Consider the following 288,358-nt stretch of genomic DNA (forward strand, 5'->3'; position numbering starts at 1 on the left):
CCCATTTCACTATATTATGACCTTATTAAAAATCTCATGAGCAATTATAGATTTCCTGGCCTTATTCTAGGCCCCTCTCCGATTGTTTCCACATAAACGCTATCGCATGACGGGTTGGCTTTTTTTGTGGAAATAAATCTTTGCACCACTTTCGCTTAACGTGATAGTCGTATTATCTTCTGATTCATCAGTCGTCATCAGCTATCCAGGAAAGGTCCAATGGGAAACTATTCTAATGATGAGGATTTTGCATGAAAATTTTTTTGTAGTAAAAATACTTGATAGCAATGTTTAAGCTCAGTTTTAAAAATTTTCAAAATTTTATTTAGGAATTCATGCTAATATTACGTCATGATGTAGAAAGTTTTAATTTCACGAATCCAGAACTGCTGCGCTTCTTTCAGAGGGTAGTTTCCTTCATCTAAGAATTCGAAAGGCATTGATTGCGATTCATTACCCACCATTGGTGTATTAATGATATACAAATTATTTGGTTTTAGAAATCCCAGATTGGACGAATGTCAATGTTCAATTTTAACCTCACTTGAAAAAGACCAGCGCCCATGCGATGCAACTCCACGTGACGTCACAGGGACCCTGATGCTATACGAGTAGTTAGGAGTTTTACATCGTCTGAGATTACCAATTCATGCATGAGGCACAGAGCTCAGGGAAACATCTCTTAATAATCACCTATTAAAATTGCCCATGGTGGGGAAGTTTCCTTCGTTTGTTAAGATATTAATAATCTTTATTTAAGCCAAGCGCTACCTGCTAGCAGGGTACTCTGCTACCTGCTAGCATCCTGCGTCGTATCAGCGCTCAAAGCCTTGCCCCAAGGTCACCTCACTTGGCGGCAGCGGGAACCAGAACGATGTCACTCGGGGTTTCCCAGCATTCATGCTTAGCCGTCGCGTTTTCGCGCGCTTGAAAATTTTCGTTTTTCCTTTAATCGCGAAAAATAGATATCGTTATTTAAAAATATAAAAGCGTGAAATACGTACTCCACGAGTTATCATCTTTAGAGGCAATTAAAATATAGGAAACCCCTCTATTTTTGCCGTATCGCAGACCTGAAATGTCTGGGGATTATTAAATTTATGCCAGGCTTTTCATAACTCGTAAAGGTGATTAGGCGGACCATGATGAGTTTTGACTAGATTTGCTCCGGCGCTATAAATTTACTAAACAAATTAGAGCCAGTTTACCGTTGGCCATGGAATACGGAATGGATCCCAAGCGTATGGAGTTTTGAGTAATATGATTTAAACTTCATATTTAACTGCATTAGGCTATCAGTATGAAAATTTCAGTATTATTAATAAAATTTCCCGGAAAAAAGTCCATTTAATTTCAGTTATCCGCTTGGACTTGAGTTAATCCGCATGGTTCTCCTACTGACTTAAGGCGAGGGAGTAAAGGGGGTTTCCGCGTAAAAAGTGCTTTTTAATATTTTTTGCTTGGATAATATCCGTAAAAGTTGGATATGTTTTGAGATTCGTGGGAAAGTGATCTTTTTTCATCCTATTCCGTAAATTAACTACATCATTAACTTGCGTGTTTGCATATCTTTCGACATTTAATACCTTATAAGCCTCCTTTAATCCAAATTTGTACCCATTAATGCTCTTTTTGCCATTCCTCTAATTTTTAAAATATTTAATTCTTTCGAACGCCATTTTAAATTTTAATTTATATATGTTACTACTGGATCAATGTTACATCTTTAATAAGTGGCTCTTTTTTGTTTTACCAGCCAAATAAGATCCTAGGTATGTTTTCGCTGAGAATTTCCTTTTTCACGCGTTTTTGAATAGAGGTTTAGTGAGTCACCTGTGGTGCAGCTTATTCATTGTAGGTTGTCATTCTGAAGCATTCTGAAGTGAGAAAAATAAGTTAGGTATTTAACGTCCCTCAAGTATACTTTTCTTAATATTATTCCGTTTTCCTAACTTCTTTGAATGTACACAGCTATTCAAATGGTATGACTCACATATTTACAATCATTAGTGTCCTAACTACGATGTTAGTGTAGCTTGCTACTTCAAACCCATATTCCTTTCTTCCAATCCCTTCCTTTAATTGTATGCGATAATACCTCTAGAACACTTTCCTAGTCTTTAAACGTATATTGTTATCCTAATTTTACATTCCATCTCTGTGTAAGAGTAGGAATAAATGCTTTTGCATCCAATCATTGCCATGCGAGAGGTGTTCATTACAACCTCATTGTCAAAATCTAGCCATTACTATGTGGTTGCTTCTGATATTTACTGTGGTTCGATGAAAGTACATTCTTCTAAATGCTTCTAATCAATGGATATAAGCAATTGTAGGAGGCACGAATGATTTCAAATCTTTGAAAGAGAAAAGGTTTTCTTTGTGTAGCCAGTTGGTTTTCAGAATGGAAAGTTACTTCACAGTCTGCTCCCTGCAGCGTTGAAGTTATCATAATCCCTTCCGAAGGAGGAATATATGTGAGCGTCACTTGGAGAGCCTTCTAAGTCATCTTCAAGGATATTAGTTCCCTTTCTTTTCCTTGTCATCTTATCTGCATCCGTATACGGCAGAAAATCGTGGAGAATTCATAGGTTTAATTTTTCCTGTGACGGTTATTCCCGGAACCCTCAAGCTGAGACCCAAATTCTTGATCTTTTTTATGTCTCTCAGGAATTTAAACCTGGTGCCAAAATTCTCATTTTTAATCTCCTCTTGCTAGTGAGGCAATATCCATTGCGTTAATGCTAGTACTTAAATATTATTGGGTATTATCTTTACTCAATATTCTCTCACTTATTTTTGTTCACGTAAATCCCAAAATTTGCGAATTTGTACTATATCCATTGGCGATGAAAAGGTTGGGTGTTTCATTCTGATCCTATGGAATTTGCATTAGAAAAATAAGAAACTTAGTGGAAAATTTTGGCAATGTTGATCTGATGATAGTAAATATTTTGATTTTTACTGGAAAACAAATCTCGTTGAGAAAAACAGTGATTCATATTATTAAAGTATTAAATGAAATTTCAATTGCACTTCCAACATAAAGATAAAAATTAGTGTTGGCAGCTTAGTCTATTTTGTTTCGTGTTGGATCTCCTACTTTTCCGGCGAGTAGTAGAAAGAGTCCTTAGGTTTCCCATAGGTTCTATGAGAAACTCTCACTTCCCCATGAAATATGATGATTGTCACCGACATTTCAAGGCCATAGTCTACCATCGCCTTCACAGTTATCACCTCAGAATTGTCTACTTCAACGTGTTAGTATTTGGCGAGTGAATGATGTAATTGAAATAAAATCGGGCAAGCTACAAGGAAATTGCCTGACGGATATCTCATAAAACTTGACAAAGAATTAGTTCAGATTAGGGATGACTCGATTCCAAATATCAATTCTCGATTCCACCGGTTGTCGGGCGCGGAATCGGAATCGAGAATCGATCGTCTAACGTCGATTCCGATTCCTTCGATTCTAGGAAGATAAATATTTTGAATATAAGCTTGGGCATAAAGGCCGCCACACACCTCAGTGACCACGCTGGCAGCCAAGCCCGCGCGGAAGATGCTTAAGCGGCCACGTTTGTCATTTATTCCATTCAAGTTTTAATGACGGCAATACTACAGATAAATCAAAACCAGTATGAATAAGAATCGATGGGATGGGAATCGAGAATCGGGAATCGATTTGAAAGAATCGGAATTTGAATCGGTATAGAGAAAAAGTGGAATTGACTCATCCCCAGTTTAGATATAATAGCGTTAACGTACCTGAACTTTGTGTACTCTCATTTTGCTTTTTTGTACTCATGGATGTCGTCTACACAAGCATGTATACTCTAAAATTTGCTAAAATATTTTTTTTGCGTTGTTCAGTCGTTAAGGAACCTTCTTAATGAACCACGATTAACGCTCCACCCGTGCCTTAAGAAATCCCCTTTCAAAACCTATACGGCGTTCTCCAGGTCGTCTGCCTACTGCACTCTAGTAGGCTAGGTTCGAGGTGAAGCTTGGCCGTCGTGAGCATGGGTGATAGTTGCGTGAATAAGCTAAATTGAACGCTTTGTTGTACCACAGTGGGCTGCGCGGTCTGGGAGTCGAGAGCGTGGATAATACGCCACACATCGATCGTGTGTGCGTCGACATATTGAAGTGGTGATGCGGTTCTAATTTTAATTTGCTCCTCGAGGTCAGTCCATGACGTGGGAGAAAGATCCGTTGTTTATGCTTCGCTTTGGAATCATACGTTTGCAAGTTGTCATGGAGTAAATTTCTTTATTTTCCAGAAAAGTAAGGTTAAATCTCCATGTCATTAATGTCTTTGATTTTTTGGTTTATTAAGTAGCCATATGATAGCATGATTGTCAATATAATGCTATATTATTGACTCACTTGAAAAATTATTGTTAATCTAAAGAATCTGTGACGGGTGTATCGACTTTTCCTTGTACTTGCAAAAATTATCAGTTAATTTGAGGTTATTGCTTTTTGTTTCCATATAAGCTTAAAAGTCATAATAGTTGTTAATTTAGCGCGTTGCCATTGTTAATTTAATGGCATCAGGTCGTATTATTTTTGTAAAAAAAGTCTGGTCTTTGTAAGTTAAGTAGACTTCTTTAAGGAACGTCGAAGGGAATATTGTGGTCAGTAATCCGGGAGTAAGTAGCAATAAGTACCAATTTAAATTCATTTCATGATATAAAGTAATGATACTTTACACATTTCCACACAAATATTTATTCAAAAGGAGTCAACATATCTCACTGCGCTAGTAGTCCTGATGAAGCTGCTGTGCATTGAAACATGTTGAATCCTTTTAAATATATATTTATGTGGAAATGTGTAAATTATCATTACTTCATATCTTAAAATGGATTTCCACAATGCATCAAACTCCACCATTCATTTTATTAATTACTTTTTCTAATAAAATGGTTTCATCCGGGATGAGCATGAAATGTGGTCATAAAATAGGTCTGTGCAGGAATTGCTCTGTTTAATACTATCTCAAAGAATCTTTCGTACGTCTAAGGAACGATCTACGAGATAAACTTCGGGTTCCTGTCGGGAAATAAAGTAGCTTGGGGGAGTGAGGAGCAAAATCCCCGTCGCATTTCTTGGATGTAAGCAATTTAAAAGTACCATCCGAGAGAGGCGCTGCAGACTTCCTCCTTTAAGGGAAAGAGGGAAAGTTTTCTGGGCTTTCAATTGTATCTTTTCGGGGCGTTTCCTCGTATCCATCGGCAGAGATGAGAAGGATTATTTAGAGAATGGATGAACGCTTTTGTCCTCTTTGTGCCGGAAATAACTTCAATGGTTTCACTCACAGAAAGGTTTGATTCATTATCATATTAATTTACTCTGTGGGTAATGATTTAGTGCAACGAAGTTAAAGGTAGTGTGTCTACATTTCCATTAAGCAATCTTCTGTTATTAATTGGCTCATGTGGAAGCTATTAATGACTATGGGTGCAGCCGAGCACGTATTTTGTAGTTCTTATAAATGCAGCTCTTATTGTCCTATTATGTTTATTTTTCGATGTCAACGTGTTGCCGAAATCTCCATTCCAACCTGTAACTATTTTCTCTTTTTCTTTCTTACCCTCCCACGATTTTTGGTATTTCTTACCCACTCTGTAGACTAAGAATCCACGTTCTCATTCTATTTGGTATCAAATAAAGCAATTTCTTCTCGTCTCTAATCAAGATTTTCACTTCTTTATTTTGTTTTACCTTTCATCCATCGCATTTTCTCCGCGCTCATGTATTTATATGTTTTCGGGGCTTGTCCCGTATCCCATTGGTAGAAATGGGAAGGATTGTTTATGGAATGGATGAACACTATTGTTCTCTTTGTTCGGGAAATTACGTCAATGGTTTTACTTACAGAATCTCAAAGACTGGAGACTTCCAATTCCGTTTCGTTAGCGTAATTTTTTTCTCGCTTCGCCACTACGCACAATCAGGCTCATCAATAGCCTTATCTTTAAATCTGTTTAGAAAATTCCTGCCTTCTTTTTTACCCATTAAATAAATGCTTATCTAACCACGATAAATTCTCTCTTAGTCATTCATTTGAAGTTGTATACGATTATTTATAAATATTTACTGCTCTCCCTTAGCCTTGTCACGTTCATGGAGCCTTCTTAATATGAATTTTTCTCTCGTGGTCATAACAGAAAAATGAAATTGAAAGTACATAATTTACTTAAAATTTATCCAATATTATTAATAATACTATGCAGAAACTTTCCTTTACGCCCTACAAGCTTTGCATTCATTATTTTTTAGGACACTTGTGATACACGAGGCTAACGCTACTCGACCCTCTGTAGGGTATATTGTAACATCAATAAGAATAACTTTCTTGTCACATCTTCAAATTCCAATTGCAGCATTAAAATCATATAGATGAAATCAGTGTATGGAGAACTTTAACGAATGTATGGTGGTGTAGTTGGAGATTTTTGTTTAGAGATTAATTTTAAGTGTACATATCCCCCCATTTAGAATGTAAGGGTATATTCAATCAAACAACGGAGTTCTTAATTGAATGAGAATAAAATGAAAAAAAATAGTTATTACCAATTGCACCTTCGGCAGCTAGTACTCTCACACAATGAACCTGGCTTTAGAACAAACGTTAATTGATTTCATCAAAATTGAAGAAAATATAACTGTAAAGTAGTGATGTTTTGAATTTTAATTTGTAGAGGTCATATCTTCCATATAGTGAGCTTCCATATAATTTACAGGCATCAGGCTTCATAGCTGTATTCATATAAATATAAGTATTATTACTGGGCCATGATATTTGAAGAAATATTGGAATGAACTAGAAATTCATATAGCTTAGAACAATTAATTTGTATGAGAAAGGTAAAGTATTGGTAAAATATTGGGCTATTATGCACATTAATTATTTATGGAGCGAGTGCTTATTTTTTGAAAACATGGAGTCGACGGAAACTATAATCCTTTCGTCAAATCTTTTATTACTTATTCACGCAGGTATTTATCCCATTATTATTGGGGATCGTTGGTGACGCTGATTTTTTTGTTTGTGTCGTACTATCATACGCTAAATTGAAAAATCTAAAGAAAACGACCTTGAAATATTAAAATCAATAGCTTCTTGCCGTCACCCGTGACAATTGAGCCCTGCGTGCAGCTGAGAGCGTCGGCATCTCCCGCAGCCTTTGATTCCTCTCTCACAGTTCGACGGCGGATCGCGTATACCGTCACAGGCGACGCTTTTCAAGCCGTAATTGCTCTGAGAAACCGTGCCATATATCAAAATACGCTCCTTTTTGCAGCCCTTGAAAAACGAGAATAACAGTGGGAAGGAAAATCAATACAGTGTGTCGAGTGAATGGGGCAGAGGGGGGGGGGGGGAGGGTACATGGTAGCAGAGAATGGTTGTGCTTGAATCTCTCGGGCGCATTAAACTCTAAGAGAGATCGATTTCTGACCCCGTGGGCTCTTGCTTGGAAAAGGTTCAGGAGAGGAAATAAACAGGATGCAAAAGAAAGGCGTGTGCTTCGTTAAAAACTACTCCGAGTGGGGAGAGGCTACAACGAAGCGAACAAAATAACTTGAAGCTGGCTGGGAGCGGCTTGGAATTCGCAAGAGACACGCTAGGGTGATATTACGCGATAATTTAAAGACAAGGGACTCCTGAGGCGTTATTTTGATTCCTCTGGACTTTTTAATATATGGATATTCTCTCTTTCATCGTGCTTCTGTAATCAGAACATGAGGCTTAGTCAAATTACAGCTTTTGAGCATTTTATATCACACTAATTTCCTAATCCTCTCCCTCGTCAAGTCCTTTTCCGCGAATTCTGGTCAATTCATGAGCACAGTATAGTATTATATCAATTATAAAGATACGAAATCGAAATACCACTTACTTACAGTTAGTATTGCTGAAATAAATTTTTTCTGCTCTTTCAATTTTTCAATTAGAATGTATGCTTTAATTAATTTTTAAATATTCGATTAGTTCCCATAGGCTATATGAAGCGTTGAAAAAGGAGAACTTTATGGAATTTACCCATTGTAATTTCTGACCTTGGTCTGATGACCAAACCATAATGACGAACTCTCTACTGGGAGTCTATTTATCTGAGTAAAGAAATCATACTCGTTGCCATTGTTCGAGATTCGAAACTTGTGAAGGGAGACTTAATACACCCTCCTCAAAAACACAGTATTTTTTTAGTCTTTTCTCTCTTTCAAATCCATTTTCCTATTTCCTCCCTCAATGTTTGCTATCTTTAAGCCCATCTACCCTTGCTGTGGATTTTGGTATGTAAATACGGATGGATTGAACATTTGAATGGAAATCAGTAGTAGGTGCTGCGTTGAGTAGATAGGACAGACAATGAGAGAGGGGCGTGGATATGTGAGGAGCACTCGGGCTCTTTGGGCCGCATTAATCGACGTGAGAGGCTCGTTTCCATAGATACTCGTACGCGTCCCAAAGGTCCCCTTTTGAGGGCTGGGCCCGGTACCTCGCTCGAGGCCAATTCTTTTGCTATCGGCATCCTCCTGCCTTTGAGACTTGCCTTGGAAATTCCACCAAGTTCGTCAATCAAAGGAGAAAGTGCAGGATTTGTTAACGACATGTCTGATCGAGAATGTTTCCTCTCACTTTCGAATTCCATCCGCAAATGGGGTGGGTAGAACCCCCTTGTTTTCTATCAAAGTAGTAATTGCTTTTGGTGAGAGATCACTGTTTTAGGTACGTGAGCACGATCCTTTTCATCTGCGGATTTCAGTTTATGTTATGACGTTTGAGCAAATTCAAGTATGCCTGGTTTTGTCAGGTTAGTTCTAGGAAAGTTCAGTATTTCCTTATTGCGTTACTGTGGCTGTCAGAGGACATTAATTTCAGTGTACAAAAGTGAGTAGACGTACTTATAAATGCTTTTTCTCAATACGTCTCTGTACTTATTCTTGTTCTTTAAGATGTCGTAGCACTAAAGGAGGTACTTGATTGGCTCAAAACGGACCCTATGGAAGCCCTTGTACACAACTTCTTTGCTCAAAGAATTTATAGTTATCAGTAATGAGCCAATGAATACAATAGTCTTGCGGAGTTTCGTACTAATAGTTTTGGAGACGTAGGACATCGACACGTAAAATAAGGGCGAATGATACCTTAAGATTCGAAATAAAGAAATGCTAGGATAGCAATTGAGTATATATACGCGTGTGTAAAGTACATGGCAGAAGAGATTAGCTATCATTGGATTGCTGGATTTTATTGCTACCCAATTGTAATTTAATGTAACTATGGCATGATCGTATTATTTTTCAACCGCTAAATGATTGTGGTGTTTTAATTTCATCGTTTTAATTTCGACATCGGTTGAACATAATTTTAATTATTCTGCAATTGAAAATATATTACCTTAAAGCATTAGATATCAGCGGAAGTATATTCATAATAATGAGATTATCGCTCATTTTCCACTTACCTAATAATGAATAATACGTCATTGTAATGATAATTTCCTTCTTAATCCTGATTTTTTTGCATCAGGAAAAATTCTAAAATGTAATATAAATTTCCAAAGTACAGTGACACATCATTTTGACGCCGACAGTAGTCTTATCGATCAAATCGGTTATTTGCAGTACTTCTTTCAATCCAGGAGGAAATACGTTAGAATTTCTTGTTAAACTCAAAACCTGGAGTACGATGGAAAGGGGAAATATGGCAAATGGAAGTCGCTTTGATGAATCTCTTCGTCTCATAATACCCAATTTTTTCTACAATTTTTACTCAAAGAATGCCAATTTCGTTCATTTATTTTGATGCTCTCGTGCAGCGTAAACAAGTGAAGGTCTGATATGCCGTAAGTTTTAATGTTGCTGCTACCCTCGTTAATCTATTCTTATCTGCTTTATGCGTTGGGGTGTTGGAGCTACATCTTCAAAAATGCTTTTATTTCCCGATAATGGAAGAGTTTCCTCCTCATGAGAATGAGCGGATTATTGGCTGGCACCGTGTGGCAAATAAAATGTTTGCCTGGTAAGATTTCGTTTTCTGATGTATACTGTATTAAGAACCCTCAGACCAAGTAAATATTTGCTTTCACTAAGCTGTGGAACGGCAAATAACTTATGCCTTGTAACCCTCTTTCATTATCTGTTCCCACGTAATCTTGTTATATTTACTTTTCCAATATATTGGGGATTGTTTACAGGATTTAGAATTCTTGGGATTACTTCTTATTTCTTTGCCCAACCTTTACGTGAGTGTTGCGTTTTCTGGGCTTAATATTTAAGCAAGAAAGTGGCGGTATAATTTGGATTGAAGTTGGTATTAGAAGTCAGGCCGGTAACTATGTATAGTATAGTACTGAAATAATCCTCATAGTATGTCTTTACCCAGTTATGAAAACAATATCAAATTTATATTTTAATGGCAAGATAAATTTACTGTTTATTGCCTCCCCTCTATTTTTTTCACTCTTTTACTCATTTCGTAATTACTCGTTGTGAATGCAACAACGCATGGTCATGTCGATTCCCCAGAAAGAATTTTGATTCATATAGCAATTAAATAAAATTATTTTCCAATATCCATCGTTTATAACGGTAAAAATGATGTTTTCAGTAAGGTTAAGCATCAGCTACACAGTCGTGTGCTTGATGCTTAACCTTAATGCTTTATAGCTCTGATGCAATTTCAAGCTCAACAAAAGCTATCCTTTTAAAACCAAGTTCTCAGAATTTTGCCATAAAACTAGCTGTAAAATAGGTTTTGGAGTGAGAACTGAAAATAAAAGTTTAGGTTTGCGTTTGGTACGGACCCTATCTTTGCTGTGGGACTTCAACTGTCTATATAAAGCCGCATTTTCATGCTTATGGTATTATCATTTCCTCCTCGAATTAAACTGTAGATATCCAAAGATGTTCTTATACTCCACAGTGATACTCAGGATAAGAAGTGTATCTTGCGGTACCATCTGGTGAAAACGGTTGTACGCTTTAAAAGCCCTTTGAAAGACAAAGCAATCCTTGATAACTGTAATCATGTGTATCTCCATCCTTTAGCACCTAAAAATCACTGCATTCATATTCTTGTATTTGACATTTCATATTCGAGTTAAGGGATCCAGGTGAAGCCTTTTGGCACTTCTGACTAACATTTTCTCGCGGTGTGAGGTGGCTGAAGGAAAGAAACTTTCATAGACACTTTAAATTCAGTCATTTATGTTTAATTATGAGGTGAGCTCCGCACTCATGTATCCTAATCAACTTTTGGGTTGAAGTGAAAGAAAAAAATGAGAGCCTATATACATATAGAATGAAATTAGGAAAAAACTGATAAAAGTGTGGTTTGAATCCTTATATCAATTATATTATTTAAATATCCAGTTTTTATAAGAAAAACTTATAGTTTATTTTTTTTCAACCGAAATTGTCGATTTCGACTTAGTACCATGTTGTTAAATATTATAAGGTATCTTCAAGTTCGTCTGAGGAATTATCGTAACTTCATGTGGTCTGTGAAAATTGACGCGGTGTTAATCTAGTTATGCGCGTCTATTTCAATAAATTTTAACGATGTGAACTTCGCAGTAGGCACCTTAAGAGTTCATTCAAGCGAAGATGGTATATTTCGTTCATTTATCACCACTTCGGTATTTTAGATGGAGCATGTGAAGCACAATAGGAACTGTTATTGGCGCTATGATGCTGTTATTGGTCTCGGTCAGAATAAGCCAATTTACGCCAGGGTTAGCTTTTTTCATCTTGGGATTTAGATAATGCCCTAAACGAGAGTCATTGCCAATATGGCAAACGAGGGTTTGTATTTTGGGTTTTAATTTGACGGGGGTATCCTTAACACCGTACCTCTCACACATTTCAATGGGGTTTCAACGCCCTGATGTTACCGCTCACTACAGCATACATTTCATATAAAATCCGTGAAAACTAATGATCCATCCAATAAGTTTTGCGAATACCATTTGGCGCAGAGACCCATCTCTTTTTGTTACATGGGAATTTCAGCTTAGACTTCCTCATATATTTAGTTCTCGCCGAGAGCAATATTACGAGGCGACTGCATACTCTCGGAAGCCCACTCTCGGTATGAGCTTACTATAGATCGGCCTTACTCGTAGATCTAGGGCCGTTTGTACTCCGCTCCTCGCGCTCTGCGTGTAATTTTCCAGGCCATTGTGCCTCCAAGTCCTTCAGAGTTAGGCTATAGTGTCCCATTCTCCTTGAAGGCAACTTCTCTTGAAAAAGAACTCGCCTAACACAAATGTTGAGTGGTCTTCTTCCAAAAAGATCCTTTCTGTTAGGGTTGGTAAGGCGTGGACCGTGAAGCCACTTTCTTGCTAGCTTTTTGTGGGGTGCTAAATTTGAATATTCTTGTTTTTTTTTGCGTCCTTTAGAAATGTTTTGACGTTTCTTACCGCCCTCGGCTTTATATGTCTTCCGTTTTTTGGTCGTGTCGCATTTTTTAAGCCTCAGCGGTGGAACCCGCATTAGATGCTGCAGTACAAGGATGTGATGCTCGAGGAGTTTTTATTTTCGGAAGAGAGTTATGTGTAAATGCCTCTGAGAGTATTTTAAATTTTAATCCGTGCCAGGATTAATGCATATACAGCATAGGAAAATAGATTCACGTGTCAAAAATGGATAATATCCCGTTTCAAAGTAACGTAAATGATAAAATCAATTCACAATTGAAACAATAGCATAATTTCTTCACAGCAATAAGTTGGTTTACAAACAGAATATTTTATTCTTTGCTACTCATAGGTAACCACTCATTCTCGTTAAAACTTTGGGGAAGTTATAATAGATCATTAGCGTGGTCCTTATTTTTGAAGTAATCGAATTTCTATGGGCACGACCCCAGTTTTGTTCCATTTAGTGAGAAAATTAATCGCGAAAACTATATTCCCAATCGGATACCGGGGCCTCATCGCACTTAAAGTAAAGTTCTTCCCTTCGGGTCTTCTGGAATGTAACGAGAGGTCTCATTTTATACCAGAAAATATGCATTGCTTTTAGTTTATCAAGAGTGTAAAAGTGAAGTAATTATAATTTATTGGTTGTTATAAATAACAATTGGAAATAAATCAATGAAATCATTTACTCAGAATGCGTTTTTACCATGTAAAGTTTTACTGAATAAGTAATGGTGAAGCAGGAATATGCAAATTTGCTATCAACCATGCTAGAATTCAGGCCTTATGCACTTAATATTTAATATGAAGAGCCATTATAATTTCTGCATAGTAAAATTTACCAGTCATTTTCTAATGAATGTGAAAGTATAGACAACATTTGCTCAAAGAAATGAGAGGCAATGTAAAAGAGAGATGTTAATTTACATTAGAAAAGGCGCATTGCTGTCAATTTATCATGTATGTAAAAGTCAAGCAGTAATTATGATTTATTGGTTTTTTTAAATTAACAACAGAAGCCAAATTAATGAAATACTTTACTCTGAATATGTTTTGACAGTTTGAATGTTTACTAAATAAGTGATAATAGGCCGAGAATATCCTACTTTTCTTCAGAAACTAGGAAGATATTTATGATTATATATGAAATAGATTTTCTTAAGGATGTGTCTCTTTTATCCATTCAGAACTTACTTCCAACTATTTTGACTTAATGATAATCCATATTACACCCTCATAACAGAGATTACTTTAAATCGAAACTTGAAGCTTTTACGTGGTGGAAGGGCTCCATATTAATAATGAAATACACTTTATTATCTATTATTGGCTATTACACCATTTTCAAATACATCATTTTTACCACATTCAAATACATGTATTTGAAAATTGTGTAATAGCCGAAACCGGTAATAAATAGAAACTGTGAATTTTGTGGAAGTAACAAAGTGTATTTCATAATTAATAGAGATTACTTTATCTAAAAACGTCTCCGTTGAAATGCTTCCACTTGACACCTAAGGCTGCTATCCAAGTTTTTATCCTACCCTGGATCTCGGTTACGGAAATCGTGCTTCTGTGGTTAAGAAGCGATTGCCAAACCCCAAAGATCAACTTGGAAAAGTGACCCACACCATCAATTCAGCCGGAGCAGGCCAGCAAAACCATTGAAGGGACAGCGGTTTCGGAGAGTAAATGGCCCTTCTCGAGGCATGGAATGGAGTCGGTCGCATTCGCAGGTTTTAACCGCATCCGAAATAACCTGAGGGCGGGCAAGCACCCTTGGGAGCGGATAAGGGTTTGATCGTCGCACGCACTTTCGCAACGAAACTTTACGTGTGTCGTGCGGGCAACCGCATTCAACCTTTCTTGTGCTCCCGTGCGAGTCCTCGCCCGACTCGGCTGCTTTTTTTTTTCTCGTGCTCAACCCCAAAGTTACCTTTGCTGCCGCGTCACCCGTTCTATTCCCCACATTTGCCGTTTCACGTACCGCCATTCGGTCCTTTTGTCCCCTTAAGTCAACGTTGGTACGCCGCTTTAGTCCCGAGTTGACCGAAAAGGTTGGCCGAAAGTGTGCCTTTCTACTGTGCAGTATGAGATATCTGCGACAGTATTTATCGAATTTTATTTTATAAATAATGGAAATGGGGAAGCAAGATTGATGTAGCATGAGAAATTTGTAGATCTTGTGTAAATTATGCCTTGCCTCCTCCAAGATTATGTCATGGATTGCTGATCAAACATTCCTGTTAACTTTTAATTATTATATAGATAATTATTTTCCAATCATGGTTGGTGCCTCAACATACCATTTGTATATACGGCGGCTCGCATGGTGACATATGGGGGTAGAAAATAAATTCTGAAAGTGAAAAAGGCTTCAGGCATTAAATAAAGAGACGGAGTGTATTTTAAATGCCAGCCTCGGTTGATGCGATTAAAATTCACGTGATAACGTCTGGTTTCATATTTTTTATTTTTATTTTGCCGTTTCGAATCCCACCCGGAGGATATTTGATAGTCCTGACTCTGTTTGTGTTTGATAGGGTCTGTTTATCAACATTAAGGAAATTTGCCGGTAGGGGCGAAGAGAATAGGGGCGCCCTCTGGGCAGCGCTCTCGTTTTGTTTGTCCAGTGTTTTGAGTGTACACTCTGTCGGTCGGTAACTGCCCCATGGATAGATGTGACAAGGCTTCAGAGCTCTGCAAGGAGTTTAATCATACAGTCGGCCCCCCGCAATTTTTTCATGTTAACAGTGGAGCTAAGAAAAGGAGGAGAGGTTGAATGGATTTGACATCGCGGGGTGAATCGCGGCGTCGTTCAAGGGTACCAAATTTGTTGATCCTATTGCTTTTACAGCCAATCCCTTTACTAAGAACCGGCTTTACAGAGCACGACGCGACGGATCGATAGATGTGACAGAAGTACCAGTTGCTGCTAAAGAACCCGTTTAAATTTTGAATTGTGAGCGATGATTGGCCTTTATGACTCGTAATTGAATTAGCTTGCAAGAATGGCAATTTGATGTTAGCTCGGCGTTAGAAATTACTTCGAATCTATTATCTAAAATACGTAGTACCAGAGTGCTAATTTCCCATGTGGAAGTTGATGTATTTAGAACGTCAGCTGATAGAAATAAAGAAGGCTAATGTAAGCTCGTATTTTCATGCTCAATTTATTTAATAAGATTTGATGCATAATTGAAAGTTGTCCATTAGATGACGTTTAGAATTAAGGAAATAATTTTATCGTGTCTATAAAAATAGTTGAGATAAGGCTTTATTAAAAGAACCCAATCCACTCAGTTGATAAAAATAAAAGGACCTACTATTTCAAAATATTTAATACTAATTAAATAATTTTAAAAATTCTCTCCAAACAACATATATCCAGCGTACACTATTTTAATACAAAGTATATCAATAAACATAGCATATGAAGTTGTGTCTTCTATCAAGTATGTGCACTATTTGCCTTTGAAAGTATTATTCGGTAACAAGCTGATGTTGGGCGAATCAGATTGTTCAGATAAAAACGGTTCAGAGCCACTAAGAGAAGAAAATGTTGTGCGCCGGACCGAGTGGCTGAAAAGGACATAAGTGGTAAGAGTGATGAATCACAAATGCAAGAGAACTATGAAATACACATTTGATATCCTGTGAGTATTTTGAGTTTTTTGAGCATGGATTTTGGGTAGGATTTGCGAGGGGTAACCTTAGGTTTGAAAGAGTTTTTTACGTGCAAAAATTGTGGACGCGAAATTTTTTCCTTATCGCTGCCTGCATTGGGAAAATTGGGCATGTTTTTTTTAAGCTCTCAGATTTTACGAGTGAGTTTCAATTCAATTAAAATATATATTTATTCACTATTTGAGCGCCATAATTGTCCGTTCCTCCTCGGCACCTTGTAGTGCCGTAATAGTTGAACGAACTGAAATTCAGTCGTTCATTGATAAATAGCCCGCCTCTAAATGGAGAACTCCAGTTCAGTTCGAGTTTATTGTAACATGTTCGGTTAAGGTCTTAGGGTAATATGCAATTGTGGAAGCCTTGCCATGAAGGATTCCAAAATAAACTAAACGCTGAAATGGTGACCAAGGAGATAGTTTTTTATATAATTTAGTTGTATTTTTATTCGTTGTTCAAAGCACCTCTATTTTTTCGGTGGAAATAAATTTAAATGCAGCAGCGGGAGATATCTCACAAATTCCGGCTTGTCGTCCATGAAGAAACAAACACCATTTTCCCAAGTGTCCACTCAATGGTCACTCATAAAATTTTATTTTATGTCCAAGAATGCGTGCCACGAAATATTTTCAAAGTTTTATTAATGGAAGAATGGTAAAAATCAGGTAAAAAAGTGTCCTCGATTATTTTTATTTACATATTATTGTCCCTTGTTTACTGTCATTTTAGATTGTTATGCCTCGTTCAGATTACGATCGGCCGAGCCGTCGTCGGAACTATCGTGCATTCACACAACGATGGTTAAAACCTGTGCTGCCCTCTGGTGCTGACATCTAAAGTGAACGGGAAATTGACGGTTAGCAAAGCTGTTGAGGTATGCATGGACAAGATATTACTGTGTTCAACGTGTATTTACCGAATAATTTTTCTTCCGCCCATATTCTTCCTTCCTAGGACAAATCCATGAAATGTCCATGAAAAAAATAGAGCTTCACGAGCATTTCGTCTTTCTCTTGTCGCTTCCGTTTCCGGTCTCCCAGCGCCTAACCATCGTAAAGTGGCAACGTTCGGAACTACGTCAACTATAGTCAGAACTTGCATTCACACGGCTAGTTCGGTCAACTATCGTTAGGACGACGGCTCGGACGATCGTAATGTGAATGAGGCATTACTGATTTTCCTGCGAGGCTATACCCTTCATACTTCGAATACTACAAGGGATATTATTTTTTGATGATTGGCTCATGTTAGGAAAAACTCGGGGAGTCGTCATTTGGGAATTTTTTTTTAACTAACCGGCTGAATATGGCTTGAGCTCTTGTATGCAATAGCCTTGAGTATCAAGTATGATTCGCTTTACGTTAATTTTTTTCAGAATGGACATTTTCCTGATACTACGCGCTATATATCAGTTGAAAGAGTAGAAGGAATTTGAATGTCTGCATTTAATCTCACTTTTTGTTATCGATAATTTCAGCTGTCTCTGTGGGAATCTCTTCCTCATCTTTGATTTTATTTCATCGCGTCTTTTTCTGAAGGCATTTGTTTTTATTTTATTTAAATGGCTTAGCTATCTACACCGGCTTTTGCCAATTTATTATTTATTATTCAATAAAACCGCGTAAAAATATCGATATTGCAATTTTTGACGCATTACACGCCCCTCATTGGGTGTACTTACTCCTATGAAGGGCGTATAATGCCATTAAATTCATATAGTGGGGGTATATATCGTGGTCTACTACAAACCAAAATTTTTGCATTTGATATGGATGATTAGTGCTTACCTCGTGCCAAGGGGAATCCAGGGTTTTTTTATGGGTGGTGGGGGGCACAAGGGTCTCACCGGAAACTGTCTTTTCGTATTTGAGATTTAAATGGAAACAACATACAGCAATAACTGTACGAAATATACAATTTATTTTAATAGGAAGTTATTAATATATATAAAGTTGTTGTAAGGAACGGTCAAATTCTAATCTGGGACCCTCTTGTTTGAACCTCAGCTGTTATTAATCTTAGCATGCCTACATAATTAATTTAAAATTCCTCGAAAATAGGTGTCTCCGGTGACTGTTAATGATGCACGGTCGTATGAGTATCAGGATAAATGAAGGGGAATTTAGTCAAATTCATGACGTGAAATGTAAAAAAGGTCTCTAATTAAACTCTTAATCACTTTAGAGAATAGTGATGTTATCACGGTTGGCCATTATCTGTTGCATATAATACACATTGAGTAGTAAATCCATGGGCACCGTCGAATTTTCGCTTCTAATTGGTGTATCCGCTCCACTGCTGTAGTCTTTTTTATTATTTTTGTTGTATTAGTTACTTTTTATGTTTGTTAGCAAAGTTTACCTCGCCAGCATTTTCTGAAAATGGAAACTATTCTCACCGCCGCAGAGGTGGATTTTCCCACGAGTCCCTTACTCCTTCCATCGACCCGTATAATCCCTAGCGTCCACTCACCTGGCCCAAGGGTCCGAACATCGGAGCCGCCCTCATTTTTATATTTCACGACCGCTCCAGTCTCCCGCATGATGCCATTAATTAGAAGATTTTCTGCTCGGCCACGTAAATTTTTCCAAAAAGCCCCATTTCGCCACTTCCAGACTTCCACGATGGGTGCATGGAACGTTTCTCCGTGAGGCCATTCAACTCCTTACTGTTTTAAGCTATAATTACTATAAATTTAGCTTCATATACTATTTATCGTATTTTTTTTGGAAATTCGCGTATGCAGTGTTAAACTTTATATCACCCGTATGATTTGTTTAGAGTCTATTTCCTTGCTATTTAATTAGAAACAAGGGGAACATAGGGCCGATTCGTTATTAATGTTAATGCCATCTATATAAAAAGCGAATCCAGGTATAGATAGACTCTTTTATAATTAGCTTGTTTGACAATCAGATATATCTATGCCATGGATGGTGGTAAATCTATTCAGACGGTATCCACTTCTAGGTTGGCGGTGGAACCATTGAGTGTTAGGTATCAGTAAACTATTGTATAATTAAGATAAAAATTACCACAGGTTGGGCAGAAGCACATAACACAAAAAAGATAAAAAAACACTCACGGTACTAAATTTTGGATGTGGATGTGTGCCACCGAAAATTTAGTATCGTGAGTTGTTTTTTATCGGGAGTTGTTTTTTATTCGGGAATAAATAGCTACATCCCTAGTAAAACAGTAAAAGAAGGCAGCGAACCGAGGTGGTACGACGCGGAAGTGAGAAGATCATTGAGGCGACAGAGAGCGTGTCATGCAAAAATGAAAAAGGTCAGCACGGATTTATCCGCTAATGAACGCGAGCTAATAATAAAAAAATATAGGATGACTAAAGCCGCCACGAAGGAAGCGTTCAGGAATGCGTTCACGAATTTTAAAAGAAAAACACTAGTAGAGCAGTTACAAGATAACCCCAAAACATTTTGGACATATGTTAGGGAAGTTCAAGGTAAACGATCTACCGTATGTTCGCTGAGAAACGACAATGGAGATGTGTTGACAAGCAGTTACGATAAAGCCAATTTATTAAATTCCTACTTCAAGAGCGTGTTCACGGAGCCTTCCGAAAACTCACCCGAGACCGATGACAATCCCTGTATACATAAGATGCCAGCTATTGACATTAGTACGCTCGGAATAGAAAATATATTGAAATCGCTTAGTCCAAATAAATCACCTGGTCCAGACGAAATCCCTTCTCGCGTATATAAAGAACTAGCCTCAGAAATTGCCCCTTACTTGCAGTTAATATTCAGTAAATCCATCAAGCAACACGAAGTACCTAATGACTGGAAAATCGCTAATGTAACGCCAATATTTAAAAGTGGAGACAAGGAACAGCCATCTAATTACAGGCCGATATCTTTAACGTCCATCTCTTGCAAAGTCCTTGAACACATCGTAGTCAGCTCGGTAATGAAACACCTAGACGCGCAAAACTTATTAATGGGAACTCAACATGGATTCAGGAAAAGCAGATCGTGCGAAACTCAGTTAGCGCTTTTCGCCCACGATATTTTAGTCTCCGGGGAAGACAACATTCCAGTAGACGCGATTTTTCTTGATTTCAAAAAGGCATTTGATAAAGTACCCCACGGAAAGTTAATAATAAAACTGAAATCTTATGGTCTAGACGAAGATGTTATTTCCTGGATTAGAGAATTTCTGAGCGACCGCGTCCAAAGAGTAGTATTAGACGGTGCAGTCTCCAATGAGGTTAGAGTCACTTCTGGCGTTCCTCAGGGTAGTGTCATTGGCCCACTCCTATTCCTTCTTTATATAAACGACATTGGCGAAGTAGTGCAGAGTAAGTTACGATTATTTGCAGACGACGCTGTAGTTTACAGAGAAATCCGTTCCAGCAAAGATATGGATGAACTAACGAATGACCTTGCTGCTATCCAAGCTTGGTGCGATGCTTGGCAGTTGGAATTAAATTTGGAAAAATGCGTCGTAATTAATTTCTGGAAGAAGAATAACTCCCTACAGCTTAACTATATCATTCGGGGCACCCAGTTAAAGGCTGTTGAATCCGTGAAATATCTAGGCGTTAGACTCAATAATGATCTATCGTGGAATAAACATATTCGAGAAATAACCGGTCAAGCTAATCGTAAAATGGGTTTTGTTAAAAGAATATTAGGAAAGTGCGACGACAAAGTGAGAGAAATTAGCTACTTTTCCCTCGTTAGACCACATTTGGAATACGCTGCCAGTGTTTGGGACCCTCATGAAAAAGGCTTAATGACAGAGTTAGAACGCGTGCAAAGAAGAGCTGCCAGGTATGTGAAAGGTCGTTACGATAGTCTTGTTAGTGTAACTGACCTCTTAGATAAACTCGGATGGGAATCTCTGTCGGACCGTAGATTGAAAAATAGACTAAACCTTTTAGATAAATTCAAGAGCAGTGTCTTTTCTGACGAAGTTAACCATATCTTGCGGACGCCAACGTACTACGGAAAATCAGATCATATAAATAAAATAAGAGAGATAGATTGTAGAACAGACAGATTCCGAATGTCATTTTTTCCACGATCAATAAGAGATTATAACGGCAGCAATAGAACTCGTAAATAGATTGCATGACTTGTAGTGTAGCCTACTAACCTATGTAAAACTTAATGCATGTTTCTGAACTTCTATTCTATATTCTATTTCTAACAGCATATAGTGGAATAGTTTGTTATTATACGGGACGTTTTTTGGACGGTGTGGTGTGCATGTGGGAGTCCAAATGCATGCTGCATGCTGGTGATTGATCACCCCCTGCCAAACACCCTAGAGGTGGCTCGCAGGGTATTATGTAGATGTAGATGTGTTATCTTTTTTTGTCTTGTGCTTCTTCCCAACCTGTGGTATTTTTATGTTATTTACCTCGTCGAGGAACATTTCGAAGTATCTATTGTATAATTAAGTATATTCGTGGCTGAATAGTCCAAATAAAATCAGTTCAAACTAGATTTTTGTATCTATCTATAGGAGGAATATTGTAATGATGTAGGAAGGAAATGAGCTACATTTGTCGATTTCTTTAGCTAGTCTTTATCATTGGAGTATAGTTAAAAAGTAGTTCCCAGTGGCTTTTGTAGTTTACCATCCACCCTTATAGTTTAACGTTTAAAGCTCCCAAATTATACAAGTTTTAATTCTTACAAATACATCTTAATTATAATAACAATAACGCCCTGTAAAACTCGAAATAGGTAATATCGTTTTTTGTGCATACTCTTATGTAGCTGCTTGTCATGGTATAAGAATATGAAAGCAATAATTTCTAATTTTGGTGAAAATATTTATTTAAATATGAAACTATCCTTTCATTTCTAATATTTGGGCTGATATTTATTTTCGCAACTCTTTCATGTGTTTTTTTCTGCCACATTAAATTGTTGCACTGCTTATCAGTAGGGCACCATTATACGACATGTTTCATTGCACAGGGCCCTTTTTAGAATTAAAGTAATATTTGTGACTATCGCAGCATTATTATGCGGAGAAAAAGAAACGCCGGGTTCGGTATTAAGGGTAGGGATACGGTCTGAACAAGGTGAAAGGCAAAGGGATTATAGGCTCGAATTCGGTCGAGGGCGTAAGATAGTGGTAAGGGAGTGGGATGGGTGTTTTGCTTAGGATAAAGGGCGCGATGAAGGAGATAAGGAAGGAGGTTGGGGTGAGAGGAGTCCCAAGGAGCTAAAAGAGGCCGCAAACTGGGAGGGAGGTGCGGGGGGAGGCAAGGGAAAGAAGAAAAGACAGATTTAGAGGAAGAGATAGTGTTAACTTAGATAGGGAGATTAAATGAGAAAAGGAGACGAAAAGCGGCGTGGAGACATTTGAGATGAGCTGTTTTCCCCAGAAATCCTTCTTTGAAATGGGTTTGTCGGTCGACTTGTTTTACCAAACGCCCTTACAGTTTATGTCTCAACGATAGAAAATGCAGCGAAGAGTCGTTCCTTTTTTGCCGGTCCTAGCAGCTGCGCCAATCTCCCAGAGGAAGTTTCAAATAAGGAAACTGGTAGGTGATCGATGGAGATTGTAACGTAGTCTATGTACGGATATTTGGAGCAATCAAGTTAGGAGGAGACTTATAGTGAATGATTAGAGGTCGGAGAAAGATGAGGAAATTATCGATTCAAAATAGATTTTAAGTGATAAAGTTTTATCGTGTTTATGCCAATAGATAAGAGAATCATGTTTAAAAAATAACGTCATTCGACGTGTAGAATGGAGATACGGAAAAATTCAAAAAAATGTATGCGTGGAGGGAAAGGTGAATTATTCAATTCTTAGTATTATTTAAATATAAGTTTTGTGAATGATGATTATCAGGGGCGCAGCTAGGAATTAATCCTGGGGGGGCTTAGGTGCGACTAATATGGGGGTGTGTGGGGGTATGGAATACCCACCAGGATAAGCGGTAGGTGAGAGATTAATAACTTGCGGAATTTTAAGATAGATGGTTCGAAATTGTGAGTTTTTACGGCTTTCTGAGGGATATTTCATTAATCCTTACACTATTCCATTAGCAATATCAATCCAATTAAGTATAATGGATTAAACTCAAAATTTCTCTGAGCTCTGGGGGGGTTTTAACCCCCAAACACCCCCCTCGCTGCGCCACTGATGATTATCAACTCCTAGGAATTTATTAAAAGCATTGCTAAATAAATGTGTTCTGTGTTTCTCATCGAAGGATAAAAATTTGGCAATAGGATTAGTTATGAGCCTTAAGTACCCTAGTGATAGGAGAAGTAAATTTTGCAGGTTGTTTAATAAATAAAATGTTTAGTTTGCTTAAAGCAGCAAAAAAACGAATTGAATTGCTTGGTTGATTATGTTGTTGAGGTACTGCCGACAAAAAATGAGCAAAGGATATTTCTGGAGATTTTTCCGATTTTGGTGGCAACGGTGGAGAAATATACCATTCAAGATAGAGATACGATGAAATTTAATAGAAATGATTTGATAGGTTAATTGAAACTGATAATTTAAGGATGGAAAAAGAAATTGTGTGGAAGATAGGCTAAAGCGATTTCAGAGTGAATAAAAGGTAGATAAAAGGGGTTAAGATAGTGTGTTAAGAGTGAGGTGTTGGAGAAGCAACGTGTACGCAAATGGTTCATGAAAGTGATGCTGAGTGAAGAAAGGGATAACACGTTGTGGAAGCAGAATGATGGAAGTTAAGAGTGGATCTAAAAGAGGGGTTGAGCATAGTTGGATTGAGATCTAAAATAGAGAAACGAAATTATTGCATAGTAATGGGTTGATTCTAGCGATTTCAGGGTGAAGAATGTTAGTGATGTAGACGTAGGAGTTTAGGAAGGGTAGATAAAATTATAAAAAGTGAGACTAAGAATACAGATAGAAGAAAAAAGAGGTTGATGGAGTGGGCTAAAAAAATTGATGACAAATCAAGAATAGAAAAAAATCTGCTCGAATTGTTTCAATAGAAAATAATAGCTTAAGAAGGGTTGGAAAATGGGTTTAAAAATGTGTAATCGAGAGAGGAGACCAAGAGAGGATAAGGTGGGTAAAATGGTTTCATGTTAGCGCTGTGGAGTGAAGGGTGGTAAGGAATAATGTGGAAGATGAAATGATGGGAGTTTGGTGTGTAGGAAGGGTGAAAAAATGGAGTTGAGCAAAGTGGGATTGAGGGGGGAGATAGAGAGGCAAGCGATACAGAGGAGAAGACCGATGGAAAAGGGAAGTTGAGAGGGTGGCTGGAGAGGAGGGTTGATTGTGTGCAGCCACCAGATGCGCTGCCCTGCCTTCCTTTCTTCAAGAGAGAACCTGGCTGCCATATTTTTTCACCAACCCTCTCCTCTCCACTTTTTTCTTCTTCTTCTATTCTTTGCCGTGGAATATCCTCCCTTTTCTCGCGATTCGTCGTTCAGATGAAAAATATATTTCTCCCTCCAGTTACCTTTAGGAACCGCCGTGTTAGGAGAAGAGCGTCCGACGGAGAGAATTTTCGGACTTTTTTTTACGTCCGTGTGCGGAAGCCCCTTGCGAAATCAATTGAGGATGTTTTTATTTCGTCAAGGCTCCTCCTCTACGTTTTTTTTTGGACCGCGGAAAAGCTCAGCACACAATGCTTTTTCTCGGGAGAAAAAGCAGGAATGGGAACAGTCGAGTTGAAATTTCCATCAAATTCCGTTGCGAAACGAGTCGATTCTTCTTTGATATGTACGATTGCGCGAGTGTTGGAGCGGCAAACGTTATTGCCCTTTTCATCCCATCTAAAATTGCCAAGCCTCGACGACCGTTCTTTAAAAATTCAATCGCATTATGCCCTGTCCTGGTAGCACGTGTTGGCCTTTTCAATGCCGCTCTGGCTGTGCAGCATGTGCCAGACGCGAGAAGAGCGGTCTGAGAGTGAAGAATGGGGTGCGAGGTAGGGAGAGTGATGAGGCAATGATGGGAAAAAATAGTGAAGGGAAATGAAAGGAGAGCGTGGAACATGAAATCATTGGGGGTTATTTCGTGAAAGGAGTGGGAGAGTGAGGAGAAAAAAGAAATGGAAGGAAACTTTTAGGTAATATATTGGAAACATGGCATTGCCCCTTAAGTGCTTAACAAAGCTACTTTCAATTGTTTATTCACCTAACCACCATGAGCCATAACCTACTACCATGAGCCTCGATGGAATTGTTATGTGAATATAGGAACACGGATAGCGTTGCGGTCCGTGCAGTGGCTCGTAGAGCCTAAAGTCCGTAGGTCTATTCCCGGCTCAGTGGAATTTTCCTCATACTTTTTTTTCACATAATTTTTCATGACTTATTCAACTATTTATGTAAAATAAAATTAATGGTCATAATATTCAGAGCATAGTAGAAATAATACAATTCGTAACTAAAATAATCAATCGAAGTAACAGAATTGACATATGGCCGTATTTATTTATAATTTTTAACTAAAGATGTATCTAGGTTCGAAGATTTTTGCGGCGTTGATTAGATGATCTCTCGATTCTCTTCGGGTTTTCACCGCGTCCGTTGTGTTTTGGCGACAACAGTTTCGCTGACATTGCAGTCAGTGTCTTCAGGTCGAAGGTGAGGTAACTGGGAAAAATTTCCGCCTTATATAAGCGGCGGCGGCCTCTTCATCCCGCTGCTGCTCTCTCATTGAAATCCACCATGCCATGCCCTGATGACAATGGCTATCGAAACGTTGGCAGGGATCAGGAATAGGTATGCCAGAAAATAATTTTTGACCAAAATTGACTTGACTGATAACATTTTATGCGTACAGTTTTACAATTTTACATTACTTGCGCAATTTCAGTGTGGATGTTCCATGGTATTGATCTGGTATGGATGAAAAGATGTTTTAGAGATAATTAGTTTACTCAATACTTATGCTGGAAAAGGGAATAATGGAATGCTGCTAATAGTGCGGTACGAAAGTTGAGAACCAAAGGTGGACGTAGTGCTTTTGGATATTATATACCAAGTTTTTATGGGTTACAGCGCTAATCCGATGGTTACTGATTGTAAGTTTTTTAATATTTTATTCCGCGGCCCTGAGATGTGGAAATCTATATAAATTCGTAATTATTCAAATAGTAGGTACACTCATGGCTTCCTCACAACTACGACTTATTGTGAATTTGGAGTTGAGAATATGATAAAGCATGCTAGTTCATAATAGCTTGAAACGGAGCAACACGAATTTACCAATTTTTGAGAGACGCTCAATTTTCTCTTACGCCATGGTTATAGTGAAGAATACAAAAATGGCCATCGATTATCCTTAAAATTATCGGAAGCTCGTTGAAATCGATTTCATGAGTGATGCGTGTTCTGACTTGTGGTTGGTGTAATATTTTTCTAATTGTTCAAGGTCCTAATAAGCTACGTTATGACAAGTTAAGTTTTAGAGACCGAGGCTAAACTCGGAAGCCTTTGGGGCATTTCATTTTTAAAATCACACTGTTTTTCAGGTTTCTCTTCACCAATGTTTCCTGCCCTATAGTCTGGCTCCCTTGTAAACCTGCGTAATTTCCTCGATATTGAGTATGAACGAGGATATTGGTTTTCCCGCGACTCGATTTTTTGCTGGAAAGGTACAAGCAGTTGATTGGATCCGGGGAAAACACGCCTACGAGGAAGCCACTACAATTATAACAGGTATGGAACAAGCTTGGGCTTGTTATAATCGTGAGTTATAGTGCTCCTTTAGATACGAACTGAAGTGAAATTTTACTACGTTTACTTTGTGCAGTCGATTCAAATGAAAAAGGAATAGATTTTTTACATCGCAAAATTTACTGCCGCGAAATTTTATTGCTCAACGCTTCGTTCCTCCTTCTGGGGACGTCAACAGGAGACTGAAGTTACGAGACTGAAATTTCCAGTCTCCTAACGACGTTACCAGAAGTAGGAACGAAAGGCTGAGGCATGACAGTTCATTCCACGCAGCAGTGAACCCGAAAGTGGATTACACTAGTGCATCGTGATACGTCCATGATTCCTGATTTTACTTTCGAAATGCAAACTTAGGAAGGCTGAATTTTTAAAAATTTTAATTTTATATTCTATTCTGAATTTGAAAATTCTTTAAACCGTAAATACTAGGGAGATTAAATGGCAATATTTATTATTTAATTGGCGTTTAGTTGAACTGGTTACGCAATAGTTTGTAACTTCTCAGCGAGTTTTATCTGGCTTTAGTTTACATAGTGGATGAATGAGTGATTTTCGAGCCGAAGGTTGATTTAGATGCGTGAGAGTAAAGCTCATTCTGTATTTCGCCCCAGGCGTTTGATTTTCCAAAAAAATGCGTGGAGAGGCCAGCCTTCCCTCCGGACCAGATATTTGAATCCACGATCCTTCGATCCAATCCAAGCCACTCCATCCACCCACTAGACTCCCACGCTCACCCGACGTGGGCATAATGTGAATATTTAATCGTTTGAAATACATGTATGATGGATTTAGGATAATTTACCATATTTACTCTGCAAGTTCAAAACTGGTTGAACGAACTATTCCTACTAAGGAATATCTAAATCTTCGGAAAGCCAATGTTACAATCCTTGATTTCATATTATTCTCAGTCCTATTCCCCCAATAGTTAGTCTATTATTTGATCAAAAAAGATGATCGATTTCTTTGAACTTGCTTGATCGAAACGAGAAAAATACGCGAAAGTTAAAAATACTTAAGAGAGAATGGAATACGTGCTACGTGAAATGGGTCAAATCCACATTCAAAAGGGGTCCTTTTTTCTCGATCTACTATTGATATTTTGATAGAATTGAAGCGATTGATATAACTTATGTTATTAATACTATTAACACAACACCTATAATTACTATGGAATTCAATATTTATTCTGATTTAATCAGTCCATCTGATTGACTTGATTACCTCTATGTTTCGGTTGATGGATTATAATACTGGAAAACTAAATTTTTCCGAGGGTTTTGGAGCGGCAGTTGAGGGAGGTTGCTGTAGTTAAACCGTTTCCTAAATTGGACCGAATCTGTATATCCCACTCTGCGAGTATATAAGAAATTTTAGTGGGCCGCACTAGGAAGTGGCACCAATAAGGGAACTTTATGTTATATATAATAGCCTACCGGGACACTACAGAAACCATCAGGAGCCTACCGGGATAGCTGCAGTCTGTTCTTGAGCACCAGATCGGTATATAGATTTGCTTGCCTTTTAACATGCACAGGAGTCTGAATCGCAAGTTTGTGCTCATTAGGATAGGATTACTTTTAGCGACGTATGATGGAATGACCAAAACAATTTCTCGACGTTCCATCTTTTTGCTTGAGTTTCCGTGCATTGATGGCTTTAAATTGCTTTCTTCTTTGTTCCATATTATCTGCTCACTTTATAATATTCGAAAAATAGTAATCCGATTCCATTTATCCTGTTTGATTTTCTGTTTCATAATTTATCGTCGTAGCCATATATCCGAAAAAGTCGGTAGAAAAGTCGAGATGCTTTTTATGGCACTTTTTTTTGCATCTTTCCGGGGTCAGAAGAAGGAACCCGTCGGTGGAAAGAGTTGAAGAAAAAAACCGTTAGATACTGAATTTTCCGTAGAATAGTTCCATCAATATTGATTAAATTGGGGTATCTGCCAATGTCTCACCTCCACTTCATAGACTGCCGCTACTCTTACAGAGCATTGAAAGGGTAAGGCTCTTAACATCAGGGATGGGACTTAATTTATGGAGGATATTAAAGCAAAATTTCTGAAGAGACTTAAAAAACAACTTGGAAAACGCACGAATCAACTCATGAACCATTCCCCATACTATTCATCGAACGGTTTGGAAAGTGAAATTTAATGAAAATCTAACATGCCTTCGTACCGTTTTCCAAGAGAGGGTAGCTGCTAGATCTGGAGAACGTTAAAGACCAATTATTTTAGCCGCGAAGGGGGAGGAAAAAAGAAGCATGAGAGAAAGAGAGAGCAACGGAGTTACTCGCAGTCATAAAAAGTGTAATCAGATTGCCAGCACTTAGGGTGGAAGCGGAGCTTTTCTACTCTCACGGAATCCGACATTTCTTTTTTTTTCCTCAGAGCATTCCGGACGAGCAACAAAATGCTTGGCAAAACTTGGGGAGTGGAAACAGCAGCAGCAGCGGGAGGAAAGAGAAAGAGTTTGGAGCCAACGAGAGGAGGATTTTTGGAGGCCGATGGTCTGTCGCTCTTAGTTGAGAGGGTAGGCGGGCATGAGCGAAGCAAGGGAAAAGATATACACGCGGAGGAAAAAAAGAGAAGGGAAGAGCGAATCTCGCCGAGATTACGCTCGAGTCGACGCAGCTTTTGTTTGGCGAGGCCTTTTGTTCGAATCATCCGGGGTAAGTCCGCGCTCGTATTTGACCCTTAGTTTCGGCGGAGGAAGGGGAATGAGAGAGGTAGAGGCAGTAGTGGTAGGGGAGGGAGGGAGAGATGTAATGGCTCCGTAGGATCATGGTTAAGTGTAGGAGAAGCATAAGCCGGAAGTTTTGTTGGGGATAAAGCGGGAGTTTTGGGAAATTAGGTGGATCGACAAAGGGCACGTATTCCCTAAGACGTCTATTTGCGGTGATGTTTATTGAGGCGACCGGATTTCAGACGACCAGCGCCCTTTATCCGCGGCGACGTTGGCTGAAAATGGACCTTTGGGATGTCGCTTAGAGAAGCAAATTGTGCATCCTGAGAATCCACATTGATAATATGGAATTTCTGAAAATAAAATTTTGCCTTATTTTGGCGCGCGATTCTCGCTCGTTAAACTCTGTGAGACGCGGTTAGGAGCATTGCAGCGCTTTAATGCACGTTAAAGTCGCCTTCAACTGTTCGTAAATAAGAAATACGCTTCCGGATACTTCAGTAGACGTTGGTATCGAAAACTTCATTCATCGGCAAATTTTCTATCCGGCCCGCGGGGCGATTCGGAACTTGGAATGTGGCCCTCGTGGCCTAGTAAATTAGAGACCCCTGGTCTACACTATTTCTCTACTCGCCATTTTCTTCATGATATTTTTCCTCTCTCACCCTACCAAAAGCGTGGACCGGAAACGTGGACACTGAGGAAAGAAGACGAGAGAAGATTGGAGGTATTCGAGATGTGGGCATGGAGAAGAATGGAGAGGGTGAAATGGACGGAGAGGAAAAGGAGCGACGAAGTGTTGGATATGGTTGGCGAGGAGAGGCAGCTTTTAGATGAGGTACGGAGGAGACAGAATGTATGGATGGGGAGAATCCTTAGCGGGGAGGGGATTTTGAAAATGGTGTTAGAGGGTAGAATGTTAAGAAACGAGGGAGGGGAAGGAAAATAATAGGATTTTTAGATAGATTGAAAGGGAGTAGGTCTTACAGTGAATTAAAGAAGGTAGCGCTGGAAGAAAAGGGAGGCTCCCAGATCACTTCTTTAGTACTCCATGGAAACCTACCTTAATCGGTAGAATACTGTAATAATAATTTAATTTTTTGTTATAACCAAAAACTCGTCTTCCGGCCAGTTTCGGTGTGCTTAATAAGGGTGTAAAAGTGGGCTGGGTCTGTTCAGTTAAGTGTTTGGGAAGTCATTGTATTTGTAAGGAAAGGGAGGCTCCCAGATCACTACTTAAGTACTCCATGAAAACCTACCTCAATCGCTAGAATACTGTAATTATAACCCTACCGAAAACGTTAGCCCTTTCGTTTTCCTCTCCGTCGATTTCATTATTTCAATCTCCTGCTTACTCTATTCCTGAGTGTCTGCAGCCTATTCTTTCACTCCTTCATTAGGATCCACATTTCGTGTTGCATTCAGTGTTACACCATGTATCAGGTTTAGCCTATGCTTCCCTATTGTTTTGTGTTAAGTTCCTGTCTCTGTCCTTTTCTGTTTGGAAGTTCGCCTTTTTTTCCTGCTGCATCTCTTTCTGTGGGAGTGGAGTATCCGAGTCCAGCATGGTAGGATCTCGGGTTCAATTCTTGGTGAAGCTATTGAGCACGCCATGCAAAATCCTAGTTGCATGTGAGGAGCCCAAGAGAAAGGACTTTACTCTTCCCCTACGTCTCTCTAAATAAAAGACTGAAATTTATTACTATCGAACAGCATTTTTTTACGAAATTTTGTGCCAGAAAATATTTCTGTAGATTAGAACTTATTATCGATTCAAGGAACTTGCAAATTCAAAATTTCATTGATTTTAATGGCCTTCACAATTTACTCGATGCCCACAAGTAGGAAATTCATAAATAATGACTGAAATAAAAAAAATGAGTTATGGAAGTCAACAGCAGTCAAAAAATGCCAAATTTTCAATTTTTTGTTGATTGTGGGTGCTTCTTTGCGTATCTTTGTTTTACTTTCTTTTAAGATGTTTGAAACTATTTGCAAGTGTTTATTTCGAAGATGAAAACTAAGGATTCTGGATATTCACTGTGTGGGATATATCTGTAAAGCAAACAATGCAATATTACGGATACGGAAGGCATTGATTACTTTCGCTCGCTAATAAAGCTTTACAAGACGACCTTCGCTTTCCTCGAGTATACGTTTTCGCCGGAGGTGATTCATGGGAGAGGGGACTTGTAGAAGAAATATCGAGTGGAGGGAATGAAAATTCTTGGGGAAAATTCACCGGGAAGAAATGGAGAGACTGAGGCACGAATGTGTGGTTATTTCATTTGCGACGGATGAGATAGACGCGAGGCGCTGACAAATATTGCCAGATCTTTACCGCAGCAACGTTAGGTGGGTTAAGTCAGCATGGACCAGTCCATGGGAAAGAAGCCAGTCACGCGGCTTTAGGTCTATTCATTGCCGTAGTTCGGATTGGGTGACGGAGATTTCGACCTTTGTCAGTGGTCGCCATCCAGTCTCACACGAGAGGAGACATTCTCAGAGTGGTGCGTTCGGATAGACACTAGCTCTAGGCCCTGCCAGGAACGTAGAGGGAAATATTTTGAATCAATGTGGCTGTTATCCATCCCTTGTGAACTAAGCGAACTATGGCTAAATTTAGGTTCGCTTTAGAATAACCGAATTCATTTCAGAAATGAAATTTCTATGAGACCCACAATGCAATGATAGTTTTTGCCCATTCTGTCTTTCATCGTGTAAAGGGAGAAGATTGTTGCGTAAAATTTTATGGAAATTATAATTGGAATTGACAAGGATCATGTATAAAAAATTAAATCTTAAAATTGATCTAATAATTTGCCATACTTATTGGGGAAATAAGTTGTATTAGTCAATTATGCGAGTAGGAATGTGTGAATTGATTATTATTTTTCTATCAAAATGAGGAAGGACTACTTTAAAGTTTTAAATAGGTGCAACTGAAATTTTGGGTAGTTTGTGAAGTTTTAATGACATCGATTTTTTAATTTTTTATTGCTGAAATATCGTCGGGAAAATAGCTGTGGAAATGTCATGGAATCAGAGACGAAGGGTATTTATGAGTTTTATTTCGAAGAGCACTATTTCTTTGCTTTTGCTAAAGAAAATTTTCTATTTCACTACGGGAAGTCTTCTATTCTATTTTAAATTCTTAATAAATCTTTGAAGATGTTTTGCTTTCACGCAATTATTTCTGGCAAGGAGTGATTCCGGGAGAAAAAATCCTTTGCAGATCTGTCTTATGAAATCAATCTTCTTTAACATGCTTTTCCGTCATTACCGTTTGGATAAGGCTAAGGACGAATTTTTATGGTTTTATTTATGATGGAATGATATTTACATTTTACAAATACAATACTTGGGTATACATATATATGGTGGTCGGTGAGGAAAAGACGTAATGCTGAGTGGAGTATGAACTTCAGGAGTTACGTTCGCGACTGCGTTATCCAAAACAAGTGGATAATTTTCCCTTTTATATTAATTAAAGCCGTAACTCATTATAGACGGCACTCCTCATGGTTAATAACTAAAATTAGAGCATATAATACTTTTTTACCATTATAATGAATATAATTTATTTTGGAAAACTTTTTTCAGCTATAAAAACCGACCGTAGCGCAATGCTCATGTAGCTAACGTGATTTTACTAGGTGACGTGCCTACATTTTATTTCATAACAGTCATAAAGTACAATTGGTATGGCATGTAAACGGTAATCAACATTTATCCTGTGCATTTTCAAGTACCAACTGCCATGGTATCGGATTTTCAAGGACGATTCCAGAAATTCTTGCACGGAAAGCCCATTTTGTGCCCGTAGGTCGATGAAGCGCTTTTAGTGGAGCATTCTTTTCATGGATATGACGCGTTATTCATTTTACTCATACTTTAATTCAGTACGCTCCTAATGCGAGAAACGTTATTTTAAAATTTATTTCCTCTTGTTCACGTGTGATTTCCAAGTAGACTGGTTGGTACTCAATTGACTTGAAATTCATTCGGATTTTTTGAAGAATATGAATTATGGCTGTTGATCAGTGAATTTTTATTTATTTTTAATCTGTTTCTTTGCTAAGGGTATTCTTTGAAATAACGAGAAAAATTCCATGCTATTCAGGAAACAAAATTTTGATGGCACACCTTCCCCCTTACTTTACCCTCTTATACTTTACTCTTTCTATTCCCCTTAGTCTTATAGTAATTTCCATCTATGTAAAAGTACTTAAAAGTTCTGAAAACAATTTAATCTAAACGGATTTCTTGGAAGGCACGCCATCTTTGCATGCTGTCTCAAAACTTTAATTGTTCTGCGTGCTTAACCTAGTAGCCACCTGGTGTTTTATCCCTCAACTTCTTTCTTGGTAAGTTCATCATATCATATTTATGTTTTACTGTGATTCATTAGCATTTGTCATTAATATCTAGAATACCTAATGCATCAGAAATCATCCTAGTTTTGCCAAATATTATCGAATAAAATGATAAGGAATATAATAGTAGTAATTACCAGTCAATTTCCAACGAATGTGTAAGTACTCCACCAACGTACGTTAACGTAAAGTAAGTCAACGTTTGCTCAAAGAAATGAGAGGTAATGTAATCAGAGATGTTATTGTAAATCTGAAAAGATGCGTTGCTTTCAATTTCTCATATGTGTCAAAGTCAAGCAGTAAATATAATTTATTGGTTTTCATAATTAACGATAGAAGTCAAATTAATGAAATAATTGACCCTGAATATGTTATTACAATGTAAATTTTTACTGAATTAGTAATGATAAGTCATTAATATCCTACTTTTCTTCAGAAACTTCAGGATCTATCTCTATTATGTGGATCGTAAAAGGTCTTTTACGGTTGCGTTATTTTTGCAAGCATTTAGGGCCGGTTTGATACTGTCTATTTAGCGTTCATTGGAACATGATACTGCCGAAACCTTAATTTTAGAGCATTTGAAAGTTAAAGGAAAGCAAAATAGCTTAGAATAACGTTTAATTAAACAATTGACCATGAGCGGTTGACATCGTAAACTCTGACTTTCATTCTCCGAAAAAGCTTGATCAGATATTATGAAACCGGTCCTGGAACATATTTCGACGAACTCATTTTATCGCCTAGTTTTTCATCGAATTAAGCCCACTTAAAAAAATTGTAAAGAATTGGGGCCATTTTAATTATCGTTGCTGATTGTGCCAAATTGATACTTTAATTAGGGATTTGGTGATTATGGTTTTCAGGTTAGGTCCCGGAGTGTTTAAAGTTCTTAGAAATTTAAATAAATTACTCCCAGCTATTTATGAGGATGAGAGGTAATTCACAGAAGGTCGATTTTAATACAAATTAGTGGGCTTAAACGTTGAGTTGCCAATGGTAACAGTTTTGCTTTAACTAGGTCATTTAGGGTCAAATGTAATGTTTGACCCGTGCGCCGTCAGAGTGCTTTTTTATGGTCTTCCTTGTTATAAAAAATTGCAGGTACGCGATGCCTTCTCAGAACAGCTTAGTAGCGGGTTGCAACGGGGAGATAACGATTTGCCGTTTATTTGATCTCTCTCTGCATGTGATGTTTACTTGAATCTTCAATATATGCCGAGTGCTTATTTTCTCAAGGTTGAATCCGTGTTTTCATGCTTTTTGATTTTACAAATTTTTACTTTATTATTATAACTATGCGGGGTGTATGACGTATGCATAGGGACTTCTATGCAAAATGCATGTTACCTGCATTATACACTACACTTTCGAAGTTAGTTACAAATATTGGACAATATTTTGAATTAATACGCTTTAAAATTTAAACAGTTATGCCTGTGTTTGACTCGGCTCTTACTTGTATTTTAAGTAACTTGGGATTAAATTCAGATTTAGGTATTGACTTGGTTATTATCGACGGAATTGAATATAAAATTGAAAAAAATTATGTTGAATGAATAAGAATACTAAGGCATGTACAAGTTTGACATGTTAACAGATCACACTAAAAATAGATATTTTACCCGGAATTGTTTTCCATTTATATTTGCAAATTTTGGCGAACTTGGTTATGGGTTACTCAACTTATTTTCGTTCGGTACATTTTTTGTTTTTGCGCATTACTTTTTTAAAAAATTGATAAATTGCCGAATAGCTCCAAACCTGTTCATGATGATTGTGTCATTGAATAATTTTAGTGATAAATCGTTCTCCGTCCGTGCCCTAAACGATGATAAACTTGTCATTTACACAGGTGCCAGAACCGGAGCTGCGGCGGAATGAAGTGATCTCTGGGTTTGGTGACTTGATTTTATGATTTATTGTTGTTTGATAAGGAAGTAAGCTGCGTTTTCATCCAAAAAAGTAAAAGTACCCTCTTTAAATTTTGCAAACTCATGAACAAACTAATTACAATACGGTTACAATTCTGGATGGTGCGTAAAATATTCGTATTTAAAAGCAAGTGTTTCTATAATACGTAATTAAGTGAATGCATTGACTTTGTACGGTTGTGTTTTACGGTTTGGATGCACAATATTGCTGCAGAACGCATGCTCTCAAAGTACTAAGCTTTTTACGGTAAGGTTCCATTTTACTCCTTTTGCTGCAGTCATAAAGAACAATGTAATTGGCGTTTTGAACATGTGCCGTAACACGAAGATTGGGCCTACCATAATTTTCTTTTGTGATAAACATTTTCTCTCGGGTAACAGAAGATACGGAGTCTGAGTTCATATTCATTAATAGTCCAATTAATGCAATGAAGGGGAATTTAACCCAAAGCGTGTAAGACTATAATGGATGGCACAGGTGACTGTTTTGATAAAGATAAAACCTCGTTGAAAGTATCATGCTTGCCTAGAACTTTACTTCGAGAGCCTCTTGGAAAGTCATTCTCTTGTTGGGGAGGGAACATGGTGACGGTGGGAATACACGCCGGTGCAGTGTTCGGCGAGGTTTGCTCTTATCTCCAATATGTATGCGGCGGTACATCATCGAAGTCCAATCGCGCACGTGCAGCCAAGAGCAAAGTTGGCGACGGGGCAACACGTGCGGCAAAGGACTGGGTGTAATACATAGAAAAATGTAAGTTGAGTACTATGATGAAATAGGGTAGTGGCCACTTGGAAAAGAAAGAACATTTGCTGGGTAGTGTATGGAAGACGGGGAAATTGGGGCAATGGGAGCGATCAATTGATACTCCCGGAAAAATGTACAAAATTATAAGACGGTAATAAATTTCTAACTCCCACACTTTTGCTCTGCGATTAAGAATAACGTAACGTTTAGAAAATTTTCAAAATGCTATTTCCCACCATGCCTTTCAACGCGTCTCATTCAGACAGCATTCCATGCAGAGAATAGAGAAGTAAATAAATGAACAGGAAGGAGCTTTTGAGAGGATTGTTGTGTAAGAGTTTAAAGAAAAGGTTAGTGAAGAGTTTGATCTAGAGTGTAGCTCTCTACGGTGCGGAAACGTGTACATCAAGGAAGGAGGACGAGGGAAGACTGGAGGCTTTCGCGATGTGGGTCGGAAGAAGAATGGGGAGGGTGAAGTGGACGGAGAGGAGGAGAACCGAGATGAAGTGCTGGACATGGTGGGTGAGGAAAGGAAGCTTTACAGAGGAGAGGGAAGGTATGGATTAGCGCGTGCTGAGCGGGGAGGGGATGTTGAAAACAATATTTGATGGCGAATTTGGGGTAAACGAGGGAGAGGAAGGAAAAGAATAGGCTTTTTAGGTAGAATGAAAGGGAGTAGACTTTTTATGAATTGAAGATAGAAGTCCATAAAGGGAGAGGAGACTGCAATATAACTTCTCAAATACTCCATGAAGATATGCCTTATTAAGGCATTGCTTTAATCGGTAGAATACTTTAATAATAATATGAAATAAAAACATCTAATCCTCTCTAATTCTCATGGGCTAAACATTATCGTTATTAATAAATAGGCTTGAAGTGTAGTAAAATTAGCCTATATTTTTTCTTGGGATATCATTTTAAGCAACGATATTTTACTCATTCACTTCAATCTCTATTTTTGAGTTTCCTAAGTTCATGATTAGCGCTGAGAATAGATTTTTTGTACAAATTAATCTCACATACAAACAAAAATGGATATTTTGTGAACAAGTCTTAAAAAAAACTCTGCGTATTGTGTTCTGATTTTAACAATGCCACATTATTATTATTTAGAGGAATAGAATGGATATTGTTGAAATGACACATTGCAATATTTCCACTTATAGATTTATTTTACACTACGCGTTTCGTCGTTACAACGACATTTTCAAGTGTGTCGTGTGTGTCGTTGTAACGACGAAACGCGTAGTGTAAAATAAATCTATAAGTGGAAATATTGCAATGTGTCATTTTTCAACAATATTACGAACTTCCACCACATCGTGCCTAAAATTATACAAGAATAGAATGGAATTTTTTCAGTGTAGAGTTTGTGGATGGATCGTGTATTTGGCTTCTATTCTATTGGGCTTTTGATTGTCGAATGCCAATTTTATTACTAAATTTAAATATTAAACGAAATGTGTTTCCTCAATCTTTCTTCCGGGATCCAAAAGTCGTAAGAACAGAAGACGGCTGAGCTATGCCTTCATAATGCGTCGCCTCAATCAGTTCGGTTTGGTCAAAATAACTTCGTATAGAAATTTCCTTTTATGAAGATTCAAATTGAAGGCAGAATAAATGGAGGTGGCTTTAGAGTAAATTGATTTATTTTGAAATATAGATTTTACTCTTCTGATTTTTTCCATTCTATGCATGTAGGTATTTTCAGGAAACGCGTATGATGTCATTGCTCGCATTTTATGATCCAGGTTACCTTGTGCTGTTAAATTAGTTTGTTCTCTATCGTATTTCTGATCAGGGATACGTTCCGGTTTATACCGCTCTGGTTTTGGAAGCAAAATGCATTTGCGGGAAAGATAAAAAGCGAGGAACTTCTCTTTAATCAAGCTGACAATTAATATGTTTGTGAGTGGGCAGAAAATTACGTCTGGTATTTGAACTGGAAAAATGAAATGTAGGTTAGTGTAAATTGAAATGGAACATCTTTTACTGCAGAAATATTTAATTAGCTGTACGTAATGACCTATTATTTCACCCAACTAATTTTCAGGGCTCTCCAAGTATGCAGATAGCTCATAGGAAAGGATACCTGTAATATTTTACCTATGTGCGTTATAAATGAAATGTTCGTTTTTAGTAATTTCCGGATAAGGGGGAGCGTGGGATATCATACGGAATGAATCACTTATTTGATGAAGGACTCAAAGCGTTATCGTCGAATACGTTTCAATAAAATCCATCGCATATCCCAAATTCCAAAACAAGATATTTTTGCGGAATCAAATTTATTCTGAGAAATTTGAATCCGTGGAAAATTCCTGTCGAAACCTATTTTTGCTTTAATTGCCCAACTTAAATGAGATATTTCCTCTTTTATTTTTTATATGGTAACCGTAAATGATGAGTGTCCGAAAAACTTGAAATGTTTCTCTGCTAGTTTTAAACTATTATTCCGTGGCAATGAGTAAGATGAATTCACAAAATATTTATTTTTCACATCAAGTCCGTTTTTATCATTCTCTTTTAGGAAATTCACTGGAATTCAATCGCCTGCGTTCGTTACCGAGAAACACATTCGGCTCCATCTCTGTGAGAATTGCGTTGCTGTGTATCTGCGTTTAATTTTGCATTGATATATAGTAGGTACCCGGTCTGCAGAAGATCTGAATGGGGCCGCGGAAAAAGAAAAAAAATCTTTAATCATAAGTCAGGAACAAAAATCTGCTCCAGTATTTTCGATAAATCCAAGTTTTTAAGGAATTCAGGGGAGAAATCATCACTTCACTGAACACCGAGAGTTTTCAAATAAGTTGTCTCTCTGCTCGATTGGTCGTAGTTTCCAGCTCTTAAAAATTTTCTGGCACTCCCGAGCAGTTTAATGAAAAATCAATCGAGTATGGCATTGATTGTGTGCAGACACTCTCGTTCCCACTGAAATTATATAGATGAATTATCAGTATAATAAGATGATCTCCCTTACAATCTGTTCGGAGCGCCTGAAGACAAGGGCTTAAGGGAGCGATAACTTTTTTCAATACCCATTACAGATAACCGCGACTAAAATATTCCAATGAGGAAAAGATCTCATGAGAGGCACTGATTACATCGGTGCACTGTCATTAGTATTCTGAGATTTAATACATGAAGGCACGAGCAAGAAAACCGATAGAACTGAAAATGGATCCACAGTAAAAGGTAAAATAACTACTGTATTAAGGCCGTTATTGGGAAATTTAGCCCATTAATCCCCAGCGTTGCGTTAACGCAACATTATTGAATCTTAGTTCTCAGAACAAGTTTCTACCTCAGAATCATTTTTATTCGATTTTCTGACTTTTTTAAATATCTCTAGTTCTAATTTTGTCATTACCACCAACATTTTCATTTATGTATTTGTATGTTTACGACTGATGGCGTTGGCATAAACATCGATGCGCACATACGAGACACCCTAGGAAAAATGACATGACCCAGCATGTCCGTTAAAAGGCAGAATGGGGAATTTCCTCCGAAGGAATACTGATAACTCCCGGCGAAGATGTCGAGTGTGCAAATCTAGATAAAAAATTAAAGATGCAACATGAGTTTTAGAAATTACTTTTTTGTATTTATTTACCAGAGTTTTCCCAGCGTTGCGTATATGCAGCATTATGAAAATCATATAATATGATGTAAATATTGTTATTCCAAAAATTCATCTTGTTTAGAACAAAATAAAGAGGAAAATGCGAAACAACCGAAGTTAAAAGCCCTACATGCAATCTGGGGAATAATGGGTTAACAACGCAAATCTATGCTGAAAGAGGAACTTAAAAGTGTACAAATTTCTTATCATTCGTTTATAAAATTTACACTCATAAAAATCTGTGCATAGAAAATACAGCTTTTTGGTTACTTTGTTCCAGAAAAATCACTGTTTTAAGCTCTCTGCACTGGTGTCATGGTGCCGGATCACGCCGTGACGCCCTTCCGGCACTTGTTAAGAAAAGACATAATCGTCAAATAACAATGTTATCAATTTTAGTGCCAAAAAATTTCTAATACGTACATTCGTAACCTAGACAATTTTTGAAATGTGTTTATTCTACATTTGCTGAAAAAATTGGTGGTTGGGTGAATTTCTTGGGTGAATCATTGTACTGCACTGTAAGTGCGTTCCGGCACTGCTTTGCCATGACACCACTTGCTCCTTGGTATCAACTGCCCCTCGATATCAGTCATGTCACGCTTTAAGCGTTGTGGTACACTGTGGAGTGACCTTCTCTGAGGTCAAATGTTTTCTCCTCTCTAGTGTCAATACTCAAGTGCATGGTTGCGCGTAATGGTGTTACTTACCTTATGAAACTTGCTGAAGCAAAATAACCGATCAATGTTCCTGATATCCCATCATCACTGGTCAACAATCCTAAGATTGATTTGACGCAGTTCTCCACTCAATTCCCCTGTCAGCTTATATTTTCATACCTTCGAATTTCTTCTCTTACACTTCCATTGCATGTTCCACAAAGTCTTCCTTTTTCATTCTTTCCATCTACATGCCCTTCGACGATTGTCTTAATATGACCATCATAATATTCAAGCTAATGTTTTAGAATGATCTATTTAGGTCTATTTTTGCTGAAAAAATAATAATGATCATTTTTTCACCCTGATGATGTCTGTTAATGCCTAAATGATAATCTCGTTTGAATTTTATTATATTTTGATTTTTTAAATTTATTGTAAATAGGTAAAATTGAAGCGTAGATGTATGAATGGAAATATGAGCTGCATTGTCAGGGATCCGAAATATGACTATTGATGATGGTTGTACACGAATGGAATGGAATATGTGTTCGTAGGGATAAACATATTTTAGCTCGAATTTTATTGCAGATGTTTTTTTTTATCAAGCTCTTAACCATTGAAAAGACACACAGTTTTGGATATAAGACATCTTTATTCAACAAATATGTTAAAAATTTGTAACCGTGTTGATTCTGCAGGAACATCACACTTTGCGACAATTTTTTTTATTCGTATGTTTTTTTTAATGTTTGACAAATAACACAAGCCATTGAACGTAATTGAGTATATGGCACTTTCCAATATTGGGAGGAATTTTTGAAGCACATATCTACCACATGCCGGCGAGTGAGAGGGCAGGAGTTTTGCCATTTTGGGGGAATGTACCGTCAGCATTAAGGGAGATGGGCACTCTTGAGTAAGAAGACGCTTCAGTCTCGCTAATCCTATTTTCAGTGACGCATAACTTACTTAAAACTTCAGCTACCATTTTGAAATTTCCAGGGTTTATAAAGTAGGTCTCGGTCAATACTTGATTGTAAACTATACTGTGTTCATTTTATCTCTGCGGGTGAGCTGGTGAGGCCAAAGCCATTGGAGATGAGGGGAGGGAAAGTTTCTCGACACGTGACTTCCCCTTTGCCAATCTAAATATGACTCGCACGTTTTCAGTGACAAAGTAGTGCGGCTATGTAGGCACATTTGGCAACGTTATGTTCGCTCCTCCTCTCTCTCTCTCTCTCGGTACGACGGTACGGTTCCTCTTTATACCCTGAAATTGTCGAATTCTTTAGCTCTAAACAAGTTATGCGCGTCGAAAAGAAGACAAAATATGACCGATTGAGGGGGGAGTGATACGTTACCTTAAATTTCTGCCTGTGGAGATCGCTTACATGAGCAAGCAACCACGCATCTATCCCCTTATTAGTTAATGATGCTGTAATCGGATTGAATGGTACGTGATTGATACATTCTTTACAGCATTAAGGCCGCTTTACACGGAGGATGCACTTGCAAAATCTAACGTATGTACGAAGGCGCATTCAAAATTGCGTTGGGTAAAGCGTTGAATTGCTAGAACACGTGCTAGAATGCATGGACTTGAGATGGCAAAATAGCCCCTGTTCTAAGTTAATTCGTGAATTCTCGCAATTCTACGTCAATTTTCCGCACCTTGAATATGGAGGGAGCGTATGAGATCCGGTACAGAAAGACTTAATCCGCGAACTGAATAAAATACAAAGGAAGGCTGCGCGTTTCGTCAAAAACTGCTACGGGCGTACAGACAGCGTTACGCAGATGTTAAGCGAATTAGGCTGGGAGCCGCTAGAGACTCGGAGGCTGCGCGCAAGGCTTTGATTGCTTGAACAACTGAGAATGGATATCTTTAAGAACGATGCGTAGAAAATAATATTAGAGCCACACTATATTTCCAGGTCCGATAGAAGCGATAAATTAAGAGAGATTTTTTTGCCGAACGGATAGATATGGGGGTTCGTTTTTCCCCCGAACTATGAAGGACTTTAATAAATGCTAGTCCCAACTTCGTAGACCTCTTCATTTGTTAAGCGTAGACGGCTGGTGTCCTAACACCCCCTGCCACACGCCTTTTAGGCGGCTTGCGGGGTATTATGTAGATGTAGATGTCATTAAGAGAAATTTATGCAGCTCTTACCTGCGCCATTTCTTGACACGTGTAAAACCATCACCAAACCACCTTAAGACCATCTCTCCTTCACTTACAAGGCGCAATGCTTCGTCTACCTCCGTTCTATGTACATGACACATATTGTAGACCATCCTGTTCGAGGCGTGTTCGTGGATGTATTGAAAAATAGGGCCAGCGGGAGACGCGTTGCGATTGAGAGAGATGAAACTGGGCGGAAGTGGAGGAGAGCCTGGGAGTGGTCAGCTGGACAAGAGCCCTCGCTGTCCACTCCACGAGATACACGCCCCGAACTATATCCCCTGGTGACCTATTAAACGGGACCCGGGACACGAGTCTCATTTGGTCGAGGAATAATGCGCACGCAAGCACTCAGCCGCCAACGCCACAGCTCGAGTACGGGAACATCATGGTCACGAATATTACAGAAGAGCTCAAGTCGGCCTCAAAATGTGTTCTCACCCACCGCGCATTTAAATGGGTCTACAAAGGTCGCCACTCGCGTCGCTGTCTGATGAAGTGTTCCGAGTTTCATGCGATAATAAGTTATAATTAGGGGTGAAAACTCAAATTTATGTATGTGATGTGATCTATGAAATTCATAACTTTTCAATTCTATTCCTCGCAATTACAGAAATTATAATGAAAAATATAACTGATAACTTCAGGCTTACTTTGTGAAACCTCTCCATATTGAAAATAAACAAATAAAACTTTGTAAGGTTCACTATTATTTTAATTTGGGCACGACCCGGGTTTCGTAACGTGGTTACATCATCAGGTGTGGCCTGGCGTGTCACCTGACGATGTAAACACGTTACGAAACCCAGGTCGTGCCCATATTAAAATAATAGTGAACCTTACAAAGTTTTATTTCTTCATTTCCAATAATGAAAAACATTGGAAAAAAGTGGATCGAATTGTACCTACTCATCACCAAGCCGCGGATATTTTTTGAAAAACGATTAAAATGCGACCGAAGTGGCAAGAGCCTTCCATGGGATGGAACTGGGCCTCCTCTATGCAGTCCCCGTGAATATATTGAATACGCACATGAAATTCGCCACTCATGCACCATGCACATTAAGATTTACACTCTTTATCTGAATCCGTACCGTAAGTCGAATTCTTTGGCAGAACAGCTTAAATGTTTAAAAATATGAACTTTTATCTTGCGAATCAGAAACTTTGAATAATTATCACGCAACTCTTTCAAAAAAATTATTGGATCCAATGAATACTAAGCCCAATTGTGCTAAAGTAAGGTTCTAGTATTAGGATTATATTTCACAGATCGCGCAGTACTTGTAGCACGAATGCCATACTAGAGAATTCTTCAGTCGGCCACCAAATATGTTGTCATCCACCGCGCATTAAATGAGTTTACCATAGTTTTACCACCATACCACCATTTACCATAGACCGAATTTATCGGATAAATAAGCTACAATTGGTTGTTAATCTAACTTTGCATTTTTGATGGTGTGATTTATAAAAGTAATAATTGTTTAACGCTTCTTCTCGCGATTGCAAGTACTATTTTATAAATATCGAAAATAAAGGGATCGCTCTGCATTCATTGTCGCGCTGCGGAAATTTTTGAAAAGTCCTTAAAAAGCGTAAGTCAATATGTCAGATACAGCTACTTCTACCTGATTCCTAATTGTCACGAAATAAAATTTCAAATTTTGAAACCACACTCGGCCAAATATGGCTATGGATCGAAACAGCCAATTATAGGTGCACCTTATTACAGGAGGGCTGGGGTGGGATTGGTCACAGAAGCAAAGTTGACTCGGAAGTTTACATACCATGCCATATGCGTAGAAACAAACCTCCCTTTCCCAAAGCCATGATCAGATGCGGGGACGAAGTGAACAAAAGCCCGTACGATGGCGGCACCTCTCGTATCGCGTTTGGTGCGGACGGCAGGTAGGAAGGTAACTGCTTTCCCGCTGTTGGTATTTATAGGTTTACCAAACTTTACTTTGGCGAGAAAAGTTTTTCGTCGATCATCTCTCTCTTAACGTAATGCTTTATGATGAAGTACTGCCTCTCTTGCCTTGAAGGGACATCTATTTTCTACCAGGATATTTGTTCCCCATTTGTAAAAATTATTTAGATTTTGAAATGAATTTGAATTTAGATTTTGTGATTTAGCCCGTATATAAATCGCCGATAAAATTATATCGCTGTGTAGCGATATTCTGGATGAAAGATGTTTTACGGTGGTTATTGTTCTTTGATTCTTCAAGCATCTTATATACAGCGTATAATCTTCATGGAAAATGAGAAAACCTAATATTCAAGTAAAAAATTCATTAATTCTATTAAAAAAATCGAATGGAATGTGATTTGGCGAATTGAGACTACAGCTCAAAAGCTTATGTTCATAACAGACTTGTTTTGTGTTAAATACGCGATGGATGCTAGAGCATTTTGATAACGACGAGCAATGTACACTCAACAGCAATGTGACACCATCATCACAGTAAGCATATTACTATCAGTACTCAGAACAGCTAGTTACAGAATCGTTGGTTTTGAGCATTTGTGTATATAAGAGTTCATTTATTCTTGCTTGAGTACCTAATATGTGTTGTAACTCTCTAATACTTGAACTACTAAGGGAAACATTCTCAGACTATGCAAATTTGTTGTGCGTTGTAGGGCAATTCATGCATCAAAGCTGCACGACTATAATAGTGGTGTTATCAAGCATTTGTATTAAAATATTCATACTTATGTACATTTGAACATGCGAATGGCTGTTTTAAACACTTGTTAAAAGTATTTACATGGCTTAATGTGCAATAGGAACGAAATCGTTGACTCATGTCCATCACTATGCATTATTTTCCGTGTCGGAAGAAAGTTTTTTGGCTTTCAAGTGTCAATTAACAAAAAATTTAAACATTCAGTTAAGTATCATGTTCATGTTTTTGTCTTTATCACTATAAAACATAAAATATATCTTAAAATACAAAACCTCCAAAATACATCAATAATGATTATATTATTCTCACATATCCTTGCTTCCTTATTTTTTTTATTAAATAATTTTCATTTACTATCACCATTCATCAAGTATTCCAAAACTACGATAAAATATGATTCATTTGGAAGACAACACGAAAATAGCTACCGGCGGAAACTACCAGTTGTGAATGTATTATCAGTGATAATTTATCACCACCATGTATTCTGTTTTATTACGATGATGGCACTGAAACTCTCTTCCATTTTCCATGGCCTTTGTTATGCAATCACACGGTACAACTTGTCTATATAGACAAGTTGTACCGTGTGATACTATATAGTCAAGTCTTGGGATGATGATTAATATTAATCACTATCATGCTATCATGTCATGTATCCCAAGCCCACGAAATTACTAGGATTAATTTATTTTCGCGAGTTTGTTCAACGGGCACCGTATATCCTTTGCTTTGCTATGCCTGATTTTGGAGGTCATTAGAAGATTTCAATTTAAGTTATATTAATTGACACATTATTATTGAAAAAATTTGACCTCCGGAAATATGGGGAAAATTTAAAATATTTAATTATTCTCATTTTCCAACAACCCTTGACAAACCTCTCCCAACGAGAAAGACACCTCGACTTTTAGAGCTCTATCTAGAGAGATTATCCCCTTTTTGATGTTGTGGTCAGATTTTCCTCGCAATAACAATAACTCAGTTGCCTCCTGAATTAAAGCTTTTTATGATGAGTCTACCCATTTAAATTGAATTATATAGTGGCAGTTTTCTAATTATAATTTCAGACTCGTAGCACTAATCAAATCTCTTTGTTCGAATAAAGTATTAAGGGGTTTGGGCATTCCGCTACGTGCTGGTAGGATAGTCGTCCAATCAATGTAGAAATCTCTTCAAATGATGCCCAGGGTCGTTTGTTCCAAATAACCATGAGTAGGTATTCGTTAACAAGGTTGGAGGACAATAATTGCGCGTCGGTAAATTTTATTTGCAGTTTGCTCTCTATCTCATCGCTTTCATGCCGATTCATTAGCAAAAATATTTCACTTGAAATGATCCAAGCCATTTTATCCTCTGCACGAATCAAATTGGATCAAATTAATCTGATCGAATTTTAGGGTTTCGATTTATACTCTTAAGTATTAGCGTGCATGAAAAACTATTAAGTAACAAGTGTGAATGCTCAAATTTAATTAAGACCGAATTTTGCGCCTTCGTCTTCTGAATTTTCAAGTGTAAAATGTTTTAAATATTTTTATTTATATCAGTGTGAAATAAAAACCTGTAGTATTATTAAAAAGCCTTGAATAAATTATTGTATGTCTCCGTATTTATAAACCGCCTTACCTCTCCATTATTTCTTTCTCCTGAAAATACGTTTTTTTAACTTAGATACTCTTGCTATTCGAGCCATGCTTTTATTGATAAAACGTAATGAAGAATTCATATTTTACTTGAAAGTGGCTGATATGACAAACTGTAATAACTTTTTGTAATACTGAGTATCTTATCATAAAAACTCTTTGCATTCTCTGCCAGCTATATGAATTTTGTATCAATTACGTTTATAGGTGCCTAACCATGTACCATACCCGGGTAGAGCGTTGTCCAAAATATGATTAAGTCGTTGCATGAACTATAAGCACAGACTGTGAGGGCACAGCAATTCTGATCGTCGCGCATACTTTTCTATAGCTTTCGTCTTGATTTTTCATTTTTATTCCCTAAGCTCGATCTTTTTCCTCTTTAACCCTAAATACCGATGGTCCGAGACAGTCGATACTGCACAAATCCTTCGAGGTTGAGAATTTATCGGAATTCGTCCGTGTGCGGCCGAAAATAGGACTGTTGCACTGGAGAAGGAAATGAAAGCTACAAATATTGGAATTCGAATGCCATAGAACGGAACGCGAGCATTATTTTTGGGAGACTAAAATTGTGAGGGGGTTGGAAGTACCTGTAGTATGGTATTCGAACGAAAAGGTTGACTGTTCATGTGGCGATGAGGGACACAGAGTGGGCGAGGGGGATGGAATTTATTGGGATTTCGTTGATCAACCAACTTCAATTAACGGCTGAAGTCCATGTCTCGGTGTTATGGATCCCACGGGTCCAATAATCAGGGGGAAGGAGGAATGTTTCAAGGCCATAGAATTTTGGGACTTGGGGGACCACTCGCTCGCTTCACGCAAATGAGGGAAAGGGGTTTGCATCGAACCAGTTTAGGTAGAAAATTTATCAGGGTATCAAGTGTCGGGAGTTCTGATGGTCGTTCCTACTCGCTCCGTGTTTCACTCCATTAAATCGCGTTTAGAATTTCGTGACACACATTTTAAACGCACGTTGTCCAAATTGTATCTGTACGCGGGCGAGCAAGCGATGCATTTTTACGTTCATGTGCGGAATTTAACTAGTACCCGAAAACTCCGCAAAGGAATAATAATTCGGTTTGACCAGAATTCGTTACGTGTCGAATGGTTTTATGCATTTTCATACGTCATTTCTGTGTAGTAATCCATACGGTATTTCTAACACGAATTAAATGGATATGCGCTATACATAAACTTGCCTGTGAAATGAGTCTAACGTTGATTCATGAGCGTGAGTATCGAATTGTATCTTAGGAGTTGCCTCCGCGACTTATGCCGCGAGACTTATGCACATAGGGAATTTGTATTTTAAATGTTTATTCATTAAATATTTTGTGATGAGAGCTTGTGTTTATAGTATACTTTTTTGATAATTTGTGAAAATTCTCAGAGCGTATTCCAGAACAATTGAGTGAACGCATTTGGTTTGGCAAGGTTGTTATCATTCCTCTTTGGACGGTATTGAGTTTTATTTAAGCATGAAATGGCTGAGGAATAATTTGAGTTATCTTTCTCCTGTCTGGGAGCTGTAGGACTGAGGTGCGTTCTCTGCGGGAAAGATACGCTAATTACAGAATCGGAACGGTTCCCATAAATAGCACTTTTTTGGGTTGTCTTCACGACAAATTGTGTTAGACCTTCCTGTTGGAGGATTTTGAAAGAATTTAGAAATCAAGTCGCAGGCTGATTAATGTCGTAATTAAATGATTGCTGAATCATATTTGTTGTTTTTTGTTCAGGGCTAATTAGTTGCTACTAGGAAAATAGAGTCTGGGCTTGCAAAGTCATATCGAGCAAAATTTTTTCTCAGTGACTGAATGGGAGTTCAGTTAACCCGTTATATTTAAGGTTTACGATCGTCAATGTAGTGTATTTAAGGTATGAATATCGTAGACATAAAGATGTATTTGCGTCACAAAACGTATAATGGGAAGAATTGAAAAGTACGAAAGACAAATATGGTCTCTTTTCCAACCTATTGCGGAATTATCAAAACCAAATTGTAGCTTAAAAATCAAGGTAGTGAGACTGTCTCTGATGACTTAACTCTTGTCAGTTACAAATGAAAATGGTTATCATCTATAAATGTTCTAAATCTGCTGATAAAGTAGTTATTTAAAACTTTCTCTGAAGGGAGAGTTCTTTAATAGGAGAGCTCCATTTAAGAGCCCAGCCTGTGGAGAGGCTGTGCTTTTTTTGATGTTGTGATGAGATTTTCTTCACCATATATGCATAATTCAGTTTCTGAATTCGAATCCTGAATTATAGTATTTTATATTGAATCGGTCGGTTTCATACTGCGAAAAGAGCACCAATTAGAATTATCGAATTGCCGGGGGCGATTAGTTTTAGAACGAGTCTTTGGTTCTAATGCGTTTATCCAGGTGGCGCTCTTGGCTCGAGATCTTAAACCACGTACACCCGGAGGAAATATAGGCTAATGGTCGGATACACGATCGGAGGTTTCATTTGGCCCCATCTGGACATCGCTTGGCACGTTCCCCGAACATGCCCGGGGCTATTTCCTCGCTTTTGGATTGCACATAAGTCTTTTTCACTACCCGTTCGATCCGATAATTTGCCTTAAAACGCAGGAGCACTCCACTGATACCTTTTTAAAAATTTGTATAGCTCATGACAAATTTGTTGAGAAAATTTCATTATTGTTTGAGATCGAAATATATAAAGCTCTCGCTAAATCCTGGATTCAGATATAAATCACATGGCTTTTAATGAGCAGTTTTATTCTTAATAATGGCCAGCCGTATTATGGATGAAAATTGAGTTTTTTGGCACGAGGGAATACGTTTATCGTCGTTAATGTATTTCCTCTCTTTTCTGCTGCATGCTTATGCTATCCATTTTGTCTGGCTTCGTTAAGGTATTGCACTATAGTCTATCTCAAGGGCGTAAGTTACTATAGGTATTTTCAACAAAAGGGTGCTTAGAAAAAAAAGAGATTTTTAATTCAAAATTGGAAGAATCCATTATACCGTAAGTGAAAACATTTTTTGTCTCGCAAATGGGGATTGTATTTATTGAAATGTAACCATGTAATGTGTTTGATATTGTGGAAATATTCCCTTCATAAGTGCTGGGGCGAAGCTGTGAAATAGTAGCGGATGTTGTCTGTTAATAGGATGTGAGCTCGTTTATTTGTCATGAGATAAAGCCCTTTCGTTGGAAACTATTTGTTTTTATTTGCAATTGTTTGACCTTGTGCAAAACGTTTCCATCAATTCAGCCGAAATTTTTGCTTGATTTATGGATGATAGGGAGGGTAAGGAGACCCCATCCTCAAAGAGGAGAGTAACATATGAAAAATGATACTTGATTTCAATATGCAACCTGTCGGTTGAGACGGAGTGAATCGTTTTAAAAAATTATTATTTTATGACACTCTCATAGATGGGCCTCTTTCAAAAAGTGCCACGGAGAGAACGCAGCATCTCAAAATGATTACTTTAGGGACAAATAAAGCGTCTTCACGCTCACTATTTAATTGTTCCCTTTTTGATTGATGCGCGTAAATACCTAAGGCGTGAGGACTTAAATCCTTGGGCTTAGTATACATACACCGATGCTTCGCAGCAGGAGGAAATTTCAACCGCCGACATAAACGCGGGGCACGTTAAACAACGGCGATTTCGTAGCGATAATCATCTGGCCGTCAAAAGAAATGACTGTAGCGCCGCGAGCTACTCCATTTTTTCTTCCGTTAAAGTGCCGATCCCACGGGGAGCGAGAGGAGCACTCTATGCTTCGGACCCGTATCAGACATCGAAGAGTCGGAACTTTTCCCTCGGCTCGGCATAATAGTATCAGGAGAACGTGCCCTTCCCGAATGGGCTGTCCATCATGTCCGCCGTCCCCAGGGTGTCCGCGATCATGCTGGGTGCGGCGTGCCTGGACCCATAGCCCACGTTGCTGAGGCCGGCGGGGGAGGCGTCCGGGTCGGCGGGGACGCCGTGGGGTTGTTGGCGCGTGAGGCGGCAGACGTCGCGGCGAGGGCTCTTGCGGAAGTGGCGGCCACAGCCGAAGAGCAGGTCCGCACACCCGCCCCTGCTGCTTCCTCCGTCCTCGTCCACCTCCTCGTACACTCCCTCTTCGTCGTCCTGGGAGCCGTGGTGCCGGAGGGAGCTCAAGTTGAAGTACTCGCGGAGCCGCTCCTCTGTCACGCTGTAAGAGTATTTATAAAGGACTTTAGTAATTGCTAGTCGTAATTTTGTTTGAACATTTGCTTTTTATGTGTAAACGGCTGGTGTCCCAACACCCCCTGCCACACGCCTATTTAGGCTGCTTGCGGGGGAATGGAGGATTTGAGTGCAATGAATGCTTACGTGGGCTCGAACCTTTTGGAAATGATGTAAGTTTAATTATGAAATTCGAATGAGTGAAGAACAGAAGAATACGGTTTTACTTTTTTAACCTTTGGGGAATCGGGAGTGAATGTTAACTGGAGGAAGGTATAGATACTGAGACCCCGTGAATGACAAATATTTGGGACAAAATGTCGACGGTGACGGGGTAAAACTTGGTAAGTCATTGAAACCAAATTTAGCAGGGTAACAATTTTAAGCTTCAACGGATTATAAAAAATCGTCATACCTTTACTATAGAATGAGTATATATTTACTAGATTGTATTATATACATTGCAGTAAATATATACTCACTCTATGTTAAAGGTATGACGATTTTTGATAAGACGTTGAAGCTTAAAATTACTCCCCTGTAAAATTTGGTTTCAATGACTTGCTAAGTTTACCCCGTGGCCGTCGTTATGAAGGAAGTAGCAAAATATCAAATACATCTTTGAGGGTGATGCATAGAATCTCCAATATCAAGCTCAACTTACTGAATTTTCCAATCTTATTAGGATAGCAGAGAGAAGTTATAAAGGATACTTTACTATAGGATGCGAAATCGAAAAAGAGCAAATGTTACACAATAATTGCACAGCCACATTGCAAAGGAAATTAAATACGTGAAAGGACGTTCTCAAACTACATTTCCTTTAAAATACTTCATATAACCTTCTATTTTTTCTTTTTCATAAATCTAATAAATAAAATTCGTGTAGTTTATTAGATTGTTCAACTTTATTTTTGGCTTGTGAATCTAAAGAAAATGTTTAAGCGGGAACGAAACTCTTACGAAAATCAATTTTATAAGCAAAGCAGGGCAAAACAGAGAAGGACAGTAAGTTATTACTGGAAACATTTATTCTTGTTACCTGTTGAGAGTCCAGATGTAGTAGAGGCATGGGGTTGATAGAGTCGGCAGGAAGGCAACCCAAACGAAGGTAATGAACGCAATGTCAAAATGTCCGCTGTTCTCGTACGTTTCCGTCAGGGCAAGCTTGGCCAACCTAAAAAAGTATCCATTTGAGCAATTTAATGAAGGGATTGAACAAGTAACATTTTACGCCGTCACGAGCAAATTTATGTACTCCAAGGATGAAATGGACATGATCGATGTAAGATTTGTAAGTTTCATTTATTATTTAATCCTGGAGTAGGAATGGATCCTGATATTTTGATCAGTTACTTAATGATAGCTGTAATACCCAAATATATTTAAAGATTTCAATTATGGAGATATACTGGGTTACTGCAATTTTAAAGCCGCTGGCCATAAGTAGCTCTCAATAGCCCTTTGTTACTGAACATATGTGTTCAAAATTATGGTATTCAGTACAATTTCTGCTATCCGGCCTTGCAACATGTCCAGTGATCCGGCGTGCAGGGCTGGCAACCTTCCTTGGGCTAATATAATTTCGTCAGTTTTAATTAAAGACTTTTTAATACACAGTATTTGTTTTTTATTATGTGTGTAGGTGTTCGTCAGTTCATAATGAAGTTTTAGTTAAATTACCCACTATATCGGAAAAGGAAATGTTCTTTAAAAAGTCACAGTGGTGTCCGAGGTTTAATCCGCCTTTAATAATCGTAATCAATGGGCGGTGTAGGGGACGGGGGAATGGGTGGGGGGGACGGGGGCTCAGACGTTTAAAAAATAGACGAGATTTTTAATACAACAATCAATAAATTTTATATTTTATTATAAAAGTTTTACATATGTACATTTTAATAAGAGTATATTTTGTGCAGTAGTTGTTGTACGATGTTTTTAATCTCGAATATGAGAAGAGCATTTGCATGTCAGACCCTGGTGCCCCCCCAGAAAAAAATCCTGGATCCTCCCTTGACGTAATCGTTATTAATAATTTATCTAACTTGACTCACACCCTGAGAAGTAGGGAGAGCTGGCGTCACTGCATGTATTTAATTGAAAAATGCTATCTTAAAAAGCTTTTCATGCGTTACGCTTGTTTCCTGCACGTTTCCGATGAATCGGCGTTTTCGATTATCCGGCTATGCCACGGCTGCACAAGGAAATGTTCATTGCGGAGTCACAGAGGTGTCCAGGGTTTATTCTGCCTTTATCAATCGTAATCCATAGGCAGATTTAGCGGGGGGATACGGAGGCCTAGACGCTTAAAAAATAGACGAGATTTAAATAAAAATATCAATAAATTTTATATTTTATTATAAAAGTTATATAATGCTGCTGAGTCGGATTACCGAAATTTCATTGAATTTTCAATTCTTCGAGGATTGTATAAATATTTCAAGTGCCGTTACTCAATTACGGCGTTCACGCGATCCTAGCGCTAATACATCAGCGGTGTTTGCTTCTGCCTCATTCACATTACGATTGTTCCAGCAATCGTCGGAACTACAGAACCTGTATCGTGCATTCACACGACGATTGTTAAAGCCTGTGCTGCCCTCTAGTGCTGACATCTAAAGGGAACGGGAAATTGACGGTTAGAAAAGCTGTTGAGGTATGCAGGGTCAAGACATTACTGTGTTCAATGTGTATTTACCGAATAATTTTTCTTCCACCCATATTCTTCCTTCCTAGGACAAATCCATGGAAAAAATAGAGCTTCACGAGCTTTTCGTCTTTCTCTTGTCGCTTCCGTTTCCGGTCTCCCAGCCCCTAACCATCGTAAAGTGGCAACGTTCGGAACTACGTCAACTATTGTCAGGACATGCATTCACACGGCTAGTTCGGCCAACGATCGTTAGGACGATAGCGCGGACAATCGCAATGTGAACGAGGCATTCGCTAGCTCAGCGCTAGCCTGGATGAACGCACCCAATGACAAAGAGTCGATAGTGGTCGTAGCGGACGGGAATCCGCACCAATACCCTCTGTTTTTATCTCACCTGAGCACCATGAGGGGGAAGAGGCAGATGGCGAACACGACAACCATGGCGATCAGGTATTTCTGGGTCCGCTGCTCCCGCTGGATGTCCACCTCCGTCTCTAGTGTGTCCGCCGCCGGCTCCTCCCAGAAGCCATTACTGCCGTGGTGAACACTGCCCCTCGTTCCGCCGCCACCCCTGATGCCGGCCGTCAACGCTGTGACATCGCGTCCGGACTCCAGGTCCCCTGATATCGCGCACGAGGAAGTAGAGCGCCTGTAGCGTGAGAAATGGAAGCCATTATTGCACGTGCTTAGTAGAGGCTGTCACTGAAACTGGCAAACCTGTAGCTGTCTGCTATTAAGGTTTTCTTGGTTTCAGGCTAGACTAACTTATATCTTTGCTTCACGTATTGCAAACAGGAACGAGGAAAGAAAAATGTTGTAATACGCCCAAAATGAACGTGTTTGCATGTCATCTCGGCCGTAGCCAGCGGAGAAAGGTGGTTAGGATGTTCTAATCTCCCTTTACTAAATTTTTGGGAGAAAGAGTCTTTAGTTGTACCCCACATTATGTCACCAAATGACTCCCCCCCACCCCGGAATTAACCACATTCGGCATCGTACGATCCCCAGCTCCTAGGAAAATTTTCAGACTGAGGTGCTGCCTTTATCATAAATTATTTATTAGCAAACGTGTATAAAATAAGAATAAATAACCAGTGGTAGATTTGGAAAACGGGGGTTGGGAAAAATCACAGGAAAATATTTCGGAGGGGGCGAGTGCCACTTCCATCAACCAACTAGCCCAATGCTCACTCGATCACTCTATCCTGTTCGCTGACACCGCGGCGTGAATGAGCAATCACAATATAAGGTCGTAGAGTTGCTATCTAATCATTTTTAGAAACACAATAGTATTATGTGGTTCAGAATATGGTATTGGTGTCATTGATCTAAATGTCCTACGAGGTTCATTTAATACGTCTTTAGAAAAAGGTATAAAAAAACATTATTGGGCAAATTTTTATTATTATTAAATATTGTCTCTTTTCAGCTCTATACATTTTTGTAAGCAATATCCGTCCAAAAAGTAGAATTTCGGGATATCCTTAAAATAGGCTTTAGTTTGGGTAATGAATTCCTCCTTGGACGTAAACCTTTGCTCGTAAATCAGTTACTTCAAGTTTACAAGTAAGAAAAACTCACAGGAAGACAAATCTAAGAGTCTGGTAAAATTTCTAATAATTGAAACTTTAATTCCGTAATTTTAGCTCTTGCAACTGCACAGGTGTGCAACCGTGCATTTTCTCGTTGAAGGAAGAATTTTTTATGTTTAAAATGAGGAGAAATTTCTTTATTTTTACCATCAACCGAAGTTTTGAATGAAGTTTTTGAAAGTTAGCTTTAATTTCCTTCGGCGTTAACCCTTTCAAAAACAAGTGTTTTATCACCGCGTGAAACTATCTTTTATCCATTAAATAAACATATGTAAGTTGTTCACGACAATCGGTAACCATAATGAAACTATGGATGAATACAGCTGAAACTTAAACTGCTGCCTGGTCACGAATGCTGTGTTCTAATTAACATTGATTTTTGATCCTATAGGAGCAATTTCTCAGAGATTCTAAGGAGCTATTGAACGACCCTCGTAAATTCTCATCCCTGTGGTTTGTTCTCGGTTGTCCTCTCCAAAATCCTCTGGCTAAAAAGCCATCATCGCGCGTGCTTATTTAAGGTCATTACTTCAACTGACGAGCGTGTAGATACTTGCAAGCCAAGTTATATTGATTTACGATTAGACTAATTTATATCTTTACCTGGATCTTTCTAGACGGAAAAAAGGGAAGAAACATGCTGTGATCAGTCCAAAATCCAGGTTTTATCTAGGCATGTAGCTCTACAAAGTAATATTTCTCTACGCTTGAATTGTATAATGAATTCCGTCACTTCTTGTGGGTGATGCTTTTCAAGTATGCCACAAAAACTGCGGTAAAGGCTATGAGACTATTTTCCCAAGTTTTGGTAGCCGATTGGAGAGCTGAGCATGCATCGAAGCTGAAGTTATCTCCGTAATTAAACTGATTTCTTCTTACTTATGTATTTTTAAGCCCTTGGCTGACTTCCAAGCGTATATAAATACTTCTTGAAACATATTTTGCGTGTAAACAGCCTTAATTTACGTTTATTTTTAGCATATGGAACTCATGATGAATTCAAGTTGGTCTAGTTGAATGGCTAGTTTGCCGTTCGCACTGTAAACTTAGGGCGCCAGCGAGAGAATGGAAAGCATTGTGACAACGTCTGGGTATGGAGTTGAATGTGCGCCTTAGTAATCTCGTGGAAATTTCGTCGGTCAAATTCTGTATCGTGGAAGCGATACAAAGGAACGAAGGCTTGGCCCACGGAGCCATATGGCCTTTACGGCCAATTAAGATCCCGTCCTGTTTTGTCTCTTTTGGTGTGGTCGCGGGAGACGGGCGATGGAGGAGGTTTTTAGCCACAACGAGTTCCTCTTGGTTCGTGAGATCTAATTTCGGCGTTTCCCGTTTCAGTGTCGATTTCTTTGAGGCATTTCAACTCAGTTCAATTTAATTTCACTCCTTCATTATCTGCCCTTTTTCCACGGATGACTCGAAACCTCAATTAGATCCTGCCATGAAATCTAATTCTGTTAGTATGATATGCAAACATCATCGCTATAATGAGGACATACCCGCAAGAGGCCCTTTGAACCCTTTAAGGACCGAACTAACTTACCAACTGATTTTTATTATTTTTTGCACATCCTATTCATTTTGCAATTAATTAAGACATATGATAACAGAAAACCCCAGGAAAGTTTTTGAAATCCGTTTACAAGCATGTCCCCAAATGGGAACACGCCACAAAATTTTGCTATTGCCTGAAGAATAAAATTACCCCTGACCAATAATTAACGAACAATGCGTACAAAGGTCGTGCGTTTCACTTTAAAAATGTTTCTTTACTTTATTAACGTAACAAAAGCCATATAAGTGATCACATATACGAAATATAATTTTCATGAATTTTTATAAATCCGTTCCCAATTGGGAACATTGGACTGTAAACAGTTAATAACAACCGTAGTATCTGGAAATAATCGGCAAATTCGACGGAGTAAATTTTGATTAAATTGTTAATCCGTGTTATTCGTGGTTATAAAAATTGCCGAGAAAATAGTTATCGAATTTTCCTACTATCCTCTTGGATTTTTTTCAAACTGGTATGTTGTATTTCACGATGCTTATTTCATTCTGGAACTGTACCATATTACGCCACTGCAGTTGTGAGGCTACTCACAATATTCGCAATAATGCCAGTTCACCTTGGGTTAATTCATTCAACGGGGATATTGGTGAAGTCAGAGAGTAATCGCTGCATTTTTATCATGATATTTCATTCAGTCGCTGAACTTTATTCCATTTTGTTCTCCCTAAGAAATGAGAGGCGGGAATTTCAGCGGTATGTTGAAGCGCTTCTATTTTTCGGAGCCTCTCCTGGGAAATCTTATCCCTTTCTTGGCAGCAGCCATAAATTGTTGTATCCCGCTAAGAAATTACGTAAGATTATTCACTTCCATTAGTTAATTAATAGCTCTGGTATATATAAATCAAAATTATGCTTTATTCATCTAAACTTTCATAGTGTATAAAGTTCGGGAACATTCAAAATGAAATAATCTGAATTATACATTTTATGTTTTATCCTGAATACTCTTTCACATCCAGTGATTTCGATTGGAAAAAAAATATTATAGGGCTATGAAGAGGTTTAAGAGCATTTGTAATGGCAGAATCATGTTTTCCAAAGTTTTGAGTATAAGATATATTCCATCTACGGTGTTATTTTTTTTATTTTTTATTTTATTTTATTCTCAAACCACCGGATACAGCTCTAATTGGCCATTTTACACCGGGGTATTCAACAAATTTAACAAGTAAACGTACACAAACGACCATGCCCTGGACCGGAGAAACCTACCCAGGCGGGATTCGAACCCGCGACCTCTTGTTTGGCAGGCGAGAACGTTACCCCGCCGCCACCGAGGCCGGCGTATAAAATTTCAATTTCATAATTCAGGGTTCCCACTCAACCGTGAAAACCTTAAAACCGTGAATAAGCCGTGAATTTAGCCTACCGTGAAAAAAACCTGGAAATAGCCGTGAATTTCATCATAAAACCTTAAAAATCGCTCCAAATTTGTTGTAGAACTACGATTGACAGATGAAAAGAAAAATCGATATTTCGATAATGTTTCATGGCCGAGTCACGTGCAGACGCTGTCCACGCATGTATCTGCACACGTGTATTCGGAGAGCAGTTATTGGCAGTGGCGCCGACTCCATGGGGCTTGAGGGGGCCCGAGCCCCCTCAAAGATTCGTTTGGGGGGGCGGAGCCCCATCAATAATTCAAGAAAATAATTAAGTTATATTATACTTTGTGAAATCACAAAAATATATTGTTAATTTTTATTTCCCATGTTTGACGATAGTTACCTTTTAAATAAATTCAACAATGTGTGTTGAAACAAATAATTATAAGGTTAAGCAGGTTAACTGAATCAATTAGTGTGAATCATGGTAGTGTTTCGGTGCTGCGACACAATTTGGATTTAACCTCTTCCCGGGGAAAGACCTCCGATATGGGCCCCTCCAATAATTTTTATAAGTCGGCGCCCCTGGTTATTGGTCCATGTGCCATGACGACACATTGACCTGTGAACGGAAGACTGGTAACCAGTAAAGTGATCATTAACCCTGGCGAAAAATGATACATTTCTTCACTTCCCTGCCACCCTAATACAGTAGATTCCGTTTAATGGGTCCACCGGTTACTTGGGGCAGCCGCTTCATTGGGGCAGATCTTGAAGAACAGAATCCAATGGAGGAATATCCAAGAGTATTCTCCGCTTAATTGGGACAGCATGCCGCTTTATTGGGCCATGAGTCGGCGGCATAGACTCTATACAGGCGACGAAATTAAATTGTTTCGTTTTCAGAATACTATTTTTTTAATTTTCCTCCTTTGATTTACTCTTATTTTTCACAAATTTTCCTATTATTGCCCTATTTTGAAAGCTCTTGTTGTTATACTATCCGCAAGAGGACAGGATTTAGTAAAAGACTTTCATTCAGCGTCACCCGAGGCTGTGAAAAATATTTTTAACTAAACTGTTATTATTTTTAAAAATTATCATAAATTAACTAAACTCGCTGATTTACTATTCAAATTAATAGTTTAATAAACTTATGTTGCATTATAAACATTCTTTAGTCTTCTTTCTACCATTTCAAAGTTTTTATGCCCATATACGAGAGAGTTCGCCTAATTGGGGCAGCCGCTTAATTGGGGCAAAGTGCACTAGTCCCGATATGTCCCAATTAACCGGAATCTATTGTACTTCCATTTTCTCACTCACAACCAGGCCCTGCATTTTCCTTAACGTCAGAAGAGATAGCACGTTCATTGCTGCGTTAGCACTCACGGCGTCTGTCGCGTTTATTAAATTTGTAGTCAATGAGCGGCCGATGATTGTTACGTGATCAATATTTCCACCTAAAATGGCGTATCAACAGACCATGAATTTGACGACATTCAGACCGTGAAAACCGAAAAAAACCCGTGAATTTTGTTATTTAGTTTGAGTGGGAACCTTGTAATTGAAATGGAACGCTTTTTTATACTGAAAATCCATCTATTTAGGTGTATTTTCTAATCAATATACCTACTCTTCGTTCATGATTCCTTCTCACAATCGACATGTAATCAATACCGTTAATTTATAATATAAGTATATTCATTGTCATGATAGCTTAGGAACGAATGCTAAATTGCTTGAGTCAGTGATAACGATAAATTTCTACTTCATTCCGCCTGTCCATTGGTAGAATGGGCCCGGAAGCGGGAGATATGTCGTTCGCCTGAAACCATTTAATTAGGTTTACCTTCTCTGCGCGCCATGTATCAGACACTAAATTGAGGAATCTAAGGTCGAGTTTGACTGTTTTCTTCTATTTTACTTTTGCTCTCATAAACTCAGGGAGATGCATGCTTTCAACAGGCAATGGGATCGTTCACTCAGATCCGAAAATAGCTATTCGTTAAAAGAATTCGGTTGATGGAGGGGGCAGATAAGGTACGGCGAAGAAAATATCTTCCTCCTTCAGACGTTCTCTCATAAGTATAAAGTAAGAAAACGCGAGAGTCGCCGCTCCCTTTTCAAGGGTTTGTGACATCATTGGAGTTCTGGTCTATTTGCTCCTTCAGGGAGAATTTTTCATTGAGCGTTAAAATGGCTTGCAAGATTTTAAAGAATAGTCGACTACGCCAGGCGCATGCACAAGGCCGAGGAGAAGCGGTTACCGCAGCTCCGGCACGAGATCGTGACGTCATCAAAGCACATGCAAAAGGCTTAAGATCGTCGATTCTCCGCCGCGAATAGCTCGAGAGGTCGGTGACAGATCGAAAAAGAAACGAGAAATACTTGTATATTTAAAACTCCATCACAATCGACCATAAATAGAATTGGTGAACGTGCCTATTGCTGTCGTTTTCATATCGTTCCAGCCGTATCAAGTACCGCTCCTCTTGACCTTGCGACTCCTCTTGCATGTATACACACCCAAGATGAAAACTATGCCTTTGACAGCTTCTTGCTCGCCCAATACCCACGCAATCAAATTCTATTTCCCTCATTACCCCGTTCCATTTTGCGGCCTGTCCTCTGCCTCCTTGTGTGCGAACAGGCAGAGAAATGAGTATAATAATCAATCTTCGTCTCATAACTTCCTCCCGGAAGGGGACGTATTTCTGGCCGAAACTGGCTAACTTTTTAAAGTTATTCTGATGGTATAATTACTACTTTCTCTATCTTAAGTATGCGATTATCTTCAGATTTTTCCAGCCCCATTAAAATTATCCCATGAAATAAAGTGCCTAGAATTTCTCTGGAGTCATCTCTTGAAAACTTGTTTGAGACACCGAAATCATCAATGCTGTAATCAATGATGGCTTTTGGAAATATAGGCCAGGTAGTAGAACGCTTTTCATTTCAAAATTAATTTTTTACATTAGGTTTTCAAGAGCCGAAATGTCGGTGGTTGTGTTTAAGATCAAATTTTTTTTCATTTCATTTCTGAATAGTGCATTTCTTGTTATTGCAGTCCTGTAACGTATTTGTGATATTTATATACTTTGTGTATTTTGTTCGAAAAAAGGCTGAAAATTTAACTCCGTGAGCGTTAGTGGTCATCATGTGTCCTAAAATTCGATTTAAGGGTCTTTTGGAATGAGAGGTAGCAACATATATCCCTCTCTGTACCGACGTCCAATGCTCATTTAGTCGTATGACATCATCGTGAAAGAAAACATTACGTAAAGTATATATATCTCGTAAATATATTAATAAGTTTTGAAACATTGAAGCTAAAATTTCAGTTGATTCTATTTAATTCAACTTTTTGATATATGTGAAGATGATTCACAGCAATATGTAAGAATCCTTTTTATTTTCTTAAGGACCGCTTTACAGCACAGTTACATTAATAGAATGTAGTAAAATGATCACACTTATTTTCGCCGTCGGTCGTAGTCAGTCAATGTAAGTTCAGTGAAAGAGTTTTTTAGAAGATAATACCTGCCCCAGTCATTAGCAATGATGTGTTGAGTTTTATGAGTGTTGCTTTTGATTTTTCTCAGAATTAGATTATCAATAAAAATCATTTACTCCTCGAATAATAAAGTATTTTTTTAATGCCAATCAGTAAAGAATACCAATAAAGTATGGTACGATATTTGTTGAATAGTAGTTAGTTAAATAAGTGAAGTTAATATTCCCCGAAATTGCAGCGCTGGAATTCTGATTATTGTTTCCGTCCAACGAATATCAGAGAGAATAATAATGGAGTGGAATAGCATCGTAGTCCTTTCAATTTTAATAACTCAATTCATCAGTTTAAATCAGTCAATCAAGTGATCCATGTAGAAATTGTTTCCAAATGACAATTTCAATCAATTAATCTTGTTCGATCGATGCCGTCAATGATGTATCACCAACGTTTATGGCTTTGCTGAGAGGCGGAAGGATTCCGAAAATTTGTATACGCGGTGTCTTTTGGTAATTTGCCACTTTTTTTAATGTGATAGCGAAAACTTTCGTCATGCTACGAGGAAAAGCTAAATTTATGCATGTGCGGTGCGGTATGGTGTAGGTAATTATCAAGGGGATTAAGTTTTAAAACCTCTCGGACTATGTGGTACGAGCATTTATTTAAAATATGGCTGGTTTTTCAATTTTTTTACATTATGGGTATAATTGATTAAAAATGAAACTTAGTTGTATTCCACACTGATTTATTAACAGAATCGACCGGTTTCAATCTTTCCAGGTACTTATTAAGAGGTGATAAAACCTTTTTAATTAAATTTAATTTTTTTTCACCCCTTGATTATGGCCTGGAAAAGTTGAAACCGGTCGAGTCTGTTAATAAATCAGTGAGGAATACGACAAAGTTTAATTTTTAATCTATCATGTCAAGATTCCGCCTAGTAAACTCGCAAAACCATTGATTTCATTAAGGGTATAATCTATTTTTTTTTTTACCGTTTGCACCTTTTGTCTCAATCCATTCGCTATAGTGCTTAAGCGATGTGGAAGATACATTAGTGACAGGCTGTATGAGTGGATGCTAATTATAATTTCAGGCTCGTAGTGTTCAGGGGCGTGGGGTCGACGTCCTTTGTTCGCGATAAGAGTGCAATCGGTGACCCAAGAGGTCGCTCAAGAGTGAAATAAGCGACGAACACCGAGAGTGCGTCTTTAAAATCGATTCGTCAAGGGCTTATGGACGCAGGGGGGGGGGGGGGGGATGAGGTTTCGACCGAGAGTTAGGAAAGGTGTGTTTGTTCGTGGAAAACAAGGAAATCGAGGGGGCTTGGGACTGTCACGGAAAGCAGTTAGTGTGTTAAGTGAATAAGGGAGAGAACAAATGATTCCGTAACTCATGATATCGACGTTGCTAAGCCTGTATTTCATAATATGAATGGCAGTGCTACAAGTGTTTTTTTTAGATTCATAATGCAAGGCTTACTTATTGTCGACTTATTTTTATCACTCACCGCGCTAACTTAAGTACGAAAGTACGAGGTGCATTCAAACAATGGCGCAGCGAGGGGGGGGGTTTGGGGGATAAAACCCCCCCTAGAGCTAAGAGAAATTTTAAGTTAAATCTATTTTACTTAATTGGATTAATATTGCTTATAGAATAGTGTGAGGATTAACAAAATATCCCTCAGAAGGCCGTAAAACTCAACATTTGGAACCATTTATCTTAACTTTTTTTCTTGCGGAGGGCCCCCGCACCTACCGCTTACCCTGGAGAGTATACCACACCCCAGGCACCCCAGTATTAGTTGCGCCTGAAACCCCACCTAGCCTCAATTTCTAGCTGCGCCCCTAGCCTCAATTTCGTACCAGTGGCGGATCCAGGATAGGAACAAGGGGGGGCTAGTTTGGGGTAATCTCTCAGCAGTTTTGGGGGTCCGAACAAAATTACCATTCTATCTTTGTAAATTGGATACCCAAGGGGGGGCTATAGCTCCTTCCATAGATCCCCCTGCCTCGTACTGTAGAACAGTGCCCCAGTGCTGACCATTTCAAATCTTCTGTGTTCTTTCTTAACAACAAACATTTGAGGTGAGGAATGGGTGCTCGGTATCATTTTAACGAATGGATTACGCCTTTATTTTTTTCATTTTATTATTTAGAGGTCAGACTAAGAGGTTTACCACTCTGTTAAAACATTATGGCAAACTACGAGTTTTCAAAAGACGGATGGCGTAATATTACTCCCATAGCACGCAAAGTGTCATTCTGCCGATACCCAAAAGGTGTGGATATATATTGCGTAAATGGACCGAAGGTATTTCTCTTGATATGATAAACATTGAGGTTAGGAAATGAATGAAAATGTAAACGTGGTGAACGGGCGACGGTTTTAACAGGCCTCATGAAATGATTTATGAGAAGAATCTTACCAGGTTTAAGATTTTTCAGAATTTTATTCAGTTTAAAAGTCTGTTGTTCTATTTAGAAAAATAATTTAGTTGTTTGTTGTTTTAAAGAAATTAACTCGAAGTTTCTTGTTTTATACGGAAAAGCTCCTTTTCAATACTTTCCCTGAAGCCTCAATAAAACCTTCGGTTGCAGTTTCTTTTTCATTCTAGTTCGATGAAGACGAGGAAGGAATTGTACTCTCTTTTCATTTCAAGGAAGGCGAAAAGATAACCAAGAACTTGGACTTGGGAACTATTTCGAGGGATAGTATGTGCGAGTTTTAAGCCCTTCCAAATCTAAGGAAAGAAATCTTCAAGTTTCTTCAATCTTTAAGAGTGTTGAGGAAACGGGACCAAACTGAGCTCTCAAGCTACAACCTGGTTTTCACCATAGCTGTTACGTATTGTGTGTATCTGACGCATATAAGTTTGTCTATTTATACAGTGCATTTTACGAGGAATTGATGATTTGGCATTTCATTGCTATCCGCGTTGACATAAGAAGTATATGCGATCAATCGGCTTGTCGAATATGGCCACATATGTTTGAAAAGCATGTGTTGCTATCCAGGGGATAAAATAAGCAAAATGCTGATGGAGACAAACTGATAGAATAAATTGCTACTAACAAAACAAACTGTTTCAATAAGAAATAAGCTTTCATCACATATGCACGGAATCAACTGTTGAGTTATTTAGGGTTATACCAATCATCATGTTGTTATAGTCCCATATCGATTGAAAATTATATGTTTTGTGAACAATTTTTCATATTTCGGCTAGATCATTATCAATGTCTTTGCAGCTTTTGGCATATTGAACGATGTTGATATATATGTATAGCTTTTCTCGCCCTTTCCTTTCCAACAAAAACCGCCGAGCTAAATTTCTTCATGACAGCAAATATATTTTAATTGGTATTTTTTTGTAGTTCGAAAGTGCACGTCCTGGGAAACAATTAAGACCTGCAATCAGCCAGTCTATCACCTGGTGGGATACATTATAAATATCATTTAATACGCAGGGAAACAATTTAATTTTTTTAACAAATGTGATTGGTGAATAGATAATCTTTCTTTATTATAGAAATTGAACTGTCTTCCCCAAATATTTGGGTTGTCAGTCTAAATTTATTACGGGAAATCCTTTCAGAATAACCCAACTGAATTTATGATCCCTTTCGATGGCTACTTATTCTGTGTTTTCCACTTTTTTACGGTTTAATTTCAAGACTATGGTACCGCTGTCTGGTGACAACCTTAAATATTTTTTGTTGATGTTTTCTTGCGTTTCTGGTTCGAAGAAACCTCGTTCTTTCTTGGTAATTACCTTGGTATTAATTTTTAGCATTGGGCCGTGACCAATGGTCAGTCATTCTTGTAAAAAACATTGCAGCAAATCGAGGCTAATGGTGTATCAGAGAATGTGTTTGAATGGGCACCGAGGAGGTTGTTAATATTTACAACCTCCTTGATGGGTACCAAAGTCAAGGAGTGTTACTGATGCGTCATGTATCACGATGCATTGTTAAACAAATTACTTCAACTTCTTTGTCGTCCCAGTCGTCAAAATTGTATCAAGATTTTCATTTATGCAACAATATTGCTATTCGTCAATTGCCACTCCTGGCAGCGTAAAGCTAGCTTCCTTTGTGCATAGATTAGATAAGAGTCAGGGGCTTACCCAATATCGGCTCGTGGTCCCCTCGTCGGTAGGCTGTCCCGCGGGCTGCGTGATCCGACTGGGGTGTGAATCCGGCTTCCGATACTGATGGTCGCACCCACCATAGGACTTCTTGCCGCGAGGGCAGCCGTCTCCTCGGCGCTCTGCCGAAGTATCTTAAGCTCCCTGGAGACGCGTACGTAGAGAAAGGCGATGACGGCCAGAGGCAGGACGTACCTGTTGACGAGGCGTGGAGGAAGCTATATATGTATGAATAATTTATTATCTTCCGGAGTTAGTGTATTTGATTTTTGAAGTTAGGAGGTCAAGGGAATTGTGTAAAGTTGAGTTCATTTCTTTACCTTGCAGAGTTAACACCATTTCGATACTTGTAATTTTCACTGATTTTGCACATTTTTATTCCAAACTTGATTGTTGAAATCGTATATGTATGTTATCGACCCATAATTCCAAATTTTCTGCCTGTTAACATTAAGAGCTTTTAATCGTAAAAGTGAACTCAATTTTAAATTAATTTGATCGACGGACGGGATGATAAGGTTGATTAGATTCAACATGCTGATTCAACCAAAATGCCAAAACTCAAGCCCTCTTATTTTTAAGTTGTGACTTACATTACAATGAAGAGCCCTCGCATATATTCTTGTAAGTCGTCTCCTATGTTTACCGCGCAGATGCCGACTCCATCAAACTGTTCTTTCTTGAAGTCCTTGAAGCAAAAAAAGGAAAGGATCATAGAGGTTATAAGCATTATGAAGCACCAAGTAGTGAAATAGCTTACAAAAACATTTCATATTTGAGCAAAATCGTAGATGCAGCTCGATAAATGAATTTCTTAATCATGCTTACAAATTTATTTGAAAAAATATTATTAATTTGCAAAAAGTATTATTAATTATAGTTAAAATCGGCAGAATAGAATGATTTATTGTGATTCGACTCCAACTTAAAAGAGAAAGGAATGTGTTTGAAGGGTATTGATATAAGTGTCTAATTGTAAGATAGTGTCTATTGGTTGTCTTAGTGGGAGTACTATCAAATTATGCTAGTAATTAATAACGCAACGTTTATTCAACGGAACCGGTTGCAGCACTTACATTTGCACTTACTTTAGAAGAGTTGTTTAAGTCCAATGAGAGTGATCACGAGAAATGAAGGGTTGCTTTATAGTGGCGAGGCCACGGGGGTTTTTCCGGTTACGGCCCCCCCTTTTAGCCTTTAATACTTCATTTTATATAAGCTAAATACAAAAGTGCTAATGTGAGGTTTTAGATCGACAATGATTCAAAAATATTAATGTTAAACATTCCAATGTAATCGAGGCATTTATTAGGTCTAACGCCGATTACACGCTTTTTTTTAATTCATAGAAACACACAATGCACGTTTTCCAATGCTTTTGTTGCAAGAAGTCGATACAAGAAGAAAATTGCTGTTTTTCATACCAAAAAATGACGTTTTCAGCATCTAAAATCCTAAATTTTTCCCGGACCTCCCTTTGCCTTGGGGTGGTTTCATCTTTTTTCATACACTTATTAGTTATTAAAGGAAGGCCCCCGAAATCTCAGGTAAACCCCCATTTCCAAATCCTCGCTACCCTCTTGTTGCCTTCGGAATTACTGTTAATTAATAAAGTCATTTTCTCCACGAGAACTAAGAAATCCACTTACTATAACGTTTTATCGAGTTATATTTTCCTTGTGAGATCTCCCTAAGCTTTTAGCAGATTATTTCCTTGGCAAGTAATCATTACCTATTTGATAATTGTGGTCCGGTCTTCGGCGAGGACATATGTAAAGGCTAATTTAACCTCAGCCTTACGTGGATGGATAGGCAAGGGGTAGGAGAATTTACTCAAATAAGTTTCGAACGTTTTCAGGCAAAGTTCTGCAATATGATTAATGGGTGAAATTCATTGGAAATAAGTTAAATGTACGCTTACGCATATTATTATCTGTTTTTGTGGTTCATTTTCGAAGCTACGTCACACTTCATTTCCGCCATTGTTATCAACGGTATTTTCTGTTAGTACATTAGAACTATTTATGATAGAATGAATAATCGCGCTTTTTGAGTTTTTTTTTCTCAGGATTTTATATGCCGAAAAAATTAATTAATTGGCAAAGTATTAGCTGTCACCTCATAAGAACGTACATCAGCTGAAATTCTCCTGCACTTGGTAGTAACAATATAATTATTTAACTGGTTTAGTATTATTTTTCTATACATATCACAATGGATTATCTACGCAATGTAAATTATGTGCGCAGTACTTATCAAAGGATAATTCCACGAAAGGGTTTATGTCATATTTAATAAGGTAGGATAACGAATAACTCCTACGTGAATGGAAAGTTTTTCAAAGAATGTGAAACGCTCTTTCATGCTCCTTTGAAGATTTCTGAAACCTTAGGAAAATATTTGCATTCCTTACGGATGCTTCATTCTTTAGATTCAAGGAAAACTTTCAAGGGACTTGGTAAGCATTCTTGAATCCCTGACTCTTTCATCAAGTTTCGCCATATATCATGGAACAGGCAATGCATTTTTTATTATTTTTCTCGCTACCATGCTCATTAAAGGAGTAGCCTAGAAGTGGAACTAAATGCATTTAATTTCATCATTGAACTATACAGGAACTGTCAATCGCTATTTAGTCTCATCGTTATAATATTTTTTAATTATATAATTTATAAATTGCGTGTTTAAAATATATATTTCAGGATCATATGTGGTAAGAGTTTTAATTTGAGCAAATTTGACATCTTAGCTCTAACATTCAGCAACCTTAAACATTGTAAGTCATAGCTATTTAGATGAAACTGATCAATCATTTGAGAATAAATCCAAGCATTTGTGAGATTTTATTTACATTGCCATTATTTTTGCTGGTAATTATTTATTTGATGAGTTGAAATGGAACCTTAAAAGAATCTCTGGTGTATACCATCGGTGCTCTATTATTTTAGTGTCATTTTGCATTACATTGTAATTCTACCTTTTGTGCAAAGGTTTCCGTACTCCCATTGCGTTTTCCAATATAGCATAAAATGAATGATTAAATAATGTGAACAATGCGTTTTATGATATTTTTTTAAGATATTGATCCAGAAAAGCCTTATCTCTTTGATGTTTATATGCAGTAAAAACTCAAGAAACTTTCATTCCCCATACTTGCTGCTATGATAATCTTTCCCGAGACTAATAAGTTGCTTTCAATTTCTGCAGGTTGCAAATCGCACGATCACGATGTCTCCTGAAGTCCGACCGATCATCCTTCGAATTTTCATTTTCTGTGTTTTATTATTTTCAACATGCTTTCGTACCCTGTGGGATTCCGAGGAGCTCTTTAAAATTTGCATTTCCATTTAGATCTGTACACTTTTTGGGGTATTTCTCTGGGATATCCTACCGTATTGCATCGTCTAGCATATTAACTTTTTAGGAGGCAAGTTTTTTGCAACGTTAACGTTATAGGTAGGGAAGACTGGATACGGTTGTGACAATTTTCATTTGATCGCCCTTAGTTATGTTATTAGGCTACTAAGCCAAACGAAGGGTGTTTATTAATGTAATTTTTACATCAGTATACGTATAAATATTTAATTTGTATCCCTGAACATAATAGTATGCTCATAGGAGCAAGTAAAGAAAAAACGACAAGACCGCATCCCGGGGGCGGTTGTGACGGTACTTCGGGTCGGTAGTAATAGGTTTCCAAATTACACTAAAATGAAATCATTTTAATTGCTATAAATATTTAATATAATGTAGCAAAATGCTCTTTTTGAAAATATCACAAGTATATAACAAAAAAATAAAATCTGGGAACACTTCAATCATTTACAGCTGATAAGGCAGTATAGTACTAAAATTATTTTGTCAGTCTATCGTTAATAAATCAGACTTCATTAACAAATAGTTGAGAAGATGAGTGAACATTTCTAGTTCGTCTTTTATGCTTTAAAGGAATTTTATCAAAATATGAAGTCCATATTGAGATAGTCCAAAATAAATCTCCGCGCAACGAGTGAAGCATTTTGACAGCTCCTGCTCTTATTCTGCCGAAAACACTTTGTTATTAGCAACATACCCGATGCTCACAATGTTTTCATTTTTGCCTGCGCCTAAACTATCGCGTTTACGAACATATCTTACTTAGGGATGAATCAATCCTTTGATTGATTGAAAAGGGGCTCCCAGATATTCTATTTATTGGTGGACTATTAATCGATTATTTTATAATCGATTGTGGGAGATATAATTCAGTTAGGGTAAAATCACACGATTTTTAATTGAAAAACAATTAAAAACTTTGATATTTTTACAAACAATTACAAAGTAAGTTACATGAAATTATATAAATTATTATTAGGTGAAAAATACAAAACATTTTTAATCTCGGCCATTTGAAATTTCCACATTATAAGCTCCTCCCCCTGTCTAAGAGTTCAGAAACAATATTTTTGACAGCATTTTTGTAGTCAGTCTGTTTATTTTTTGATTAGCCGTCGCTCCAGCCTTTGAGAATAATCGTTCAGCTGGTACGGAAGTACCAATAAGGTGGCAATATATTTGCTAAGTTCATCAAGCCTCGGATAAATTAACTTCATTTCTTCCCGTGCTTCAATCGTACTTTCCTTCAGTCCTACAACTGACAAATTAAGATAGAACGTAACCTCGTCTTTAGGATGAGTATTTGCATTACAGTCCAAATTCTTCTTTTTGTGAACGAGAGCCTTGTGTTTTTACCCATAAATCGAAGACCTCAGCACCAGATTCTGATGTATCACCTGAATTTTCTGCAGCCGTAGTTTCGGAATCTGCTATTTCCGTTCTGATCTTTTTTTAGGACGGAGGCTACAGCTTGAGGATTGGAGAAATGCGTCTTATTAAATCGGGGATCGAGAATCGTTGCCACGGCCGGTAGAAAAATATTCAGCTTGGTCAAATCGTCGGTCAAATTCTGAAAGCATCTTCTCTTTAAGAAATTTGGATACTGTTCCAGGCTCATTCGTAACAAATGAAGTACGTAATATGAAGCCGCAGTTTAAATAACAAATAAATAATCCTTAATTCATTCCGATTCTTGATTATTTCGAATAATTTTATCAAAGTCGATTAATCATTCAATTAATTGTTTACTTACTATCATATCATTAATCGATTAATCGAAAGAGAAAAATCGATTATTTCCATCAAACCATTAATCGTTGCCATCACTAATCTTACAAAGAAATGCGATTATCTCCGTGCATTTCCGCAGCTCTATGCAGAAGTCCCGCGTTCCACTTCTTTGTGACCGTATCCATATTGCGATGTTCCGCACTGTCCTCTTTTAGTGTTTCTCACGCATATTTTGGGCATATTTAACAAAAATAAACTTTTATTTGTGTGGCAACCGTACCCAGGAAAAATGTCACAACGGTACCCATAGCACTCTTTCTCAAAACAACTAACGCCATGTCGATACAAAATCACTTACTAACAAAGTAATTGCTGCTATTTAACCAAAAATGTCTATCTTATATCGATAAAAATAATCAACATTCTATATATTTGCATGTAAAAACAATTATCAAAAGAAATCGAACGAAAAAACTTACTTTCGACTGTAGAAAACCAGTATGGGCCCGTGATAGGATTTATGCCGCGCAGCGGCTGACACCATATTGTGACACAGGTTCAAACGTGCAAGCTGCTCCTCTATCCCATTGCACTCTCCGCTAATCCCTATAATTTTGCTTAATACGACGACTGTCATTACCGTACCCTGGCACTACCTTACCCAGTCTACCCTACTACCCTACTCATAATTGTAGTAGTCGCTCATAACGACGTGGATAGTTTAATTGTGGTCATTTAGTATCCTTTTGACAGCAGGCTGATTGTTATGCTGTATATACGGTCCGTGGGAACGCGCATGTCTCTCTCTACAATGATTCCACAGAACATATTCACTGAAGACAAGCGAAAGTTGAAGCTATTTCTGCCTTCCTTTTTGATAAACTCGAAGTTATAATGAAAATGAATGAATGAAAAATCATTCTCATACCAGTGGAAGCCATTTCGGAAAACTCTTCTCGGTCGATGATGCGAATCACAGCGTTTACTCAAGCAGGACTGATGGTAAAATTTTCCCTCTAGTAGTCTCTCATTCCGATTGCCATAGCATTCACGAGTGAGAACCACCACCCGGTAGGCGTTATCGCTCGTTCTCGTGCTTAGATAAAGTAGCATTTGTCAGTGTGCGGCGGCTTTCCACGGCAGCAGTAAACAGTATTGAGACACATGTTTAATGCGGGTTATCTCGTTGGCATGACGCAGTAATTCCACCTAATCCGTGGAAAATTTCTCCACGCTCACGCATGTTTGTTTGCTCCCATCGTAATTACTCCAGGGAAAGATTTGTGTAGTTGGATGCTCGCCGTATCTGATTTGAATGCGTCGGGAAATTGCCATTCCGTTACTGTTGTGTATTTCGCGTTCAAGCTGGAATTTAAATTTCGAATCGAGTTTCAACATTTGAATGTTTACGTGTATTAATTATTGCGAAATTGCGTTTAGTATCTTAAATAAGCGTGGAAAATAAACAAGTTTTTGTTTTATCATGTGTGTTGTGAAACATTTTCATTGGCTTTCTGAATTTAAGGCTGTATCCTATTAATCATTCGTCTTTTGACAGTCGTTGAGCAATGATATTTTGGGGAACCTTTTGAATATTTGTAAAGGTAACGTTACCGACCTACTTCGAAAATGAAATAACTCAGCCAGAAAACACTCCTGGGAGACATTTTTAATCAAATTTGTTGAAAATATTATTTTATTTATCAATATGTAAGGCTTCCTTCAGATTAAACGTAGTTCATGTGCTTACACAATAGAAACTAATATTAGTGGATCATTCCGCGCCTCTTCAGACTGGATTTGATCCTTGATAATTTCAGATTTTCATGAAAATTGTGGCAAAAAGCTACTTCTCCAAATTAAAAATACCTCTCGAAGTTAAATGTTAAAATGGAATAAACAAATGAATAGCAGGTAATTCCAAATTCCGAAATTTTCATCGTATCTTTTCGAAGAATTTTTTGAAAATTTGAAGATATTGGATGTTTTTTTTGCATCTACCTTTTCTACATGCTGATACATAAAAAGTCGAAATTTTTAACCTAGCTGTCACTTTCATCGTAAACATTTATTTTAAAAATAATAAGTTATTTGATGAATTATGATTGCAATTTTTTAAGTATTTATTCTTTATCTTCAATTTGATGATTTTTTGCTTAATAATACTCGTAAATAAACTGGGAGAGTGCTCTTTCCATTTCGAGAAAATCACTTTTTGAATCTCCTCGTGCAATTCTCGCTTGGATTCCATTAGGGTTGACTCCGCATTTGCGTTGTTTTTTAATTTAATTTTGAACTTATTTATCCACGAGACACGTGGAATACGATAAAACGTAGCTGAGAAGATGTTTTGCCAAAATTAGGCCCTCGGTCGAGATTTTGTTGGGATGCGGTAAATTATATGTCGTGAAATACGAGTATGTAAGTCAATACGTTTCTATAGGCGTCATATTATAATGCACAAGATTCGTGGAATAATGTTAGGCTGTATTTGATTTTTCAGTTAATTTTATTTGGCAGAAGCGCTGTTTGAAACGTTATCACGGATTATGGTTCATCGCTAATTCTAATCAGTAATGTGTGCATCTGAAATTGAGCATTACTGGATGTACGTGCGATATTTTCCAATGGGAAACATATACATAGTAATCACTCTACGAATAACTTATGAATACAAGCTTTACCGAGCGTTACCTTTCTACCTCGAATGGTGAAGAGTAATTTTATATGGCAAATGCCCGTAAATAAATAAATGGTAAATGCCCGACATTGTGTATAGTATGGGTAGGACTGCGGAATAAAGGTGAAGCAACTGATTAGGCAATGATCGATTTTGATGGATCTTTCTTGACGATGGTGTCCTTGCGTTGATGATATCTGTTCAGTGGTTGGCGGATAAAAATATGTATAATAACAGTAATCAAGGAGGAAGTGGCAACTTTTTGTTACTTAGCAAATGGCCTGGTGGTTAAAGTGTCTATTTCAGAAGGCGAGGAATGAAAGGGAACGCATTTAGATGTGTAACAAGTTAGTTCATTTTCTTCAATTGGTAGTATGAGGGCACAGCTCTTATGGATGAATACCAATAAATTGAAAGATATGGAATTTGGTAAGTTTTATATTTTTGCAATACCACAATAAAAGCTTATGTGAAAAGCAATTCTGCGTGATCCGATTCACTCTCCACCTTAGCAGTTCATCGAATATGCAGATTTGCATGTAAAATGTTTGATTCCAATTATTGCGTCTCTGCAATCATCTCCAGGGATATATTATTGGTGGTTTTCTCCTAACCGAAAGTGTCATGTTTGGCTATCCATCATTTTTAGCAGAAAGCTTGATACAATCCTTGACCCCATTTATCGTAGAATACAGGAAGAGATGGATAAGATTTTTCCTACACTGCCGCAAAAGAAACCATTCGTTGCTTATAATTTCAATAATAGTAAATTTCCAGAACTTATGGTGACTGGTTAACTATCCTTGTTTTTTATATACAGGGTTAAAAATCATGTCACGAAATGTTCACCCTGGATAGCTGATGCCAGTAGGAACAAAAATTATCGATGACATTTCGGTCGAAATCGCACTATTTCTAAACTACAGAAACGTAGAGCCAAGCGCTCCGATTGGCCGCGAGTTTACCTTGTTGCCGGACTAATAACTTCGAGCGCTTAGCCTGCTAGGGATCGCGATGCATCAAAGGCATCCGGCAACGGAGCTAACCAGCGGCCAATCTTGGCTCTTGGCTCAAAGTTTCTGTGGTCTAAAAATGTTGGTGTTAAAATAGTTCTTAGAGTGTAGGTCAATGTATGTTATGCAAAAAAGTTTTAGCCAACGTTTCTGTTTATTTTAAACTATCATCAGGGCTTATTCAATTAATATGTACAAAGTTAAGCCCTGATGATAGTTTAAAACAAACAGAAACGTCGGCTAAAACTTTTTTGCATAACATACATTGACCTACACTCCAAGAACTATTTTAACATGTATTAAACGAGGTCAAGATAAGGAAAAAAAATAATTAAAAATGTTGTGTTTTCGACCAAAAAGACATTAATAATTTTGGTTCCTAGTGACATCAGCTATTCAGCGTTAACATTTCTTGGGATAAATTTTTTCCACCCTGCATATCAGTAGAATGTATGCATTAAAATTTCGAGTGTTCATACTCACCCCGAGGTCGAGGTACGTGGTGTAGATAGGGTATGGGAGGACGATGCAGAGGGCGAGCAGCCAGGCGGAAACGGAGCAGAAGAGGGGCGGCAGGCGGGGCTTCATGGGGTCCATCAGCAGACGGTGGCGGTCGGCCGCGATCAGCACGAAGCTCAGCATCGTCACGTGGATCGGAATGTCCTGAAAATACAGAGAATATAATGGAGTTGAGTGAAATTGCCAAATATCCCATCGATTCAAAGCCGTCATCTGCCTGGTTACCGCGCATTAATGACCAGTCGGTGCATTCTTATAATAAGCTTGTTGACGCACATTTATGCCCATGTCAAAGTTGGTATTGGGGAGGGATAATAAAAATAATAATAATGTCATCTTTATTTCACAAGCGAATTTAGGACTATTTAGTCCTCTCTTACAATTAACTTGTTTGACAATCACATACATCCATGCCCTGGATGTTTGTCAAACCACTCAGGCGGGATCAGACGGGAAAATTATGACAAATGAGGCATTTGCATAATAAAGGCATTAAAAATCCTTCACAAATATAAAGGAATATACCTATATGTATATAGAATACGATAAAAGGCTTAAAAACACTCATGAAAAAAGGTCAGCTTTATCATATTTCTTGATAAGATGAAAAACACTTGTCAACAGGCGATGCAGTTAAAATAATATAATTATTCTAAAATGAAAACTTTAGGTATAAGTATTTTAATTTGTTCAAAATTGTTGTCCTAGGAATAAAATACAAAAACGATATATTTATCGATTATCAATTTCAGTACTAATTATTATGTTTTTGTTAAAATGACCAATTTTAAAATTCACTTTTAACCGCAATTTGTGTGCCTAAAATTGTCAATTTTTTTTAGTAAGTAGGTAAAGCTATTTCCATATTTATTTTCCCATGAGTGGTGTGGCATTTATTGTCATTGTTTTTTTATTTTCCCTATGAAGTTGTTCAACTCAAGCAATTTTTTTTTAAGTTTTGTGCTTCTTATTGGAACAATCATTTATTTTTATCACATAATTATCTAATCTATCCTCTAGTAGGATGACATTCAATTTGAATCATTCATCTTCGTTGAAAGTTTTTACAATTCCATGTCCCGCGGACTACATCCGGCCCGACACATAATTTCATCCGACCCGCCAAACCTGTGTGTTTACTTACCACAATTCTCAAAGTTGGCACATGTAATCTGGAACCTGATTTTAATGAAATTTTGAAGTCAAAACGACAGTATCATCCGTCTCACTAATTTGGTTGCATGAAACTAAATTCAGGAATCTATTTAGTTTTTTTCTGATTTTTCCAACAAAGTATTTTATCAATTTGTCCATGTTTATACTCTAATTTTTGAGGAAATTAAATTCCTGGCTCTGATTTCTTTATTCCCACGGCCCGCATAAATGTGGGCTTTATATAATGTGGCCCATACATTGAAAAGCTTGGAGAGCCCTGTTCTATGAAATGGGGCGATGTCATATCCACCTCCGTGAACCTTTCTTCAGGCTCACTCGGTCTTGCTTGTAGGAGTGGTGTTTCTGTGAGATTTCGGTGGCACTGTCAGTGAAAGGATGCCATTGCTTTGGGGGAGAGGGGGAATTGAAATCCTTTGCACCGATACTTTAAAGCAGGAAGGCATTTGATGGAAACATTTTAGCGACGGTCCGTGCATCGTGTGAGGGGACGCAGTGATAACATGTCCCCTTTCGTCTGTCTGGAACACCACCTGGGAGAGAGACCTCAATTTAGAGTGGCGAAGGAGCAATTCAGAAAGAGGTCATGATAGTTCGCAATCGATGGATAGGAGGAGGTCACGATGTAAAGTTTGCAGGATATTTCATACTCTCTTTAAGTTTTGCTAATTGACGAAAGTACGTCTGCATTTTCACCTTACCCCCAGTAGCCGTGGAGCTGTGACACGTTTTGTCACGACATCAGATATACAATCGAAAAAAGGAAGCCGAAAATGTATGGCATGTCGGGGGGCGTATCGAATAGGGTGGTTTCCTATTATTTTATATTGTCTAAATCGAAAGATTATTACTCCTGGAGTTCTCATTTCACGCTTTTAGATTTTTAAATCTCGATATCTATTTTTCGCGATTAAATGAAAAGTGAAAATTTTCAAGCGCGCGAAAACGCGACGGCTAAGCATGAATTCTGGGAAAACCCCGTGTGACGTCATTCTGGTTCCCGCTGTCGCCGTGTGAGTTGACCTTGGGGCGAGGCTTTGAGCGCTATTACGATGCAGGCGGCTACCAGGTAGCAGAGTACCCTGCTAGCAGGTAGCGCTTGGCTTAAATAAGAACTATTAATACCCTATCAAACGAAGGAAACTTTTCGACCTTAGCCAGTTTTATTAGGTGATTATTAAGACATGTTTCCCTGAAGTCTGTGCCTCATGCATGCATTGGTAATCTCAGACGATGTAAAACTCCTATCTACTCGTATAGAAACTAGGTCTCTGTGACGTCACGTGGAGTGGCATCGCATGGGCAACAATCTGGCTTTTTTGAAATGCAGTCAAAATTGACCATTGCCATTCGTCTAAACTGGGATTTCAAAAACCAAATAATTTGTATATTATGAATACACTAATGGTGGGTAACGAATCGAAATCAATGCCTTTCGTTTTCTTTGATGGGGTATTCAGGCACGCCGACTTACAAAAAATATTGGGGGGGCCCAAACCGGGGATCTTTTCCCTGGAAATTTTATAAGTAGTGAATTTTAAGTCTTTTATGCATTTTATAAGAGTAATATGATCAAATTTAGAACCCTGATAACTCTAATCACGATATCTGGACACTCCAGGGAAAATCGACAAGCCTGACACTTTTTTCCTCACACCCATAACGAATTATTGGGGGGGCTCGGGCCCCCTCAAGCCCCATGGAGTCGGCGCCACTGGCCAATACCGTATTGGGGAAAATTTTATTTTAGTTCGTATAATATCTTGGAACAATATGATGTAGGATCGATCTGACGTCTTTATAGTTCTTGTTCATTTACTTGTATAGGGAAGACCTTTTATTGATGAGATCATCCTCTCAAAAGAGTGTCAACAACAATAATAATAACAACAACAATATTCCATCCAATTATGATGCACATTGTACGACTCCAGGTTCAGGAGCGGTGACCCGCTCACCATGAGTTCATTACGTCATCAATTTTTCTGCGGAAAGTTCTCTGTAGGCCGTCGTTTTAATGCGTAACAGAATTTTAAACAATGAATTCAATTAAATTAAAATGCTGCTTTGCATTTGAGTACTCCGTGTTTGATATAATATTTACAATGATTGCATCAAGTTCGGAGCAAAGTTAAAATCAATTGCAATCGTAATTGTGTTATTGGTTACGTTTTCGAAGAGTAATTTGTAATTATAATCAATCACAATTTTGACCGTAAAATTTCATTTGAACCCAATCACATTTTTTCAATACTTCTTCCATCACTACTTTATACAAACGCTATTACGATAGAAAATAATGAAAAAATAGTAAACAAAATCAAAGCTCAAATTTCCTACTCCGAATTTAAGGGTGTTGAGTAGGATGGAGCCTTGCGGTTCTCTATTAAATCCATAACAATCTGTGTCAAACTTCAGAGTTTGCTCGTAGCAGTTTTTCAATTCTTTTTCTACTTGTATTTTACTTACTTCTCTTAGTAAAGATTTCCACTCAGAATGACAAAGGCTTGAATAAAAATAGGTTAAAAAGACCTCCTCACTGTGCGGTGTCCAGTGATATTTTGGGTGCGATATCAGGGGATATTGATTAAATATCACCTCAGAATTTCGAACATGCGTACATTTATTTAGCATTTATGGCGATGGTATGGTCTAATGAAGTGTTTTTACCAATGCGACGTTCGGCCGTGAATGGGGAAACAGAGGGCTTGATGCTCTGGAGTCTGAGGTTGTAATTAGACCTTGACGTGGGTGGCAGGAAGCAGGATAACGAATATCGTATTTCATTTGTTTGATAGGTATCAAGTGGTCATTAGCAGTCTCATGTTTTTCTACACATGGTGTTGATGCATAGCTACTGGCGCCTACTGCCTAATAAATGTTTTCAATAATTAATATCACTTTTTGGTTCTATTCCTCGAATACTATAATGTATATGTGGTGATTTAATTATTTGAGAGGCTTGTGTGCGATATAATGTGTGAGTTGTAATGCCTTGGGCAAAGTATATGGCACCTTTTTAAGGCCATCTAAGAATTGAAATATCAAATAGGAAAGGAGCGGTTTACTTTCAATCACCAAGAAATATTATTTCGTATACTAGGCTATGCGGTATCATATTGTACTTGTAGTTAATCCTTAATGAGACGATAAAAATTCCATCGAATTCCATCGAATTTTAATATACCCGTTCTTTATAATTCTTTGAACGAAGAATGTAATAAACAAATGTGTAGATTTGATGGTTAAATATTAAGTAATTAGGATAATGACAGATTCTGGGCTCTTCCAGTCTTGACCATGATTTTACTGCATGAAAACTCGCATATAACCCTCCAATTACACGCAAAGTGATTAAGAGAATGTGAAAATTCTATTTCACGAGTATCAGTGCCATGGACTTGGAGGCATCAATCAACGTCAATGAAACCTTTATTACGCATCAAGAAATTTGCGACCGAAATACGAGGTTGGAAATACATTTCTCCGTGCCACCCTCATCCTTCTTATCCCATCAATCACTTGACCTCGGCTGTGATAGATGTTTGGAAAGGGAAGTTAGTAAGTAAACGGCCTTTATAGAGAACCTCTGATAAGAAATGATGAATAACCTTAACCTATTTCCATTTAAAAATCAAGTGAGAACAGGTTTTTTAGCTTTAATCATTAATATCATCCTGTTATAGTGAATGCAATGGTTTTGTAAAAATTTGCTGTCAATTTAAAGAAATCTCAATCATAGCCTTTCATAAATTATCACGTTGTTAAAAGTCGATTTCAGAGTTGCGTGAAGAACTTTGGGGGCTCAAATCCCATCCAATTCCCAAAATATTTTATTTTGGGAATTGGATGTTATTTCGATAGTTAGATGCCATTATAGTTACTAGGGCGACGAAAGGACGGTCCGAAAACCACATTTTTCTTTTGTCTGTAATTATGATCCGCGTGTAATTTTGTGATATCGCGTCTTAGTATTATATTTTATCGAAATTATAGCTTATTAAACTAGCCGATCATTTTTTCATTACAAATTTTAGATTGCTTCCATGTCTTTATCTGATCCCAACGGAATTATCACTAATATTCATCCTCATCATTTGATGAACAGCCTCTTAAGCCACGAAATGCTACAGTAATTTAAAATCGATATATTTGCCGTGTATGTAGTTAGTGATAAGTAAATTTTTAAAAATACGATTGAAAACACGACAAATAACGTAATTTTTCGAAGAAATAGTAAATTCTCTTTTTATAAAAGCCCGAAGTTCCACTTTTACCTGGAAACCTTGCATAAAAATTTGCGTGAAAAACAAAACCAATTATTAAATTCACCAAAATCCTTTCTCCCCTCTTTCATTTCGGCTTCCTTCGAGATCCGTTTCTCCGTCTCTGAAGATCCGCATTTTTGTTCCACGCTTAAATCGATAGTCCTTTTGTCTGATCATATTCTCGCTCCTTTCATCTTCAAAATATTCCCTCTACCGCCGCTGAAACTGTTAAAACTTTAAAGTTCGAGTTCCTTGAAACACAAAAGTTCTGATATCTCTTTTCTTGTACAACTTGATTCGTTCCTTTTCTTGAAGTTTCAATCTGCAGTTGACAGAAAAAAAACAAAGAAACAGTTCTATGATGAACGGTATTGAGTTGAGTATATATTCTAAAAAAGAGCCATAAGGAAAATTATTTTGGTTTCATCTTTGCTGTTGATAAATATGAATATGTCCATGCATCACCCGCGTTACATCATTTGTTGAGTGACGAAAGGCAGACTAAACCTTTTTGGGTACTGCGATAATAGTGATTCAAACTTAGAGAGAAAGCAATCTTCCCGTAATACATGGAAAATATTTGGATACTTTTTTCTTATGCTATCCTAAATTGAGTTATAAAAATTCTCAATCATTTGAAAATTCTAGTATTTGAATGGTATCAATACAAACAAGTACCCGTTTTACGGATGAATTATAATCGAGAGTATATCTTGCCTATGCATACCTATTAAAAAATTATCTGTTCAATTAATTGAAAGTCTAATTATTAGTGAACGTTAAAATACGTTAGCATGTATCGAAGGGAAACATGTACCTACTTAAAAGTAAGTATGCGTTGCGCTATTAATTATTTTAAGTTGTTATTGTATTAATTAAGTGTTAATTAATACAATACAAGTATGCGTTGCGCCCAGCTAACCAAGAACTGTATTGATTTTTAGAGAAATTTATAAATAGTATCATGTAGTGAACTTGCCATTTTCATATAATTTCATTTTACAATGGTGTTAAATTTTGAAATAAAGTACTGTCGTAATTTACTCTGAATACGAATGTCGTTTTTTTAGCCAATACCCGCTATGCATGGGTGGACGGATGTTTGCTGCTGACAGAATTTAAAGTAAAAGAATTATTCATATGATAAAATTACTAGTCGTTGATAAAATTACTAGTGCTCAGATCTAATATCTTACAGGGAAAAATTAGGATACATATGGGCATATATATTCCAAACATCCTTTCCCGTAATTTACGTAGCATAGGTAAATAAAATATAGGAAAGGCATCCACGACAGATTCGCTTGACGTAATGAATGCTCTACAAACATGAGGATATTAGTGTGGTTTGTCGTTTATTAGGTTACGCAGGGTACGGAATAGAATCAATAGAGAGTATTCATTTCAACTTCGTGTGTATAATATCACTGTACAAATATAAGTAGAGAGCCACTGACTTTATAATCTATATTTGTTGACCCAGCAATCTTGATTTGTAACAATGAATAATTACTTACGTGAATGGCGTATCATGTTGTGAATTGAAAGAAATCTGGGATAGCATTTTACATTAGAATCTGTTCTCTTCGTAAATTTCACCATCATAACGCTCACTGTTTGGATAATGACATGCTTTATTGAATACATTTTCTTGAAGTGGCTTCCAGCATTCTTCGCGTATGTTTGCCTTCAATTGGATCTCTAGCAGGATAATTGTATGTATAGTCGCTACATTTAATAGCTCTCTGGAGGCGATCATATTTTTCATTAAAAATGTCGGCTTTCAAAGCGATCATTCAAAACTGGTGAAGTTGGGATAACATTGTCCTAACTAAAAATCATTACATCAATGGTAAAATAACTAAGTCTTTTTAGTTTTCAAAAGTCGAAACTCTTTTATCAAGTGAATTTCCTCGTATAGATTGCAATTGCAAAAAAATAATGCTTTACTATACATCGCAATATTTAATTACTCATTTCGAAGAGAAGCATGCAATTTGCAATAATTACGTAGATAGCTGAAGTTAATGAATAACATGTGTGCCCTCAGTTGCTATGAGATTTTTTTCTAGATTTCTAAAGATTCTTCTGCTTCAGTAAATACCTAGAAATGTTTACGTGACGATGTGATAATAATGTTAATTTATTCTAGGTTTAGGAACAAGCGGTACAGAGGATATTGCACGTATTAAAAGTGTTTACTGAAATTTGTATATCGTCCTGGTTACTCTCCAAAAATGTGAGTTGAGAAAATTAAACTTCTCTAGGGTGGTTGCACCTCAATTGAGGTGAGCGTGTGCCTCCAGGTGTTCCTCTTGAAGGATGATGGTTTAGGTAATTTCACCTTTAATCGCGGCGGGAGCGGAGAGTTTGTTGGAGAGTATCGTCGGGAGAAATTTAATTTTTTTCCTTCCCCTGCTGACGAATGCGTTAATTGCCTCGGGAAACCGTCCATTAAGGGTCGTCTAAAAGGTTTTTTTTCCTTGACGAGGGTTACAAGATAATATGTGTTGACGAGACTGTGAGTAAGGTGGTGAAACGAAACAGAAACTTATTACGACCCTTTCGATAGATTTGCCATGCCACTTTAGGTTTAAAATTTTAGGACTTATTCATTTCCGTCTCTCAGTGATAGAAGTTTTAAAAGCCTCCTCTTGCTTCCAGCTATCACTTAAGGTACAAATGTCTACTATTGCGGCTGCTTCTGTATTATTAACAATTTGGCGGAACAATACTAAGAATTACTCGTAATTCTGTAATTTTATGTCGTTTGCCAAAATTTGATAAAATTATAGGAACATAATTCTAATTTTAAACTCAGAAATGCGCTTGTATGTAATTAAATGAATTCGTTGTGGCTGTCATGTTTTTCTATCTCCCCTAGTTCCTTATCATATATCGTTCATAACCTGGTAAAAGGAATTACAATAATCCTTTCCAAAGTATTACCCGTTAATAGATAACGTCCGTTGCGTTGAATACTTTCTCATAAAGCAGACCAAAATAAAATTCTTTACTGGCTGAAAGAAGTATCACATCCTGAAAAGTTTTCATTTTGAGGTAAAGCTGTAAATTTATTTTCTATCTGTGATTTTAAATATGACATTTTTTACTGTAAATATTTAGTTAGCTCCGATTAAATAAAGGGAACTTATCTGGGTATACTTGAAAATTCACTACCAGTGGATGCTTTGTTGAACTGAATTAAGAATATTGCTCTTTATTCTTCTCTCGTTTGCTACCTTTTGACTCGTACAGGACTTATAATTTATCTTTAATTAATCTTAACCCTATTTGTAAAATCACATCACACATTTTACCTAACTCCTAGTCACATTTCATACTTGACATTTGGATTGGATTTCCAAAATACTTGACATTGCTATAAAGAATGTGACGAATGATTTTTTTTGTTATTGAATTGGTTAAAACATGCTCCAAGTAAGAATAATTTAAAACAATTAGCTGCTTCAAAACCTGATTCCACTGCAACAAAATACGTTCATTAAGCGACTAATATTTTTAAAAACACTTATAAAAAATTAAACTCTTGAATTTTCCTAATTCTTTGCACCTTTGATATGTTTAGTTTTGTATCGTAGGATATCGTGGGGAAAAGCAGAATGTGCTTAACATTTATAGCCAAAATGCTGAGAATTGGTTTTACACAGTATAGTTACGTATGAGTTTTCTTAAGATATTTCCTATCTTTTCCCCAGCCGTCTGTGTGAGTGCTTGATGCAGAAGCTGTAAGTTGTGGTGTGGTGAGCGTGCCGGAGATGAAATTCTCGGTTTGCTCGCTGTACAGCGTCTCGCACTTTTTCAGGGGAAGTTTGCATATTTACTCTCGTCTCTTTATCTCCGAGTGGGAATTTCCTCGTGGCCATTTCCCCCCAGGGAACACCACCGGTGGTGGTCGTATCTCCCTCGGGCAACGTTGCTTATGCGAGCTCCCCTTGCAGCAGAGTCCCCGCTGCTGGGTGCAATCCGGGCTCTTTAGCATAGAGGGCTGAAAGTCAGTTCTCAGAGTTTGAACGATTCATCTTGTCGTTTAAGCGGGCGCCTGAACAATTTAAAATACGTTCAATGTAAATGTATGTAATTTAACTTCAATTTGCTATATTTTGATCAGTTCCAATGTTGAAATCACAAAATCATAGTCAATTTTTATCGTCTCGTAATTCAATATCCCTTCCATATCGTACAAAACTGACTTATTTTCACTATTTTCTTTAAAAAAGATTCATTTAACGTTATGGGGTGAGTTTTAACAAAAGAAGCTTATGTGAGCCTTACAGCGTGATAAGTATAAAAATAGACATTGAATTAAATAGACATGGATTTCCGGGCTAATGCAAAGATCATTTAGCCATTCATTATTCCCTTTTCTCGCTGCAATTTTAAGGGAATCATGGCGCTAGGTTTTATGCCCTGGCATTCTGTGAGGATGACAAAGAGCCTAGGGATTTATGGTCAGGCTGCGCTGACTATAAATGCCTCGGCTCTTCGTTAAGACAGCGATAAAAGCAGTTATATATCCCGAGTCTAAAGCTGAGCTTGACTGAAATACATACTTAAAATGCTGCCTGGAATGGTGAATTAAATACTCTTGAATCACATAAAGAATTTTTTAATTTGACCGGAAGTGACACCATGTTGTCCTTTTGGGAAGAGAATACCACTTAAGTAACCATAATTCTCGAATGTTTTTTTTTAATCCGTCTTAAAGCATATTTAGGTATTGAATTTTCCAAAAACTGTCGTTGGCCTCCTTACTTATTCTCCTGTGAATTGAAAATTTTCTAAAAATTTTCAATGTTTTCAGCCCCCTCTGGGAATTTTTACCTTATCCTTTTGGGCAATATCCATTCCAGTTGTTGAGGTTGAACATTCGGGGTCCTTCATGTTGAAATTCAAGATTAAGGAAAGTGAATAGTTGTGCACAAAAATGGCGTTTTAGGGAATGTCTCGATTATACTAGCTTTAATTTCTGAAAATCAACTCGTCAATGCTCAAAAATTGGTTCGTACTCATGGAGAAATATTTATCTATGCAGTATTCCCATAATTTCGTATCAGTAAGCAATGGAAATGGGAGGTGAGATTTGAGCCTTTCATTCGATATTCCTCCAATCTCCAATTCCTTCCCTCAGGCTTCGCATCTCTCCTTTAATTCCTTGGCACATACGTCATGTGTTGGTGTCCCCAAGGGAACGAGAGATGGGAGATGTCGTACGGCTTCCTCCACTACCACGCCCACATCTTCACCCCAGTCCCGTTTGTTCACCACGCCTCCGTGCTCCACCCCTGGTCCCAAGGGTCACTTTACAAGGAGGTTGCTGAGGGAGAGAGGTTCAGCCAAACTGTATCATCAGTGGGGCTCCAGGGTTGAAAAATCGAAGCCACTTCCAAAAGGGTCAATTCCACGCCCTCCCATCACCAAAATATTGTTCGGAACTTTTCTGAGTTGAGCGAGATAGCTTTTTTTCTTTGCCAACGGAAGCCGTTTTCATTCTGTATTTATTGGCCACGTTATTTCTAGCCACTTACCCTGGGACGAAAATTTCCTCTTTGGTAAAAATGGTGACGACTGAGCGTGATCTGGGGCGCAAGAAGTAATTTCATTTGGAAGTAATGAAATTCTGTCCTTTTTGAAAACTTCGTTTTTGCCCTTGGGAATGGTGCACTAAGGCCAGTAGTAGAGAATGGCTCTCTGCACTCGTGGGAACCTTAGGCTTTTTTCTATCTCAGGGTTCTTAAAAGGCCTAAGTAGCCCAGCGCTGTCATTTTCGGTCAACTGTTGGGAGTAAATTCCTCATTCGATCTAAGTTTTGCGGAAAAATCTCTACGATAATTGATTCCATTACCAACGTTTTTCTTTGGCTAGATAATAAATGACAGATTCAGAATTTGGAATGTTTAAATATGAAATCAAGGATTTAAAAATGTATCGAAAGTATTACAGTTTCAAAACTTAATGACTTTTTTAGTAGTTGACTGTGAGTGATCGAGAACTGTTGCTGTGATGATGGCACCATTAACTGAAAGATTAGTACTAAAAGACGAAAATAACTTCAAGTGTTTAGTTCTCCAGGTAGATAACCTTAGATTTATTATATAGTTGAAGCAATTTTCGGCTTCTCTATACTCCCACCATTGGGTTAAATGGCCTCTTGAGCATGGAAAAAATTGGTTTTATTTAAGAGGGATGAACGAAAGTCATAGATTACAAACTCAGGTGAAATTTTTTGCAGTGAAATTAATCATTTAAAAATCATTCCCATTAATTTTTCACATTTTCCATGAAAACCTACCATAATTTTTTGCGGATAGGCTTTGATTTTTTCGCATTCATATTTCCGGAACATCTATGGCACCGTTTAAAGTACCCTATTCTTCTTCTTAGCAACCAACCGAGCGGTGAGTTTTCGGCTTTTTTATACTTTCTTAAAATCTTAAAATTTTGGATCTCAAAATCTTAAGTTCTTAAAATTGTAGAAATTGCTCCTGCTTCTTCATTATGTTCCGTTTCCACTCCATCTCGCCTGAAACCTCAGATTATATTTGTGTCTTAGAATGTTTGCTCCACTTGCTTTCCTCCATCTAGCTGCCTATATTCTTCTCTTATTTCTCGTCTACCACTCCCTCACTGGTGTTCAATAATAGTGATGAGTCTGGCGATCCAACAATCCTGACCTCGGAAATTTTGCATTATTAACAACACAATGCCGATCAAGTTTTCCTTTAACGTTATATCACCTCGGAGAAACATAAGAAACTATTTGTGTCCCCTGGTGACAATTCCCGGCATTCTATAAATATTTGCGAAGAAATAAATGATCCGAAAGTCAAGTAATAGGTTTGCAAGTAAAATCTCCAAAAAAAAGCTTAGGTTTTCATTTTCGAGAAATTATCCTCTGTAAAATTGGCTGCTTAAACAGTCACAATTCCAACCTCAGGGGTTGTAAGAGGGATTTGATTCCCTTCCGGTGAATTACTGATGATCACCAGCCCTGTGAAAGGGTATTCCAACTAAACGTCCGCAACAATGGAGAGCGTAACTGGGTCGGGAGTTCAAAAATAATCATCCAGAGATTTTATATCCTTCTTTGGTTGACTGTTGAATTACGCTTTCCTTCGGAGATATTTACTTGAATCGTTGCTGTAATTCATCTTATTCCGAGGGATAACTGATTAAGTTCAGATGAAGACGAATGCCTCTGGACTTTGCACTCCGCTGCATCTTCGCCGTAAAAATATTTCTTACGATGACTGATAGTACAGGTCGATGTACCGTCGAAGCCTCATTCAATTTCATCTTCGATTACTTTCACGTCACCAGCTCCTCCAATTCCCACATTTTTTCCTTCCGTTCCCAATTCCACCATCCCACTTCTAAAATCGCCTCATATTCATCGAGGCCCTACAAGGGTGTTTTTCCTTTGTCCTCCCAGGAGCCCTCCTCCCTTCCTTTCTCCTCATTCCAATATTTTCGAAGGAGCAGACGGTGGTGGCCTGCTTTCTTCCTGGAAAAACGCTAACGACGCTGCCACGTGCTATGGCACATCCGACTCTTTTCCTCGTCGTCAATTGGGCGATTTATCGAAATTACTCTGTTATGAGAGACGGGCTCGTTCTAGTACAGCCTCTGATGAGTTTACTACTTTACAGTGACTCATGGTGTAGAATATAAATGGCTCCCATAAAATACAAAATATTCCTAAACACACACAATAATGTGTTGACCAAAGATAAGTAGAGAGATAATGAATTGCGATACATCAACTTCCTAATTACCGAAGTTTAAAATTTTAGTCTGATATTTTGAGGAAATTCTAGTTATATTGTGAGCTACTGATTGTAAGATTTCGATTCTTCTACCTTATTTTTCAAAGTATTTATCGCAATTTAGCGTAAGCGATACATTTTGACAGAAGAAGCTTTGGCGTTTTGGCTGGAAAATTGCCATGTTTGAATCAGCTTTCGAGGTACCTAATGCGTTTCAGAGAAAAAGCCTAACTCTCGTATCATCACCTTCGCGTTCCATAGGCAATGGTATAAAACTTCTCTGTTTCATCGGACGGGGAATATGTCTTAGTTTTTCGGAAGTACAAATCAAAACTGTGGTAATTCCTATATCACTGGTTTCTCCCAAAAGATTTTGGTTTGACCGGATTGTCTGTGATTACTCGGATGTAATTCTTTTCTTTCTTAGCTATTCTTAGCACATTTCACCGTCTTTTCCAAAGTACTTGATTGGTATCTTCATATCAGGACGCTTACGATTATTTTCTCTTTTCAGTACCCCATAGAGCTGCCTGGCGTTCGGAACTTCCTATTTTATTGAAAATTAATCGCATCACAGCTTGAAAACCAGAGACAGCTGCTTATATAAAGGTATGTTTTTTTAAATTTCTGTCAGTTGCTCAATGTCATAATTGCTTTGTTTATGGCGTTTTTTTTTAATCTTAGACGACACCTTCGCAAGATATTGTGCTGCACAGGGAGAAGTGAATTTTTAGCACATTACACGTGTTCCCAATTTTCCGCCCTAAAAAGACCTCTTAACTGGAGGAAAAAAATCAGCCCGTAGTTTTTCTCCCGAAAATGAGTGGGTACCAAAGCTCACACCTTTGCTAGTTTGCCGATGAAAGGAGAAAAAAAGTATACAAAGATTCAAGCAGAGCAGGAACAGGGACACCTGAAAAAGGATTCTCTGCAGTGAGTCCGTGTATCGTTCCCGTTGGGACCCTCCTGAGAAATAAAAAAAAAACGTTTCTGAATAAGCGTTACCCTTTCCTCGCCTGGTCGGGACAAGGGGTGAGGCTGGGAGCACAATTGTTCCGGGCGGAAGACGACACTTAAGGAGACTGGCTCACGATTTTCCGCCTCATTATCCCGGAGAGCGCGTTAAAGGCGAGGATTTCCCGAGTGACGGCGGAAGAGCTGTGCAACGGGGGAAAGACTTTCTCAATGGTGTCGGGATGGCGAGAGATGAAGCGAGGGACGGGGATGGCGTGGAGTTATTAAGTTAATGGCGAGATCACTGCGGCTATTGAGCTGTGATATCGCACCCTTGGAAATTCATACCTCTGGACGGCCACGTGCCTAATTTATGAAGGCGTTTGTTAGCGATATGCAGAACCTTTAAGGGAATTTTTCCTCGGAAACAATTATGATACCAAGTTCAATAACTGTTCTTAGAAAATATTTTTAATTTAAACTAGCAGTTAGTAAAATGCCTTGATATTGCATTCTTTTTGATGGCTCGCAATTAGCGGTATTTTAAGGGGGGCATCAATTTTTTTCTCGGAGCGCTGGTATTTTGGGTTTTATGCGTACATTTAATATTGCAATTTAGGTATTAAATATGACCTCATCCCCTTTAAAAAATTATATAGCTCATTATGGAATTGTTTCCGTCTGATGAAGTAGGATCTGTTAAGGCTTTTTGGTATTTTCAGTTTTCATGCGGAGAGGGTTAAACCTGGTCTTGTTTTACTGGTCATAGTGGTTGTAGTACTACGAGGCCTGCGGTTGTATTCGGCTTTCTCTCCTAATACGTAAAAGATATCCTTGTATTTCTAATTTTATGGCTTATTCTTCACCTTAACTTCAGCAGGTAATATTACGGTAATTAGTGGTAATAGCGTTCCAGCGTGCTTGATTACCTGAGGAAGTTACAAAAACGCTGCCTTCGCGCGGCATGTAAAATCGTAAATAAAAAAACAAATACATCGATATCTCGCCGGTGGAATTATATCGGATTCGAGACATGCAAATTTCAAAGCCCTGCTAATGGAGATAATGTTTTATTAAATGTTTTTAGATTGATTCCTTGATTAGTATGAAATTTACGTGAGAGCGTAAGGGGAAATTTTCATTCGTCCCGTTGATAGAACTCTGATATTTGCTATTAAAACGACCCCTGGCAAATATATTGGCAGTTAATGGAGTAATATAAAATAAAAATATAATAATACGTTGAAAGTTTTTTAATTTATGACTCTAAGCATAGAATGTTTGACAAAATCTGGGTATAAATATCGCATGCTTCTTCACACGGTGGAGTTTTTTTTTAACGAGCCTCAAGTGCCATATAAATGTTTTCCACATACTAACCCTAAGGATTATTTTATTTTCTAGTTCCAATAATTTTTTTCCCATGAATGAGCCAGTGTGCATAATAAGTTGTGAATTTTCTCACCCAAAATATTGAGCGAATAATTAGTAAGCTGACTCGTATTTGTTGAGCTCATGAACATAGTTATCCTGATATCTGTCTCTATTTTGACTCTTTTGTAAGACATTTGCATATTATTGGGTATTATACTATCATCTTCATCATTATAATTTCACAGCGTTGTAGTCAGCGCAGTGGCCCGAGAATCCAAAGATCCTGTGGTTCCATTCCCGAGGAGATTCTTTCCTCTAGCAATTTTTTTGAAGGCCTGTGTCGTAAAAATAATGAGCTTAAACGAGGGCGTTGGTATTGGTTACGTTGCGTATGACCAGAGTGATTAGGGTTTAAGAGGGAAAATATTTATAATCAGAGTTTTGGTAAAGGAAAAAGGAGTTAACATCTTCTAACCCTTTATAACCGAATGTTTCTTTTTAAGCAAAATTGTGTTATAAAGGTTATAAATGTGTAAACTTTCAGCTCTATTCATGAAATATCTAAACCACCCATTATTTTTAGTGTAAATTTTAATTATGAAATAGTTAGCCGCCACGATGATTATGATAGAGTGTAAAATTTTCAAGTTTTCAAAATGAAAAATCTTGAAATTTGATTTCTCCCTAAATCAGCTCGGGATTATAAAGGGTTAAGATGAATAAGACATTGTGCAGACCTCGGAAGAAGAGAGCTCTTGAGCAACATAAGGGATTTATAAGGTTGAGCTTATTCCTGAGGATGAATTGAGGTATCTTTGTGCTTGATGAAGAATCAATTCTTGAAACACGCTATGGTTTAGGACATCGATAAAAGTATGCAGCGTTTACCTTGTCTTATACTTCATATCCACATACTACAATGCTATGGATCGGTGTGAGGCAGCTTACGGGTCAACTTCTCAATCAGCAAATCTATCTTCTTTTTCCCATCATTACCATTTGTTCTGTGCATGTCCTTCGACTTCATAAATACTTTCTTAGGCAACTATCATTTTTAGACTCCAGTTGTTAAATCAATCCGGATTATTTCTGCCTTTTTTCTGCATTTCGTTAGTTTTTTTGTCCTTCTGATTCTTTCAGTCATACTTTTATTACTTCATGGAGTCATTACAATTATCTCCTCTAGACCTCCACTCCAAAAGCTTCCAATATTTTTGCCTGTGATCCATTTAGAGCCATTTACTCACTTCCATGATAACAGAGTTATTACACGCTCGTGTGTAAAATTGTAGCCCGGATGAATCTTACTACTCCTCTCTTTGCAAGTTTTGAACTTAGTGGGCGAAAAATTTTCAAGATACGCCTCTGTATACCACTAAATCTATTCGTCAACTTTGGGCTTTGGGCTTCCAAGTCGTTATTTTTTTAAACTATGGATTGTCTCCGATATTTTAATTTTAAGTCCAGTGCATCGTTTGGCAACCAAAATAAAGATAACCCTTAATAATTTAAAGAAATGTCTAGCAGTAATTTTAAAATAGTTTCACTTTACATTATGGTAAATTTTGTCACATCGTGTGCTGTTATTGTAAATAAATACTGCAAAAAATCTGTGGGATACAGAAGCCAATACATGCAAACCGATTAGGCCGAAAAAGTACACTGTATGCCTGTAGCTAATTTCATAGCGATATTTGTAAAGTTGTACTTATCGCTAAAAGAAGGTCTAATGCTGATCTAATGCTGAAAAGGGTTAGGGAGTAACAAGAACTTTTGAATAGAGTCAGGAAAATGTGATTTTTGAGTATCTCGCCCGGGATTGTCCGTTTGAACCCGCACACCCCTGTGGATTAGACCTGGTTGAATCTTCCTTCCAGCGACCTTCCTTATCTTTTTTACAAACACCCTCCTCTTCCCGTTTCGTCTCACTAAACCCTCCACCCATGCGTTCCCTGGTTGTCTCTTCCCTCCATCTCATTTTCTCCCTCTGTTCCGGAGAGCAATTAGGGAAGCTTCGGTCGAGTGCCACCCCTGCCATCCTCCTCTATGGCATGGAGTGCTAACCGTGGCGCCACCGTCTATCCTCCGCCTCCGCTGTCCCCGTTTGAATAAAGGAAAAGGCGTTTTAAATTAAGTGCGGGTTAGGCGGGGGGAGTGGCCGCGAGACTACTCGCCCGGCAATCGGGAATCCGATTGGGGCATCATACATATAAATGTAAACGTGGGAGGAGTCACGGAAAGTGTGCCGTGAGATTGGACTCGATAACTCGGCTAGGCGCTGGAGTGGAAGTGTGGAAATGGGATCAACTCCCCTAATGCTGGCGACGCGGAGAGTGTGACCTCATCAGCGCTTCTGACTCGGATCTTCCTGAATCCAAGGGCGAAATTGTGGAACAGGGTGGAGCGACATGTCTGCAGTATGACTTTATTAGTTCGCCCTGAAGATGTCGGGAAAAAATGCGATCAAAAATAATCTATATGAATTAATGAATGAAGTAGTAGATACTTTAAAATACTCACTAATAAGCCTTCAAAGGAAACGAATAAGTACTGAGAAGGGGTTAGACTGTTCGAGGAACATTGTATATAGAGTAAAGAAATGTAGGGTAATCTGAGTTATGTCTTATGAATTAACATAGCGCAGAATATTTTGGACGGAATTCGCTTGGACGTGGTTGCAATGTACATATACTCTTGGTTTGCTAACTAAAAAATCTTTCTCATTTTTTTGCCTTTATTTCATTATTATCGGTTTCATGTATTACTCTGTAAACATTGTACAGGTATACGCACTTATAATGGATAAATAACCACTAAGATTGTTTCGGTGTCATTTATGTGAGTGACATTATTCTTAAAGTTTTTAATCTATTGTAGTTAACCATCAGTTTTGGACTTTGAAGTTTTATCAGTGGTAATGCAAGCCATAAATATATTTTTGTTTACTTTAAATGAATGATTTAGCGTTTGTTTCCTTGAGTTCATTCTTTACTCTGATTGGGTTAAAAGTAACCCCACCCAAATTCGGAACGATAGTCTCACCTATGGCCTATAACCTCCTTCGCGTCAGGTCAATGCGTAAGTTTTCGATCTTCTTCAATTTTATTTTAATTGGAATGCATTTTACGACGGAAAATTTGAATGAGTTATTTAATTGTAATGTTACCGAGACTGGTTTAAAAAATATGGATGTATTCATTTTTAAACTTGACAGCAATTGTTTCAGTTAATAGTAATGTGACGTAATTTAGAGTCTATAGAATGCATCTTATTACTTATTTTTATCCTTAAACTTAATGAGTACGTCGGGCACTTATATTTCCACTCATGAGAATACTAATATTCTCATGTTCAATTTTTCCGGGAGCGTATGAAATCGTTTTAGGCTTAACTCGGTGAAAATGCGATTCGTCTGTGATTAAATGCAAACAACAAATGGTGATTTTCACTGCCCAGAGGAGTTTTATATTGAAGTGTGAAGATTACCACTTGCAGTTTATATTTTCCGGAAAGGTTTAGAAGGAAGGAGACATTACGACCTCCAGTGAAGCTTTGAATGATTCAATGAAAGATGTGATAAAATTCTTCTTTCCTAAATTTATCTCCGCGTTCCACTTTCACGTCCTGAATGTTGGGTTAGTTTGCGAAAAACTCAATCTATACTATTTTATAATAAATCAGTGCTTCTATCATTAGTATATATATATATTATGATCATCATCGCAACTTATCAGTGTGTAATATTCATTTTTTAAGCCTCACTTTTTTGTCTCTCCACACTATTCCTCACTTCATCTCTCCCTAATTCTCTACTTTCACTCTTTAACAATAAAAACACTGTAATTTGACTATTAATTATAGTAACTACAGTGCATAATGATGTAAGGATATTATTAATATTTTTTTGTCAAATTGCATGGCATATTGGCGTCTTGAATACCTACACTTGTTCAATTTTCTTACACATTTGTATTTACCTCACACACTCCTTGAATCTATTTTTCAATTTAACACTCGTAGAATCCTCTGGAAGTGACTGGCGGAATACTTGTGATCTGGAAGTGCTTTTCAAATTCTTCCTCTTATTACCTATAGAGTCTTGAGTTATGAGTTCTAGCATTTTTGGAACGATGACGGAAATCTGTCATCAATGAATTCCATCAAAATGCACGCATCTATCTTGGAAGCATTTTTTCCAGTGTTGTAATCCACTCCTTGGAAATGACACCATACAAGTTCTTTCGTGTGCCTTAAACCTCTTAATCCTCGCCAATGAAGCGTATATAAAAGCTATATAATATTGTGTGATTAAAGCCTAAAGAGTCCAATGATCTGGTAATATACGAGCCAATATAATATCGTGATCTCGAGGATATCATTCGGTAGGAATATGAAGTTTATATCGCGGGGAAGAGTCAAGGGGATCATGAGTCTTTTTCCCTGTTGGCATATCACCTAAATCTCTCTTCAAAGGAAGGAGCTCGTGCGTAGCGCATCTTTAATAAAACGACTCGGAAATGGGAGTGGGCCCGACTCTTATCGGGTATTCGGTAGGCCTTTGATAGAGCATAGTTTTATGGGAAGGGAATAGGAGAGCTCGCTCTACCGTGCCGTCAAGAAGGGAAGAAAGGATCCGATAGATTGAGATCGGGAAAGGCGGAGGAATTCGGCAAAGAATACGCTTCTCACATTTCTAAAATACTGGAGATGTGGCTTCTTCAGGGTCGCTCGCTCCTTCGGAGGATACAGCTCCAGGATACTCTCATGACAAGAGCCGGGAAGAGGATGGCAGATGGAGCAATAACACCCTTTTCATCGCGCTGCCGAATGGAGACATTTGTGGGATGCTTATCCTGGAACGCGTTGAAGAGTTCATTGAAATGCCAATGGAACATTGATAAGGAACCTTCTCTCGTAAATCCTATCGAGAGCGGCTTTTTTACGTTTGTGTGAATGCTAAAGCGTGTCTAGAGCCTTGGCCTTAGGTGAATCTTCGTAAGCTCTTTAAAAGTTATTTTATGTGGTTACCAGTATTATAATGGTGCCAGAACGCCGTTCCGGCACTGGTTAAGAAGAGACATGATAGTCAAATAACACTTATCAATTTTTCTGCCTCTAAATTTCTAATATATACATTCGTAACCAAATCAAAAATTTATTTTAAAATATGCCACTGTAAGTTGTAGTATTAAAACTCACAGATTAATATTTCACTTGTAAAAAAGTTAAGGAAAGTTCATTATGGCACTGCTCATTTTTCCATGGCACCAATGGTGGTTATCGGATAAATTTGGCAATTTTAGATAGACGTGGAATAGGAATACACTCTTCCAGGAATATTTTAACTGCGTTGAGTCAAAACATTCTAAACACTCATTCTATACACATGTTATTCGAGATACCTAATATGGAAATGAGTGTTTATGCAATTCAAAAAGGACAATACTGAAAAAATGTCGAAATATAGAAAGTGAAGAGTATACTCACTTTCGTTTCGTTTCTATTTTAATAAGGGAAGTAAGCGGTGTGATGAATAGTATCTAATGAGCAGTATTTTTAACCTAATATACAATCTTGTGATTTTATTGAGTGGTGCAATATAAGTCTATAGGAGAGTTGATGCTTATGCCTGCTTTGGGAAAAATTCAATTCTGTTACCAGAAAATGTTTTTATTATAGGATTTAAGTGCAACGCACTTCACCTGGGAAATCTGAACGGCATCTGCTTTAAATTCTTAAGGGAAAACTTTATCAGTGAAAGCGAGCTAATCCTACTAAACCCCTTAATTTATTTTAAGCGGCTTCCATTGCTTGGAATTCTATTTATATACTATTTAATGGCGTAGTGGAGATTTGGCTGATTGGAGTTGAAATAAGATTTTAATCATGATAGATCGATGATTCCCCGGCAGCCCGTTAAAAATTACTCTTGAGAGCGCAGCAAATTAATCTTCGTTTCTGATTGAAGGCTAATTTGGGGCTTTGCAGCTCGACTCGTGAGGAAACCGATTGCTTATCGCCGAGGACCAATTAGCGTACGTCTGACTGGCAGATATGGCCTGCCCGCCAGTTTTGGTGATAGGTATTTCACGAGGAAGCAGCTAAACCGGCCGCATGTTAAAAAAAAACGTAGGGCAAAGGAAATTATTTTCTCGAAGTCTTAAGTTTGACATGAGGCTCCTGATCAAAAATTCTGCGTGCCATTACGGGATTATTGCACTCTGCCAATATAATTTATGATCATGTGTGAATACGATACGTATAGGTGACATAGAAGGTGGATGAACATCAATATTAAACACACTCTGCCGGAATAATATTCTTTTAATTTACTTAAACTCAGTTCTAATCATTTTTAATGATTACTGCCATAAATATTATTATTCGGCTTCCGATATTAAATATTCTATTTCAGCGGCGCAGCCGATAGTTGACGTCGTGGTCATGCATTTGAGGACTTGCTTCACGCGTTGCAAATACCGTCTTACCCAGAGATACTGGGATGTTTTCAAAAGATGATTCACTCGTAGAATCTCTGTAAGGGAAGCACTGAGGATATTGAGACAGAAATATATTCAGGCAGTCCAAGAATTGATTTCTTAATGCTCACTGTTTCTATAGGTTTCTACATTAAGATTTAATGCCCGTGTCCCAAACGACTTTAGAACTTAAGCTGTAGTATTAAGAGAAAACTATTCATAGTTACAATATACATTATTAATCATAGTAATATATATAATAGTTATAGGAATCAAAGATGTGGGAGGGAAAGAAACTGGTTCATCTACCTTGAATGTGAGACATTTACCCGTACATATTATTTGACATGGCCCTGTACACTTCTAATTCCTGTGCTATCCCTGTACATAACCGATTCAACCTTCAAGTGAGTGGTTCCTTGCATTTTCTTTTTTTTTTATTTTAGGCTGGCATGAATGCGTAGTTACTTGTGTGTAGCGTGATTATTCTGAGGGAATGTCCGAGTCCTCGTGATGTCTCCGGTTTCTTAGTCCTTTGTCGCAAAATTAGGATGGTTCGCTATCGAACTTCTCTCTTCATACGCAGTATCCATGTAGTACCTAATGCGTACGATGTGCGAAATTTCTCCCAGTTGCATTCAGTATTCTTCTTCATGCTTGAAGCTTATTTATTTTAATAATCTTAAATGTGTAAGTGCTTCATTATGATGGAAATAATATTCATGGCTCTGGAAATTCATTTTTACTCCTTTTATTGACACTCTAATATTTTACTCAGATGAATCCATGCTTACTAAGGTATTTTGTCAGAGAATTTCTCGCTTCATTTTTATCCAAATAACCCTCCGTATACTTTTATAATAATCTGTAGGAGATATGGGTGTAGGTAATCATGTTCTTCCCCCAATATACCTTGATTCATTATTCTCATTCGTTAGTTGGCGTCCATGTTTAGTACTAACAACGAATCTCGTTCTTAAAATAGCCGTATATCTACGCAATTCCGCCTCTCAGCTTGATTGAATAGATACTGGTTTAATCGTTTCCGGCTTTGACATAACGCCTATTACACTACTTACAGCTTTTAGAGGCGCCTGTTCCCTTTAAGTACTATGAGGTTTTATTCCTTCGCTTGATCAAGTATTCCCTTGCATGGAACGAGACGGCAAATGACCATCTCATCGTTTGATCTGAGGAGCGGTGTTGTTATTTACGTTGGGAAGGGACCTCGGGCCGTTTATTCTCGTCCTCGGGCAGCTTGGGACGAGATCTACCACCTGGGGTCGTTTGATGTAATTGCCCCGACTACGACTCCTGCATGCTCGAGTTGTGACACTTGGCTACCGAGCCTTTAATCTCAATCCTCCTTTCACTCTCGATGATTCTTTGTCGTCTACCGAGGGCGGATTGTATCATGCACCCCCGTCGAGAAACCTTCTCGTAATTACGTACCAAAGTGCCCCCTTCATCCCTGCTTTCCTTCTCACTTTAATGTCCTCTTTCCTCTGCTGTAAGTATTGCTACATGCTATTTCCTGACTCCCAGTGTGGGGCTGAGCGACACTGTCATTCATCGTTTACATCCCGAAGTGTGGCATGGATATCTCTCGTCAAGATTGAAGTTACTCCCTTTTTAATCTTCGAAGTTCTTGTATCTATCAGCATGCGATATTTTAATCGACTTGAAAAGCGCAGTCTATATTTTTTTTCGGAACAAAGAGTAGTTAGTATAAATGAAAATAATGCCAAAAAATTCAGGTGCTCGGAGAATTGCAAAATATTTCCCCCTGAGTTTTGATTGTAAAGGAAGATTCCATCTGCAAATTTGCTACTAAGGCATAGATAAGAAAGAAGTTGCTCCTTGTTAAAAATTGGACTCCATGATTGTAAAAGCATTCATGATCATTCGGAGGGAATGTAACTCTACATGAAACTTACTAAGAGTTACTACATATTTTTTTTATGTTGTCGCAGAAAAGCCTTGGGGTATCTATAATATCTCAGCTATCAGTATCAATTTTAATGGGTTAGCTACCTTGGGGAGATTGCTATCCTAGCTTCAACTATGTCAGGAATAAAATCACCATAATGTATTCACGATTTCGTTGATGTGAGTCGTCAAAATATTTATCAGGGGGATTTAAACAAAAACTGAGAGGGAGTAGTAAAGAGGTAAATAGGATTTAAGGATGAATTTCATGCATTGTGGAGATGATTAGGAAGAAGTAAAAGATAAATACGAGATTAAGAAAGACATTGTGTTATAAGAGCATTATTATTGAGATGGTAAAGAGTTTCCATGAAATCCTACGTCAATTAGTTGATAATGATAATAAATAATTCTTTTTAAAAAAGTTCTAGCTGGAGTATTCTGTATAGATTTTTGAAAACTTTGAGGGATACTTATTATCATATTTTAATTTTTATTGAACCAAACGATAAATATGTACCTTTTTCAAATGCTGCATCTTTATTTTTTATGCAACTGCGCCATTATGATCTAAAACTAATTATACAATTGCACATTTAATTAATTGATATTTGATTCAGGGCAATGGAGGAATTGGAAGGAGGGCATACTTCATGTTGCTAAATTGAAGGCAAGTTAACCATATATGCCAGTATTTTGAATAAGTACGAATATAGCTCTAAAGATCGTACTTGTGTAAGAACATTAATTAGTAGAAGCCGTAGATAATTTAAAAATTTAATCAACGATTCCAGGATTCACTTCGCGGTAGTAAGTATATCCCTTTTTAACAATAAATTTCCCTTATTCAATTTATTCTATCCCGCGCATTAAAGTATGGAGTTGGAAAAGATATATAAAATATTCAAAGTCGATAGTAATGGAATTTAGTCCCGGATAGAGCTCTGCCCCAACCAACTTACCAGTTGAATCAATGAGTGATTGAGAATGTTTGCTTTGTTTGCAGGTTTTTTACTTTTTGGGCATGCGGATATTATCAATGCGATATTGTATTAAATCTTCTATATTATTTCTACTGTATAGATACCTTTTTCTCAACTTATACGCAACCAAACTCTACAAATGAGGTACCAAAATGCACAGAATTTATCAGAGAACATGCGACGGCATATCTTACTTCCTAAATATTGCTATTGTTTCCTAATATTGGTTTTTAAATAATAAAAAAAACGGTAAATATTCCTGACGTTATCGGCGCACAAACTGATACAATTGTTCATTTTCAACAATATCTCGCATTCTTTAAATAACTTCTATCAAAATGCGGCTGATTCCACATTCAAGTCTCCTGTCGATACGTAAGAAGAGCCATCATGTGCGTTTAACAGAGAATGGTGTAATTACTCCCAATGTTGTGTTTAAAGAGGTCCTCTGACCTCAATTTGTACACGAACATTCCAATTAAATTTGTACATAAGACCCTGCCTTTTTTTCTACATTTTAAAATTAGAAACGCGCCTATCCCTCTGTGGACCTGCATTGAAAAGAGCGGGGGAAGCCCGCTGGGAGCGGGCGCATCACGCTCGTAGGTATTATAATTCCATTATCATGTTGTCGTATTCCTATTTCTATGTGAGTGTATGCGCTCCTCTTTGAACTCCATCTTTTCCCCAAACTTCCCTCTGTGCTCCCTACTCCTCAATATCTACTCTCTACCCCCCAATTCTCGAGATCAAGGAGGCAACTGCTTAATCCCCAATTCCATAGCATTATCGCCATCTCCATTCCTCCCTTTAAAACTGCGACTCCCGGCTTCGTCGCAATTCTTCCCCTTCAAGCATTTTCCGTTGGGATTCATTCGGAATATCATCCGCCTCTCTCGAAGGTCGGCGGTGGAACATCCGAGTGAGCAAGCGAGCGATATAATGAATGCATGGCGAAGGAGATATCCCCGCTGCCTCCTCCGCCGTTTCTCATCAGCATTCTTTCTCTCTCGTTGGCGCCACTCGGCGCCTGCAGGAGGGGCTTCTCCCTTTTTGCGTGCGGAGATGACCCATTCATGAGGCGTGAGTGGAAGCCCCCCTCTCTCTCACTACGTATCTCTTGCCCACTCCCGTGCATAGACACTCGCGAAAGCCCAGGGAGCGGGCACCGATGAAAATTTAAATTACTCGCAGTCGGCGTAAAAATTTCATCAGTATCCTTCTCGGAAGCGGATGGTTGTTATAGGGATCCTGCGTTATGAGGGTCGCAGTTACACATTAGGGAGAGCGTAGTTAAGGGGCACTCGTTTCCCTTGCTGGCCGAGTTAAAGTCTGGCCGTTCCGGGTCGTTTTTCTGGTGTTCTATTTTATTTAAGCTTTGGCCGGCGAAATTTTGGGGAGGCCTCGTTCCTTGACCATATAGATGTTTACTCATCCACCCAAATACAACGCTCGCGCATTAGCCCGTCAATAAATCTATTTTTATGGCGAAACCAGCGTAATTTTTAGCGTTAATCTTTAAAATGATTGACCCCACCGCCTGAATGAGTAATGGCTTGAAGGCTGGTAAAGATTGTTTACTTTGACGTTTATAAAAAAGGAGAGGGTAGCGGAATCAAAATACCTTCCCAAAAATATTGAATGGAGGGATATTTATCTTCTCATTAGATTTTTCCTGATTTCTGTTTCCTTAGGGTGTCGAGACTTCTGGACACTGCTCTCAAGGTGTATTCATGCAATCAAAAAGAAGAAAAGTTTTCAGCGATGGGGTTTATTCCTTCCTTTATAGCAGATCATCATTCATTTTTTTGTTTTATTTTCTCTTTCAAAATTATATTTTATTGCTCTTCGTGTTTAATTTTCAATTGCTATACGCTGTACATCATCTTACGTATAGTAATGTTAGAACTGGAAATTGAATGAACTTTCGGGTGTACATAATCTTTTGTGGTACACTTATTTCAACTCGGAAAGTAAGATCTAGTTGAGTCTTACAAGTAGCTGAGTGGTCTGAATTACTATATGAAGACAGGAATTCATACGGTACCCCGAGTGTCGTTGATTACCAAGAATACACCTGCGATGAGAAATTGGTAGCGATGCATATTTCATTGCATTTAAATAACTATTTTATTATTGTAAGGAAGTCATAATTCCTACTGGCGGTTTAATGTTCCCTTCCGGCTTTGTTCATCGAGTTTTGTGTAGAGTTACGTATGACTTGTAAAGAGTTACGCTAACAAAAAATAATTTAAGCCGCTGAATCAATTCGCAAGAGTAAAAGAGCACTCTGAAATTTAAAGTTCTTTGAATTCGTAAATTTTTCATTAATACGCGTATATTCATTCGCATTATTCCGAGTTCTTCCATTATTCTCTCTATGGCAGGACTCCCTAAATCCAATTGAATTTTATTTTACTCGCATTTTTAAATCTATATCGGTGCCACATCCAAAGTTTTTTTTCACGAACTTTGCCGCAGTGTTTTATTTACCGATAGAGATGCGAGGCTTTTCCGCGAACCTAAAAAAACAAGGCCAGATCCGGTGAATGCAAACTATGGCGAAAGTATCCATGCGTATGTACTCCCTCATGGGGTTACCATAAAAGAAAAAAATAGGGTACGGATTTGAAAAAAAAAAGACGGCTTTGCGGTAAAGCAACACTTTTCATGAAAAACATACGTGTGGGCTTTCATCAATTTTACTCTTCCATGTGGTTTAGGTCCGTACCGTTTTTTGTTTCAAAGTATAAAAAGGTGGAAACTGGAAAGAGGAATGTACATATACGGGAAAGGGATTGGATGTCCTGTCGGGGTATAAAAAAGTAGGAGTCGATGATAAAGGTTCGGACGGGTGTCCTAATCGTAATGGACAGCTGGAGGTGCTATAGATGAGACTGTAAAACTGAGAAACGTTGTGTAAGCAATCCATTGGCCGACAACCATGACAGTTTAGTAAAGGGTTTACATCCGATTTATTCTATGCTTGGATAGTCGTAATTATAAAGTTCTTAAGCGGCCGAAAAATATTTCCACCCATGCAAATAATAATGTAAATATCTACTGAAAATATACCAGTACATTTTATTAATTTATTATGATAATTAAGTTTGCATTCTGCGAAGATTTTAAAATTTCAGATAAGTCTTTAACATGTTTATCTATTTTGATTAAATAGTAAATATTATTCTGAATATATGATGTTTGGATATTTATTACATTATTTATTTATATAATATCTCAGCGTTCTATTTTTGAAAAATATAAAAAATCGCTTAAGATGCGTATGAGTTCGTATCGTTGAGCGACAAAGGGAACATGAAGTTTTTGCGTACTGGCACGGTTCCAAAAACTTTCTCCGTGTTTCATCTCGGTAGAGATGAAAAGTTATTTCTATCCATTGAATCAATGAAATGGGTTTACTTTTGTATTTATGCCTACTCATTGATGGCTTTTGGTAATAATAAAAGTTTCTCCTATTAATTAATAAATATAATTTACATATATCTCCTCTATTTTCCTTCTTTTTTCTGGATTATTATGAATGCGTATGGTAAACTGTTTTCAGTGTGTTAACTCAAAACGAGAACTATCTTGGTTTATTTACTTTTGTAGCCTATAGAATGCCCGTGATTTTTGAGGCTCTCAAGATATTTCTTCACGTGCGTTAGTAGTTGATCTTCTGTTGTTTGTGGAAACGCAAGATTTTTAAATACGAGGGTGTATTGGATAGGTCTCCCACGACCCCATTTCCGAACGCGAGCCGCCAGGCAAAATTTGACTACAGCATTGCATTCCCTACGCTAAAATTTAGAATCACTCACGTTACCTCAGGCCACTTAGTCGCCGTAGAGCAGTCGTCAAGGATGAATCTCGCACTTAGCTCCCCCGCCAGGTGCGAACTACGCTAAGTCATTCGAATTATGAAAGCGAAAAAGTTTTCCTCGATAGAAATTCGTCACCAGTTGGTGGAAGTATATGGCGAGATGTGTATGGCAGTTGTTGTAGTTGTGTTATCTATTTCGTGGTAATTGTTAAGTTATTTTTTTATTCTGAGATACACACTTTCTAATTTGTACTTGAATCCTGCTAAGGAGTTTTAGATATGGTTGGAAGGAAATTACTTTGCTTTTCTACAAAACACACACTTTATTGCCGACTAGTTTCGGTTACACTGTACCATTTTCAAGACTAGTCTTTCAAGACTAGTCTTGAAATTGGTACAGTGTAACCGAAACTAGTCGGCAATAAAGTGTGTGTTTTGTAGAAAAGCAAAGTAATTTCCTTCCAACCATATAATGGAATTCTACAAAGTAAAGGCCTCAACAATTCAGTGCATCGAGTTTTAGATATTATATTTTTTTAAATCTTGCTGTCCTACCGTGTTCCATAGGATGTGTTCGATTGTTGCTATGGCATAAAAATTTGCCTAAGATGCCGATGAAAGGTTCATTACGTATATTTACTTCGTTATTATTCAGAAATATCAATAACATATGCTCAGTTTGATGATATGATTTTTGAAGATGCAATAGTTTTCGAGAGGTTGACTGTTTTTTCAGGCCATAAGGTGGTTTTTTAAATTAGCATTCAAGTATCGTATTATGAATCATATCCAATGTTAAATCTAAAAATATTATTAATTTTAAATCATTTAGCGGTTTAATCAATTAAATTTTTAGGATGCTTGAGTTATTAATGAGAAATACATTGAAGATATTAGGAATGTTGAGATCTATGATTACAGGTTTGCTTGAAAGGGAAGAGATAGAAGATCGGAAAAGGGGCAGGATGGAGGCTGAGCTGAACTGAAATATAAGGAAAGAAATGCAATCGATACAATACTATGGAGACATACGAGGTTAAATCTGATCGACATTTCGTCTAATCCGGGAACGTAAATTAATATATTAACTACTCCTAATGAAATTGTTTATTGCCAGTGATATTAATTCTAATTATGGTTCTGATTTGCTCGTGTCATATATATGAAGTAACCAGCCATCATGGTCATTGTTAGATTTTTATATTTTTTAAGTTTTATACGGGGATTATTTTGGGATTTAAATTCATAGGCCGCGCGGTGGTGAAAGAGGCTTGGCCCAAGCCTAGCTAAGACTCACCCGGCACGTATCGCGTGCGTGGACACACGGGAGCCCATGGGGAGGCACGAACGCTAACTCATGTGAGCCCGAAAATAACTCGATAGCGGGGTGCACGCACGCATGGCACTCACGGCACGTCCATGGGCGAAAGGCTTCGCGGGCAAAGTGGGTCACACATGACCGCTGGCCGCGACGGTAACACATTCATTCGCGATTCCCACGTTTGTGAAGGCATCGTAGCGCGCATCACGAAGGATGTTATGCGGATGTCGAGCGCATATCCTCATCCATCTCTTCAGCCTTTCCAGGTGTCCTTCCAAGTGAATTTCATGCATTATGCTCTTCTCTTAGTTACTTTTTTCTGTTCCTCATAGCATTTTTTGAGTCATACCTTCTTTCAGAGCGGCTAGAGTGGCGTTTTTTTCCCTCTTATACGTTTTTTTTACCGAATGATAAAGTTTTAAATTTCTCTTATTTCAATTAGTTAGTTTTAAATTTTTAAATAAAGTGGGGAGGCTTTCATTTTGGTTGAATTGTAAATGTACATATAGCCAATTCATGTGCGATTAGGAGTCGGTGATATTTCTTACTTGAAAACTGCGCCTGCTGAAGAAGTCGTTTTTACCTCTTCTGCATTTGAAGTGATTACTTTTTCATTTTCTTATTGCCATACCACCGAACACAGCGATATATGACCTTTAAAATAATATTTAACAAAAACGTACAACATCATCTATGCCCCGGATATGGACAACCTAACCAGGCGGGGATCGAACTCGTGACCTTTGGTTTGGCATACGTGGACTTAACCCCGCGTCTACTGCGGCTGGAAATAAAGTCTAGTATGGAGAGCTTCAACTTACTTTGATCAGCCATATAGTTTACATATATTCCGTTATGAGTTGGTAATACAATTTATTTTAAAGCTACACTAGGAAAATTATTTGACTCGATCTCGAACTCTGTACTCGAACTCAATTTTCGCCGATTGCTTTAACAAGTGAAGGCAGAAAAACGAGACGCTGAAGATCGAGCACTTGCCACGAATTAGGATTCTTGTTTGAATCTAGAGCAAAGGTAATAACTTTTTCCTTTTTTTGGATTTCACGAAGCAATAATGACCTTTTCATGAGTATCTCGTGCCTCATTACACTAAATAAAAGGTACTCTGCATTATTTTGCGTCACTGTATATAAAAAAACATGCTTAAGTTTCATGCTGTGTTTGAAAAATATTTTTTCGGACAAATTTACGTACAGGCATATAATGGCTTCGACGCAGTGTGTCATCATCAGGATAAAGGTCAAGATCCAAGTATAAGAAAATGAAATAATAAAGAGGTTTTTTTAACCTTCCGTCGGGCGCAATTGATCTGACAGGCCGAGGCCGAGTGTTTTGTTGTTCTTTTTTCCGTGCTACTATGCGGCGTAGACCCTGGACGCTCATAGTAGTTGTTTTTTTTAATATGCCCTATGCAGCCTTTTGCTTTTCGCATCCATGCCGACAGATCAGTGGCGGATTGTTCAGCATAGTTAAACAAAACAATGATACAATACAGCAAAATATAAGCATTATTAGCCAAATAAGTTAGCAAAATAAAAATAATTGATCTTATAGAATTCACATACTAAAATACATTACACATCATGAAAACTTAAATGCCTAAAGAGCACGTCAGGTCGCAACTTGCTGGATCGGTCCGAGGCCGAATGATGGGGTGTAAAGGGGTATGTTGTACAATGTACTACATAGCAATTAAGGTGGCATTTAAATACCCGTTTACTCTAATAATGGTGCTTTAGACTTTATTGGTGTATCACTGAGCCATGCCAAGAGTTAATAATATTTTTTCACATCTGTGACTGGTAGGCACATTGCGCCTGAACTCAACAATTCAAATATTGCGCCTGACGGAAGGTGAATTTTTTTTTTTTATAAATGCTTAGATATTGTTTGATATCATGTGTTGCCTGCGAATTTATTATTCTCCAATCGGGGCGGTATGGGCATATGAATGGGCTTCATATTTGTTTCGGATGCGGTGATAGTGAGTACCGGGTAGTCATATTTGGAAAGGAGAGGGCAGTAGTTCGGCCTCTTCTCTCTTGGAATGGATTATGGGAGGCACAATCATGTCTCCAGGGAGTGATGATCTGATTACCTGACTCACGGGGCGTGGGAGAGGATGCGAGTCGGGTGACACTTGGGTGCACTGAATGGCACTTAATTACTGGCGCGAATAAAGCCAACCCGCCGAGTAAACAGTGTGGTGAGCAGCTGGCCCTGGTCCGTGCCACAACTCAAAAATTTATGCATTTCTAACGATCCGAAATAAATCGTTTGGCAACTTTTTAGGTGCTGCATGGTGTAGCCAATTTGGCAAGTAGTCTAGAGTCGCTTGGTGAGTGCTATGTGCGATGAAAGATAAGTGCATCCGCCAAATCTAAACACTTCAGACGCATCGTTAGAAATGGCTGCATTAAATCTTACTGTTTTCAATAGCTCTTGAAAAATCACGTTCGTGATTTGCTTCTTCGTCTCATTTTCCTTGAAATCTAATGTATTTGAGTCGCTAAATTAATTCAAAATCCGTTTCTGGAAATAAAAATAAACTTTCACTCATGCATTTTAATTATAACACGTCTCGGGTTTCAATAGCTTCAATCATATTCAGGTCACTTAATACGTAGGGTAAGTTATTTATTTCCATCATGGAAACATTCATGCTCGAAACAGTTCGATTTGTTGATTCGTTTTATGCAGAAGATTCTACATGATTGAACCCGCCTCCCGCGGCGAGTTGCCTTAGTTCAAAATATATGTTTTAATCTTGGCATTAATAGTAATCGATTAGTGCATGTCTAACTGCGCTTTTTTGTTGATTAGTTTTGAGTGTGTTTTGATGTTGCGATAGTGCGATTTATATAGCTGTTTTTATACCCCTACGTATTTTCCTCCCTGTTTGAAAATCAAAGCAACTTCTGTGTGTACATCCCGATACTTAATTTCTCAGCTTTTCCCTTGAAGAATAGAATAATCGATATTCATTGAAGTTGGCTATCGAATCACAACGTAGAAAGTTGCCTGAACAATAACTTTCTGTAATTAGGTATAGCTTTGGGGCACTCTTAAATGTTAGTTATATGTTTGATATTGCTTTTATTTGTTTTTCTATTGCAGAATAAGTTATTTCTTGTGACAATGAATATTTTACTTGCTTTATCTTTATTCCTACCCCTAACGCAAGTATTTACTGCTTTTAATCGAAGCCATGAAATATTTTCGTTAGTGCGGAAGAAAGTGTAACTTGATTACACCCAAGCTCATTGTTTTTGACCCCTGATTTCAAGTATGATTCAAAGAAGTTTCAAGTATGCTTCAATAATATTTGTCGTTATTCTGGTACTATGTGTCCATATTGTGGAAGGTGATTTAACGAGGCTATACTCCAAAAAATTCTTAACTCGTTTTCAAGAAAACGGGGTCAAAACTTTTCCGTAGTAAAATGAATGTTAATATAATTAATTAGCTTTGATTAGTTCCAGCGTTTTTAGTTTGTTTAGAAGGGGTCGTGCTTTGTCTATCGAAAGAAGAGAACATTCATTCAGTTACGTTCTTAATATACATGTAAATGAGAACTAGACTACAAAAATTGTTATTCTTTTCTGATTACAGAGTCACGGGAGGGGCCCGAGCCGGAAATAATCTTTCTGGTGCTAGATTCAGTACATTTCCACTTTTTACTTCGTCATTTCGACTGTCTAATTTCGATAGTATCTTAAGGACATTCACATCGAGATTTGAAATTACGCCAGTTTTTCGATTCCGGAAATATTCCGCATAGAATCGTGAATCACTCAAATGTAATCGTGAATCGTAATTACGTTTAAGTATTGCGGTGCCATTAAATCTAGTAGAGATCGGATAATCCATCGCGTCATAAATCGGTCTGAAGGAAGGGAAAATATTTTCATGGGAGAGTTTTCTGGGTTGGACTACCCATTAATTAATCCGTGTGCCTCTAGGGAATGTGGATGACGGGATTTCTTTTGCGCATCCACTATCGAAGAGGCAGGAAGATATTGGGAAGTGGACGCTCTCGTGTTTCCGGGAACGAGAGGAAATGGATGGACGGAGGAGGAGTAGTGTGCAGAACCCCTTCGATAAACAAGAAGACCCAATGACGGAAAGGACGATTCCTAGCGCCCAGAGGGCAGTATGGGGCGGATGATAGGGCAGCAGCATAAATAAATAAGGAGTGGATAGTGGAAGGAAGTGAGGAATAGATGCCTTAGGGCAGTGACGAGTCGTTGTATCCTGGGCACATATAATCCCAATCGGAATTCAATAATGTACTTTCTTTGAAGCATGAATTGATGAAAGTGCTATCGCAGTTAAGTAATTAACGTGAATATAATTTGAGTTTGAGTTTTGTTCACTTTTATTAAATAAAACCAGCCTCCACTAGCCGCAGAGGGATGCAGGGGTATTATAATTGTAATATTTTTTCTTTTATTTCTTTTTATAATTTCCATACATTCATTGTTTTAAATATGTTAATAAATAAACAAACAATGCATGTATGAAAATTATAAAAGGAACCGCGTACCTCTGATTCAGGATTTATTCTCATTCTTACCTATACCTATGCCGTATCTCTGCACAGGTGATGGAAAGAGTTAAACTTTCCTTTATTAAAACTAACTTCTGTCATAGCTAGCTACTCGTGGAAAACATGTTAACTAGTGCTTGAAACAATTATCGCCGTGCTAAGCATTACCATGTGCGGGAAAATATCCCGTTTAATTACTAGGAAGTGAAAAAATAGGCAGTTATTTTGCATGGTGGTGGATGGTTTCTGGCGTGCTGCTTTGGAAAATAAATCAAAATTCCCTCTAGGTGTTCCAATAGTAAGTTGTATTACTCTTATTACAGTTGGGTGTGCATTGTGTTCGCCTCCCGCGACTGCATTTCAGGAATCCGCCTCGAAAATACCGTTGTGAGTAATTAACGAGAGCGTTCACGAGTATTCGTTTTCGATTAGGGCAGATCTCTTTTGCGTTTGGGGGAGGGGGAGAAGGTTGGAGCGAGGGATGCTGGAAAATGAGGGAGGAACTCCGTAATCGCTCAGAGGTAGGCGTCGTTGTATTTGGTCGAGGAAGTGTAGCGAATCGTGGAGATTTCCGAAGGGATAGAAATGGAAGGAGAAAGGTGCGGTTTACATGAGAGCGGAAAATGGCCGGAAGATATTGCGGATCATCATCGTGTTCTCGACGTGAGGTGGTAGAAGACGTTTTATCTATATATATTTATAAAAGAGGATGTCTGTTTGTCTGTCCGCTATACATTTCCATACGGCTGTAGGTATTGCATCCAAAGTTAATACGTAGGTGCATCGCTGGCTCCCAAAGCCCGTAAGGCTATTTCTGGTTGTGTCCAACTCGTCCTGAGCATCGTTTTCTTAACACCGTTAGTTACGTCACGTCATACAACTTCTGTGGTTGACATCCTGTCGGTTAGGCGCACCTCTTTACAAACTGAAAGGGAAAACATTACTCAAAGGATTCTACACCTGACTATTAATCCTATTGGTGCAAGCATTTCTGTTGGAGTATGCGTTCACATGACCTTTTTGGTCTGTGCACGTACGGACACACATAAGTATCGATGTTGGATCTGCGATGTTGCCACTGCCCCGCTCCACCGATATCGATATCGATATCGGTGGAGAGGGGCAGTGGCGTAACGAGGAATATGCTTAGGCGGGGCAGAGGGGGCTTTGGGGGTGATTGAGGAGGGGTTATTGGGGGCAACCCCCATTGGAAACGGGGATTTAAGGAAAATTTTTGAAAAAATAACATGCCTGAAAATGCATTTTACGTCATTTTGGTACTTAAAATTTAACTTTAAGCAGACGGAGTTAGTATGTATAAAATTCAGACAAGAAATTTTAATTATTTTTTGATTTCTCTGAGGCTTTGGGGGGTGGGGGGGAATACATCCCCTCATCCCCCCCAATAGTTACGCCTCTGGAGCGGGGTATAAGCTGATCCCGTGCGAGGTATATGGAAATCGTTTTATCCATAGATTGCTGTTGCATGTATGGGTCATGAAGACGCATGTAAAGACGCATCTTATGCACAATTTTCTAGCTAAACCCTTTATTATCATTGTAATTTTAGAGTAAACATAAAGCGTACTTCAGTCTCTTATATTTTATCAAGAAAATGTTGGCTTTTTAAATTGAATAAAATGTAATTTTCTGGCTGTAAAATGATTAATTAATTTTAGCTGATATATATTTAGTGAACTCTCAATTTAAATACAAAAATCTTCCGTAGCTAAATTTGCGTCTAATTCCTAATAATTTCTGAAATTTCCCGGTTTTTTATCAAGGTTTACCGTTGTTATGCGTTCCCTAAGAAAATATGTTTTCAGGTTTTTTTCCTATAATGTAAGAAATAAAGTATAAATATAAGATTTTTATTCTTCGACGTGAACGGAAAGCAACTTAATTATGCGAGCGAACATCGTATCCCGTATGAAGAATGAAAATTGAGTGAAAAATCGATGCATGACAGAATTTTCTCCAACGGGCGAGTAAACATCTTGACGTTATTGGAAAAAATAACGATTGAGGGATGCCTGGACGGAAAACCTCCAAACTCCATTAGCTAACGGAAAAAAATTGTCAACATGGCCCGTCATTCAAAGCTTCGGAGGCTAGCTCAATATTTATTGGTAAACTTGTGGGTCGATGGAGATAGAAACTTGACTCAAGCAGGGAGTCTTCTGTGGGAAGAGGAAGACGTAATTGCGTGGCGGAAGTGAGAAGAACGGATAGAAAGGAGAGAATGAACCGGTGTGAAATTGAGATGGAGTTTTGAGGGGTAGAGAAACTTCGGTGCATGGTATGCGGTGCGACTTGATATCTGTTTGCAAAAATGTGAACACCATCTCGGTTGCCCGAGTCATATGGGTATACCGAAACCACAAGTTTTCTTTCCCCTGGAAAACATCGCCTAGTACCTTATTCCTCAATTTTACTGCCAGCAAAGATCATAACAAGACAATACCCTATTTAAAGTCAATTTTTTTCAGAGAGATGCCGTGGAACAACATATCTAATGATCAACGAAGGTATCGTATTGCCCACAAATTTTATTTTAACTGCGTACTAGCTAACAACAAACTACAACGCATTAATTAACTTTACTAATAGCGCATAGGTAGGCTGTTACAATAAAATTTGTGGGCAATACGATATCTTCGTTGATCATTTCTACTTTCTTTGCCATCATCTGACTAATATATAAAGGAGGTATGATATACATGGTATGATATATAAAGGAGGCGACTAACATGCGCCGTATGGTTTGAAGGGTAGAGATAGACGGCGCGGCGTCGGTATCAGCCTGTTCCTAACGAGAGGCGATGAGGAGACTACGGCTTAACGTTCCCATTGACTGACGGAGTACTATACTTGAGGTACCCTCCGCAAAGCTCTCAGGCAGATTTTGGGTATTCTGTGAAAAAACTCCGCCACCGCCGACATCACCCGGGCATACGGGGTGGGAAACCAAAACACTGGCTACCGCACCAACCCGAACCCCCATCCCTACCAAATTATATGTCACTCACTCAGTGACACAAATTGAAGGTTGATTTGCAAATATATGAGGTCAAAGATCATCATAATGTTTTTGTTTGCAGGTTCCCGAAGGCTTCGTTTTGCCCAATTGATAATGAATTCCTTTAAAACGTGTTCAACGAGACATGTCCACCTGTAGGATAAAGTTTGAGAATTTTTTGAGAACCGAAATGTTTAATTGCTAGCAAGAATGGGATAATTTACCCGGCTAAAAACCTCAGTAAAACTAAATGTTCATTCATTTTGCATTATTTTTATTTGATTGTTATTTAAATGTATGTAAATGATTTACCGGTTAATGGAGTCCCTAGTGAATGTCTTATTTATCAATAACAGAAACTGAGGTTTAAAATATGTAGTAAATATTAATAGTAGTGATTTATACAAGGAGAAAAGAAGTAGTAATGGGTACTTTTAGTTATACTGATAAAGGAAAGTCTTACTATATGTAATTTTTAATGCACACCGTATGACTTAAAAAAATTGCCATTTAAATAATTAATTTTAGGTCAGTTTACGTTATAAATAACTTAATAATTGAACTGTGTTAATACTCCATTTGATTTACGATATTCCCCTTATGGATGAATTTAATATTCTCTCGCACCTCTCTCCTAGCCGCTAACTTTTTATCTCCCTCTCCTCAAACATTTCGGCCACTTCCTTGTTCGTTCCTATCTCCATCCACCGCCTCTTTCCATTGTCATCCACACCCACGTCAAAATCCCTGTGGCCTATCCTAATTATCATCCCTAAGGGTATATGTCTTCTAAGGGTAAGTTATACGGGCAAGGGTGTATGTCTTCGCACCGTGTAACGTGTCAATCCATTCCACTGAACTGATACAGAGTCTTTACTTTGTGCTATTAACACCAGTTCGTCTCTGGTCAAATTTATATTCAAGTCTGGATGATAACGCACAAGCATTTTTCTTTCTAGAAACATGTTCCGCCTACTGTGCCCATTTAAAATACTAAGCCATTGCTAGGCATAGCCGTAAGAATGTTTTATTGACACGTGTGGGTTTATACATGCGGTAGCGTAAAATGAAATGAGGAAGCTAATGGTATTACGACCAAAGTACTATCACGTTGTTGAGGGGAGAGGCGGTAGGTAGATGTTTTTTCTGCCAAAAATTATCAAAAAGTTAGGCTCTTCTTCTGCTGGGTAATATCTTGGTTTTCTTTTCTTTATTTTTCAGCCGGAAGATATAATGTCATTGACCTTTGCGAACTCATTACAATTTTCGTTAAATATTCACCCAAGTTAGCTAGGACTACCATGTCATCGGCTAATCGCAGCATAAAATTATTTTCACCATGGATATTGACTTCTAGCGCTTCGTCTTCGCGCTACCAAAAAGGTATCGGTACGGCCACCGACTAGTGGGTTTCATGAATTCCACGGTGCGCATTGTACGTTTTATTCTGTTTTCACCTCATCTCCGAGTAAACAATGAGGTTTGCCGCAATGTTATCTCTTTCTCCCACTTCGAATAGGCCACTGTAATTCACTGTGTCATCATCTATTGACTACCTTAACGTATATATAAGATATTAGTTAATAAACATGAGGTTTACCACCACATTATGACTTTCTCTCATTTATGTTATCCATTTCACTCGCTTGGAATAGGATTGATTTCACTCTATCATAATTTATTTACTCTCTTCACATAAAAAAGATATTTTTGATTAAATATGAGTTTTGCTGCAATGTTATCACTTTATCTCACACTGAATAGGTAACTATTATTTCCCTCAATAATCAATGAGCATTTCTCTTGACATAGAAATAAGACATTTTTATTTAAATATGAAGTTTGTCGCAATGTTATCACTATCTTTCATTTATAATAGGCGAATATATTACATTTTATCGTCAGCCATTGATTCCCGTGACGATAAAAGACGATATTTGTTAATAAGTGTGAGGTTTGCCGCAATAATATAATTTTCTCTCACTTGGAATGCGCAACTTACATGCATTTCACCTAATCACAATTTCTTTACTTCCTCGTCATTACACTTTTTTTTAATTACACCCAGCTCCATATTTTTATAACAATTTCCTTACTGGTTCATCTAATATAACTTTTACATTTGCTTTTGAATCCTTCGTCCACATTCCATGATATGTGATTTTCGTCTTCTACGGTGCCAATGGCATAACCTTCCGTTGATAACATTTACGCGGAACTTACTTAATGACGACTATATTACCAAATCATGAATAAAAAGCAATATACGGAACCAATATATGAAAAAAGAAAATACGATCTCAAGGATGATTTCTATAATTCATTCCAGCAACAAAAATCTACATCACGTACAAACTATATTTGGATGTTGTAATACTTTTTCCTTCCATTCTGTAGGCACATCATTACTACCACACATTATATAAGCATTGTTATCAAGTTATCTAATATCTTAATATAGCAATAAATATTATCGATTATCTTAATATAACAATAATTCGTAATTTCCGAAAATGAAAAGATTTAAAACGACGACAATAAACTGCGAACCAATGAGTCTTCACTTTTTTACCCTTCTTTCATTGGTGGTGAAACGTCACATGACTTCTAACTTCGGATATATTCGGCATTTCCCTGTTTGGGAAGGAGGGGGAACCGTACCGAATGGTTTTAAACCGACGACCTTACAGAATCGCCGAAAGTGCCGTCGTCAGTACGGAAACCGTTGTCGGTACAAAATGATTTCCATTCGGTGGGCTTGAAAGGAAACCGATCGGTGCGGTACCGACGAAATACAGAATACGGCCCCAAAGTAAATCCTTGTGTACCTTCTTTACCTATTCTTGGTTATTCGTTGGTAGGTGTGGATTTAATCACATCTGAATGGTTTTCATATAAATGGTCCATGATCCTCCGATAATATTAGAACACTCTAATTTCTCTTATAATTACCGGCATTGAGTTACAATCTATGTTATCAAAAAGCCCGATCCACTAACTCGATGAGTGTCGGTTGGTTCATTTGTTGTTTACAGACTTTTTTTGTAATTTTTGCCCCTCGTATTACATAGGAGAATGTACCACACCCATATCCATGAGAATGAATAACCACAGACACTCTTGCAAAACTCCCCCCTTTCGTGAACCCATCCCCATTCACACTGCCTCACACAACAGTCGTTTCGACAAATGATTTTCTCTAACCTTCATCGAAGTTCTGCCAGAGAGGGCAACTACCATCGAGGTGTGAACTAGGGAGATGGCCCACATCTGGGTCGAAAAGGCGTTTGAAACGCCCGGGCTAAATATTGCCCATTAACCGCCAGAGCAAACCCTTTCCCCCCAATCCCTTCCCCCCTCTTCCCCTTCTTTTACCCCCTCTACTTCACCAAGGAGGACTACTGGAGGAATTTCCCCTGTCTGCAACAGTTCACCTTCGGCACCGAAGATAGCGGGTCAACCCGCTGAAACGTCTGCTAGTTTTTATGAGTGTTCCTCTTTTATGTGTTTCTGTGTTTTTTAAGTGTCAATTTTTGTCCGTTCTCTTCGTTCGGCCATATGCATACATTATCGCTTAGTGCGCTTTCCTCAAGATTATATAAATATATACTCTAAATAGTATACATATAGGGAATAAGCATCGGGGCAGATATTTCAGATGAGGGGTGAAGGAATTTTTTATCCATGCGATGTTATTTAGTAACATACGATTTCTTTCAATTTTTATTTTTATAATTTTTTTGGGTACTCGTGGCTTAGAAGTTAAATTTGAAGGTAGAGAAGAACATATAAAGATCGCCTGTGAAATATCATATTCTGTGTTCACGTATTGAGGGATAACAAGAGACGGAACGCTTGATGTGTGGATGGCTGCAGGTCTAGAGGACTTTGCGTAATTTTTGCGGCCGCGATATGATCATAGATATTGTACATTTTATGGCTTCATATATAAATGTCTACGCATATAATGGTGAAGTTGGTGATGAAATGGAAGAGAAGAATTAAAAGATAAGAGGCAAACGAGTTAGATGAAGAGAGAAGGCTATTTAGGGAGACGTCGTGAGACTAAGCGAAGGAATTTATCGTCAATGTATCTTAGGTAAAGTAGGGTTTTTGAAAATGAAATTAATTTTTAAGATTTTTAATCGGGTATCATTAGACAATGATACAATGTGGGCCTTTATGGACCATTATGAATTCAGTTGCTAACATTGATTAGGGTTCCCCTTCCTTTACGCTTCTGTTTATTATTGGCACCAGCGTCCCGTGCACCAACACCTATTTCATCATCATTTATTTATTTATAAATTTAACTAACGGTCTACACAATCTTATCTATCAGACCTGAACTCTGATTTCAAGAGCGAATTGAACGCCCTGCGGAAAACATAAGGTCCCTTTTAGGGTCTAAGCCAGTCGAGCATAACCTTCTTTCACCGTCTCACATATCTTTGCAATTTACCAATATCATTCTTAATACTCATAAAGAAAAAAACCTAATCTCTCTAAACGTATCCTGACGAAACACTCCAATATTCGTAGATGCCTATCTCCATTTTTGTTTAAGTCTCTTCCATCACACGTCATAGCCTCCCATTACTTTCTTTCTAAGCACTTTCTTGACAATCGACCTACACCTCAGATACCCAGCACTGACTTTTTAGTCAATGTCTCTCGCCTTATCCTCACTGAAAACGCCTTCTCCTTCAACGATAAACGTTATCTGCAGATCAAAGGTTGCCCCATGGGAAGCAGATTTAGCCCTTCATACGCAAATTTATTTCTTGGTCTCCTTGAAGAATCCTTCCTATCATCCTACCCACTTCAACCCTCACTTTGGCTTCGCTATATAGATGATATTTTCCTTCTCTGGCCTCAAGGAGAAGACTCACTGAGCTCTTTCATTTCAGCACTCAATGAATTCTCCGAACTATCCTTTACTTCTAACCAGTGTACCTCCCGAATAACATTTCTCAACGTTACCATTACCCTAGAAAATAAAAATTTCATCACTTCAGTCCACATTAAACCTACTAACAAACAACAATATCTTCACTTCAACAGTTGTCACCCCTCACATACTAAACAATGCCTTCCTTACTTTCTCTCAGTAAGAGGCTACAGAATTTGAAATAATCCCGGATCCTTGGACATTTTTCTTAATAATCTTCACCACTCCCTTCTTCATAGAGGATATCCTGAAAATCTTCTACGTAAGAAAATCGTGCACAATACGTACAAACCCAAAATTCATACCAAGAAACAATCCACATATGTCTCCCTTTCCACCACATACTTCCCGGGCGTGCAGGCTTTGAACAGAATCATCAAAAGCCTTTTTCCGATTCTTTCTAACAACGTCACTACTGGAAAAATCTTCTCTAGCTGTCCATCCTTATCCTTCCGTCGTCCGCCAAATCTGTCTTCCATTCTCAAAACGACTAAACCACTCTCAAGGTTCACCACCCGAACTAGCTCTTTACCTATCCCTTGCCAACGACCCCGGTGCAAAACGTGTGCTATCCTCATTACCCAGTCACTTCCTAACAAATTTCTTACTTTTCCGCTTCCTTCCACTCCGTGCCCCACCTGTACAACTAGTAATGTAATTTATATGCTTTTATGCAATTCCTGCCCCACCTTCTACATTGGTTTAACCACCAACTCACTCAACCTCCGGATTAACAACCATCGAGCTTCTTGTAAACCTACTTCCCAATCTGCTTCGCTTCCTGTCCCTACCCATGCCTTTTCCCACAATTTAGAATTTGATGATTGCTTTCACATAGGAATACTTGCCTCTCTCCCACCCTCCGCCTCGCCGCTAGAATTGAAAACTCTTGAGCAGTCTTGAATATGGCTATACCAAGCTTTCAACCCGCCTGGTCTTAACAGGGCCCACTGATCTTTATAGCCCTCTCCTCTTTCCCATCCCCCATTCCCCACCCTCTCCCTACCACTTTCCTATCCTAATCTCCTCAGCCTTTGGTCATCCAAAATATTTAGGAAAGCGCACTAAGCGATGATATATGTATATGGCCGATCGAAGAGAACGGACAAAAGTTGGCACTTCAAAAACACAGAAACACATAAAAAAAGGACATTCACAAAAACTCGCAGACGTTTCAGCGGGTTGACCCGCTATCTTCGGCGTCGAAGGTGAACTGCTGTGTGTGCTCCTTTTTTATGTGTTTCTGTGTTTTTGAAGTGTCAACTTTTGTCCGTTGTCTTCGGTCGGCCATATAGGCGATAAGAGCTTAGTTAAAGACGAATATAGGCAGTTAGTGGGAAAATATTTCGTCCAATTGCGTGGGACATTTCCGTCCCAGCGTATAATATGTTGCGCCAAGAATATTGTCTGAATGCTCCCCATGTGGAATGACGCCAGGAAAATCTTTCTTATACCATGCGAAAGTGAATGCACTTGATGCTGTCGAGAACGCGCGAATGTTATGCGGAGGTGGAATGGAGATATATTTACCTCTTGGTGTAACGTCAGATTGAGATTAAGCTAAGTGTCAAACTAAATGCGTTCCCTTCTCCGCTCTAAATTTGGCCGCGCGCGTTGGGATAGAGATCTGAGTGTGCATCTGTTTGAGAGGAATACGAGTTGATTCACGTTGTCACAGCTTCACGGTTGAGCGGTTCATGATGAAAGACGTTTTATTCATATCCTCGGGATACTCCGTGACCTTTACCTCTCCCCTTTTGCTGACCATGTCCTAGTGTATTAAGGTCTCTTGCCAGTAAGTCTTTCGAGCGCGTGTTTCGTTGACCCTTACGGGGGCAGATTTATCAACAGCTTGGAAATCTTTTGCTGTATTATCCATGAACGGAAATCACACATAATCTTGGAATGGATGAAATTCCAAATGGGGAACTAGGGGTGGTTTAGTTGACTCTGGAACCTTAAATTTCTTTACGTGAGAGTATACTTTAGTATATATCTTGAAGTAAGTTGTCTGAATTAAATTTCTATTATTTACTCATAATGCATATTATGTTCATGACTTTTTCTTTAATAGCTTGGCTTTCCACATTATTGATCATCTTAGGTACAATGTCTATTCGGGCTCTTTTGAAGCCGAAATTACTCTGTTATACCGCAGGCCTACCAAAGCGCGTAGTTTCTACGGCAAAACGTAAATATTAAAACGGTCCATAAAAGTTTTACTTGGTCCACGAGAATGCTCATATAGTATCGCATCAAATAGTTCTTTTCATGACTGAGCGGTTGAAATTAACAATTAAAATCCCCCTTCAGCCTACAGTTTGTTTCACATTTGTTCGAGGGCTAGTTAGAAGTGTGCTTCTAACTGTTTTGTATGTTTGAGTTTCCACAGCAATAGAATTACAAAACTTTTATTTGCTTCCACTGGTGTTTCATGTAAAACTCATGTTTACACCTGCGCATAGCCTGTGCTTACTTATATCATATATAAGTTATATGTCGAAAGCTCATTTCCCTCAGCTCCCCAATATCCCTCTTGCACAAACTTTAACCATAACTCACTTCGTCCCATAAATTTTATGATAATATCGATCGAAATTCTCTCTCTTCAGTACAATTTAAAAAATCTCTTTATTTCATCGATGAAGACTATGATTAACTTTATTAATGCGGGGCCACTACAGCAAAGTTTTCCAAGGCAATAAATTCTTCGTTGGCGAAGGAAACTGATATTCCTAATTGATCATTCATCATCCCTATCGTTGCTTCAAAAACTAACAACGGATTTGTTACCCTTTTGAAAGATCTTTCTTGCTTATTAACTCATAGCTGTGTCATTTGTGCATATATTTAGATACCAAACTATCATATTGTGTTTTCAGCTCTATGCTTCCCTAATGCCTGTTGTTAAATTATGCGTTATACTTTTTAAAATGCTTTCTGACTCATATTAATACTGTGGTTAGAGTAGCGAGTTATATTTCATTTCCATTTAAAAAAATCTGCTTCCATAATTAAATTGCAAGCAAGATCACACAAGCCTACTCAAAACAGCGTTCACATTAGGCACTTCGCAGAGCTGTAAATAGTTTCCTTTTGCCGTAACCGAGTGTTTACAAAAGTTTGGGTTGGCTACAAAATCGCTGACCTTTAATTAGTTGGCAGTAGGTATAAACGCGTTTTGATAGTGTAAAGAGGGTTTTCCCCCCCTTGGCTTCCTTAATGGCTCGCTCGCTCTGGCATGCATTTCCTTGTGCCCTGTTTATTTTCTCTCTCTTCATTCCTCTAAATCTGACCCCCTATGTAGTTTGTCGTTTCTGCCTTGAGGCTTTTGCTGAAAAGTCTCTCTGCGTCCAATTTTTTCTCTGCACATCTCATGTTCAGGTGGACGATACTTCTCATCAAGTGCCTTCCGCCACTGTTGCTACTCTTTGAGGAGATTAATATTTTTCATGGATTAGAAGTAACCTTTGGTGGAAGCGTATGAGGAAAACTTCAAAAGGGAAAAAAGTAAAAAACCATCCCTTCCTCGTACAATTTTTTATTTTATGCCCGTCAACTCCGACGCATTTTCCTTGTGTCTTCACACCAGGAAGCTTCCGAGAATCTAAGTTACTCGAGGTGAGCATTATGAGCAAAACATTTCCGTGTTCCATGCGAAGATAAATCTGTCAACTCCGGAGTGAAGTGGCGATAGCTGTTCATCGGAGGGGAAATCAATTTATCGCAAAAGCGTTAAGTAGTTGGTTTTTTTCAACATTCGATTCAAATTAGAGTGAGGTAACACTATCAGGACGATAACGTGACTCCAATTGAGCGAAGTTGAACGTCTGTGACGTACTATATGACACTGATGATACATACAATGTTACTCTTTAATTCACTTGGAGTATTATTCTATAATGGTTAAATGTGTTGTTCACTGATAATTTCGGACTTTGAAAACGGAGTTGACATTTTATGAGTCTCTGATGGATATACAGCTCTCATTTACCCGCTTTAATTCATGATTGTAGCCATTTTTGTACTTAATTCAAGTAACTTTTTTTCGTCAATATCGACTTGTTCTCTAATTCTGATCTACCTTCTTAAATTTTCGTTCAGAACAATTTTATTGCTATTATATCGGGCACTTTAGGCGTTTATATCATTTCCAATGTACTCAGTCTTGTTAATTAGAATGTTTTCTCTATCCTTTGTTAAATTTAGTCCTTTTTCTGGATACTGCGTGATGAACTGATCAGTTGATTGCTGCGCTAGTATTTTCATTTTTCTAATGTTTTGCCACCTTAATCCTATCCTAACCATAGCTTATTCTATTTGTTCAATATTTTCACCTTGTTTGGGTAAGATTGGTCAGAAAATATGGCAATGAATATGAAAATCTAATTTTGTGTTCATAGAAAATGAGTTCATTTTATAATATCCACATTAAGTGCGTTAAAAAGGAGAATTGGTCTTTACCATAGCGAGAATGTTGCAAAATATCCTTGTAGACCATGTATTAAAGCCATCTTACTTTCAGTTTATGTGATGAGAAAAAAATGGGGAAATTAGTGCCCTTCGGGTTTGACGCCAAAAAAATTTTTAGAAGTCATTATAAAAATGTCGTTACCAAAGGATATATAATTCTTCTCCCTACCTCAGTGTTTTATTTTGGAAACTAAAAACCTAAGGGGGTGTAAGGGAGGTCATCCGTCTGCCCCTTTCACTCAAATGAACATGCCTCGCCCACTCTCTCCTACAGCTTCGCTTCCCTCCCGCTGCAAGATGAGGTGGACGCCATGGCAATCGGTGGATGTTCCATTAAGCAATGCATTAAACATTTTCCTAGTAAATAAGTCCCATCAGCCACGTGTCACACGTGGGCGAAGACTAAAGATGGATGTGCAACGGATGAAACTAGTACAGAACAGGCTGGCAAGTTTGGAGAAATCCCAAAGGGTGGAGTGAAAAATATAATTTAAAGCTTCAGTTTTGAAAATATTCAGTTGGAAACGTAAAAGATTTTTATTTCTGTTTGCGTCGGTGTAAAACTCGCTTTAATTTTGATGGCGCATGGACCTTGCAGTCTACCGCCCGCGGGCCAATCATGCAAATTTCATAGACGCCATAATCGTCAATTGTCAGTTGGGGGCCGTATAGCTCCTATGGTCAATCGCCAATTTATTTGACGGCCGCGTCGTTAAAACAATTGCTTTGATGCCTTTTTAATTTACGTCATTGACCCGCAGTACCAATTTATCTCTTTCACAGCTTGAAAAGTGAATTTAGGTCCGAATAAGGAAATGCAGAGTATAAAATGAGAGGATGAACTACGTTACAAATGTAAATAGTAAAAAATAGGTGTATTAATGACATTTTTTCGTATTAGTTTTGGTCTATGGTTTCACAGCGATTTGAGATTATAGGTCTATACTGAACCGAAGAAAATGATTATCTGCTCCGAAAAAAATGTTTCCTGTACCATTTTGTAGCTGGTAGTGGAAGTGGAGGCTTTGTTATTAAGTGGTGAATTACCATTCCAAATTTTGTTATCTTGCGTAATTTCTCAAATAAGTGAAATAAATGTTGGATTTGATTAAATTAAACTTCGGGATAAGATGAAATGTGGCCTTATTATAACATTTAATTAACCCAAATCTTTGGTACATGCCATAGAATTCCTCTACCTCGGGTGGAAGTAAACTTATCCATGTTTGCAGACATATTCAAACGTTCATTCTTATAAGAAAGTGGAGATAATTGTGTGGTATTTCATTTTTTTACATTTTAGTCTCCAAGCCTAGAATAGTAATTTTTAAGATACATCTCTATCTATTAGAAAGAACCTGCGTAGTGCCCGCTCAGCTTTTTCCATTCTGAGTGGCTGAGAAAATGCTCCGTAGCGGTCCGATCCCATGGTGAATTATTGGGCGCATCCAGGGGGCTGAGTGTTAAATCGAGCATAGTAAGCGCTAATTAAGGAGGAAGAACTAAGATCAGGCATCGCAGTTGTATTTTTCAGCTACAAAAGGTATTGGAAACGAAAATTAGAAGCAGGAAACGATAGCTATCATCACAATGATAAATATTCATTAATGACCCTTGGAAACCACCTTTGATATTATAATTCGTCGAAATATGGCGTAATAATTCGTCGAAATATGTTGCTGATCATTCGGTGAAGTTTGAATTTTAACATCCAATTGCTCACTCTATAGTTTTTGGTTGGAAATGAATAAACTCTTCTCCATTATGCCAACAGAAAAATTCTCAAAAGACGTAAAGGGAAAAAGGTTAGCGCATATTACGATGTTCCTTTTGGTAATACGATTGAAAAAAATGCAGATATATTTTTTGTTCTTTCAGTGTGCCAGTATCATAGTGTGATCTGGAAACAGGGTTCGTGTGCGGGTTAAAAAAAGATTTAAGCTTACATAGTCATCATTCTCCGGCAAAGTCATTCACTACACAATTTTAGATCTTATTGAGAATTATAAACTAGGTACTGAAAAACTGCAATTAATTTAATTTTAGGCATTGAAGTAAATTTTGTATGGACCATAATTATATTAAAAATTACTCTACCCTTTTGATTCTCTCTTTTATTCAGCATTTTTATCAATTTATCCCATGTTTTTTTCTATTCTAACCTGAGGTCTCTTTGGTGCTGCGAGTCATCCTCATCGCATTTGTAAATTAGCTTTCCCCTTTAACTACATTAGCAAGCCCCTTGGAGCGAATTCTAACACACCTGTGACAACTCTTGATAGAATGTTTCCGTTTCCTTTAGGGAAGGTAATTGATTCTTTATCGCTGTCTTGTTTTCTCTGATGGAATCTCGCTACAAATCACAAATGTCGACTTTGTATATTACCGTTTGTTAAGCACAGTGGAATACCACTTCTGCCGTAATGCGTAGGCTTTAAACGTCCTATTAAAAAGCCGATTTCAGATGCCACACGTTCGGAATTTCCACTGTTTTAAATTTTGTACTTATTTTTGAATCACTACGTATATTAAAGACAGCTTTTTATTGTATTTCATTCATAATTCTCCTCTATTATCGTATTTCATGTTCTATTCTACATGCCATATCAGCCACTCAGATTTTATACAGCTTGTTATATACACTGTGGCACGATATCTCTGTCATAAAATTTTCAAATTGGATTAAGACTTGATTAATGCTAATGCCGTTTCCGTATTGATATATTCATATGATATATAATAATGGGATAATCTTTGTGGAGTTAAAATGGGAGAAAGAATGAGATGAATTTGATAGAGTGATACAACATTGTGTGGAAGGTAATTTAACGCCGTATCAATTGATTTATTCATCTGGTCATTCTGTAAAATTATTTTCTATTTTGTTTTTGCCTTGGTAGTCCTAAATTTCTAGTTTCACAACAGGATAATGAAATTTGTTTAGTGAAAAATATTTGCGCGAAATATAGAAAATTATACCAAAGACCTATTTCCGTCGTGATTTATAGGAACAGCTTGAAACTAATACAGATGAAACATTAGTGATAAAAAATAATCCTTTTTCTTGAACAGCTTGAAACTCATGTAGATGAAAAAAAGAGAATAAAAAAATAAATCCTACTCCTGGAACAGTTTGAAACTCATGTAGATGAAAAATTAGCGATAAATTAAAAAAAATCCTAGGCTCCGGATTGTTGAAGTATAGCAATCTCCACGCCCTCCCTAATCCCTTTTTCATCCCTAGGGCACGGAAAGTCACGGAGGGAGAAAGAGAGAGAATAGGTGTGGGTATGGGCCGACGCCCCAAGGTGCTTAAACCCATTGCTTTCCCCCCCTTGAAGCGGTTTCCAGCTCACTAGATGCAGAGAGGGGCCTTAATGAACTTCCGCCAAACCTCGCCCACGCTTCGCGTCAGGCCTTTCGTCTCGTCAAATCAAATTTCCCCTTCCTCTCTTTCACCCCTTTCTCCATAGTTCAAGTAATTATGCACGATCCAGTAAACGTTTAGCAGTAGGGTTTTTCGTGTAAATTGAACCATCGAAATAAAATGACCATCTTTGCTCCTCAAGGTCATTCACACGGCAACGGAGACTGCATTACCGCTGCAGTTTATTTCTATGCTCGGTAGACTTTCGAGGATCAATGGTGTGTTGATTTGAACCATTGAACTCTTGACGATCGAATGCTAATACCTCCCTCCCCATCTGGCCATCTTAATAATGACCACTAGAATTATAATCCATTTAAATGCATGGGAAAGCGAGCAATTTTTAAGTTTTTTTCTCAGCTTTTGTTATTTCGATGGGAATGCGACATCACCATCATTATCATTTGTCATCAATCCTAAGATTGGTTTGATGCGGCGCTCCATTCCTCTCTTCTATCCACTAGGCTTTTCATAGCGACGTATTTATTCACCTTTACATCTATATTACCTTTCCTATGTAACTCATATGGGGATATCCCTTGCCCTTCTTCCCTTCCACTTGTCCTTCAACGATAATTTTCATTAGGCCATCATGTCTCATAATGTGGCCAACCAGTGGCGGATACAGAAAAAACTCAAGGGGGGCGCAACATATCTTGAATTGTCTTTAATTTTATCGTAATAAAAGATGATCAAGTCACAGGCAAAGTATATGAAAATTTTATTTAAAGCGATTATAAACATGTAAAAGACAATGCCATCTTATGATATAAAAAAGTCACAGTTGTGGTTTTGCAATGTTCGTCAATACATGCGGACCCGCAAGGGAGGGGCGTGCGCCCCCTGCGCCCCCATTTGTGTCCGCCACTGTGGCCAACTAAGTTATCCCGTCTCCTCCCTAACGTTTTTAGAAGACTTCTCTTTTCTCACACTCCTCATAGAGCTTCCTCATTACTTACACAGTCGATGCATTTTATTTTCATAATTTTTCAGTAGCACCACATTTAAAATGGAATGCGACATCGAATATAAATTACTTGGATCCCATATTAAAGTATTCTCACCACAAACTGCACTATCCCTTGTCCGAATTTTAAATTCCAATGTTTTACGTTCGAATATCCTTTCATTCGTAATGAGCATTTTCCATTAACCATACGTGGGATTTTGCCATGTTGGGAGAGTTGTGTCTGCTTCAGCTCTTCCCGTGTGCAGTGCATAGCGACATCCATTCCATTGTTTTGAGTTCAGCGATTTAAGCAGCCAAACGATTACCGATATCATGCCTGGTAGCTTTCAGGATAACTGCTCGAAATAAGCACTACCCGCTAAAGTAAAAGGACGAAGAAGAAGAGTGGTTGGAACATAAGCGCTGCTTTGTTCATTCTAAACTTCTTATTCAGGCCAATCCTAGTTTTGACTATAATTTTACGGTTCAAGGTCTTGTAAAACAATCACAATTATCGGATACGAGATCGGTTAGCATAAGGACTTGCGATATGCATTAACAAAGGGAAGCCTTTTCCAATCCTATAGTTCCAAAAAATGTGTTACTTAGCGCTGCAATCGAAACAGGGTTTTTGACCCTCGTTCCTGACCCAAAGTTTATTTGACGTGAGAAAAGACAACCTTCCAAAGCACATCAAAACTTTTATACCCACATTCCACAGTGACATGGTGGGTTATAGCCGTCAGTTTCATCGATGCTAACACCAAATCCGTCATCGGCATCGACACCGCGAATAAAATGCCCTCCAACGGGTTGTGAAAATCGGTGTTTTCGTTTATTTCTAGTGTTGCAAGGAAATATAATAGAAAAGCTTTGGTCTTTGAGAGATCCCGCAAGTTCCTCTGGAAACTTGCATCGATTCTTGAATACAAAAACTTGGGGGTTTATGTGTAGTAGTTCCGGGAAACTGAGCTTCCACCAATCTCATTTTACGAACTTGGAAGACACAACAACCGAGGTTGGTAATGTTTTCTGGAAATTCTGCCTCTCAGCAAATTTTACTCTCGTGTGTGATTTGGCGACATTTAATATGCTAATGTGAGTTTGGGTAACCATGTTTAATACCCTTTCGCTTGTTTGAATTTACGTCAGCTGTGCCAATGTAACTAATATTTGTTTTGCGTTCTACTATATCAATGAAGTTTCACTCCCTAGCAAACGAGTTTAAAAATTCTTGTTCAGAAACTAATGTGTGCTTTATCGTATTTGAAGCTTAGGTATATTATTTGAAAACTTCCACGATGCAATTGCTAATTGAGATATACCGGTCCTCAGAATATACGTCCTAAATTTACATTACTCCAAGTCAAGAGAAATTAGATTGCCAAAAATTGCTGTGTGAGTGAGGTATTACGGCTTATATTACTTTCAAGCGTCGACTCTTGTAAACATATTCTGTTGCTTCGAATTTATGGTTTTAAAGATTTCTTTAATTATACGTTAAATTCTAATTAGATATAATTAAATACGTTTGTTCGAGATGATCTAACTACTTCTCGGGTACTCATGAACATTCAATTATCACTCATGCGTCATTACTTACTGGTCGATAACGGTATTTTTCATAAGAATTTATTTGTGATCATTATCACATAGCACGGAGTGATTCGTGTATAGTGTGAGAGAATTTGATGATCTGTCATTTATTTCCCTTATAATTTCCTTCTAAAAGAGTGGAATTATAGTTCTATCTGGTATTTGAAGAAATATTTATTTTATGCGGGTTCACCTGGCTCTATCGTGTATTCCATAAAAAAATCTAAATTTGATTTACGAATGTATTCACTATCATGAATAGGCATTAAAATAATTATGTATGAACTCTTCTTTTGCGACAGCAATGTATGTTATCATAATTAAAAGCAGGGGTTAGTCGATTGCAATTTTTATCGATTCAGATTTCAATTTCGGTTATTTCAAACCGATTCCCGATTTCGATTCCATCGATTCTTATTCATACTAATTGGTGGGATATTGATTTGTCGGTAGCATTGCTGTCGTTGGAATTTTTTTTGATGGAATACAATAACAAAGATAATTAAGTGGCCAAGAAAGTATATTAATTAAAAATTGAAAATTATGAGTGCAGTAATACATCCTCAGCCTTAATAAAATAATAAACACTTAAGCTTTTTCAAACATAAATTTTTAACTTAATAATTTACGGAAAACAATTGCTCAGGTGTGTGTGCTTTATGCCCCAAGCTTATTGTCTATTTTCAAAAAAAAATATTTCTCTGAAATCGACTTTAGGCAATCGATTCTCGATTCCATTCCTGAAAATCAATGGAATCTAGAATTGGCATTTATAATTTACTCATCCCTAGTTATAAGTGATGCCAGAATTAGCTCTCTAGTATCTACATCACTCTGCAAGCATCATATTTCTCTACCATTGAATTCTAGCATTTTTATATTTCGATAATTCTTGGAAGGCGTGCGGGAAAACTATTTCAATCTCACGACAAAGGTGGCAAATATCCCTGTTCCAAACTAAGCGAGCGTTATATATTACATAATCATCAATAGGAGTCCTGTTTTGAATTCCAATATTTATCTTAGCATCAGTTAACCGTTAGGTTAGCCGCATAATGATAGACATGTGGCGTTTTGTTAAGTTTTGACCGTAGCTTAGAATAAGATTCCTACTCGGGAGGTATTTATTAGCAGAGTCACAATGAGTAGAGAGCTAACGTCAACTGGGAAAAATCTTAGGTTTAAGAAATACTGCGACGGTGTAAGTTATGCCTTTTGGCTATCCAAATTTCCGAAGCTTTATAAGTGAATTTAAAAAAATATTAGACTAAACGGTATTGGCGAAAAATCTCTAAGTGACCTTTTTAAACCATGAGCTACCGGGGGATGTCCTGACTCTTGATATTGGCGTTTCTTGAAAAAAAAATTACATGCCGTAAATTTAATAAATTTTTAAACGTTTGTTTCTATTCCCGTGGAATAATATATATCGCCTCAACGTAATATCCCACGCTTAACAAATAATGCCTTCAACCATCAGCAAATTCCCTCGGCTAGAAGTTTCCGCTATGAAAGGCACTAGAGGGGCATCGGAAGCCTGTTCCTTGGAATTCCTTCACGAGATGAAATCGTGGAGCGAATGGATGGTATTTGAATAGTCAATGAATGGTTTCCTGCTTATGAAAGGATCTATTTCTTTCTCGGCAAATCTAATAATTCGTAGATTCCATCGGATTATTTTGAGCTGAAGAATATGGACCGCATTGGTCAGTATTGAGATTTCGTGCAATAATCGTATTCAATTAAAGTAACCTTTTAAGCTTCAATTGTGCATTTTCACTCATTTCATAAAAGTTTTGTCGATATTTGTTAACTCTCGAATAAATCGAAAAGATGATGATTTTGAAATTATAGCTATAATTCTCATCCATTACTGTGGATAAGGACGTGATGCGCTTCATAGAATTAACGGAGTACTGCAACCAAGCTTCGTATTTCTATGTTGTTATTTTTCATACATCACATTCTGCTGACTCTTTCGGGATAGTGCTTTCTTTATTCTTATGTTTTTATTCTCATAGAATGTGAATTGGGGGATCGGGTTGGTGTAGTGGCTAGAGTGTTGGCTTCCCACCCGGCGGGCTCGGGTTCAAATCCCGGTAGTGGCAGAGAATTTTCAGAGACTACCCGATCCCTGCTTGAATGTTGTGTGGAGGACATTTCAAACGCAACACTCCGTCCGTCGGATGGGACGTTAAGCCGTGGTCCCCTTGGCGCCTTTCGTTAAGAGCAGGCTAATGCCGACGCCGGGTTTCTCTCCACCCTTCCTTCCATACCCTTCCCTCATGGCGCAAATGACCTCAGCTGTCGGTCGCCTCCTCCAAATACCATACCATACCGAATGTGAATTGGTATTTCCCTGAGCTCACCCTGTAGACATTTCTCTCATTTCATTTGCATCTCCTGTGAAGCACTAAGAGTCATAGCCTAAGGAGCACTTGGCTTGGCCAAGAGGTCCCGGGTTGAAATAGCGGGTGAAACCCTCTGACAAACCCAGCCTAAATCTCCCAAGAAGAGCAAGTACCAAAGGAAATGAAGAGACCTGAACGTGATATAATTTACAGGGATGTCTGGGGTGAGCTCTACCCTCACCAATCTCAACCAAACAATAGGTATGCTATGGGTATGCACTCATGTGTGAGCATGATTTTTTCCACGGCAAATAACCCAACATGTGGCTACTGTCCGGGGTAGTTCGCTGTGATTCTCTCAACTATTCTGCATTCCCTATTTATATCGCGAGATAGCGGGCATATTTTTTTCTCATAAATATTGCTAAGATATTAAATTCCCAGGCAAATCAATTTATGAATTACACATTTCCATCATTTGAAAGGTGTTTTGAACAAGGCCTCCTACTGCGATGGCGCTGACATCTAATTTGGAGCGATCATTTCCCGCAGATTGATTGCGGTGCATTTCGGGTAATCTGCAGCATTTTGAGCGAATGTGATAAGATTAATGGGTGTCTCACTGGTTGAGTTCGGTGTTTAATTCCTTTAAGACCTCTTTCTCAGTGTACTCATCGGTAAGCAGCCGTCGGATGGAATCGTACGATGAGATTATCGGAAAGTGGCGTTTCATTTTTCTTTATAGTCTCCTAATTCTTTTTAGACCTTTCTCGGTACATTTATAAAAATCAGCCGACTAGTGAATTAGTGCGTTGGGACATACGAAGAGTGGTGCTTTATTTTTTTGGGATAGAAGATAGCGAGAACTAGAGTAATCCACCATATCATGGCATATTTATAGCGAAACGTTCCTCAGAATAAAGTCTATATGTACAGCGATACCTAGCCGAATTCGTGAATGAATCACATATTTTTAAAAGTGACTAGAAATCAGAAATTAGATATTCTCATGCGAAGATGGAACTTTTTTAGTTTGCGATTGTATTCTGCAGGTTGATTTCGACTAATAAAAAATTATCAGCGCCTTGAAAGCAGTGAATTTGGCAGGAGATTGAGTTCGGCTGCTAATTAGACTGTTCTTAATGCATTTCTCAGAAAGCAGTAGAGCTGTGATGGAAAATAACGTCGTGTATCATCTGACTGGAGCATAAGTAGCGAACACTTGAATCATTCGTCATATTTCCTTAGACTTTGAAAATTACGTCTATCTCGGCAGATCACCGATCCAATCAGTATTCCAGCGAATTGCATGCTTTTACCGTTTTCCAGAGGTCAAAATCTACGTATTTTACGGAATCTTCTATGAAGCGATCGTTTGCTACAGACTGATTTAGAGAAAATATAAGTAATTAATGAGTGAATTTCGCAAGAATGATTAAGTTATTAGTTGACTTAGTTCGTGCTCTTAATTATTTAAGACTTTCCTATGCGTATTTAATAGGGAATGTAGCAGTGGGATGTAGTTGCGATGAAATTAATATACTGGTAACAAGCAGCTGGCACTGATTCATCCTCCTCACCATGCTGATTTGTGTTTAATTTCTTGTACATCAGCAGATAATCTTGTTAAGCATCAACTTCAGGTTAATTTCATGAAATTTAAAATCGGAAATCTCTTGATCGTGGCCATAGTGATTTTGGCTGTTAATTCGTTATATGGCTTTTTCGATGTATTTCTCAGGAAGAAGCGGGGCGATGGAATGGTACAATGAAATCAATGTCGCGTGTCATTTTACGGGGTCATAAGTAACAGTCACATGGAGATATCGGATTTCCCTATTTTTGCGAATTACTGAAACACAGCAGGTCTCTGAGTCAATTATTTCAAGTAAAATTTGTCAGGGAATTGCATGTAATTCTTTTTACCAGAAATCAGGAGGAATGTAATTCATTTCGAAGGTGGAATTCTATTTGAGGTGATCGTTTGCCACCGGCTGATTTCGAAAAATCAATAGTAAGTAGTCATTAAGTCAAAATGGTTCGACTAATTGGTTAATAGTTGATTGAGTTCTTCCCAGCAATTATTTTGAAACCTATGTTGATTCATTTTACCCGACAAATAGCCGTGGCATGGAATTAAACAATGACTTTAATGTGTGGTGCCAATCTACTAAGCTACCCAGACATTAAACGTCCACCGCACCCTTGTTTTATTTTATTTGAAGAATTAATTATACTTTAGCCGATAACAGCAGTAGACACCATCTTTTTGTACAAGTCCATTGAGAGAAATGAACTATCATTTTCCACTTGGTTGAATGTGACAGGAGTGATTTCGACTGCTAATTCCTTTAATACCTTTCGAGATGCATTTCTCTGAAAGCAGGAGTGCGATGAAATTGCACGATGAGATCACGGTAGCGTGTCATTTTACTAGGTCAGAAGTAGCGAACTCTTAAATCATCCACCATCCCCATGTTCTTTCTCGGAAAGCGCTCTTTCCTCCCATAGGCTATCCTTCACACATTTTACTAATGCGGCGCGCCAAGTGACCTTATAATTCAATACCTCTTGCTCTAAATGAGAGAGATTGGAAATTTAATCACAGTGAGTGCACCGAAGCTCGGGTCGGTCGATCCACGAGAAACGCAAGGCATGGAAGGGAAAAAAATTGGATAAGAGAGGGAGAGGAGGGGCTCGAAGTCAAGCGGAAGTGTATGCGCTCCATCTCTCTTTTTCTCTCCGCCCTTGGGCACACTGGAAGGGAAACAGGGTTGGGCGCGATTCTGCACCCTTGGCCGACGTTCTGAGTGAGAGGCTGCTTTGGAAATTGAAGACGAGACCCAAAACCTATGATAAGGAATGTTAAATTTTATGGAACTCACCGAGAAACAAATATTTTGAAAGACAAGGGAGGTAGTCAAACGAATCAACTACAACTTAAACATTAGAGCCGTTCGGATGATCAAAAGCTAAATTAATTCGAATCAGATATATTTTTTTCATTATCCAGCGAATGAAATATTTTACTACCCTAAGATTAAAAGAATTCGAATATTTAGGACTTGCTTCCTATTACTTACAGAATCAGGCATTTAGTATTTTATGTGTGAGTGTATTTATATATAAGTTAATTGTAACTTTATCCCATTCCACAGAACGTTTTTCCTTTAATAGTATCTAGCTGAATTATTTCTTTCTTTGCAAATTCGGACTCTTTTTTAGTGTAGCCACTTATATTAAATTAAAGTATTATTCAAAACCTTATATTTTTATTTGATAGGATTCGATTGAAACCTAATAAGGAATAGATTCGTATTTGTCAAATATTTTTTATAATAGAAGGGATTACACTACCAAATATTGTTTGATTTGTAATGCAATTGGTGTAAGAAAGGCTCTCACCCAATTTTAACATCGAGCGCTTAATAATTTCGCAGCAGAGCAAGAGCGGTTTGAAGTTTCAACTTGAATTTCGCGCCAAAAACCTATTTCTCAGGCGACGCCATGCTGATGACGTAAGAACCTCATGATATCTGCGTTGCTTGCATGAGGAGTTCATTGTCTTATGCGTTATTTTGAGTATAAATATATAGTAGATAAAACGGAGGGTTATAAATGAGGGGAAGGAAACCTTACGTATTCTGTTGTGTGCCGAGATGTGAATTTACCTCTCGTTAAACACCAGAAAAGTATTTTTTGTTGTGCCAAACGACCCAGACCGATGAACTCGGTGGTAAGACGCGCACGGAGACTGCATATTCCTTCAGAAATAGGCTTTTATAGAATGTGTGGGAGCCATTTCAATGCACATCACTTCTGCTTCTCAAAGGGATTTAATGTCCATTTACTCCTTTTGTTGCCTTTAGCCACACACCGCAAAAATTTCGTGTGTGCGTAAATACATACGCACTCAACGGGAAATTTTCCTTTATAATTGAAAATATATCAGTTTGCTTCAATTTATGTTGAATTTAATGATTATTTCGAGTGCATTTACTGCATATATGCCCCGGTTTTCACTCTTTGTTTTTAACTTGTGCATTGAAAGGCAACCACTGCAACGGAAAGGGTCTTCGACGCTAACCTAATGAAATGCCAAATAGTACAAAGTAACGCATGATAATCACACATTTTTACTCCAGGAAATACAGCAGAGTCGCATTACTCGCAAAATGTAGAATTAGGTACAATTGACACCAGGAGACACCGCCATGTTGACAAATAGAAGCACAAATAGTAAATAATAAATGCGGATAACTTTTCAAGTCTTACAACAAAATAGAGAAACTGGAGGCAAGTGCGCACTGAATGAATACTAGCAAATAGTTTGAACTATCATTTATCGAAACAGAATAAGTGTCAAATAATAAAATGTAATGTGCGACTCCTTTCGCCAGACTTCAAACTCTACGTCAACGACAACGCCAGGATTTTATCCACTATTTTTTTCCTAATTTTAAAAAGCCGGATTACCAATAATAAATGTACAATAGCAATGACAATGAAATTACGATTATTAAAAAAAACCTGTAAATAAGTAATAAAATGAGCTGATAAAAAGTTATGAGAAACAGCCCCGAAACCTCAACCTTCACTACCTCAGCTCAAAGCGTTGGCCGCTGCATGCCACCGCGTTCACATAAAAGTCCGATACTTTTTGAACAGCCCTCGTTTTGATTTATTTCTTATCTTCTTCGAATTAATACAACCAACACCAGTTTCTGAGATCTTTTTTATCTCGTTTTCAAACGAGTTATCTCTGTTTCATTTTCAAGAACCTTCGAATATCTTATATTTTGACTTTTTTCCGTGTAAGTTCAAATTTTTTTACTATACCGATGGAAATAAAATAGCTTAACTTATATATTTTCACATTTTACTCTAGGCGCGTTCTATTAATTTTGAAGGCAGTACCATCATCAGGCTCTGCTTTGGAATATAGTTCCTGCCACATACTCCTGGGAATAAGTGGGGTAGATAAGAAAGAAGGATACTTGGGAATGGAGGGGTAAGGTTATGTTTTTAGATTATTGTAGCGTTTGTGGGAGAGTGGGCTCAGAATTTAAAATGAATCCGTTGGTTTTCTCCTCTTTCCATTCATTTTATGATCTCCAATTGTCGGGGGCATCCTGGCGTATCCCTATCCAGCTTTAGATCGTAGATGTGGAACTGCAGTGATAGTCTTTTCGAGGTATTATTAGGGTTGATATCCCGATTGTAAAAGCATATTTTGTGTTCCCAGGTTTGGGTTAATTTTGCCTCTGGTTTATTCAATGGTGTTACTGTTATTGGAGTAGAAGCGTGAATGAATATGATGAAGGACTCATAAGGGAAATGATTGGTGTTTTAATTTTATTCATTCTATACCAAGAGAAATTTCACCCATTGTATTATATGTAATTCCATTCTGAGCGTCCTGATGGATGCAAAAGTAAAATTTCTTTCTTTTGCGCTGACGTATCTATCAAGATCACCATGCATCCATAGCATTGAGGGTATTTTTTGTTTGAAAATCGGTATGTCTTCTAATTCTGTTTTTTACTTTGGAGCACTACGAGCATCTATGGGTGGCTTTACTTCTCCACACCTTTGCCTCACCCACTCGTTGTCTCAAAATTACCTGAATCCTGTAGCATTATACTGCTGCAAGTGCGCAATTGGAACCCTCATTCCTCACTGGGTTTTCAATGAGACCATTATTACCGCCGTTAACGAGGAGAGGTCGCCATGGGTACTTGTGCTTCCTATTTTATTCTAGTTTCTGTTACTGTTTGAATTGCAGCATGCAATCAATTATATAGCAGTATGATCGCCCTGAATAATTTGGCCGCTGCCAATTTTAATTAGGCCTTATTCTGATGCATAAGGTGTTTAAAGGAACAAAAAAATCTTCAGTATCGATTTTATTTCGATGGAAATGTTTTAAAAGAATACGAACCTAGGTCTTATTAAAGTAGTGGCAGAAGTGACCTTTATGTTCAGTGACGTCAATTACTCCGGCTACATTCTCATGAAACGGGTGTCGTTGACAAATATTGATTGCAGCTTGTAGAATTAAGAACGACTGTACTCTAACCTTCAATGCTGGAGGAGGTAGCGTACCTCAAATACTTCATAGTTTGTAATAATTATTTTTTCATGGTTGTGATAATAGTTTTTTTTAATGTAACAATACACCAGTAAAATGTTGACTCCTAATTTGACTCTTAACTTCTAAGGATGTGAAAGTAGATTCCGGTATTTTCTGGAAGGAAACTCAATAATATTGCATTTAAAAATGTATTGCTGAGGCAATGGCTCTTGAATCTCAATCTCGAAATATTGAAATGAATACATCTGGGCAAATGAAGTACTTACCTATTTCTCTTATCTAAATCTTGAGTGTCATTACAAGAAGAGGAGGTGCATTAAACTTTAATATAGATAGCATTTTTTGAATTTTATGGAGATCTTAGTCTACGAGTCTACTCTTAGCCTAGTCTACGACTAGTCTCGTATATGCGTGGGATACGTGTAGTATCATCCCCCTGGATTTTTGTATCGGGCTTGTATTAAAGAATTTATCTTAAATGTTTTTCAGCATTGTTGCTCGCTACTATTAACAAGCAATTCATGATGCTCTCACAATTGTACATAGCACTTCGTTTCGAATCCCAAGTTAGATCCATACGGAGCCGCCTTAGATTTATCTTACCTGATGGCGGCCTTCTTGGCAGGTTCACGGGCAACTTCTCTCTGTTCTTACATCTCGTAGCCTTTTTTCACCTTCGCATAGCGAACCTCAAGGGAATGCGTGGTATCCTCCCCAGTCCCGGGACACACCTACACATTTCTGGTTAATTTACATAATTAACAACATTAGTGATTTCTGTGAATCATGCTTTTGTATGATGCCGTCATCTGTGGGGACGCACTAAACTAGTTGCAATAACGAAATTTCACTTAGCCAAGCGGTGAAAAAATTCAAACGTCAATGTATTGTACACAATGCGCCAGGACCGAGAAGGGTACCATGTGAAATCATACCGATGCATCGGAAACCGATGGTTTTTTTCTTTTAATCGATTAATATGATTATAAGTATTCAATTGGTTGGGGTAGGTTTACGTGGAACAATTTTTGCGAATCACTCCGACCTGCCCCACATTGAACCCTTTTCAATCCACTATAAGTCCAATTCCCTTTCATTCCATTTATAAACCCCATAATCTCCCTCCTCCTTCTCAGCTTACCTATCATTCTTTCCTTTACCTCGGTTTTAAGCATCCCTTTCTCTCTTACTACTCGCTCCACCCAAACCCTTTGTCTCCTCCATAACTTATCTAGTAGTTTCTACTCCGCGCTGACATGGTATAGGTCTCCTTGTTCCCTTAGTCACTTTCCCATCATCCTCCCCTCTATCGCGTGAATTTTTATTTTTTTTTTTAATTCTCATTTTTAAACCTGCATATTGAATAGTAAAATTCGATATCGGTTGTTATCTTGGATACTTTTAGAATCCAAGCTTTATCCATCAAAACGGGTGTCATGACATAGGTATTTTCAACATTTTAGCTAAGAGAAAACTCTATTACTTGCTTAGCAACTGCGGTGGCAGTCAACCTGCGCTATTCAAGCTAAGATACTGTCGTCGACGCGGACTTTTCCGAAGCTCCATCGTAAATTGAGTGTAGGGGGCGTACGCTAGATCAATTCCGCCAACATGCTGCGTCTATATCGTTTGTATGCATCAGGTTGTGAGGCAATGGGTAATTTTTTGGTGAAAAGTCTTTCTGGGAACTGCGGCTTCCTCTTAAGTACTTCCTCGTAATTTGGTCTCCTCCATTTCATCAATTCCTAGTACCAGCGTCCGAGCTCGACTTGGGCTTCTTCCTGCTGCGACTTTCCATTTTTTCTCTTCGCTCGTAAATTACACGCCTATAAATCTTTCCTCATGGCGGTTGCCCAAACAACCCTAAAATGCACCGTCTTTTGCCTTGAATTAATTCACTTAGTGTATGCGGGTCACTCTTTTAAATATACCTCTTGCTGGAAAAATGTATAAAGCTATAAAGAGATATTCTTTATTTTTCCTCTATACGAATACTTATCCTCATTAATTTTCTTTCAAGCTAGCGGGTCTTCCTACACGACGTAAATAATGCTCTTTTGGATAAGAAGGTATGAGAGTGTAGTGGTATGTCATGTATTTAAAAATTGAGAGAAGATGATCATACTGTGATACAAACGTATATCAGCTGCATCACAGCATTTCCTGATGGCTGACTGTGATTGGGAACACTGTTTTCCGACTAAAATTCTGGTTGAAGTAAGTACGGCAGTTTCTTTTCTTAGCAATCCATTTTGCCCGGAAAAAGTCGTAGTAAAATGCAAAACTACGTCAAAAATTTCTTGATTGACAATTGCGGATTCGTAAACGTGCTTCTAAAAATATTTTTGCGACTTTTTTCCTAGATCGCAGAAACAAGTTTTCAACCCTGGACAAATTAGTTAATTTTTAATCGAAATAATTGGTATAATTTCCTGATTCCTGAAAGTAAAAGCTATGATAAAAATGAAGAATATTTTATTATCGTTTCACTTTTCAAATTCTTTTGCAACATAAATTCCTCTCTCGTTAAACTCTCCATTTCGTAAAATTTTCTCGTTTTATATTTTTTGTGAGTTGATCCAATAGTTTTTTTATTGCTTTAAATATTTATTTACTTCCACTTGTAATGATCGCGCCTTGTTTTTTTAATTATCACAAAACAAAAACTTCGGGTTAAATAGGGTACTTAAAATTGTAATCATTCGCATTTTAATATTTTCTGGCATGAATTAATATGAATTTGAACGTCATCTTTCTCGGTATAACTTTCGTAAGGCGGGAAACTCATTAAAATTCAAGGGAACTTCATTTTATACGTTTTATTTCTCAGGCATTACTGTGAATTTAAGAAACTACCTCTGCGAAGACAATGGCGCATGTGGATTTCAGAGTGATCTTCTGTACAAAATTTCAAGTGAAGAAATCGCTTAGCTGCCAATTTTTTGTGTAGCAATGCTTTTGTAATAATATAATCGATAATATATCACCGAAAGTTTATCTTTAATGTGAGACCAGCCATCGAATTTTCTTTGAACGGTGATGTATCTACTAGAAAATGTATGTGACTTGTTTAGAAAGTATTCAGTGCTCGCCCATTTTCAGTAGCTTCTTCAATCTACGCTGCTGTAATCTTTCGCCTTCATCCTCTTTATCATTCAATTATCTCCTCAAATATTTCTCTACTCTTTCTATCTATTTTCCTTCCTCTAGGACATTATCTTTTCTATTCCTTCTTTCATCTACTGTTACAATGAGAATCCTTTCACCTTTTCTACTTTATATTCCAGTTTATAAAGCATTCATCTCTATTTTTTGGTTACGCCATCCGAGATTCATTCGTTAGAAACTCTCGTAACTATCTTCTATCTTTTTTGCGAGGGTCAATTGGTATTCCTCCCCAATAGGACCTGGATGAGGTCCATTGGGACGAAGGGAAAGATTTTCCGTCGTTGGATTCTGCGAGCGCATTGATGACCGCAGGAATGAAATCAGGGTCTTCATTCGATTCATTTTGGAACAGATCGTCATCATGCTTGGTGAAAGTGCTTGGACTGGCAAGATAGGATGAATGGTTGTCGTGGCGATGTAATTATATTTAGTGTTTATATCTTCTTTTCGTAACGGATATGTATAATTAATGCGAGAAAGTAAATAGTGAGAAAAAAGAGAAGAGTGGAAACAGTTCGGAGAGAAAGTGGAATTTACTTGTATTTATATTTTTTGCGAACGTAAATGCTCGTAGGCGGTCTTCATACGCTAATGTTAAGGTATTGAACTCCATGTATCAAGAATCAATAATCATGTGATAGAAATAAAAAATAAAAGATATTGGTTTTGCAATATTTTGTTTAACCTTAACCGACCTTGAAATGACGATTTGGGTTTTATTAAACTTCTAGTCTAGGGTTGATAACTTGCATTCCTTTTTGTCCTAAAAATTTGATATTCCAAAGCCAGCAATTATTGAATTTGAAGTAGCTCATCCGTCCGTAATAACATTGGTGATAAAACCTGAATCCAATATTTCATATAACACTTGCTGCTGTGGACCCGGTACCACACGATTGCTTCAAATTTGAAATGCTTTATTGCCGGCTAAATTCGTAGTCCGTGTACAAACTCTGATATGATATCTTTAAATCTAAACGAGTAATTTCAAATGTGCTATGAACAGTAGTGAATTACCATGCTGCATAATGGAAAATTATTTTTGTTGCAGTATAAGGAACTTTTATTTTTATTAAATTCAACTATTTAAATACTCATTTAAGCCAAGACTCTACTTCATATGCCAGGCTAGATTTTTCAGATGAAAACTCGCTGGGTAGAGGGGCGAGCTTTATTTCTTTTTTTTAACTTCTAGTGGAATTTGATCTATTGTAAAAATTTAATGGTGCGAAATGAATTACTCTGCTCGATAATGTGAATCAGTGGATAAATCATACGTATATGGGATCGTGTAGCATATGTGGCATGGTTTATCGAAACCGCTGTGAATCTTTTTTACAACCCAAGACGTTATCAACGTTATACATTGAGGTTAAGAGAGAGAAAAAAACTCAATTTTTTGCGATAACTTTTAGGTAGAATTCCAGTCGTTCTTTCATCGTTCTTTTTTAATGAATTTCAAGAAAAGAAAGCCACTGAGGCTCGAAATTTACATCAATATTGATAGGCAACATTGTAAGGTTCAAGGAAACATTTTTCTCGATCTAAATCGTGTACTATTTAGATATTATAATTCGTGAAGACTGGGCACAAAACAAGTCGGTCGTAACAAAAATTGAAATAGGGTATTCCGCACGTAGAGGTAGAGTATTCAACTTGCGCCTGGCGGTTAAGTAAAAAGGAATGCTCAGAGAGGCGGTATTTTTGCTTGGGATTCTGAGCACGAAACGGCTGAGGAGTGAGCAAGAAAGAATTTATTCCGAAGGCGGAAGTGAAGCTGGAGGATTTCGCCGGTGCGTTCGGAGTCTTGGGCGCGAGGACATTTCGTGGATGCACCACGTTGGAAGTGATGCAGCCACGGAAATGGCGGCCCACCGTCGGCGGAACGTCCTGAACGATTTGGAAGGATTCGCGACGGAAGCTGCCTCGAGAATCTCCGGAGATTTACGAAAGAAAAATGTCCGGAATTCGAAAAAAATGCATTCTGATATCTCTCTCCTCACGTAGTCTTGTCCCGGAAGGAGGAGCACCAAGTCTTAAAGATTCTGCGTGGCATTTTCCTGATTTGAAGTTCACTTAACTGTCTCTCACGCGTCAAGGCTAGAAAAATAGGTGGTACGGATGACTCCTTTGTCATTCCCGAACCTATCCAGCCACGGCCCCTTTTCCCTTGAGTGAAAGATGCTGCCGATGAATGGAAACTCCATCATCTTGGGGTGGCGAAAAATCGTGGGAGAAACTCGATTTCTCGGTGAAAGGGATTCCGTTGATTCGGAGAAGGTGATTGGAGTCAAACTCATTTCCCACGTAATTGAAAGAAGAAAATTTCTTGATTGCTCCAGTGAAAGCATGTCCAGAGTACATTTGCATCGGTTGCCTGGAATCATGATCGGAATGGTATTCTTCCTTAATTTGGTGATAACATTTTTTTACCGCCCGTAATAATGTATCTCGTTATGGTAAATTGTGCTATTGTCTGTATTCCATTGGTAATTTTGAAGGTAATTATTAATTTAATAATTACTCAACAGTTTAGACCCTGGATTGATGAAAAATAAGACTCTTTCGTCGTGTCTTGTACTATCCATCCTCATCCATTTGTCTATTTTTCCTTAATTTTCAAGTATTTACTCGCCTTTCACGTTTTTTGATGAAATAATATTGACACTGAATACTTCTTCAGTTTTATACAGCATTGTAGTCAAATATTGAATTGTATATTAGGAACCCTCACGTGTTACAGGCATGTAAAATTGCCTAGCAAAACCTAATGGCACATCTGTCACCAAAAATACTTGTCATATATTAAATAAAAAGTCAGATTAAACGATAAAATATCATGAAGCTTAAATTCATGTATGCAAAAAATAGGAAATTTAACGACATACTTCGCTTTTTTTTCTGCTGATAACACTTTCTTTGGCAATTTCAATTTTTTCTCTCTTTTTGCCGTTACTATGCTTAATTTGATGAATAAATATAATTAAATGGGTTCCACGTCAATACGTAAACGGCTATTTCGTAACTGACATCTCTTAAACGGACAGTTCGTAAACACGACGTCTCGTTACTTTAGTAAAAATAGTATAAAATTCGATTTTAGCGGCTCGTATCAATTCAAAAAGACCTGTTTTTATGTATTTTATTTTTTAAGAATAAAATTTCAATAATATATGTAACAGTAATAAAGAATTTGAAAATTTCTTTATCATGAATCCGGAAGATAACTTTATCAGTAAAGCTTGCCCTTGCCATGGACAAAAATCATCCGTGAATTTAATGGAAATTATGCAATTATGATTGTTTTCTGAGCATCCCATAGGCTTTACCTTAATTTGAATATGATGTTTTCGAGTCTGTATTACAGCGTCAAACCTGTTTGTTAACATAGCCATATAATTAAACTGTTTATATTATTTGAGGGGTGCAGTTTGTTATTTTGGGCTTATAATTCTCGATCATGTTAGTTCTCTCGTTAATTAATGAATTGCCTTATTAATCAGCAAACTCATTACACCTAAATAATGAATTCTTCGGCTAATTACTTTATCAAAAAATGAAGGATTGGCACTGGTCGGTCAAAAGGCCATAGAAAATACACTCCGAACTGTAGGTATCGCGATCCGAAATGTATGTATCCGAATGTATCGCAACTAAATTAGAAATGGTGTTAACGCTGAATTACAGCCGAAATTGGTGAAGCTTGCCGAGGGAATTGCATGGAATCAGCGTTTATTTTCCAAGCGGAAGCGTTTCCGATCGTTACAAGTAATGGGCATTGGCCGCTTTTACGGATAGTTTTCACCACACACGTCGATACCAGTTCTCGTCAGCGCTTATCAATGATCCGTTTAGCCCCGAATCTCTTTTTTTTATTCGTTTGCCTGGAGCAGATGTTTTTGTTCAGTCCTTTACCCGTTACCGTATAAATAATATTTCCTCAAACCTATCACGACATCTCTCTTGTTTCCTCCCTATCTTTCTCTTTTCTACATCTAAATCTGCATGCTACACCGCAAGCTGCCTAAAATGGCGTGTGGCAGAGGGTGTTAGGACACCAGCCGTTTACACATAAAAATGAGGTGCTCTAACGAAGTTGGGACTAGCATTTATATAAGTCCTATATGGTCCGGGGGAAAAACTAATTCCCATATCTATCCGTTCGGCAAAAAATCTCTCTTAATTTATCATTTCTATCGGACCTTGAAATATAGTGTGTCTCTAATATTATGTTCTCCGTGTCGCTCTTAAATATATCCATTCTCAATTGTTCAAGTAATCTAAGCCTAGCGCGCAGCTTCCGAGTCTCTAGGGGCTTCCAGCCTCATTCGCTTAACATCTTGGTAACACTGTCTTTGTATCATGCAACACCGCTTTTCCAACTGTGGTCATTACCCTTTGTTCGCCGAGTCATTTCTGTTCCACTCCGTTCCTTGAATCACCTCCACGTCGAGAGATTAACGGCACCTTCCAGCCTCATCTGCGTTTGATCTCATTAAAGTGAGGCATTTTTACGTGGGAGAAACTGCGAAGTACGGAGAGGAGGAGAAAACCATGGGAGACGCTGGAAATAGACTACCGCAAATATTATGCGGTGCTCAAAAGAGTAATATCTTCCTTGCTATGCCTCCAAAAATATCACATACGATTGCCTAGCTATTCTCTCATGCGGATGCCAGCTTACTTCGCTATGATTTGCTGCGTGTAGCTCATTTGGCAAGGTTTACGTAATGTACTTTGTCAACAATGTATTATTTCTACATGTCATTTATGCTGATTACTATTTCTTCGTGGTGAAGGTATTTTGATTTAAAATTATATCGATACGATCCAATTGCTCTTATAGTATTATGAGTAAGGGTCCTCATTTTTCATTATATTATATGGTTTTTAATGTATCAATAATCGTTGTCCACGTTTCTCCGTTTCCACCCTTGTAGTCAAGGGAAAGTAAACTGAAAGAAATTCATCTAGATTATAATTTAATTTTTAAGCATCAGCGTTTTATCCTTTGGCATAAATTCGCTACCAACCACTTATTTACGTAGTTTCACATCTGAACAAGAGGAGAATCACGCCCTATGCCCTTTGTTTTTTCACTGTGGAGTTGCGTAAACCAAATACATTTTGGGTAGCAAGGGAACGGTCCACATTTTTTTATAGCTATCCTTATTGATTACCAGTTTTCAATTAATTTTTGCGTACTGAATGCTCTTACGTGTCATGCCCGATTTTAAAATAATATATTTATTTTCAACTTCCAGCTAGGAGCATTCCTTAATGCTTCGTGTAACCTGATATGCAAAGATTGCTTGTGTTGAGAGGGGTTATGTGTTACAAAAGCAGAGAGATGCTATAAATACCCCTTGAATGCGGATTTTCGGGAAGTAGTAACAGGACCAGGATGGGTGATATCCAGTATTTTGGATTGAAGGGGGATAGAGGAGCGGAATCGTTAAATTCTTGTGAACATTAAGGGAATACGTCATTCCAACTCGTCTGGTTGATTTTTTTCTTATTTTGCGACGTAGTATTTGGTTAATGATGTATGCTGTCATCGTTATTATTGTATGATATCATCAATTTTGACATGCATCTGGGGTATCAAAATAACTGATGAAGAAAAACGTCAAAATTGAGGTTCAGTGAAATGCTTGTGAAAAAAAGTTGTACTCTAAGCATTATACTCTATAGAAAAATGCTCTAAGGGTGTACTCTAAGCATTTAAAGATGAAAATATGAATTAAAAATATGTAAACGACTCAAAAGAAGACAGGACGAATAGAATTGGTTCGTCTTCTGAATTGACGGCCGGTGGACATTATTGAAGAATTCGTGAGTTGGTAGAATCCAATCAGTAGGATAAAATCGGCTCAGGTTTTTCCTAAGACTTTGTTTCATAAGTGTTTCCTACCCTCAGTTTTATATACTGGAGCCAATTCATGTTATTTTCTCTTCTGAATGCCATAAATAGATGAAATATTACTTCTGAAGGGTATAAAAATAAATTGTATTATAATATGTTTTATATGTATTTTAGTATTTTTCTTTTTTAATACGTATTTTAATATTTATTTATAAATACCTTAGGTCATTAATTCACGCAAACAATTAACGACGTAAAGTAAGTTTTTATATAATTTAATTTGTATTATTTTTAACCTGTGATTGGTTATGGAGTTTATTTTGTCATAAACATTTTACCGGCTACAGTGCTTACAGCCGTCATTATAAGATAATGTTTCTACAAAGTACTTAACCCATGGCGCACTGTGGCGTTTAGATATGTTCGTCATTATATTTTTAAGTGGAAATTTTAGAAATTCCTCTATTATTATTATTATTAGTATTCTAGCGATTAAGGTAGGTTTTTCAAGCTTGTACAAATTAAAAATTATTTCTTATTTACTTTTATGCAAATCATTTGGGCAAGCTATTGTATTTTGATTCTGTTCTTTCCTTGGCAATAATCCTGGAATTAAAGATTGAGTTTCTAGTAAACAAATTATGCAAATTAGCGTCATAAGTTAAAATGCCTTGCTCAATTACTTACAATTGCGGAATTAAAATCAGGAATGCTAGAATGAGGAATCGGAGGTTACATTTGGAGATAAATGGAGATTGATAGTGAGTCTCTATCGAATTTGGACCGCATTTCACGTGAGGATGATGGAATAAATAGTTTAAAAACGCGGATGACCCGTCTTACTTCTTTGTCGGCGAAATCTTTCGATGTGGCTTAGAACTGAGCCGCAGGGAAGGTAAAGATAACTCAACCTCGGGCACAGTCCTTTTGACTCCAAGTTGCAAATCACTAAGATCAGGTCAGGGATTTCTGTAGACCCCCCCTCTGTGATGCCTGCACTGTCCTACTAACCTACTTAGGCTCTCAATAGAGTCTATGATTAGTTTGCGCCCTCAGTGCGGTGAAAATACTAGCTTTTGCCTGTTTCACAATGGTTATTGCCTCAATAGCATCATATTTTTCCCATCCTCCCAAATCGATCGGTCGTAAGTCCCGATTTATTTTTCGAAAGATTCTACAAAAACATTTTGAATCGTTTGAATCACTGTCAGATTTCAATATCGAGTGTATTTTAATTAATTCGAAAGCAGTAAATAGCTTTGTCTCATAACTAGTGCGGCTACAGAAAACTATCATCTATCACGACATCAGTGACTAAAAATTCCAATTCGAGTGTTGAAATAAGAGTATTTTTTTTTACATCATTACCTTGATAGATGATGTGTAATGTAGAGTATAAACATGAAACTTCAGGGAAATCTTGGTGGGCTACAATTTGGTGCAACAATGTGGGTTTTTTGCGCTCCATTTGTGTAGTTGTTAATAATGTTGATTGCCCTTTGAAATTATTTGGGGTAAAAATAAATTGATCACATATACCCAGTAGGTATCCGTTCATTCGTTCTGGTATCGGTAACTCTAGGAACAAATAAGATATAGTCGGGCTTATTGCCCCTAATTTCAGAGGAGTTATATGTTCATCGCGGAATAAAACTTTTGGAAAAATTGAAGGCTCCGTTTTGGACAAAAGAAGGGGGAAATTCGAACAGTCCATGAATCCTTATATCCTTATAGAAAGGGAAGAACGTGGTGGGACAGTAAGAACAACCGCTCGGAGCTCAGATTCATACCATGCTTCTGCGTCACCTATTTTGAGACTTAATTCCCTCGCTGTGAATTTACGAGCGGTTGCTGTCCTTTTCATTTTGTTTGAGCCGCTTATAGCATGTGAACCTTTGGCAGTGGTTCAAATGATAATAAACGGTAAGTGCGAGAAAAGCGTTCAATTGCGATTTAGATTAAGAAGTGCGTTGGCTGAATAGTCTACCGTGTTTGGAGGTGTGGTATGTTATTATTTTTAACTTCAACAAATCCCAAGAAGTGAGGAAGTAAGCAATATTTTAAGCTTATCCTAATGAGAGCGTTTTTTCTCCTTCTAAAATAGAGCAGAACAGCTACAAGTAACGCCGCAAGCATAAAAAAGAATCCGTTTAAAGCATATTATAAATAGTGCGTTTCAAAAAATTTTGAGCTAACCCATCTAATAGGCACGTAAATGAAACTGTTGGACAAGTAAGCTACATTTTTTAGTGTTATTTTAAGCAGCACCTCTAATTTAGAATATAACTCATCCCGACCTTTCAAAAGTGTTAAACATATCCCTGGATGTGCGAAGTAATATTTTAAAGTTGAGAGAAAATTATGGGGCTTCTTATTAGCATAGTATCTTATAATTATCGCGCCTTTGGTGATGAAATGACGCATCCCAATGAAATATTTGTATTTATTTTTGAGTCTTAATTTGTGTGTGAGGAAAATTTCATTATTAATCAACTTTCATGTTTCACTCAGCCGCCATCACAGCATTTGGAATTAGAATTCCTGTGTAATCAGATAGTTTTCCATTTCCTTTTAAATCTCAACAGCATTCCAAGCTCAATTAATTATAGAAAAATATAGGTTTGAATTTTTTATAGGAAATTCTTAAAGCCTAATTCAACTCAGAAAATCTTAGTAACAAGATGTCCGATATTGCAAACTGATGGAGAAGTCTTCTGAGTCTTTAAAATACTTTCCGTTTTCTTCCGGCAAAAAAATCACGGGAGAGGACCTTCTATTTTGACTGATGGAATCTTTTTCAAGCGCACACGTTTTAGCTCGAATGAAAAAAATACGAATCATATCAATATCACTTTGAAACCCATTTTTGCCCCTCTAAGATGCTTTATTTACGATATATCCTCGAGGGAAATGCGAGTGAAATACCGAAAAGGAAAAGCGAAATGACAGGAAACCTTATTCCTTTCCAAATCGAGAGCAATCAAGCACCAGCAACGAGTGGAAGGTACTATAAAAGTCATTTAGCCATTTTTAGAGAGGAAAAATCGATTTAGACGCAAAATTGGAGCTTGGAAATAGCGAATGGATTTACTTAGTGCCTTTCACTTATTTTGATGAAAGATTATAAAATATAGCCATTCGGTTGCATCTTTGCGTAAGAATATTAATCTCTCTAAAAATAAAGTTGATATACCTTTAATCCTTTAACTCCAGTTTGCTTTGGCTATTTGGTCATCTGTGGTAGGAAATTTTCACCCGATTCTGCTTTTATTATCTGCTTTGTTATACGCTTGATCTCATTCCTCGTTGCACTGCTGGTTTCCGTATCCATACACCTGAAAGGTGTTCATATTACACCCAAGCTATACTCGTTTTTTATTACACTTAAGTGTATGAGTTTTACTGTTTTTATTATTGCTATCTTCTCGCTTGGCTCCGTATCATATTTACTCCCTTCTTACATTTGTCATAGAAAGGAGCACGTCATATGGATGGCGTTCACGTGAACTTATTAAATTTTTTTGGGTATTCCGCATTTAAATGTTTGGCGTATTGGTTCTTTAAAACTCTGCTTACGAGTGAAAGAAATTTATAGGCGTAATACGGGTAGCATTTTGCTCATGAATTCTTTGGGAATTTTCTGGCGCCCAGCATGTGATAGTAGACTCCCAGGAGTCACTTAGTGGAGAATCTGTTTCCTAAGGAAATGCTAATTTCAGCGCCTGGCGGCACTTATGGAATTCCTGAGTTGGTCAGCGGAATCGGTAGCGTAATTAATTATGGTGGAATAATACATGAAATACAGTAAGGAAACTATTTAATTTCCGTAGTTAATCGCTTTACGGCTGTGTAATTGTTGGGAGAAAGGTAGGAAAATGAAGAAAATGGGGACCGTGGACGGAATGAATAGAGGTATTACGTAGGCCGAGACGATGATATAATGGCATGGTATAATGGTGAAAATTCGATCTTTTAGCTATAGGAGATATACACTTCTCTTTTCATTGGAACCTACCGTAAAACATAGAAAATTTCTAATATAAGCGAAAGAATTTTTGGCGCTTTATTTTTTTAAGGACATCTTGGATACTATATTTTACCACCAAATAAAATAAATTCGTTGGTATTAAATCTACTTTGAATAAAAGTGCCTCAATTTTTGATGATTTTTCCTCTTCAAATTTTATGACAATCAAATAATTGTATTTTTGTGGAAATTTCAGAAAATAAATTGGACGTAGCGTGCGTTGAATCGTGACAAAATTACTTGCATTAGTACAACGTAGAAGTTCAACCCATAAAGTGGGTAACCAATGTTTTACGGCAACTCAGATTGTTGAAATTATACTTACATAGGTATGAGGTTGTAAAAAATGCGTTAAACAGCTTTCCCTTAAATTCAGTGCATAGCAGAGCTTTACACGCGATTAACGAAGCAGCGCAAATACCTCCATCAGGTTTTTCTCCACATGTTGAAATCTCTCTTGATAAAGCGTAGAATTACCATATTGTCGCTATATTTCAGGAGATCGCTCTGTAAGGAAAGAATTAAAGCTAAAGAATTTCCTTGGTGTGTATCATTGGTCAAAAGTTAATCCTAGGGATAAATTTTCACAGCTTGACTTTGGTTTACCCGGAGAATTTTAGTTGATTTCCGCAAAGAAAAGAAACTATAATGCACCGGAAGTGAACATTGTTATCCGAAAAATACTCATATAATTCTTACTGATTGATTCCCTCCGGAGACATAAGATTAATGCATTTTTTTGGGTTCAGTGCGTATCGTATTTTTCTTTGATCCACGCTTAGAAAAATACTAAAGATTTTTATCAGATTAGCATAAATACCAAGCGTCATAGTCATATGCCATACGTTAGTTTCAATTATGACTTCAAATAAACCAAATTGTCACTCAGACAAAATCTCCATTGCTGCCTCTAAAATGGTAGTACTAGGTACGAAGGTCATTGGTTTTGAACGCCTGCTGAGAAAAACGATATTTTCCTTTTTAAAATTCATCCAAAAAAATTCATCTCGTGTTGATTGGTTGGCGCTGATAATTTGAGTTTCACACCGTGACTACCGTGAAGTTTGAAGGGGCTCCATGAGTGTTTCCTCATTCAAACACGGTGGAGAAGTTAATTTCGACCATTAATCGTGGTTGTTGGCCCTTACCTGCATCATGGGTAGGGAGAAGCACAGGAAGCTGCCGAAGACCCAGTTTTGCACAAGGAGAACGGCCAGCGAGACTGGTAAAACCAAGAGGCACTTGATGGCATCGGCAATTGCCACGTTGGCCAGGAAGCACAGGGTGGGGTCCCTGCTATTATCGCCGCCCCTGACAACGCTCCTTCGCCTCCGCCGTTCCTCCCCGCGACACCCCTCGGCCCCCAACGCCTGATGCTGAACCCTGTAAAACAAAAGAAGTCGGTTTACCCCACCAGGCGTGAGAAGGGATGAAATGATTTCGTGTGTGCAAGAAAATATCACAAAGCGTTCGGGAAATCGATATATCGAAAATCGGGAAAGAGTGATGTGCAATGTGCATGTGATGTGAAGAGAGGAATGTGCATATTTTTGTACTTTTTTCGTTTTCTGTTAATAAATGTGATTGAACTAAAGAGTTAGAATTATACGAAAACTCCGCTTTTACGAACTTTTCCTTGGTCCTTTGAGGAATTTAATAAAGAAATTACGGCCATCTTGGCTACTTAACCAATTCTCACCTTATCATCAGTTCTTACGTATGGTCATCACCATATAATTCTAATGTTGATTTAAAAATCTTTCCTTTTACAGCCGTTTGATGGAAAGGGTGGGACGATGGTTAAATGCTACGTATCTGTTGCTGAAATAAATATCATTTACGGAATGTTAGCCGTCAATCCTGTGATGTATAGGAAAAAATCCTTTATCATTTATGTTACTGAATTTCGTTTATAACGAGCGAGTTTTACAATATTTTCCATAAACTTATGTCTGTTGCGAATTGATACAGCGGTGGATAAAATATTAGAAAACTTAAGTACTAATAAAGACGCATTCATGTAATCAATATTCCCATGAGTGAATATTTATTTACTTCAAATGAAAACTCTTTATTTTTGTCGAGATTATGTTAAAAAGTTAGAAAATGGTAAAATGAAAGATTTATAAATATTGTTTAATGTTTGCACGGAGACATAACCAGTAAATACGTGTGTTTGGGTGGGTGTGCAAAAGGCTTATACCAAAGTCCCTCCCCTGCTAGTCGTTAATTATGGTAATTACGGCTGCCTGGTTGCCTGCCAATATACCAATTCCCTTATCTAACATTTTCTGAAGCCGATTTGCTCAGTGCTCGCTACCGTAAATCACTTTTTTATTTGATTTTAACATCAAGATTAAAGTAGACGGCGGCTACAAGGCCAGTGATCTTTATTAATGGGACTTTGAGATGGCACGTGATTCGTACTGGAGGAGTAACTATTAGAGTTATAGTCCTTAAAAAATATTTTCTAACAGCTTCATTTTATTTGCCTTTCCCTGCTTTCTTTTATGTGAGGCCAAGTGAATTTAAACGAAATTTACTGTATACGAAAAAGAGCGCCTCATTTGATAGTAATTATGAAAGAAGAAATTTTATCTAATTACTACTTGTCTTAGTTGTGTAATAATAGTGCTTTTATTCGAAGTAATCTGGTGAACGTAGAAATCGAGAAAAAATCAAAAATAATTGATCGTGGATGTTTGATTTGTTGAAATGATTGATTTGTTGAACTAAAATCAATTTTTGTGGCACCTACATGATTAAAGGAAATTTGTTACTAGCTCAAAGTTTCGATAGTTGCACCCCCATTATTCTAAAATTCATACTTATACTAATTTTTTCTCAAATTCCATTGCGTATTTCATCCATGCAAAAGTCTTCAAATGCATATTAATTGATGCATGATTTTAATTTTCTACGTAATGGATGATTTTAAATTCTGAAAATTTGTCAATTATGAGATATATCCTTTAACGCTTGGAGAACTATCTGTAAAAATGGTTCATAAGAACTCCATCAATAGAATTAGATAATTTAAAATTGCAAAAAAATGTTGGTGATAAACTTGACAATTACCCAAAAGATTTGTTTCATTACGAGCTGAAATTTCGTTTTTATTTGTTTGAGGCAGCTTAGCAATTGACCTCTTTTGGTTATCTTATTGTTGCTGTAGCGGCCTTAATATATGCCAGAATACTAAGAACAACGGGAGATCCGTTCATTTTCAGGTATTCGTATTTTAGTTTCGATTTTATGGAATAATGTTATTTATGGATCAACTCGATGAATTCTTTTTTTGCCGATAATTATCTTCGGCAATAAATCGTCTTACTGCATGAAAAGTTGGAAATGTATTCGGAGTCTGTTTATACGGCGTAATTGATTAGCGCCATTTTTGATAACCACTCATTATTATCTGTTAGCACTCGGACATTAAACTTATCGGTTCAAATCCTCATTTGTATATAATTATTATTTGTTCAAATCCTCATATCTATCTCCTTTAATTTGTCTATGTTGCCGATATTAATTTTATATCCGCTGTAATTTGAGTCGGAAGTCATTTTCTCAAAATAAAAAAAATATTGCATGTTGTTTTAATCCTCACGAATTTAATCATTTCATCCAATCACCTCTTTCTAAAATTAACCCGGGAAACACTTACTTTTAAAAATCTGAATTATGTTTTTAATCAGCTGATTTCAGACAGCGAACAAAAAATATGTGAAGGACCTTACTTATTACTGAGCCCAGTGTCATAATGTATCGAGGACCATTCTGCTATGGGAAAATTGATATAATAAATGCAAAAATGTTTTCTGTATTAATGGCGCTAACATCACCGTAAATTCTTACATAATTCGTTACAGCTCCCAAGGAGAAAGCTATCAGCTTAGACTCTGATTAATAGGCTTCATTGAACGGAGGCTACGGAGAAGATAAATTTCAATTTGGTAAAACGCTTGCCAGAAACAAGTTTTATTTTTTGAGACTAACTTGCGGTTGAAGGAGACATGAGGGAAAACTTCCTTCTCTCTCTGCAGAAAATTGATTACATTTCCGGAAGGGAAAGCCTTCGCTTATTGAGCACTAACTGGGAGTGCCAAGGGAAGACCCATCTGTTTCCGGAGTGGAAAGAAGGTTGGTGATCAAAGAGGCTTTAAAATTTTGAATTTCCGAATGTTTTTCCACTAGTAGGAGGAGAAATCACTGGCTTAACTCGAGCCAACTTTCGGAGACATTTCACATCAATCATTTGGAATAAATTCTCGCAATTTCCTTCGGTGTTCTTCTTGTCATCGTGTATATATCATTTTAGAATACCAGTGTTGCAGATTGTTAGATTATGTTTTCACAAAGTGCAAATACAAATTATGGTCTTTAATCATTCACTCTTTTTAATATATGCTCCTTTTATTCGACTTGGAAACAATGAATTTCGTCAGAAAAGTATCAGTGAAATAACCTGCAGTACGAGGACGTTTTTTTTTTTTAACCTCCAATCCTCCAATAGCTCATCAAAAACACCAAGCGACAGGCGGGTACTGCGTAGGTAGAGCAATTGCGCGTCCTCCGTACCACAGCCTCAGGCCATTTCTGACTGTAAGTTCTTAGTTTAAGGTTAGTAGCAATCTCATTAACTACATTGCCTCAATTAATTCTCCTTCCAAGTGTGCACTGGGGAGAGACACCGAGAAAACTCGCCGAATGGCTTCAGCATTGACCTGTCTTGGCCTTAATGCCGATAAAAGAGAATTTTTTTAATACACTGCGGCTAGATTTTGAAACATTTCGTCCGTTCCCATTCAAAACAAAAGGAGAGACATGATGACTTCTGGAAGTGTTCTGATCCATGACAACGCCCGTCATCTCAGCGCTGATGCAGCCCAACTGCTCTTAGAGCAATTTCAGTGGGACATTTTCCATCACCCGCCCTGAAATGTCGACATAGTGTCGTGTGACTCCCATCTTTTCGCTTAAATGAAAAAGTGGCTAGGAGGAAGAGTTTTCAAACGGGCGATGAGCGTGCAAAGCGAGCAAGGCAAATGCGAAATTCGTAGGAAGTCATTAGCGGCAGCATCCTATGAAGAAGGTATAGCAAAGCTTGTGCACAGGCGCGACCAATTCCTCAATCGCCGAGACTATTACGTTGAAAGGATACCATAGGTGTGCTCAAAATTTAGCAGTGAAATAATTTTTGATCAATCACTTCGTATCCTGTTTATGAACCATCGTAGGTTGAAGATAAAACGGCCCTCGTAGATATATACATCGTTTCATTTTATTACATTTGGTATAACAAGGAAAGTCCCTGAAGTGTCACATCCAGATGTAGTTCCAATTTTGCTAGGTATTAGTAAATGAATATCCATGGTTTCAGCCACAAATGTTCAATACTCATCGAGATATTAGCGACGGAAAGTACAAGAAAAGCGCCTATATGTATGCACTCATCATCCCAGCAGTAGAACCTTATACTCCGTTGCTTGAATGAAGAGCATTAACGCATACTGCTGTTCTGTGGGTTTCTTAAGCGTTTTCCTAGTACTTTCCGTCGCTAATATCTCGAAAAATATTGGGCGTTGGCGGTTGAAACAAAAGCTACACCTCATGGATATCCATTTCTATCACCTAGCTTGAGCGAGATCTGGTAGTGACATTATGGGAACTTCCTTAGAAGTAAGTAAGGAATATATAATTAAGCAAAGAAAATCTCTGCAGCTTCCTCTTACCGATTCCGTTTCATTCTAGCATTGCATTTATCATATATTTTTTCTTGATTTTCTTGATCCAATTGGTTTTCTATAATTTGTTTCTTTAATTTACTACGTATCGCCGTACTGAATAAACAGAGGCCATGGTGATTCTTAACTCAAACATAAAAAATGTAATGTGAATATTTGTTTTCTTCCTTAATTAAATATCAACTTTGGTGTTGTAGAAAATATCATTTAGTTGTTAATGGCAAACTCTCGGCACATACGTAACAAATTCTTGCATCTGATATGGTTAAAACTTGGTTAAGACACGGCTGTTATTTGAAATATGTAGAATAACATTGATATATTGTTCTACGACACAAGCTATATGCTTTAACCGCTAACGTTACGCTAACTTAACGCTATCTAACTTACACTTAACGATCCAACAACGTTAGGTTTAAGTTCTTTAATGGGTTTATGTCTGATTTCCAGTATTCAGTGCCACCTTTACGCCTCATTGCCAAAATGTGGCTTTTTTCACATAATAATCTTAGGCAAATGGCCGATACGGAATATCGATTTCCTTCAGCGTATGCAATGCCTCATCACCTTATATATGTGTGAGTTGCCTATACTCAGGATAGCACTTTCGCGCAGCGGGCGTTGTGCTTCTATCATAAGGTATCGCCATGGTCTGCCGACTGGAGTTACCTTGTCACTGTGAATGTGTTTTGATTTCATCTCATTTTTAAATTTGATTTGCAAGGGAATGGACTAAGCCTCGCCCTATTACACCATCGAGTCATAAATGCGAACGGTTTTGCCGGGACTCTGTTCAATATTGGAATCCCATTTTCCCATGTCTTCGGAAATTTTCAATCGGATAAAGAAATTATTTATATGTAATCGTGAAAAAATTTGATTATTCGTAATTATTACTCACTTGTTATTCCCGTTAATTACTTTGATGATGATATTTACAAATACGACGATGCGTTAAGCGGCTCCCAAATGCAAATTTAGACTTTTTTTAGTCTAACAAGATTTAAAATAGCCCACTAACATCATAAGTGATGGGGATAAGATTTATGCCTGTTATAAATCGATATCAAGACTGAGGTAAAAAATTAACATATATCTATGTATACTGTAATTATACTCGAGTTACACTTCCCTTGTTGTTATTTATTTTAGGACCATATTTAAACGCTATATTCTTCTGTGAAATAAAATTTACACGGTGCGAAATATAAAATTTATCTACTGCAGTAACCTTAATTTTTTCTAATCGTCTTGAGTCATTATAGCTGTAAATCTCTAATATTAGAACAATTTATTGAAACATTTCGATGACTTTAGTGGAATAAAAATTTTTGATTGATTATTTTTACACGGAAACATTGTTTTGTCAAGAAGTTGATGGGGAAAGAAAATTTTTGAAAAAAAAAACAATTTAGTTGGGGATTTCATTGATTAGCTTCCGCAAAATAATTAATGAGTTTTTGATGAAAAACAATATTGCTGAATGGATTATTATTGGCTCACCTCCTTAAACTTTTGCGTCAATGTATGATGTTTTTCGGGAAAAAATACAGAAATAGGCTAAGTAATGACGCTGTCAGCCCGGCGAAGAACATGTTTTCTACATCAATATGAGGGCCATATCGGTATTTCATATTTGCATTGGTCATCATATGGCTCTTGCGATAGGAGTGACGACAATTAGGAGCTCACCTTGTCGTATGGACCCCGGACACCGTCCTCGGTGGCTCGGGGTGGCTGCGTCTTCGGCTCCTGGCGGCCGCAGTGCCGGGGAGTGCGGCGCCCGGCGAGAGGACGGCAGCGAGCAGGGCTACGTTGGCCGAGGTGCCGGCGAGGACGAGTGCGGCGTAAAGCACCACGAAGAGCGGGTAGACGCCCTCCACGGAGGGCCTGAGGTGCGGCCGGCCGAAGTCCACCGTGTCGTTGCGGAAGCCGGACAGAAAGTGCACCACCACTTCGAGCCACTTGCGGGGGATCGCCTCCATCTCGGGCTGCGTCCAATGCACGCCACCCTCCATGGTCGATTAGAGCTCAGTTCAGAAGGACGGCACGACACGAGGTCAAGGTCACCTCGGAGCGATATGTCACGGTCAAAGGTATACTTCTATAAGAGCACCAGGAATAGTCGCTAATATCATAGTACGTACTTCCTCACTCGTAATCGTTTATGTTTTTATCTAGTCACTGAGGAGACCTTATCAAAACTTACGTAGCAAATGGGATGTGCGTTCTATATCTTTGTATCGCTATATGGTACAATTTTATGGAGAATTTATTGTCTCATCATACAAACGTTACTTTTTCGGTCACCGAATATAATTATACTTTACCCCTTCACATTCATTTAACGGGAGTGTTCATTTACTAATTTCATTTTTGGCTATTCAAAACCCTCGGTGCACTCATTATAGCTGTCATTGTAATCAGTGTATTTTTTTGGCAGGATGATTGCAGAGGGCTCATGTTTGTGCGCTTTTATAAATTTGAAGATTTCCTTCTCTACATGCGTATTTATGTCACCAACGCATATATTCAAGTTTATAGAAGTTAATCACTACTAAACTCCGTGTTACTAGGCAACATAGTGACCATAGTCGACCCTCGCAACAATGTTACTGTTCCCTTCTCTCTCTCTCTTCCCCAAACCTTATGTCACTGTCTCCTCCCCTGTCCACTTGTCGCTCAGGCGGCGCACATACAATGATTTCAGTCGTTCCTTTCTAAACTCCTCACGTCCTCCGGCCAAAGTCACACGTTTCACATTTTTACCTGTCGGAAATGAAAGAGAAGAATATAAATAATTCATGGCAGCAAAACGTAAGGGACTGGTATGTGGATAAAGGTTTGAGAGTTCAAAAAATTCTAATGACGATATTTTTCGTTATTTGTATGCATTTATTTTGTATTCAGTGTTTGTGCAGAACTATGAAATTTGTTTTATTTGTTAATGTATAAAAATTTATTTAATATCACGCCAGAGCAATGAGTTTTGTTATATTTAATTCAAAATTCCTGATTTTATCGTTTTCGAAAATTTTTATGTCTCATGTCACGCCGTGTTTATCATGGTTAATCGGGTTTAAAAACATTTTTTGGAACTTGAAAATTTCAAGTAATTATTTGAGTATCCATAAAATATAAATATTAGCAAAATCGGAACAAATTGAATTTAAAATATTTGAATAGAAAATGTTTCGCAAAATATTTTCACTGTTTGCCGTAAATAATTTAATACAGTTATCATGACCCTTTCGTAAACGTAAAGAAGACTATTACATTGAAATATATGTTTAAGATGGAGGAAGTTGTTTTTATAACCGTAATTTTAACTGCTGAAAATACTGTTTAAGTTTATATTTGTTTCTTGTCTTTTTAACTATTTGATGGCAATAATTATTTTCATAGTTTTTCGGCAATATATCACGGAGCATACGACTGACTGCTGAATTGATTAATATTTATAAAATGTTCTTGCAATTATGCTCATAGAGTTATAAAAGTTCTGCATCTATAAGCTAGTTAGTCGTAGAACTATAGGACTATAAGTTATTAATTTTTTCCTAAATTAAATGCTTATTTTTAAAAAAATTAATACAGCGTTTGCAAAAGTGGCGTTTGACAATCGGAAAGAGCTGATGAGGGGATCTTTATGAGTAAGTACGAAGGAAAGGGAAGTGAAGTCTGCGATGAAGTGTGAGTGAAGCGGTGCGCTTTGCGGGGCGAAAGCGTGGAAACTGAAGATGTAAATCGAGAAAGTAGTGGAGGCGCTTAAGATTCGGGCATGGATGAGAATGGAGGCAGTGAAGTGGACGGAGAGAAAAAGAAACGAGAAATGCCATTCGCGGTGGATGAGGGGAAGACACTCGGAGAGGATATTCGAAGAAGATAGAAGAGTTGGATGAAGTGAGTAGTATTTCGCATGGATGGGATCGGGAAAACTGCTAGAATGTAGAATTTAAGGTTGGCGGAAAAGGGGGTCGAAAGGAATAGGTTATGTGGGTTTAATGAGAGGGAATGCTCTTTTTTGTGAATCGAGAAGGAAAGCTTACTGTAGGAGAGAGATAGGCCAAGGAAACTTCTAAAATGCTTCATGTGAACCTACCTTTACAGGCTTTCATAATGAAAACAACAAATAAATTAATGGCCAGTTGCAAGGAGCTTCCGATATCAATTCGATGGCTATCAGTCTTAACAATGAAAGATACTTCGTTACTTCCACAATTTATTTAAAAATTACTACGAATTAATAAATTGTGGAAGTATCAAAGTGAGTTCATTCCTAATGTGGAGCCCTTTCACCACCTAAAAGCATCAAGTTTCGAGTTAAGCTATCAGTCTCATAAAGTTATGGAACTCATAACTTACTCTACCCGGTGAAATCGGCCAGACAATTTGTATGGCGGTTTATGGCACTCATAAACCAATGGAACGTCCATACAACCCATTTTTGGTGGTTTTCATGGCTTATGAGTCTCATACCCTTATCTAATACCGTAAATATGTATCGTTCATGCAGCCGGTTTTATGAGAAGCAATAACTTACCGTATCTATTGAGACGCGGAATCCAATGCATAGCGACTTCCGAAGGCTTTTCTGGGTTATATTCTGCGATGTTCTGAGCCTTGAAAATTTTCAAGATTGCGGAAGAGGAAAGTTCACTCGTAGGAAATAATGTCGCCCCACGCGCTATTCTGCCACAGGTCCCTTCGCCGCTATCTGGCCTCGACGACACTCGGCCTGTCTTCAGAGTCGCGATCGCGGTGATTCACTTTCGCCGTCAACCCCTCTACTCCACAACGGTCCCTCCTCCTCCGTCTCATCTGGCCATCTCAATCGGTGCACTTCTGATTTTTCCAACGCGGAGTGCTCCTTGACGCGGATTTCGGAATTCGCCGACCTGCTTGACTATACTACCGCCGAGTCCCTCTCGGGGCGACTCCGCATCCGACTGTGTGGGGCCACGCGTCGGGCCGAGTCAAGTGAGGAGGGCGTGGGTGGGGAGGGGTGCGGGAGGGGAAATTCGAGGAGGGAGGGGTAGTAGGGGTGGGTAAGTGGGAGGTGGAGGATGCGTCTGTTGTCGATGGTGCGATGGGGTGAGTGTAGAGGAGTGTCTCCTGTTGAGCGGATCACGGTAAATGGCAAGTAGGCTTCTTGGAAGGAGCGGTTGACATGAAAATACTGTTTTTGGAACATTTTGGGGCGCTTATGAGGGCTTGTCACTGTGATGGATTACTGGGAGGGAAGTTTGCATCATAGGTTTTTATTCTATCACTGTCACAATTCTCGCGGCTGAGCTTAAATCCACCGAGTGCGTCCACCGGGTTGCGGATGATAACCTCTAGATACAGAGGTTAACTGCGATATAACTGCGAGTTCACTGTTCGAATTGATAGTCGGGGAAAAATAGCAAGGGCGTTCTGACGGGTTATTGGTCTATATTTGATTAAGGTAGGCCATCTAAAAGATACATTAAGCCTGTGAATATGCCGTGACTTGCCGACGGAAACCCGCCAACAATTATTCCTCACATCACCCGTGGGAGACTGCAGCAGCTCTTCTTCATATGTGTGAAGGTGGATACCATCTACATCTACATAATACCCCTCTAGCCGCCTGAAAGGCGTGTGGCAGGGGGTGTTAGGACACCAGCCGTTTACAGCAAAAAAAAAATGAAGTGCTCTAACGAGGTTAGGACTAGCGTTTATTTAAGTCCTTTATGGTTCGGGGGAAAAACGAATTCCCATATCTATCCGTTCGGCAAAACATCTCTCTTAATTTATCACTTCTATCGGACCTAGAAATATAGTGTGGCTCTAATATTATGTTCTCTGTGTCGCTCTTAAAGATATCCATTCGCAATTGTTCAAACAATCTAAGCCTAGCGCGCAGCCTCCGAGTCTCCAATGGCTCCCAGCCTAATTCGCTTAACATCTGGGTAACACTGTCTGTACGCCCGTAGCCGTTTTTGACGAAACGCGCAGCCTTCCTTTGTACTTTATTCAGTTCGCGGATTAAGTCTTTCTGCGCCGGATCCCATACGCTCGCTGCATATTCAAGGTGCGGTCGGACGAGAGCGAAATAGCACCTTCCTTTTACTTTCTCATCCGAAAATCTTCCCACAATACGCTTGACGAATCCTAATTTCTTCAGGGCTATGCCGCAAATATTCTTTATATGTGTTCCCCACGTGAGGTTCGAGGTTATCGTAAGTCCCAGGTATTTCACCATCTTGGTCGGTAAAGCGACATACATTTCACTACGGGCATGGTAACATATACTTTAATGGTTATAGTACTGTGTTGTAGAATCTCGGGGAAACCACCACATTATTATTCCAAGGAGTCGCAACTACTCCACACACTTACTCACTTATTGTCACTATTAGGAAAATATTTATCATATGAAATAGAATTGAGGCTTTTGCGGAATTGTGTCAGTAATTCTGCTTGAGTGGCAAATTAACCTGGAATTACTGTGATAAAAATTATTTTGAAAGTAGATGGACCTAACTGAACAGGCGGAGTGATTCAACGATTTGAACAACACCGAAAGGAAAGGAAAGCGGACGCAGCAGTGAGGATGCCAGGAATTACCTTAGCAGATTAAGAGGGGTTTGTGGATAGGAAGAATCTATTGTGAGGACCATCATGCTAGAGTTTTTATAAATTACTAGGAAATTGACTCATCTAGAATGTAGCTCTTTGACCTGCGTAAAAATAGATGAGAATTTGTTTTTCGTACGCGAAGAGTTTTTCTGAAGACTAAAGATAAATTAAAAATTTTTATAAATTGAATTAGCTCTTCCATTATTCTTCTCATTCATCTCAAAAATATGAATTCGTAAAATTGCATGATATATAATACTTTCGAAAATGTATTTTTAGTTTGTTTACTTAAGTAAACCTCTATTTTATACAACTACATTTTTATCCTATATCCTGCTAAACTCGTCTCGCATCAAAGCACTAAGAGCCGTACACTGTAGTTTACTTTTCTTCCTTTGCTTAACGACTTGCATGCCAAAAAGTCTTTGCCCTGTTAAATACAAATTTAGATGGCGACAATGCATTTGGAATATATTTGTAGTAAGCAGTTTCAACTTACATGTTTGTGTTTATTATATTTATACAGCAGTCATCTTTAATAAATATTATTTACTTCTAATTTATTCTTTTTGGTCAAGAAGAAGCTTCTAATGTGTTTATGCTCAAGTATTCAATTGATTCCGTCAAGTAAAGTTTTCGGAAATTAACCAAAATGGGCTGTGAAAATGTGTTTATCATTTACTTCATTCTAAAATTCATAATGGTTATTGGAATATTCTGCATTTCAAATGCTTAATTACCATGTTTATATCTAGTAGGGAATTTGAACTCTAATTTTTTTAACCAATTTATTAGATTATTTATTAACCGATTTATTAATTTTTTTCAGATCTCTGCGGATGAAGGTTTTTTGCTACCCTTATAATTAAATAACTTGTTAACTAATGGAGGGTAATGTGGATAAAGCTGGAGCAATTATTAAACCGGTCTCGCCTTCGTTTACGAGGCAAGGAAAACTTCTGGCCCGAGATCTCTCACGACGCGACGGGTGGGTTGCTGGCCTGTGGTCGGAAGCGCGACAGGACGTTTGATTTGGCTTCATGTGAACATCTGGTTGGCACACTCCACGGACACAGAGTAAACTAGTTAGCGCGCTTTTGGACTTTCGTCGTCATGCTGGAGAAGGCGTCCCATTATCCGGTATTTATTCGTTATTTTTCATGCGTAACTTTTAATTCAAAGTTTACCCTGGCATATAAAACGTTCGGGCAGTGATCAATCAGCCATTTATCTTGTAAAAATGACTCAATCTTCACGTTACTAAGGCATGATATGTTTTCTGCTATTATTCATGCGTGCATTTAAAGCAGCGGCTTTTACAATAATATATTGTATGAAATGGAAATAGATTTTTTCACTAGACCTGATGCATTTTATGAATATAAATTGTATCAGACAAATTAATTGAAATTATGTTTTGGTATTTTTTCAATTAATTAAAATCTATTAAAAATACCCAGGGTATTTCGTGGGAGAAAATTTCTCGAAGACCCTAAAATAAAGTATTACCGTGGGGTTTACCTATCGAAGTCAAAGCGAGGCAGCATTGTATTTGATATTTCGCATTTACATGTCTCTGTTAATGTGGAGGAGAAGCCCACGTTAATTGGAATTGAACTCTATTTGGAAAAGGTTAAACAAGGAAAAAGATTTGTATAATAGCGTCGAGAAGAGGTTAAGAGTGGGAAGAGTAGCATTTTCCCTACGGAGTTTATACCATTGTGAGTCCTTTTTCGTTTTCCTTTAGAAGAGATTTTTTTTAGTGTGAAATAACGTACCGTGTTAAAAATAGTCGTCATATCTTGGAGGAGATTTTATTCGCCCATAAATTGGAGTTGAAATGACTCGGTCGACGAGGTAGCTCCATATGAAAAACACATTTTAAAAAATTACATCCTAATAAAGAGGACCGTCCATTTAAAAATGGAAAAATTCTTCTGCTTGTCACAGAAAGAGCTGCCATACATGTATTTCATGTTTTTATCGATGTATATCAATGACTAATTTGCGGAAAATTGTCAAATATTGGTGTCATATATTATTTATATCTTTATTTTATTTTTTTAGTTACATCTTTATTCCAATTTTAGCGGCTCGGGCTTTAATGATCCTTTTTTCTACATGAATATAAATAGAAATGACACATATTGCAATAATGTAGTTAATTGAGGGTCAAAGCTGAAATGACGCGACGATTCGGAATTTTCCTGCTACCCCACCTCACGCATTTAATTTGATAATCAATTCATCATGTTGTCCCATTTTATGCCGGAATTGTATCTCTTTCACTTTCCCGGCGCCTTCTTTTGAAAATTTCGGTTTCATATTCATGTATACATTGATATTAATTGGGTAAAGAAATTCGACGTAAATAATAAAGCATTTTCATTAGATAAAATAATAATTTTAAGAGGTGGAATAAATTATTTATTTCACCTCTGATACGATAGTTAGAGTGAACTAAGGAACGTGAAATATTTAGGAACATTTTTCTTGTTAGCTACTGACTTAGAAAGTCTGGGATCAATTTTAATGTTTCTTGATTTTACCGTTTAACATTCTTCGTCCCAAATTAACTCATAGCTTCTTACACTCACATATACCAACTACCTGCAAGGCAAAGACGGCCACCTGGTGAAAGGGAACCTTCGCAGCCGCTGCTGTCTCTGAAGTTTTGTGTCTAACTTCTGAGGCCAGCTTGTCTTTCCACTAGTAATGTCTGTTCCCGCTGGGATCGGTTGAGTCTTCCCCTGAGATCCATCTCCATGCCACTCGACTTTCCGGTGACTTCTCCCGATATTGGTTTCGAGAATAGGGAAGTGTTGACGGTCATCTCGAGTGGAGCGTGCGGACGTTCCACTCACAGTATCTTGAAAGTGCGAGGTAGTCAGTGAAGGAACTTGCCTGAATGCGTGATATTCACTCATCTGTGAATAAGACTAGGGTGAGCAATGGTGTAGCGAGGGGGGGGATAAAACCACCCAGAGAAATTTTTAATTCTAATCCATTTCACATTAATTGGATTAATATTACTTTAAGAATAGTGTAAGGATTAATAAAATATCCCTCTTGAAGCCGTAAAACTCACCATTTTGAGCCATTTATCTAAAAAAATTTCTAGGGGAGGGCCCCCGCAGCACCCGCTTACCATGGCGGGTATTCCACTCCTTCAGACCCCCCAGTGTTAGTAACGCCTCGTAAATCCCTCCTAGCTACGCCCCTGAGGGTTAGCTCTACTCTAACGTAATCAAAATCAACTTACGGATTGAAGTATTGACTGAGTGAATAGAAGGTTTTGGAAAAACAGCATTGATATCTTATGTGAGTCAGACCAAAAAGAAAACAGCTGTAAATTAACGATTGAAATATTTGATCGAGTAGAACTAAGAAGACAATGATTGGTGACGAAGTGATTGGCACTACACGTCAAAATTAAAAATATTTTTTGCATAGGTGTATAATATACCTTCTCAGAATACTGACCGAAATTCCCTTTTGCCATACCATACCATAGTCTGATGTGTACCGTAAATTCTATCATCATTGGATTTACATATTACCTTACCTTTGGACCTAGGTAATTTGCAGATGGCTCCTGTCTCTTCATTGCAGTACTTGCAAATGTTTATGCTTTGTAGTCGTCCTTCCTTTCTGTTCCCGCGTTAGTGAAAAGTTCCTTTTTGGTACATTATAGGGAGAAATAATTTTTATGATGACGCCTTGGTACCGCTTTCGATTTTCCCCCTTTATTATGGCTTCGTTGGAGGCTATCAGATATTCGAAATTCATAAAAGAAACCTTATTAGCAATTGGCATTTCCACTCCTATTTTAGTGGTTTGGAGGGGTTTTGCGAGTATATGAATGCCTCCCTGAGGTGTTTATTCCCCCAAGTCTTCCATCTCTTCTATTATAATGTAGAGCTAGCGAATATCTTTACCACTCTTCTTCTGTTACAACCAACATATTGTCTGTCTTATTGTAAACCTAACCTAAGCATGGATGGAGCTTCATCATGCGAAGTAATCTTGAAATATCAGCACTGTTGACACGAGTTTGAGTGACCAGTAATGTAGCACGAAATCCAATCCAATGTAAAAAATGACATTCGAACTGTGCATTGCTTGAGATTTTGGTAGAATTGCTCCCCCAACTGTTGAATTTTACTAGGGGTTCGCAGTGAATTTATGTGAAGCAAGACCAAGGTTTTCGATTTTTAGCTGATACAGCTGGAACTAACCGAGAGTCCTTTCTCCAGGATTGAGCTTGGTGAGATAGGTTGGCTATGAAGTGCAGGCTTAAACGAGCTCCTCAGCGTTTTACATATTGAGGCCACAGAGTTCATTTTTAGTTTAGTACGAATAACATTGCAGGTATGAATCTAGCCTTCCTCGTCTTTTCTTGATGAATCTCTTGCGAATGGAAGCACCAGTGCCCGCTACCATTAATTAATATTTTCATTATGATTTAGCATTTGAAATTATTTTCTTCATTGCAGGATCCGACAGGTGATGAGTAAGGCTGTTTAGTTACTAAGGAATGATAAATGAACTAAAGTTTAGTTAGGTGGCTATGTTCTCGTCACCGTTGGTCTTACATATCTATTAAAGTATACTTTAATTAATTTTACCCTCTCTACCTTTGTGGCCCCAGAGCCTTTTTCCTTGCGTTATTACCGTGCTACACCCATAGCATCAAATCATATCGTTTGGAGGTTACATCAGTAAACGGATCTCGAATTAATCCTCATTTTAACCGGTCTATCTTTTCTTATTTTTTAAACCTCTGCGTTTTTTTCCTTTATATTGCTTCCTCATGACACTAAAACCGTAACAATATATATGCCTGCTTTTAGATATTAGCTTCAAAAATTTGTGAAAGTTCCGTTAAGTGACAATATTAGTGAAAAATGAATGAGAATTTTCAGATGAGGAGAACTAGACCCCAGTATTCAGAAAATTAATCCTTCCATCGTAAAAGATTGAATTAATTTGTATTTAAAGGCATGTCTTAAGACAATTCGGCTTCATAGATTTCTATATAAGCTTCTGAAAATTAGACTTTGGAAAAGGAAGCATATGAGGGTGAAGTAATGAAGCCGCTTCCTCTGCAGCGAATGTGCGCGGCTAATTTTACTCTTTGCCTACTTAATCCCATTAGAAAGATGGGGAGAGAAATTTTGCAGGAGGATTTCCTGTTAGGGTGCGCCACCCCATTCATATAGTTCCCATCAGGGCTTTGCAACCTGGAAATTGCCATTTTGGTACTTAAAGTTAAATTTCGTACGTGTATGTGAGAATATTATAGCTTCACGGAAATTTTAGCTCGGGTTGGACCGTGCAAGTGATTAGAAATAGTCGAGTGTAGGAAAGATAGCAGCTTTAGGTTACATTTATGTGGACACTGTTTTTTCTACTTATTTTTTGGCCGCGTTAATTATATTGGTTGCCTATTATTTATGAGGATCATTACAATGGTGTTATTTTTAATTAAAAAAATTAATAATAGTTATAATAATAAAATTAAGTATAGTAGCAATAATAATAATAATTAAATTTATAATAATTATTAATATTATAAAATTAATAATAATAATAATAATTTTATTTGCTCATACATTTTGATTTTAGAGCTGAATAACAAAGTTAACAAAGAGGAGCTATAGGTGGTTTCCAAGGTCATAGGACCAGAATTGAGCCACCATCAGAAAACAAAAATGAATGCCTATAAAAGAAAATAATAATGCACCAAACAATACACGAGCGTTTTAAGGAAATAACGTTAAAATAAAAATTCAATTATTTATCGTGAGAAAAGCTAGTCTTTGGCAACTTTTCACATTTTATTTGAGGATTTGACTTTTTAAATTTTAGTGGGCAGTAAATGAAATAACTTTGGCCCTATGTATAGAGAAAACAACGTTTATATAATGTTCACCTTGGCCTTTTTGTTGCTACGAGTGACTCACTCCGTAAATTATTATTATATTTATCACATCCACTCGGCATGTTTCCACTCCTGGCATAAAACAATTTTAGGACGTTGAATAAATAGAAATGCCTTAGTGGTGACAATTTTAGCGCCACAAACAATTGAAATGACTGTACATAAGAATTTTTGGGCAGTATCATCCGAATTATTTCTTTTGCATAACGATCAAACGCTTAGATGTATTCATGTATGCACTGCCCCAGCAGATTATATCATAAGAGATTCTGGAATCAAGGAGAGCATGATAAATGTTTTTTTTAACTGGAAGTGGACATTTGTTTCTTACGTAGTAAAATTTGGACAAGGCGCTACTAAGGCATTCGTTTACAGTAAGTAAATGCTTATCCCAGCGTAGATTACTGTCCAAAATTACTCCCAAGTATTTCATTTCATTCTCTCTATCAGTAGTTGGACAGTTACAGACACAGTTGAAACAATTTGTAGTATGAAATATGAGTTTACAATTAAAACTAATTACATATTTCATAACACATAAACTTCGTGTAATCGTAATCTCATCCAATTGTAGGTTTTACCTCTACCGGGGTTCCATTATCGTGCCTCTATTTTCATGGGATCTTTATACCATTTATGAGCGGTTGCCTCAGATATCATTAGGAAAATGATTAATCTTCCAGTTAAAACGCATATTAATAAAATAAACTATTACCTCCGTACCTTACCCGTAACTGCTTACCTGTACGTGTGGCTAACTAATAAATTTACTATACTAATTACTATACTAAATTAGAGCATGATTCAATAATTATTGATATTAATGCATAAAGAACATACGTATCTTCATACTGCATTAGTAGATGATAAAATTTAAAAAAATTAGACAATCTTTTACAATTATTTTCGGTGTATGGAAACTTCTTCTCAGTGCTCATAATTAGCAGATAACGCTATGGTTGATTCGAGTTTTCTGTATTCATATTTTAAATATTATGCAGTTTTTCCAGTCATTATTTATACAAATACCATCGATGGCCTCTTGTGGGGCCGTGAATTTCATACTTTAAGGGCTCCATCTGATCGCAGCAAATACTGATAAAAAGGCTCTCGACTTGTGTGAAAGTGGAGCCTAAATTAATTTTGTCTCCATCTCGGAGGTCGTGGTTTAGCGAATAAGCGCCGTTGGGTTCTAAATATGCCATCCTCTGACAGTTGGATGAGCCCCTTAATTGGGACAGATGACGGAATTTAATAATCGAGGAATGCCTGCGGGGCTCGTCGGTAAGGTGGGATTTGTTGTCGGACGACGTCGTTTATGGAGGTATTGCTGATGAAGGGCCACATTGGGAGATGAGGCAACGTATCTAATGCTGGCTTGTGGCCTATGGGTGGGATTTACTAAGGAAGCGGGGCTCGAGGAAGGCGCGAACCCTTAATAATTCGGCCTACACCTGGCTTCACCATACAGAGTCGGCCTTGCTCCATGAAGTACCCTGAATTCTGAAGACTTGGGCTGGTTGCGAAAGGTGGTGGCGGTATATCTACGTGATTGATGTCGTGGCATTGCCGGCAGGTCAAGTATTGTAGAGTAAGAGCTAGACAAAGGAGCCAATTAGAAAACTGGAAATGGTCTATGATGGAAATACTTATTAGAAATTCTACGGAAAGGAATCAACGAATATATTCCGCATAAACTGACCTGATAGCTAAGAACCTCGCTGGTACTACAAAGGTGTTAGGAGGGATCTTAGGAAACAGAAAGCTGTACAGCTTGTTCAAATAGACTAGGAATAAACAAGTTCGTTACGTTAGGTGAAAAATCGAAGGAAATGAAACAAAAGAATGTTACGCGGCTCAACGCTCAAAAGTCAAGAAATCTCTGTGAAAGTACTAGATGATTTACTGGAAGAAAATCCGAAATCTTTTTGGCCATATGCGAGGGAGCTTCAGGGAAAATCTTCAATCGTAGATTCGTTATTTGAGTGATACGGTTAACTTGTCACCTGTTTAAGCGTTTGATTTTTTTTTAAGTAAACGGCTGGATTCCCACGTCTTCTTAGGCTTAATGCGGGGTAGTATGTTGATGTAGGTATAGGTGAAATATTCAAACGATTTGATGAATGATATAAGGGTTTACGGTGAATAATAATGATAAAACTCTCTTGGGATTCCAGCCTAATGAGATTAAGCGCTAATTCGTCTGGGGCCCGGAAGAGTTTCTTCAACATTCAAACGTTCTTCCCAAGGTGTAACAAAGTAACATCAAAGAGCAATTTCAGGTTTTTAAATGAGGTAGCGCGGAAGCCTAGAAGGGAGACGGCTTTGAACTTCCAACTTTCGGTTTTTCTTTATTCTTTTACTTTCGTCATTGCTCTTATTATTGATGCAGATATCAAGAAAAAGTGTGCATTGTATTCTTACATTTATGCATGTTATTTATATTTATTTAAAGGTTCTATGAATGATAACAATGTAATTGTATCCCACATGTGATTTCGGAGCCGATTTTTATTATTATAAGGAACACTATACGTTTTTATCTTTAAAATTAAGGAATTATCCAGTTAAGCGGCTTGCAGAAGGTCGTACATTTTAAAAACTTTACGTAATTTTTCGGAAGAGAGTTATTAATTTCCTTGTTTACTATTTTTTATTGCTGTGGTACCTTTTATGACGCTTCGATCCATACTATCTATAAATTGGGTTTCTAATCTCTCTGGTCAGTGCTAAATTGGTGCTGTGAGTATTGAAAGTACCCATTCAGGACTCAACGAAGAAATTTTATAAATGCGCATGTGTTATTTGTTGCGGATTGGGCATTTTTTTCTCATGGATTTTTTTTCTAGGGACATAAAAATTTCATTGGAGATCGTTGGGATGATACACTTTTCCCCTCATTTGAGCGCGGCGCTATAAAGCGTTGAGAAATTGCCTTAAAAAAAGGAAACTTCAGGTCTTTTGCGATTGGCTTTTGTTACCGAGAACCACCCTTGCGGTCAACTTCCCATGATTGTCGTAAAGCGAAGCCGCTGTCCGTTCCCTCTCATTATTGCCTGGGTGTCGGCCATCTGTCTCCATGCCCTTGCCCAATACACCGCGCTAGCGTTCCCCGCGGCCTCACAATAATCATTATGGCAACTTTCCTGCGTCACCATAAAGCATCATTTGCATGACAGGGCGGTGGTGTTAGCGGTGCAAATTATATTGCGAACTTGTTTCTCACGCTGGATATCCCTTTGGTCACTAAGCAGTTGTTCGAAACGATGCGGAGAGAGGAAACGTGAAATGAGAAGAAGAATACGTGAAAGAACCTTCATAGATCTTTATCACCATTGCTACCATCAGTGAACTGTCCGTATGGTCGTACCTAAATATTATTGTGTAATATTTTTCATTTGCGTCCGTGAGAGTATACGATCCTGAAACATGTCAGGTTTTGAAAAATTTGACGCTATTTCTTTCCCCTCTGCAGTAAACTGGGGACAATTGCAAGAATATTTTAGAAATCATCCAGTACGCAATTATCAGTTACCTACTTAAATGTTGACCGGATACCATAACGTGGAAAGTAAAAAGAGCATTAATAAAACTTAGATTAATCAAAGTATTTATCGAAATAATTTGTGCCAGTGGTTGTCCATTCAAATTAAAATTCTGAGTTGAAACATTGCGTTTGTGAATTCATAGATAACATGATGGATCAAGTTTTCAAGGGCACGTCGCTTCGATGATAGGTATATGAGCTCTCCTTATTTCGAACAAACCAATTTACCTTAACAACATGGGCGACGTGTTTCAATTTTCAAACGTAAAAATCATCCGAACGTATAATGTATTTTTTGAAAATGAAATAATTCATTTTATTCTAAGAAATAAAATGAATATGCGAATATTAGGAATAACATATTAAAGTCATAGAAATTCATCTTCATGGATGTTTAATTTCTGAAGATATTTGGCCAAAACGTTTTTGCTTAAAATCAAATATGTCCTGTAAATTTGTTTCAATTCGAAGAGAAATGCAGATTTTGATGGAATATTTCAGAGCGCAGCGATGCTTTACCTTTTTCCTGGTGAGATTAAAAAATTAGATACAACGAGAAAAATTTAACTCTTCAATGGGAAGAAATTTTGGCCCAAAAGGAACGTACATTGGGATCCAATGGTATTAAAACTACCATCTATACGATGAGTACGGATCTCTGTTTCTTTGACCTATTTTTAGGGGTAATTCACGCGATGAGATGAATTTTATTTGGATCGCATTACCCACGTGATCCGAAATAGTGATATAGCTTGAATATTTATGCGTCTTTCGAGTATGAATTAACTGTGGATTCTTTATGAAAAATTGCAGCAAATAACAGCTGAAATGGGATGATAGAAGGTGCAAATTATCTCATAAATTAAATCACATCATGACTTGCTGATTGAACGATTCTATTAAAATATGTTTCTCCGCATTCTTCACAGTGCCGATAAATTATATTGAATCATATTAAATCTGTAAGCCACAGTACACTCAACAGACTACTCCGAATTTTTGTCCAACGCCACAACATGATTGCTATTCTTATACGGGCTTGGTGTTGTCCGCCACGCATTTTAATTCAAAACTATCTCATTTATATGGTGTCTCGCAAAGTTTCCCATCTGTAGCTCCATGTTCTTTAGATACTTTCGCACAATGAGTCTGAATTTTTAGAATGGGATCGTTATATTTTCGAGCTGTCAGTACCCGGGAAAAGTTATTACTGCCAGTAGCATTCATTTGAAATTGGATCATTTGATTGTTAATTTAATGACTAGCTAAATAAATATAGGCCCAAATATTTATTGATATAGAAATGCAATGAAATCTCAGAATTTTGGCTGAATTTATTCCAGTCCATAGATATTGGCCTGGTGAGGAAAGTATTGGGTAAAATATTTCTCGTTAATAATATCGTACTGTCATGTTAGCTTTATTTTAACAGGCAGCCTGGATCTAGCCAGCAGTGAACTCCTGCTGACTCTGCCGCAGTTTCATTAAAATAAGAAAAAGTCGAACAATAATAGTCGTGCGTAATGACCTGGATTCGAAACAAGATCTCTGAATCCTCTTGTATTGAAGCTATTTCTTTTTCATACTTTCCGTTATGACATTTACAGTCCGTAATGCCTTTTTCGGGTCAATTGGTGAAGGCAAATGAAAACTAGGTATTAAGAACTGCGAGAATCGTGTAATGGCTGGAAAAGGTAAGTGAATATATCATCCTGGATTATGGGCTAATAACTGCATCAAAACGTGAGACAGATCTACTAATCGGGATAATTTAACGAAGATCAACTATCGGGGTAATATCATGGCGGTAAATGAGAATCAGGATGATCATATTGGTGGAATATGTGGCATGCTATAATTAAAATGAGGTTCAACGAGAGGAAAGTATGTTGAGGCTTTCTCAGAGCAAAGAAGGCCTTGGACTGGTTGTTTATAAACCAAATAATTTCTCTAGCTCACCGTAAACTTTCCTTTCAAGTGAATTTTCACTCAATTTTGCACGAGATACACATTTTTTCTCTGTTTTATAAGCAATGATCTGTAGATATGTGTGCTTAGTCTTAGTAATTGAGTCGTTTTATTTGTATATTAATTTCCAAAATAAATAAATTACCGTTTTCAACATTACAGTTCAAGCAAGTCAATTTTAACATGTCAAACTTTTGCCTACCTATTATAACGTACTTTTGAAGGGTATTGCTTCGATATGAGTTTATAGTGACAAGTTTATAGTCTGTGTCTTTTGTATTTTAGCTAATATATTTAGCATAAGTATTGCTTTTCTCAAATGAAATTGCGTGCACCCTTACTGCCAGTGTTCCGAGAAGTTTTGACTGTTCAATAAATATTCGTTTGTAGTAGTTGCGACAGTTTTCAAATTACTCCGCTGGTCTCTTCTTGTCTTGTCTAAGAAAATAAGTGGCCCTTTCACTTCGTATAAATGTTATCTGTATTTATTATCTTCTTAAATTTAGGGGCCACGGTCGTAGTTATCATCCGTTGCTCCTTCCATGTACACCTAGCGAACTATTTCTCTCTGAGTATTTGATCCCTCCGAAAAATTCATTTCGTGGGTATTTCTACCGTTACTTCTTGCTATTTTTTCATCCCATCTCTTTTCCACCCTTTTACGTTGAAGCTGAATCCTTTAACAGCATTTTACCTTTCCTTCCCTGATCAATCCCTATCTACCCGACCTTCTTGCTCTAATGACGTTGACCTCCTTTCCTTTCGGGAAATTCGAACGACTCCCAGGAGCGCTTCGGAGATAGGATTTCTTTTCTCTTTTTTTTTTTTTTGGGCGAGCCAATTTATTAGAATTGCTTCGTTCCGCAATGCATGCTCGTTTGCATTTGACTCGGGGAAAATTTCGTCGTTTTCAACACCCCATAGATGGGATGGGAAAGGTGCGCAAAGATTGTGGCCGAAAATTATTTCGGGATTAGCAATGGAAGCGTAGACATATTGGAATGGCACTGCTCTGTTTATCAATGAATTGATCTAATAAATTTTCTTTTCTACGTACACCATACGTCTTACTTTATTTAATTGCGTATTAACATAACTACAACTAACTTACCAACTAACTACAAGTAACATAACTACAATGACAATAACTACAACTACAATTAAATTTCCATCATGGTGATATGACGGAAAACCGTTGGCCTCAGTATTTATGCGAATTTTATAACTATTCTGGAATGAGTGGTCAAACAGTTTAATAATAAAAAAATGGAGGCGTGGAAATGCGAAAATAACGATAGAAATAATGTAGACAAAATTATGCAAAGCATCTGAAGAATTCCCTGTAAAGAGTGATTTTTTCCGGTCATGTAGTGAAAACAGGCCGCCCATTTTTGTTTGCCGTTCCGTTTTTGTATTTGATTGAAAATTCTCCATTTTAATTTATTTTTGTACTATTAGATTCCGGTATTAGCTGACACTTATTAAACGCCTACGTGTGACATAACTGGGGTTCGGATTTAACTGTAGTTTCTGCGCTTTTTTTTAGGCTTAATTACAGAGTGAATTGCACGGGTCATCAGAGGTTGTGCAATTTCCTATTTCCATCATGTCATTCCTGACAGGTCATGTCGTGCATTTCCACTTCTTATTAACTGCCCATTATTTGCCACTTCTATTGGTAGAAAATTCTTGTTGATGTCTTTGCTTTACAATTACTGGTGAGGAATGCGGTCATTTACTCGTAATTGGACAGACGCCAAAAAAGCTTTCCTTGAAAGCGTTTTTTAAACTTTGACATATTTTATGCGCTATGTTATCTGTATAGTTTATGAATATATTCACAAATAAAATGCCTGCAAGGGAATGAACTCACCGGGTCATTGATGTTTTCCTACTATTGGAAATATTTTGTTACTTCATTTCTACATAAGCTTGTTTTCCTTGCTTTGTCTCCAAATATATGATGTGAAAGCCCACGGTTTCATTCAACGTTAACAAAAAGGGATATTTATTATTTTCTGGCTCTGAAAAAGAAACGATTCGATGCCTAAAATTGGCTTGACTCCCACCTGAGAACTACCATGGGTTCTTCCGTTTTCCACCCACCTGATTTCTCTCATTCTACTCCATTATCAATCTTATTTTTATATTTTAACTTTTCTTTGGTTTCCGCGCGGGTTTGAAAAAAAATTTGAAATTCTTTTTGATCTCTTGATTTAGAAACACTGATGAGAATTGCGGTTGTTTTAATCGGACAGACGCCCATAAGGCTTCCTTGAAAGCATTATTTGTAGCATAGGCTTATTTTATGCTCACTGCAATCAGTATATTTTATGAATGTACTAAGCAAATATCCTCCTCAGTCTCGGGACGTTTATACCGGTTATTTCTGGTCTGAAATTTATCTTTTCTAGTTAATTATGTGTAAACAAACAACATGAGTGATTTCTGTGAAACATGACTCTATATGATGCTGTCATCTGTCGGGAAGCACTGAACTAGTAATGATATCTCACTTAGCAAAGCGGTATAAAATTCAAACGTCGATGTATTGTATACAATACGCCCGGACCTAGTAGGTTATGGTGCTTACTAGTGAATGGATTCACTGAGTTAATGATGTTTTCCCGGTATCGGAAAAATTTTGTCTCTTTATTCCCAGAAAAGATTGCTTTCCTTGGTTTGTCTCCGAATGTATGGTATGATAGCCCACGGTTTCAGTCAATGGTAACAAAAAGGGATATGTATTATTTTCAGGCTCCGAAAAAAACAAGTCGATGCCCAAAACGCCCACCCGAGAACTACCATGGGTTCTTCATTTTTTCCACCCACCCAGCTACTCTCGGAACAAATGTTTCTGGGGAGAGTTGGTGCTTCACTCGTCGGAAGAGAATATAAGGTCCGACCCTACAGCCACTTTCGTTCGTGGTTGGGAGCGAGGGTGTTCGGTTGGAATCAAGGCAGAGAGTGGACTGTTGATGGCTCTTTTCCTGACATGGCAGAGCTATCGTGCTGGAAACAGGAGAAGAAAGCAAATCGATGGAGGAAAAGAATTGGGAGAAGGAATTCCGAGAGGGACACGCCACTCACATGCCAATACTTGTTGGAAGGGCCTGCCTCTATCTGCTAAGGGGAAGGCTCGTATAGCTGTTGAAGATAGGGATACTCTTTCGGTGTGCTGCCGGGGGAGTTAAGTCTTTTTTGTTGAAAGTCATCTTTTTAATAACTTAAGAGTAGATAAAATTATTTAAAAATCACTATTTGAAAGTCCCTGATTCATTATTTGATTTATTGGTTCAGTGGGTGGATGAATGGATATTATTTTGAAAAATAAAAAGTCATGGTTCTTTTTCACACGATTTGTTCAATACGACCGGTTTCGTCGCAGAGGCGACATCATCAGGTACAGAAATCGTTACAATAACAGTTATTTTGTTGTTGTGTCAAGAGCTTTCCACTCTCCTCATCGTCTGAGCTTTTCAGCCCCTAACTTTTCAACCATTATAGCCCCTCTAGACTTCCTATCCCAAGCCCACAGTCCAACCGCAAAAACCGATGTTCAGTGTATTCTCTTTCAACTTAATGCTTGGATTCAATTGATGCCACTTATTGTCCACCTTTACGTCATCTTTCTACTTCCAATGCTTTACAGCAATACTGTGCACCAAACTATTACACTTACGATTATGACTACGCCACAGACTTTAAAAATGAACAGGGCCGTCGACGAATTAGTATTTCAATTTATAAAGTATTGGTGGCATTCAAAAGGCCTATTTTCAACAAAAAAATATCTCGATTGTTTCTGGCTTTACTTTGTGAAAATCCATTCTGAACAATAAAAAGTTATGGTACTTTTTCACACGATTTATTCAAGACGACCGGTTTCGTCGCAGAGGCGACATCATCAGGTACAGAAATCGTTATAACAACAGTTATTTTGTTGTTGTTTATCTGGTTGCTATTACGCGTTGGTAGGGGAGGGTTTGCGTAATGCTGGACAAAAAGTGGCATCAATTGAATCCAAGCATTGTTGAAAGAGAATACACTGAACATCGGTTTTTGCGGTTGGACTATGGGCTTGGGATAGGAAGTCTAGAAGGTCTATAATTGGTTGAAAAGTTAGGGGCTGAAAAGCTCAGACGATGAGGAGAGTGGAAGACTCTTGACACAACAACAAAATAACTGTTGTTATAACGATTTCTGTACCTGATGATGTCGCCTCTGCGACGAAACCGGTCGTATTGAATAAATCGTGTGAAAAAGTACCATAACTTTTTATTGTTCAGAATGGATTTTCACAAAGTAAAGCCAGAAACAATCGAGATATTTTTTTGTTGAAAATAGGCCTTTTGAATGCCACCAATACTTTATGAATTGAAGTACTAATTCGTCGACGGCCCTGTTCATTTTTAAAGTCTGTGGCGTAGTCATAATCGTAAGTGTAATAGTTTGGTGCACAGTATTGCTGTAAAGCATTGGAAGTAGAAATGTGACGTAAAGCTGGACGAAAAGTGGCATCAATTGAATCCAAGCATTGTTGATAGAGAATACACTGAACATCGGTTTTTGCAGTTGGACTGTGGGCTTGGGATAGGAAGTCTAGAAGTGCTATAATTGTTTGAAAAGTTATGGACTGAAAAGCTCAGACGATGAGGAGAGTGGAAAGCTCTTGACACTGACAAAGAGAAGACGAACCTTGTCAATATAATCAACAAAAAAGGCTGTGACGAGGTGTTCTGGGGTTTTCTTATGTTAACGAGTGCAGACATTTCGAGGGCGTAGCCTTTTACGTCAAAACAAAATATCAGTCAGCGCTTATCGGTTCCTTCATTTTGATGATAGGTCGATAGCACTTCATGAGAAACATTTTCCGGGAAAAGTTTCAAAGCTTCAAAGAAAAAAATGTTGAAGGGTTTTGTTAGTTACCTAACTAGTGACATATTAGTTTTATATAATGACAGCAGCTAAGGTAATTATAAGGACGCGTCACTTCCGCTCGGCAAGTATTATTTTGACGGTTCACTTGTTTGAAAATTACAGTATCATCTTTTTGTTACAATGAGTGCATGGAGATTTATTGACCTATTTCAAAATTATCTCAAGTGTAAAAATTTTGCTTAGTCGTTTTCTCAGATGCGACATTTTAAAAAGGGTTTCCCCTTTGTACCCTGAACATTTTATGATGCTAACGTAATCTAAAGCGATATATTCGAGAAAAGACGAAATAATACCAGTCTAAAAGGAGTGATGCCTATTAAGATGAAGATCAATCTCTATTTTCGTAAGTTTTACAGAGTACGAGTAAACAGTACTTGGAAGTAATATGTTTTGGTACAGCTCTATCTTCATTTGTTCCACAATCGTTACTTTTTGTATAAATCAGGTGTGCACGAGCCTTACGTAATTAAAGCTCTTAAGTCTTACAATTTATCATGTCCCTCCAAAGCCTTTCCTTTTTTTTCTTCCACTGTCTCTTCCATTGTGACTTTGAGAGCAATTAGCCAAGTTTCAGTGGAAGACGACGCCGTCTTCCGCTTATTCTCGGGGAGTGTATATCTCGACAAGTCCGTGATTGTGACTTCTCCGACAAGTCTTCACTATCTCTTATCATAACCGTAGCTCTTCCTTTTTTTTTGAAACACAGATCGCAGCTCTAAAATATGTTTGAGTAAGAGATCCGATTTATCTCTAAAGTGTAAAATAGGTTTGGGACGAATCATTAGGGCAAAAATAATTTAGGAAGAAGAAAATTGGGGAATATAAATATCAACTTCGTATATTTATGAAGTTCGAGACAACAGCTGCCTTCTCCAAGGCTCACATGAAATAGGTATTCATCGGTGTTATGCTTACAGCACGATATTTCAAGGGAAGAAAAGGTGGTGTGCCTTAACTTTGTCGTCTCTCTTGTTTTGTTTTTAACTTAATCATCAGTCTAATGTTAACCGCACGAAATACACTGCTCCCGTAAGTTTTTTGAACGGACCATATCTTCTCTTAAATGGCCCCACATGGCGCTTTCCCACCGGGCCGACGTAGGCACCTATTATAATTCGAATTAATTTTGCACCCTTATCTGCTACTTTCGTAATTATTTAAAAGTTATAATACGCGATGTTGAGGCCCCTAATGCTGCTACCCCTTCGCCGCTCCTACGTTTTTTTACTTAGTTTTTCGGTCATATCGCATGGATAAATCCAGATTTTTATATTTTATGCATTATTGTTCGACCGAATATTTTTCTTGATCTCCGGACATTGAAACCGAGTCTGGTAGCTGGTTTTTATTGAATTCAGGAAGCGTGCCAGAGGTATTATTGCTTTACCCTTCGGTTGTGGTGGTGTGAATTGATCAATGAGATTGTCTGATGTGGTGGGCTTACGTTGGTATTGAATGATCAAAATGAATGGAGGAAATAGTAGCAGTAGAAATGACAAGGGCTGAGAGATGAAGGACCATCGAGAAAATGCCTTTTGTGTTTCGGCGATATTGAGTTTGGAACCTCCGCAGGGTTCCTGAGGACTTTTGGAGAGGCAAGCGATGTAAGACTCTGTGAATTTTCCTTTGATGTTGCAGTTGTATTGAATTGGAAAGGAGATGTGACACTCGGCAATTTATCCATCTGCCTAACTACTAGAATGATGGCCTGGATGTTGATTTTGTTAGTCGTTAGCGGTAGAATTTGTTCGAGGTAGCCGCTTCTACAAAATTTATTCAACACTCAAGAGATGTTTTTGATTCAAACCGAACGCCGTTTTGTCGATTCGTGTTAAGGGAGACAGGTGAAAATAAGTAACTACGTGGGACGTCTGGCCTTAAAAAATGATATAAATCATGAATGGTTTTTCAAATAAATTATAAAAATAATAATAACAACAACAACAATAATAATAATGTAATAATATATGGAATATAATTTATTTAAGTCACGTGAGGTTAAAACTTTATAGACAGAGATAATCTATTGTCGCGAATTCGAATTTTTGCAATATTATTTTTTCCCAAACGTGTGATTTTAGGGAAACACTTTGAACATAACAACATGTATTGCAGATTGAAACAGCATAGAAATATATAAAATGCATTGGTAAACACGCTGATAATATGTTTGATCTTGAAAAATATATTAAAACCGTAAGTGATATATTTAACAGGTATTTGGAGCATAATACATTAATATTGATCAAGCCTATAGATTTTAATTTCGTAGCTTAAGTGATTGAGTAGAATATAGCTGTAATGCTTGAAATCATTGCGTTCGAATTCTCATAAAATAGAATATCATTAATTTCGAGACAATTCTGAAATGTAAGCGCTGTTGATATCTAATAGAAATGAATATTGTCTAAAATTAATTTTTTTTATAGTTTGTATGTGATGCACACGTTATATTCATGCATAATGGTAAATATTTTGTGTTCAAATATCCGTAGTTTAGATGAATGCAAGCCGTTTTCAATTCTTTTGCAGTCGATAGGTGTTCAACCTATTTTTTTTATTTTAGGTTTTTCTTGTGAATAATATTTTTGTATTGCATTTCATTTCTGCAAGGATGATTTTCTCTCTGTCTCATTTGAAGGATATCAAGTGGTTTAGTAAGTCAAAGATTTGGAGTGCGTGAGGTGCGGAAGAACTTGGAAGACTAAAGAGGTAGTTTAGCTGTTATTACGGAAGACTCTAGATTCACAGCAGGCAGTTGCTTGGCAGTGGCTATGGCATTTCCAGGAATATCTCTGGCAACGCCATTTATCGCGTCGACTTTCAAGGACTCCGATGAAATCCAGCGAACAAGTAATGGCTCTTAGTAGCTTCAAAACCAATTACTCAGACAACCGAATAAGTTCTACGCTTAGCTCTTCAATAGAGGTGAGGATGCAACAGTGAGAAAATTTCTGAACCCTCATTTATTGCATCTTAATTTAGACCAATTGCCTAATTGTTATATCACGTGTTCCCCGTTCATCTCTTTCGCTTTAGTTTTTCGTTTGAATATGATATATGCTATAAATTTAGTTAGGCATGCTATGAAGTACTCTCTTTCCAAAGACAAGTGCAGTGTTTTTTTTTTAATCATTCATGCTATCCTCAGGCTTATTTATAATTAATTAATTTGCACCGGTATCAAGAGTGCTGCCCACTTTATTAACTGAGTAATTTAATTAGCAAAGGACATTTTTGTATTCGATAAAATAACCCTGTTGCTTAATAGAATTTTAATCTTCCGTTTAGACGTTTACAAGCGAACTTAATGCGGATTTTCGATTTTCTCAGAACTTTGGAATTCCACGAGGAAGTAGTAACACCAAACTCCTAGTCTTCGATAAATATGGAGCATGATTTTAAATATGATACGCATGGAGAGTTGGGAATCATAAAAAATGTAAGAATCACTTGGTCGCACGGTCCATTACATCAGCTTTAAACCATTTCATAATGAAGAGTATTGCTCTAACAGCAACAATTAAGGTTATTTCGGGAGTTTATGCTTAAATTGCGGGCAACTAGATAGAAAATGTTGCCCATGCTTAGTTCCTGTTTCATTCTAATTTTTTCGTCGTTTTTCAATCGCAGTAATATTTTATAGCTGGTATTATCGCGAACGCGATTATTTCAACATCAATCAGCTCAGCAAGAAATTTTGCCACTATTAGGTTTAAGACTTTTACCATAATCATTGAGCGCAGAAAATAAAATCAACGCAGCTATAATTTCTTAACAAGTCTTAATTTTCAAATACTGCAATAGGTTTTGTGGAAATCCTTTTTATTTAATAAATGGGGATAGGGTTATGTTTTGTTCGCAACTTCTTAATAATTATATTTGCGAATTGCGAATAAGAAGTTCTTATTCGCAAAAACTTCAGCGTTGGAATTAATAATTCTTCGCATGTAAGAGCTAGTTGCGCTTGTGGCCATGTTATGATCAATTACGATCTCTAGACTTTGAATAAGATTTTTTGCCCGGTGTTTCATTTTAAGGGAATCGAGTTATTCATTTTTTCATGGAACGATAACGCTACGTTCTCATTAGAAATTGTGGGCTAAAATCAGAGAAGTGTGAACGAAACAGGATCACATATAAATGGCCATAGAAACACCGAATGAGATTCTCTCAATATCGATGACCACACTCTCTCTTTATTCTTACCATGTTTTCTCAATATTCCCATCCCTCTTTCCACCGAAATTAATGACCTAAGCTAACGTGGTTGATGAGGAAGCCTCGGAACAGCGGCAAAGGCAAGGTGATGTATTCTCGAGGGAGCAGGTGCGAATACGAATTTTCCTAGATGACTCCGTACGGTTTCTTAACGTGAAAAACTTTGTCTCCGCCTCACTGGGATGCTATACCCCTTTGGATTTACTTTCTCTTGCCTTGTAACTCACGAGAAGCATCGATTTATTTCACCTAATCCAATTTCCTTAACGAGCTCAAGCATTGATGAATAGATTCCAGGTGAGGTATTCCATAAGATATGTTGGACGAGGACGAGTTTCACCTTTCAAATGGTTTTGCAAAGATATCTGATTTGTCTCCCGTGTTTTCTAATGTATTCTCAACTGCTTTTATGCCCGATTTCACTTACCTTATTCACTGGATGGCAAACCTCAGTGTTACCTTATTTTTCTCTCTAATGAATTCCTTCGGTGCCTTAGCAAAGAGTTTTTCTCATCTCCTATGTGTTTATCAATAGTTGCATTCTCTTCCAGATCAAATTATTCAATTACTTTTGACGCACAAATCTGAATACAGAAATAACTAAAGTAGTGAAAAAATGCGTCTCTAATTCACTCATTTAAGCGATCTTATTGATTAAAATAATTATTTTGTTGTCAATCCAAATTACCAATTTTAAAAACTGTTTTCAATTTGAATATTGCTTCCATTCATACTTGTCCTTTAAAGAAAGCTTTGGATCGTGTATCAAAAAGAAATGTTCCTTGTGGTAGCGGAATGTTTGTGGTGAGTGTATTTTAATTCTATATAGACTGATAAGGTATCCTTAATATTTTATTTTTTCTCATACCGGGTGTTACATGACTACAACTTTTCTTCCACCTCATATTCTTATTGTTTGCCTTTTATCTTTAGCTGAGTACTAGAAGAGGGCCTACTAATTGCAGTTCCATTGTGTGGAATGCGCGTCCCTCTCCGTTTATCTCGCAACAGCCCTCTTCACTTCTTCGCGAGTGCTGCAACACATGTGTGGTTCATTCCTTCCCGCTTTTTCTATCGTCCAAGCCAGTTTATATTTTTTCCCACACTTCTCCTTCTGCTTCCCATCCTTGCTTTCATCTCTGGCAAACACTTTTGCGCATCTATTCACTCCCATTGCGTGTAGCCATTTTTATTCCCTCTTGTCATTAATGGGATTTAAATTTGAAATTCTTTCACCAAAGAAATTCCTTAGAGCCTTCCTTGTACGCTTCTCAGGCCAGCGAAATTACTTTCCGCGCCCAGAATCTATTTAAATTACCTATGTGTTTATACTTACCATACCTTAGCTTTAAGCGTCAATTTTACGAAATCCAAGGGGGCTTGCTACCTTGCTTTGAGGATGATATGGGTTTCAAAAACTCGTCACACTCTTCCTTTGGTTGGTAATTTTATGCTCGTTTCAGAATAATAGACTCGTATGTATCTTTTTAAAGGAAGGATAATCCCAAACAAAATATCGGTTTGGCTACCGATGAATAATTCTACTTACCTCCATACAGTCAGTCCAAAAATTGCAAATTTGGCTCAGCACCGATGAAGTATGATGGATTACCTGGTCCCTGAAAGTAAAATTTATTCCAGTATTTGGTGAGCTAAGTTAATGAATGAAATATACCTTATGGAGCATAGGACTAAGATCATCGAATAAGTTATTCGTTGCAGCAACGTTACATTTTTGCTCTCATTACTCTCATTATGAGATATCGCGAAAATATTGCTTAGCGTAAAATTTGCAATCACTCAATAGTTTTAGACATTTACTCCAAAGGTTCTTAAAATCGCTATGCTGCGAGCTGTTTTTTCCTAGAAATTCGTAGCTGCTAATTCAATATTGGTCGACTATTTCATAAGCGGGGTAACTGCAGTGGATGTAACCCTTAGCTATAATCCATTTTGGACAATGGTTTGCTCATAATTCTGCTCTGGTAATGATTTATCCCACAGGGTTCTGAAGCGGTGCGGGCAGTTGAACATATTCTTTTTGCATTAAATATTCCTGATTTCTCTTTTTCAAGGTTTCAGAAAAAGAATAGGTCATTAGGGCAGAATGGGTTTTGTCTTATTCCCAATATTTGGCTTATATATTTACTTCGTAGGCTATCTCAAACCCCAATGTCATACTACTAAGTACTTAAACAATTTCTAAAACTGCGCTGATGGTGTTTATTTACTTTATTGAGGCTCTGATATAGAAAAGTAAGGTTAACGTTTATTTTATGGTTTTTCTTAACTGCTATTATTTTCACTCATTTCAATGCCAGGATTTTTTCAGCTTTCAACTCATTCAGTTTCAAAAGTTCTGCATTTGATTATTTACCGGCTAAGTAGGCTATAACCTAAATATTCCTGACACAGTCTAGATCAACCCGACGCATCAGCTTAAGTTTCTGATTTACCAAGCCTTTTTGAGGGGTAGAACGAAATGTTCCAGCTTCCGTGGAGTAAAGACTGAAACCTACGCCTCACGCCTGCCATTCCCACAGACCTCTTCCTTAGTGAATGATTTCGCGGGAAATTCTGGAGGATTCTCCGTACTCACGACCTCTCTGTGAAGGGAGCTGGTCGTTAAAAGAGGTGACGAAGTGCAGATGCGTGCACTAAGCTGAGAGACGTCTCAAATCTGAGAATTATCTGTCACCTTCACGCTTTTTCCCGTGCTCATCTATTTCTGCGTCGCCCAACTTGGTCTCACCACTGCCAGGATTCTTCTTAAGTGCTGGAGACATGTGGTCTCCTGGATCCCCATAATCGTGGTGTAATCCTTCTCATCCGTTTAACCGCAGCGTGACTCGTAATTTTCTTCGAGCTTCGTCTCATCTTTTTGTTGGTGCTAACCCGAAAGGGTGAACCATTACTGAGTTGAGGATGAAATTTCGTCTTTCTGCAACTCATGGTGATTTATCTTGGCGAAATCTTCTATATGAATATTTTATCCTCAATTAATTTCTACTGGAATCTACTGGGAAATATTTTTATCTGTTTAGAAGGCGTTTCTCTCTAAAAGTGATGACTGGTGTGCTTTCTTTTTTCTTAGATTGCTCTTAATTAGAGTCGCGATAAATACAGTTCCTCACGGAGATAAAATTTACCTGCTCTACGTAAAATTTTCTGTCACCGATTGAGACTATGAAACTTATATAGGCACTGTAATAGGCTAAGGAGATGGTTAACTCAATTATTTCTCAGGATGCTTAAAAAACCTTATTGTTTGAATTATTGGCGAATACTCATATGTATGAATATCCTTTTTAAAAGATGAAAGGGATGAATAGTTTTTTAATATTATTGATAGCTGTTGATTATAATTTTATCTATTTATGAGATTGATCAATTTTCCTATATAGAAGAAGTGAAATAGTGTGATATAAGATAAATGAGTCACAAAAGAAGCGAAGTAAAATCGCTTACTAATATGATGTAACTAATATGATATAAACTAATATGATTTAACTAAAAGAAATTGTAAGTTATCCCGATACACCAATTCGCTTCGAGGCAATTGGCGGCGGTGTCCTTATAGGTCGTTACTATCACTTGTACTGCATCGATATTATGTCAGTTCTGAACTTATTTTACATCAACTATCTAATTCTAGTGCAGTTTATATCTTATATATCGATATTTTTCTTCCTACGGCGGCTTTGCGTGACTCCTAAGCATATTTCTCCTCTATATCTGTCGTGGAACTCTCGCAGACGATCTCCCTCTGCGTCTCTTTGGTCACGGCATCCTTTTTTCGGTCACTCTTCGTCTCCTCCTCTATTCCTTCTCAGCTACGGCCTTGATGTATTCTGTTTACGCCGGATACATGATAGATCAATATTGAATGCATGGGCCTTGGGCCGGGATGAATTGTTTTATCGCGTGATGTGGACGCATCCTGTGGTGCAGCGTATATCTTGCTGTACATGTACAATAGACTGATACCCGTATATAGTGCTTTCCATTGAAGGAGAGTAGTTAGGTTACGTTAATATAGTGTTTGCATTTTAATGATGAGTGGAATTCGATGAAATGTGGTTAGATTGAGAAATACATGGAAATATTATGTTTAGAAACGGTGTTAGCAATGATATTTTGAACAAATCTCAATGCTTACGTGTTTGCTGCTGTAGTTGTGAGCCGTTTTCTTGAAGTGCCGAATTACATAATAACAGTAAGTGAAACAGTTTTTGCCTCGATAAGTACTGTAATGTGCTGCCTAATGTTGGAGCAGGATTTCTGCCCACTCATTCCTATTATCTATCGAGCTTTTACCTGCCCCTTTCATCATAAACAATCCAATAGCCCTCAAATGGCAGTTTCATCCTCCGTATAAACAACCAACCAACTCTTTCTAGCATCTTCTTTCATCACTCGAGCTTTTCACACTGCGAGCGTAGTTATTTCATACTTATTTCTTTTTATGAATTGGATGGATGAGGCAGATACTTTGTGGAGATCCATTATGAGAAATGAAGTGAAACACTTTTCACTTTCCGCATAAAAATTTATTCAACTACAGTCGTCATGTTTCGCTGCACTGCTGCATTATCAAGACTCTTTGATAGTGCTGTCATGGGTCTTGATAATGTAAATTTTTATATGTAAAGTGCAAAGTGTTTCACTTCATTTATCTATTTCTTTTTACTTCGAAAGTGACTGTCACTGGGTTTGGCCAATGCCCGGGAATGTGTTATGATAAATGGAAAATTCCTGCTACTTGTTCTCTCTTACCCTTTTGATTCAGTGCTGACCCATTAATCTTTCTTTGTGAAGTAGCATTGATGTAGGACTTTTCGAGCTGAGGTTGAGAGGTGTATTTCTATTCACATGAAAGTTAAAGAACGGAAGGAATGACCCATTCAAGTAACACGATGATGCGACCCCGTCCATATTCCTCTCCCTATTATGATGATCGCTATCTATTTCAGAATTCTCGAGGACTCAATGCCATAAAGCTGAAATGGTCATAGTTTACAGTGAAAACTTCATTGCAATCCTAATATTATGGAGTGAGTGAGGAATGAAGCATTGTTCTTAAAATCCAATTAATTGCCTAGTTATTGTTTTGAAACGTTTGCCGTCATGACCATGTAGCTTAATTAAAAACTATGAGTGAACTGAGAAGGTTATACAGTCATCGATAAATATATGGCTGGGAAAAGAGTTAGACAAAACGAGTATCTTAAGTAGTAATATTGTTATTTTTTATGTTTAACCTTGAAAGGACACCAAGAAGAGGAAGAAAAAGACTGAAGATGACAGACGAAGTGAGGTCGAAAAGAAGGCTTAAGGAAATGAAGGAGGTACAGTACAGGAGGAGGTGGAGACTGCTTTGGTGTTTTGGACCTGCCAGTGGGCAGAAAACCATTTGATGACGATGACCTTATATCGACACCCCTCGCTGGATAGCAGGTAAATGCAGATTCAACTTCCCTAATGACAATTTCAAAAAATGATAGCAATATCTCCCACAAGTTCCCTTAGCTATTTGCATTTTATAATATAAGCGGAGTACATTTGAAAACACCCATTTCTCACCCATGTGGCACTCGAAACCACGATCTTTTCGGTTTTGCCTGGCTAGGACTTAACCCCACTACCACCGAGGCCGGCTAGCTCGAGGCGTTAGCGTTTCACTAGGGTTTGGCTGCAAATTTTAAGTGGTCATCTAGGGGATGCTTATTCGCTAGAATACAAGCATTTTTAAATAAAAAGTTGTCGCTCTTTTCCACAGTTATTTTAATGTGTAAGGATGCTCACAGAGCCATCATCTGGTCTTGTATCAGATGATGGCTCTGTTAACCGAAACGCGCTGTGCGTGTTAAAATAATTATTGAAAAGTACAACTAACTCTAATTTCTATATATCTAAATTCCATTTTATAACGCCTGATTTGGTGGAATTTATTTGAAAACGATCATTTCTGAAGTCCTCAATAGTTCAAGGAAAGAGCCTTGTATCTTGTTGATGGATGAATATTGATGGAAATGGGTCTCCGCCTTTCAAAGGTGTATAATGTATAGAAGTGTGAGTGTTACTCTACCCACGTCATCATTGGAGCCCTCTCTCATTTTCATCCCGGCCGAAACACCTCTTCGGTCCGCTTTCACATCTGCTTTTTTGCTGGCACTCCCTCGAGAGGGGGGCGGGCATTGCTTCAAGGATCTGGGTTTGTTTGTTATCCGTCGGAAAAGATGTGTGGGAGTGAGGCCGGTCATTCGGCATGAATATGAGGAAAGAGGTCATCATTCTATGGCCCACGAGTCGGGGTTTCTGAGAGCTTGACGCAAAGTATTCCACCTGCATTATAATAAGCGAGTGTAAAACTATACAATAAAATCTCTCATCGCTAGATTCATAGTAGCAACGAAATGGTTAAAAATAACCTAGAGATATATTTTAAAAGTTGGAATAAAGCTTATCTACGATACTGTCTCTACCCTGTTATTACTTTAATTTTTTTCTTCATTTGAATAGCAGATGACAAGTGAAAATTTCGGTTCTCTACTGTCTGAGAAACTTACTAAAAATACGTTCTCAGGATGGAAAGGAGCGTAAATTTTTAAACAAAAATTAGAGGAAGATATTCCAATTGACGATGAGATCAATACAATGCCTGGTTTATCCCACCATTAGCTTTTCAAGTATCAATTTAATCGGAGTCCTAGTTTTAGAAATCGTATCGATATTATTCAGTGGTATAATTTTCATCGTTTAGCATTTGTCAAAATTGATTTGTTCACGGGTTGATAGTTGACTTTAATAGGCCGCGATGCATTTGGTAAACTGAGGAGAAAGAAGACACCAGAAATTGCCTTATGCTGAACGTAGGCGTGGACCTTGATAGGACGTCAAGTCAGACATTTTAGACGTTTAACAGTGTGTCCAAACGAAGCCTTTCTGACACAAATGCTGGAAACGCATAATATGTTGGAAGCGTATTGAATTTTTTTATATGATATGCAACGTATGTTCCGTTTATGCGAAGTTCCAATGATTAATTAATGCCATCAAAGTACTTATTTTGTTCCTGGGAGTGCAGAATATGGAGTTCCTTCTTAAAATTATCCTCACAGAACACGGGGATAATTTTTTGGGGGGAATATCGTCGACAACGTGCATGTAATTTCACTGTGAGCTCTTGCGAAAGGATGAATTCCTTGAATCTGAAGTAAGAGTTGCATATGATAAAATTGCTGAGTTTTCCTGGATGCTGTGTGCGCTATTTTCCTGTTGCAGCAGTCACGGAGCGGCACTTTGCGTAGTTTTTTTCGTATATGCCTACTCGAAGCGCGAAGCATTTCTAGGACTGAGTAATACTTTTGTGGAAAATGTTATTAGGTAGATGTATTTTATTTGCTTTGTTGTAGTTTAGCTCCTAAACTGTTATAGTTATTTTTGTAAGATAATATTTTAAGATTTTTGAATTTGTTATATTTACACCGTCGCAAGTAGCTTGCACAGACCGAACTTGATGCTAATAAATAGGATTTTCCTTATGAGAAGTTCGGCTATTAACCATATTGATTTCAATTATCATTATTTAATGCTTGACAAAACCGTATTTCAACCATAAATAATGATAATTAACGATAAAAAGTATTAAACTTTTTATGCGATGAATGTTTTGAAAAAAAAAAAGAAATTTCGTCGCAGTTCTCTGATTGCGAGTGTGATTGCTTCAAATAGTTACATTATTTAGTATTAAATCATTGCAATATTGTTTTATTTATTCATTTGTCTTCGAGGTAATTTCATTTAATTCACATTTGCACAATACTTCCAACTACTCATTAAATTCGACCAGGTAGAAAGAGCACGATTCATATAAATAATTAGCGGAAGCTGGTTAAAAAAAAAGAAACTCGCAGTGTGCGCAGCCCGACATGATATCTTGAAAATGAAATCTGAAACTTTAAACTTATTCAACTCGTTGCTTGCTTTTGAACACTATTCTTGCGGACGTAATCCAGAAAATAATCATAGGATCTACTCATCTTATTCCTAAGCGTTTATAAATATGTTAACGTGTCAAGGGATAATTAAGCAAAATTTGGAAGGAGAAATGTTTATTTTTGAAAGAATTTTCTCGCGATGAATGAAAAATGAGGAGCCGCATGTTACCCTCCGGCTGTAATCTCGCTTGTTGATTCCACCAATATTAGGCTTAACTTTAGCGAAGAAAACTCTAGGCAAACATATCCAGCTACTTTAATTAGCATATATTGCCCTGGTTCATGGAAAAGGTTGTACAGTATTTTTCCACGACATCGAGTAGTCTTTGCTCTCCCATACGAAGTTTTGATTTCTGCTTGCAGATGAATGCCTGGCCTCAGGTCAATCGACTGGCTTAATATTTGTGTAGTGATACAGTGCTGGTAGAGGCGGATTGCTTTTAAAATAGCCTAGAGGGGATTTTTTTGGTCGTCTTTGCTGCAGAAAATATCATGATAAAAAGTAAAAGAAAAATGACGTTGGAAGAATTTAAAGTTGGTTTTTCTCGAATCCCCGATTCAGCGGGGGTATTTTTTGAAGTTATCCTAAGTTGGTTTACAGTTTTAGCAATTTAATGTTAATGTTGAAGTTTTGGCGGGAGTTCACACCATCCATTTTTACGTGAACCTATATTGAAATCTTAATGAATTTTCCTTTTAAAGGTATTCTTAATATTTTTTATTACAATATTTACCGCAAGGTAGGTCTCATCTATTCAAGAACTTAATTTCCTTTTTTGTTACCGTGCATAAGTTAGTCTTGGAACTAACTCTCTACAGCACATTGGTACTTATGCACTACCGTAATAGGTTGCATCCTGTAGTTCTTTTTCTTTAGAAAAATCTGTAAAATCGGAGGTCTCTGAATAATTAAAGTCCTATGAAGAAGCTTTGCGCCATTTTCCCTGTTCATGAGCTCTCATAATATGGGCAATAAGACAGAACAAAATTCTGTTATGGTAAATGGGTTTAACAGCGCAGAAAATTGCCGAGAGGGGTCAGCCGCCCGATGTCTGTCATCCATGAAAAAGTTTTCAATTTTTATTAAACTTATTCTGCATCCATCCAAATTTTTCCCGAAACTCAGCCAGTGGCGTAGCGAGGGGGGAGTCCAGGGGTTCCGGACCCACCCCTCGAAATATAAAAACACAGTTACTTTCCTTCATAAAATAAAACAAAATATTGACAAATCATGAATTTACATAGCATTTCTTTGAAAAATGAAGTTCCTTCGATAGTGAAAAGAGCAAAAATTAGTCTAAAACCCTCAACCTTGTTTTACCCTGTTTTTCCCCTCTGGTTTTGCACCCCCCTTCTCTAAACGAAATTCTTGGCTACGCCAATGCTCATAGGCATTCCATTCCAGCATTCAAACCATTTTGTGTGGTCGAAAACAAATCGGCACCTTAGGAACTAAAAACTAATTTATAGCAAGTTAAGTGAAGTATGATTGTAGCAAAAAATTACAGTCGTTACGTGGGCATGGAAATCTAAACCCATGCCAATTTTAGGTAACGAGCGAGGATGCGATAAATCAAAAGGAATATCTATTCATTTTAATACCATTTTGACTTTAAACTCTTTCCTTTATATTGAAGTATATGCGTGATAAATCCTCACTTCGGTACAAAAATATTCTAAATACAATTCAGATGGCTCTGGGAACTCTTAAAATGTCACAAAAGTCCTTGTAATGAGTCATAGGAATGATTACATTACCCGTGGTTTAGCGTTGTTAGTATTGACTGGGAAGCTCTCACTATCTGTAATGCAATGTAGGCTGAATTATTTAACATTATGCCACGACCAATTTCTATTTAACAACACTTGTTGGTAGAATTTTTGGATGATGGAATTTTTGATTTGATAGATTTGGGTGATAGAATTTTTGGCGACACAATAAATATTAATGAATTAACTTCAATTTAATTATTTCAATCCCTGAAAACATTTCATGATTGAAGAGTGCATTACAAAATAATTGCCAAAAGAAGCTCTAAGCAGAAATGCTTTCTGTACGCTAAGAATATGCGCCTTTGGGACAGATATGATTTTTCTCCGCCTTTTACTCTTTGCGTATAGATACATTTTACTCTGTTATTACTTCATTTTTCCACTTGACGTGGCACCGATAATAGCAAGTCGTTGTGGACGCCTGTAAGCAGTAGTTTAGAGAATTAAATCAATGTCTTTAGATAAATTGCCGACGCATTTATTGTAGAATAACTATGTACAATCTATCTTTAACATCTCTGGTGTTTTATTCGACCAGGATTGCGAGCACAACGTAAATTGGACCACGAGCAATTAGGCTGAAAGCGTAAATAATGAAAAAAGTTGTATCAATGTGCAGTAATTTCCTGGAAATGTAAAAAGTAGCGAACACAGCTCATCCTTGTACGAGTACCGTCAGGGAAATATCATCATGTTATACAGCGTGATATTTTTCAGAGATTGTGAGGCTCTTGAGAAAGTAGAGAGTAAAAATAAATCTAAGTGCTGGATGACGTAAATATGAGCTGCACTGTTTTGTCAAAGGCCTTTGTACGCGTTCATCCGGAAACAATCTGGGTTGATCCACGCGAGCATACGTGTGTGGGCGAGCCAAATTGAAGGTTGGTTATTCATGTCCTCTAGTGATTTTGCGATGTTAACGACTTTCAACAGAATCTCCTTGTGTAGGTTAATTATATAACATGATAGGTCATAGCGTCTATTTTAGGAAGGCTCGTTTGAATTTGAACATGCTGTTTGCTGTAATTGTAAATTATAAAGTTAGTAATCTAGCTTGAAAGCTTTCTTACTGACTTATATTTCTTTTTTAATTATATAAAAATTTTATGTTAGTATCATACTTTTTCTGCGTCCGGAGGCAGTCCGAGGATATCAAATTTAATTTTGCTGTTCAGCGTCTAAAATTTTGCCAAATCATTAAATTTAAAATAGTTTTTTTTCTATAAATACTTGAGGCCGAGTATGTATCATACATCCATAAACTAATTCATCTTTTTAAGATTTTCAACCGTCTCTGAACTTATTGCGAACTAGGTCGCCCTTTACGAATCATTTCATTGGGTTATGGTAACCGATCCTTTTAATTCGAATTGTATATTTGCTACCAACTTCATCAGTACCTGTAACTCGACCGTTCTAAAATTAAATTTACTGTTTTGGCATTCGGCCCCAGTTTGAGCCAGTAGTAGCCTTTTAGGTAAATATTGGACATCATATGAGCTTCAGGTAGTTCTATTTCAATGGCCCGGTATTACGGAAGCGAAGTTTACTGGCACGTAAGGGAGTGGTTTCTTAGGCACTCACTTCTTCCTCTTCCCTCAAGTAAACGGATCCCTTCCTTACCAGCCAACCTCGTATTTCCGCCCTCGTTGATGCTTGGAAAGAAGCAGATGCCAGGGTGATGAGGGGATGGATTGTTGGGTATTCGTTTCAGTGGAAAATCTGTCCCAGCAACCGTGGCATTTAGGGAAAATTGTGAAGGGAGATGACCCCCGTGGGAGGAAATAGGTTTTTGGTTCAGGATATAGGTTGTATGAGAAGTTTTTTTTTTGCAGAACAAATTAATCTTTACCCTTGATATTGCGAGATTGGCAATTATTTCGTGGAATGATGTTCTAAAAATCGTATACGTATGTCTCATTCTATTTTGTAAGTAACCCTCGTATAGCAGTACAAATGAATATAAATTGTGCGCTTCTATTTGTATTGATCACATTAACCTATATACGTTACTTACTGTCAATCGACCGTGACCCTCATACAATTGAGCCACTACAGCAAAAAAGAGTTTAAATATTTATTTTTCTGCCTCAAAATTGAGCGATTATATCACGGTAAACGTATATAATTCTTGATGATTCCTAATTTTTTCATATTATATCCATCCTTATAGGACTTACTGCTTAAAAATGAGTTACTTTTAAAAGATGCCCATGGATATAATGAGGAAGTGGATGAGGTGTATTCTATTTCAAAAATATGAAAGCATCTTGGTATTATGCGCTTGAAGATGAAAAGTGATTGCCATTGTAAAATCAGCCTTAAAGGCCCAAACAATGGGAAACATTTGGATTTACATTTTGGAAATTTTTACCATTTAGTGATGTTCGGTTTTCCCCCGTAGAACTGAATCCGAATCATAATGTGCGCAGAGAAGGAAAGAACGCAATTCGTATTTTCCAGGTTCTAATTGACCCGCTAGCTTATCTCTTCCCGTCAAAATAGAGTATTTAGTATGACTTGTTAGCATATCCCAGCGTTAAAGAAATTATAATATTTCCGTACGACTAAAGGCATTAATTTTTGATTTCATGGGATGTATCTTGCCGTCATGAACTACCCTTGATAACGTTGGAGGGTGTATGAAATAAAACTATAGTTTTATAATTCAATCTCAGAATGCAAGATTTGTAATAAACAAGGCACTGATGTCTTTTAGCCTTGATAGGTGCGGTATAGTAGTAACAGAATCGTATTTAAGTATTCTATTTCAGCTTCCAATGTAACATAGGGAAGATCACGGAAATCAAATTTTCGTTAACTTTGGGGGTGTGTGTTAATGTGTTTAATATTAATGAACCGTCAATCATTTGAGCAATGAAATTTTATTCCAAAAGACTTGGTATCTGTATCAATAGGTTTGGGAGCCTATGAATATATATTTCCTCTTGTTTACTCGTTGGGAGAGTCCCTGCGTGTTTTTTTTTGTAACAAGATATTTCCATATAAGCAAAAAACAAACAAAATAGCTCTTCAAAAGAACATGCGTAAATACCTCTGATTACTTGTAGGCATCTCTTTACCATTTTTTTTAATATTTCAATAAAAATAATTACTAATCAAAAAAACTTCCTGTTAGTTGATAAATAGAAATATATTTCAAATCATGAAGCATTATGTGATTAGCAAATGCACGCTTGTCTGCAAAATTAATCTTCAGTGGAAACACGATATAAACCTGGTCATAAACAAATATTCTTAGAATAAAATTGCATTATGCATGAAGAGGTATGCGTAAATGTGTATGTAGAACCTTTTCTCTTTGAATATGAATTTTCATTTGGTTAAAATATTCTCATTAGCCTAAATTTTTATTGCTTATCTCAAAAGCACAAGGAAATCCGAGGTTATTATTATTTAGGAGAGAATTTCCCGAAAAATGTGATGAATAACAATCTCATTAAGGCCTCCCTGTTATTCAGAATATAAGAATATCTTGATGGAATAAATAATAAAAAAAACTCATTTAGATTCTTGGTTTCACGGAAAAACTAGGCCCAGCAGCAAGCAAAAGTTGTTATATTATACCCACTCTCCCTGAATCCCAAAGCAACGCGCTTCATTTCAAATTCTCATGACAGGATTAAAGCCATAAAAAAGATTTTTTTTAAATTTTCGCAGCCCTTTTCTTCGCAGCTGGCTACAAAAGGTGGATAAACACCTGAGGTGGAAAGAGCTTGTTTGGCTTGGGGGTTACCATTATTCAGGACGCTATATGTAGGTATCTTATCAATTCTCGTGATAAAACTATTAAATTCGTTTTTTTTTAGTGAAAAGTGAGTTTATATCATGGAAATATGACTCATCGAATCATATCTGCAATGAGTTTTTTGAGGCTTTCCTATATTATTGTTTCATTTTTTTCTCTAATAAATGGAATTGAAAGGCATAAAAATTCCTCATATGTTTATGAAAGGTGCTGCCGTTCTCGTGTGTCGGGGTCTCTCTTGCGATTATATTTCTGCTTGATTAATACCGTTATACTAACTTGAGAGGTGCATGGAAATACTCGCCCTTGCAGAAATTTAATTCTTTATCTTAATGCGACGAGCTATTGTTAACTATAGCATTGATTTAACAAGATACCGTCGATCCTACCTTGGAATACTTTTACGGCAACGAAGCAAATAGCATTAGAGCGATGAAATGGTATTCCAAGAGACTTGATATATGTATCAATAGGTTTGGGTGCCTAAGAATATATATTTCCTCTTGTTGACTCGTTGGGAGTGTCCCTACGTGTTTTTTGTAACAAGATATTTCCATATAAGCAAAAAACAAACAAAGCAAATTTCAAAAGAGCTCTTAGAATGTGTTGTTTTAGCGGAACAAGTCGAGTTTTCAATCAGGCAAGTCCTTTCCATCCTTTGAGAATGGCGTGTGTTGTAGAAAACATTGTGGTGGGTTAAACTCATGCCAATGGAAGGAAGCTCTCTCCACTACACGGTGATGGCAGAGTGAAATATTCCAATGCTATCTCGCATATCTATATTAAAAAAAAATATTTTCCTTTAATGCGGACCAAATTGAAAAACGCGTTCTAGGGATTTGGGGAGAGTAGGGGCTTCAGTGAACCCATTTCTCATACTGCGTGTTTTTAGCCCTGCGGTTCAATCTGTTTCCAGTCATCACATATTCAATATTCATCCATCCTATCACTTGGGCCACCCTCGGATACATGTTCGCTCGTTTCCGAATTTTTTTAAATTTTTATGCCAGCTTAAATTCTGTATGCCACCTTTCTAATTGTAAAACACAATAATCAACGAATCAGTCGTATAAGATTAACTAATTAGGACAACTTTAGCAAGCTATGACATTTATATATATGTATTATTTTGTCTAAAGAAACAAATTTAATGAGAAGATTATATAATTTTTAGCATATTACATGGATTTGAAGTTTACGACAAATTTTAACGTAAATCTCTTCACATTTTCTTGTGATTTTAATGGAAAATCGATGAAATATAGTATTAGAATATTTAATTTCAACACGTTTTTCAGCGTGAATTTTGATTTTTTATGTGATTTTTTAAAACTATCAAGTGAAAATGCTCCCTTGCTGTGAATTACAAGCGATATTTATATAAAATGGAGTATATTTTTACCTTGAGGTCGGAGTGAGTGGAGTATAAATTAATAAAGTTAAGAATGGAGAAATATTTTTCTTTGCAGAGTGTAGAATACTTTTTTCGAAACTTTTAGCCGCTAATTGTATGAGGCACCGACCGGTTGAGGGCAAGTCGAAAAAGGCTGAGGTATTTTGACTGAAGTGAACTACCCTCGAGTAACAACGATGAATAATTGATGGGGATCCTCATTCAATACCTGTTACTTATCTCAAGTAGAATTTTTTCCCGACTCCAGTAGAATTTTTTCCTCGAAGAAATTATTCATCACATTCAAGTGCGCATGAAAGATATGAATGTGGGAACAGGACCAAGAGAGAGAGAGAGAGAGTTAACTGGTTGAGGAAAGGGCAATGAGAGGTCAAGGGCGTTTTCACTCCGGCTGTCAGGTTTAAAACATTAAAAGCGGATGCACTTTTTCCTTTTCATTTGAAACCACGGTGGCAAAGTGCTAATCCCTTTAGTTTCCAAGTAGGCTTCCGCGGAGATTATGATGGTATCTGGTGATTTTTCCGGGTCTTCTTCCGCGTGTATCCATTTTGTAGGACAATATTTCGCCAACGTTCCAGTTGGCTTCCTCAGGTCCTCTTAAGTGTTGATGCAGAAATTTGTTCATGTTCTCGGGTAGTAGCGGCCATACCCGAGAATAATCAGGGAGGCAATTGAAATCGCCAAAACGACAAAGAACTTCAACCGTGAAGACGGCTACAATCTCGCCAGTGCGTGGAAAAGGGTCTTCAAAGATCCTGACCAATCAGGGCACACCTCCACAAAAAAGGCGGCAAACGGGGTGTATATAACATGAACAAATGTCTGCATCAACACTTCAGTGGACCTGAGGAAGCCAACTGGAACGTTGGCGAAATATTGTCCTACAAAATGGATACGCGCGGAAGAAGACCCGGAAAAATCACCAGATACCATGCTAATCCCTTTAATGTTTGCCATTTATGTACCGGGGATTCCTGGGGTGGATAGAGTGATCAAGCAGCAGGCACGCTGTTTGTTACAATGGGTGTCATAATCTCTTTAAAAATTTATAATCTATTTTCGACATTTTATTAGTAAATACTACTGGTATTTTGTGAAAAAGGTCACTATTACTGATGAAAAGGGACCAGAGTTATTTTATTTACTCTCTCCGCTTCAGAAAAAACGGAATAATTTTTTAATGATTAAAAGATAGGAGAAAAAACTGATGATCACCGCCAAAACAATTTACGGATTTATTAGCCATAATAATATAGCTTAAAAACTAAATTTATATGCTGAATTAAAACCTGATCACAGAATTGCCATGTAATACCATGGTTTTAAATATTATGACCAAAATGTGCGGAAATAGCTACTTGCGGGAATTTTCTGGTGTCCATGTTGTTTGCCTTTCCGTTTGCCTAACTATACAGCTGTATTCTATATTTTTTTCTACTCCAATTTCGTTTTGGAACGACGGTGTACGATTTTTATTTACATAAGTAAGGTGGATAGAACTTTGCAATGCGCACCAAAGGGTCCATAATTGTTTAGTGAACTCTTTATGGGGTCGTTTCACCGGAATGAAAATATTTTCCTATGCGACTAAAAAATCTATTTACTTTAAGCTACTGTACGATTATCGTATATTGCTGTTAACTTATTAAATGGAGATGGAATAAGTGTTTATTATACGCTATTCGGCTTTGGTGATAAACTATTTTTAGCAGAAAATCCTCCATAAAAGCCTAAAAAAGCTATTCTAGCTACTTCTAATTATACGAGAACTTTACAAGCGCAATTTAGGAGATTAATTTGAACTCATGAACTGCAAAACAATTCCGCAACGAGTGTATAATTGTAATACCTGTAAGTCACGTTGTCCTGTTGTCTAGCTGGCCAGTAATAGCCATTTTCCTCCTTCATAGTCAATTTCTTGGTAGTTATGATTATTTGTAGGCATTATATGCAATGAGTTCGGTTCGAATTGTAGCCTTACTGTGGAGAAGTCCAGCTCAAATGTCATCTGTGAAAGCATTATATAGATATGCCCAACTCCTACTGACGCGCCTTGTTGAAAACACTCAATTCCATCTCTTAGAATTTCTGTTGGAATTTTCAGAAGTTCCACTCTCGCTTCCACTTCCCTCAAATCATGCTAATTTCTTTTCTCACATCCTTTTAATTCACTCTAACAAATCCGTCCGAGTCAGATTTCTTCCAAATCCACTGGAAACTGGGCTTGAATACCACTTTCGATAACATAGTATCCCAAGAAAAAATTACAATTTCTAGCGCATTTCCTCATATTTAGGAAAAAAAAGGCGCATTTATGTTCGATTTGACTGTTTATATAAATCCGTCCTCACTTTAACGTCAATTTACAGAATGCTATGCAGTTTAAATGATTTCGATGGTGGTTCTCGGTTCGGTATGGAATGCCATTCCCAAAAAAAATATGATGATGCCCAAGTCTCGTATCCACGACCCTAGTCTGAGGCTTTGTTTGATTAGATATGATGAATTTATTTTGCGATTTTTCTGAATTTTTGTGAAATAACTTCAATAATTTGTACTGTGGTGTTAGGTATAAGTTTGCAGAAGAGGTCTCGAGTCTTGATTTTGACTCAAGGTCACCCGAAGTCGCTAAAGGTAACTAAAAGTACTACTCTTAAGTCACTCAATGTTTCACGTCAATTTACAGAACACTACGTAATTTAACATGATTTTGATAGTGGTTTTAGGTTCGGTATGGTATGCCATTTCCAAAAACACATGACGATGCTAAGGTCTCTCAAGGTCGAAGTCACTCAAGTTCCCTACTAAATGATTGCCTTTGAAAAATATTATTCCTTCCTTTCTCTACAATTAGCAGTATGATCTACTGATTGCTGAAATAAAAGGATTTAGATTTTCCTTCGCAATTCACTTTTTTCTGTTAATTTTAGCAGCCTATCGCAGAGTAATAAACTAATCGCAGTTTAATATACTTATAATAGTAAAAAACTGATCTATAAAAGAGAAAATGTGCTGTATATCACTCTCTGCAGTGAGCACTGACCTATTTTTTTGCCATTGAAGAGAATTTTTTCAGGCTTGATCACGCAGAACTTGGACGTTATAAAAGAAAATACTGGCTATTTTCAGTGAAATAATGATAACTGTCAACCGGTTAAGGCGAAGTTATGCATCACTCTCGTTCATGGGAGATAATACAAACTGAAGTGTATAAAAATGCAAACTATTTTTATATCTTGTAAGTGACCGGAAAACTACCTCTACTAAATTTATATTTTTCCTATATCTTTTAAAAAGTTAGTGATGTTGTGAGACGTTATTTTTTTGTATGCTTTTGAATCATCTGTATCGAAATTTATTGTACCGACATCTTAATGGCACTATCCTGTGGTTTTATGTTGTTAGTCCCATTGGTGGCAAAGATTTGGCAGAATATTAGGTTTGTTCGAGAGTCAAAATCCGTTCCTGGACCAAAACTCAGGAAAGAAATTGTAAAATTTTCTGAAAACCGTTGGCAGTAATTTTAAAGATAATTTTTTTAACATTTATTTCAATTATTTTGTTCTCGAATTTGTTCGTATTCGCGTCTTATATCATGTTTTCATCTGGTAATGGCAGCGATTCCTTTTTTAAATTAACAAAAAATGTTTTATATCGAATCTTATCAATCCTAAACTAGATTCAAAGTTGAAGGCCATATAATAATCTGTAATCAATTTCTTCTCAATTCTAGTAGCATCGAAATCTTTTCCCGTAAATATGTTGCTCAAATAAGTTTTACGGTATCATTCCCAAAAATTCGTTTATGTTATACTACAAAGAAAATAAATATTGAATGAACTAAAATTAATGTCTAATGTCATTGATTGTAATGATTTAGTGGTCTTTTAACTTGAAAATGTCTTTTTAGAGGAATTTTAAATGGGTGGAAAGTGGGGTCGTTATCCTCAACGATTAACTGAGGCCGTTTAACTCATGAAATTTGAAGCCCTAGCACGTCTGCCCCTTCACTATTGCAGCTCATTTCCCATAGCCTCGTTTCAAATTGGCGTCACTGCCTCTGTCGCCTTTAATGAAGGGCGCTTTGTATAAACGGAAGGTTTTGGAAGCTTTGATGACGTTGTCTGTCAGAAGCATGGTTTGGGGTATACCTGTCTATTTGATTTTGAGCGAGCGCAGTTTTTATTGTAAAGTTGATTTGCTTGTGCTCAATCTATTACCTAGTCATGGAATTAACCCTCATCCACATCCCAAAGTTTACCTCGGTTCAATGCTTAGCCATCGTGAAAGAGTAATTTTGATTTCTACTATTTACAGTGGGTTGGCAAGCAATCGCATAAGTTGTCCCCATGCACGAGAATAAATACGTTTATAATGTTTAATAAGCTCAAATAAGCACGCAGATGATTAGTAGAAAACTTAAAGCCATTTTTTCACAGGAGAAAATTGCTGAAGATTGACCTGTTGTGAAAATTGTTTTTGAATAAAAACAATTTCTGTCGTTTTTCATTAACGAAAGACATTTTTATTCCACACGTGAGGCTAAGAAATACTTACTTTCGCGATTGTTTTCTACGGAGTTAGAATATTCTGCATACGTAGCCGTTACTTTTGGATGAAAATTCCATACTGATCTTCATATATGTTTATATTAAGGTGAGATTTTGAGAATTGTAAAGCCCGTCGATAATTTTTATATTATAAGTTATTTTTTATCAAAATTTTTAAAATTTTCTCTCTAATAAATGAGTCAATTATCGCACCTATTTTATTTTACGCCATAGAAGAAAACGCTGCATTCTATCAATCGCAGGCTGTCAGACTTAAGTAAGAATTTTAGCTTTTAATCATATGCCATAAACATGATATAAAGTTCTTCTTGATTCCGCTGCTGATAATTTGGCTGACGAATAACCTTGACGATGCATCCGTAGTGGTTTTCAGGAGGAGAAACTTAGGAGAGATGAAATAGCAAAAAATAACGGGAGTGATAACATTTATTGCGTACCATTTTGTCAAATTTATTCTGGCCTGTAACCAGATTTATTATGGATTATGGCTGCTGTATGTTTTAGGGAATTCTAAGCGAATATACAAGAATGAAAAGTGAGTGTTCAGCTCTGCGGTTTTAATGCTTTGAGGCCTTGGAGATCATGGTGCTTAAATCCAACACGGGAGATGAAACTGCACCAACAGATAAAAGGAGTTGTGGACTGAATGCCGTGCAACACCAGTTAAGGCTTAGTTCTGGCAACAAAGGGTTAGATAGCCGACGAAAGAAGGACACCTTTTCCTGTAGACAAAGTGCACGATGCAAGTGCAAACCCTTTGTTGGTATCTGAGTGCAGTTATATAAAGGGTCTTCTTTGTAGTGCCCCGCGATTAGAATATATGTGTCATCTGTGGCATGGTTTACTAAATTAACTTTGGGGCGACTTATTCCAATCTTTAAAATATGAACATATCGAGGCAGAAAAGTGAATGTGGCCATATCGCATCCACACGCTTGGCGCGTCGCGTAGCCGTACTCTCCGCCGCCCTCGGCCGGAACCGGAGTCGACCGCACGCTCAAAAAAACGATTTAAAATTCGGGGTCGGTGGTATGGTCAATATTTCACTTTATACTTGCAATCTAGAAGCTTGGTTATATAGCATGGTATAAGTCACTTGGCAAAACTCGGCAGAATTATCTTCTTTTTCTCAACGTGTATGTGAAAAAAATTGTATGAAAATAGGCAACTGCATTTTTTTATGTATCTATGATAAATGCTTGATAAAAATAGTTGAAAAACCACTTAATGGAAGAGGAAGAACTATAAATGAAAAAACTGTGATATTTTTTTCCCATACACTAGTTAATTCGAGTGTAGTCGTTTCTCTTGACTTTGACCTCGTAAATTTTGTTGACGCTTGGGCACAGGAAAATTAAATCAGGTAATTGAACAGTCAAGATGAGTGAAATTTTATTTTTAAATTTTCCTGCTAAGTTTCATTTTCCTAGCTAAAAATAAAAATGTTTTTGAAGTTTTGGCTGGCGTTTTTCGATTTCAGCCCACAGCGTAGCGTTTCTATCAGGGCCGGTGTTCCTTTGCCTTCTCTCAAGTTTAAATGAATTAGGGCCAATTCCCTCGACGCATGTTGGGACACCGGCTCCGTTGTATCGAGAATGTCATGTTCCGCCGACCGTAGACCTTTAATTTGGGCGTTGTCGTGTGAAATTAAAGACCACAGACCAGGGCGACCAAGTGGTAGGTATCCCTTTTTCGTTATCGATCGATTTTTGGCTTTGTCGTTGGTCGATAATTTAATTAACTCATTTATTAATAGCTTGCTGTTTCACTTCTGCCTAAGTTGGCCCAAATACACCACAAGCGGGGTAAGCCTGATGCGTGTTGGATATTGGTCATCTGGTTTATAATGCAGATAATTTTATCAGCTCTACTATGGGTTACTAAATGCACACGCGTGAGCGCCGCCGGCGTTAGCCGGATCGTGCTGGTGACCGTGTTAACACCAACCCCAAGGTATATCAAGGACTGAAGGATGAGAGGGGTTTAGAACACACAGTCATTAAAACTGATTCCTAGGTTATCTTTGAGAAAGATTTACATTGCATAAACAATTGCCTCGGCTTCGTAGTAATCTGGTGGCAATACCAGAAACTAATTATCGAGGTAAGGAATCAACTGCTCTTCAAACTTGTTGAAGACTTCTCTTGCCACTGATATGGCCCATCGCTGCATTATAGCGGGGGCCAGGCAATGGCCTATCGGGATCCTACTAAAACAGTAATATTTTAATCCACATTTCGCACCTAAGAACTTTTTATGCTGGTCGTATATCAACATCTGATAAAACACGTCGGTGGGATCAAACTTGGCCATAGATCTTAGGGACTAATTATTGGTGTGGATACAAAGAAAATTCTGCCGATAAGACAATTGTTGCCGGTAAGACAATGTGTTGTTCTTGAGACATGAAACTCTTTAAAATCAGATGTTTTTTTGTTCCAAATACTCTTCATTTTCTTAAATATGCAATCCTTTTGCCTCACTACTTCGAACAATTAACCCAATATCTCTCCTCCGCAATCCTCCCTGTCCTTTCATCAGCAACTAACTAACAAAATCAACATCAATAATTAAATATCAGACGTTACAGTATCATAAAGTTTCATAGATGTCATTTTTTTCTATATTGGATAACTGTAAAATGTCTTGGTCTTTATTTGATTCCAATCTTAACTAAAACTTTAAGCCATTACCAAAATGAAGTATTCATTAAATTATATCCTATTTTTGGAAAAATGTTCTTTATCAGATAAAGTCAAAGTGCTAGTTAAATTTAAAGTATAATTTAAACATTAATATCGTACTGAAGTGTATTAATTAAAATGAACGGATATAGCCGGATATTATTGTAAATGATTTATGAGCAAAACTGTAGAAGTTTCTGAAAAATTATTCTACACGGAATAAGAATATTGTGCATAAATAGGTCAAGTAGGAGCTTCTATTATTTGGGCAATATTTTATAAAACTGGTTGTTTTTCGCGCACAAATCATTGCTTATTTCACACTTAACACTTTGAAGCCCAGGGTATTTTCATATGCGGGTTGCCAGAAACCCGGGGGTTTTGTTGTTTTTTTATAAAATCATAGTTTATTTGGATAACCAGAAAAAAAAATTATTTTGCAAATATTTTATAGAAGAAATCTTATACTTTAATGTAAAAAAAGATCGAACTTCCTGTAACATAAATAAAATGAATATGACTCATACAATACAACCACTTTTTGAAGAAAAATAAAAATCCTGACATTGATATCACGGTGTCTTGTCAAGTTAGTCATTCACATACGAGATATAATTTGCTTTTGTGTGGTAAAGTTTGAAGCAATCTGGCATGCATAATGCCACACCACAACAGGAACACCACCAAATTGTTTCTCTCCTTGACACTTTTCCGGTACTGGCTTTTCCCCTGTCAGCACATACTTTGCAGGTTCTAGTGGGTTGTGATTTATTTTCCGTGGCTGGAATTTTTTCCGCAAAATGTCGACCCAGAAGTCTGTTTGAAGAAATTGTTGTAGAGCATGTCTCCTTAGCTAATGTTGTCCCTTTCACAAGTAATCCCTCTCCAATCTTCAGCATAAAATCTGACAAATGCAAATTTTTCTTCTGCTCCTTGCTTCGAGTTGCCCTGTATAACACATAGGCATTAGTTATGGCCATGGTGAACATATGGAAAAATAGTTTCTTCCACCACTTCAACTGCCTACGTTTGAATGGGTAATAAGCAATCATTTGGTCACTTCTATCCACTCCTACTTTATTCACATTGTAGTCCAAAATGGCATCTGGTTTGTTTTTCATCAAAAGTCCTTCCTTGGTTCGGACTTGAACCAAACTGGATGTCATTTTATGTTTTGTCGATAAGAGCAAAACATCACGGGTGTCTCTCCACTTCAGGCACAATAAATGTTTTCGCCGCATGTACGCTGTTTCCCCCTTTTTTAGCTTCCTTTTTATCACAGTTTGCTTTGGCAACCCCTTTCTGTTGGACATGCAAGTCCCTACAGCTTTTGTTTTTCTCTCCCATAAAAAATCAAACAGCGCAGGTGAGGTGTAGAACCTATCTGAATAAACAGTATGACCCTTATCAAAATAGTTTTGGAGCAGTCTTTGAAAGAGTGGCATGATTGAATTGTCTGCGTTGCCTTTCCCACAATATACCTCCATTTTCAGCACATAGCCTGATGCAGCGTCACAAACAATGAATAGTTTTATTCCATACTTTTCAGGCTTATTCTTCATGTAAACCCGAAAATGTACACGTCCTCGGAATCCACAAACCCCTTCGTCAATTGTCAAATTTTCAGATGGCGCATACGACGAAGCAAAGATTTCAACTAGATGGTCAAAATAAGGACGAATCTTGTGTAGAGGATCGTGATTTTCATTTCCTCGAGAAATGTAGGTAGCATTGTCGTTTACATGCAAATTTGAGAGAATAGCGGCAAATCGATTTCTACTCATAACAGACGATGGATACGGCGTTGATACAAATTTGTTGGTGGACCAATATTCTCTGAGTTTAGATTTTTTCACCAAGCACATATGAATAACAATCGAAAAAAATAAATAAAATTCGTGCATCTTCACGGGCTGCCATGAGTTCCATAGGCTATTTTTGACTACCCTTTTTTCTCGCCTTATTTTTGCAATGACAGATGATGCGTACCTGTTGGTTTCCACTTTTATGTGTTTTGCAATGGATGGTGGAAAGAATAGCTCGAAACATTCAAATGGAGATGAAGCAGCATCAATTGACGCCGTTACACCACTTTCCTCTTCAAACACTGGGATAATAGGCAAATTGTCCTCGTCCGACCAGCCAGTATCTGCGTTACATTGTATTCTTCGTAGCGCTTCAGCAGAAACACGTTGCCGCTTCCTCCCTTGTGGAACTGCCGATGAAGAACTCTCTTGTTGAGCTGGTTGGCTAGGTACATTACCAGATTCGTCAGAGCTACTATCACTGCTATCTACAGTATGTTTACAAAGAAAGATATCCAGCGTTAGAAATAAATAACAACAATAAAACTAATAATATAATATGTGTATTACAAATTATAATTAGAGCACGAAAATAAAGTAGTTCCCTCACTTTAGTCGAAGGCCTTACCAGATGGTGGAAATTCAGGATCTTCGGCGATTTCATCAATCTCTCCTTCAGAGCCAGAATCCAAGGTAGGCTCTTCTAAGGCCTCTAAAATATCATTTTCATCTAAATTATGTGCCATATTCCAATGAAAAACTATCCAACCTCAGCAAGAAGTGTACACATACGTCGCACAACGTTGAACGCGGTCGCACGCAAGCTAAGAACTCACAGCCCCGTAGAGCGAAAACTGGTGAAAATTGTGGAGTCATTTCCTAATCCGACAAAGTGCATTTAGAAGCCGCTAAATGGCAGTACCGTCGATATAAGAAGGGCAAGGAGCTAAATGAATAGGTTACATTGTTTGGGACCGAGAAAATCAACACGGAATATTTTTTAAGTAATTTAATCCGACAGCCCGAGCTATGCTCGGGCTCGGGTCCCTGGGAGGAAATATGCAACCCGAGCCCTGCTCGGGCTTGGGCTTCTAAGTGTTAAAGGCCATTTTAAACGCGAAACTTAGCCTTTTATTGTACCACAGGCCAAGGTAAAGGAATTCTTATACAGTTTGAATGCGGTCAATGTACTTAAATGCCTTGAGTCTCTTGTAATTTTTAGTTAGTCTTGATCTAAAATGAGGAGGCAGCACGGTGTGTGTTTCTTATTAATCCCGCTTTTCAACAGAGATCCAATGCCGTCCAAAATCGTTTCATTATAATCCAGTCTCTTTGTCCATGCCCACCAATCCCTTATCTTATTTTTTCAGATAAAAGGGTTCTCTCAACTGCTTCCTCGGCGACTTGCAAAACTTTTACACCCTTATTTTAAAACTCCAATCCGCTTCATCCGGTTGTTTTCATCCACCCCGACGAGCTTTTTCTCAGGATGTTATCCTGTTTTGTGGTATGGCATTTTTTTAGTCTAAACTTTTAATTAACGAGAGATCAAAAAGTGGAGGAAATGCTCTTAGAAATTTCCTTTTCTTCTGTATAATATTGGTATGAAGTAACTATTGTCGATTTGGTAAGATATCAAATTAAACTCAACTTATGAATTTCATTTTTTTGTTATTGGCCGTCCCTTTTACCTACTCGTGTGTATGTTCTGAATATGTGTTTTTAAACAAGTCGTTGATAATTCTATGCACTAATTTCTGATTGCGGAAGTTAATTAATTAGTTTTCTTATTTTTTCCATATTGAATCAAAGCACCTAAAGTTTCTAATTTTTAGAGGGTTTTTATAAAATTCTTTAAATTGAAATATGCATGCAACCTCGGTTGACTTTTCTTAAAGATCCCTACATATCTCAAGCTCATCTATTATCGGTATGCCTGGCACTGAAATTATTTTTCATTCAATTTCCTTCCACCCAGCGATAAAGTGATCGACGTTAACCTTTATTTCCATTTTCAATTTTTATTTTATAATATCTCCAGGTTCTTTTTCTCTTTTCTGTCGCTTCAAAAAGTATTAAAACAGAGTTGATCATTGCAATCGTATCTCTCGGTCAAACCGGTATTGTTTTATTTTCAAAGATATTGCAACAAATCGTCCTGTTGTTTCCCCTTCTTAATGATTCTTTGATTGGGTCTTGTGTGTATCAGGTAAGAGCTGGGAAAGTAATAAACTAATTAATCTGAGAGCGATCCAACCTATCCGGTTATATTTTAAAATGATACTTGTATTTTCGTATTAAAGCATGACATTGTTGGTTCAGTTATACGTACGATAAGTTTGATTATTAGCATTAGCGTGAAAATTTTTGGTTTAAGAATTTATCTATTTTGGATATATATGTTAATCTATATTGAAATAATTTTTATTCCATTCCAAATCCTGTTTTCTAGAAGCGGAGATGACGTTTCAATTATTTTTATAAGAAAGAAAATAGCGCAAAGTTAATCCAAAATCGTTGCAGTCATATTTGAAGTCGTTTTTAGGATATAACTAAGGCCTGCCAAGGAATAAGCACGATGAGCGAATGGTGGTGATCCATAATTCACTCTACAATTTAATAGTAGGTACCTAACATTCATATTGAATTTAATAGGGCTACAGAAATTTTGTTACACGAAACATTTTATGTTTGTAATTCTTCGTTAAAACTTTCGCGGGTGCTCGTCATGTTGAATTAAAACTTTTGGGCTATGTCGCCGCGTCGGCGAAACAGGCAGATCGGTTAAAACACGTCTAGAGGAGCACGAGAGAGCAATTCGACAGGGGCAGTCAACGAAGTCCGCGGTAGCCGAACACGCAGCGCTGGGCCACACAATCGACCTTAAGGAAGCAAAAATTGTTGCGAGAGTGAAAGGCTTTAAACAGAGACTCGTAAGAGAAGCAATAGAAATATCTAAAGAGGAGAAAAACAACTTGGCAACCCGTAATCGGCCAAAATAATGGACAACCTACTCCTCCAACCTCTCACTCCCCTCCCCCCACCACCTGACACGTATACCTATATATGTGAATTTAAATTTCCACCTCTTCAGATTACCTTGAGAAAGCGACCACCATCGGTCGGGAAACGTTGGGGCCACCCAAAATCTGACGCGGCGACATAGCCCAAAAGTTTTGATTCAACATTTTATGTTTGATTTTTAATGTTGTCGGTTTTTATGGTAATTACTTTTTTTACAGATATGCCTATCCCCATTACCTGTTTGCCCCGCTAATTTTGTCAATATATAAATTATTGGATTTTGTCAATTTTAGTTACTGAGAAAGCGTTTTGTCACTCAGTCACTCTTTTCTTTCATAGTTATTTATTGCTGTGACAATTTTCGCTACATTTCAAAAACTTTTTGAAATTTATTTCCTTTACTTGAAAATGGAGTAGTACAATTTTTGAAACATATTTGTAATTTTTATAATATCGTAAGGGTGTCTTTGACGTAAGATAAGATCCAGGAAATATAATTGACACCTTAATTACGGACGCAACGCAGATTAAAGTTTTAGTGGACCTTAATTACGGTAAAAAAAGTTTAGTTACGAAAATAGAAGCAACAGTATTTATTGGAGAATTCTTAAAATAATAGGTGAATTGATGACATTTGAATTAAAGCAATTTATTGACAAGGAATTCACCGTGAAAATTCCAGATTATTCTCCTGGAATTTTTTAACAGTGTGGTAAATAGAATTTACCATAAACACACGACTACCGAATATAATGTGTATCTAGATGTCTTAAACATCTCTTTTGAAAGAGTTACATGTGTTTATTCTGAATGTGACGGCAGAATTTTTATGTCTATCTAGCTCGCATCCGGGTAGAATTTCCAATAACTATTATGATAATCTCCAACAAAGGAAACTTTTTAAATTAATTTCACCCTAATTTCTTATGTTTTCTTACGTACATAATTTTCTTACGCCCTCTTCCATCATAGCTTTCCTAAGTTATTTTACCTGACTCCCCTTGTTTTCTCTTCTAAGAGGGGTAATCGTTGAAGAGAATGGGAGGGAAACCGTTCTCGTCCCGAGCTTATATAGGTTTCAATAACCCATTGTTGACCCGATTTGAATTTTCAGGGAAGGCGATAGCCGTTGGTCATTAAATTGGGCCAGTAACCCTCTCCATATGCGGCCGAGGTTATATCCATCCTCCGTATTGAAGTTGTTTGGCCTTTTCGCTATCTCGACGGATTCACGTATAAGACGCGGATGGTATTCTTCCGTCTTCACCAATACCCTTGTTGCGTTAAGCATTATTTTTCCCAGGGCTGGAGGTGCACAAAAATTTGTTTCTCATTTAGTTGAAAATGTTTTCTTGGTGCCTGTTATAAAATAATTGAATTAATTGTTTAGACAATTTAAAATGCGAAAGTCATTGACAGAATTCTATATATTTATGATTAAGTCAGTATTTTATGAGGAATTTAACTCAAATCAACCGCTAATTTTTAGTGATGACTGGTTATGACTCTAAACTTAGAGAGGAAAGAGAACATTGGTTCACAGGAAATGTATGCGACATTTGATAGTTGTCGCAAGAAAAATTGAAAATGCATGTACCACAAACACTGGTATTTTGGTGAAATGAAGGACAGGTGACAGAAAGGATTGATGGATGCCAAGGATAAGATCTGTAAGATTCAAAACTGTGATCGATGTGCTGAGCAAAGCAGCTTCAGTCAAATATAGCGGGAGGTAATATAAAGGAACCAAAAGAGGTGAAGCAGAGGTTTTTTTCTGCGTTTATCTTGACAGCACCATCCGGCTTTTAGATGCGTTATTCTCTGCTCCGCCGTCATCGGAGGATTCTTCGTAATTTTTATGGTGCTGAAACGTGACAGTGAGGTGGCATTTTATCACGTTTTCTAGACGACCTATTCCCCTTCCTAGCCTATTTTTTTTTCACATAAATCCTTCGAGACCGTGAAGAAAATCCTTTCCGGGATAGTTCTCCCGTAGGATAATCCGCAGTCCCTTATCGTGGAGAATAGGTCAGTGATTATCCCAGACTCTTTTGACGTTCGTCTCTAGGGAGTAGCCTACTAACCTACTTAATGTATAATTCAGGTCGAGACTCTTCTCGAAAATATACGGGGTGTTCTAAAGACGCGTTAATATGTAAGGCCTTTAAACAATTTTTTCCGACGTTAATGAACAGGTTGCAGTCAAAGCAATGACAATTTTTTTATCTTACGCGAGGTTCTGCTTGTAGGCATTTATTTTACGAATATTAAAATGCTTTTTCCTGTTCTGGGATTTTTTAGATTAGAACGGAAGAGGAATTTCTCGCAAAATAATTGTTGACATATGCATATAATGTAGCCATCTTCGAGGGATTTCAAAATTTCTATGCTAACACAAATGACAGCTAACATGACTGGTATGCTAATGGTCACATATGATGTTAAGCTTGAAATTTACAGAATTTATTTGTATTGTCAGACGTGATTTTGTGTTCTGACTTTTGATAGCCATAACCCAATCCTTATATTTCGGAAAATCACACTAGGTAGGTGAATTTATAAATTTTCGCCTTTTACATTTTAAATAGGAAAAGCTGCTCTATAAAATTCAGTAGCAATATCAATTTTATTGGAAGGATAGATTAGCATTGGCTTTTCTCCGCGAGGATAAAGTGATTTTCGGTGTCTGATTTTGTCCATCAGCTCGGAATACCATGAGTTTTGACAAAATTTTATTTTGATTCCGCAAAAATAATACATTTTCATGTTTATTTCATTGTAAAATGAATGCTATGATAACGTTGGAAATAGCCTTGCTTTTTTCGTATTATGGGTTTGTTTGAGATGCCATTTAGATCTATATCTTCGTTCTCGAAAGGTGCGTAGGAAATAAGGAAGGTTATATTGAATGGCTGTTCCTTGCATTATTCCCCGTGACGTACAAAGACTGCTTCTTTTCGGCTGGTTTTCTAAAAGCAATGACTAAGCACATGGGCAGTATGATGGATTTGAGACGAGCGTGGTCGAAAGACCCGTTGGCTATGAATCATGTCCCTTGTCAAATTCTTTGAAATAGCAAATAATCCATTCTTCCCCGTTGAATGACGACGGAGGTTTGAAGTATATTTTGATTAATATTGCGTCTTATCAAATCTCTTCAGGTGATATTTGTTGCACGGAAAATTTCTTAATCCGTAATTACTTTTGGATGAGTTTTGGTGTATGATTGTTTTATCGATGAGAACTATATGGGTGTTCCCATTGCATCCTTGTCATCATTTCAGGAGAATACATATAATTTCTGCTTATTGAGGCGCTTGATGTGCTTGAGAAAAAAGGTAAGGAATAGGTGATGTATTATTACGAATATTCAGAAGATAGAGCTAAGAAGATGTGGCACCTTTCATCAATCAAGAAGCTACCCTTTCTTGGGAAATCTCAAGTTATGGTCCTTTACTTTGAATGACGTTTCATTTTCTTGGTTTAATCGAAATCAAATGAATTCATTCGGATTGTATCGTCCTTAATTTGATCCGAAACTGTCACCGAGTGGTCTCATCCGAGAAATCTCCCGCGGAATATACTGGTCCAAAATGATAGCTTGGGAACAGTCGCAAAAAGACCTTTCCAGAATAAGAAAATAAGATCAAATCTTTTTCTATATCTTATTGTACTGTGGCGCAAAGTTATAAAAATCAGTTGATGTGAAAGAGAAAATATAGTGACGCGCAGTATATTTTCCACTCTTCCGCTACCCATTTTTTGTGTGAATCGTTCCGATTTACTTTTCCGAAAACAGAAGTTCGAATTCTTGAGAATCATTTGAGAGCTCATTAGTGAAGTACCTGGGATTTGTCATTTCATATCGTAAAAAATGCGGAGTTCCCCTTTTCATGCTCTCATTAATTTATTCCATTAGAAATGTTCGTGTCCCTGATAGTTCAATTGCGTAGATGTTCGAATGAATTTCTAAATACCAATTACTTAATAATAACTATATTCAGATGCTGACAATGAAGCAGTTTTTATTATTTATGATTACAGTTGTGTCTTCAACGGTAGCTTTAAGCGTATTTCGCATTGGGATAATTTGTAAAAATCAAAATAATAATGTTCAACGCGATTCAGGAGACACATCCGATAAAAACTGTCATCTACCTTGTTAAAATATTGAAAGTAGGCAATCAAAAATACCTGGCAAACTACACTTTTATACTATTTTCAATCTCTAATCGGTCTCGTTAATTCAAAGTATTTTTACGTTCGTGTTGCCTCTCCTACCACAAGCAACGATCTTTGATTTTATCTTATTTGTTTTATCTCTCACCTCCTACATCCATGATCATCATCTTTGATAGATAACGTCATTCCTTGGAGGATTAAGGAGCGATTTCCCACAATTCATGTGAGAAAGTTTTTGACGAGTGTGAGACAGGGTGTCCATAATGCGACTCCCAGAGGAGCGTCATAACGTGATTAATGACATTGATTTTATGAGAGACATGCCATTGATTAACACTATGTGATTATATCGGAGATGTGAAAGCTTTGCTGGGAGATGAGGTAATGAAGTAACAGACGAACGGAGTCCTTGAAATTCCTGCTCCTTCACTATTGAAACAGTGAGATTTGTCGTTTAACGCCGAGTAAATTGCATGGAATATCTATTGAGTCGAGGTTATAAAGGAAACTAATACGAAATAGTTATATTTATTTGAAAATATCCTACGGCTTAATAAAACCAAGCATGTATTTTGAATTATTTTTTAGCCCTTTCGCTACCCTGACCAGATCTGGTTGGCTCACTTTGTAGAACATGTGCTTCTTTTAAATTGGGAACAGCTTTTCGTCGTTGTGAGTTTTGTTGTAACATGGTACCTATGCCTAGATCCAGGTATCATGTTTTAAAAATCATATTAGAGTAAGACGTTCTTTATGTGACGAAAATGCAACATTACCTTAAGCATGGTTTAAAGAGGTGAATAAATATGACGCATGCCGGATTCTATTCCAATTAAATCGGGAAATGAGTAAAGAAATTTAAATCAAGCACTAGTACAAGTTTTGTGTGTTCGCGAAATTCGTGAGAAAAACTTTTAAAAACTTATGTGTGCCGTTGAAAAAGTTTATTAGGTCTATTCTTTTATCGGCTATATTTATCTTAGGAGATTTTTGGCAACTCTTTCTTTAATTATTGGGAGAAAACTTGACAAAATTGAATATTAATTTATAAATTCCATTAGTAAGGGAACTTCGTCGCAAATAGTGAAAGAAAAACTTTTATTCATGTGCATGAACGTTTTTACCTAACATTCTAGTTAAATCTCATACATTCTAAGCATCTCAAATTTTTCAAGTTTTTACGGCCTTGAGTAATCTCAACCAAAAAAGTGGGGGAGCGCTTCTTATAGATAGGTTTTTGTAAGTTCGGCGATTCTGTAGTTTTTCTTTCGTTCGTCAATGGATGCAGTCAAGACTTTTCTGCTCTTATGGCATTTTCTTTGAATGACACAAGCGCATCATAGCAAGTTTTGACCAATTGCAAATGAAAGATCGAGGAATAAGAAGCTAAATGTCGTAAACGATGTATTTTATGTTAATGTATTATTATGATATTTCCAGTGGTACAGATATCCAAAGAAAGTCCATGATATTTGAGAATGGTAATGTAATACATGGACATTTTTCATCTTAATGCTTTGACTTTTCTATTGCTTTCTATTGATTTCTTGCTTTGTTTTAGTCAAAGCAACAAGATGAAAAATTTCATGTATTATATTACCATTCTCAAATAGCATGGAGATAAATTCTTTCCTTTATTTTTCATTGTCTTAAAAATTTTGACCTTTTAATGATATGCATGGGAAGTAACGTTTTCAATTACTTATTTAGATTACCCTCACAAGTAGCAGTAAGAGGCCTTTACCTACATCGGGGTTTCAACAGTTAACAGAGAGCAATCGCACTCACTCACGACCTGGATTAAATCTAGGCGGGACTCGAACTCGACTTTGGTAGAGGAAGACTTATGCCCGCTTCCACCGCTGACGACTTATAAATAAAATAATTTAATAAATGAAATTGAAAAAATAGGAGGATAAATATTTTAAATTGGTATCAATGTGGAATTTTTCGTGCGCCTTAAAAATTAATTTCCTCTTAGCTAGAGAATTCTACGAAATTGCTACAAGATTCTAAGTTTAGTAGGATAACGCGTACCTTTTTTGGTCCTCGGAATTTCTTGAATAATAGCCATTTAATTATAGTTATATAGAATAATAATGACTACATTTTAAGCATGATTTTTAAATATAGTTACTTAACATTTTACTAGTATTTATTCAATTACAAGCTTGGAAATATAGACTGCAGAAGAGAAGCTTGTATGACGGCAGGTATCCGAAATTATTATAATCGTTTCATGTCGTTACAGCGTCGACGCGCGAAGCGTCTTCGTAAAGCTTATGTTTAGGATTTTCATGAGCGTAAAAGGTGTGGGCAAAGAGATGAACTGATTAGAGGTATGGCGGAACGATAGGAACAGATTTTCACAAAGTTTACTAGATGTAGAAAAAAGAAGAAGATGGTGTCAGGGGGATAAACGCTGCTATGAAAATGCCTCCCGGCTGGGGCAGATGTTAATGAGGACAAGGAACGAACGCCATTAAGCTGCTTGGGAAAGGGAAGAATTCATCAGGTATTTTGGAAGCACTGTTGACATATTTCCTAAAAAAATTCCCCTTGAAGAGCGAAACAATCTATCTATAAACGAAGTTCAAAATCCGCTGGAGAGTTAAGGGGATAAATTGGCGCAAGCGAAATCGTAAACATTTGCGTAGATAATATCCTTTGTGAGACTTACACCAAGTGGCTCAATAACGTTGTGCATATACAAGGAACATCTTTTTCTGCAGATATTTCTTTCAGTACTGTAAAGAAAAATCATTAACTATCCCAAAGTAACGCCGATGCAATTTATGAATATATAGTTTAATTCCAATGGATGGCACCAGGTGTCTAATGGTCTCTTTCTCGCAAAACGCCATGATTTCGTGTTAGTTATCATGTTCGGAGAACTACTACTTAAGCTCTTCAGTCGATGGCAATATTTGAATTACTTTGCGTACAGCGATGAATGATTAATCACTTTTATACATACGGTACATATGCATCTTCAAGCAATTGATATATTCGCTTTAGATTATTAAACTCACTGGTGGTATCGGATGAAACCACGTTGTTACCATTGCGGGTGTGGGTACAAGTACATTGTACGTTGCGTGCATGACATTGAGGTGATAGGAATACTCTGAGGATAAGTTTAAGAATAATTCGTCCCTTAACTTTGCAGTTTTTGAATAATCTTAAAATGCTCCCCTACTCATCACTTCTTAGGAAGAACAATTTCATGAATAAATACTTATTATTGAATGAAATATGTAAAATGCAAGGACCTTGATCCCATTATTTACGATATTTCTACCTGTTTCTCTACCGCGTGAAATTACTCGTTACTATGGGTGAAAAACCGTCGGGTTTTCAAATTTCGTTGTCTCTGAAGCTCTAGAAGGAATCTTTGATGATTCTAGTGAGTACTTTATTTTATCTCAATTTCATTCTCTCAGTTAACCCTTTGGGCGCTGGCCCAACGTTTGAAAAAATCATATACCGTTCATTTTTATAAAATGTGATACATATGACCAATGAAGAATGCTCCTAAATTTTTATCCCGAAATATTACGTTGAACCAGAGTTATATGCCGGTGCCATATGGCACCGCTGGGCGTTAGCGGGGTCTCTTCGCTGCTAAATGCATTTTGGGAAGAATCAAACACCTTCAACTATGGCTAAACCTCTATTTAATTTATTTTTTATTATTCAGATTTTGAATCGTAAGTAGCGAAACATTCAACATAAAGACCAACGTTACATTTCTTACATTCGCTTTTGTTTGAGACACGCAGTAATCCCCAGCACATTTTCTCCTACTCCCCTTTTGAGTGGAAATAACAAGGGGGTTTATGCCATCGTACCGTATATTTGCTGCACGGCGTCCGGTATTTTTCCTCATCCGTTGTCTCTGATGTGAGGGAGTTCCGTACTTAACTGGGTATACTTGAACAACAAGCCTCCATACCTCTAGTTAAGGCCGTTCTACACGGTACACGGAATTGCGCAATCTGACGTACGTGCGAAGGCGCAATCAAAATTGCGTCGTGTGGTGAATTGCTAGAACACATGCGAGAATTCGTGGATGCGAGACGGCAAAATAGCCCCTGTTCTAATTTCGTTTATGCATTCGCGTAATTCCGCGCCATTTTAGAGACTAATGCATCTCTAACCTGCGCAATTCCGTGCCCCGTGTAAAACGGCCTTTACGATATGTCCACTCCTCCAAATCCAAGGGTTGTGTTCACAGACTCCCAAAAGCCACGTAAAAATTGGTCACTAACTTACTCACGGCGCACGCCCACTCCGTAGCAAATTATTCCTCGATCTATGAGGCCAGTACCACTCATTTTCTCATTGTACACCTCAAATTGCATTGGTCTCGTCACAGAAGTTTACTATTTGGCACCACTCGAGTACTTTACGAAGCTAGTCCCAGGATGCACACCATAGCGTGTTGATGCACCATTAAAACCCCATTTTTCACCCATTGAACGAGGATTATAGATGATTCCTCATCGCACCTGTACTCGTAACTTCCTCGTGGCTCCTGTTGAAATATGATATTCGGGGTGAGATTTCTTCGGGCAATCGATTGTTCCGGAATGTGACAGTGCCATTATATACCTTCTGCTCCATCAGGAGAATCAGTCATTGAAAAAACAAAATGAAAGCGTCTTTTCTTCTCCTTGTGGTAACCAGATAAATGTGAAAAATGTCATTTTACATGAACTAGAAATATACCTACTGCCAACCTGTGTAAAGGCTTGCAACCTGTGTAAAATATTATACTGCAGGTGCCGTGCATTCTCTCTGAGATCGCCCAGAATTCATAACATCAGAGCTGTTGATTTTTCGCACCGTTTCTCGTATATCCATTATGCTTTTTTTCCCTGGTAGGCCTCGAAGTCGATTAGGTATGCAGCTGCACTGTTAAAGAACCACACCTTGTAGCTCAACCTGATACGCTTGTTTCATATGAATTTCTTACATCTATGGGATCCGTAGTATGTCACCATACTTCCATAATACCCAAGAAAACTTCTTTTATACCTTGAAAGAAATATTAGGTGAACGGCAATTATAGAATAGTGCATGATTATTTTCCGCGACTAATTAGTTTTAACACCTGTTGATCAAAATATGGCTGAAAAGTATTAACAGAATTCACATTCCGGAGGTCTGAGTAGTGTGCGTAGGATAAGAAGGACTATCTAGCTCTACAGTTTTAAGGCATAAATTTGTCCACCTTGTCCCGTTTCATTTCATGGATACCTTTAAAACTCCGTAAAATTTATGTTCCAATCTGTGATACATGGTGATTGGGTTTTTGACCTCTTTATCACTCACCAAGAATAGCTCAATCAGTTTTTCTCCACCACCTACCTTTCTTCCCGTCGCATTTGTAGGTACAGCACTCGTTGATCGATTATAATCGTAAACCAGTCGTATACCTTACCTTTTTCTGACTTTTTTCTCCATTTTGACGTTATTCTTATTAGCTGCTACACTTTATTTTACTCATGAGGATATATGTTTTCTTTTTAACAGCAGCTCGGGTAAAGTACGTCGGTCACATTTTTCAGCCAGTTTTTCTTATGCGACAGATCTCATCATCTCTCATATTCATCTCTCATATTCATCTCTCCGGAATAATGCTGTACGTCATGTGAAAACATTTTCTGCGGCCTATGTATGATCGGTTTAAATTGGTGCTTTCTCTCCTAGCTTTGGAATAGCCTGAAAATAGAATGAATTATGACCGATTTCTGTATGCATATCGAGAAATGTATTGTAGTTGGAGTTATGCGTCTGTAATTTCATTTTTGTATTCTGAGCCATTCGTAATAAATCTAGCACTTTAATACCCAATTATAAGCCATATAAATAGTAAATAAACGTTCTGAAGGCTTAAAGCACTTCTGTATTGTTCCTCCTTTACGTATCGCTTTACCATGCATAATTAATTTTCAAAAATATTTTTAGGAGTCATGTCTTACCCTTTTCGAACATTCAGATCTTGGTATGGTATTTGGAGGAGGCGACCGACAGCCGAGTTCATTTGCGTCATGAAGGAAGGTTATGGAAGGAAGGGTGGAGAGAAACCCGGCGTCGGAATTAGCCTGCCCTTTACGATAGGCGCCAAGGGGACCACGGCTAACGTCCCATCCGACGGACGGAGTGTTGCGCTTGAAATTTCCTCCACACAAAACTCAAGCAGGGATCGGGCAGTCTCTGAAAATTCTCTGCCACCGCCGGGATTTGAACCCGAGCCTGCCGGGTGGGACCTGGGGGGTGGGTGGGTCTCGCCACCACACCAACCTGATCCCCACATTTAGATCTTATTATGGCAAGAGTATTACGTGCAAATGAATTACATTACTTTCTTCGAGTGTTAGGAGTGATTCAATGAACTGAAGGGTTAGTAATGAGGTAAAACAGGGACGGAATAGGAATGGAATAATACAGCACCTCAATATTGAAACATATATAATTTTTTATTGGCTTCATGATTGATTCAAGGTAAATCACAGCCAGGAAACAGATTAACCTTATCGTGGATAACATTCTTCGTGATATTTCTTCAATTGATACGTTGATTTCTGGGTTGGCTCCATCGAAACTTCACTCCAAAAAGGATCTTCTTGAAAATTTTCGGGCGAGTCTGTTTGAAAAATTATTTCTGTATCCCTTCAATAACACGTTAACTCTTCTTCTTACTCAGCACGATTCATAATCCGATTTCCTTCTCTCCTGACAGCGTTTTTGTCAAAAATCTCTTATTTTTTGCCTTTAACATTAATTGTTGCAATTTCTTCAAGTTCTCTAATCCTGCAGAACGTATAAAATCATACTATTTACATCATTTTTCTTCCAATATGTGTCGCTTTAAATTTCTGCTGACAGATTTTGAAAAAACGTACTATGCAGAACTGAAATTTTCGAGAGTAATCTGATTTTTAGGTTGAATCATATCGTGTGTAGACAATAAAGAATGAAGAATGTATGGAGAGAGAGATAGAAATGGTGATTTTTAATTGTAAGAAATTGCTAAGTTTTCAAGAGTTGAAGCATTCCAGTTGTGTCATTCCATTTGTTGGTTGATCCCCATAGCTCAGAAATTGTGCTTTCATTTATTAAATAATTCTGAATAGCTTTATTCGAAAAATTCCCTCATTATGAGTTGTTTTTTGGGGAGAAAGGAATAATTTTAATATCGCCACAGTCTTCACACGAGGATATGCTGTAGCTACATTCCTGTCCAGTACCCACCTGCAATTTTACACGGTAGACATAATGTTAAGCTAGGGGGAGATAAATCAATTTCATTAGCATTGGATAGGTAAAGAAAGTGGGCCGCTCTTTATTGCATGATCCATTATTTTATCAAAAATACGCACAACAATGACACATACAAAAGGAGCTTACAAATATATTCAGCTATCTCATTCGGGAACTAAGGTAATCATTTATTGTGCCTTAATCCGCGATTATACTTAGTGTGCGTAAATAGCGACTTGGAACCTGAAATTCTACACAAATGTTGGGCGGGCGAAAAAATATTAAATTGTATCATAATTATCTTATAATATTTGTGATACAATTAAGCTTGTATTCATATTATGCCTCTCAAGCATAACCGAGATATTAGGTACGAATTAGGACGAGGATTTGTTTTACTAACTAGCTAAGACGGAATGTTACATTTTAATTTAAATAATATTTCTCGACAGAACAGATCCTCATAATTTTCATCCGTAAAATCAGCCACTTAACGAATTAATCCCCAAAAATAGGCGCATAGCAATGCCATAAGGACCATGCTTTTAATCGGGTCGTTGAAAAATTCTACCAAACATAATTAATCCATCCCTAGTTGAATTCCACAATGGAATTAAATTAAGTCAAGAAGAAACGAATATTTCAGTCAGCTTCGGCCGGGATTTTTGAATGAATCTTCTCCCTATGCTATCTTTTGAATAGAGATCTGAGATTTACATATTTTGCGAATGTTAAATCAACTTGAACTTCTGATTAAAACGTTTTTCTTTCAATTTCGCATATCAATACACATACAAGATATTCCTCACTTTTTTTAATGAACTAATTTGGAAGACGACGCATTATTGGCTACCGGCGGAAACTACTAGTTTTGAATTTAAGTGTATATACCATGCTTTGGCTCTCGGACTTCTTGCAGTCATATTTTTTCTCTCAATATTGTGGTGCTATGTACACAAATTTTAACCAGTGTTAAGCTTCACAATCCTCAATTTCGTCCAGTGGCTTACAGTAATGTCCCCACCTTTAATGCTACATGTTAAGCTTGCAGGCATTGCACGCAAAACTTTCCGTATCGGAAATGATTTGCGTATTTTGTGAAAAGGGTTTTACTCAATCATTTTGCAAATATCAGCTCGCTGGTAAGTAACTATTCAGGAGAAGCTGACTTCATAAAATATTTACAGTGTGAAAATGAATTCTTATCCATGAAACTTTTAATTATTTCTCACATTTATGATGTTTTCATTGTCTAAAACGCGTCAAGTCCTTCAAATTTCTCAAACTGATCAAACCATGACAGGAAGCATTCGAGAAGCGGAAACAAGTACTCAGGGCGGGATCCCGGGGTTACAACCTGAGAGCCGGGTCCGAGACTTATCATCCTCACTCCTCGGGAGGGGAAAGACAGAGAAAGGAAAAGAAACAGGAGGCGACACCGCAATGAGAGCCCGACGACGCCTCCAGGGAAAAAATGGAAAGAGTTGGACTGGGAAATCGCAAAGCCATCATCATGGGCCACTGCTAGCGAAACCATAATTTAATGTTTCTACGGAAAGGAAAGTTTATTCCATGTAGAAGAATAACCCTACGATAATCCGTAGATTAAGCATTCGACCAATGAGTTTTGTTCCCTTTCATCGCTAGCTCTACGTTTCAAGAAGAAAAAATATGATGTCAATTTAAAGCTGTCTTAAATTTATCGCCAAATTATGGCACATTTTATGTTGGTGTGTGACACTATATACAGAACTTTTAAGCCAGTTAAGATCTTATGTCAGAGGAGTGCTGGTTACTCATGAGCATGCCATAGGTACTTACGACTCGACAGTTTGAAAGCAAATATAGTGGATGTAATGTTTCAGTAAGTAGTTCTGGTATGAAAAAATTGATCTTAGAATGTTGGGCTTTCTAATACTCTAGTATATCTCGTTCAACAGTTTCTTGGTCTCTCTTAGGCACATACTCCGCAAGTGCATCTCTCGGACTGTTACACCTGCATCATTGCTTCGTGTACCCAAACAAATTCATTCAAGTGGAGGTAATATTTTGTCAAATATTATTGCTCAGGCGTGGCGTAGTCCATTTTGATAATAATTTTGATTGACAATCATAGACTTTATTACTTCACAGAGTCTTGAATATTTCATTGTTTTCAAGTCTTTTATTTTCAACCACTGCACTTTAATAACATATGTCTTTAGTATATTTATGGATTATTGTAAAGGAAAACATGTCACTTTGCTCTTGCATTTGATTCTTGATCCAAAGAAACGATTTTATTCCCTGCTGGCTTACCGAAAAATATCGATTCAGCTATTTTAGTTCCCTGTAAAATATCTCTATTTTTAGTATTCATATGGCACATCACACGGCACTACAAGTTTAACTTCTTGGATGCGGCAGTTAATCTCGCAAACTCAGTACTCATCATGGAGTTAGTCATATATTTCCGTTCTATTGGTTATTTAATCCTCTCAATGCTTCCCCATTTTCATTCTTTTGGACTACTGTACTTTATGCAAGAACTACCATATCACTTAAGAGTCACACTGTAAGATTTATTTCATTATGATCCTGAAAGAGCAATAACTTTTCCTATAGTGAGATGTGAAAGTTTTTACAGATTTCGCCAAAAATCGACCGTTGTAGATCTTGTATGCTCATTACTGTACGAAATATTTCCATTACGGTGATGCTAGCTTTAGTGATGTAAAATTAATGCTGAGATATAGTTTAGAATCCGAATCTGTCACAAGCGGGTCCAGCGGAAATCATTAAGCAACGGTTTTGCTGTTATTTTTTAGTTTTTCAATTACACTATGTCTCGTATTTTATCTTTCGAAGTAAACGAATCGTCTAATTCTGCCCTGATATTTGGGAAATAGATATGTAATTACTTTGGAAATTATTATGTTTCATATCTGTGCCGAGGAGCATTGACAACAAAATTATCTTTAATTGCATCAAATTAGGTGCATGTTGGTGGGAGTTTATCTATTTCAATAATTAAATATTGTCTCCTCCGATTGTCTTTAAAATTAATTTCTTTCTTCGCTGTGAGTCGTCGTAAACATAACCCTTAAATGGCTGAATCAACATCATATCCGCTTCAATCTTACCGTTGCAGGTTTAGTCAGCCAATTTGTGTACGTAAATTCGCTATGAGAGTAGGCACATCAAAAATATGTCATAGTCGTACATATGTGCATTGCTATCCGGACTGGCATTGTAACGACCACGACGATACTGGAGTACTCGTTGCAGGGGATGTAAAGATCTGAATATTGGATTGAATTTATGAGAGGGCTCAGTATAAGCGCCTCAATACTCTAAAACATTAAAGCACGTTGCTTCAACTACGCAATGCGGTAAGGATAGATTACTCCTAGTTCTGTGATTCTGTCAAGTAAGTTTTGCAATGCACAATGTGCAGTCACTTAAAAAATCCTTTCAATGATGATGAGTTACCCATCCTATCCTTGATGGCGATGTAGTTGTCTGGAAGGGTGAGGCAGTGTGACATGTGATGTTTCAATAAGTCGGTCTTATATCGACTCTCTCATATTTTGAAAACCTCTAGTGAAGACTTCATCTTAAATTTTGAATTATTTCGCGGCGACATTAAAGTGAGCATGCCGTACAAGTATGCTCATGCTTGTCGTCTCTGCTTAACCCATCCTGAATGATTTTTTTCCCACCCTCTGGCCGTAAACATAGCATGCGCAGACTTAGCCGAGAAGAGTCGAGCTGCAACCAGGGAGCATATTTGAGATACTCTGCACCGTATTTTCATCACGGTGATGTGAGCTTTTTAACGAGTAACAAAACCTCGTTGCCTTCCTTCTCTCGTGTCAGTTACAATTCCCACGAGAATGGGAGGATCAGGCCAGTTAGACCTCGAAGAGTCTCAACTTTTCCCTCGGTTCCGCCGTGACGTATCAGGAGAAGGGACCCTTGCCGAAGGGGCTTCCCATCATGTCTGAGTTGTCGACGATCGAGTTCGCTCTCGGGCTGGCCGCGCCCGGCGGCGGCGTTGGGTGCGCGAAGCCCACGTTGCTGAGGCCCATGGCCGTGGTCGAGGAGTTGTCGCTGGAGGCCGAGTGGTTGCCGTGGTGGTGAGGCTGTTGGGTGAGGGTGATGCGGCATACTTCGTGTTGCTGGTTCTTCTTCTTTTGGGGGCCGCGTCGGCTCCCTAGCAGGAGAGCGGCGCAACCGCTGCTGCTTGTCCCACCTTCCCCTTGCGGTTCTCCCTGCTCTTCCACTTCTTCCTCGGGCCCGCGACGCCTCAAGGAACCCAAGTGGAGGTACTCCAGCAGACGTTCTTTGGTCGCGCTGGAAGAAATTTTAGTCAGCTGTGAAACAAAATCTACAATTAAAATTTGCTAGCGTAGATAGAAGCAAAATCCGTCAGGATTAATCAAAGCATACGTAAAATCCCTTTAGCCTGAATCACACTATCATTTTTTCTATCCAATTGTAGGTACAGTTGGATGGGTGCGGCAGATACTTTGTGGAGATCCATTATGAGATATGAAGTGGAACACTTTGCACTTTCCACATGAAAATTTATTAAACTACAGTCGACATGTTTCGCTGCACTGCAGCATTATCAAGACTAAACCAATAAATTAACCATGCCAATATGTATTTTTTAAATGCACACTCGCAAACATTTGAGAAATTGGAAAACATGTCGACTGTAGTTTAATAAATTTTTATGTGGAAAGTGATAAGTGTTTCCTTTCATATTTCTTGTAGGGACAGCTTGAGCCATGGAGGAGCAAATGACCGTTTTACGCGATCATTTCCTGCGATGGCCCGAAGGATGGAAATCAACATTCCTTTTTCCATCGCTCGGCACGTCCCTTTTTTCCGAAACTTTAATCATATTCGACACATTCATTCAACCTATCAGAACGCAAGGCCGATAACGACGATTGTAACGCCACGCTTGGCATTTAATTGAATGACAGTAGTAAATACGTAAAGTGGCGGAAAAAACAATGGAAAAAAGGGACGGTGGGAATGACCGTGTGATTCAGAAAATTAGAGCGATCACTCTTTTGATCCCTGAAAACCTATTGCTTGAGCTATCATTATGAGGGACGGAGAAAATTAACGTGTGATTCAGGCTTTAGGAATTATTCATTAATATAACGACTCCTCGAAGCTGATGACTTCAGTTAATAGGGTAGTTTCCTTCATCAAAGAAAACGAAAGGCATTGATTGCGATTCGTTACCCACCATTAGTGTATTCATAATACACAAATTATTGGTTTTTGAAATACCGGTTTAGACGAATGGCAAGGGTCAAATTTTATCCTCATTTGAAAAAGGCCAGATTGGCGCCCATGCGATTCCACTCCACGTGACGTCACAGGGACCTAGTTTCTACACGAGAGGATAGGAGTTATACATCGTCTGAGGTTACCAATGCATGCATGAGGCACAGAGCTCAGGAAAACATGTCTTAATAATCACCTATTAAAACTGGCTAAGGTCGGAAAGTTTTCTTCGTTTGATAAGGTATTAATAAACCTTTTTTAAGCCAAGCGCTACCAGCCAGCAAGGTACTCAGCTACCCGCTAGCATCCTGCGTCCTATCAGCGCTCATAGCCTCGATCAAGGTCACCTCACAAGGCGGGAGGGGGAACCAGAAATGCGTCGCACGGACTTTTTCCCATCATTCCTACTTACGCGTCGCGTTTTCGCGCGCTTGAAATTTTTCACTTTTAATTTAATCGCGAAAAATAGATATCGTCATTTAAAAATCTAAAAGCGTGAAATACGTACTCCAGGAGTAATAATCTTTCGATTTAGGCAATAAAAAAATAATAGGAAACCACCCTATTCACAGAATGTTGAACTTGACTGTTGAATCGGGGCTTTTGACTATTCGAGGTGACGTTCCATGAGCCAGGTGCTGAAGTCGTTGGACTTTTCACCCAGCAGTTATGGAAAGATGGGATTTAAGGAGGAATTACGCCTGATTTTCAAAAAACCACTCATTAGTGGCTGCGTGATGAGGGGCGATGAGATTGTCATATAATTTTCCTGTGCGGGAGCACTGTACCTGTGGTTTTCAAGCTTTGCGGACCGAGCTGGAGCGCGATGATGGAACTGCGCATCGGCCCTCAGGGCAACTTGCGCGCGATTCAACTGCTTGCAGTGGTTTGCATCACCCTAGGAAACCTCTTTCCTGGATTTTTGATCGAACTATCGTGCATCACTCAGCCAAGAATGCGTGGTTCTTGGAATCCTAAATTAGAGAACCAAGTTCCAGGTATGCCGACTTACAAAAAATATTGGGGGGGGCCCAAACCGGGGATCTTGCCCCGGGAAATTTTATAATTAGCGAGTTTTAAGTTTTTTAAGCATTTTAGAAGAGTCATATGATCAACATCAGCCCTGATAACTCGAATCTCGATATTTGTACGCTCCGGAGAAAAACGACAAGCCTGATAAATTTTTTCCTCACACCCAAAACGAATTTTTGAGGGGGCTCAGGCCCCCTCAGGCCGGCAAGTTCTAGTCGTAATGAGCCGAAGCAATTCATCATTTTCGAGATAGGTTAGCGAAGAAAGAACGTCGTGCCGTCATTGGGACAGTGCTAACGTCTCCCTACACCACAGCTATAATGTTAAGTTCGCTCTCCCTATAGGAAGGCAAAACCACCCTAAGGCTAGTCCAGAGATTTTTTTGAAGTGAAGTTTTCCCATGAGGGAGGAATGGAGGCGGAGAATCCTGTTGACTGCACTTTCCCCTCGGTCTATTTCTGTCCCTCTCACGCCCAAGCCTTTGCATTAAACCCTGTCTCCCGTAAACGAATTTAGATAATTCGGATATATCTGTGAAATACTAATTCTTAGAGCACCTCTCATAAGGCTATCCAAACCCTGTCATTGCAGAGTTATTTTTATCTTTGGCAGTGTGCGTTTAATCCGTCTTAGCAATCTTGCTCCTTACCACTCACTCAATTTTCCTACTATCATGGGAATACTCTTGCCGCCTCCATTATCATGATGACTTCCTCGTGTAAATTTTTTAATCATGGTTTCTCTGCCCGCATATCGACTAAGCAGTTCTGCGTCACCATGATTTTGATATGTAATCTGTTTCAGAGTCATTTTAATTGAGTTTTTACCCTTTAGCGTCGGTGGTGGAAAACTTAGTAGGCGTGCAGCCGTTAATTCGAGCATTAACTGGAGAAATTCCCATTTATATTCACTACGACTCTCATTTGGAATATTTTTAGTGTAACTATAGCTTTATGCCGTGAAATATTGCTGCATTTTTCCGCAAAAATACGTCTACGCTCTATGCAAACAAAAATAATTTTTATTTACATGTCTCATGCAAATTAAAATGATATGTACTTCCAGAGCTCATTTATTGAGTATTGAGATGATGATGAAACACGTGGAACATACGCTTCGCCACGTCCTCTTTTAAGGATAAATATCCTATGTTATATTTATCAGATTAACGATTTTCAGTATTTTTGGTAGATTGGGTTGCCGTACGATAAATTAAACTTACGTTTGGAAAATGTTTAAATAACGAACATGGCTGTGATCAAAATATATAAGTGCATCAAGATTCATTTAAATAAAGTATACTTATTCATATTACCTGTTGAGTGTCCAGTAATAGTAGAGCCCTGGAGTTGATAGCGTCGGCAAGAAGGCAACCCACACAAACATTATGAACGCAATGTCGAAGTGTCCGCTGTTTTCATATGTTTCTGTCAGAGCAAGCTTGGCCAACCTGAAAATAAGCCGAAGACAAGGGTTAAAAAGGAATTAATTCAGAGAAACCCCGTTTATTTCAGAAAATGAGCTTATAGCCATTTTTTTCTGTTGATTAAAATGCCCCAAAATTATCTACTTTAAATCATTTTTACCGAATCATAGCGTGGCATGTTTGTATAGAGCACGAGATATTTTAATTGATTATTTTTAGTTGGATGACTGTAAAAATGTGGAAATTGAGAGTTTTATTTACAATTTCCTTACATTGCAGCACGGAAACCCTATTTTTGTGGCCGCCAGTCTTTGAAGTACAATTATCAGAACATATTTCGAAACGTGCATGAAAATAACATGTTATTCGTTTATCTCATCTACATTTTCCACAATTTAAAGGAGGCTGGAGGTGTTTAAAATACATGGTTTGGGAGGATTACGAAAAATGTGGTATAGGCATAGAGGAAAGGAAACGAGGAAGTTCTTGATATGGCTGATGAGTAAAAAAAATTGCTCGGGAAGAAAGGGAGGAGACAGAAGTTGTGGACTTACTTACGTATAGTGATTTACTATGAGGGAGAAGATGCTGAAATCCCTTTTCGAAAGAAAGAGGGTCGGTAGGACGTGGATTGGGTAGAAAAGCTACACGGTTGAAATGAAGAGTAAAAGGTCTTATATTAAACTCATGCGGAACAAGAGGCATTGAACAGGATGATTCGTTCAGAACAAACCTGCCTTAACAGGTTGAATACTGAATATGTTAAATAACAGCACAGTTATCAATTATTTATATGCCTTTCTACCATTATTATGATACTTGCTGTTTGTAATAGCGAATAAATTATTTAAAATTGCATTCGTCGATGATTTTTCAAGTTTTGATGGAACTCGCCTTCATTTTTGCGGCATCCTAACTCATTTAAGATTTCATGTTTTAGAGATGTGTTTAGATTTTGCAATTTTTTTTTTTACACCTTCGGACATAATACGCCCTCAATTCCTCTTTAGCTTATTAGAACCACTTGTCTGTTTCCACAAACTTTTATTTACACCGACCATGGTTTCGGCAACTTGTGTCATTATCAAGGTAAGCCTTGCCTTGATAATGGCAAAAGTTGCCGAAACCATGGTCGGTAAATAAAAGTGTGTGGAAACAGACCAGTGGTTTTAATAAGCTGAAATTCAAAGATTTCCCCCGTATCACGCCGGACGCTGTATCTTTTACTCAATTCCTCTTATTGGCTCTAATTATTTTTACTAAATTTTCGATTCCTCGAAGTTCGCATGAGTAATAAGTTGACCGATGGTAAAGCGTTAATTGTAAATGTAGCGCATCAAAACAACCGCTTTCGTTTAAACCTCACCTGAGTACCATGAGCGGGAACAGGCAGATGGCGAACACGACAACCATGGCGATCAGGTATTTCTGGGTCCGCTGCTCTCGCTGGATGTCCATCTCCGTCTCCAGCGTGTCCGCCGCCGGCTCCTCCGCATAGCCATCATGAAGGCCACCCCTACTGCTCCTGCTGTTTCTTCCACTTGCCATCGCCAGGATAGCCTCACGCCCGGTATCAAGGTCACCCGATATTCCACAGGATGACGCGGAGCGCCTGTTTATTGAAATTCGAATGAATTTAATTTTATTTTACTGTAAGTTAGTTATTATGGTTAGTTATTTATCCTAAAAGGCTTGTAAAGATAGTTTAACCAAGTGTTTAGATGAATTATGAACCTAACACTTATTTGACCCATTTTGTAGACTCGACACTGTCTTTCATCCTGGTGCATCCTGTTCTTTTTTAAAATATTTCTTTTCAGTTGCAGCGATCTTTCTTAGATTGCTTAATTGTGCCTGACGATACTCGTTGGAACGGGAATGAAACTTTATACCGAATAAATAGTTGCACGCGGAAGGAAGACCCGGAACCACGTTCAATTGACTGGATGACAAATTTACCCAATATCTCATCAGAAGCACGATCCCTGATTTGTGTTCAGAGATCTATTATTGATGGCAAGTGTCACAGTACATTAAGTACTTCATATTTTGGATACCTCAGAAGCTTATTACTTAGCAGTTGCAAGTTTAAAATTGTCGTTTTTGCTTAAATAGCATTTTTTATCTCAATTAGAAAAATATATTTTGTAATTTAGTTTATTCAATGAGTCATCCTCTCACAATTTCCTCTATCTATTACGTTTTCACTTTAATGGGAGAAACATAACTCTGGTGTAACGCTTTGAAAATCTAAATAAATGACCGCATGTCTTCTATATCTAAATTCTGTCTCTTTTTTACATTCAATCATTATTTTCAATGCAATGTTCAATCATCCAGTATTAATACATTTTTGATTCCAAGACAACCCTGACGTCAACAGTTATGAAGAAGTAGCGTTTCTTCGCCACATGTATTGCTAAATATTAATAAGTAATGTTTCATCGCCATATAGTGTCAATTTTAAAATATAAGTAGAATTTATAGCTAATTTCGTCCGTTTACGTAATTAAGAAAAAATATTTGACTCCCGTAAGAATTCGCTTCAGAGGATGTTTCAATTTTTCAACCATAAGAAAATTAAATATATCTTGTGAAAGTTTGACCCGAGGTTTATCTTTGGCATTTAGAGAACACAGGACTAGAAGCATTGATACTGTTATCAATAATATTTAACTGTGTTTGGTCGAACAAGACGAATGTTTATTAAACCCGTTAAGCCTTTGTTTACTGCCAGCTGGGGAAATATTTACTGTAAATAAGGGAAATTGAAAGAAATCCCCCGAAGGTCTTTCTACTCACTGCATTACAGAGATGACAAATTCTCTAAATAAAATGTAAAGATACAAGCAGACCAATTGGGTTTATTGTTTGTAGATTAATTTTTCCCGATTGAAAACGAAATGCTTGATTGAATGAGTGGCGGATGTTAATCTCCAAAGGTATTTTTTGAGCCGTCGGATATTAAAAACGTGTCAAAAATTGTATCCAAGCGTGAAGTGCTTGTTGAATAATGGATATAATTTAATGTTACCCCAATGGTAACAACATAAGGAAAATTGAATCCATAATACGTTAGCTATTTCTCTCGGCTGATTCATACCGTCTATTAATTCTGGTAAGATATTCAGCTTGACCTGAATGCGTTCAGTGAGTGGTTACATGTGCACATAGAAGGAATGAAAAGATTTGGTGAAGAATTTTATCAAATGAAATTTCTTTTATGAGGTACACGAATGAAATTAGCGATGCATGCCACTTATATTTATAATGTGTGTTTTTATGTGAGAGTTACTCCTAGGATGAAATTTGACACGAAGAAATAATTTGGCTTACTCAAGTGATTTTTTCGTGGCGAATTTTATCCTTAATAGATGCAACTTTCCATGGGTGCGCATTACTGCGTAAAAAGTTGCTTGTTTCATGCTGTCCTTTAGTTATAGATTTTCAAAATAATGTTTCTTTTTCAATTCAGTTGATAATTCACAAATTGTTTGAGGTAGTAAAATTGATTCTCAGATTTGTCAGTGAAGTGAGGAGGAAAGCGATTTTTAGCCGTAGGAATGAGGAATTTAGCCTTATATGTATTTTCAGAGAGTATCCATCATTAGTCTAATTTTTATCTTTATCTACCTTATTCAGTATCTATTATTTTTACTCTATTTATTGGACTCTTTCTATGACTAGAGTGAACTCACGAAGGCATGAAGCACGTTCTTAAAGTCATTCTTGAAACACTGGAAAATGAGAGTAGAGTATCAGCCGACCGCAGTTAGGCGTGGATCTCGGGAAACAAGGTAGTTCTAAAGTCAAAGAATTGACCTGATGCAGTGCTTTTTCAGCCAACGAACAAGCGTGATAAATATACCAGAGACCTCTTTACTAAAGCTCTGCAAGAAAAATTATTGCCATGAAACACATTAAAATAAATTTTTGCAATTTTCCAAGATTATAAAATTTATTACGACCTATGTTCCAATTTTAAAACATCATCATCTAGGTTTCAATGTTACTACATCACCTTGAAGATGATATAGTTACATTGAAACCAAGGTCGTAATAAATTAAAGTAATCATGGAAAATTACAAGTATTCATTTAAACGTGGAAAATTCCACTCAATCATGCTTGACTTCGGATTTTATCCATAAAATAACTTTAATTATTTTGGGATAGATTTATTTATTCATTTCCCACTTCCACGTAAACAGCACATTGCGGCCTTTATAACAGGTTTTCAAAATTAACAAAACACAACACAAACTTCCATGCCCGGGTTAGGGGTCACCTACTCAGGCGGGATTCGAACCCACCACCAACGGATTGGCAGGCGAGGACTTTACCCCACCGCAACCGAGGCCGGCAATTATTTATATTTCATGTATAGTATTGGCGTAGGATATGGAAATCGTCGTATGAGTCCCGAGGATGTAGAATGTACTTTACCCCATGTCTGCTCGTGGCCCTGCCGTGGAGAGGCTATCCCGCGGGCTGCGCGAACCCACGGGCGTGTGACCCCGACTGCCCACTCCTAGAGAGGCGGTCGCCGCATGGCTTCTTGCCGCCAGAGCGGCTCTCTCCCCAGCGTCCTGACGAAGCATCTTCAACTCCCGTGAGACGCGCACGTAGAGGAAGGCGATGACGGCCAGCGGCAGGACGTACCTATTGACGAAACGAAAGTTTATGCATTGAAGCTATTTAGGATAAATCATTGATCTCGAATGCAAGTTCATTTATTACGTCATGAAACTGAAGTATAGATGGGGTTTGTGTTCAATGGCATATTTAGTAGTTTTACGTTGAGCCCGGCGTCAAGAAAATGAGTGTAGGTGGAGCTGGCACCCGATCGCTTGCTCATATTTGCGACCTTCACAGGTCGATGTTTTATTGAGCGTGGTGAATGGCTTTGAACCCGCGCCGCGCCCATTACGCGCTTCATGTTGACTTCACTGACTGCGTGTAAGTGAGCAATTGAAGAAGTCACCTACATAATTCAAGGTATATGAGGTTGGTCTTCGTTAACTTCTTTATGATATGTGTAGGGTATAAAAATGTACGTCGGGAGGAATCTGTTCAAAGATCCAAATTAAATAATACTTCATGGATCTTTATCTTTTTATTTAAATTTACTGTGTTCCGTTTCAAAAGATGAAGTATCCATCATTCTTACGGACATTTAAGTTTAGCTTTTTATCATCTGTGATAAAACTACGAGTATGAATAGGTAGCAATAGATATGACAAATAATAAATTTGCGTCTGATTGCTTGCTGAAGGCACTTAGAGCATGCTGGCAGTCGGTAATGCGGTTTTCTCGATCGCGGGTGGAATTATTCATGATGTGAAGTGTTCTAATTTACTCCACAGTTGTTTTATTTCATCAATAATTTTTAATTCCGTTTATAATTTTCGCGTCATTCTTTGATTTGACAATATTAACCGACTGGTGCTGATGGCAAAAGACATTTAAAAAATAATAAATACTTACCTTTATTCAACCGTGAAAATTACAATGTGGCATTTAAAACTAGGCCATGTCGCATGATATTTTTTCTAATGGGTCAACAAAAAAGGTATTAGTGCTGTTTTTTGTTATCTGTTGGGCGAATTTTCGTGACTTACATGGCGATGAAGAGACCTCGCGTGTATTCTTGTAAGTCGTCACCCAGGTTCACAGCACAGATGCCTACACCTTCAAACTGCTCTTTCTTGAATTCCTATGAGGAAATTAAGAGAAATTTAAGAAATTTTATCCCATATATGGAAACAATTTATAATTTTCTTTGCCTTTTTCTGAAATTTATTTTTGTTTTTTTTTGTAAGCGAAATTTTCACGTAATTCAACGGGTCTCAATTTTCTGAGTTGGTAATTTTAGGCGGTGGAGTAGCTATTATTGGAGAGTCAGAACGCTAAAAGTGCATCCCAAAGTCACGTAAGGTGATTGATAGGAGAAGAGTCCGTGAAATTCCTCGAAGCATGGCAAATTATTGGTATGGGAGTCTCCCTCAGACTCTTGTCTATTACAACAGCGAGGACACTCTTTCAATTTCATTCCGTTAAAATCAAATTAAAACTCAATGAATATTGATAGTACTGAATAAATACTTAATTCCAATACTGATTTATGGCAGCGATATATGTGGCACTTGAAAAAATTTGACGCCATTTTCACAGTTCCTAGATTCTCAAAGAAGTTGTCCGGAAACTGGACTTCTGCTGGGAGGGAGGGTTAGCTCCAATGTCAACAAATATCACAAACTGATTAGAAGGGGTCATGGAGTGGCCTAAATGCTCCACGTTATTTTGAATGCACCTGAGGACCTTATAAATCTTCTATCATCTCAGACCTCATTCCGCGAGAACTAATCGTAATTAAATTTAGGTTTTGTAATAGTGACAAAATGTGTCCTTCGTATGTCCCCATGCATCTCCAAAGTGCATAATAATACTCGTGGAGGGCGGTACACATATTATATATTTTATCATCTTGACGTCTTTAAAGAGTCCTCATTATCATTCATCCTTATCATGTCATCTTGCATGAAATAACTTACATTTTTATGAGAGAGCTTTACAGTATGTCCAGCGTGACATCTTATTTGTGTAGATTCTGCAATTATTTGTACTTCGTTTATTTTTAGTCTTTTTTTCTATAATACTCTTAAAGAGCGTCATGTGCATTACTCAGTTATGACCCTTGTAAAAAATAAAAATAATATTTCCAACATGAAATTTTAAGCCCAGAGAACAGGTGTACATAATTAACGCGTGAAATGTTATTTATTTTTCTTCAAATATGCTTTGAATAGCTTTGATTAAAAAGTAAAAGCACACGCAAGGGCTGAGAATGATGAGTATTGAAATAAATTTAATAAACAACACACCGTGAAAATTATGCATCCACTTTTTCTTTAAATATTAATTTTCGGGCAGTCAAAGCTCTTTACAGCATTTTTGTGAGGGCTGTTTTAATTTTGAATAGCTTGTTTACAGATGAAGGTTGATTAATGCACCCTGAATAGCCGTTGGAATTAAGCCTTGCTCGCTTTATGCTAATTTTTGATGAACACACTCTTAATTAATTAGAGCATGCCTCACGATCAGAAAGATCCGTGAGTGATAGCATTGAAGCTCATGAGGTGCGACAACGCTTTTGTCCTGATTCATATTCCGCCAACGCTTTAAAATCTGAAGTTTTATTTTCTATCACCATCTCTATTCACCATGCATATCCGCTCTTTCCTCCGGGCTTATTTGAAATTAACTGTGCCCCAGGATGTATAGTGAATTAGCTGGGCTTAACCCTTAACCAGTGACGTGCAATTCTTGTTACACTACCAGTGACGTGCGGCCTGGGATACCGCAGTAAATCAAAAATGCATAAAATATTGCTACGCCATTTTTATTGTTTTATTTAATTTTTCTTTGAATGCTTAACTATTTAAAACTTTTATTTTTTATTTTTACACTCTCAATACGAACCAATTTGTCATAAAAAATTGTGATTGGAAGCAGGATAAAAAAACTGATGCCAAAAACACTTGAGTTATAATCATTATATTTATGTATCAGTATTTCGCCAGATTCAAAAAAGGCCTTAAATGTTAAAGTTGGAAGGCTAAGTAGTAAGCAGCCATGAAATTTATCCCGCTTATTCCTTTTCTTGATACATTCTTAGTAAGTGACGTGCGGTCTCACAGACCGCTAATCGAGTTCAATTGCAAATTTACAGAAATTAATAAAAGGAACGTTAAATTTTAAGAGTGGGATGTCCTTGTTATGCAAAAATATGAAGCTAACGAGAATTATGGATATTTTGAAATCTTAATTTTGGAAATATTCATAATATTAGAAACGCAGCGGTCTCTCAGACCGCACGTCACCGGTTAAGGGTTAATAATGTCTACGGGGTGGTGTTATTTTATGCATAAGAGTTCGGTGCAATACGAATAAATGTCACTTTTTGGCTTTGTCACTGTGAATAATTAATAATAATAGGCAAACGGAGGGTTTTCTGAGTGATCTAGCCAAACACTTCATAAAAGAGCCTTGAAATTACCCCTTTTCTAACTCTAATCTTCATAGGAAATATGGATGAGGGCAAAAATATTGTCTCCAGCCACACCTTTATCAATAGCGTTCCGCCATAACGATCTGATCGTGCGGCGATTCGAAACCCAGTACCGTTCTCATGCTAAATATTGGAGCGGTCATTGGGTGCAAAATCTCTCGTTAATACCAAGAGCTCTTTTGACCAGCAGTATAAGCGCATTTTTGTGTTTTAATGGAGACCTAAATCAATAACTATCAACATATTGGCTAATTGTCTATCTTCTATCTTGGACACTTAATTTAAGCCTTATTTTTCATTTCATTTTTAGTCCAAATTCATGACCACTGTAGCGCTACTCTCACGAGATATTATCCAAAATGTAGCCAATCAATAATACACTTGTAGTATGCAGGAAGGAATAATGAAATTTATTCAATGCTTGTTAAGGGAGCTATATTTACTTACCATTTTTAAACGCTAAATAAAGGAAAATAAATTTCAAAAACGGAAATCGACCTTAATAATATCCTCCTTTCAATAAAATTTTGATCCTGGTCATTAAGAATATTGGGAGGAATAATTTGAAATGACAATGAGAAAGTTTTGTGCATTAGGCCAAATCCTACGGTTTCAAGTGCTAAATTTGGCAGTCCACATTACGGGACTGTTAATAAGCTATTTTCGTTGGTTACTCTGTTATTATTTAAAATTCAAACTATCGTTTTTCCTCGTGTATTTTTTCGTGCCGTCGTATTCAAGGAGCAACCCCTATCTGCAAGCAATACAATCGTCCTTGAAACAGAATTAGGGGTGATATAATTTGACCCTCTTTTCAAATTGCGTGTAAATGAGGTTTAGGCCAGTAAATAACCACGAAAATATGCATTCAGACAGAGAAACCCCAACTTCTGAAATTCCTCTTCTCTAAAATCTACGGCTGGGGAATCCTTTGTTTCGTCCTATGCTTGTTGTATTTTAGGTGTTGATGGATACGTAGCGTTTAAGAATACATTGAAGATACGACAATGTATTTCTTATTACACTTCAATTGAATGATAATCGAGGGGATCTCAATAAAATCCACTTATGTAACTTTGCTTCTAAGGAATAATTATGTGATGGTACTACGTATTGAATGGGAAGTATTGGCTCGTAGAATTTACTCGTTGAGAAATCCTACTTATTAAATACCTTACGTTATTTCTACCAGTTAACTTGTAATACATCCCTTACGCTCGTATGAAAATGTGTTTTTGGCCGTACTTCTCACGATTAGAATGTTTGCTCGTCGAAATTTCCATCGCAAGTTGCCACACAAGTGTGAGGCACTATCACATTATGGCCTGTTCCCATGAGTCATGAATAAAAGAAGGATAAAATAGTGCAAGCTCAACCAGTCAACTCCTCCTCATTGTGCTCCTAACTATCGAGGGGTCAGTATTGATCGGCTCAACTGCGCGTCATCTCTCATAATGTCAGTACTACCTATTGAAAACTTTTCCAACTATTAAAAATACGTCATATACCCACGGTTGAAAATGAGTTATTATTTCTTATGCAGCCATCTTACTATGCTGTTTGTGGTAGCAATTTTTTTATAGGAAGGTTATGGGCTACATTGTGCATATTTTTCGATTCCGCTTATGTGGAGTGAACATAGCAGTGATTGGCGTACCCATGACAATTTTTCCCACATATTTTTTTCAATGGTCCTCCATTATCGCTATTACACTCTAGACTAAATTATTCCCTGTTGTGCGTATAGCAGTGGGAAGTTGCTGCTTTTTAATGGGAAAAAAGTCCTGAGTGTAATCGTTTTTGTTTTTTTTCAATAGCTCAAAATAAAATTGTTTTATTTCTTTTAATGGAATGTACTCGATGAGCATTGAATAAAATCATTTAATCGTCTTTTTTAGAATAAATAGTTTATGCATGAATTTTATGTTACTTTTTGGCATGGATTCAAACTTTTTTTTAAGTCTTTGGGACACGTAAGTGCGTACTCACCCCGAGGTCGAGGTACGTGGTGTAGAAGGGGTATGGGAGGACGATGCAGAGGGCGAGGAGCCAGGCGGAGACGGAGCAGAAGAGGGGTGGCAGGCGGGGCTTCATGGGGTCCATCAGCAGACGGTGGCGGTCGGCCGCGATCAGCACGAAGCTCAGCATCGTCACGTGGATCGGAATGTCCTAAAAAGATAGAGAAGCAGACCTGTAGTCATGAATACTGCCGACATCGTAATCACAGAAAAATTCATGAGAAATAGAAGACCATAGAAGAAGATTATTTTGGTCGACCGTTCGATATTGAGTCGCACAATACTAGTCTGTAGCCTTATTAAGCTATATAAAAACTGATACCTACTCTCTTTACTGATATTTTTGAGTGTCTCACATCCATCATTAGACATTTAATAAAATGCATTTTATTGTGGTTTCACTCCATGAGCTCACTCTGTATCAAAATAATTGGCGATTACGATCTACTGTATTCAAACTAAGCTGTGGGTGTGTAAATATTGCTTTTGTCTAGTTATGGGTCAAGTTATCCGTCCTCTACAATTTATTTTGAGCATCGGACAGGGTTATAAATAGCGTAATGAATGTTGAATAGAATATTTCGATGTGTTGATGGCTTCACGCGGATTAAATCCTCCGGTTTATGGTCCAGCTCTGTGCCTGTTAGAATATACCATACGACCGGCCTCATAACAAGCCATAGGGAGGTCGGATGAAATGTGTTGAGGTTTGGAGAAAGAGGTCATGAATGCCGCCAATCGATTTGTGTGCAGAGGTCAGAGGAAGCGGTGAAACTGTTTCCTTCCGCTTTTGGCGCCAAAGTCGTCGACAGTGAGTAAAGAACGTCATCGCTAATTTCGGGTCACCCCATACAATGTGTTGACAAGGCCTTGACTCCGGAGAAAAATGAGCAAACCAAGGCCCACAGTATGGATCGCTGTCACCAGACTAATTCATTTATGACTGGGCTGCGTTTGGCGTGTTGGATATTTGCCGTGGAGGCGTGAAATTAGTATGATTTAGGACAAGGGTAACATCTCCTTCCATTTAAAATGTGAACACGGTGTTATTTGCCAAAAAAATGTGGAATATCATAAATTAATTTAGCATGAAGCAGCGATTAAAGATCAACAGAGGCATTTGGCTGTGTGGTTTTTTCTTGGGTGAAAAATAATTTTCAAATTCAGCTGGTAAAAATTGGAATACCATCTCTGTTAGAAATATAGGTTTTTCACTATGTCCATTTTGATTTAATATCATTATTTAAATAAGAAAGTTCGTTAGATATTGATTCTTTGTGATAGAACGAAATATCATGCTCTCGCATTGCAGTTTGTATTCCATCTTGATGTAGACTACAAGGTGTTGAAGCGTCAATGTGCTAAAGAAAATTGTGAGATATACGGACATTTGTATTTCTGTAACTGCTGTTCTACAACATCTTCACTAGGGCAGTTGAAAATTATTTACTTTAGAAATTTATTCAATATAGAAAACTTAACAAGATAAACAAGCTGTTTAAGGACCCATTGTGCCTGTCAAACACTATTCTAAACAATGGTAACGAGAAATAAGTTGCATCTTCTTCTGTAGGTATTGCGTGCCAAATAAGGAATAATTTGATTTTGTGAGTACAGAGATATAATAGGGCTCAGAATTTGTGTTTTTCCCTGATGATCTGGGAAAAAATAATTTTAAAAAAATTTCATAGATTTTGAGCTTGTATAAGGAGCCTGAAATGTAGAAACAATTACGAAAAACATTGAAATTTACATTCAACGTCGGATAATAATTGTTTCGTTGTATTTATTTCAACAGTTTTCATTGTTTTAATTTAGCTTTACGATGAAATCAAAATTACAATTCAACAATATTAGTCGGGGTGTTTATTATCACATATCATTGAGACTTGTTTTGGCCATTATTTCTTTACTATCGGATATTTTAGCTAGCTGACGATCCATGGCTTGATTTTTCTTTTAATTTTTCGCTAATCAGTATGAAAATACGCAGCGTTTCAGTTCTTCGTTGGCCTAAATAGCTTCTTTTCACCTGATTGGTATACAGTGGGCAGTGTGTGCCAAGTAGGAAAGATAATTTGATTTTGTGAGTGCATGAGTATAATAACACTCACCGTTTGTTTTTCCGTCATAATATACGAAAAATTAATCCAAAAATATTTTTGCAGATTTTAGGTTTTCGAAACTGGGAAAAATCGATTTTTACCTGAAATAATGTTTTCTATCCCCACTTTAAAGTTTTCTCAACTGCTCGCGTAGCCGGTCCACGGAAGGAAGGGAGAAGTTTCCTCCTCGCCCACCTGCTACCACTCTACCCATTCGTGTCAGCCACGCCTCCACACTCAGTCGCCAACCGAATTGGACCTTCCCGCGAAGGATGTTGAGAGAGGGAGGGCGAGAAAGCCATACAGTTGCATCAAGTGGGGGCTTGATTTGGAAAAACATGAGACAGCCCCGAAATGGACTATTCCATGGCTTCCAGCCCCCACGCAATAACTCTCCCTGGCTAGTGGACGAGCTATCGCTACCGCTTTCTCCTTGCTACCGCATCCTTACTCCCCCACCCTCCTTCTTCTTCGCATCGAGAAATATCTAGACCCTTAGAGGGGGTGAAAGGAATGCGTACCGAATTGAGTGAAAAATGTTATCACATCACTCCTATCTTTGTGATTATTATTTTTACCCGTGTGAGAACTTAAACTGAAACTCCTGCTCATAAATTCCTAAATTAGGTCCAATTACTATGGGCCGAGAATAATTTCATGATCATCCTCAGTCGAGGTACCTCATTTTCTTTCACACTGGCAGAGAATATGTGTGCTGTGCGATCAAGACAGTCAGTGGTAACTTCCGAAGCCTCATTCCAAGACAAATCCGTGATCTATGGCCTAATACATGTCATTTTTGCCTACTCCACCTCTAATATCGTCTTATTAGCATGAATATATCCATATTACTCGGAATTTCAGTTACGACATTAATGCTCATTTCAGCCTCTTCTTTTCGATGATTTTATAATAATGGATAGCTTATAATTCGCTATTAAACTACTGGGATTCTCAAAGGGGCTTTTTTGAGGGCTTAGCAATAAGACTGGAAGCTCTTATTATGTTGCCCTTCAGTTCTTATTCTTAAATACATACTTAAAATTCTTAAATACATGTTACCTGACTCTGTGCATTTATATAATTTTAACTATTAGAGTCTATATTGTCGGACCAAAAAGAGTGAATGCCTATTAACTGTTGCTTCACATAGCCATAAAATAGATAAACTAATTTTAAATGAATTGGTTTGTTAATTTGTGACACCTCTTTGTTCTGTAAAAAGAAAATTCATGCTGTGCTTTACTTGATTTTCCCTTGGGCTACGACGTTATCACGGTGGAAAGGCTTATCGACCCTTACTGCTGCACTGACAAGAGTAATTATGTATCAATTACTCATGGTAGGGCCGTCCATGTCAGATTGGTTGAAGGGAGCATCATGACGAAATGTAGTCCAAGTGATGGTGACGCGTGCATCTCACTGTTGGAATGAAAGAGGGAAATCCGACCAACTCTTCCCTGAAAACATGTAGTGTAACCAAATGAGCGTCGGATACTCTTCGAACGAGACCCGTCCCAGAAGGACGGGTGTCGTTCACGGCAGCGAGGTTGGCATGGTCCTCGGGATCGCCAGCATGCGAAACCCTTGCAGAGTCTAATCATCAGCAACGGTATCGAAGAAAGAAGGAAAAAAGACCAAGAAATTGAAGAAGAAGAAGGCAGCGGAGAAAATACGGACATGAAATGAAGGCGGGTAAGCTAGAAAATAAGGTAATATAAAAAAGGAAATGGGGGCAGGGAGAATACCTGTTTTGGGACTGTGTGAGATGAGATGGAGGGATAGTGGTGACTACTAGAATGATGGATACATTGTTGTATAGTTTTGGGGAGGAAATTCAACGAGAAGTAACTTTAGTACTAAAGGAAAAGCTGGGCAACAGAGTGGTAGGTATGTATTTATATATCGTTTTCTCGTCCGAAGTCAAATTTTTCTTTAAGCACAGCAACTTTCTTTTCATTATGAATGCTTTCGTAGCTTGGGCTATTTTTCGCTTTATTTCCGTTGCGCTTATTTTTAAGAGGTGGTACTTACTAGATAGGTGAATGGAATATTATGCTTCCCCTAATTTCTTACCGCTCAGTGTAACGATTGCATTCGACTTTTCTCTTCCGCATAATTGTAGTTTCGTCTTCCTCGTATTTATGTTCATATTGTACTCCTGGAGAATTCGACTTGTCTCTCTGAACTCACTGGATTAGGGAACTGAATCACTACTTCTGTTTCTTGTTTCACATGGCTAGATGTCGGCATGCTGACCTGCAATTCTACGTATGCGCAGGTACTCCTTCGAGCGTCACCATCAGAATCCTTTCCGTGTACGTCCATACTGACTTTACTTTCTTGCCCCACTCGTCTCAGTATAATTCCTACACCTCCGATCATTTGGTTGCATCCGGAGTGTTTCACTCGATGGTAGGTACATTGCTCCAGTAGTCGTCTGCCCCCGTCTCTTTGATCTCGCTGACTTCCAGTGCGCCTATCCGCAGCCATTCCATCTCCATCTTCGCGTACTCCAACTTCCCGGACACTAATAGGGATCTGAAGTTCCATGTCCTTATCCTACATCTGTCTTTCGTGACCGATTTACCCTTTCTAGTAATCTGCACCCAGATATCCGATTGGGGGACTTTTTTACAGCAGGAATAACCTCCAATTCTAGACCAGGAGATTTTTTTCCGTTTCAATTAATTAAATTTAACCTGCAACAGGTTCGAAATACATCACATTAGGGAGGAGCACTAAATTATATTTTTTCCCGTGTTACCGAGAAATATCATGGCTTGGGGATGCTTTAGTATTTAACATCCTGATCAATGGATCGGAATCATTTCAGGTTTTTTAATGCTGAATGAAGCATGCTCGGGTACTGTTTGAAGACTGTATCCTTCGGGTGATTAATTTGTGATTCATTAACGCAGCGATGTCATTGTCAAAACGCCTGGCTAGGAGATTTTTAACTACCTTAATTTCACCTCCGTGCGCACAGAAAGTAGGAAAAATATCTCACATGGGGAGGGAGATAGAATACGGCATAAATTGGGGTCTTATCAAAAGGAAGCATTCCTTGAGAAGAACGCTATTAAATATGCATTTCGTAAATAGAAACTGTGTATCTGCCTGTAGAAACTGTGTATCTGCCTGTTAAAAAATTTACTTAATTGGTGAAGTGAATGTTTCTCGAAATTTATAATGTTTTCCTGTTCTTACAATCACCTCTTAGAACACACATTCATATCTTTACTCTGGAAAAATAAAAGGACTTATGAAAACGCTATGATGTCTATGAATTCAAATCACTCCAGCAAAGTCGAGACATTGAGTAATAATTTAAAACATTAAGAATTATTGGAAAAATAGACTATAAAAGGGACATAGAATCTCACAAGAAAATCTCTTTAGCAATTAAAGCGTTACGAAATTGGTACTATACGATTATCAGACGTTGAAAAGAAAGCTAAGTTTTTGTTAGGAGCATCAAATGTTGAATTGAGCGTGTCTGTAGAAACACTTTTAATTAAAAAATAGAAGGTGAGATTTATGTGTGGATATAACTTTTAAGCGCAATGATTTATTTCAATGAAACGCATTTGGAGAATTCATTGTTTCCTTCTCCTTTTTTATGACAGAACAAAGATTCTCGCAGCGCCTTCTAATTGGAGTTCCTTATCCCAATGACATTTATTCCCTTCTGACATTCTGTCTTAATGATTTCCCCGAAGTCTTTGTGATATTCTCTCTCATTTCTCTTACACTATTAGGCCTTTTTTTCGAAGTACAGTGTGCTTGGCACCTGGCAGGGTTATAATTTGGGCTTCCATGAAATACCGTTGTGCATGATGTGTTTGTTCCAGGTGTACCAATTGAAGCTACAAAGAAATGATAGATAATACATTATTTACAAGAATATTTATTTCGTTCATCTACAATAAATTGCTCGATTTTTTTGTCTCTCCACATTTAAAAAGTATTCATGTGCCATAGATGAATAGCCTGTCTCCTAGCCGCAGGTGCTTAAATTTTTGTTGGTCCTTACCAATTTTGTGGCAGAAATATATTTTGTAAAATGTATTCACAGATTTTGAACACGTGGAGAATTTATTTTGCCATAATACATGTTAGACTGATGTGAAAGCAGCCCATTTTTTATTACTAATGGAAAGCATGTACCTAAGGCGTCCGTTCAAAGCGTCTGTGCTGTATCCATGTTCATCCAATTAACGGTGTATAGATATTGTATCAATTATCCAGAGGACCCGTCAAACAACGTTGTAGCGACGTCCAGCAGTGGACGTGGAGGTTATTAAAACATCTCTTGGATATCAACAAAACCTCTAATGAGTAGATAATGGGTAAGCTTTAATGATTTTTGGTAATTCCCACACATACAGGCAAAATATTTTTGCTCTTCAATTCTACATAGAACATATGCTTCCTATGGATACTATTTGGAATGATTTTTTTTTTAATAAAGAATATTTTACAACTTGGGTATCTTCATAATATTATTGTTACAACTCGTCGTGGATCTTGCTACTAGGATATCTATCTAACGTTGTCAAAACATCCATCTTGTAATAACAATATGTTTTGGATATATCAAACTTTTTGATATCCGATCGATATCGTCTGCTGCTTGGGCAGTGGTTACTGTATGTTGTACCGATCTCTTCCCCGCACACAATGCTGGAAATCTTCGATGGCGGTATCCCCCAATACTGGGTTATCTCATTTTCACATCATTTCGCCCCTCACTCATCGATGGATATTCTCAATCCCTTTCCCCGCTCAATAACTCACACGTTGCACGATCCCCACCTTCAAAGATATTCTTATTCCACCCCACAAAATTCCAGTCTTTTGTGCCCTCTAAACCATTCGCCTGAATAAACATTTAAAACTTCACAAAGCACCTCTGCTGGTGAGCGTGTCGGAGGGATTGTGTGAGGCGGTGCGAGCGAGAGGAACAAGGAGGAAAAGAATTCCCTCAACCCGGCAGCGCGGCGGCAGCTCTAATGAAAGAATAAAGAGGGAAGCACCGGCGGGAAATGAGGAGGGAACACGTCTTCATTTAAATGGATGGATGGGGGTGAGAGGTGAAAAATGACTGCAGAAGGAGGTTTTTGCACGAATGAACTGGATCCTTCCTCGTGATTTACCTAGTCCCTTGCAGTTGAGTACAATGGTTTGAATTTATCTCTCTGATACTGGCTTTGTTGATATTTTTTCCGTGAAGCATAAAATATTTTATAATGTGGGTGAAGACACAGATTAATCTTCTCTTAATTCACTCTTATTTAGTCGTTTTTTAATCCGTTTTTGTGGGTTTTCCCTCTCCGTATTTCCTTACATAACTGCTTAACAAAAAAACCCTCCGTGCGGTTTGTTAAATTTTTTGAGAAAATGATCTCGTTCAACGATGTTGTGGATAGATCAGTATGAGTGCCATGCAAATTCTTAGTACTCCTGTACCATATGTGTATTTTTTTCGATATGTCAGTATGGTTTTTGCGTACTTGACTTACTGGCAGCAATCTCTTTTTCCCCTGTGAGAGAGTGACTGTTTTTGGAACATATTGTTATTTACGAGGGTTACATTACTCATTTTCACACCTCCGGACGTACGCGCTAACTATTTCCTAACTTCAAATTAAATATCGTGAATTTCTTCTGCAGTTGGTTCGATTTTAATGGCTGAATCCAATCTCTATTGGTTCGCTAACTCGCACCCCGAGAATTGACTGCCTACCTCTGAAGTGGAAGATTGATATAGAGTTTTATTCAGTTGCTCATTTCTTAATTTTGTCATGCAGGAACGTATTTTTACCAGATAACATGATTAGCGGAGGTTACAGGTTGTATGATATTACCTGATTTTAGGTTTACAGAACGGGTAGCAATTGGTAAGGGTATATTTAATGTTTATTGTATCTCGTCTATATGTTTAAACTTATTTTGATGTCTAAGAATTTCTTATAAAACTTTTAAGAACTATAAATGCTTTTTGTTATAAAAGTTAAATTCGTATAGACTCTATGGAACAAGTTTACGGCAAACTGTCATCAGCTCTTTACTACGAACTGGTTCCAGTTTCATTTCTATTTATGTTCTTTTACGCTTTTAAGATCATTGGATAAGGCTTTTTTGCCCATTTATATTTGACTTATATACATTCCAACCGCACACTTTTGAGGAAAAGCAAAAGTTAAGTTTTCCTTAATCTTCAGTTGAAGTTGTGGACGTGGTGCTATCAGGTATACGGCGACTATTTTCAATAGTTTGTTCTTATATCACTTAATTTTGACGCTCTAAAAGCTTAGCTCTATGCTGGCGCTATTATTCGTGAACCTTTAAAAGCAAATTTCCATTTTAAGGACACTTAAGTTTCTTTCGTAGGCATAGAAAGAAATTGCTTGCAAAGGGCAGATAATGTCAAAGCATGATGCATTTTGATGACGGGTTCTTTCTTCGAAGTATTCCATTCCCGTAAACACGAGTTCGTGGTTCGTTTAGTGTGCGTACCATCTGCCCTCTTTTGATGTAATTACTTCCGAAGTCTGAGCAATAATGTCGTGACATAGATCCTTTGATGAATACCCGCTCCCTTACTCTGCGTCTTTCCATCCACTTCTGCGGCCACCAGTTCGCGCGACTTCCCGAGTATCACGGTCTTTCGTCGAGTAAACCCTTGGCGATCTTGTGCACTTTGCCCACCTCAAGTGGACATGAATTTTGTGCATTAATTACTCACCAACCTTCCTTTGAGTCTCTGATAAATATGCGATGTTCAATGAAGTACATGTACATATAATTGCTCCTTTCGTGCAAGTTGATCTAAAGAACACAATTCGTAAAAATCGTGAAGAGATAATGATGATTATAGTCACCAATCGTCACATTTCTTCAATAAAAAAACTGCTCGCAGCCTGAAATTGCTTCTGCGGATGACTAGGGAAATTGGGATATCTGTCAGAAAGATTACATTTAATATCTTCACATGTCATAAAATATCTGCGGAAAGAGATCTGCTTCAGTTGCTGGCTGTATTTTGTCAAGGAAACTCGCTTTGTCACGAAGTATAAGAGTTTGGTTGTTCGTTTCTATACCGAGGACATGGATCTTGGCAAATTCAGGGGAATCCCGATTCTTAATTGGGCTATTCATTGCTTTGTGAAGGGTCCTTCAATCTCGGTATTAAATTCGTCTATATGTCTACACTCATTTGGCTTCTTCTCTGATACTGAAGCTTTCTTAGGAGCTCTGTACACGTTTCCTTTCCTTCCATCAATGGTGTAAATGGCTATCAACCGCCGCCTACAGTTACCAATTCCAAGCAATAGTTAACGTATTAATATACGGAAGGTTGTAGTAAACCCTGCCTATCGCTATCATTAGGTTTTTCTGAACGAAAGAGTCAAGTGGTGGCTTACATTGTTTCCAATTCCATTGACGGAGCACTGTAAAGTGGTATCCTCGAAGCACATGTGCAGATGTCGAATCGCTTCAAATAACTTTCATCCACCACTACACACTAATTTTGGGTTCGCTTGTGGTAAACTAATAGTCAGGCAACCTCATGAATCCTCAAAACGTTGGCGTAAGATACGTTCCTATTTTCTCATACCGTCAAAGCAACTATTCTAACTAAATAAGTAACTAAACTGAAGAGTTAGTCCTTTTATTCCTTTCTTTTCGAAAATTCGATAAAAAAATTCTACAAATGATAACTTAGCTTCGTAATGAGTCTCGTAGCATACTAATTGCTATGCAATTTTGAGTTTCCGAGAAAATATTCGATGCGGAGTGTTGGCTCAAGAAGACACCATATTATTTTACAATCGAATAATATTAGGTATTTCGGCGTAATATTGAACTGTAGAAAATGTTGTATTTATGAGAAGTTATTTAAAAAAAGTACAACACAAATGATAATGCCCTGAAATATTTCATTGCACTCAGATACCTTAGAATTTGCTGTTCATTTCCTGTTATGAAGCCTGATATTGCGTGTGTTGAATTTTAAGTTCCGCCCGTTTATATTTTTTTAATTCGTTTAACATATTGTCAAAGTGTTACTGTATAATGAGTTTATTGTAAAGTAAAGATAATCATGGAACCTGCAGATAAGCATAATGCTTAGCATGACCTAAACAATGTAACCTATCTTTTTAACGGTAAAAAATTAGTGAATATAAATAGTTCATATGAACACATACTTGAATGAACAATTTTATAATATGACAATATGGCATTTTTCAAACATTATTCTTTATATTTGTAATATTATGTATTTAGTAATATTTTATATTTTGTGACTTCATTTATTTGAATGAATGTAAACAAATGTGGCTGTTTTTCGCAGTTATGTTAAACTCTCATCTAAACTATCTAATGTATTGGTAAACAAAAATATCCTTGCAACAAACTATATATTGTTATTATTTTTAATATATTTTTGTTACCTTATGGGCATCATCCTCAAAGCGTAACATTTTCTTTTGCCAGTTTTTTTTCCAGCTACCAGCAATTATCTCCGCTCTCGTTCTTCGCGAGATCAAAGACACGATTGCTGCTTTCGTGTTTCCTTTCCTGAAATGCCTTTTCCCTCTCACCTTTGAACTCTGACTCATCCCTTATCTCACTTTCATCCCATTTTCCCTTAGGCATAGCATTTACATCTAATTACTACCTTACCAGCCACCACTAGGGCGTTAAAGGGGGTGGCATCGTTGGCACGAATATATTTTGATGCATACAATATGGAGCTATAGTAACTTATAGTGGGAGTGTAGTCTTGGGGAAAGTGAAATAGCGATCTCACAAATTTCTTCATTCAATAGTATGTATGGGGCCACTTTAAATTGTAATAAAATTATTTTAACTCTTGAACTGGCGCACTTTCTTCTATCTCTTACGGGGTCGCGAGGCGCACTTTGTGCGATATCAGTTACGAAGATACAAGTTAATTTTATTTCAATAAACAACGTTCTATTATTCATGTTTTTTTGAATAAAGACCTTTATTTCTTAATTTATTTTATTGACTTCAACATTTCGATGAACTAATCTTTTTTATTATTCATAATATATTTAATACATAATTATTCTGCTCAGGCAACAAACCTATTCATTGATGCTGCCATTGCCTTCAATACAGTCCATGAAAGTATAATTATTGGCACTTGCGTGATTTTTGCCGGAAAATGTTGTGCATGTTCTACATTTTATGTTGGTTAGGTAAAAATCTCTCTTTGGATCTTTTTCATAGTTCAGAATAGGTTGTGAGTGATCGCATCAAATGCAAAGAGAGAGTTGTTTTGAAATCTTTTCTACAGAAATCTAAATGTGTGGTCTCCATATCTCACTACGGTTGTAACTGCCGGTTGTCCGGTGTTAATCGCCCAGCCCCGGGAGAAACTAGGTTTTCAATCGAACTCTCTTTGAACTTTTATTTAGTGGTGAAAAAATAGAGGCTTTTAAAATGCTGATTAAATAGCTTTACAATTCTTATCGTGGCTGATTTATCGGATCTTATTTAGCTATTCTCGTCGAGGAATCATCGTTACTACTAATTATATTCATGGTAGCTGTTGGAAATTCGAGTATAGAAGAGAGTGCAGTCGGTGGAGTGGATTGAAAGAGCGGAAGAAGAGGAAAAACGAATAGCTAGACGTGATGGGCGAGGAGAGGAAACTTATGGAGGGGATACGGAGGAGACATGTATTGAATTTGTAGAGCTAGGATGGGGGGAGTACTGAGTGGGGTGGGAATGTTTTAAACATCTTAGAGGGATGGATGTTAAGCTAGCGGGGGAAGGGTGGAAAATATGTAATAATAATAATATTGTCTTTATTTCACAACTAAATTTAGGACTAGTTAGTCCTCTCTTAAAAGTAACTTGTTTGACAATCACATACATCCATGCCCTGGATGGTGGTCTAAGCACCCAGGCGGGATTCGAACCCGCGACCTCTAGGTTAGCAGTTGGGGACTTTACCCCGGCGCCACCGAGGCCGGCATATAGTGGGATTTATTGATAAAATGAAAGGGATTAAGCCTCTCTGTGAATGGGAGAGGTAAGTTCAATTCCAGAATGGGGGTCGGTTGGAGTGATTTGCAAATCACTCCACGTAAATCTACACTAACCATTGGAATAAGTTAAGAAATAGTGTGGAATAGTTCTGTGAGTGCCACATTTTTAGCCCTGGTTTACTTCTTCGCGACACGGCACAGTGAGCACTTTTGCGGCTATCGTTCCCCCTGGTTGTTTGCGAACGAGTGAGGTAGGTTATTCATGAGGGGCCAACGCATGAGTGCATCTCCCACCGTGCTCACCCTCGGCAAACAATCTCACGCACTGTTGTGCTCATTCGATGAAATATTAAGTGACTACCGCCCGGAGTAAAGAATTTACTCGTACCCTCCCTTGAAGGGTATTTTTTCAGCCTTCAATGAATATTTGGTTAAAGAATTAGGCGAACCGCCTGGCTAAAGGAATTTCCTGTTTACAGGTATTTCTACTGAATTTTGCAAAGTTATTTGACACTTCCGCATACATGCTATCTTTAAAAATTTTGTCACTTTCCAAAAGTGCCATAATAACAATTCAAGCCGTATTCATTTTATGAGGCAAGCTTTCCCTGGAAGATCACATTTTCATGGTAGTGTTTTAAGAGATTAAAGAGTCTTTGCCTCTTCAGGGATTTCATTTTAAGTGATAGATACTATTCAAGGCAGTCAGGGAAACTTATTTTCATGCAACCTATATTGTATGAAATAATTACTATCAGGTGGTGAATTTTTGTCTCTTACGGCGCAAATGAATTCTAAGAATTTTGGAATTAGAACTTGAAATTGGAAAAGTCGAACATTCAGTACGAAAATTTACACTCTAGCAATTGAAACAGTTCTGATACGCTGAATTTTGGTCGTTTGATCATTGAAAATGCTAATCATATGCTCCAGTTGGTACTAGTTAGAGTCCACCTACGTTTTTTTTTATGTATTTAAAATAGAATGAGACCTGTATGGAAGTTGTTGCACATTTAACGGTTATAATGGAAAGCATTTTCGCCTTCGCACTCAAGTGTTCAAAAGTGAAATATTCAAGACCAGGGAATATTTCGGACTTACCCAGCATTCATTGCCTCCACGTGGGGATGGTGCTTGAGGCCATAGTTTGAAGAAATAATATGAGCAGCTGCTGTGTTTAACTTCCACAAAATTCCTTCATCTTCCAGCATGAATTTTTGGAGTGGCGAAAATATGACTTATTAGTTAATCTAGAAAATAGTAGAACTTTTTGCGCGAATTCTAAAGATTCGCGTTCGTATCTCGGTCGGAAGCAATTTTCTCACTTTCCGTGCACTTGCGCTTGGCTCGGTAAAGGTACGCCACTGGCTATTGCGCGGTTATTTCCTCGAATAATATCAGAATCCTGAATCATTTGATTTCATTCCATAATAAACAGCAAATACCGTTTTTTGGTATTATATCATAAAAGTTTCTAATTTACCTCGTTCCATACAACATTAGAAAAAAAGAGGGAAAAATAAAATCCCGCGCGGTTATTATTCCTCTTAGCTGCTGGAACTAGGAAAAGATATCAGGATCAAGATATTTCCTCAAAGATCCTAAGATATCGAAGGAAAAAATACCAATTGGATGGAATTTTACAATGCTAATTGCAACTAAAAGATCAGCATAGCTCAGTGAACTCCGTCCGCACCAGTTTTGTGTCCCATTTTGAAGTAAAATTGATTCAATATTACTTCTTATTTATAATATTCTCGATAAAAATGTAATTAACAAGGTGTTAAATAAATTATATTTCAATACGCAAATTATTTAGCTGTACTAAATTTTTATATCCATAAATGCTTAGTAAATATTTCCTGAATGGTGAATATTTCCTTTTGCCTTATTCCCGAAAATAGACCAATTTACTTTGGGTATAACACTTGGTATCCTCCGTTAAATAAAATATTAATTAATTTTACTGAAAGTTATCGTAACGTTTTCGTAACGTGAGATTATAGGGTGCTATTTTATTATTAAATGTTATCGGTCAGATGATTGCTCTAAGATCCTTTACCTTCACATATGGTTGGCTTTCTGACGCTCAATTAAGAAGAATTTGAAAATCGTATGGCAGAAGTTAGAAATTGACTACCGTGGTATCAATTGGACTGTTTAGTGTACAGCACTATAATTAGCATAATATATATTTATCTCTGAAATAGTTGAAAGAATTAAAAAAATCCCCACTGATTCAAATGTTACTTCATTTTTCTTTCTTTGCTTCCTAATTTTCCGTGGACTTATTTCGAAACTTTTGAAAATACCACTTTTGCGAGAGCCGCATACTGTTATTCCTCAACAGACATACTTCACTGCTCATCCGTGAATTCTCAAAATCATGGAAGCACAGCGTACATAATTTATTTTTCAGGAGCCCATTACAGTGTTTTTGTGAAACATCGCTTGAGCCTTTCAACAAACGGAAGAAATGAACGCCCCTGCTGGTGAATATAATTCTTGATGATGAAAAGCGTGTGCGCGTGTTGGGACTGGGAACAATTTTATGTGATAGAAGAAAAAAAATAAACTTAGCGGTTTTTTTTTTTTAAAAAAAGGTCACGCTTTTCCTGGTGAGGCTCCTGCGGTCATTCGTCATTCCCGCTTTTCATCGTGTGGATTCCTTGTAGACCCTTTCGGGCTGAAATATGCAGAAGGGGATGGCAGGGAAAGTGTTGGTTGGAAAGAGAAGTGGAAGGTCAACATGGATGAGATAGGCGGAGGAAGGTTGAGTGAAATATCGCCATCTACGTATTGGAACGGAGAACAAAAAGAGCGGTGTTGTATCACGCTTTGCCACGACACGGTCTGCGCATGCGTTGAACTTTATCAGCGAAAGCATCCACTTCCGTATATTAGGTGGTAGGGAGAAATTTCATCACGGCTAATGTGATAAAATTTCGGAGAAAAAAATGTAGACGCATAAATTTTATCTCCTGGCTATGAAATCATGATAATGAATTAAATTTACCCAAAATTGTTAGAGAGGACTGTTTTCAACTTTATGACCAAATAAAATGTTTTTTTCACGTTTAGTTAGGTCCGGAAGTAAGATCATATTGCTAAATATTTCTTACGGTTTTATTTTGATTGCAATAATGAAACTATTTGAAGCAGCTGGAAATAAATTCTGGGGGAAATATAAAAATGTTTTAGGTTACTAGCTAGGATGGCTGCTGTTTTATGAGAGGTATCAAGAGATAGAAAAAAAGGCGTAGTGTCTATCTAAATAGTGTGCATATGTTACAGAAGTACAACCGATAATTTCGGGTTCGCTCTGTGATTCGTTGATTTTCATAAACGAATATATTCACCCAGCCTTTATTTTCCGCTGGTCCAGTTTTACTAGATTAAATGTATTCACGATTATTACTAGGTACCCAATTCAATAGCTAAAAGGAAGTAGCAAAATTAATTAATGAATTAGAAATCTACAAAACATGTACTTTGAAAATTCCTGCATCTAGCTCATATCTTTGGATACTCGGTGTCCGTTCCATACTGTACGGTACCATAAACACTCTTTAGTACTGACTACGAGTTTTCACCCATGAGTGCCGTCAATGAATTTCACACAAGGAATTTTTCTCTGCCAAAAAATAAGAACGCGATTTCTTAAGTCTCTCGGCGTCGTACCGAATAGGCGTTGAGTGAATTAGAACGATTCTTGGCGAAGTACAAGCAAAATCGCCGGGAGAATTAAAAGCACGTGAGGTCAGTGATGCACGCATGGCCTACTAATTACCTCAGCACGCGTTACGAGGGGGAAGGTCTCCTTTTAATGCAACGAATGGATCTAAAATTGCGTCGGACGTTGGGTGTTCCACGTGTGCAGCGCAACAGAGCCACCCATTTCCTCGCCAAGGTCTTCTATTATTTCCTGCCCTTTCATTCTCCGTTTTAATGTCTGAGAAGTACTCCATTATTTTTAAAAGCACCCAGCCTTTTTCATGTATCTCTATGAGAAACTCCTTAAACTCTAAGGTTTATTCATTGGATTACTAATACTACTAACACTTCTGTTTTGAAAAGAAAGCGACCCGGTTTTCGATTAATAATAATCATCACCATCATGCGTAATTTATCTTTTTATTTTCATAATGTAGCCTTAGTTACGTAACGGAGAAAGACATGAACTCTTGAAACGGACGCCATAATAGGGGAAACGGATGGGTAAATATATTCGTTTATGAACAAAGATAAAAAATTGATTTTTATAAACGAATTTACTTACCCATCCTTTTCCCGTATTCTGGCGTCCATTAAAAATTCATCCCTTCTTCCGTTATGTAACTAAAGTTACAGCAATAAGATAAACAGATAATTTACGCCAGATAATGATGGTTATTTATAAAATGCCGGGTCACTTTCTTAAAAAAAAGAAGTGGTATAGGTAATAATTATCCTACCAAAAAAACGTAAAATGGAATACCATTTAGTTAAAAATGAGGTAGCTAATTTTGCCCTCTAACCCTCTTACTATGGTAAGCAAAGGGGAATTGAATTACTTTTTAATTGAAAATTTTCCATTTTGTTACCTGAATACACATGGAAATTTTCACAGAATCTTTACGGTTACATGATATTTAACTTTGATTGATCGATTTGAACAATCAGATATTCTTAGAAATTACTGGGGCAACATAGAAAAATATTTTTTGAAAGTTTTGGCGCCTAATATTTGTTTAGATTGGTTGTACTGGGTTGGTAACTCTTGCATGTCAAGTGAAAGGTAAAAGGTTTCAGTTTCGCCGGATAAATTTCTTTCGGAAAAAAAGCATAGGGCTTAGGCTATGTGATCTTATATTGCATATTGAATTACCTCCTAGTATAAAGCGATAGGACGTTCTTTTTGAGTTTTGTATGAAGAAAATGTGTTGATGAATTTGAAATGTGAGAACCCATTAGATACAATTTTGTGAGCTCGCATTTTTAGTTTAACCGTCGAAAAATGTGTTTGCTCCTGCGCATAAAAAATTTCAGTTCTTCAACAATCGGGTTTCTTCATCATATTAATGTGTTTTTTGGCAGCCTTGTTTTAGTAAATGCCGGAAGGAGATCATTTAAAACTTTAAATCTCGGTTTGGTGGCACTATGACGCTTAAGCTGGGCTGGAATTATATTTCAGTGAAGTCAGATGGGCCTTTGACTTCCTTGTTGAAGAGGAAGTCGAAAATCAAAAATAATTCATCACCAACCCTCTGTCATTAAGTGCTAATTATGATGTCTGCCTTCAGGGAACGAAGAGAGTGAAGTGATTTCTCTGTGGTTGCGGATGTGCTTTCAAACAGAGAGAGAAAATTAAGGCCGAAATCAAAGGATTGTTTCGACATTGTTGGAGGGTGCGCAAAATGGGCGTGCGCAAACTCCTCGGAGAAGAGCAGAGGAACCAATAAACAGCGTGTTTGACAGATTTAAGGAATGAGTTGAAAAGAAACCCCCAAGCCATGTAGGAATTAAGGAACGGTGAAGACGTGAGATAATATCTCCATAAATGTCTCTTGTATTAAGCCATGATGAAGTTTTAACTTAAATTATTGAGTAATTTTTCGGCAAAATAACTAAAACAAAGCTTCAACCCGACACCTTTCGTTTTCTTTCAAATTTGGCAGATCCATGTGAGTGATGAAAATTCTGCCTACCCAACCTTGTCCACACTTTATGGTTTTGAATTTTATTTTAGGGCGATGGCACAAGCTTGCCCATGCCATATTTTCGAAGGGTGCATCAGTATGCCAGTACAATGAAATATATGCTTTTTTTATTAAAGACGGGGATATTGAGGCATGCAAAATTAAATTTCATAGTCAATGAACTTTGGTTTTCATGTACATGCAAATAGGCCAAGCTGCAGAGAAGTTAAAATCTGTATTTTTACTCCCAAATGTGTGTTGAAATCATGTATCCATATTTTTAACGAATTCAGGACTGAAATTTGTTTATCTTCCCCGATATCGTTCCTGTAACTTTACTTTTTAATTAATTTGTGTGTTTTACTAATTTACACCTGTGACTGGCATGCTAGATTCACTGTAAATGATAAATTTGAAGGAATTCGTAGTGGTTAGGTACGGATGATGTGTTGAAATCACATGAGATGACGCTGTTTTGGCGGTTAGATTTTAAATTGAAATCTTTCAGTGCAATTTCACTTCAAAAGTGTAATTTTTTAGGATATTAGATCACTTGGATAATCGTGTTTACTCTTAATTTCTAATTTTAACCTGCAGCCAACACTAATTTGCCGTAATATTGCTCTTAGTTCGACAGAATGTGAGACGCAATACCTCGTTGTATTCTAGCATGAGATGAAAAGAGCAGGAAATGAATATTTAGCGGAACTAAAATACAAGTGCTTATTTCTTGTGCATGTAGAGGTATGGAACACTCATAGAAAATTATAACTGAGTAAAAAACTTTGCCTTTAACTTCACCCAATATCGCAGAATCTATGAAGTCGTTTGCAAAGGCCCCCCCGAAAGGTACAGTCTCTCTATTTCCATTCAAAGCGATAAAAAATTACTTGGAATGAGTCGTAATGGAGACTTTGAGGTTGTCGACGTTGAATTAAATCGTCTTTCAGAGACGTAATCTTTTGTTTCCCTGGAGCGATGAAAATCTGGAGGCGAACATCTTAATAGAGCGATTTGAATGTTTACTTTCGCATCGTGGGCTCCGGGTTCCTGACTCTTCCCTGAGTAATTCCCCTTTGATGGGTCCCAGTTCACCTGTGGCCCACCGCACTTCTCCAACCTCGCGCCATCCAAAGGTTCTCTCGTTGAATATGCTAACAGTCTAGGTCTTTGCCTTTTGCCCGAAGAGGAAGTTTTAAATAATGCACGTAACCGAGATTTATATACGAGGGCGGCCTACCTACTGTAGGTTTCCGCCTGCGCTGTGCAAGGCCATCTAGTTAGTTCTTCAGAAAATATTTTGTGAAGAAATTAAATTAAAAAGCCGTTCACTTTTACCACTTGTATTTATTTATATGTATAAAAGTGGATGTCCAATTTCCTGTCCACTATGCATTTCCATACGGCTGCAAGGAATGCAATCTAAGTTAGTACATAGGTCATTTTCATGTTTACGAACCCTGTAGTGCTATTTTCAGTTGCTTGCCGTAGCGCGTCCTTTGCGTCGTTTCGTTATTACCGCTCGTCATGCCACGTCATATAACTTCTGCGGTTGGACATCCTGCTGAGTAGGCACACCTCTTGACATGTTACAGGGGGAAATAAGAAAATCCTATACGATCATGCACCGCCAGATGCTTTGCTTGTTATTATAGAGAATATCAGGAGTGACAAAACAACGTAGAAATATGAAACGAGAACTGACAAAACTCCAGTCTTATTAAATACAAAAACGAACCTAGAGTCGAAAAATTACTTTTTGGTTCTGAAATCTTGTTTGACAGCGGGGTAAAATCCTCGCCTGCCAGACAAGACTGACGTGGGTAGGTTACTCTGTTCAGAGCATGGTTGTTTGTGCACGTCAATTGTTAAAAAACTGTTGAAAGCAACGATTTAAAAGGCCAATGTTCTGTTTTCGGTGGTAAGGGAATAAAAAAAGTGGAGTATCTCCTCTAACTTTTTCATTGTGCGAGTCCTTGCTCGTCCTTATGCCCGAAGATAGAAAGCCCGGTGGTGAGAATATTCCAACAATTTAATTCAGATAGTGCATTTTTACCGTTTTAAATAGAGAGTTTTTTTCGCTCTATTACTCTTTACCTCAGAATCGAGTGATTTGGAGGCGACTAGTTAGGAACAGCGATCTCTAACGGGAATCGTTGCAGAGATAAAAGAAAGCTCGTTACCTTAGGATTCAGTGTATTCCTTCGCATTAAAAGGGTTAAAAGTATGCCGTGCAAGCCTGAGGGCAGAATTAAATTGGCGAAATAGGTAGATCGGCAAAAAGCACGTCTATAGGGACAAGAGAGAACAATTCGGCTGGGACTGTCAATGGAGTCCGCAGTGGCCTAAGGCGCAGCCCTGGGCCAACAGTCACAGAAATCAGAAGTTTTCGCCAAACAGATTTGTCCAAGAAGTGAAAGGGAATGCAAAATAAAGGGAAAAAGCGTTTAGCAGGGATACCGGCATCAACAGTAGTCGTCCGCGGCCACCGGTAATCCTGAAAAACAACATCAAATTATCCAATGGACTCTTATTCCCGCCTTCACCCGCTCTTTTTCACCGACCACCTGACAAAGGTGGGCATATTATATGAACTCCATTTCGCTCGTAAATTTACATCGTAAATTTCCTACTTATTTATCCAATATTTTCGTTTTCATTCCTTCACATGAACAAAAATGTCGTTATGATTTCTACCATCCTCTTTCGTTTTAAATGACCGCAGCACCGTCATCGCATTTTTGTGGCCATTTTTGAAATCATCGCTATATTTAATTTTATAAGATAAATAGATGGAAAATTTTGTTCTTTGATAATTTTTTTCAAATTTTCAGACCGGCTTTATAGGGGGTCGATTCAATGACTTTTAATCCTATCTCGTCTTGTTCATCCCAAAATTTTGTATCAGTGAATGAGTGAGTCAATGAGTATTCGGAAGTGTGTTTTATTATACATAGAATAATAAATCCTGCCTTGCCAGAATCCCTTGAAAAGGTGAGCAGCATCAGTCGAGATAGATTGGGACCACCCAAGCAGTGTCGTGGAAATATATCCCAAAAGTTTTAACTACCAATTTAGAGTACTAATAAAAGTTTCACTTGCCAAAATAGGATGTATAGTGCAGGTTAAGCTCTGCGTGATTTCGTTTCCCTTATTTTTTTGAGCAGTTTTATCGTATAACAAACGCTTCAATTGTTTTCATCTTAATAGTTTCGGCAGCTTCTTAGTTGGAGCAATTTTAATTATCCATTATCTTGGTGCAAGGAAACTGCTCCTGCTCATAAAATCACTTGTTGCTGAAGCATAAATATTTCTTTGTTTGTAAATTATATCAAAATAAGAAACTGCTCCTTGATTGGTACGGTCGTATCTGAAGTGCTTAATTGTGATTTTAATTAGTCATATAATGTAAAATTATGATAGTTTGTTTGGATGATTACCACTGTCCATATCACTACCCAGTGAGGTTCATCAAAGCTGAGTCTCTGAGATTCAATGAAAGTCGAACAGTTTTTTTATTGGAATTACAGAGAAAATTAGAACTCGTTTTTATGTGATATCCATGTGAGATCCATGGAAAGTATTCAATATTGAATTGTCCTACGAAAACTATGTTTTGGCAAGCTTATTCCTCTTCTCACCCGACTTTGCGTTGCATCGCGCACTTGAAATTTAAATTGTTACGTCCTCTCGACTCATGTTGACAGATGTTTCAAATGATCGTGCTCCATTCTCACATGACACCGTATCCAAAATGCACAGAGGCGCATAGCAACTCAACCCTTTGACTGACGCGGGCTTTAAAATTCATTGCTGGACCCCATTACGCCCCTTCAGCAATTTCCGGCGTGCCGGAAGTCGGAGGGCCTCGGGCATTGTGTCGCTATATATTTTGTGTTACTTCGCACACGTACATCACTCTTTCGCTTCCTGTGGGTCTTTCGCCTCTGCTTTTCCTTTTAATCTTCACAAGCCTTTTCACCTAAATCCCCTAGTACCCAGGAGAAATTTTACGTGCACTTTCTCGTTGATGGCATAGCTGGCATCTCTGTCTGACGGCATGACTTTTTCCTATGCAATTAAAATTTACTTTACATTTATATCATCCAAATATAAGAATATGATAAAACATTTTTAATATGAAGCGCTTATTTCTTAAAATTTGATGAGCTTGATGGCATAAATGTTTAAAAACTGAGTATTTAAGACCGGAATAAATGAAGTCAGAAGATTTACCCAGTGTAAAAAACACGTAATATCTTATTGGTACAATTGGAAATGAATTGTTTTGTGATTTTATGGCATTTTTTATTTAATTTTCTGGGGTTGCAAATTTTGCACCATGAAAAGGTATGAAGTAACTTAGCAGTATATTTCAACGAGAAACTTCCCCCAAATATGATAATTTTAAATGGCACGGCGGAATATAAGTCTTCAAATTTGTTTTTAATCGCCTTACCATCTCATTTATTTCGTTGAAATGTTATCTCGCTCATTCTGTTCCCACCAAAATTAACGTGCTATTCGCTGGTGATACCACCCGACTTTGACTTTGTTTACTCCTGTTGTGTTGTTGTTTCGCTTTAGTATAACCACTCAACGTAATAAGTACACAATAAAAGTGATATGGATGAAGAAGAATGCATTCTCATGATTTTACTAAATAATGTCTTTTTACTTACTGCATCGACGTTTGGCATTGTTTCTTTTACGCAGAAACACAGCAAAAGAATAATTCAATTTAGCTCTGTAAAATAATTATGATTTTTTTTCTTAAAGGCATATAAATTATTTTAAAAAGGTTATGATCTGCATTTCTGTCATCTGTATACAATAATGCAGTGGAATTTTTTTCTAACGTGAACTGTTTATTTCTTACAATTTGGTCGACTGGAGCTTGGCAGCATATATGTGGGACAAACTGAAAGGGACTTCCTAATTTTAATCAATGAGTTCAAGAAGATGCGCTTGACGTAAAAACCACGAATCCATTTTTTATGCTTACCTTCTATTTAAAATGTATGTAGTTGCGATTTTAACGATTTTATTTGTATTTGTTGTCTTTGGTTCTACTTGGTGTCGCATGGGAAGGTATGAAGTACCTAGGTAGTATCTTTGTGCTAGCAACTAATCCTAAACGTAATAATTTTAAATGGTATGAGCTAGTTTTGTACAGTTATCTTTTGCCGGTTTTAAACCCTACTTCTTGTATTGAAACACAATCGCTCATGCTCTTTGCTCACCAAAATTCAAGTGAAATACTCAGGTGATTACCGTTTGCTTTTTACTTTGTTTGCTCCCATCGTGTTGTTTATCGTAGGAACCAATCGACGTATCAAGTCTACTTGCGTATTTATTTGCGTATAGAAATTTTGTATTATCTCGCTTCCACTTAATAATACTGTTCATCTTTCAAACTGATTGGGTGCGGAACAGTATGTGTTGCTGTATACTATATGTCTCATGTACCCCGCACACCTGTTTTTCCTTTATAGCCGCATTAAAAATTGGGTGCGCATCATACACGGAGTATGCGTGACTCATCCGAGTATTTTCATTTCTAATGGTATCCATTGGAAGGACAAAAATCGGCAATGCATTCAAGAATGACCGAGCTATTACTTTATTTCTTTAATGCTTTCCTGCCGGTTGCGGTGCTCAGAGCAGGAATCTCTAGCTTTATGCTCACCCTCCACAGTCCCCGTCGTCACCGTTTATCCCGTGTACAAGCAAGCAGGTGAGGTTGATGGTCACCTACTGTAAAAGCAAGTGTGTTATTCCATGGGAAACTGCAGAATACTTTGATATTATTACAGCGTTCCCCCTCAACCGTGAAAACCTTAAAACCGTGAATAAGCCGTGAATTTAGTCTACCGTGAAAAAACCTGGAAATAACCGTGAATTTCATCATAAAACCTTAAAAATCTCCAAATTTGTTGTAGAACTACAATTGACAGATGAAAAGAAAAATATAAATATTTCGATCATGTTTCATGGCCGAGTCACGTGCAGACGCTGTCCTTGCATTAATCTGCACACGTGTATTCGAAGAGCAGTTATTGGTCCGTGTGCCATGGCAACATATTGACATTGAGGCTGTGATTGGGAGTCTGGTATCCGGTCAAATGTTCAATAACCCTGGCGAAAAATCAGACACTTCGTCACTTCCCTACCACCCTGCTCCTTCCATTTTCCCACTCTCAACCAGGCCCTGCATTTTGCTAACGATAGGTGACATCATGTGAAATAGCACTGTCATTGCTGCGTTTGCACTCACGGCGTCTGTCGCGTTTTTTAAATTTGTAGTTAATCTGCGGCCGACGATTGTTACGTGATCAATATTTCTGCCTAAAATGGCGTATCAATAGACCGTGAATTTGACATTCAGACCTTGAAAACCTGGAAAAAAAACCGTGAATTTTATAATTTAGTTATAGTGGGAACCCTGTATTATATTGCAAATGCTTTCGTTTTTCCATTTAATAATTCTCATTATTTAGTGCCGATGTTTTCGAAATTATTATTACCACAAATGCATTGCCCAAAATTTATGCTAGACTTGGGCGTAATATTGAAATGTAATGGGTTGAAAGGAAATGTTTTTTCTTTTCAAGTTAGGTAAGATAGGACGAAAACATGAATTATTGTCAGTGTTATTCTTTATATTTCAGGTAGTATGTACATGAAAATATACGGTAATTCTTTAGCCAGATGATTTACAGATAATGTAGTTCGTTTCAGTATAAGATCGTAGTATTTTTTAAACGAAGGAGTACAAATTTATTTTTCTATAGTGAATTCGTCCTTACTCTCATTTTTCCCACCCCGCTTTCACCGTTTTCCTCGCGCGAATGGATGCCTGTCAAGAGCCCAAGTGTGGGAGTAGCGTTCGAGGCGTTCCTTTCAAAGGTATGGATTAGCTTTCATAACGCAAAGGATGATTTATGGTGCACCATAAATGAGAAGTGACATTTGCCGTTGTGTTCATATATTTGAGTGAGAGAGATGCGTGCGGAAATGAAAACAAAGACTCAAATCGAGCCATGCAGTCTTCCCTCTATGTTGATATGAGGGTTTGTCATGAATTATCATTGAACTTGAACAGTACTTTGCTCACCAAAATATTCCACGTGAGTAGTTGGGAGTGCTGACCTTCAAGCCCCTTTTTTTTAGTTTTCTTTTGTTTCATATGTTGCGTCTTTTCTATCTCTTAGTTTATACTCTCTTCAATGCTATTGAAATATGGGAGTATTGACTGTATAATATCCACGGGTTTGTTATGTTAATTCGCAAATCAATACATATTATGACAAGTTATGGAGTTTATTCGTAGAAGCTTTTTATTGTAAGTTTGGTAAGATAGAATGTAAACATGAATTTTTGTCAATTAATGTTTTTCTCTATATTTTTCATAATACAGGGGAAATCGTAAATATTAATTTTTCTGGTATTTCGTCTAGTTTGAAAGGCTTTTACAAGATATTACCTGACTAATTTTCTTAAAAACCAAATGATCTCTTATCAATTGCTTAAGAAATCCATAGTTTTGAGGCACGAATCTCTCATACCGGAGAATTCAGGTTCATCTAAAGCAGTGGATGTGTACCTATAGCTAGTAGAAATCAAACACTTTTAGCAATATGCATGAAAGCACAAATATTTTTTTGAGGAACTCAGCTATTTTAATGTTGGATAAAGGAAAATTTCATGTCATAGATGGGGAGAGCCCCGATCATTGCATGGTTGATCCAACATGTTGAAAGCGGGAAAAGTTTCCCATCGACTTCATTTGTTTGATTGATTTCTCATCCCATAAATTTGCGTGTGCCTGAGAACTTACTCCCCTTAATTAAAGCCACCAGCTTGAGAGAATGTTTTAAGGGGCTTAGGGTAAACTTAGGTCCCTGGTGGCGTGTTTGCTTGAATGAGTTGATACTTCAGCGAGGAGAATCTCCAATGAATCAAGTTAGTATGTGGCCTTGATGGAAATATGAAGTTGTCATCTTTAATCCTATCTTCTTTTTCTCCGGGAGCTATATTCAGGAACGACTAGGCTTTCATGGCCGTATTCTTTTCAAATGTTGGACGTAAGATTAAATTGAATTCCGCGAGTACAAAGTTGAGTTATTGTCAGATCCATTATTCATAGTTCATAGTAAGTATGTATTTCAAATGCCGTATGCCGTGAATATGCATTAATCGGGGATAATGAGCGGGGGATTTTAAGGATTACCATACTATTACGCACCACGATTTATCGTGACATCGAAGGTGTAGGCTTATAGGATTATGCAATATATCCTATTTTGATGATTTCCTACACTCGGAAGAGACTTTAAAGTCGTTTTTTTAGATGAAGAAAAACTGGCTGATGTTTACCATATTAAAAAAAGGAGTTGAGGCTAATTCTAGCACTACACAGCTGCTAATGTTCAGTCTTCAAGTAAGACGATTCTATAGTTTCCATCTTTACGCCCAAAGAATGGAGTATTTGATTTATTCTGAAATAGAAATCGCAGGTAAAAAAGGTCCCTTTTATTGAAATTAGTGTCTGTTTCACAGTTAAAAAAAGGTTTGTGGATTAGAAGTACCATTTTAAAAGTTACACTCATTCAAAATAGTTATAAACTGTTTGTTTTTTAAACTGCACTCACATTCCTAATCTTTCCACTAGTTATAATAATTTATCCCAAAGGTATTCGAACTCACAACCTCCAGCTCAGCGCACGACACTCCCATCTACGCCGCCACTGCCGTATTTTGACAATACCATCATCTTGCGGTATCAGCTTACGAATTTTACTTGAGAAACTCTCATTCATCTGTTATCTATTCGTGCTTGGCCAGAATATAGCCTTACGTCACAAGCTAACCCCTGATAGTTTGACTCACTTCCTCTCTGTCCGCCATCGTTTTTCCCTCTTATTTTTCTTCCTAGCAAACCGAAGAGTCAAGCCTCTTCCTCCTGCATTTTACATTTGGCCCTTCGGTCTTATTGGTCGCATTCACCTTTGTGCCGCCGGGGTATTGTTGACCTGCGAGGCTGTCTTCCTCAACCCAACCTTTCGGAAGCCAATTCCCCCACCGACACCACCCGATGAGATGGCGTCCCCTTTCCATGACTCCGTGTCACCCACCCCTGGGAATCGACTGTGGAGACGTCGGTGAATCTCCTCGAGAGCACAGGTTCCTCGTCGTCACCGACATTCTCGTCCCTTTCCCTCGATATATCCCATGGAAAGCTCAGGTTGGGCCAAAGGGAAAGCTGACGGTGGTGTGAAATCCAGTTCCAGAGCAGTGTTCATTCAGTTATATATCTTGTAGAGGGGAAAATTGTTAGGCCATATAGAAAAAATAGAGAAAACATAACTTTTCTGTATTTTTACAAAATAGAGAAAAGTTATGTTTTCTTTGTCTCAAAATGATCCAAGTGAGATTAATATTCACGTGTTAAAATTTGGTTGTTTTAAAATAACGGGAACCCGTGCCCCAATGGCCCTAAGTACTGCAGACCCTCAGTTGAGATTTTTGGGGCAGAAAAAGTACTATCAATGTGAAAGTAATATCCTTCACCTTTAGGACTGAATTTATGTTTCTTTTGACCTATCTCTGAGCGTTTACGAGATATTATCCGTCGTGATGCGATCCACTCCCCAGGGCGCTACCACGCACTGCGGCGCCGCTGAGGTACGGTCAACAGCGCTTGCTACAGATATTCCCTCCACCCCCTTCCCACACTTGGCTAAGTCTCTCAGAACAAGGTTGATTTAATGTATTCTTCCATTTAATTCTTCGTAAAAGTAATGCATAAAAATGTGATATCACACCTTTTAGACAATTATTTGCTAGACTGTACCTAATATCCTCGGATGAGTTACGGCCGTATTTACTTTATTGGTGTAAATTGAAATTGCGTGGGTGGTGGATAACATGTTCCAGTTCTACTCATAGTCATAATAATGTATTATAATTATGAAATTGTATTTTTATCATTATAAGTTGATCTGGATTAGGTTTTTTTCATTTCAATTTGATGCGGGAGATTGTCGATTGATATAGCATGTCTGTTATGTAAAAAAAATTGCCTTTTATTCGTACAATGGGTGAGATTTTTGTTATGTAACTATGTCGAATAGAGGAGCAGCCTCATTAACTACTGTCCTCAAGGTTTTCTTGTGAAAGCAGTTTTTGATTTCATTTACTTTATTATCTGAGCACAACACTAGCATATGGTGTTGATTATAGATCTAGGAAATAATGTCACAGATAGAATGTTTTCGGTATTTTTGCTGAATTGAATTTTGAATAATACTCAGGATGAAACAAATTGGTGATGCTCTACACAAAATTTTTCTGGCATACGACATCTCAGAAAAACTGAATTGGACCTATAAAGTGGTAATGAGTTGCTGCGAGTTGTTATTTAAGTAAGTGTGGAATATTACCACTTTCTTTCATTACGAATTGTTATTAAGTGATTATTTATAATTTTATGGATTGAAAAATTGTCACATATGGGATGCAAATTCGTGATCCACTTATTTTTTCAGTCACCTGGAAACATCATTGTGAATTTAAAACTCTATCCACCTCCCCCACTAGAATGAAATCAATAGTCATTGGGCGCGGTTCCAGAATCATCTCTTCTTACTTCAGATTCATTTTTGAGATAAATATAAAAAGAAAAAAATATCTCTACAAAACTAAGTCGTAGTAGCGTAATTAATTATGATATAAGCAGCATCTGTGGCCATTGCCGTACTTAAATTATATTGTGGTGGAGAATTCATTTTTGAACAGTCATGGCTGTGGTTTTTTTCGCTTCAAAACTGGGTTCGGAGTTTTGAGTTTGGAGCTACATGTTTGCTTAAATAGAATGAAATCAAATTTATATTTTATGATTTCCCAAGAATCGGTTTTGTACTTAAGCTCGCTTTCTGCATTTGTAGTGCGAACATAAATCCGCAGACTCCTGTGCTACTTATATCGACTGAACGTATATCTTCGCATCTGTTCTCATGAATGCCTGGTAACAGAATAGTTTTTTTGCCCAGACCTAGTGCTCTTTCAATCTAATCATCTTATTAAATTAGTATCCAACTTTTGCTCTTCCTCACGGGAATTGCAGTGTGTCATTACATTGCTTGCAGGTCGATTTAGTGGGTGAAACATGTGCGAAGTGTTACATAAATTTCATTCTTTCACGCTTTTACTGTACGAAGATAGCTTTGGGGAAAGGGGTAATGTGTTCTATTTTTTTTCTTTTATGATTGTTACCCCAATTTATTTTATGATTGATATTACAATTTGACCCGCGTATCTCTCTTTTGATGGTACAAAAATGAAGAACATGGTTGGTAATTGTATGAGATGTATTTAGGTATTTGCTATTTGAAGACCTCAAGTGTTTTCAGTGCCTAAGAAGACTTCATTTATGAAAAAATCTAAATTTGAGTATTTTTATCTCCAAAGCTGTAACGTTACGTTGAATATAAGAACATGATCAGGTTGCGATTATATTGTAATATTTTAGAAATGCTATCCTTTGAAGAGTAAATGCGAGCCCTGCCTTGCATTAAGTTAACAAAATATCAATTACCATCACCGCATGGGCAACGGGTGTCAGCGCGTACATTGAAAGAGTTTTCTTTCTCTCGTACTCTTTTTCCTGTTTTAGTTGTCATGTAAATAAAATAAGATAGATAGACTGTAGCACAGATAGATTCAGAATGTCGATTTTTCCACGATCAATAAGAGACTATAATGCCATTGTTAGAACTCACGAATACGGTAGATTATATGACATGTAGTGTAGCCTACTAACTTGTGTGTACCTTAATGCATGTTGATGAATTTTCTTATTATTTCTAATAGCATGTTTATTATGTTCTACATTTTTTGGCAGATTACCTTTATGGGTAGTTGGCAAGTTTTCCTGGCATGAATGTGGTTGTGTAATTTGTCATTATGCGTAACGTTTTTTGGACCCTGTGGTGTGCATGTGGGAATCCTATCGCATGCTGCATGCTGCTGATTGTTCAGTCCCTGCCAAACACCCTAGAGGTGGCTCTCAGGGTACTGTGTAGATGTAGGTTTTCGTGGAAAACTTTGAAATCATGCGCACATGTTTCCATGAAAGTAGTTCCCTTGGACCTTCATTCCCCAAGTGCGAGGCACTGCATGAATTTGAAAGGAAGCGGGCTACGATATCACGGAGCGTGGCAAGCTTTAAGGCCGGTCCCCAGGTATTAAGTCAAAAGCAGAAGTTTAGCTGTGATCCATCATCGTCACAAGCGCCCGCATGCAGGTTTGGTAGTCCCGTGGAGCAGAGATCTCATTCCTGATAAGCCGAGAGCAGTTTGGTGAATGTCTTTGGCATGTGAAAATCTGTGCTACAACGTCTAAAACTTCTTCTCTGACTTTGTAACTGTGGAAGCATTTATTTTTCTTTATGTCGTATTCTTCCATTTGCGAAGTAATACTATTCCTTAAGATTAAGTTTTCGCCCGCATGTGAGGGTAGAAATTGTCTGGGTTTTTGTAAAGTTATTTTAAAGCTTAATCAAATTATTCAAGAAAAATTTCTTCAAAACTTATCTCTCTAGTTTCCATTATAACACTATTCATATGTTTATAATGGCGACAGCGTTAATTTATGCTGGTGTTGTTGAGGATCATCAACTGATCAACAAGCTTTGCCTTTTTACAGTATTCGTTTGGGATAAGACACTAGCGTACTTTTACTCTTTTATCTTTGGTTAATTTTGACAACTGCAAGTCAATAGTGCTGTCGTTATATATTAAAAAATTATTCCAAATCACCTTAACCAATTCTTTGACCGCTGGCCTCTCATAACTTCATTACTATAACCTGTAAATCGATAAATAATCTGAACATTGGGGATATACATGTATTAATAATGTAAAACCATTTCGAGGCCACAGTATACTAATTATTAAGCCTTTTGAAGGATAAATCATATTTAAATTGCGGAATAAAATATGTTGAAGTCTAGACTTTTTCTATAAATCTATCCAGTTGATTCTTGTACTATACAGATTATCAGTTTCCCCTCCGGCAGAGCTTCACAAATATTTCACTGTCAGTTATTTTGGGGGAAAATTAAAGTAGTTCAACATTTTTCCAAAGCGATTGAAATAATATCAATTATTATTGTTTCTTTGGGAAATGGCGAGTCCATGGCAAAGATCCTCGGAATATTGGGTTGATGTGTGTTTGTGATAAAATAAAACAAATTTTATCGCAATCAAATATCTTACAGCGCAGACCTCGGTCCTCAGAGCTCATTGGCTCTTGTTTTTCGTAAGCTAAACGAGATATTTATCGGGGAGGAGGGCAAAATTAGTATTTAATCAGCGTATAGTGCAGTAGTGATGAATATTCCGCACTCTATGAATGTATGGCACTCTGCACTGAATATAGGTTCCTTGGAGCCTTATCCTTGATTGTAGGAGTAGCCTTTGCAATTTCGCGGGTCGGTACTTCGTGGATATTGACCTGCAGTATGGTGCGTCGAGTCTCGGACTTTCAGGCGAGGAATTGCGTTTTCCATTCCGTGGAATTCTTATAAAATTCCCAGGCTACGCCTCTCTTTGCATTCCTTTGATACTCGGCCATGTGATATTGAAGCGCGCAAAAGAAGTCAGTGTAGTAAATAAAGCATAAATATATCATAATGCTTCAGCCCCACCTAGGATGGAGAATATGTAGAACTTTACTCTCAGGAAAATATGCAGTTTGGTTAAATTTGGCGACAGGTAGCAAGGGCGCAAGGAATTAAGGCTGGGGGAAGTTTAGGTGCAACTAATACCGGGGTATGTGGGGGTATGGAATACCCACCAGGATAAGCGGTAGGTACAAGATTAATAAATTGCGGAATTTTAAGATAAATTGTTCAAAATGGTGAGTTTTACGGTTTTCTGAGGATATTTGATTAATCCTTACCCCATTATATTAGTAATACAATTAAGTAAATGGATTAAACTTAAATTTCTCCGAGCTCTGGGGACGGTTTTATCCCCCAAAATCCCCCCCCCTCGCTGCGCCACTGACAGTTAGTATCGTGAATATCGTCCCTACTACAACGAGCTGTTTACGTTAAGTAAATAAGTAAATCTCGTGTCATTATTGGAAAAATTGGGAGTTCATTTAGGGGAAAACTTGTTTAAGATTTACGTCAATATTTATTTACGGGAATGCAAAATATATCTTAGGGAAAAAATGAATTCGCTTCATGGCAGAGAAAGAGAAGAGGTAATCTAGATCAAGAAATAAGGAAAATAAGTAACTTTTTCCGTTTTAAGTTATTTTCCGGGTTACTAAGTTTAAAATTTTCACAAGGTAAATATAATTAATACTAAGGAGACTGATGAACAGTTTCCTGTACTGTCGTCTAAGTACGTACTTTGGAGTATTTTACGGTAAATTCCCTTTCCAAATTAATATTTTTCTACATTTCTGCGTCTATGTCCAATTCATACAATCAATGAATCTTGTTCTACTCCTACCTTTTCGTCGCTAACTCAACAGCAACTCTCTTCGAAAAGGGATCTTTCTTCAACTTTCTCGTTGGTATATACTTCTTGATTTTGAGTAAGAACCTCATATTTATTTGCTGTGGTTACTACAAAAGTTTTTTTTTAACTCTATTGTTAACGTTGAAGATTTGATGTCCATGCGTTCGTATATATATATTTTAAAACAGGTTTCGCAGAGATGTGATAGCAAGAAAGTTTACTTGAATACCCCATTTCCGTTATTCATTAATAATTCGTGGGTATATTTATATTTCATTAATGCATAAGTTTCATTTCCTATGTTCAGGCATTCCTTTCGATTCCCAATTCTAGCCAGCAGCGCGACCTTTTATTATTGCTGTATCTTCCTTCCTCATCTCCCACTCATTCTGGGATTTTCTCGGTTCACAGCTCAAAATGGAATTCGTTTATAACTCATTGGTTCCACTCTCGTGTGCCTCACCCAACTCTGTATCCCTTCCATCTTTTGAAAGGCTTCTTCAGTGTAGCGTACGAAGTAAAAAAAAATATGACCCCTTCGCGGATTGTGTGTGGGTATTAATGGCAGCTAAAATGAAATCAGGCTCGCCTTCCTTTGGTTCATTAGGGAGGATATCGACCCCTCGCTCCTGAGAAGAGGTCTCGCCATGAGAAAGAGGGTGGCTGCCTTGCGTCACGCTGATGAAGAGGCTTCGACTGGAGGCCTTGTTAGTCGAGTTATTTTGGTTGCAAAGAGTGAATTCAGTTGCAAGTCCACGGCAAAGTTTAGTTTTTAAGTATTGTTGCTGAGCTACTGACTCTACAAATACCTAAATCCGTTCCAAAGTTTCTATTCATGAATGTTATACCCTGCGAGTTTTTATTCTGAGAAATTAAAGACTGCTTGCATTTTTTTCAGAAAATAGCTTCAGAGGTTAAAAAAAATCAGCCTTTACAGTTCGCATATTTAAGAAGGAAAATGACGTTCCTGGATTTCTCAGTGTACGTATCTATCTAATTAACCTCATTTTGAGTCATTTATTTCACTCAAAATATCACTCCAAGCTGAAGTACGGTAAATTAAGAGTATAATCTATTTCAGGCTGAAGGCCATATTAATTCCAAAGTCAGGATTTGAAATGAATGTGTGTGTGAGCAATTACAACGACATTAAATCAAAAAAAATTAATCAATAGTTGGAATAAATTTTCACTGCTTATTTCTTTAGAAATCGATGATTTTGGAAATGTAATGTTTTTGATGTCATGATTTTTCTATTTTGATGTAAAAAATCAGAACATTTTAGTTCTGTGCTAGAAAGTAGTCTACGTAGAAATGACTGCAAGCACTTTGAGTAGTAATCTGAATTTTCCCATGGAAGCAAAATTTGCAGGTAACCTCGTTAGGAATATAATGGAATGCAAATAAGCCCGCTGGAAGTTAGTTGATGCTAGTCATCTCAAGAAAGGGTAAGGGACTCTGAATTGAATTGATTGGGAATTGAAATGATGCTGGCGATGAGAAATGCAGCGGCGCATGAAATAACTGGGGTGAACTTATCTGCGAGATAGAAGTTTAATGCGAGCGTCTTTCCAGGAAAGCTGAAATCATGGATAGGAAAAGAGTACGTTGCTTGAAAAATCTACGAATCGTCAATTGGGGTTAACGAAGCTCGCGGGATGTGCTGGATATCTTTGGAGAATTTACGAAGGAAAGGAAGGAATTATCAGCGGATGCCAAAAACCGATAATGAATACTTTAAGCTTCATCCGTAATCTTGCGTGGCTAGGACCTGCTTGAATATAGATTTGGGTTTTTGATGAACTTGGTCCAGGTACATGTCGTTTGATCTCACTCCCGGACGATATTTTACAATCGAGAAACTTCGAGAGCTGATGTAGGGGATTTCGTTTTTCATTTTTCATTCCTTCCTCTCTGTGGACTCAATTGCTTTTTTATCCTTCTTGTGAAAAATGAAAGTGTGTCTGAAAGAGGATTCCAACTAGACTGAATCGATCACCAAAAGGTGTGTGTCAGGATGATGCAAACGCATCAGGATTCTAATGATTCAGGTGTTGTCAATCCTACGTCGATGTAAGCTGTCCATCATAAATATTTCTTCAGTGACAAATTACTCCCCTAATTGTTGGTGTCTTTCCTTTATGCTAAGCGTTGCCTTTATGGTATCGTCAGTTACTTTTGCTTCTTTAATTTTTTTCCTTGTATTCTCTCGAGCTGGAGATTAAATTGATATATATGGGTGGTGTCGCAATTTTTATGTGCAGATTAAATGCAAGTTGTTGTATTTGATTCAGTGGTAACACAGCTATTGTTTTGCTCGCGAAAGTTAGCGGAATATATTCATGAAAAATTCCTTGCTGGATAAGAAAGAACTGAGCAATTGATGCTTATTTTTGATGTTCTTTAGGCGTACGACATAGCTAGAAATACTAATAGTCGTGCTAATAATGTTGGAATTAGTTCGTATCTTATCAAATGCGTAGTAAGTTCACGTTCTGCTAAGGATAATTGCGTAAGCAATACAACATTTTTAGTATGTATCTCAGCAAACAAGAAAAAAAGGTTTGTGGTTGCACAAGACACGCCACATGTACTCTTCAGCCATGAAAGAACATTATCTTATGTTTCAGTATGGACTTCAGAAAGTCATTTATCTGCTGATTGGCTTACGCGAATATGAATTCGGGCTTTGCAGCTTCCGAAGTAATTCCAAAGTGATATAGGGGCTATGAAAGTGAAATGATCACACATGTTGTCCTTTCCATTTCTATTTCATCTAGCGGCTGGAGTTCATCACGAGCATTTTATCAGTAGCGATGAATGGAGACGTCAGTCTCAATTTATTCTGGTATTGGCTGGCTTATCAAAAATTTCATGCAATATTAAGAGCCAGCAACGTTTACTTAAATGCCTGCTTTGGCCAGGCTCAGCTTAACGGCTTGTGCGTTGCATATGCCCATTCGCCAGAATTTTCAGGATTTTATTCCACGGGCTGTTTTTCTCCCTGGTTTGCAATTAGGAATCTTAAAAAAATATCTCTCTGCTTTATTATTGATCTAAATTTGTATTTATGAAAGGGTGCTGAGGCTATTTAGGGTCAGTTGCTGATGACGTTTTCAGATAAACTGAATTGCATGTCTCAGCGGCATAGTTCTTACATTCTTTGTGCGCAATAGGCTCGCGCATTTTAGATGAATCCATTCCTTTTCTAGTTTCATATAGAAGGTGCAACAAGTAATCTCGAAAAAACCGCTATCGTTAACCATACCATTATTCAGAATATCCGTTTCCTTAATTGTTCCCTATTTATCTCCATGGAAATAATTTTTCTTCTCTTTACAGGAGTGCCTGTTCTTCAGGTCTTTCCACAGGTATTTCCGGTCCACCAGTGAGCTTCCTTAGGGATTCCGGCGAAGTACCATGCAATCGTGATAGGTGAGTGCTATTCATAAGATTTGGTTCTGAATAGCTTTGTGTATCCAGTATGTTGTATGTTGAGTTTATGTATGTTGAGTTTACTCATAAATGTTTATAATATATACGAGTTTTCCAATGAAAAACAAAACATGTAAAATTGATTACATGAGGAGTAAGTAACATTCGGCTAAACAGAAAATTCAAAATTCTTTGGAATATTACAGCGGAGGAACTTAAACAATTATTTTTGTTCCTAAGTTATACTCCCCAGCAAATATTTTTTGTTACATAGCTTTGTTTAGCACTCTCTATAAGTGTTTACGTGGAATAATTTTCTTTGCTCAAAGGATATAACTCCTCGCTATTTTATCTTCTTTCATTTCAAAGAACTCGACACTGTGCACTCTCGTATGTTATTCTCACACTTCCCTCTGCGGCATATTTTTATATCTTAATATCCTTTTGTCATGCTATCTTCTTTCTCGGCCGTCTCCATTAATTTTCTTCAAACCAAAACTCCTTTCTGCTGAAAATTCTCCGCCCATAAAAGACTTAAAACGGCCTTCTGCTTGAAAATGCGAGCTCTACATCCATTGACGCAGGGAGCGAGAGATTGTTAGGATGCAAAGAGAGAGAGAGAGAAGATGGAAGGGAAGCATAAAGAAGGAATGAGGAGAGGGATAAAATGATGATTTGTTAGGGAAGCCCCAAGACATTTCCATGGGAAGAGGTTTACTGAAAGATGGATCGGAAAGGTTTTTCTTTGGCCGGAGATTTAGAGAACTTGGAGACGGGAATTCTCACCCTCAGCTTATGTGTAGATGGCGCCGGGAAAAGTGTCATGCCGAATGGTATAGGGGAAAGGGAGTTATGAAAGTGCGAAGCATCCTTATTAATCCAGGGAATTGATTCGTTTCATGGAAATGGTACCGAGTGTCTTCGAGCCTAATTCACCTTAAGGATTTGAAAATTTTGAGGGGCTGAATATATTATTCGCGGAGGAAACAAAATGTTATAATCGTTTCACAATATATCGATTATCTTATTTGAAAATACTCTAATCATCCATGATTCGCGTTGGAAGTGATTGTTGTCCCCGGTTTAATGCGTGACTCACACATACCATGCACATATGTCACACCTGTCTTACAAAAATAGTTTCGGCTCTCTGCTCAGTCAATCTGAAATTATCATTACGAAAATCCAATCAACGGAACCCACCCCTTTTTCTGATTTAAATATTGGTATTTACTCGTCAGAGACGTAGAGATAATTCGTCTTATGGATCATATGGAATGAGTACTGGTATAAATTTATTAATAATGATCCTTGACTCAAGTACTTCTAGAGTGAAATGGGAAACTGAATTATTTACGTTGGTTGAGTTGATAAAATGCGAAAAGTTGGCGATAATGTTAAGCTAATTTAATTTAAGTGCTATTTGTTTGCAAAGGAAATGACTCATGACATGTGCTTTAGAGTGGTTGAAAGGAAAACGTTACCGTCACTCAGCCATCAATAGTCTCATTTGTTTCTATTGAATTTATGCAAGGACATGTATTCAGTACGTCTCTTCATTGAAGCATTGGTTATGTGAGAAAATTTTAAGTAGCCATAATTTTAGTGGAATACGTATCTCATGATGCTGCCCACAAGTTACGATAAAAGTGATAATTTCTTTAATTGTTGGACGATAAAAGTGATAATTTCTTTAATTGTTGGACCAGGATTGAAAGCGTACAGAAAAATCTTTCTGGTTTGATAGCGCCCACGAAAGGAGGTAAGGGATAGAGATAGGGGTTATATGTTACCCTCGTGGGAGAGAGATTTCGTTAATTTTTTTCAATTCCACAGAAAAACTTGCGCCAATTACTTACAAGAGCCTCATTACATGGAAGAGACCATAATCATATTACGAAGCACTTACATTAAGTGCTATATGGTGAAAATAATACCAGTTAGCTTTTCAAGAACGGATTAAATTTATATTGCCAAGTGGAAGCAATTTCAATCACTCAAATCCACGTGGAGTAATATCCATTTAAACATGCCCATTGATCCACAACGGTGGAGATGTACTAGATGTGGAGATGAGTACTAAAAATAAGTAATGTTGATAAAAAAGAGAGATTCTGACTTCCCATTCCTCGTTTAAGTCTTTTTGAGAGGAAATTATCCATTTATTCGTCTAATGAATACTTTCATTTTGATTTTACTTATTTTTCATATTTCTCACTCTTTCTATAGTTAAATGGAAGCTTATTCACCCATTAAATTTTCTTAATAGCGAATCTCAGATACCTTTGGTAACATAGAGGCTTAATGAAGTGAAGTTTTTAGTTAATCATAACAGCTAATAACATTATTCTTTATTTTTTTCTAAATTTGTGCCAAGTGATACTTGCGAAATTATATTTTACTTTATTTACTTATTATGAGAACGCTTAAATCAAATCTGGAATGAAGTAGAGGTTATCTTGGATAAAAAATTATTCCGTCTAACCTAACAACTACTGTCTTCAACTTCGGCCTGACCTAACAACTACTCACTTCCTGTAACAAAGAAGTTTATCAGTGAAGGTTCAATTGGCCTTAACATTTTCCTGATGAATTCGGTCCTTAGTAGCAAGAAGTCATATAACTGCTTTCAGATATGATTCGATACACATAACTGAAGTTTATAAAATGAGTAATGAGATCATATGTTTCACGCAAACTTGATTTTTTCATAGTTAATGCGAATTAAAGAGAATTAATGGATCATCAGAGAATATCAATAGAAAAAAAACTGAACCAAAATAAACTCCTAAACCAACTCCCGCAAAGTAAACCTTGAATAAAAATTGGATTGAGCGAGTCTCATTACCGTGCACGCTGATGATACCCTTTTTCGGTACTTTGAAAGTACAGCGAGCGAAAAAACTCTAAAATGTTGAGCGATTGAATGGTTGTTGTATAGCGCCTCTTATCGATCACTGTCTCATCTCGAGCCGTCCTTTGAATAAAACATTCTCTTCCCCTCAAGAAACGGATGAAATATTGCTTGAGCTTCCTTGTGAATGGATTTCCGAAACATTCCTTTTGCATTTGGCCTCCGGATTAGAGCTCGGCCCCCTAGTCGTTTGCCTGTGCGGCTATTCCTTTTCTCCGGTAACACAATCAAGGGGGAAGAATCGCTCGAAAATGAGATATATGTATGTTGACGATTCTACCAACTCTGGTAAAAATTAGGACAAAATATATTGCTTCATCTTCCAACGTATGTCTTGTGTGAACACGAGTTTTGAGAATAAGCACGAGAAACATGCGACAAGAAAATATCTTAAGTAAGCTTTTAAACTTCAAATCCAACCCACCGATATTGAATGATATATCTTTTAAAAGTCTCCTTTTCGCCCTTTGAAATTTAAAATTGTACTAGAAAACCAATGTGTGATCACATTGTAATATGTAATCAGAAAATTTTAGTTAATCATCATAAAATAATTGTTTTTAAGATTTTTTACGCATTTAAGGTTTTTAAGCATTATAATTTGGTGCACCGGAGACTGATGGAGATAAAATGGATCTGCCAAGTAAATAATGAGAAAGTGCTAACAAGATTGGGAGAAAAGAGAATAGGGTGGTTTCCTATTATTTTTTTATTGCCTTAATCGAAAGATTATTACTCCTGGAGTACGTATTTCACGCTTTTAGATTTTTAAATGACAATATCTATTTTTCGCGATTAAATGAAAAGTGAAAATTTTCAAAGGCGCGAAAACGCGACGCTCAAGTATGAATGCCGGGAAAAATCTCCGTACGTCGTATTTCTGGTTCCCCCTCCCGCCCGGTGAGGTGACCTTGAGGCGAGGCTTAGCGCTGATACGTCGCAGGCTGCCAGCGGGTAGCTGAGTACCTTGCTGAATGGTAGCGCTCGGCTTAAAAAAGGTTTATTAATACCTTATCAAACGAAGAAAACTTTCCGACTTTAGCCAGTTTTAGTAGGTGATTATTAAGACATGTTTCCCTGAGCTCTGTGCCTCATGCATGCATTGGTAACCTCAGACGATGTATAACTCCTATCCTCTCGTGTAGAAACTAGGTCCCTGTGACGTCACGTGGAGTGGAATCGCATGGGCGCCAATCTGGCCTTTTTCAAATGAGGATAAAATTTGACCCTTGCCATTCGTCTAAACCGGTATTTCAAAAATAAATAATTTGTATATTATGAATACACTAATGGTGGATAACGAATCGCAATCAATGCCTTTCGTTTTCTTTGATGAAGGAAAATACCCTATTCTTCTAAAAACCCAAGAAGAAAGCATTTAAGGACTAAAGTTGGACGTGGTTGGTTAGGACTTAGTTGGATACACTATGAGACGTGAGTGCCTGATAAAAGCGATCGTGGAAGGGAAGACGGGCAAGGGACGGCTTCGAATGAGTTACATAAGACAGGTCATAAATAACGTAAAAGAAATAAATACGTCATTATGATAAGGCTCTTGCGGATGGGAGAGAGGAATGAAGAGTTGTGTCAAAACAATCTTAGGATTATTGACTAGCGCTGATGATAATGATGAAGTAGTTTTATATTTAGGTGACGTTCTAAGTCTAAATTGACGGTATTTACATCTCCTATAAGGGGCTCATATGACGCTACAATGAAGTTAATTCCCTCTATATTTAATAAACCTAATTTTCATAACTTTAGTCTCAATTTTAATAGCAGTCAGAAAGGTTTACGTGTCCGTACTCCGCGAAAATCGATTATTTGGATGAAATTACATTTTTATCTACAGTTCCCATCTTTCGACATTGGGAAAGCTGAAAAAATCTGATATCTGCATAAAAGTATGAAAATCTACGATACACTTGTATCTCAATAGTTAAAAATTTCGATGAAAGGTATGCACATGATGCCCGTAAAGCTCCTTACGTTTGCCTAAATGTAGTCAAAATTAATTGTGAAGGGTTGAAAGGAACGATCATTGCCTTCGATACAGACTGCTAAACTTCCTGCTAGGTCGTGCGTTAGTCAACATGAAAATTAATAAATTTAAATTCAAACGAATGAGTGAAAACATTGTACGAAATTTTAACTGTTAAGATGGATAGTTAGTATTTAAAAACATTAAGAGGACACAGGAATAATAAAGTACGCGCCAAGTAGGTTAATGGGGCAAATAGACGATGACGGTGGTACTCCAGCGTGAGAGGTGATCCATTCCCTCCAGCAAGGAAAGAATGCCTTTCCTCAAAGCGGCTCATTACGGCCTAAGGTCCTTGCATATCTCCTGGAAGATTTCCAGTGGAAGACAAGCGGAGTTCACATGAAAAGTACACATTGCTATTTGATCACAAAAAAAAACAATTTCCTCTATGCATGAAGAAAACCTTGAACACGGGTAATGGCTTCAATAATGGCAAATACTGTAATGAGTTCCGGGTTAAGGTTAGCGCTGCACGTAACTGTTCAAATTGATTATCTTCTACACATTTTCAGCTTTATATTTCTGTGTAAGTGCGAACTTGTGGCGTATTTTCAACATCTCTTAATTAACATAAAATCAGGGCGCTTCTCCTTTCCTTCTGTTCAATGTCGATCGTTTTTCAGGTAGAGAAATATCTATCTCGTAAACAACGCAAGTAATGCCACCTTATCACGCTGGTACCAACGCCTTTATCATCCGGATCACATGATTCCTTCATCTTGCGATTAATGCGCCTATTTCGCTTCCGAACCCTTCCAAGGCATTATCAATCCCTCTCATCATTCCGCTGTAGCATGGCTGCCAGCGCGACCGTTCAATCAATCATCTGGACCGTCATCGGGATGGACGGGAGCACAAGATAGCTGGCGTCTTGGCATCACCAAAGATAGCCAGCGAGCACTTACCTCCAGAATTAATCCTCCAAAGCAGATCGATTCCAACTTCTAGTTGTTTAGGTCTTCCTTGAGCCCATAACCTATTAATTCCATCCCTTCAATAAAGTACTTTTAAAAAAATGTATTTTTTCAGAGTACCTATATGAAGAAGCTGTTCCTCGTATCACCTCAGTCCAGCGTCCAATTCGAGAGATACTCGTAATCATCCACGCTGTCCATACATTGTCGAGAAATTATGACAATCCACCCTTAGGGTTTTTTATACGTTGGAAGGCTATTACGGCAACAAAATCAGGTATAATGCATGCGCCCCAGTATAAGAGACGTAACCCTTTTTAAGTTTAGAAATGTAAGAAATTATTTTCTTCGTTGGTTAGTGTGTTGGGGTATAGGTCTTGAATTAAATGCAAAACGTTTGATCACCGTGTTGGTATATTTTCATACCTTTTTTCAGGGCTATGAATGAATATTATTACATTAATTTGATACAAAAATGCATGAATGGCTATTATGCCAGGGCATATTAGGGATGTTAGAATAAACTTTCCGCCATTTTCTCAGCCTATAACTAATGCCTCATAATTTTTTGTATTCATGTTTCATTGGTAATTATCTTACATAAGTATTTGTTAAGAATTTTACATTTATATTTGCACCAAGCTTATCCACTTATATCACGGGGATTGCGAGGAAAATAGGAAATTAGCTGAAAAGATACTCTCAATTTTCGGCTAAGTACCTATTCGGATTCACATAACGCCTCTTCTTAGCCATGATATGAAGCTTTATATTAACTACTTCTATTGTGGAAGGTACCTATAATCGAGAATTCTGTAATTTCCTTTCGTGTTTTCGTTATTTTTTTGGTTCATCCTCGAATTATAATTTTTGCTAAGTTTTAAAAAGGAGGAATTAAAAAATATCTTGTTTTGCTAATCATCATAATTAAAGTTCTTTGTGAAATGAAGGGATATTTTTCACTTGATAAATATACCTTTAATTTCGAAGTATTTTTGTTTGAAAGATTATTTATCATTGCCCAATGAAATGTATTTAATTTTATTTGCTTTATAATATTTGCTCTTCCTACAAGTCATTCACTTGTTGACAATTGACATATTATAGCATTCTTCAGAATTACAATGACATAATGTAGAGAAAATGAATTTCGAATGGAATTTCGAATTACCCCTCTAGTCCAATTTCAATGGGAAAATGAAATATTTCCATTTTCCGCTATAAGGCATATTAAAATTTTGTCCCAAAATGAATCATTTTCGTGATAACGGTTGTAGTTCGTGGTGACCATTCGGTGTATGATTCGGGATATACATTCTGTGTATGCTTAAAAAATTCTTGAATTACTAAGGCAAATAAATCTCCACCTCTAAAATAAGGAATAACCAAAATTGTCAAGCGAATACTGTGGATAGGTTTTTCATTTCTCACTGCTTCAATATCTGGTCTTATTATTTCTCGACATCGCGCAGGCAATGGCAGGGGGAAGCATATGGAAAATTTATCGAAGTGAGCACACCCGTAGCGTAGCTGTGAACCCGAAATGCGACCGTCTCTGGGCATTCAGATATTTGTTTTTGTTTTCCAAAGTAAAAGCCATTAATTAAAAGTGAACGGTGGAACAGAGCGTGAAGGTGGAATGGTGACGATGAGATCCTACGGATTTGAATCGGACATTATATACTTAAGCCATATTGCTGAAAGAGTTATCCCTCATCCTTCGATTTGGATCCGGTCGCACCCAACAATTTTAGTAATGAAAGGTGTGCCTTAGGAAGACAAGAACTTATCTCTAGTATGGACAAGAACTTGTGCTCGTTGCAAAAGTCGATATTTCACATGGAAGTTCATCTCATCTACCCTAAAAATAACTACATATATGTGCTAATTAAGTATTTAAAATACCATTTTTCATGTAGCATCAGGTAGTAATGATTAAATTTTAATTGAAAAACACGAAGTATTTTAATAAAAATGGCTAATACACGAAAATATAATTGTTTTTGTAGATAAAGAGTAGTACTCTTTTTTTAAATTTCATTTTCCAAACCGTCCAAAATTTAATACTTCAATACACAGTTGTCATGATATTCTTATGGATATTGAAAATTATCTACTATTTGTTGATGCAAAAAATTTATATGTAATATCCATGTAAAGGATTGGTATATTCCATCCCTCCAGTTACCCGTTTGTAATTTACTTCACCTCCCTTTGATCATGTTATTTGTATCTATTTTGATTTGCCCTTCGATCTAACTCAAGGGCCTATGCTCTCCATTTTTACCTCATTTATACATTCCACTTGATAATTGGGTCTCATGACATCGTTGATACTCCGTATTTCTCTTCGTGGTTCGGTTTTTCACAATTTCATTTGGTATTTATCACTAATTAATCGTCAGCTCCACCTCCAGCACAATGTGTCCAAAACAGAATGAATTAATGCGATTTTTATTTCGACAGCTCGCAACTGACGAAGCTCCATTCATTATTTTTACCTTTCCGTTATGAAATCATTTCCAGTATTCTGAAGCTGATTAGTTGTCAGTTCCGTATTTCATTTTAGAAGGCCAATAATTTGCCCTCATTACTCGGTTTTAATAATTTGGAAGATTGATAAAAGTGATTATGGATAAGGGTAATTGTCATGACTACAAAATCACCCCCTCTCTTACCCTTTCAACTCATTCACTCTGGAAGTAATTGTTATGTGGTTAAATTAAAATCATAATTAATTTTGGAGATCAAATTTTGAAAATTAACAACTGCCGTCATTTTTTCGTGGCCTATCGAAGGTTTACTGCTCTAACTTCCCTGAATATTGACCTTATTTGGAGATTTTTTCCTTAAAGTCAAATTCATAACACAATCCTAAGCACTGCAATAGGCCATTGCCTCGGCGTTGAAAAAAAAGTTAATATGGGACTAATTTTGTTCTAGCATCAGTCTTGATGGATCGGTTATACGATCGGAAATCAAGGAAAAATACGACCGAATTAGAGAAATCCATGCATCCTCTTGGCATGCAGCGCTACATGAATTTGGAAGGAAGTGGACTGCTCTCCCTTACTTTAGGACAAATTTCAAGGCCGTTTCCAGACAGACGGTCAAAAACGGGAGTTTGCTGAAATCAATCGTTTTCACGAGTGCTTACATCCTTGTTAGTCTAAAACCACCGTTTAAACTGCTGGTGATTGACTACTATTTATGTCTATACCTTGAAATTTTCAACATGTTTCAATAGATAGAAGGATAAAAATGAGCTTCCAAGGCATGAGTGTTCATTTTTACAGCTACCGTTAATGATCACTAATAGATACTGATGTCCTTACTAAAGACTAGCAGGTCCCCCGTGGGTAAATCTCTAACTCTGCGTAAAACCCCACGGGCCGGCTTAACAGGCGTCTGGCGGGGGTGTAAGATGCCAGCCGTTAACAAATAAAAAGGAATTGAAATTATACCGAAATTAAAGTCTTTAAATCGAAATTTGAAGCTTGTACATCGTGCAAGGGCTCCATATTATCAATAACAGACTCTTATTTCAATTCCACAATATATTTTATATTCGACCGGTTTCGGCTGTTACACCCTTATCAAATACAGATAAAAAAAATATATATAAAGTACAGTACATTATCAAATTTTCTATACTTCACAATTGAGTGACAGCCAGCCAGAACAGGTAGAAATAAAAAAAATACATTGTGGAAGTAAGAAAGTGTCTGTCATTGATAATATGGAGCCCTTCCAATTCTTAAAGTCCACACATATTTATTAAAATCCTTTATTGTCTTGGGGAAAACGGATTCCCATACCTATCCGTTTTGCAATATATCTCTCTTAATTTATCGCTTATTTTGGATCTGGAAATACAGTGGTGTTCTAATACGATGATCTACGTGCCGCTCTTAAATATATCAATTCTCAATTTCTCAAGCAATCTATGCCTTGTACGCAGCCTCCGAGTCTTCAGCGGCTCCCAGCCTATTTCGTTTAACATACGTGTAACGTTTTCTGTAATATCGTAGTTTTTGACGAATCGCGCAGCTTTCCTTTGTATTATACTAAGTCCACGGATTATGAATTTCTGCAGTGGAAATAATGGATGGGTTATTGATTCATTGTCCTCCTCACAACACCTGCATCGGACCCTGGGAATATAGGATGGTTCTTCTATGATGTTCTCCGTGTCGCTTTTAAAGATATCTGTCTTGTTTGCTCAAGCAATCTAAGCCTAGCGCTCAGCCTCCGAGTCTACAGTGAGTCTATCGTACTCAGTAGATGTGTAGTTTTGAAAAATTAACTCGTCCGAAATTCAAGACGAAATACGATCCTATTAAGTGGGAGTGATGCGTTCTCTTAAAGAAAATAACGTAACCCTTTCTAACCCAGAGCTACTTTTGGGAGAATTCAAACTTCAAGAGTTTCCATCATGAAAACTTGAAAATTTTTCAATCAATCATAATTATCGTGCCAGCTAAATATTTCGTCATTGCAATTAACAACACAAAATAATGCGTAATTTACATATTTCCTAAACAGAGCATATAATATATATATTTGTGATGTTAACAACATTGGGTAATAATGGGTTAAGGAGTGTTTCATTGCCTACCTGCATCATAGGCAGGAAAAAGCAGAGGAAGCTGCCAAAGACCCAGTTCTGCACGAGTAGCACGGCGAGCGAAACGGGCAGAACCATGAGGCACTTGATTGCGTCGGCGATGGCCACGTTGGCGAGGAAGCAGAGGGTGGGGTCCCGCCCTTCCCCACCCACCCTCACCACGCTGCGACGCCTCCGAGACTCCTCCGCCCGGACACCGTCCGCACCCGAGGCCTCGCCATCCACCTGCAACTGCCGCGCCCTGAAAAAAAAAACAGAAGATAAAATTATGGAGTTTGGATCGTAGGTAACATAAAAAAAAACATTCAACTTACTCGAGCCACGTTTCGTTCTTAAATGCGAGTGTCATCAGCAGTGATATATTTAAAGTACAACGGTAATGTAAAGCAGTTAATGGAATGTATAAAATTAATATAAAATCGTACTCTCATGAATTTTTATTACCTTCATTTTCAGAAATTTGTATCCAAGTCACGAAAAAACGTCAACAAAATGAAGTGTTAAAATTTTGGCAGAAGAAATGCCATTGAATTAGCTACCAGTACCTTTAGTAAATTGCCTCAATTTTAGCTTTCGTATTTTTCGAAAATTTTTAGTGAACCCTATCACACCTATACCGAATTTGCTGGCGCCGGAGAGGAGTTTTCATATTCAGAATACCATCTCTATTTCATCTCTTTCGAAATCAAACTAGCTGCCAGGTTATAATAAATATAGTTTATGTTTGCGATTATACGGTGGATTGGTCTCATAATGAGAGACAGTTGTTACGTGGGAAGCATAATGGAAGGAAAAATTGATGGTAAAGTCACCAAGGAAGACTAAATGACATAAACCTGGGACAGATCAAGAAGAATACGGGGAGGAAGATCTTTACGGAAGCAAAGGAATTGGAATTGGATAGGGAGAAATTAGGGTTGCTATACATCAATCTTAGGATTGAAATATAATGAATGATTGAACTGAGGTAATATTTCTCTTTGGTCTCTTTCGAAATCAATTAATTCTGCGGCCGACGTCGGTATCACAGCCGGTAATAGCACCGGTCTTACACTTGTCGCATGTACTGGAATTGACGGTGACAGTTCCCGATTTATATTTTGAACGTGATTAATGAGGAATTTTGTTGGAAAAATAATGTTCTTTTCTGGCAATCGTAATTTCAGGATGCGTGCGAAGGTGTTTAATTCAAAACCTTGATTCTGACAGCTGGTTTTAATGCGTCGGCTTCCGAATTCCGAGTTCATCGCCGAATGCTTTGGTCGAATATCGCTTCCATTTCATTACATAGCATCCGGCTCCAGTTTTTCGCACCCTTCCCTTCTCACTTAGCCATACGGAGCACATGTAATCGCTTGGTTAATTAACTTTGTAATTGGCGAATCAATTAGTTTGCATTGATTGATGGTACGGCTTATTCATTCCTATTTCCTCGATCGGTTTGCTGCTAACGTAGACTCATTCGCATTATTATTTTTGAATTCGACAAATCCCTTCAGCGCGAGATCAGGATCTAGGAAATCTTGATCTACGAATCAATCTTCCTCCTCAGTAGACTTCATTTTTAAATAAATAAAAGATCGTAGCACTTTTTCACAAGAATTTTTAATGCGTACAACGCGTTTCGACAGTGTCTCTACTCTGTACGCCCGTTCCCACCCCCTTCCTCAAAGATGTCAAATCCTCTCCTACCTCCTTTCTCAAGGGTATAAAAGGGATCTTCAAATGTTTTGAAGTGTCTTGTACCAGATGATGGCTCAGTGAGCCGAAACGCGTTGTACGCATTAAAAATTCTTGTGGAAAAGTGCTACGATCTTTTATTTATTTAAATATGTCTAACTTCCACCAATTGAAGCCTGAATCTGTTTAAGTCAGACTTCGTTTTTTTCTTCTTACTTTTATATATTGATATTTGGGATACTCTTGCATTAAATTTATCAATGTTGATTTCATGTCAAATGGCGTGAATAATTGAAAGCATTAATATTTATTTTTAAACAACCTATGCTGTAGATGCCCCAATAATAGTAGGCAGTCGGTGAAGATAGTATGAAGCCATCCGTAGGTTGGGAAAAACTTAGCGGTGCTAAAAAAATTTGAAGGTGGCTTCACTTAACTATAGGTTTATGGAGATCGGAAACCAAACAACTTGTATTCCGTGATGTTAGTCCAATTTCATTCGTAGCGGTGCGGTCAATCAAATTTCCTGTTGCTCTCCACAACGGTGATTTCTGCCGCATTTCGCGTGATCCCTTGCTTTTATGGAGTAACTCTCCTTCTACTTTTATTCAAAGACTATTAGATGTTATCCAATCGTATGCGTATTGCAAAATAGAGATGTCAAAAATGTCTCTTGCCAAAGTGCAGGTTTATAATGGTATAACTTTGCAGTGGGTACCATTGTTGATAATTTGAAGGGTTATTTTATTTATGAAGAATTTGCTACAGATTAAATGAAAAAGTTATCTTTATAAATTTTTTGGATGTATTTTCTCCTTGTTC

General features: G+C 37.6%; 3 protein-coding genes and 1 long non-coding RNA gene across 4 annotated transcripts in view; 1 reads left to right on the forward strand and 3 right to left on the reverse strand.

The window, feature by feature from the left end:
• Nucleotides 1-46,670: 46,670 nt before the first annotated feature.
• On the reverse strand, nucleotides 46,671-160,950 carry LOC124155709 (5-hydroxytryptamine receptor 1-like). Its single transcript, XM_046529754.1, has 9 exons — nucleotides 160,562-160,950; nucleotides 157,711-158,787; nucleotides 151,420-151,654; nucleotides 75,651-75,830; nucleotides 66,962-67,056; nucleotides 66,348-66,563; nucleotides 54,606-54,860; nucleotides 52,604-52,738; nucleotides 46,671-51,547 (listed from the first exon to the last, which is right to left on the reverse strand). Exons 2-9 carry the CDS (start codon nucleotides 158,034-158,036, stop codon nucleotides 51,190-51,192), a joined length of 1,800 nt encoding a protein of 599 aa, XP_046385710.1. The 5' UTR covers nucleotides 158,037-158,787; nucleotides 160,562-160,950; the 3' UTR covers nucleotides 46,671-51,189.
• Nucleotides 160,951-188,516: 27,566 nt separating this feature from the next.
• On the forward strand, nucleotides 188,517-285,941 carry LOC124155712. Its single transcript, XR_006864223.1, has 3 exons — nucleotides 188,517-188,702; nucleotides 275,265-275,357; nucleotides 285,859-285,941. It is a non-coding gene; the product is annotated as an uncharacterized LOC124155712 (long non-coding RNA).
• Nucleotides 206,009-208,359, reverse strand: LOC124155711 (piggyBac transposable element-derived protein 4-like). The gene is made up of 2 exons (XM_046529757.1): nucleotides 207,890-208,359; nucleotides 206,009-207,749 (listed from the first exon to the last, which is right to left on the reverse strand). The coding sequence occupies exons 1-2, from the start codon at nucleotides 208,005-208,007 to the stop codon at nucleotides 206,047-206,049; spliced, it is 1,821 nt and encodes a 606-aa protein (XP_046385713.1). The 5' UTR covers nucleotides 208,008-208,359; the 3' UTR covers nucleotides 206,009-206,046.
• Nucleotides 220,932-288,358, reverse strand: part of LOC124155710 (5-hydroxytryptamine receptor 1-like) — a 74,550-nt gene continuing 7,123 nt past the window's right edge. Inside the window, exons 2-8 of the mRNA XM_046529756.1 lie at nucleotides 285,848-286,097; nucleotides 239,543-239,722; nucleotides 235,104-235,198; nucleotides 233,929-234,144; nucleotides 230,850-231,095; nucleotides 229,373-229,507; nucleotides 220,932-226,071 (exon numbers count right to left, since the gene is read on the reverse strand). Of these exons, the coding sequence (XP_046385712.1) occupies nucleotides 225,678-226,071; nucleotides 229,373-229,507; nucleotides 230,850-231,095; nucleotides 233,929-234,144; nucleotides 235,104-235,198; nucleotides 239,543-239,722; nucleotides 285,848-286,097 (1,516 nt within the window). The 3' untranslated portion in view covers nucleotides 220,932-225,677. The remainder of the gene's footprint in view (nucleotides 226,072-229,372; nucleotides 229,508-230,849; nucleotides 231,096-233,928; nucleotides 234,145-235,103; nucleotides 235,199-239,542; nucleotides 239,723-285,847; nucleotides 286,098-288,358) is intronic.

This window comes from Ischnura elegans, chromosome 3 (genome assembly GCF_921293095.1).
Source record: "Ischnura elegans chromosome 3, ioIscEleg1.1, whole genome shotgun sequence".
Classification (NCBI taxonomy): domain Eukaryota; kingdom Metazoa; phylum Arthropoda; class Insecta; order Odonata; family Coenagrionidae; genus Ischnura; species Ischnura elegans.

What these genes read in the sequence shown, in the direction of transcription:
- LOC124155709 (XM_046529754.1), bottom strand. Translation starts at nt 158,036, where the DNA reads ATGGAGGGTGGCGTGCATTGGACGCAGCCCGAGATGGAGGCGATCCCC. An exon ending in GGACCACGAGCCGATATTGG is followed by an intron (nt 54,861 to 66,347) that starts GTAAGCCCCTGA and finishes CTCACGCTACAG; the next exon opens with GCGCTCTACTTCCTCGTGCG. An exon ending in TTCCCCCTCATGGTGCTCAG is followed by an intron (nt 52,739 to 54,605) that starts GTGAGATAAAAA and finishes ATACTTTTTTAG; the next exon opens with GTTGGCCAAGCTTGCCCTGA.
- LOC124155711 (XM_046529757.1), bottom strand. Translation starts at nt 208,007, where the DNA reads ATGGCACATAATTTAGATGAAAATGATATTTTAGAGGCCTTAGAAGAG. An exon ending in TCCTGAATTTCCACCATCTG is followed by an intron (nt 207,750 to 207,889) that starts GTAAGGCCTTCG and finishes AACATACTGTAG; the next exon opens with ATAGCAGTGATAGTAGCTCT.